This window comes from Columba livia, chromosome W (genome assembly GCF_036013475.1).
Source record: "Columba livia isolate bColLiv1 breed racing homer chromosome W, bColLiv1.pat.W.v2, whole genome shotgun sequence".
NCBI classification, from domain to species: Eukaryota; Metazoa; Chordata; class Aves; order Columbiformes; family Columbidae; genus Columba; species Columba livia.
Genome location: NC_088641.1, coordinates 3,493,232 through 3,781,589, shown reverse-complemented (window position 1 = coordinate 3,781,589; position 288,358 = coordinate 3,493,232). Strand labels below are relative to the sequence as shown.

The 288,358-nt window shown below is 43.7% G+C and overlaps 1 protein-coding gene across 1 annotated transcript; it reads right to left on the bottom strand.

Moving 5' to 3' along the window:
- Positions 1 to 73,028: 73,028 nt before the first annotated feature.
- Positions 73,029 to 266,116, bottom strand: LOC135577055 (zinc finger SWIM domain-containing protein 6-like). The gene is made up of 14 exons (XM_065044697.1): positions 265,561 to 266,116; positions 166,770 to 167,126; positions 136,814 to 136,962; positions 129,039 to 129,189; positions 97,146 to 97,316; positions 94,407 to 94,583; positions 93,981 to 94,127; positions 91,853 to 91,999; positions 88,463 to 88,723; positions 85,201 to 85,336; positions 83,753 to 83,910; positions 83,127 to 83,290; positions 77,892 to 77,973; positions 73,029 to 75,569 (listed from the first exon to the last, which is right to left on the bottom strand). The coding sequence occupies exons 1-14, from the start codon at positions 266,114 to 266,116 to the stop codon at positions 74,707 to 74,709; spliced, it is 3,519 nt and encodes a 1,172-aa protein (XP_064900769.1). The 3' UTR covers positions 73,029 to 74,706.
- Positions 266,117 to 288,358: the final 22,242 nt, after the last annotated feature.

Here is a 288,358-nt window from a genome sequence, read left to right as displayed (position 1 = left end):
TTGCCTTTCCTTGCCTTGCCTTGCTTTGCCCTCTTGCCTTGCCTTGCCTTGCCTTGCTTTCCCTTTTGCCTTGCCTTACTTTGACCGTTTGCCTTGCCTTGCCTTGCTTTGCCCTTTTGCCTTGACTTTCCTTGCCTTGCTTTGCCCTTTTGCCTTGCCTTCCTTTGCCCTTTTGCCGTGCCTTGCCTTGCCTTGCTTTGCCCTTTTGTGTTGCCTTTCCTTGCCTTGCTTCATCTTTTTGCCTTGCCTTGCTTTGCCCTTTTGCCGTGCCTTGCCTTGCCTTGCTTTGCCCTCTGTCCTTGCCTTGCCCTTTTGCCTTGCCTTGCCTTTCCTTGCCCTTTTGCCTTGCCTTGCCTTGCCTTCCTTTGCCCTTTTCCCTTGCCTTGCCTTGCCTTGATTTGCCTATTTGCCTTGCATTAACTTGCCTTGCTTTGCCCTTTTGCCTTGCCTTCCCTTGCCTTGTTTTGCAACTTTGCCTTGCCTTGCCATGCTTTCCCTGTTGTCTTGCGTTGCCTTGCCTTTCTTTACCCATTTGCCTTTCCTTGCCTTGCCTTGCTTTGCCCTCTGGCCTTACCTTGCCCTTTTGCCTTGCCTTCCCTTTCCTTCCCCTTTTGCCTTGCCTTGCCTTTCCTTGCCCTTTTGCCTTGCCTTGCCTTGCTTTGCCCTTTTGCCTTGACTTGCCTTGCCTTGCTTTGGCCTTTTGCCTTTCCTTGCCTTGGTCTTTTGTCTTGCCTTACCTTGCCTTGCTTTGCCCTTTTTCCTTGCCTTCCTTTCCCCTTTTGCCTTGCTTTCCCTATTGTCTTGCATTGCCTTGCCTTGCTTTACCCATTTGCCTTTCCTTGCCTTGCCTTGCTTTGCCCTTTTGCCTTGCCTTGCCTTGCATTGCTTTGGCTTTTTGCCTTGCCTTGCTTTGCCCTTTTGCCTTCCCTTGCATTGCCTTGCTTTGCCCTTTTGCCTTGACTTGCCTTGCCTTGGTTTGCCCTTTTGCTTTGCATTGCCTTGCCTTGCTTTGCCCTTTTGCCTTGCCTTTCCACGCCTTGCTTTGCCCTTTTGCCTTGCCTTCCCTTGCTTTGCTGTTTTGCGTTGCCTTGCCTTGCCTTGCTTTGCAATATTGCCTTGCCTTTGCTTGCTTTCCCTTTTGTCTTGCATTGCCTTGCCTGGCTTTGCCCACTTGTTTTTTTGCCTTTCCTTGCCTTGCTTTGCTCTTTTGCATTGCCTTGCCTTGCTTTGCCCTTTTGCCTTGCCTTGCCTTGCCTTGCTTTGCCCTTTTGCCTTGCCTTAACTTGCCTTGCTTTGCCCTTTTGCCTTGCCTTACCTTGCTTTGCAATTTTACCTTGCCTTTCCTTGCTTTCCCTATTGTCTTGCATTGCCTTGCCTTGCTTTACCCATTTGCCTTTCCTTGCCTTGCCTTGCTTTGCCCTCTTGCCTTGCCTTGCCTTGCCTTCCTTTCCCTTTTGCCTTGCCTTGCTTTGCTCTTTTGCCTTGCCTTGCCTTGCTTTGCCCTTTTGCCTTGCCTTGCCTTGCCTTGCTTTGCCCTTTTGCCTTGCCTTGACTTGCCTTGCTTTGCCCTTTTGCCTTGCCTTACCTTGCTTTGCAATTTTACCTTGCCTTTCCTTGCTTTCCCTATTGTCTTGCATTGCCTTGCCTTGCTTTACCCATTTGCCTTTCCTTGCCTTGCCTTGCTTTGCCCTCTTGCCTTGCCTTGCTTTGCCTTCCTTTCCCTTTTCCCTTGCCTTACTTTGACCGTTTGCCTTGCCTTGCCTTGCTTTGCCCTTTTGCCTTGACTTGCCTTGCTTTGCTTTGCCCTTTTGCCTTGCCTTGCCTTGCCCTGCTTTGTCCTTTTGCCTTGCTTTGCCTTGCCTTGCTTTGCCCTTTTGTCTTGCATTGCTTTGCCATTTTGCCTTGCCTTGCTTTGCTTTCCCCCTTTGCCTTGCATTGCTTTGCCTTGGTTTGCTCTTTTGCCTTGCCTTACCTTGCCTTGCTTTGCCCTTTTGCCTTGCCTTGCCTTGCATTGCTTTGGCTTTTCGCCTTGCCTTGCTTTGCCCTTTTGCCTTACCTTGCATTGCCTTTCTTTGCCCTTTTGCCTTGACTTGCCTTGCCTTGGTTTGCCCTTTTGCTTTGCATTGCCTTGCCTTGCTTTGCCCTTTTGCCTTGCCTTTCCACGCCTTGCTTTGCCCTTTTGCCTTGCCTTCCCTTGCTTTGCTGTTTTGCGTTGCCTTGCCTTGCCTTGCTTTGCAATATTGCCTTGCCTTTGCTTGCTTTCCCTTTTGTCTTGCATTGCCTTGCCTGGCTTTGCCCACTTGTTTTTTTGCCTTTCCTTGCCTTGCTTTGCTCTTTTGCCTTGCCTTGCCTTGCTTTGCCCTTTTGCCTTGCCTTGCCTTGCTTTGCCCTTTTGCCTTGCCTTAACTTGCCTTGCTTTGCCCTTTTGCCTTGCCTTGCCTTGCTTTGCAATTTTACCTTGCCTTTCCTTGCTTTCCCTATTGACTTGCATTGCCTTGCCTTGCTTTACCCATTTGCCTTTCCTTGCCTTGCCTTGCTTTGCCCTCTTGCCTTGCCTTGCCTTGCCTTGCCTTGTTTTCCCTTTTGCCTTGCCTTACTTTGACCGTTTGCCTTGCCTTGCCTTGCTTTGCCCTTTTGCCTTTCCTTGCCTTGCCTTGCTTTGCCCTTTTGCCGTGCCTGGCCTTGCCTTGCTTTGCCCTTTTGCCTTGCCTTAATTTGCCTTGCTTTGTCCTTTTGCCTTGCCTTGCTTTGCACTTTTGCCTTGCACTGCCATGCCTTCCTTTGTCCTTTTGCCTTGCCTTCCCTTGCTTTGCTCTTTTACCTTGCCTTGCCTTGCTTTGCAATTTTGCCTTGCCTTGCCTTGCCTTGCTTCGCCTTTTTGCCTTGCCTTAACTTGCCTTGCTTTTCCCTTTTTCCTTGCCTTGCCTTGCTTTGCAATTTTATCGTGCCTTTCCTTGCTTTCCCTATTGTCTTGCATTACTTGCCTTGCTTTACCCATTTGCCTTGCCTTGCCTTGCCTTGCTTTGCCCTCTTGCCTTGCCTTGCCTTGCCTTGCTTTCCCATTTGCCTTGCCTTACTTTGACCGTTTGCCTTGCCCTGCCTTGCTTTGCCCTTTTGCCTTGACTTTCCTTGCCTTGCTTTGCCCTTTTGCCTTGCCTTCCTTTGCCCTTTTGCCGTGCCTTGCCTTGCCTTGCCTTGCCTTGCCTTGCTTTGCCCTCTGTCCTTGCCTTGCCCTTTTGCCTTGCCTTGCCTTTCCTTGCCCTTTTGCCTTGCCTTGCCTTGCCTTCCTTTGCCCTTTTCCCTTGCCTTGCCTTGCCTTGATTTGCCTATTTGCCTTGCATTAACTTGCCTTGCTTTGCCCTTTTGCCTTGCCTTCCCTTGCCTTGCTTTGCAACTTTGCCTTGCCTTGCCATGCTTTCCCTGTTGTCTTGCGTTGCCTTGCCTTTCTTTACCCATTTGCCTTTCATTGCCTTGCCTTGCTTTGCCCTCTGGCCTTACCTTGCCCTTTTGCCTTGCCTTCCCTTTCCTTCCCCTTTTGCCTTGCCTTGCCTTTCCTTGCCCTTTTGCCTTGCCTTGCCTTGCTTTGCCCTTTTGCCTTGCCTTGCCTTCCCTTGCTTTGCCCATTTGCCTTTCCTTGCCTTGGTTTTTTGTCTTGCCTTACCTTGCCTTGCTTTGCCCTTTTTCCTTGCCTTCCTTTCCCCTTTTGCCTTGCCTTGCCTTGCCTTGCTTTGCCCTTTTGCCTTGCCTTGCCTTGCATTGCTTTGGCTTTTTGCCTTGCCTTGCTTTGCCCTTTTGCCTTACCTTGCATTGCCTTGCTTTGCCCTTTTGCCTTGACTTGCCTTGCCTTGGTTTGCCCTTTTGCTTTGCATTGCCTTGCCTTGCTTTGCCCTTTTGCCTTGCCTTTCCACGCCTTGCTTTGCCCTTTTGCCTTGCCTTCCCTTGCTTTGCTGTTTTGCGTTGCCTTGCCTTGCCTTGCTTTGCAATATTGCCTTGCCTTTGCTTGCTTTCCCTTTTGTCTTGCATTGCCTTGCCTGGCTTTGCCCACTTGTTTTTTTGCCTTTCCTTGCCTTGCTTTGCTCTTTTGCCTTGTCTTGCCTTGCTTTGCCCTTTTGCCTTGCCTTGCCTTGCTTTGCCCTTTTGCCTTGCCTTAACTTGCCTTGCTTTGCCCTTTTGCCTTGCCTTGCCTTGCTTTGCAATTTTACCTTGCCTTTCCTTGCTTTCCCTATTGACTTGCATTGCCTTGCCTTGCTTTACCCATTTGCCTTTCCTTGCCTTGCCTTGCTTTGCCCTCTTGCCTTGCCTTGCCTTGCCTTGCCTTGTTTTCCCTTTTGCCTTGCCTTACTTTGACCGTTTGCCTTGCCTTGCCTTGCTTTGCCCTTTTGCCTTGACTTGCCTTGCCTTGCTTTGCCCTTTTGCCTTGCCTTGCCTTGCCTTGCTTTGCCCTTTTGCCTTGCCTTAACTTGCCTTGCTTTGTCCTTTTGCCTTGCCTTGCTTTGCACTTTTGCCTTGCACTGCCATGCCTTCCTTTGTCCTTTTGCCTTGCCTTCCCTTGCTTTGCTCTTTTACCTTGCCTTGCCTTGCTTTGCAATTTTGCCTTGCCTTGCCTTGCTTCGCCTTTTTGCCTTGCCTTAACTTGCCTTGCTTTTCCCTTTTTCCTTGCCTTGCCTTGCTTTGCAATTTTATCGTGCTTTTCCTTGCTTTCCCTATTGTCTTGCATTACTTGCCTTGCTTTACCCATTTGCCTTGCCTTGCCTTGCCTTGCCTTGCTTTGCCCTCTTGCCTTGCCTTGCCTTGCCTTGCCTTGCCTTGCTTTCCCATTTGCCTTGCCTTACTTTGACCGTTTGCCTTGCCTTGCCTTGCTTTGCCCTTTTGCCTTGACTTTCCTTGCCTTGCTTTGCCCTTTTGCCTTGCCTTCCTTTGCCCTTTTGCCGTGCCTTGCCTTGCCTTGCTTTGCCCTTTTGTGTTGCCTTTCCTTGCCTTGCTTCATCTTTTTGCCTTGCCTTGCTTTGCCCTTTTGCCTTGCCTTGCCTTGCCTTGCTTTGCCCTCTGTCCTTGCCTTGCCCTTTTGCCTTGCCTTGCCTTTCCTTGCCCTTTTGCCTTGCCTTGCCTTGCCTTCCTTTGCCCTTTTCCCTTGCCTTGCCTTGCCTTGATTTGCCTATTTGCCTTGCATTAACTTGCCTTGCTTTGCCCTTTTGCCTTGCCTTCCCTTGCCTTGCTTTGCAACTTTGCCTTGCCTTGCCATGCTTTCCCTGTTGTCTTGCGTTGCCTTGCCTTTCTTTACCCATTTGCCTTTCATTGCCTTGCCTTGCTTTGCCCTCTGGCCTTACCTTGCCCTTTTGCCTTGCCTTCCCTTTCCTTCCCCTTTTGCCTTGCCTTGCCTTTCCTTGCCCTTTTGCCTTGCCTTGCCTTGCTTTGCCCTTTTGCCTTGACTTGCCTTGCTTTGCTTTGCCCGTTTGCCTTTCCTTGCCTTGGTCTTTTGCCTTGCCTTGCCTTGCCTTGCTTTGCCCTTTTGCCTTGCCTTGCCTTGCATTGCTTTGGCTTTTTGCCTTGCCTTGCTTTGCCCTTTTGCCTTACCTTGCATTGCCTTGCTTTGCCCTTTTGCCTTGACTTGCCTTGCCTTGGTTTGCCCTTTTGCTTTGCATTGCCTTGCCTTGCTTTGCCCTTTTGCCTTGCCTTTCCATGCCTTGCTTTGCCCTTTTGCCTTGCCTTCCCTTGCTTTGCTGTTTTGCGTTGCCTTGCCTTGCCTTGCTTTGCAATATTGCCTTGCCTTTGCTTGCTTTCCCTTTTGTCTTGCATTGCCTTGCCTGGCTTTGCCCACTTGTTTTTTTGCCTTTCCTTGCCTTGCTTTGCTCTTTTGCCTTGCCTTGCCTTGCTTTGCCCTTTTGCCTTGCCTTGCCTTGCTTTGCCCTTTTGCCTTGCCTTAACTTGCCTTGCTTTGCCCTTTTGCCTTGCCTTGCCTTGCTTTGCAATTTTACCTTGCCTTTCCTTGCTTTCCCTATTGTCTTGCATTGCCTTGCCTTGCTTTACCCATTTGCCTTTCCTTGCCTTGCCTTGCTTTGCCCTCTTGCCTTGCCTTGCCTTGCCTTCCTTTCCCTTTTGCCTTTCCTTACTTTGACCGTTTGCCTTGCCTTGCCTTGCTTTGCCCTTTTGCCTTGACTTGCCTTGCTTTGCTTTGCCCTTTTGCCTTGCTTTGCCTTGCCTTGCTTTGCCCTTTTGTCTTGCATTGCTTTGCCATTTTGCCTTGCCTTGCTTTGCTTTCCCCCTTTGCCTTGCATTGCTTTGCCTTGGTTTGCCATTTTGCCTTGCCTTGCCTTGCCTTGCTTTGCCCTTTTGCCTTGCCTTGCCTTGCATTGCTTTGGCTTTTTGCCTTGCCTTGCTTTGCCCTTTTGCCTTACCTTGCATTGCCTTGCTTTGCCCTTTTGCCTTGACTTGCCTCGCCTTGGTTTGCCCTTTTGCTTTGCATTGCCTTGCCTTGCTTTGCCCTTTTGCCTTGCCTTTCCACGCCTTGCTTTGCCCTTTTGCCTTGCCTTCCCTTGCTTTGCTGTTTTGCGTTGCCTTGCCTTGCCTTGCTTTGCAATATTGCCTTGCCTTTGCTTGCTTTCCCTTTTGTCTTGCATTGCCTTGCCTGGCTTTGCCCACTTGTTTTTTTGCCTTTCCTTGCCTTGCTTTGCTCTTTTGCCTTGCCTTGCCTTGCTTTGCCCTTTTGCCTTGCCTTGCCTTGCTTTGCCCTTTTGCCTTGCCTTAACTTGCCTTGCTTTGCCCTTTTGCCTTGCCTTGCCTTGCTTTGCAATTTTACCTTGCCTTTCCTTGCTTTCCCTATTGACTTGCATTGCCTTGACTTGCTTTACCCATTTGCCTTTCCTTGCCTTGCCTTGCTTTGCCCTCTTGCCTTGCCTTGCCTTGCTTTCCCTTTTGCGTTGCCTTACTTTGACCGTTTGCCTTGCCTTGCCTTGCTTTGCCCTTTTGCCTTGACTTGCCTTGCCTTGCTTTGCCCTTTTGCCGTGCCTTGCCTTGCCTTGCTTTGCCCTTTTGCCTTGCCTTAACTTGCCTTGCTTTGTCCTTTTGCCTTGCCTTGCTTTGCACTTTTGCCTTGCACTGCCATGCCTTCCTTTGTCCTTTTGCCTTGCCTTCCCTTGCTTTGCTCTTTTACCTTGCCTTGCCTTGCTTTGCAATTTTGCCTTGCCTTGCCTTGCCTTGCTTCGCCTTTTTGCCTTGCCTTAACTTGCCTTGCTTTTCCCTTTTTCCTTGCCTTGCCTTGCTTTGCAATTTTATCGTGCCTTTCCTTGCTTTCCCTATTGTCTTGCATTACTTGCCTTGCTTTACCCATTTGCCTTGCCTTGCCTTGCTTTGCCCTCTTGCGTTGCCTTGCCTTGCCTTTCCTTGCCTTGCTTTCCCATTTGCCTTGCCTTACTTTGACCGTTTGCCTTGCCTTGCCTTGCTTTGCCCTTTTGCCTTGACTTTCCTTGCCTTGCTTTGCCCTTTTGCCTTGCCTTCCTTTGCCCTTTTGCCGTGCCTTGCCTTGCCTTGCTTTGCCCTTTTGTGTTGCCTTTCCTTGCCTTGCTTCATCTTTTTGCCTTGCCTTGCTTTGCCCTTTTGCCTTGCCTTGCCTTGCCTTGCTTTGCCCTTTTGCCTTGCCTTAACTTGCCTTGCTTTGTCCTTTTGCCTTGCCTTGCTTTGCACTTTTGCCTTGCACTGCCATGCCTTCCTTTGTCCTTTTGCCTTGCCTTCCCTTGCTTTGCTCTTTTACCTTGCCTTGCCTTGCTTTGCAATTTTGCCTTGCCTTGCCTTGCTTCGCCTTTTTGCCTTGCCTTAACTTGCCTTGCTTTTCCCTTTTTCCTTGCCTTGCCTTGCTTTGCAATTTTATCGTGCTTTTCCTTGCTTTCCCTATTGTCTTGCATTACTTGCCTTGCTTTACCCATTTGCCTTGCCTTGCCTTGCCTTGCCTTGCTTTGCCCTCTTGCCTTGCCTTGCCTTGCCTTGCCTTGCCTTGCCTTGCCTTGCTTTCCCATTTGCCTTGCCTTACTTTGACCGTTTGCCTTGCCTTGCCTTGCTTTGCCCTTTTGCCTTGACTTTCCTTGCCTTGCTTTGCCCTTTTGCCTTGCCTTCCGTTGCCCTTTTGCCGTGCCTTGCCTTGCCTTGCTTTGCCCTTTTGTGTTGCCTTTCCTTGCCTTGCTTCATCTTTTTGCCTTGCCTTGCTTTGCCCTTTTGCCTTGCCTTGCCTTGCCTTGCTTTGCCCTCTGTCCTTGCCTTGCCCTTTTGCCTTGCCTTGCCTTTCCTTGTCCTTTTGCCTTGCCTTGCCTTCCTTTGCCCTTTTCCCTTGCCTTGCCTTGCCTTGATTTGCCTATTTGCCTTGCATTAACTTGCCTTGCTTTGCCCTTTTTCCTTGCCTTCCCTTGCCTTGCTTTGCAACTTTGCCTTGCCTTGCCATGCTTTCCCTGTTGTCTTGCGTTGCCTTGCCTTTCTTTACCCATTTGCCTTTCCTTGCCTTGCCTTGCTTTGCCCTCTGGCCTTACCTTGCCCTTTTGCCTTGCCTTCCCTTTCCTTCCCCTTTTGCCTTGCCTTGCCTTTCCTTGCCCTTTTGCCTTGCCTTGCCTTGCTTTGCCCTTTTGCCTTGACTTGCCTTGCCTTGCTTTGCCCGTTTGCCTTTCCTTGCCTTGGTCTTTTGTCTTGCCTTACCTTGCCTTGCTTTGCCCTTTTTCCTTGCCTTCCTTTCCCCTTTTGCCTTGCCTTGCCTTGCCTTGCTTTGCCCTTTTGCCTTTCCTTTCCTTCCCTTGCTTTGCCCTTTTGCCTTGCCTTGCCTTGCTTTGCCCTTTTGCCTTGCCTTGCCTTGACTTGCCCTTTTGCCTTGCCTTGCCTTGCCTTGCTTTGCTCTTTTGCCTTGCCTTGTCTTGCTTTGCCCTTTTGTCTTGCATTGCCTTGCCTTGCTTTGCCCATTTGCCTTTCCTTGCCTTGCCTTACTTTGCCCTTTGGCCTTGCCTTGCCATTCTGTCCATATTGTCTTGCATTGCCTTGCCTTGCTTTAACCATTTGCCTTTCCTTGCCTTGCCTTGCTTTGCCCTCTGGCCTCGCCTTGCCCTTTTGCCTTGCCTTGCCTTTCCTTGCCCTTTTCCCTTGCCTTGCCTTGCTTTGCTATTTTGCCTTGCCTTGCCTTGCCTTGCTTTGCCCTTTTGCCTTGCCTTGCCTTGCCTTGCTTTCCCCTTTTGCCTTGCATTACTTTGCCCTTTTGCCTTGCCTTGCCTTGCTTTGCCATTTTACATTGCCTTGCCTTGCCTTGTTTCGCCCTTTTGCCTTGCCTTGCCTTGCCTTGCTTTGCCCTTTTGCCTTGGCTTTTATTGCCTTGCTTTCCCGTTTTGCCTTGCCTTACCTTGACTTGCTTTGCCCTTTTGCCTTGACTTGTCTTGCCTTGGTATGCCCTTTTGCCTTGCCTTGCCTTGCTTTGCCCTTTTGCCTTGCCTTACCTTGCCTTGCTTTGCCTTTTTGCCTTGCCTTGCTTTGCCCTTTTGCCTTACCTTGCATTGCCTTGCTTTGTCCTTTTGCCTTGCCTTACCTTGCCTTGCTTTGCCTTTTTGCCTTGCCTTGCCTTGTCTTGCTTTCCCTTTTGCCTTGCCTTGCCTTGCTTTGCCTTTCTCCCTTGCCTTGCCTTGCCTTGCCCTTTTGCCTTGCCTTGCATTGCCTTACTTTGCATTTTTGCCTTTCTTACCTTACCTTGCTTTGACTTTTTGCCTTGCTTTGCCTTGTCTTGCTTTCCCTTTTGCCTTGCCTTGCTTTGATTTGCACTTTTGACTTGCCTTGCCTTGCCTTGCTTTGCCCTTTTGCCTTGACTTGCCTTGCCTTGCTTTGCCCTTTTTCCTTGCCTTGCCTTGCCTTGCTTTGTCCTTCTGCCTTGCCTTGCTTTGCCCTTTTGCCTTGCCTTCCCTTGCTTTGGTCTTTTGCGTTGCCTTGCCTTGCCTTGCTTTGCAATTTTGCCTTGCCTTTCCTTGCTTTCCCTATTGTCTTGCATTGCCTTGCCTTGCTTTACCCATTTGCCTTTCCTTGCCTTGCCTTGCTTTGCCCTCTTGCCTTGCCTTGCCTTGCTTTCCCTTTTGCCTTGCCTTACTTTGACCGTTTGCCTTGCCTTGCCTTGCTTTGCCCTTTTGCCTTGACTTCCCTTGCCTTGCTTTGCCCTTTTGCCTTGCCTTGCTTTGCTTTGCCCCTTTGCCTTGCATTGTCTTGCCTTGCTTTGCCCTTTTGCCTTGCCTTGCCTTGCCTTGCTTTGCCCTTTTGCCTTACCTTCCATTGCCTTGCTTTCCCCTTTTGTCTTGCCTTGCTTTGCTTTGCCTTTTTGCCTTGCCTTGCCTTGTCTTGCTTTGCCCTTTTGCCTTGCCTTGCGTTACCTTGCTTTTCCCTTATGCCTTGACTTGCTTTGCCTTCTTGGTTGCCTTTCCTTTTCCTGCTTTGCGCTTTTTCCTTGCTTTGCCTTGCTTTGCCTTTTGCCTTGACTTGCCTTACCTTGCTTTGCCCTTTTGCCTTGCCTTGCCATTCTTTCCAAATTGTCTTGCATTGCCTTGCCTTGCTTTAACCATTTGCCTTTCCTTGCCTTGCCTTGCTTTGCCCTCTGGCCTCGCCTTGCCCTTTTGCCTTGCCTTGCCTTTCCTTGCCCTTTTCCCTTGCCTTGCCTTGCTTTGCTATTTTGCCTTGCCTTGCCTTGCCTTGCTTTGCCCTTTTGCCTTGTCTTGCCTTGCTTTGCCCTTTTGCCTTGCCTTGCCTTGCTTTGCCATTTTACATTGCCTTGCCTTGCCTTGTTTCGCCCTTTTGCCTTGCCTTGCACTGCTTTGGCCTTTTCCCTTGACTTGCTTTGCCTTGGTTTGCCCTTTTGCATTGCCTTGCCTTGCCTTGCTTTGCACTTTTGCCTTGCCTTGCCTTGCCTTGCTTTGCCTTTTTGCCTTGCCTTGGTTTGCCCTTTTGCTTTGCATTGCCTTGCCTTGCTTTCCCCTTTTGCCTTGACTTGCCTTGCCTTGGTTTGCCCTTTTGCTTTGCATTGCCTTGCCTTGCTTTGCCCTTTTGCCTTGCCTTTCCACGCCTTGCTTTGCCCTTTTGCCTTGCCTTCCCTTGCTTTGCTGTTTTGCGTTGCCTTGCCTTGCCTTGCTTTGCAATTTTGCCTTGCCTTTGCTTGCTTTCCCTTTTGTCTTGCATTGCCTTGCCTGGCTTTGCCCACTTTTTTTTTTGCCTTTCCTTGCCTTGCTTTGCTCTTTTGCCTTGCCTTGCCTTGCTTTGCCCTTTTGCCTTGCCTTGCCTTGCCTTGCTTTGCCCTTTTGCCTTGCCTTAACTTGCCTTGCTTTGCCCTTTTGCCTTGCCTTGCCTTGCTTTGCAATTTTACCTTGCCTTTCCTTGCTTTCCCTATTGTCTTTCATTGCCTTGCCTTGCTTTACCCATTTGCCTTGCCTTGCCTTGCCTTGCTTTGCCCTCTTGCCTTGCCTTGCCTTGCCTTGCTTTCCCTTTTGCCTTGCCTTACTTTGACCGTTTGCCTTGCCTTGCCTTGCTTTGCCCTTTTGCCCTGACTTGCCTTGCCCTGCTTTGTCCTTTTGCCTTGCTTTGCCTTGCCTTGCTTTGCCCTTTTGTCTTGCATTGCTTTGCCATTTTGCCTTGCCTTGCTTTGCTTTCCCCCTTTGCCTTGCATTGCTTTGCCTTGGTTTGCCCTTTTGCCTTGCCTTCCCTTGCCTTGCTTTGCCCTTTTGCCTTGCCTTGCCTTGCATTGCTTTGGCTTTTTGCCTTGCCTTGCTTTGCCCTTTTGCCTTACCTTGCATTGCCTTGCTTTGCCCTTTTGCCTTGACTTGCCTTGCCTTGGTTTGCCCTTTTGCTTTGCATTGCCTTGCCTTGCTTTGCCCTTTTGCCTTGCCTTTCCACGCCTTGCTTTGCCCTTTTGCCTTGCCTTCCCTTGCTTTGCTGTTTTGCGTTGCCTTGCCTTGCCTTGCTTTGCAATTTTGCCTTGCCTTTGCTTGCTTTCCCTTTTGTCTTGCATTGCCTTGCCTGGCTTTGCCCACTTGTTTTTTTGCCTTTCCTTGCCTTGCTTTGCTCTTTTGCCTTGACTTGCCTTGCCTTGGTTTGCCCTTTTGCTTTGCATTGCCTTGCCTTGCTTTGCCCTTTTGCCTTGCCTTTCCACGCCTTGCTTTGCCCTTTTGCCTTGCCTTCCCTTGCTTTGCTGTTTTGCGTTGCCTTGCCTTGCCTTGCTTTGCAATTTTGCCTTGCCTTTGCTTGCTTTCCCTTTTGTCTTGCATTGCCTTGCCTGGCTTTGCCCACTTGTTTTTTTGCCTTTCCTTGCCTTGCTTTGCTCTTTTGCCTTGCCTTGCCTTGCTTTGCCCTTTTGCCTTGCCTTGCCTTGCTTTGCCCTTTTGCCTTGCCTTAACTTGCCTTGCTTTGCCCTTTTGCCTTGCCTTGCCTTGCTTTGCAATTTTACCTTGCCTTTCCTTGCTTTCCCTATTGACTTGCATTGCCTTGCCTTGCTTTACCCATTTGCCTTTCCTTGCCTTGCCTTGCTTTGCCCTCTTGCCTTGCCTTCCCTTGCCTTGCCTTGCTTTCCCTTTTGCGTTGCCTTACTTTGACCGTTTGCCTTGCCTTGCCTTGCTTTGCCCTTTTGCCTTGACTTGCCTTGCCTTGCTTTGCCCTTTTGCCGTGCCTTGCCTTGCCTTGCTTTGCCCTTTTGCCTTGCCTTAACTTGCCTTGCTTTGCCCTTTTGCCTTGCCTTGCCTTGCTTTGCAATTTTACCTTGCCTTTCCTTGCTTTCCCTATTGTCTTGCATTGCCTTGCCTTGCTTTACCCATTTGCCTTTCCTTGCCTTGCCTTGCTTTGCAACTTTGCCTTGCCTTGCCTTGCCTTGCTTTCCCTTTTGCCTTGCCTTACTTTGACCGTTTGCCTTGCCTTGCCTTGCTTTGCCCTTTTGCCTTGACTTGCCTTGCCTTGCTTTGCCCTTTTGCCTTGCCTTGCCTTGCCCTGCTTTGTCCTTTTGCCTTGCTTTGCCTTGCCTTGCTTTGCCCTTTTGCCTTGCCTTGCCTTGCCTTGCTTTGCCCTTTTGTCTTGCATTGCTTTGACATTTTGCCTTGCCTTGCTTTGCTTTCCCCCTTTGCCTTGCATTGCTTTGCCTTGGTTTGCCCTTTTGCCTTGCCTTGCCTTGCCTTGCTTTGCCCTTTTGCCTTGCCTTGCCTTGCTTTGCCCTTTTGCCTTACCTTGCATTGCCTTGCTTTGCCCTTTTGCCTTGACTTGCCTTGCCTTGCTTTGCCCTTTTGCTTTGCATTGCCTTGCCTTGCTTTGCCCTTTTGCCTTGCCTTCCCTTGCTTTGCTGTTTTGCGTTGCCTTGCCTAGCCTTGCTTTGCAATTTTGCCTTGCCTTTGCTTGCTTTCCCTTTTGTCTTGCATTGCCTTGCCTGGCTTTGCCCACTTGTTTTTTTGCCTTTCCTTGCCTTGCTTTGCTCTTTTGCCTTGCCTTGCCTTGCTTTGCCCTTTTGCCTTGCCTTGCCTTGCTTTGCCCTTTTGCCTTGCCTTAACTTGCCTTGCTTTGCCCTTTTGCCTTGCCTTGCCTTGCTTTGCAATTTTACCTTGCCTTTCCTTGCTTTCCCTATTGACTTGCATTGCCTTGCCTTGCTTTACCCATTTGCCTTTCCTTGCCTTGCCTTGCTTTGCCCTCTTGCCTTGCCTTCCCTTGCCTTGCCTTGCTTTCCCTTTTGCGTTGCCTTACTTTGACCGTTTGCCTTGCCTTGCCTTGCTTTGCCCTTTTGCCTTGACTTGCCTTGCCTTGCTTTGCCCTTTTGCCGTGCCTTGCCTTGCCTTGCTTTGCCCTTTTGCCTTGCCTTAACTTGCCTTGCTTTGCCCTTTTGCCTTGCCTTGCCTTGCTTTGCAATTTTACCTTGCCTTTCCTTGCTTTCCCTATTGTCTTGCATTGCCTTGCCTTGCTTTACCCATTTGCCTTTCCTTGCCTTGCCTTGCTTTGCCCTCTTGCCTTGCCTTGCCTTGCCTTGCTTTCCCTTTTGCCTTGCCTTACTTTGACCGTTTGCCTTGCCTTGCCTTGCTTTGCCCTTTTGCCTTGACTTGCCTTGCCTTGCTTTGCCCTTTTGCCTTGCCTTGCCTTGCCCTGCTTTGTCCTTTTGCCTTGCTTTGCCTTGCCTTGCTTTGCCCTTTTGCCTTGCTTTGCCTTGCCTTGCTTTGCCCTTTTGTCTTGCATTGCTTTGACATTTTGCCTTGCCTTGCTTTGCTTTCCCCCTTTGCCTTGCATTGCTTTGCCTTGGTTTGCCCTTTTGCCTTGCCTTGCCTTGCTTTGCCCTTTTGCCTTGCCTTGCCTTGCTTTGCCCTTTTGCCTTACCTTGCATTGCCTTGCTTTGCCCTTTTGCCTTGACTTGCCTTGCCTTGGTTTGCCCTTTTGCTTTGCATTGCCTTGCCTTGCTTTGCCCTTTTGCCTTGCCTTCCCATGCTTTGCTGTTTTGCGTTGCCTTGCCTTGCCTTGCTTTGCAATTTTGCCTTGCCTTTGCTTGCTTTCCCTTTTGTCTTGCATTGCCTTGCCTGGCTTTGCCCACTTGTTTTTTTGCCTTTCCTTGCCTTGCTTTGCTCTTTTGCCTTGCCTTGCCTTGCTTTGCCCTTTTGCCTTGCCTTGCCTTGCTTTGCCCTTTTGCCTTGCCTTAACTTGCCTTGCTTTGCCCTTTTGCCTTGCCTTGCCTTGCTTTGCAATTTTACCTTGCCTTTCCTTGCTTTCCCTATTGACTTGCATTGCCTTGCCTTGCTTTACCCATTTGCCTTTCCTTGCCTTGCCTTGCTTTGCCCTCTTGCCTTGCCTTCCCTTGCCTTGCCTTGCTTTCCCTTTTGCGTTGCCTTACTTTGACCGTTTGCCTTGCCTTGCCTTGCTTTGCCCTTTTGCCTTGACTTGCCTTGCCTTGCTTTGCCCTTTTGCCGTGCCTTGCCTTGCCTTGCTTTGCCCTTTTGCCTTGCCTTAACTTGCCTTGCTTTGCCCTTTTGCCTTGCCTTGCCTTGCTTTGCAATTTTACCTTGCCTTTCCTTGCTTTCCCTATTGTCTTGCATTGCCTTGCCTTGCTTTACCCATTTGCCTTTCCTTGCCTTGCCTTGCTTTGCCCTCTTGCCCTGCCTTGCCTTGCCTTGCTTTCCCTTTTGCCTTCCCTTACTTTGACCGTTTGCCTTGCCTTGCCTTGCTTTGCCCTTTTGCCTTGACTTGCCTTGCCTTGCTTTGCCATTTTGCCTTGCCTTGCCTTGCCCTGCTTTGTCCTTTTGCCTTGCTTTGCCTTGCCTTGCTTTGCCCTTTTGCCTTGCTTTGCCTTGCCTTGCTTTGCCCTTTTGTCTTGCATTGCTTTGCCATTTTACCTTGCCTTGCTTTGCCTTGGTTTGCCCTTTTGCCTTGCCTTGCCTTGCCTTGGTTTGCCCTTTTGCCTTGCCTTGCCTTGCCTTGCTTTGCCCTTTTGCCTTACCTTGCATTGCCTTGCTTTGCCCTTTTGCCTTGACTTGCCTTGCCTTGGTTTGCCCTTTTGCTTTGCATTGCCTTGCCTTGCTTTGCCCTTTTGCCTTGCCTTTCCACGCCTTGCTTTGCCCTTTTGCCTTGCCTTCCCTTGCTTTGCTGTTTTGCGTTGCCTTGCCTTGCCTTGCTTTGCAATTTTGCCTTGCCTTTGCTTGCTTTCCCTTTTGTCTTGCATTGCCTTGCCTGGCTTTGCCCACTTGTTTTTTTGCCTTTCCTTGCCTTGCTTTGCTCTTTTGCCTTGCCTTGCCTTGCTTTGCCCTTTTGCCTTGCCTTGCCTTGCTTTGCCCTTTTGCCTTGCCTTAACTTGCCTTGCTTTGCCCTTTTGCCTTGCCTTGCCTTGCTTTGCAATTTTACCTTGCCTTTCCTTGCTTTCCCTATTGACTTGCATTGCCTTGCCTTGCTTTACCCATTTGCCTTTCCTTGCCTTGCCTTGCTTTGCCCTCTTGCCTTGCCTTGCCTTGCCTTGCCTTATTTCCCTTTTGCCTTGCCTTACTTTGACCGTTTGCCTTGCCTTGCCTTGCTTTGCCCTTTTGCCTTGACTTGCCTTGCCTTGCTTTGCCCTTTTGCCTTGCCTTGCCTTGCCCTGCTTTGTCCTTTTGCCTTGCTTTGCCTTGCCTTGCTTTGCCCTTTTGTCTTGCATTGCTTTGCCATTTTGCCTTGCCTTGCTTTGCTTTGCCCCTTTGCCTTGCATTGTCTTGCCTTGCTTTGCCCTTTTGCCTTGCCTTGCCTTGCCTTGCTTTGCCCTTTTGCCTTACCTTCCATTGCCCTGCTTTCCCCTTTTGTCTTGCCTTGCCTTGCTTTGCCCTTTTGCCTTGCCTTGCTTTGCCTTTTTGCCTTGCCTTGCCTTGTCTTGCTTTGCCCTTTTGCCTTGCCTTCCCTTGCCTTGCCTTGCCTTGCTTTGCCCTTATGCCTTGACTTGCTTTGCCTTTTTGGTTGCCTTTCCTTTTCCTGCTTTGCGCTTTTTCCTTGCTTTGCCTTGCTTTGCCCTTTTGCCTTGACTTGCCTTACCTTGCTTTGCCCTTTTGCCTTGCCTTGCCATTCTTTCCATATTGTCTTGCATTGCCTTGCCTTGCTTTAACCATTTGCCTTTCCTTGCCTTGCCTTGCTTTGCCCTCTGGCCTCGCCTTGCCCTTTTGCCTTGCCTTGCCTTGCCCTTTTCCCTTGCCTTGCCTTGCTTTGCTCTTTTGCCTTGCCTTGCCTTGCCTTGCTTTGCCCTTTTGCCTTGCCTTGCCTTGCTTTGCAATTTTACCTTGCCTTTCCTTGCTTTCCCTATTGTCTTGCATTGCCTTGCCTTGCTTTACCCATTTGCCTTTCCTTGCCTTGCCTTGCTTTGCCCTCTTGCCTTGCCTTGCCTTGCCTTGCTTTCCCTTTTGCCTTGCCTTACTTTGACCGTTTGCCTTGCCTTGCCTTGCTTTGCCCTTTTGCCTTGACTTGCCTTGCCTTGCTTTGCCCTTTTGCCTTGCCTTTCCATGCCTTGCTTTGCCCTTTTGCCTTGCCTTGCCTTGCCTTGCTTCGCCTTTTTCCATTGCCTTAACTTGCCTTGCTTTTCCCTTTTTCCTTGCCTTGCCTTGCTTTGCAATTTTATCGTGCCTTTCCTTGCTTTCCCTATTGTCTTGCATTACTTGCCTTGCTTTACCCATTTGCCTTGCCTTGCCTTGCCTTGCTTTGCCCTCTTGCCTTGCCTTGCCTTGCCTTGCCTTGCCTTGCCTTGCCTTGCTTTCCCATTTGCCTTGCCTTACTTTGACCGTTTGCCTTGCCTTGCCTTGCTTTGCCCTTTTGCCTTGACTTTCCTTGCCTTGCTTTGCCCTTTTGCCTTGCCTTCCTTTGCCCTTTTGCCGTGCCTTGCCTTGCCTTGCTTTGCCCTTTTGTGTTGCCTTTCCTTGCCTTGCTTCATCTTTTTGCCTTGCCTTGCTTTGCCCTTTTGCCTTGCCTTGCCTTGCTTTGCCCTCTGTCCTTGCCTTGCCCTTTTGCCTTGCCTTGCCTTTCCTTGTCATTTTGCCTTGCCTTGCCTTGCCTTCCTTTGCCCTTTTCCCTTGCCTTGCCTTGCCTTGATTTGCCTATTTGCCTTGCATTAACTTGCCTTGCTTTGCCCTTTTTCCTTGCCTTCCCTTGCCTTGCTTTGCAACTTTGCCTTGCCTTGCCATGCTTTCCCTGTTGTCTTGCGTTGCCTTGCCTTTCTTTACCCATTTGCCTTTCCTTGCCTTGCCTTGCTTTGCCCTCTGGCCTTACCTTGCCCTTTTGCCTTGCCTTCCCTTTCCTTCCCCTTTTGCCTTGCCTTGCCTTTCCTTGCCCTTTTGCCTTGCCTTGCCTTGCTTTGCCCTTTTGCCTTGACTTGCCTTGCCTTGCTTTGCCCGTTTGCCTTTCCTTGCCTTGGTCTTTTGTCTTGCCTTACCTTGCCTTGCTTTGCCCTTTTTCCTTGCCTTCCTTTCCCCTTTTGCCTTGCCTTGCCTTGCCTTGCTTTGCCCTTTTGCCTTTCCTTTCCTTCCCTTGCTTTGCCCTTTTGCATTGCCTTATCTTGCCTTGCTTTGCCCTTTTTCCTTGCCTTCCTTTCCCCTTTTGCCTTGCCTTGCCTTGCCTTGCTTTGCCCTTTTGCCTTTCCTTTCCTTCCCTTGCTTTGCCCTTTTGCATTGCCTTATCTTGCCTTGCTTTGCCCTTTTGCCTTGCCTTGCTTTGCCCTTTTGCCTTGCCTTGCCTTGACTTGCCCTTTTGCCTTGCCTTGCCTTGCCTTGCTTTGCTCTTTTGCCTTGCCTTGTCTTGCTTTGCCCTTTTGCCTTGCCTTCCTTTGCCCTTTTGCCGTGCCTTGCCTTGCCTTGCTTTGCCCTTTTGTGTTGCCTTTCCTTGCCTTGCTTCATCTTTTTGCCTTGCCTTGCTTTGCCCTTTTGCCTTGCCTTGCCTTGCCTTGCTTTGCCCTCTGTCCTTGCCTTGCCCTTTTGCCTTGCCTTGCCTTTCCTTGTCATTTTGCCTTGCCTTGCCTTGCCTTCCTTTGCCCTTTTCCCTTGCCTTGCCTTGCCTTGATTTGCCTATTTGCCTTGCATTAACTTGCCTTGCTTTGCCCTTTTTCCTTGCCTTCCCTTGCCTTGCTTTGCAACTTTGCCTTGCCTTGCCATGCTTTCCCTGTTGTCTTGCGTTGCCTTGCCTTTCTTTACCCATTTGCCTTTCCTTGCCTTGCCTTGCTTTGCCCTCTGGCCTTACCTTGCCCTTTTGCCTTGCCTTCCCTTTCCTTCCCCTTTTGCCTTGCCTTGCCTTTCCTTGCCCTTTTGCCTTGCCTTGCCTTGCTTTGCCCTTTTGCCTTGACTTGCCTTGCCTTGCTTTGCCCGTTTGCCTTTCCTTGCCTTGGTCTTTTGTCTTGCCTTACCTTGCCTTGCTTTGCCCTTTTTCCTTGCCTTCCTTTCCCCTTTTGCCTTGCCTTGCCTTGCCTTGCTTTGCCCTTTTGCCTTTCCTTTCCTTCCCTTGCTTTGCCCTTTTGCATTGCCTTATCTTGCCTTGCTTTGCCCTTTTGCCTTGCCTTGCCTTGCTTTGCCCTTTTGCCTTGCCTTGCCTTGACTTGCCCTTTTGCCTTGCCTTGCCTTGCCTTGCTTTGCTCTTTTGCCTTGCCTTGTCTTGCTTTGCCCTTTTGTCTTGCATTGCCTTGCCTTGCTTTGCCCATTTGCCTTTCCTTGCCTTGCCTTACTTTGCCCTTTGGCCTTGCCTTGCCATTCTGTCCATATTGTCTTGCATTGCCTTGCCTTGCTTTAACCATTTGCCTTTCATGCCTTGCCTTGCTTTGCCCTCTGGCCTCGCCTTGCCCTTTTGCCTTGCCTTGCCTTTCCTTACCCTTTTCCCTTGCCTTGCCTTGCTTTGCTATTTTGCCTTGCCTTGCCTTGCTTTGCCCTTTTGCCTTGCCTTGCCTTGCCTTGCTTTGCCCTTATGCCTTGACTTGCTTTGCCTTTTGGGTTGCCTTTCCTTTTCCTGCTTTGCTCTTTTTCCTTGCTTTGCCTTGCTTTGCCCTTTTGCCTTGACTTGCCTTACCTTGCTTTGCCCTTTTGCCTTGCCTTGCCATTCTTTCCATATTGTCTTGCATTGCCTTGCCTTGCTTTAACCATTTGCCTTTCCTTGCCTTGTCTTGCTTTGCCCTCTGGCCTCGCCTTGCCCCTTTGCCTTGCCTTGCCTTGCCCTTTTCCCTTCCCTTGCCTTGCTTTGCTATTTTGCCTTGCCTTGCCTTGCCTTGCTTTGCCCTTTTGCATTGCCTTAACTTGCCTTGCTTTGCCCTTTTGCCTTGCATTGCCTTGCCTTGCTTTGCCCTTTTGCATTGCCTTAACTTGCCTTGCTTTGCCCTTTTGCCTTGACTTGCCTTACCTTGCTTTGCCCTTTTGCCTTGCCTTGCCATTCTTTCCATATTGTCTTGCATTGCCTTGCCTTGCTTTAACCATTTGCCTTTCCTTGCCTTGCCTTGCTTTGCCCTCTGGCCTCGCCTTGCCCTTTTGCCTTTCCTTGCCTTGCCTTGCCCTTTTCCCTTGCCTTGCCTTGCTTTGCCCTTTTGCCTTGCCTTGCTTTGCCTTTTTGCCTTGCCTTGCCTTGTCTTGCTTTGCCCTTTTGCCTTGCCTTGCCTTGCCTTGCTTTGCCCTTATGCCTTGACTTGCTTTGCCTTTTGGATTGCCTTTCCTTTTCCTGCTTTGCGCTTTTTCCTTGCTTTGCCTTGCTTTGCCCTTTTGCCTTGACTTGCCTTACCTTGCTTTGCCCTTTTGCCTTGCCTTGCCATTCTTTCCATATTGTCTTGCATTGCCTTGCCTTGCTTTAACCATTTGCCTTTCCTTGCCTTGCCTTGCTTTGCCCTCTGGCCTCGCCTTGCCCTTTTGCCTTGCCTTGCCTTTCCTTGTCATTTTGCCTTGCCTTGCCTTGCCTTCCTTTGCCCTTTTCCCTTGCCTTGCCTTGCCTTGATTTGCCTATTTGCCTTGCATTAACTTGCCTTGCTTTGCCCTTTTTCCTTGCCTTCCCTTGCCTTGCTTTGCAACTTTGCCTTGCCTTGCCATGCTTTCCCTGTTGTCTTGCGTTGCCTTGCCTTTCTTTACCCATTTGCCTTTCCTTGCCTTGCCTTGCTTTGCCCTCTGGCCTTACCTTGCCCTTTTGCCTTGCCTTCCCTTTCCTTCCCCTTTTGCCTTGCCTTGCCTTTCCTTGCCCTTTTGCCTTGCCTTGCCTTGCTTTGCCCTTTTGCCTTGACTTGCCTTGCCTTGCTTTGCCCGTTTGCCTTTCCTTGCCTTGGTCTTTTGTCTTGCCTTACCTTGCCTTGCTTTGCCCTTTTTCCTTGCCTTCCTTTCCCCTTTTGCCTTGCCTTGCCTTGCCTTGCTTTGCCCTTTTGCCTTTCCTTTCCTTCCCTTGCTTTGCCCTTTTGCATTGCCTTATCTTGCCTTGCTTTGCCCTTTTTCCTTGCCTTCCTTTCCCCTTTTGCCTTGCCTTGCCTTGCCTTGCTTTGACCTTTTGCCTTTCCTTTCCTTCCCTTGCTTTGCCCTTTTGCATTGCCTTATCTTGCCTTGCTTTGCCCTTTTGCCTTGCCTTGCTTTGCCCTTTTGCCTTGCCTTGCCTTGACTTGCCCTTTTGCCTTGCCTTGCCTTGCCTTGCTTTGCTCTTTTGCCTTGCCTTGTCTTGCTTTGCCCTTTTGCCTTGCCTTCCTTTGCCCTTTTGCCGTGCCTTGCCTTGCCTTGCTTTGCCCTTTTGTGTTGCCTTTCCTTGCCTTGCTTCATCTTTTTGCCTTGCCTTGCTTTGCCCTTTTGCCTTGCCTTGCCTTGCCTTGCTTTGCCCTCTGTCCTTGCCTTGCCCTTTTGCCTTGCCTTGCCTTTCCTTGTCATTTTGCCTTGCCTTGCCTTGCCTTCCTTTGCCCTTTTCCCTTGCCTTGCCTTGCCTTGATTTGCCTATTTGCCTTGCATTAACTTGCCTTGCTTTGCCCTTTTTCCTTGCCTTCCCTTGCCTTGCTTTGCAACTTTGCCTTGCCTTGCCATGCTTTCCCTGTTGTCTTGCGTTGCCTTGCCTTTCTTTACCCATTTGCCTTTCCTTGCCTTGCCTTGCTTTGCCCTCTGGCCTTACCTTGCCCTTTTGCCTTGCCTTCCCTTTCCTTCCCCTTTTGCCTTGCCTTGCCTTTCCTTGCCCTTTTGCCTTGCCTTGCCTTGCTTTGCCCTTTTGCCTTGACTTGCCTTGCCTTGCTTTGCCCGTTTGCCTTTCCTTGCCTTGGTCTTTTGTCTTGCCTTACCTTGCCTTGCTTTGCCCTTTTTCCTTGCCTTCCTTTCCCCTTTTGCCTTGCCTTGCCTTGCCTTGCTTTGCCCTTTTGCCTTTCCTTTCCTTCCCTTGCTTTGCCCTTTTGCATTGCCTTATCTTGCCTTGCTTTGCCCTTTTGCCTTGCCTTGCCTTGCTTTGCCCTTTTGCCTTGCCTTGCCTTGACTTGCCCTTTTGCCTTGCCTTGCCTTGCCTTGCTTTGCTCTTTTGCCTTGCCTTGTCTTGCTTTGCCCTTTTGTCTTGCATTGCCTTGCCTTGCTTTGCCCATTTGCCTTTCCTTGCCTTGCCTTACTTTGCCCTTTGGCCTTGCCTTGCCATTCTGTCCATATTGTCTTGCATTGCCTTGCCTTGCTTTAACCATTTGCCTTTCATGCCTTGCCTTGCTTTGCCCTCTGGCCTCGCCTTGCCCTTTTGCCTTGCCTTGCCTTTCCTTACCCTTTTCCCTTGCCTTGCCTTGCTTTGCTATTTTGCCTTGCCTTGCCTTGCTTTGCCCTTTTGCCTTGCCTTGCCTTGCCTTGCTTTGCCCTTATGCCTTGACTTGCTTTGCCTTTTGGGTTGCCTTTCCTTTTCCTGCTTTGCTCTTTTTCCTTGCTTTGCCTTGCTTTGCCCTTTTGCCTTGACTTGCCTTACCTTGCTTTGCCCTTTTGCCTTGCCTTGCCATTCTTTCCATATTGTCTTGCATTGCCTTGCCTTGCTTTAACCATTTGCCTTTCCTTGCCTTGTCTTGCTTTGCCCTCTGGCCTCGCCTTGCCCCTTTGCCTTGCCTTGCCTTGCCCTTTTCCCTTCCCTTGCCTTGCTTTGCTATTTTGCCTTGCCTTGCCTTGCCTTGCTTTGCCCTTTTGCATTGCCTTAACTTGCCTTGCTTTGCCCTTTTGCCTTGCATTGCCTTGCCTTGCTTTGCCCTTTTGCATTGCCTTAACTTGCCTTGCTTTGCCCTTTTGCCTTGACTTGCCTTACCTTGCTTTGCCCTTTTGCCTTGCCTTGCCATTCTTTCCATATTGTCTTGCATTGCCTTGCCTTGCTTTAACCATTTGCCTTTCCTTGCCTTGCCTTGCTTTGCCCTCTGGCCTCGCCTTGCCCTTTTGCCTTTCCTTGCCTTGCCTTGCCCTTTTCCCTTGCCTTGCCTTGCTTTGCCCTTTTGCCTTGCCTTGCTTTGCCTTTTTGCCTTGCCTTGCCTTGTCTTGCTTTGCCCTTTTGCCTTGCCTTGCCTTGCCTTGCTTTGCCCTTATGCCTTGACTTGCTTTGCCTTTTGGATTGCCTTTCCTTTTCCTGCTTTGCGCTTTTTCCTTGCTTTGCCTTGCTTTGCCCTTTTGCCTTGACTTGCCTTACCTTGCTTTGCCCTTTTGCCTTGCCTTGCCATTCTTTCCATATTGTCTTGCATTGCCTTGCCTTGCTTTAACCATTTGCCTTTCCTTGCCTTGCCTTGCTTTGCCCTCTGGCCTCGCCTTGCCCTTTTGCCTTGCCTTGCCTTGCCTTGCCCTTTTCCCTTCCCTTGCCTTGCTTTGCCCTTTTGCCTTGCCTTGCCTTGCCTTGGTTTGCCCTTTTGCTTTGCATTGCCTTGTCTTGCTTTGCCCTTTTGCCTTGCCTTTCCACGCCTTGCTTTGCCCTTTTGCCTTGCCTTCCCTTGCTTTGCTGTTTTGCGTTGCCTTGCCTTGCCTTGCTTTGCAATTTTGCCTTGCCTTTGCTTGCTTTCCCTTTTGTCTTGCATTGCCTTGCCTGCCTTTGCCCACTTGTTTTTTTGCCTTTCCTTGCCTTGCTTTGCTCTTTTGCCTTGCCTTGCTTTGCTTTGCCCCTTTGCCTTGCATTGTCTTGCCTTGCTTTGCCCTTTTGCCTTGCCTTGCCTTGCCTTGCTTTGCCCTTTTGCCTTACCTTCCATTGCCCTGCTTTCCCCTTTTGTCTTGCCTTGCCTTGCTTTGCCCTTTTGCCTTGCCTTGCTTTGCCTTTTTGCCTTGCCTTGCCTTGTCTTGCTTTGCCCTTTTGCCTTGCCTTCCCTTGCCTTGCCTTGCCTTGCTTTGCCCTTATGCCTTGACTTGCTTTGCCTTTTTGGTTGCCTTTCCTTTTCCTGCTTTGCGCTTTTTCCTTGCTTTGCCTTGCTTTGCCCTTTTGCCTTGACTTGCCTTACCTTGCTTTGCCCTTTTGCCTTGCCTTGCCATTCTTTCCATATTGTCTTGCATTGCCTTGCCTTGCTTTAACCATTTGCCTTTCCTTGCCTTGCCTTGCTTTGCCCTCTGGCCTCGCCTTGCCCTTTTGCCTTGCCTTGCCTTGCCCTTTTCCCTTGCCTTGCCTTGCTTTGCTCTTTTGCCTTGCCTTGCCTTGCCTTGCTTTGCCCTTTTGCCTTGCCTTGCCTTGCTTTGCAATTTTACCTTGCCTTTCCTTGCTTTCCCTATTGTCTTGCATTGCCTTGCCTTGCTTTACCCATTTGCCTTTCCTTGCCTTGCCTTGCTTTGCCCTCTTGCCTTGCCTTGCCTTGCCTTGCTTTCCCTTTTGCCTTGCCTTACTTTGACCGTTTGCCTTGCCTTGCCTTGCTTTGCCCTTTTGCCTTTCCTTGCCGTGCCTTGCTTTGCCCTTTTGCCTTGCCTTTCCATGCCTTGCTTTGCCCTTTTGCCTTGCCTTGCCTTGCCTTGCTTCGCCTTTTTCCATTGCCTTAACTTGCCTTGCTTTTCCCTTTTTCCTTGCCTTGCCTTGCTTTGCAATTTTATCGTGCCTTTCCTTGCTTTCCCTATTGTCTTGCATTACTTGCCTTGCTTTACCCATTTGCCTTGCCTTGCCTTGCCTTGCTTTGCCCTCTTGCCTTGCCTTGCCTTGCCTTGCCTTGCTTTCCCATTTGCCTTGCCTTACTTTGACCGTTTGCCTTGCCTTGCCTTGCTTTGCCCTTTTGCCTTGACTTTCCTTGCCTTGCTTTGCCCTTTTGCCTTGCCTTCCTTTGCCCTTTTGCCGTGCCTTGCCTTGCCTTGCTTTGCCCTTTTGTGTTGCCTTTCCTTGCCTTGCTTCATCTTTTTGCCTTGCCTTGCTTTGCCCTTTTGCCTTGCCTTGCCTTGCCTTGCTTTGCCCTCTGTCCTTGCCTTGCCCTTTTGCCTTGCCTTGCCTTTCCTTGTCATTTTGCCTTGCCTTGCCTTGCCTTCCTTTGCCCTTTTCCCTTGCCTTGCCTTGCCTTGATTTGCCTATTTGCCTTGCATTAACTTGCCTTGCTTTGCCCTTTTTCCTTGCCTTCCCTTGCCTTGCTTTGCAACTTTGCCTTGCCTTGCCATGCTTTCCCTGTTGTCTTGCGTTGCCTTGCCTTTCTTTACCCATTTGCCTTTCCTTGCCTTGCCTTGCTTTGCCCTCTGGCCTTACCTTGCCCTTTTGCCTTGCCTTCCCTTTCCTTCCCCTTTTGCCTTGCCTTGCCTTTCCTTGCCCTTTTGCCTTGCCTTGCCTTGCTTTGCCCTTTTGCCTTGACTTGCCTTGCCTTGCTTTGCCCGTTTGCCTTTCCTTGCCTTGGTCTTTTGTCTTGCCTTACCTTGCCTTGCTTTGCCCTTTTTCCTTGCCTTCCTTTCCCCTTTTGCCTTGCCTTGCCTTGCCTTGCTTTGCCCTTTTGCCTTTCCTTTCCTTCCCTTGCTTTGCCCTTTTGCATTGCCTTATCTTGCCTTGCTTTGCCCTTTTTCCTTGCCTTCCTTTCCCATTTTGCCTTGCCTTGCCTTGCCTTGCCTTGCTTTGCCCTTTTGCCTTTCCTTTCCTTCCCTTGCTTTGCCCTTTTGCATTGCCTTATCTTGCCTTGCTTTGCCCTTTTGCCTTGCCTTGCCTTGCTTTGCCCTTTTGCCTTGCCTTGCCTTGACTTGCCCTTTTGCCTTGCCTTGCCTTGCCTTGCTTTGCTCTTTTGCCTTGCCTTGTCTTGCTTTGCCCTTTTGTCTTGCATTGCCTTGCCTTGCTTTGCCCATTTGCCTTTCCTTGCCTTGCCTTACTTTGCCCTTTGGCCTTGCCTTGCCATTCTGTCCATATTGTCTTGCATTGCCTTGCCTTGCTTTAACCATTTGCCTTTCCTTGCCTTGCCTTGCTTTGCCCTCTGGCCTCGCCTTGCCCTTTTGCCTTGCCTTGCCTTTCCTTACCCTTTTCCCTTGCCTTGCCTTGCTTTGCTATTTTGCCTTGCCTTGCCTTGCCTTGCTTTGCCCTTTTGCCTTGCCTTGCCTTGCCTTGCTTTCCCCTTTTGCCTTGCATTACTTTGCCCTTTTGCCTTGCCTTGCCTTGCTTTGCCATTTTACATTGCCTTGCCTTGCCTTGTTTCGCCCTTTTGCCTTGGCTTTTATTGCCTTGCTTTCCCGTTTTGCTTTGCCTTACCTTGACTTGCTTTGCCCTTTTGCCTTGACTTGTCTTGCCTTGGTTTGCCCTTTTGCCTTGCCTTGCCTTGCTTTGCCCTTTTGCCTTGCCTTACCTTGCCTTGCTTTGCCTTTTTGCCTTGCCTTGCTTTGCCCTTTTGCCTTACCTTGCATTACCTTGCTTTGTCCTTTTGCCTTGCCTTACCTTGCCTTGCTTTCCCTTTTTGCCTTGCCTTGCCTTGTCTTGCTTTCCCTTTTGCCTTGCCTTGCCTTGCTTTGCCTTACCCTTTTGCCTTGCCTTGCATTGCCTTACTTTGCCTTTTTGCCTTTCTTACCTTACCTTGCTTTGACTTTTTGCCTTGCTTTGCCTTGTCTTGCTTTCCCTTTTGCCTTGCCTTGCTTTGATTTGCACTTTTGACTTGCCTTGCCTTGCCTTGCTTTGCCCTTTTGCCTTGACTTTCCTTGCCTTGCTTTGCCCTTTTGCCTTGCCTTGCCTTGCCTTGCTTTGTCCTTTTGCCTTGCCTTGCTTTGCCCTTTTGCCTTGCCTTCCCTTGCTTTGCTCTTTTGCGTTGCCTTGCCTTGCCTTGCTTTGCAATTTTGCCTTGCCTTTCCTTGCTTTCCCTGTTGTCTTGCATTGCCTTGCCTTGCTTTACCCATTTGCCTTTCCTTGCCTTGCCTTGCTTTGCCCTCTTGCCTTGCCTTGCCTTGCCTTGCCTTGCTTTCCCTTTTGCCTTGCCTTACTTTGACCGTTTGCCTTGCCTTGCATTGCTTTGCCCTTTTGCCTTGACTTGCCTTGCCTTGCTTTGCCCTTTTGCCTTGCCTTGCTTTGCTTTGCCCCTTTGCCTTGCATTGTCTTGCCTTGCATTGCCCTTTTGCCTTGCCTTGCCTTGCCTTGCTTTGCCCTTTTGCCTTACCTTCCATTGCCTTGCTTTCCCCTTTTGTCTTGCCTTGCTTTGCTTTGCCTTTCTGCCTTGCCTTGCCTTGTCTTGCTTTGCCCTTTTGCCTTGCCTTGCCTTACCTTGCTTTTCCCTTATGCCTTGACTTGCTTTGCCTTCTTGGTTGCCTTTCCTTTTCCTGCTTTGCGCTTTTTCCTTGCTTTGCCTTGCTTTGCCCTTTTGCCTTGCCTTGCCTTGCTTTGCAATTTTACCTTGCCTTTCCTTGCTTTCCCTATTGTCTTGCATTGCCTTGCCTTGCTTTACCCGTTTGCCTTTCCTTGCCTTGCCTTGCTTTGCCCTCTTGCCTTGCCTTGCCTTGCCTTGCTTTCCCTTTTGCCTTGCCTTACTTTGACCGTTTGCCTTGCCTTGCCTTGCTTTGCCCTTTTGCCTTGACTTGCCTTGCCTTGCTTTGCCCTTTTGCCTTGCCTTGCCTTGCCCTGCTTTGTCCTTTTGCCTTGCTTTGCCTTGCCTTGCTTTGCCCTTTTGTCTTGCATTGCTTTGCCATTTTGCCTTGCCTTGCTTTGCTTTCCCCCTTTGCCTTGCATTGCTTGGCCTTGGTTTGCCCTTTTGCCTTGCCTTGCCTTGCCTTGCTTTGCCCTTTTGCCTTGCCTTGCCTTGCATTGCTTTGGCTTTTTGCCTTGCCTTGCTTTGCCCTTTTGCCTTACCTTGCATTGCCTTGCTTTGCCCTTTTGCCTTGACTTGCCTTGCCTTGCTTTGCCCTTTTGCTTTGCATTGCCTTGCCTTGCTTTGCCCTTTTGCCTTGCCTTTCCACGCCTTGCTTTGCCCTTTTGCCTTGCCTTCCCTTGCTTTGCTGTTTTGCGTTGCCTTGCCTTGCCTTGCTTTGCAATTTTGCCTTGCCTTTGCTTGCTTTCCCTTTTGTCTTGCATTGCCTTGCCTGGCTTTGCCCACTTGTTTTTTTGCCTTTCCTTGCCTTGCTTTGCTCTTTTGCCTTGCCTTGCCTTGCTTTGCCCTTTTGCCTTGCCTTAACTTGCCTTGCTTTGCTCTTTTGCCTTGCCTTGCCTTGCTTTGCAATTTTACCTTGCCTTTCCTTGCTTTCCCTATTGACTTGCATTGCCTTGCCTTGCTTTACCCATTTGCCTTTCCTTGCCTTGCCTTGCTTTGCCCTCTTGCCTTGCCTTGCCTTGCCTTGCCTTGCTTTCCCTTTTGCCTTGCCTTACTTTGACCGTTTGCCTTGCCTTGCCTTGCTTTGCCCTTTTGCCTTGACTTGCCTTGCCTTGCTTTGCCCTTTTGCCGTGCCTTGCCTTGCCTTGCTTTGCCCTTTTGCCTTGCCTTAACTTGCCTTGCTTTGCCCTTTTGCCTTGCCTTGCCTTGCTTTGCAATTTTACCTTGCCTTTCCCTGCTTTCCCTATTGTCTTGCATTGCCTTGCCTTGCTTTACCCATTTGCCTTTCCTTGCCTTGCCTTGCTTTGCCCTCTTGCCTTGCCTTGCCTTGCCTTGCCTTGCCTTGCTTTCCCTTTTGCCTTGCCTTACTTTGACCGTTTGCCTTGCCTTGCCTTGCTTTGCCCTTTTGCCTTTCCTTGCCTTGCCTTGCTTTGCCCTTTTGCCTTGCCTTGCCTTGCCCTGCTTTGTCCTTTTGCCTTGCTTTGCCTTGCCTTGCTTTGCCCTTTTGTCTTGCATTGCTTTGCCATTTTGCCTTGCCTTGCTTTGCTTTCCCCCTTTGCCTTGCATTGCTTTGCCTTGGTTTGCCCTTTTGCCTTGCCTTGCCTTGCCTTGCTTTGCCCTTTTGCCTTGCCTTGCCTTGCATTGCTTTGGCTTTTTGCCTTGCCTTGCTTTGCCCTTTTGCCTTACCTTGCATTGCCTTGCTTTGCCCTTTTGCCTTGACTTGCCTTGCCTTGCTTTGCCCTTTTGCTTTGCATTGCCTTGCCTTGCTTTGCCCTTTTGCCTTGCCTTTCCACGCCTTGCTTTGCCCTTTTGCCTTGCCTACCCTTGCTTTGCTGTTTTGCCTTGCCTTGCCTTGCCTTGCTTTGCAATTTTGCCTTGCCTTTGCTTGCTTTCCCTTTTGTCTTGCATTGCCTTGCCTGGCTTTGCCCACTTGTTTTTTTGCCTTTCCTTGCCTTGCTTTGCTCTTTTGCCTTGCCTTGCCTTGCTTTGCCCTTTTGCCTTGCCTTGCCTTGCTTTGCCCTTTTGCCTTGCCTTAACTTGCCTTGCTTTGCCCTTTTGCCTTGCCTTGCCTTGCTTTGCAATTTTACCTTGCCTTTCCTTGCTTTCCCTATTGACTTGCATTGCCTTGCCTTGCTTTACCCATTTGCCTTTCCTTGCCTTGCCTTGCTTTGCCCTCTTGCCTTGCCTTGCCTTTCCTTGCCTTGCTTTCCCTTTTGCCTTGCCTTACTTTGACCGTTTGCCTTTCCTTGCCTTGCTTTGCCCTTTTGCCTTGACTTGCCTTGCCTTGCTTTGCCCTTTTGCCTTGCCTTGCCTTGCATTGCTTTGGCCTTTTGCCTTGGCTTTCATTGCCTTGCTTTCCTGTTTTGCCTTGCTTTACCTTGACTTGCTTTGCCCTTTTGCCTTGACTTGCTTTGCCTTGGTTTGCCCTTTTGCCTTGCCTTGCCTTGCCTTGCTTTGCCCTTTTGCCTACCTTGCATTGCCTTGCTTTGCCCTTTTGCCTTGACTTGCCTTGCCTTGGTTTGCCCTTTTGCTTTGCATTGCCTTGCCTTGCTTTGCCCTTTTGCCTTGCCTTTTCATGCCTTGCTTTGCCCTTTTGCCTTGCCTTCCCTTGCTTTGCTGTTTTGCGTTGCCTTGCCTTGCCTTGCTTTGCAATTTTGCCTTGCCTTTCCTTGCTTTCCCTTTTGTCTTGCATTGCCTTGCTTGGCTTTGCCCACTTGTTTTTTTGACTTTCCTTGCCTTTCTTTCCTCTTTTGCCTTGCCTTGCCTTGCTTTGCCCTTTTGCCTTGACTTGCCTTGCCTTGCTTTGCCCTTTTTCGTTGCCTTGCCTTGCCCTGCTTTGTCCTTTTGCCTTGCTTTGCCTTGCCTTGCTTTCCCTATTGTCTTGCATTGCTTTGCCATTTTGCCTTGCCTTGCTTTGCTTTGCCCCTTTGCCTTGCATTGTCTTGCCTTGCTTTGCCCTTTTGCCTTGCCTTGCCTTGCTTTGCCCTTTTGCCTTACCTTCCATTGCCCTGCTTTCCCCTTTTGTCTTGCCTTGCCTTGCTTTGCCCTTTTGCCTTGCCTTGCTTTGCCTTTTTGCCTTGCCTTGCCTTGTCTTGCTTTGCCCTTTTGCCTTGCCTTGCCTTGCCTTGCCTTGCTTTGCCCTTATGCCTTGACTTGCTTTGCCTTTTTGGTTGCCTTTCCTTTTCCTGCTTTGCGCTTTTTCCTTGCTTTTCCTTGCTTTGCCCTTTTGCCTTGACTTGCCTTACCTTGCTTTGCCCTTTTGCCTTGCCTTGCCATTCTTTCCATATTGTCTTGCATTGCCTTGCCTTGCTTTAACCATTTGCCTTTCCTTGCCTTGCCTTGCTTTGCCCTCTGGCCTCGCCTTGCCCTTTTGCCTTGCCTTGCCTTGCCCTTTTCCCTTGCCTTGCCTTGCTTTGCTATTTTGCCTTGCCTTGACTTGCCTTGCTTTGCCCTTTTGCCTTGCCTTGCCTTGCTTTGCCATTTTACATTGCCTTGCCTTCACTTGTTTCCCCCTTTTGCCTTGCCTTGCCTTGCATTGCTTTGGCCTTTTGCCTTGCCTTTCCTTGCCTTGCTTTCCCTTTTGCCTTGCCTTACTTTGACCGTTTGCCTTTCCTTGCCTTGCTTTGCCCTTTTGCCTTGACTTGCCTTGCCTTGCTTTGCCCTTTTGCCTTGCCTTGCCTTGCATTGCTTTGGCCTTTTGCCTTGGCTTTCATTGCCTTGCTTTCCTGTTTTGCCTTGCTTTACCTTGACTTGCTTTGCCCTTTTGCCTTGACTTGCTTTGCCTTGGTTTGCCCTTTTGCCTTGCCTTGCCTTGCCTTGCTTTGCCCTTTTGCCTACCTTGCATTGCCTTGCTTTGCCCTTTTGCCTTGACTTGCCTTGCCTTGGTTTGCCCTTTTGCTTTGCATTGCCTTGCCTTGCTTTGCCCTTTTGCCTTGCCTTTTCACGCCTTGCTTTGCCCTTTTGCCTTGCCTTCCCTTGCTTTGCTGTTTTGCGTTGCCTTGCCTTGCCTTGCTTTGCAATTTTGCCTTGCCTTTCCTTGCTTTCCCTTTTGTCTTGCATTGCCTTGCTTGGCTTTTCCCACTTGTTTTTTTGACTTTCCTTGCCTTTCTTTCCTCTTTTGCCTTGCCTTGCCTTGCTTTGCCCTTTTGCCTTGACTTGCCTTGCCTTGCTTTGCCCTTTTTCGTTGCCTTGCCTTGCCCTGCTTTGTCCTTTTGCCTTGCTTTGCCTTGCCTTGCTTTCCCTATTGTCTTGCATTGCTTTGCCATTTTGCCTTGCCTTGCTTTGCTTTGCCCCTTTGCCTTGCATTGTCTTGCCTTGCTTTGCCCTTTTGCCTTGCCTTGCCTTGCTTTGCCCTTTTGCCTTACCTTCCATTGCCCTGCTTTCCCCTTTTGTCTTGCCTTGCCTTGCTTTGCCCTTTTGCCTTGCCTTGCTTTGCCTTTTTGCCTTGCCTTGCCTTGTCTTGCTTTGCCCTTTTTCCTTGCCTTGCCTTGCCTTGCCTTGCTTTGCCCTTATGCCTTGACTTGCTTTGCCTTTTTGGTTGCCTTTCCTTTTCCTGCTTTGCGCTTTTTCCTTGCTTTTCCTTGCTTTGCCCTTTTGCCTTGACTTGCCTTACCTTGCTTTGCCCTTTTGCCTTGCCTTGCCATTCTTTCCATATTGTCTTGCATTGCCTTGCCTTGCTTTAACCATTTGCCTTTCCTTGCCTTGCCTTGCTTTGCCCTCTGGCCTCGCCTTGCCCTTTTGCCTTGCCTTGCCTTGCCCTTTTCCCTTGCCTTGCCTTGCTTTGCTATTTTGCCTTGCCTTGACTTGCCTTGCTTTGCCCTTTTGCCTTGCCTTGCCTTGCTTTGCCATTTTACATTGCCTTGCCTTCACTTGTTTCCCCCTTTTGCCTTGCCTTGCCTTGCATTGCTTTGGCCTTTTGCCTTGGCTTTCATTGCCTTGCTTTCCTGTTTTGCCTTGCCTTACCTTGACTTGCTTTGCCCTTTTGCCTTGACTTGCTTTGCCTTGGTTTGCTCTTTTGCCTTGCCTTGCCTTGCCTTGCTTTGCCTTTTTGCCTTGCCTTGCTTTGCCCTTTTGCCTTACCTTGCCTTGCCTTGCTTTGCCCTTTTGCCTTACCTTGCATTGCCTTGCTTTGCCCTTTTGCCTTGACTTGCCTTGCCTTGCTTTGCCCTTTTGCCTTGCATTTCCACGCCTTGCTTTGGCCTTTTGCCTTGCCTTGCCTTGCCTTGCTTTGCCCTTTTGCCTTGCCTTGCTTTGCCCTTTTGCCTTGCCTTGCTTTGCCCTTTTGCCTTGCCTTCCCTTGCTTTGCTCTTTTGCGTTGCCTTGCCTTGCCTTGCTTTGCAATTTTGCCTTGCCTTTCCTTGCTTTCCCTTTTGTCTTGCATTGCCTTGCCTGGCTTTGCCCACTTGTTTTTTTGCCTTTCCTTGCCTTGCTTTGCTCTTTTGCCTTGCCTTGCCTTGCTTTGCCCTTTTGCCTTACCTTCCATTGCCTTGCTTTCCCCTTTTGTCTTGCCTTGCCTTGCTTTGCCCTTTTGCCTTGCCTTGCTTTGCCTTTTTGCCTTGCCTTGCCTTGCCTTGCTTTGCCCTTATGCCTTGACTTGCTTTTCCTTTTTGGATGCCTTTCCTTTTCCTGCTTTGCGCTTTTTCCTTGCTTTGCCTGGCTTTGCCCTTTTGCCTTGACTTGCCTTGCCTTGCTTTGCCCTTTTGCCTTGCCTTGCTTTGCTTTGTACTTTTGACTTGCTTTGCCTTGCCTTGCTTTGCCCTCTTGCCTTGCCTTGCCTTGCTTTGCCCTTTTGCCTTGTCTTTCATTGCCTTGCTTTCCCCTTTTGCCTTGCCTTACCTTGACTTGCTTTGCCCTTTTGCCTTGCCTTGCCTTGCTTGGCTCTTTTGCCTTGCCTTGCTTTGCCCTTTTGCCTTGAATTGCCTTGCCTTGCTTTGCCCTTTTGCCTTGCCTTGCCTTGCCCTGCTTTGCCCTTTTGCCTTGCTTTGCCTTGCCTTGCTTTGCCCTTTTTGCTTTGCATTGCTTTGCCCTTTTGCCTTGCCTTACCTTGCTTTGCCATTTTGCATTGCCTTGCCTTGCCTTGCTTTGCCCTTTTGCCTTGCCTTGCCTTGCCTCGCTTTGCCTTTTTGCCTTGCCTTGCCTTGCTTTGCCCTTTTGCCTTGCCTTGCCTTGCTTTGCCCTTTTTCCTTGCCTTGCCTTGCTTTGCCATTTTACATTGCCTTGCCTTACCTTGTTTTGCCCTTTTGCCTTGCCTTGCCTTGCATTGCTTTGGCCTTTTGCCTTGGCTTTCATTGCCTTGCTTTCCTGTTTTGCCTTGCCTTACCTTGACTTGCTTTGCCCTTTTGCCTTGACTTGCTTTGCCTTGGTTTGCCCTTTTGCCTTGCCTTGCCTTGCCTTGCTTTGCCCTTTTGCCTTACCTTGCATTGCCTTGCTTTGCCCTTTTGCCTTGACTTGCCTTGCCTTGCTTTGCCCTTTTGCCTTGCCTTTTCACGCCTTGCTTTGCCCTTTTGCCTTGCCTTCCCTTGCTTTGCTGTTTTGCGTTGCCTTGCCTTGCCTTGCTTTGCAATTTTGCCTTGCCTTTGCTTGCTTTCCCTTTTGTCTTGCATTGCCTTGCCTGGCTTTGCCCACTTGTTTTTTTGCCTTTCCTTGCCTTTCTTTGCTCTTTTGCCTTGCCTTGCCTTGCTTTGCCCTTTTGCCTTGACTTGCCTTGCCTTGCTTTGCCCTTTTGCCTTGCCTTGCCTTGCCCTGCTTTGTCCTTTTGCCTTGCTTTGCCTTGCCTTGCTTTGCCCTTTTGTGTTCAATTGCTTTGCCATTTTGCCTTGCCTTGCTTTGCTTTGCCTCTTTGCCTTGCATTGTGTTGCCTTGCTTTGCCCTTTTGCCTTGCCTTGCCTTGCTTTGCCCTTTTGCCTTACCTTCCATTCCCCTGCTTTCCCCTTTTGTTTTGCCTTGCCTTGCTTTGCCCTTTTGCCTTGCCTTGCTTTGCCTTTTTGCCTTGCCTTGCTTTGCCTTGCTTTGCCCTTTTGCCTTGACTTGCCTTACCTTGCTTTGCCCTTTTGCCTTGCCTTGCCCTTTTGCCTTGCCTTGCCATTCTTTCCATATTGTCTTGCATTGCCTTGCCTTGCTTTAACCATTTGCCTTTCCTTGCCTTGCCTTGCTTTGCCCTCTGGCCTCGCCTTGCCCTTTTGCCTTGCCTTGCCTTGCCCTTTTCCCTTGCCTTGCCTTGCTTTGCCATTTTACATTGCCTTGCCTTCACTTGTTTCCCCCTTTTGCCTTGCCTTGCCTTGCATTGCTTTGGCCTTTTGCCTTGGCTTTCATTGCCTTGCTTTCCTGTTTTGCCTTGCCTTACCTTGACTTGCTTTGCCCTTTTGCCTTGACTTGCTTTGCCTTGGTTTGCTCTTTTGCCTTGCCTTGCCTTGCCTTGCTTTGCCTTTTTGCCTTGCCTTGCTTTGCCCTTTTGCCTTACCTTGCCTTGCCTTGCTTTGCCCTTTTGCCTTGACTTGCCTTGCCTTGGTGTGCCCTTTTGCTTTGCATTCCCTTGCCTTGCTTTGCCCTTTTGCCTTGCCTGTCCACGCCTTCCTTTGCCCTTTTGCCTTGCCTTGCCTTGCCTTGCTTTTTCCTTTTGCCTTGCCTTGCTTTGCCCTTTTGCCTTGCCTTGCTTTGCCCTTTTGCCTTGCCTTCCCTTGCTTTGCTCTTTTGCATTGCCTTCCCTTGCCTTGCTTTGCAATTTTGCCTTGCCTTTCCTTGCTTTCCCTTTTGTCTTGCATTGCCTTGCCTGGCTTTGCCCACTTGTTTTTTTGCCTTTCCTTGCCTTGCTTTGCTCTTTTGCCTTGCCTTGCCTTGCTTTGCCCTTTTGCCTTGCCTTGCCTTGCTTTGCCCTTTTGCATTACCTTAACTTGCCTTGCTTTGCCCTTTTGCCTTGCCTTGCCTTGCTTTGCAATTTTACCTTGCCTTTCCTTGCTTTCCCTATTGTCTTGCATTGCCTTGCTTTGCTTTACCCATTTGCCTTTCCTTGCCTTGCCTTGCCTTGCTTTCCCTTTTGCCTTGCCTTACTTTGACCGTTTGCCTTGCCTTGCCTTGCTTTGCCCTTTGGCCTAACTTGCCTTGCCTTGCTTTGCCCTTTTGCCTTGCCTTGCCTTGCCCTGCTTTGCCCTTTTGCCTTGCTTTGCCTTGCCTTGCTTTGCCCTTTTGTCTTGCATTGCTTTGCCATTTTGGCTTGCCTTGATTTGCTTTGCCCCTTTGCCTTGCATTGTCTTGCCTTGCTTTGCCCTTTTGCCTTGCCTTGCCTTGCCTTGCTTTGCCCTTTTGCCTTACCTTCCATTGCCTTGCTTTCCCCTTTTGTCTTGCCTTGCCTTGCTTTGCCCTTTTGCCTTGCCTTGCTTTGCCTTTTTGCCTTGCCTTGCCTTGCCTTGCTTTGCCCTTATGCCTTGATTTGCTTTTCCTTTTTGGATGCCTTTCCTTTTCCTGCTTTGCGCTTTTTCCTTGCTTTGCCTGGCTTTGCCCTTTTGCCTTGACTTGCCTTGCCTTGCTTTGCCCTTTTGCCTTGCCTTGCTTTGCTTTGTACTTTTGACTTGCTTTGCCTTGCCTTGCTTTGCCCTCTTGCCTTGCCTTGCCTTGCTTTGCCCTTTTGCCTTGTCTTTCACTGCCTTGCTTTCCCCTTTTGCCTTGCCTTACCTTGACTTGCTTTGCCCTTTTGCCTTGAATTGCCTTGCCTTGCTTTGCCCTTTTGCCTTGCCTTGCCTTGCCCTGCTTTGCCCTTTTGCCTTGCTTTGCCTTGCCTTGCTTTGCCCTTTTTGCTTTGCATTGCTTTGCCCTTTTGCCTTGCCTTACCTTGCTTTGCCATTTTGCATTGCCTTGCCTTGCCTTGCTTTGCCCTTTTGCCTTGCCTTGCCTTGCCTCGCTTTGCCTTTTTGCCTTGCCTTGCCTTGCTTTGCCCTTTTGCCTTGCCTTGCCTTGCTTTGCCCTTTTGCCTTGCCTTGCCTTGCTTTGCCATTTTACATTGCCTTGCCTTGCCTTGTTTTGCCCTTTTGCCTTGCGTTGCCTTGCATTGCTTTGGCCTTTTGCCTTGGCTTTCATTGCCTTGCTTTCCTGTTTTGCCTTGCCTTACCTTGACTTGCTTTGCCCTTTTGCTTTGACTTGCTTTGCCTTGGTTTGCCCTTTTGCCTTGCCTTGCCTTGCTTTGCCCTTTTGCCTTACCTTGCATTGCCTTGCTTTGCCCTTTTGCCTTGACTTGCCTTGCCTTGCTTTGCCCTTTTGCTTTGCATTGCCTTGCCTTGCTTTGCCCTTTTGCCTTGCCTTTCCACGCCTTGCTTTGCCCTTTTGCCATGCCTTGCCTTGCCTTGCTTTTTCCTTTTGCCTTGCCTTGCTTTGCCCTTTTGCCTTGCCTTGCTTTGCCCTTTTGCCTTGCCTTCCCTTGCTTTGCTCTTTTGCGTTGCCTTGCCTTGCCTTGCTTTGCAATTTTGCCTTGCCTTTGCTTGCTTTCCCTTTTGTCTTGCATTGCCTTGCCTGGCTTTGCCCACTTGTTTTTTTGCCTTTCCTTGCCTTGCTTTGCTCTTTTGCCTTGCCTTGCCTTGCTTTGCCCTTTTGCCTTGCCTTGCCTTGCTTTGCCCTTTTGCCTTGCCTTAACTTGCCTTGCTTTGCCCTTTTACCTTGCCTTGCCTTGCTTTGCAATTTTACCTTGCCTTTCCTTGCTTTCCCTATTGACTTGCATTGCCTTGCCTTGCTTTACCCATTTGCCTTTCCTTGCCTTGCCTTGCTTTGCCCTCTTGCCTTGCCTTGCCTTGCCTTGCTTTCCCTTTTGCCTTGCCTTACTTTGACCGTTTGCCTTGCCTTGCCTTGCTTTGCCCTTTTGCCTTGCCTTGCCTTGCTTTGCCCTTTTGCCTTGCCTTGCCTTGCCCTGCTTTGTCCTTTTGCCTTGCTTTGCCTTGCCTTGCTTTGCCCTTTTGTCTTGCATTGCTTTGCCATTTTGCCTTGCCTTGCTTTTCTTTGCCTCTTTGCCTTGCATTGTGTTGCCTTGCTTTGCCCTTTTGCCTTGCCTTGCCTTGCCTTGCTTTGCCCTTTTGCCTTACCTTCCATTGCCCTGCTTTCCCCTTTTGTTTTGCCTTGTCTTGCTTTGCCCTTTTGCCTTGCCTTGCTTTGCATTTTTGCCTTGCCCTTTTGCCTTGCCTTGCTTTGCCTTTTTGCCTTGCCTTGCCTTGTCTTGCTTTGCCCTTTTGCCTTGCCTTGCCTTGCCTTACTTTGCCCTTATGCCTTGACTTGCTTTGCCTTTTTGGTTGCCTTTCCTTTTCCTGCTTTGCGCTTTTTCCTTGCTTTGCCTTGCTTTGCCCTTTTGCCTTGACTTGCCTTACCTTGCTTTGCCCTTTTGCCTTGCCTTGCCATTCTTTCCATATTGTCTTGCATTGCCTTGCCTTGCATTAACCATTTGCCTTTCCTTGCCTTGCCTTGCTTTGCCTTTTGGGTTGCCTTTCCTTTTCCTGCTTTGCGCTTTTTCCTTGCTTTGCCTTGCTTTGCCCTTTTGCCTTGACTTGCCTTACCATTCTTTCCATATTGTCTTGCATTGCCTTGCCTTGCTTTAACCATTTGCCTTTCCTTGCCTTGCCTTGCTTTGCCCTCTGGCCTCGCCTTGCCCTTTTGCCTTGCCTTGCCTTGCCTTGCCCTTTTCCCTTCCCTTGCCTTGCTTTGCTATTTTGCCTTGCCTTGCCTTGCCTTGCTTTGCCCTTTTGCATTGCCTTAACTTGCCTTGCTTTGCCCTTTTGCCTTGCCTTGCCTTGCTTTGCAATTTTACCTTGCCTTTCCTTGCTTTCCCTATTGTCTTGCATTGCCTTGCCTTACTTTACCCATTTGCCTTTCCTTGCCTTGCCTTGCTTTGCCCTCTTGCCTTGCCTTGCCTTGCCTTGCTTTCCCTTTTGCCTTGCCTTACTTTGACCGCTTGCCTTGCCTTGCCTTGCTTTGCCCTTTTGCCTAACTTGCCTTGCCTTGCTTTGCCCTTTTGCCTTGCTTTGCCTTGCCTTGCTTTGCCCTTTTGTCTTGCATTGCTTTGCCATTTTGCCTTGCCTTGCTTTGCTTTGCCCCTTTGCCTTGCATTGTCTTGCCTTGCTTTGCCATTTTGCCTTGCCTTGCCTTGCCTTGCTTTGCCCTTTTGCCTTACCTTCCATTGCCTTGCTTTCCCCTTTTGTCTTGCTTTGCCTTGCTTTGCCCTTTTGCCTTGCCTTGCTTTGCCTTTTTGCCTTGCCTTGCCTTGCCTTGCTTTGCCCTTATGCCTTGACTTCCTTTGCCTTTTTGGATGCCTTTCCTTTTCCTGCTTTGCGCTTTTTCCTTGCTTTGCCTGGCTTTGCCCTTTTGCCTTGACTTGCCTTGCCTTGCTTTGCCCTTTTGCCTTGCCTTCCTTTGCTTTGTACTTTTGACTTGCTTTGCCTTGCCTTGCTTTGCCCTCTTGCATTGCCTTGCCTTGCTTTGCCCTTTTGCCTTGTCTTTCATTGCCTTGCTTTCCCCTTTTGCCTTGCCTTACCTTGACTTGCTTTGCCATTTTGCCTTGCCTTGCCTTGCCTTGCTCTTTTGCCTTGCCTTGCCTTGCCTTGCTTTGCCCTTTTGCCTTGAATTGCCTTGCCTTGCTGCTCCCTTTTGCCTTGCCTTGCCTTGCCCTGCTTTGCCCTTTTGCCTTGCTTTGCCTTGCCTTGCTTTGCCCTTTTTGCTTTGCATTGCTTTGCCCTTTTGCCTTGCCTTACCTTGCTTTGCCATTTTGCATTGCCTTGCCTTGTCTTCCTTTGCCCTTTTGCCTTGCCTTGTCTTGTCTTGCTTTGCCCTTTTGCCTTGCCTTGCCTTGCCTTGCTTTGCCCTTTTGCCTTGCCTTGCCTTGCCTCGCTTTGCCTTTTTGCCTTGCCTTGCCTTGCTTTGCCCTTTTGCCTTGCCTTGCCTTGCCTTGCTTTGCCCTTTTGCCTTGCCTTGCCTTGCTTTGCCATTTTACATTGCCTTGCCTTGCCTTGTTTTGCCATTTTGCCTTGCCTTGCCTTGCTTTGCCATTTTACATTGCCTTCCCTTGCCTTGTTTTGCCCTTTTGCCTTGCTTTGCCTTGCATTGCGTTGGCCTTTTGCCTTGGCTTTCATTGCCTTGCTTTCCTGTTTTGCCTTGCCTTACCTTGACTTGCTTTGCCCTTTTGCCTTGACTTCCTTTGCCTTGCTTTGCCGTTTTGCCTTGCCTTACCTTGCCCTGCTTTGCCCTTTTGCCTTGCTTTGCCTTGCCTTGCTTTGCCCTTTTGTCTTGCATTGCTTTGCCATTTTGCCTTGCCTTGCTTTGCTTTGCCCCTTTGCCTTGCATTGTCTTGCCTTGCTTTGCCATTTTGCCTTGCCTTGCCTTGCCTTGCTTTGCCCTTTTGCCTTACCTTCCATTGCCTTGCTTTCCCCTTTTGTCTTGCTTTGCCTTGCTTTGCCCTTTTGCCTTGCCTTGCTTTGCCTTTTTGCCTTGCCTTGCCTTGCCTTGCTTTGCCCTTATGCCTTGACTTCCTTTGCCTTTTTGGATGCCTTTCCTGTTCCTGCTTTGCGCTTTTTCCTTGCTTTGCCTGGCTTTGCCCTTTTGCCTTGACTTGCCTTGCCTTGCTTTGCCCTTTTGCCTTGACTTGCTTTGCTTTGTACTTTTGACTTGCTTTGTCTTGCCTTGCTTTGCCCTCTTGCATTGCCTTGCCTTGCTTTGCCCTTTTGCCTTGTCTTTCATTGCCTTACTTTCCCCTTTTGCCTTGCCTTACCTTGCCTTGCTTTGCTCTTTTGCCTTGCCTTGCCTTGCCTTGCTTTGCCCTTTTGCCTTGAATTGCCTTGCCTTGCTTTGCCCTTTTGCCTCGCCTTGCCTTGCCCTGCTTTGCACTTTTGCCTTGAATTGCCTTGCCTTGCTTTGCCCTTTTGCCTTGAATTGCCTTGCCTTGCTTTGCCCTTTTTGCTTTGCATTGCTTTGCCCTTTTGCCTTGCCTTACCTTGCTTTGCCATTTTGCATTGCCTTGCCTTGTCTTCCTTTGCCCTTTTGCCTTGCCTTGTCTTGTCTTGCTTTGCCCTTTTGCCTTGCCTTGCCTTGCCTTGCTTTGCCCTTTTGCCTTGCCTTGCCTTGCCTCGCTTTGCCCTTTTGCCTTGTCTTGCCTTGCTTTGCCCTTTTGCCTTGCCTTGCCATGCCTTGCTTTGCCCTTTTGCCTTGCCTTGCCTTGCTTTGCCATTTTACATTGCCTTGCCTTGCCTTGTTTTGCCATTTTGCCTTGCCTTGCCTTGCTTTGCCATTTTACATTGCCTTGCCTTGCCTTGTTTTGCCCTTTTGCCTTGCCTTGCCTTGCATTGCTTTGGCCTTTTGCCTTGGCTTTCATTGCCTTGCTTTCCTGTTTTGCCTTGCCTTACCTTGACTTGCTTTGCCCTTTTGCCTTGACTTCCTTTGCCTTGGTTTGCCCTTTTGCCTTGCCTTGCCTTGCCTTGCTTTGCCCTTTTGCCTTACCTTGCATTGCCTTACTTTGCCCTTTTGCCTTGACTTGCCTTGCCTTGGTTTGCCCTTTTGCTTTGCATTGCCTTGTCTTGCTTTGCCCTTTTGCCTTGCCTTTCCACGCCTTGCTTTGCCCTTTTGCCTTGCCTTCCCTTGCTTTGCTGTTTTGCGTTGCCTTGCCTTGCCTTGCTTTGCAATTTTGCCTTGCCTTTGCTTGCTTTCCCTTTTGTCTTGCATTGCCTTGCCTGGCTTTGCCCACTTGTTTTTTTGCCTTTCCTTGCCTTGCTTTGCTCTTTTGCCTTGCCTTGCCTTGCTTTGCCCTTTTGCCTTGACTTGCCTTGCTTTGCCCTTTTGCATTGCCTTAACTTGCCTTGCTTTGCCCTTTTGCCTTGCCTTGCCTTGCTTTGCAATTTTACCTTGCCTTTCCTTGCTTTCCCTATTGTCTTGCATTGCCTTGCCTTGCTTTACCCATTTGCCTTGCCTTACTTTGACCGTTTGCCTTGCCTTGCCTTGCTTTGCCCTTTTGCCTTGACTTGCCTTGCCTTGCTTTGCCCTTTTGCCTTGCCTTGCCTTGCCCTGCTTTGCCCTTTTGCCTTGCTTTGCCTTGCCTTGCTTTGCCCTTTTGTCTTGCATTGCTTTGCCATTTTGCCTTACCTTGCTTTGCTTTGCCCCTTTGCCTTGCATTGTCTTGCCTTGCTTTGCCCTTTTGCCTTGCCTTGCCTTGCCTTGCTTTGCCCTTTTGCCTTACCTTCCATTGCCTTGCTTTCCCCTTTTGTCTTGCCTTGCCTTGCTTTGCCCTTTTCCCTTGCCTTGCTTTGCCCTTTTGCCTTGCCTTGCCTTGTCTTGCTTTGCCCTTTTTCCTTGCCTTGCCTTGCCTTGCCTTGCTTTGCCCTTATGCCTTGACTTCCTTTGCCTTTTTGGTTGCCTTTCCTTTTCCTGCTTTGCGCTTTTTCCTTGCCTTGCCTTGCTTTGCCCTTTTGCCTTGCCTTACTTTGCTTTGTACTTTTGACTTGCTTTGCCTTGCCTTGCTTTGCCCTCTTGCCTTGCCTTGCCTTGCTTTGCCCTCTTGCCTTGCCTTGCCTTGCTTTGCCCTTTTACCTTGCCTTGCCTTGCCTTGCCCTTTTCCCCTGCCTTGCCTTGCTTTGCCATTTTGTCTTGCCTTGCCTTGCCTTGCTTTGCCGTTTTGCCTTGAATTGCCTTGCCTTGCTTTGCCCTTTTGCCTTGCCTTGCCTTTCCCTGCTTTGCCCTTTTGCCTTGCTTTGCCTTGCCTTGCTTTGCCCTTTTTGCTTTGCATTGCTTTGCCCTTTTGCCTTGCCTTACCTTGCTTTGCCATTTTGCATTGCCTTGCCTTGCCTTCCTTTGCCCTTTTGCCTTGCCTTGTCTTGTCTTGCTTTGCCCTTTTGCCTTGCCTTGCCTTGCCTTGCTTTGCCCTTTTGCCTTGCCTTGCCTTGCCTCGCTTTGCCTTTTTGCCTTGCCTTGCCTTGCTTTGCCCTTTTGCCTTGCCTTGCCTTGCCTTGCTTTGCCCTTTTGCCTTGCCTTGCCTTGCTTTGCCATTTTACATTGCCTTGCCTTGCCTTGTTTCGCCCTTTTGCCTTGCCTTGCCTTGCATTGCTTTGGCCTTTTGCCTTGGCTTTCATTGCCTTGCTTTCCTGTTTTGTCTTGCCTTACCTTGACTTGCTTTGCCCCTTTGCCTTGCATTGCTTTGCCTTGGTTTGCCCTTTTGCCATGCCTTGCCTTGCTTTGCCCTTTTGCCTTGCCTTGCCTTGCCTTGCTTTGGCTTTTTGCCTTGCCTTGCTTTGCCCTTTTGCCTTACCTTGCATTGCCTTGCTTTGCCCTTTTGCCTTGACTTGCCTTGCCTTGATTTGCCCTTTTGCTTTGCATTGCCTTGCCTTGCTTTGCCCTTTTGCCTTGCCTTTCCACGCCTTGCTTTGCCCTTTTGCCTTGCCTTCCCTTGCTTTGCTGTTTTGCGTTGTCTTGCTTGTCTTGCTTTTCAATTTTGCCTTGCCTTTGCTTGCTTTCCCTTTTGTCTTGCATTGCCTTGCCTGGCTTTGCCCACTTGTTTTTTTGCCTTTCCTTGCCTTGCCTTGCTTTGCCCTCTTGACTTGCCTTGCCTTGCCTTGCCTTGCTTTCCCTTTTGCCTTGCCTTACTTTGACCGTTTGCCTTGCCTTGCCTTGCTTTGCCCTTTTGCCTTGACTTGCCTTGCTTTGCTTTGCCCTTTTGCCTTGCCTTGCCTTGCCCTGCTTTGTCCTTTTGCCTTGCTTTGCCTTGCCTTGCTTTGCCCTTTTGTCTTGCATTGCTTTGCCATTTTGCCTTGCCTTGCTTTGCTTTGCCCCTTTGCCTTGCATTGTCTTGCCTTGCTTTGCCCTTTTGCCTTGCCTTGCCTTGCCTTGCTTTGCCCTTTTGCCTTACCTTCCATTGCCCTGCTTTCCCCTTTTGTCTTGCCTTGCCTTGCTTTGCCCTTTTGCCTTGCCTTGCTTTGCCTTTTTGCCTTGCCTTGCCTTGTCTTGCTTTGCCCTTTTACCTTGCCTTGCCTTGCCTTGCCTTGCTTTGCCCTTATGCCTTGACTTGCTTTGCCTTTTTGGTTGCCTTTCCTTTTCCTGCTTTGCGCTTTTTCCTTGCTTTGCCTTGCTTTGCCCTTTTGCCTTGACTTGCCTTACCTTGCTTTGCCCTTTTGCCTTGCCTTGCCATTCTTTCCATATTGTCTTGCATTGCCTTGCCTTGCTTTAACCATTTGCCTTTCCTTGCCTTGCCTTGCTTTGCCCTCTGGCCTCGCCTTGCCCTTTTGCCTTGCCTTGCCTTGCCTTGCCCTTTTCCCTTGCCTTGCCTTGTTTTGCTATTTTGCCTTGCCTTGCCTTGCTTTGCCCTTTTGCCTTGCCTTGCCTTGCTTTGCCATTTTACATTGCCTTGCCTTCCCTTGTTTCGCCCTTTTGCCTTGCCTTGCCTTGCATTGCTTTGGCCTTTTGCCTTGGCTTTCATTGCCTTGCTTTCCTGTTTTGCCTTGCCTTACCTTGACTGCTTTGCCTTTTTCCTTGACTTGCTTTGCCTTGGTTTGCCCTTTTGCCTTGCCTTGCTTTGCCCTTTTGCCTTGCCTTGCCTTGCTTTGCCTTTTTGCCTTGCCTTGCTTTGCCCTTTTGCCTTACCTTGCATTGCCTTGCTTTGCCCTTTTGCCTTGACTTGCCTTGCCTTGGTTTGCTCTTTTGCTTTGCATTGCCTTGCCTTGCTTTGCCCTTTTGCCTTGCCTTGCCCTTTTGCCTTGCCTTTCCACGCCTTGCTTTGCCCTTTTGCCTTGCCTTGCCTTGCCTTGCTTTGTCCTTTTGCCTTGCCTTGCTTTGCCCTTTTGCATTGCCTTAACTTGCCTTGCTTTGCCCTTTTGCCTTGCCTTGCCTTGCTTTGCAATTTTGCCTTGCCTTTCCTTGCTTTCCCTTTTGTCTTGCATTGCCTTGCCTGGCTTTGCCCACTTGTTTTTTTGCCTTTCCTTGCCTTGCTTTGCTCTTTTGCCTTGCATTGCCTTGCTTTGCCCTTTTGCCTTGCCTTGCCTTGCCTTGCTTTGCCCTTTTGCATTGCCTTAACTTGCCTTGCTTTGCCCTTTTGCATTGCCTTGCCTTGCTTTGCAATTTTACCTTGCCTTTCCTTGCTTTCCCTATTGTCTTGCATTGCCTTGCCTTGCTTTACCCATTTGCCTTTCCTTGCCTTGCCTTGCCTTGCCCTCTTGCCTTGCCTTGCCTTGCCTTGCTTTCCCGTTTGCCTTGCCTTACTTTGACCGTTTGCCTTACCTTGCCTTGCTTTGCCCTTTTGCCTTGACTTGCCTTGCCTTGCTTTGCCCTTTTGCCTTGCCTTGCCTTGCTTTGCCCTTTTGCATGCCTTTGCCTTGCCTTGCTTTGCCCTTTTGTCTTGCATTGCTTTGCCATTTTGGCTTGCCTTGCTGTGCTTTGCCCCTTTGCCTTGCATTGTCTTGCCTTGCTTTGCCATTTTGCCTTGCCTTGCCTTGCCTTGCTTTGCCCTTTTGCCTTACCTTCCATTGCCTTGCTTTCCCCTTTTGTCTTGCCTTGCATTGCTTTGCCCTTTTGCCTTGCCTTGCTTTGCCCTTTTGCCTTGCCTTGCTTTGCCTTTTTGCCTTGCCTTGCCTTGCCTTGCTTTGCCCTTATGCCTTGACTTGGTTTGCCTTTTTGGTTGCCTTTCCTTTTCCTGCTTTGCGCTTTTTCCTTGCTTTGCCTGGCTTTGCCCTTTTGCCTTGACTTGCCTTGCCTTGCTTTGCCCTTTTGCCTTGCCTTGCTTTGCTTTGTACTTTTGACTTGCTTTGCCTTGCCTTGCTTTGCCCTCTTGCCTTGCCTTGCCTTGCTTTGCCCTTTTGCTTTGTCTTTCATTGCCTTGCTTTCCCCTTTTGCCTTGCCTTACCTTGACTTGCTTTGCCCTTTTGCCTTGCCTTGCCTTGCTTTGCTCTTTTGCCTTGCCTTGCCTTGCCTTGCCCTTTTCCCCTGCCTTGCCTTGCTTTGCCATTTTGTCTTGCCTTGCCTTGCTTTGCCCTTTTGCCTTGAATTGCCTTGCCTTGCTTTGCCCTTTTGCCTTGCCTTGCCTTGCCCTGCTTTGCCCTTTTGCCTTGCTTTGCCTTACCTTGCTTTGCCCTTTTTGCTTTGCATTGCTTTGCCCTTTTGCCTTGCCTTACCTTGTTTTGCCATTTTGCATTGCCTTGCCTTGCCTTGCTTTGCCCTTTTACCTTGCCTTGTCTTGTCTTGCTTTGCCCTTTTGCCTTGCCTTGCCTTGCCTTGCTTTGCCCTTTTGCCTTGCCTTGCCTTGCCTCGCTTTGCCTTTTTGCCTTGCCTTGCCTTGCTTTGCCCTTTTGCCTTGCCTTGCCTTGCCTTGCTTTGCCCTTTTGCCTTGTCTTGCCTTGCTTTGCCATTTTACATTGCCTTGCCTTGCCTTGTTTTGCCCTTTTGCCTTGCCTTGCCTTGTCTTGCTTTCCCTTTTGCCTTGCCTTGCTTTTTAAACGTACAACCACGTGTGCTTCTCTACAGATTGACAAATTCCATACCGATGATAGTACATTCATAGAACCTCGCATGACTACAGATGCAACCCTATCACAGAAGAGCTGTAGCATGTGCACAACTGTGTTTGGGTAAGTTTCTCCATATACGTAGCTGGCCTCTGCCCTGCTTGCAGGTAGACGCACAAGCGATAGGCAAGAGAAGCCCCTCTCTTCATGGCCACTGTGCTTAATTTACAAAGGACTTCGCCACCGTAAGCAATTGACACGATCAATGCTTTCTAGGCACCTGCAAATCGAGCGGCTATCTTTCAAGTGGAAGGTGCTTCTGCATGGCAAGAGGGAGATATGTGGTTGCACAGTGCTGCTTTTCTCATGTGGGCAGATGCGAGGGACCTCTGCTAGTGAAGCTACAAAGCAGACTCAGGCTGAACTACGAGCTGAGCCGAGATACTTCTTTCCCATGGCAAATGCTTCGCAGTCGCCCGAGCAAAGATGCTTAGCAATGGATCGACAAGAGAAATGAACCAGGACATGTCCTAAGGAGAAGGAGCAAAAGGAGCAATCTCCTCCGTGATATGTAGGTGCGGACAAACACTTTGGTGCTTGTGCGAGAGCAGGCGTCTTTCCTGTAACTCCGCGGTACTTTTGCACAGTTCCATGCGCTGGTATGACGGAAAAGTGTCGGGTAGCTTCAGACTTGTCCCAGTGTGTGTGGCGAGAGGGTTCCTGAAAGTCTGAGTGTGTGAGCGGCTGTTGTGTCTATCCGTATCGCCACACGCATGTCAGTACACGCCTTTCACTCAAGGAGCGTTTGTGTTCCTTTCGTGGCATGCCTGCATCTACGCTGGTGTCTGAGCTGAACGGAGTGTGTGTGTCGGCTGTGCCTATGCGTAACACAGCACGCATGACTGCTCAAGTGAACGGAGAACAGGGAAATCACGTAGCTAGAGGCAAAAAAGCCAAATCAATGCAGGAACGAAGGGCGTTTGACATAGACGGATTCTCTGCGCTCCCCTTGGAGACGTCAGCGTAGATGCCGCTGCCTGAACGTGCACACTCACTTGTTTACCAAAACATATGCAGACGCGTTTTACCACGCAGTTTTGCATGCACAGACCTACCTCTGTCGGGAAGCGAGAATGTAGTCGCGTGTGCACGCAAAGAAGAACCGGACCATTTGCCTTTGTGTGAACATGAAACAGCCCTCTATACACTCGCAGACAGGGGAATGTGCATCAATGCAGTCACATAGGCTCTAGCTTTTGAAGACAGGCTGTGCTGCTTTGGGCACCTTTCAGGCACGCTCCTGAAAGCCGCGCACACTGCTGTTCATTCGCAAAGTGCCCTCTTGGGAAACATGTCTCCGGTCGATCTACCGCTCAGCTTTCTTCTCGTGTAACTGAGAAATGTCAGCGCAGCAAATCCGTCTCTGTCTAGCAAACGTCAATCCTGCCTCGGCTTTCCTTTGTTGCCTCTACCTAGATTGTTTCCCTTTTCTCTGTTCACTTGAGCAGTCATGACTGTGCTGTGTTACACACAGGCACAGGCAACGCACACCAAGTGTCAACAGACACACTCCGCTGAGCCTAATACTAGCGCAGATGCACTTGTGCGACGAAATGAACCCACATGCTCATGGAGAGAAAGACATGGACTCACACGCATGTGGAGCAACGCATAGATACAGCAGGCGCTAACAAACACAGACTTTCAGGCACACTGTCTCCACACAAACAGGGACCGGTCTGCAGGTATCCTAGACGTTGATTATCGAACCCACCACATGGACCTGCGCAAAACTCCCAAACGCTTACAGAGGAAAGACGCATGCTCTCCCACAAGCACGCAAGTGTTTGCCCTCAGCTAAGGATCGGGAATAAGCTTGTGAAGACATGCCGTGCTGTTCTTTCGCGTTATGGCATGCTCTGTTTCGTTTCTTTTGGAGATCGATTGCTAAGCGTCTTTCCTCGGGCAACTGTGAAGCATTTACCATAGGAGAGAGGTACCACAGAGCAGTGTTCAGTACTGCCTGCGACTGTCTTTGTTCCTTTACTAGCAGAGCTCCCATGCATCGGTCCACATGAGAAATGCCGGACTGGGCAACAGTGTGCAACACGCTTAACCTCGCCAACAAACAGCGCAGTGGTGCACTCAGTCATGCCAGCTTAGGCATGAATGGAGCCAGCATCAAGGCACACGCATGTGGACAGACAAACGTTGGTAGGCACAAATGATTTCACGCAGAGGGTCGTCCAAGAACAAGCACATATCTGCAGGTACCCTCCATATGTGTATTCTCATGCAGCCACGTATACGTTTGTGCAGTGCGCTATACATCAACGGACGTGTTTACCCTCAGGCGTGTCAGTACGTTTCCCGTACGTCTTTCTGGCCATAGAAGGGAGTGGGCGCGCTTGCGGATGTGTGCACGTTGGCGGCCACGCATTTGCTTACGCATCAGTGTGTGAAAAGGTGGGTGCTTTTCTCTAGCTGCGTGTGCAGGCACGTGGTGGTGGCTGCACATACCTGGGTGCTTGTGGATAGGTTTCTGCATGGTTTTTGGTGAGGAATAGTCTGTGTGCACGTGGACAAACAGAAGGTGTAGCAACTAGGTTCCAGCGCTGAAGAAGGCAAAAGGCAAGTTTTCCGATGCTCTCTCTTTCTCTCCCTATACCTAGTCGTGCAAAGCAAGCCCATAAGCCTACAATCTTCAAGAGAGCTACAAGGAAGCATGCCGAACAGCGAAAATGCCAGCAGCTCCTCGATTCACACTTTGTTTCTGATATATTCTTGAACGCAAATACGTTCGTGCTTCTGTGAGATTAAAGACGTCCCTCTGAATATGTGATTGTGCACACCGGTGCAATTGGTTGTTTATAGATTCAAGTCCTGGGGTGTGGGGCTTTCAGAACTGGAGCCGTGGAGACGTTGGCGTAGATGCCACTGCCTGAAAGCGCACACTTGCTTGTTTACCAAAACATATGCAGACGCGTTTTACCACGCAGTTTTGCATGCACAGACCTACCTCTGTCGGGAAGCGAGAACGTAGTCGCGTGTGCACGCAAAGGAGAAGAACCTGACCATTTGCCTTTGTGTGAACATGAAACAGCCCTCTATACACTCGCAGACACACTGTCTCCACACAAACAGGGACCGATCTGCAGGTATCCTAGACGTTGATTATGGAACCCATCACATGGACCTGCGCAAAACTCTCAAACGCTTACAGGAAAGATGCATGCTCTCCCACAAGCACGCAGTGTAAGCCCTCAGCTAAGGATTGGCAATAAGGTTGTGAAGACATGCCGTGCTATTCTTTCGCGTTTGCACCTAGTCGTTGAAAGCAAGCCCATAAGCCTGCGATCTTCAAGAGAGCTACAAGGAAGCATGCCGAACAGCTAAAATACCAGCAGCTCATACCTTTGTTTCACCAGGGTACAAAGAAAAGCGCTAAGCCTGCGATCAGAAAGAGAAATACAAGAGGACACGCCGCACAGAGAAATAAAACAGCAGAGCTGCTGCTGTTCACAACCTTGTTTCTGACGAATGCTTAGTGCAAACACGTTGGTGCTCTTGTGAGACTGAACACGTCCGTCTAGATTTGTGATTGAGCACAACGCTGCAAGTGGTTGTACATCCATTCAGTCCTTGGGTGCGGGGTTTTCAGAAGTGTGTCTGTAGGCACGTCTGCCTATATGCCGCTGTCTGAACACGCACACTCCATTGTTTACCAAAACAGAGGCAGACGTTTTTTAACACAAGCTTTAGATGCACACAGGTTGTCGCTGTTTATAAGTGACAACGAAATAGCGTGTGCACGCACGTAGCAAAGCGGTCCAATTTGCCTTTGTGTGAACACGCCAATTCATACGCAGACACCTGTACACTCACAAGCACACGAACTTGCATCAATGCACTCACATAACCACCAGCTTTTGAAGACAGGCTCTACCGGTCTTAGAACTTTTCAGGCACACTTCCGAAAGCCGCGCACTCAGGATTCTATATATCTACAACCGCTTGCACCCGTGTGCGACATTATTAACTTACCTGGACGGACTTGTGCTTTTCCGTTTTTCATTTGCTCACAGTGTGTTCCACTCCGTATCACGGGTAAGCGTGACAACATCCATTATGCTGTTCTTCCTGTGTATGGCATGTTTTGTGTATTTTCTCTTGCAGATCGAAAGTTTAGCAGTTTTCTTTGTAGGACTAGGTGTGCCAAGAGAAACAGCTTGCGTAGGAAAACTCGCAGTCTGTCTTCATCAGTGTTGGAGCCTGCTGCTCTCCCTTTTCTTTGTCCACATGCACACATAGGATTCCTCACCAAAACACAGGCAGAAGCGCTTCCACAAGAACACAGATATGTGCAAAATCTACCACCTGCAGGATACGCAGCTTCAGAAAGGCACATACCTTTTCACATAGCGATGTTTCCAAATGGCTCATTTAGCCAAAGAAGAACAGAGCCTGACATCAAGCAAAAGTCATACCTCAAAGAACTTGTGCTACTTCCTGCCAGCAAGGAAAAGCTTCCATCCTCAGTACTTCTTCTTCTTTACCTCTGCTTTAGACCACACTCTCTTCGTTCTTCTGTCCTTTACAATTGCCTAGAATGTGCCTGCCTCCCCTCCCTTCCAAGCCCTCTTATCAGCACTTCTGGGTTACGGTAGGAAGCAGCTCTGCACGCACACAGCAGGTCTTGGCCCCCACACACAGAGTCCTCCTATTCCTCCCAGCAGAGAGATTACCGCAGCAGCATGGAGCAGTTCCAATACTCACGCGTGAGTGACCAGCGTAGCTGAAGTGCGGAAAGGATCGGGATGCGGTGAATGTCTTGTCCGTGCATTCTCTTCTTGGAGTAAGGAGGGCTAGGGAAGACAGCTAAATTAATGTAAACTGCGCTTAAGCTAGAGAGGACTTACCCATCACTAACCAATGACATGATAAATGCTTTCTAACCACCTGCAAAACGAAGGGATATTTTTCAAAATTCAGATCCTCCGGCATGACAAGCTGGAGACAGAAGATGAAGTTGTATAGAAGAACCTCAGAAGGCCCGCCGAAACTAACTGCATATCATTTAAAGGACGCTAGATGGCAGCAAAGACCGTGAAATAACTGCACTTCAGTCACCCTAGGTTTACGCAATTCTGTCTTAAACACTCTTTCTCTAGATGGATGCAGCTATTCAGCCTCATGCTGAAATTTTGTCCAAGTGCTCACATTTCTAACACCCCAATGGTATAATTCTTATGTTTACAGTGTCATTTATGGTCTAGACAGCCATGGTGCACCTTCCCCAGTGACCAGCCAGCCTCAGGCCTGGCTCAGGCACCTTGATTTTTTGGCTAAACCTGTAAACCCTGCTACTGTTCTTAGCTCATGTCCAAGCGTGAGGCAAGCAGGGGTACATCCTATATTCATTCTCTTCTTCTGTGTATATAATTAAAAGGATTGCAGTAATGTAGTGTGTTTATTATAATTTATCATTTGCTATAACAGTTTTAGAATTTTTTTAGCCCAACCACATCTTTTTATTAGGTCTAGAAATACACATGGTTGAGCATTAAAAGGTGAGAAATAAGGATGCTTGAGACAGCAAGGCAGGAAAAGAGTTCATGGATTCTTCAAATGGTTATGCTGTTTAGAGATGGACAACTTCAGCCCAAATCTGTGACCTGAGTCCCACCACCCCTCTCCTGTCCAAAGGTTTCAGGAGTTTAGAGTTTGCATGTGGGTGTTGCCATTTGGCCCTTCCTGTAACTTCATGGTTAATGGAAAATCACACTGATTCACTCTGATGGTGTCTCTTGCACATCCCATGTTTTTGCAGACTTTCACATTGTCTTTTCTTCTCTTTTCACCCCCTAACTCTTGTTCAGCATTGCACGCTCTATTCTGTGATCACAAACTGTATTGTGCCAGGCCACTCTGCACCATGTGATTTCTCTGCTTGCTCATGGTCAGAAGTCTTTGCTGGAACTAAGCTTTAGGTAGCAACATAGGAACCTTTCCAAAATCAATCATGTTTTCAAACCCTATGAATTTTATGCCAGAATGAATCATAGAAAAATTCATTTTCTTCTCATGCTGAATAGGGAACTGCATTAAAATTGGGAAACAAAGTGATTCATAAAGCAACTTCGTTTCATGTCAAGACATCCACCATAAGCTTTCTCAGTGCTCCCTTGCCCTGGTTTTGTTAAAAACAAGACCAGTTCTCTTTTAGTGATTTTTTTTCTTTCAGCTAAGTTCTTCTAGGTGGCTGTACTTTTCTGAGTTTTAGCCTGCATATTTTTTCCTCGGATGCTGTACTCGGTGCTGATAAGAAGACCAATGGAATGCTGAAGAAGTTCACGTTTAGATTTATTACTATGGTAGCCAAGAAAGACTGATAAGTTTTCCCACGTTCCATTGTGAGAGGGGCGTATTTGAGGAGGGGTGGATGGAACAGGTGACTAGAACTGACCAACTGAGGATGAACTGAGTATTCCATCCCATAATCGTCATACCCCCTATATAAGAGGGTGATCACGAGGGTCACTCTCTCTTCGACCATGGCCGGCATCTAGAGAGGACCCTGTCTGTCTGCCTGAGATCTGGAAGGCCTCAGGCCCTGCATCCCTGCAACCAGTTTCTGGATTGCTGTGAAGTCCCGCCCATGACTTCCGGGGGTCTGAGCTGCACCTGCTGGAGCCGCCAGCTCCACACACCCATCTCCGCCATTGTTGGAGTGATGCCAACTCCACATCGAGCATTCAAGATTGGTTTTGTATATTTTGTATATATTGTCATTTTATTAGTAGCATTAGTAAAAGCGTTTAAAACCTTCCAACTTGAAGTCTAAGTCTCTCTTCCTTCCTCCTTATCTTTCCTATCATCTTTCCAATCTAAAGGAAGGGGGTGACGGGAGGTGAGGGGGTAACAGGGAGCATCTGCCATGGTTTATTGCCGCCTTGCCTTAATCCTTGACACCCCTCTGCCTTTTTTCCTAATTTTAATTTAGAGAAGATGACAAAGTTCTCCTCCCAATGTCTTGGTTTGGGGTCAAATTAAGCATCTTAATTCACAACAAATTTTCCCCTTCCGTAAGCAGATAAACTACTTCAGGTTGACTCATAACAAAAAAAATGTGTCACCAACGGACCAAATGAATCCATTATTCACACAGCTCAAGGGAAAGGCCTGCTTTGAGTCAAGGGCTGGAAAATGAACTTAATGTTGCATTTGACTTTACTGATCCTCAGAATGGGAGGATGCTTGAGTCAGCTACAGATCAGTGACGTCCTTAAGTGCCCAGCTACACATGGTAAGGGCACAAAGTGGGATGAGGTGGCCTTAGGCATAGGCCTGGTGTGGACAACATTATCGGAATGCCTTTTTACACTGCTATCCATAAGGTCCACCACAGAAACCTCAGTTTTCTCTGCTGGGGCGTGGAGGACCCATGAGCGTGGCACTCTTCCCTGGAGGCAATGATCATTACATTGGTGATGCTCCCAGCCCCACTAATTCTCAGAGCTACCTAAGGTAGCTCAGCTGAACCAAACCTGCCAATTGACAGTGCATCGCATTCACTTACTAGGCTGCAGCCTGCTGCTTTACTTTCCAAATTTTATTCATTTCAGTGTATATTGCTGTTGGTTGTGCTTCTCAATATCTAGTGGGTTTTTTTGTGTTATAGATGGAAAATAGGCGCATACAAGCTGCCTTCAAATGCAAGCCTTGAGGGGCCTTAACTCGAGAACATCAGTGCACACTTGTGCACACCAAGTGCAGGCAGCAATTTAAAATCATCTGCACCTCTACCTACATGGGCTACGTTCAAGGATTTTCCTAAGTGATATGAAAAAAAGTAGACATGGCAGGAAACTGCACAGCTCAAGAAGTTTCTTGGCACTGACATCCTCTACTGAGCATAAAAGCATCTGTGACATCTGATTGCATTGATCATAGAATCACAGAACCACAGAATCATTTTAGTTGGAAGAGAACATCAAGATCATCAGTTCTAACCCTTAACATATCGCTGCCAAGTCTACCACTAAACCATGTCCCTAAGAAACTCATCTCTGCATATTTAAATATCTCCAAGGATGGTGATTCAACCACTTCTCTGGGCAGCCTGTTCCAATGCATGACAACCCTTTCCATGAAGAAATTTTTCCTAATATCCAATCTGAATCTCCCCTGACGCAACTTGAGGCCATTTCTTCTCATCCTATCACTTTCTACGACCAACACCCTCCATGCTACAACCTCCTTTCAGATAGTTGTAGAGAGTGATAAGGTTTCCCCTCAGCCTCCTTTTCTCCAGGCTAAAAAACCTCAGTTCCCTCAGCCTCAACTCATAAGATTTATTCTCTAGACACTTCACTATCTTCATTGCCCTTCTCTGAACTCACTCCAGTACTTCAATGTCTGTCTTGTAATGAGGGGCCCAAAACCGAACACGGTATTCAAGATGCGGCCTCACCAGCACCAAGTACAGGCGCATACAAGCTGCCTTCAAATGCAAGCCTTGAGGGGCCTTAACTCGAGAACATCAGTGCACACTTGTGCACACCAAGTGCAGGCAGCAATTTAAAATCATCTGCACCTCTACCTACATGAGCTACTAGCTTCCCTAGTCCTGCTGGCCACACTATTCCTGATACAAGCCAGGATGCTGTTGGCCTTTTTGGCCACCTGGGCACACTGCTGGCTCATATTCTGCCAGCTGTCAATCAACACCTCCAGGTCCTTTTTGACCAGGCAGCTTTCCAGCCACTCTTCTCCAAGCCTGTGGCATTGCATGGGGCTGTTGTGATCTAAGTGCAGGACCCGGCAATTACCCTTATTGAATCTCATACAACTGGCCTTCGTTCATCAATCCAGCTGGTTCAGATTCCTCTGTAGAGCCTTCCTACCCTCCAGCAGGTCAACACTCCCAACCGACTTGGGAGTCTGCAAACTTACTGAGGGTACACTTAATTCCCTCATCCAGACCATTAATAAAGATATTAAAGAGATCTGGCCCCAATAGTGAGCCCTGGGGAACACCACTTGTTACTGGCCGCCAGCCAGATTTGACTCCATTCACCACAACTCTTGGGCCTGGCCATCCAGACAGTTTTTTATGCAGTGAAGTGTATGGCCATTCAAACCATGAGCATCCGGTCTCTCCAGGACAATGTTTACTACATAACTCCACTACCCTGACAGCACTTATTGCTGTGGATTATTGTCCTCCTATTCAATATTTCTTGTTCAATGGACACCACAGATGAAGACAGGTAATGGTAAATGTGTGTGAGTTCAGTTATCCAAGACACAAAAATCTTACACCATTGTCATGGTTTAACCCTAGCCAGCAACTAAGCACCACACAGCCACTCACTCACTTCCCCCTGGTGGGATGGGGGAAGGGTAAAAGTGAGAAGACTAATGAGTTGAGATAAAAACAGTTTAACAGGTAAAGCAAAAGCCATGCACGGAAGCAAAGTAAAACGAGGAATCCATTCACTGCTTCCTATGGGCAGGCAGGTGTTCAGCCATCTCCAGGAAAGCCGGGCTCTATCAAGAGTAATGGTTACTTGGGAAGACAAGTGTAATCACTCCGAACGTCACCCCTTCCTTCTTTTCCCACATTTATATGCTGAGCATGAAGTCATATGGTATAGAAGGGTGAAAGGGATAAAATGAGAATTATGTCATATAGTATGAAGGGGGAAAGCGATAAAACCAGGCTTCCTAGAGATAAGCCTGGGGATGGCACACCAACTGAAATGCATTTATACCAATGCACACAGCATGGGCAACAAACAGGAAGAGCTGGAAGCCATTGTGCAGAAGGAAAACTATGATATAGTTGCTATAACGGAAATATGGTGGGATGACTCCCACAACTGGAGTGCTGCATTGGATAGCTATAAACTCTTCAGAAGGGATAGGCAAGGAAGGAGAGGCAGTGGGATAGCCCTGGATGTTAGAGAGTGTCTTGACTGTGTAGACCTCAGTGATGGTGATGATAAGGTTGAGTGTTTATGGGTAAGAATCAGGGGGAAGGCCAACAAGGCAGATATCCTGTTGGGGCTCTGTTACAGACCACCCGACCAGGATGAAGAGGTGGGTGAAATATTCTATAATATGGGAGAAGTCTCACGATGGCTATCCCTCCTTCTCGTGGGGGACTTGAGCTCATTCTCTGGGTACTCAACCCCCTGTTCTGGCAGACAGGCATCGGGAGCAGAGCGAAGCCCTCATAATCCAAGGGGAAATGCTTAGTGACCTGCTACACCACTTAGACACACACAAATCTATGGGGCCAGATGGGATCCAACCAAGGGTACTGAGGGAGCTGGTGGAAGTGCTCACCAAACCACTTTCAATCATTTATCAGCAGTCCTGGCTAAACCAGGGAGGTCCCACTTGACTGGAGGTTAGAAAATGTGACACTCATCTACAAGAAGGGCTGGAAGGAGGTTGTGGGGAACTACAGACCTGTCAGTCTGACCTTGGTGCCAGGGAAGATCACGGAGCAGATCATCCTGAGTGCCGTCATGTAGCACATAAACGAAAACCAAGCGATCAGGCCCAGTCAGCATGGGTTTATGAAAGGCAGGTCCTGCTTGACTGGTCTCATCTCCTTCTATGACAAGGCAACCTGCTTAGTGGATGAGGGGAAGGCTGTGGATGTTGTATACCTCAACTTTAGTCAAGCCTTTGACATAATTTCCTACAGCATTCTCCTAGAGAAACTGGCTGCTCATGTCTTGGACAGCCATACCCTTTGTTGGGTAAAAAACCAGCTGACTGGCCAGGCCCAAAGAACTGTGGTGAATGGAGTCAAATCCAGTTGGCGGCTGGTCACAAGTGGTGTACTGGTGTACTGGTAATTGGGGTGCCAAGAGAAGCTGTACTTCAGTACCAACTACTTATGAAGCAGCTCAAATTCCTTCATATGCTGTCAGTATCTCTTTTTCAGTTGGAGTATAGTTGGCCTTTTGAGCCATATTTCTTTCGAGTCACTTGATAGAGAGGGTGCACAATCTGGTTGTAATCTCGAATATGCATTTTCCAAAGACCCACAACACCTAAGAAGGCTTGTGTTTCCTTTTTGCTAGTTGGTGGGGACATAGCTGTTATTTTGTTAATCACCTCTATCGGGATCTGGCGATGCACATCTTGCCATTTTATTCCTAAAAACTGAATCTCTCGGGCAGGTCCCTTGACTTTACCTCTCTTTATGGCAAAACCAGCTTTCGAAAGAATTTGAATTATTGTCTCACCTTTCTTGAAGACTTCTGCTGCTGTATCACCCCATATGATGATGTCATCAATGCATTTCAGGTGTTCTGGAGCTTTACCTTGTTCAAGTGCACTTTGGATCAGTCCATGGCAGATAGGGCTGTGTTTCCACCCCTGGGGCAATCAATTCCAGGTGTACTGGATACCCCTCCAGGTAAAGGCAAACTGTGGCCTGCATTCTGCTGCCAAAGGAATAGAGAAACACACATTGGCAATGTCAGTTGTGGCATACCATTTGGTTGCCTTTGACTCCAGTTGATATTGCAGTTCTAACATGTCCGGCACGGCCGCACTTAACAGTGGCATAACTTCATTTAGGCCATGATAGTCTACAGTCTCTGTTCTCCATTAGGCTTTGGCACTGGACATATAGGTCTGTTGAAAGGTGAGCAAGTCTTACTGATCACTCCTTGATTCTCTAGTTGTCGGATCAGTTTATGAATGGGGATCAGGGAATCTAGTCTGGTGCGATATTGTCATCTGTGCACCATCATGGTAGCCATCGACACCTGTTGCTCTTGGACCTTAAGCAGTCCTACAACAGAAGTATCCTCTGAGAGACCAGGCAAAGTAGACAGCTGTTTAATGTTCTCAGTCTCTACAGCTGCTATACCAAAGGCCCATAGATACCCTTTTGGGTCTTTAAAATACCCTGTCCTGAGGTAGTCTATGCCAAGGATGCACGGAGCCTTTCCCGCTCATTTCCACTTAGGCTCACTTCAGCCTCTATTACAGTCAACTCCTTGGATCCCCCAGTCACTCCTTCAATACTGACGGATACTGACCCTTTATGATTTGATGGCATCACTGTATACTGTGCACCAGTGTCTACCAGGGCTTTATACTCATGTGGTTCTGACGTGCCAGGCCACCAAATCCACACAGTCCAATAAAGTCTGTTGTCATTGTTCCTCTCCTCCACCTGGCTGGAGGCAGGGCCACCCTAATTCTCTTTGCTTGACTCTGGTAGGGAGACACAAGGATCCCTCCTACCCTGGCTGGTGTCGAGGGTTTAGATTGCTGGGTGACAATAAAACCCTGGCAGATGTATTGTTAACCCCCTCTCCCCCCCACTTCCCCCTTTTGCCCCTCCCTCTCCCCCCTTCCCACTAAGGACAGGCGATCGGGAGGAAAAGAAGGACAGAGAGAAGAGAGTTGGAAAAATTAAAAATGTTTTACTAATGCTACTAATAAGAATAGAGAAAATAATACAAAATATACAAAACCAATCTTGAAAGTCCCAGCAACTGCAGAGCCGGCACCCAAAGTCCTGGACTGGACTCTACAGCCAACCGGAGCTGGATTCAGTCTCTCACTAGGCCTCAGTTCGCAGGGACGACTAGCAAGGTCCTCTTCTAATGTCGGCCATAAGCAGAAGGGACAAAGAAGGGCAAAGAAGGGACGAGATCCTCGTGATCTCCCACTTTTATATGAAGTATTCACGTGAATGGAACGTTATACACAGTTGGTCAGTTTCTTGGTCACTTGTTTCTCGTTGCCCCTCTTGTGAGATGTGAATCTGTCCTTATCAATAAGTTTGCATTCCATTGCTATGTTTACCAAAACATGTGTCTGGTGCTCCAGGAAAATGCAGTTAATATGAAGCCTTAGCTGACAGGCAAAGAGAAACTTGCTTTTTAACAAAACCAGGACATTCCACCCCTTATAATATGCCATTCACGGAATACTTGAACCTTATCAATACAATCTATGAATATAATCTAATTAATCACTACTACTATATATATACACATATGTACATATATACACAGGAGTAATTAATCTTAATCAGTGGACCATCCTTTGAAAAGTTCATTAAGTTCATTTTTTCACAACAGTCTCCCAGGGCAGGAAAAATGGTACAAGTGCATCTCATGACCACTGTTTGTGGGTTAAAGACATCAACTTCGAAGAAGTTGTCAGGCGCCACTCGAAGAAGTTAGCTCTGGTTTCATCATCACTGTCTTGATCTGAAAGATACTTATTAAACACTGTTAGTATGGAAATTCACATCATGCAGTTCAGTATTGAATATTTTCACCTAAAATCAAATCCCCTTGAGGTACACACTGGACTTCTCCATCCTTAAGCATCACCCACCAGGTCCTGCCAGGTCCCTGGGCAAAAACAATCCCACGAATGGGATTGCCTTTGCCTGAGACAGGAGTAACCCAGACTGCCTTTCCTAACATATTTTTCATGTGTACTACAGGGACTTAATCTCCTTCTACAGTATGAAGAATTACTGATTGGGCAGGCCTGGCTCGATTGGTTGATCCTCTAGTATTGACCAACAAAGTGGCTTTTGCTAAATGTGAATCCCAGGTTTTAAAGGTTCCACCACCAAGTGCTTTAGTGTAGTTTTTAACAAACCATTGTACCTTTCAATTTGCCCAGAGGCTGGTGCATGATATGGAATATGATATACCCATTCAATACCATGTTCTTTGGCCCAATTGTCTATAATACTGCTTTTGAAATGAGTACCATTGTCTGATTCAATTCTTTCTGGAGTACCGTGTCACCAAAGGACTTGCTTTTCAAGGCCCAAGATAGTATTTCGGGCTGTAGCATGAGGTACGGCATATGTTTCCAACCATCCAGTGGTTGCTTCCACCATTGTAAGTACATAACGCTTACCTTGACGTGTTTGTGGAAGTGTAAAATAATCAATCTGCCAAGTTTCTCCATACTTATACTTTAACCATCGCCCCCCATACCATACAGGCTTTAACCATTTTGCTTGTTTGATTTCAGCGCAAGTCTCACATTCATGAATAACCTGTGAAATAGTGTCCATAGTTAAATCCACCCCTCGATTGTGAGCCCATTTATATGTTGCATCTCTACCTTGATGCCCTGAAGCATCATGGGCCCATCGAGCTAAGAAAAGTTCACCTTTATGTTGTCAGTCCAAGTCCACCTCAGCTACTTTAATCTTAGCAGCTTGATCTGCTTGTTGGTTGTTTAGATGTTCCTTGGTGGCTTGACTTTTAGGCACATGAGCATCTACATGACAAACTTTTACAGGCAGGCTCTCTAGCCGAGCAGCAATGTCTTGCCACAGTGTGGCAGCCCAAATGGGTTTACCTCTGCGCTGCCAGTTGCTTTTCTTCCATTGCTGTAGCCACCCCCACAAGGCATTTGCTACCATCCATGAGTCAGTATAAAGTACTGGCCACTTTTCTCATTCAGCAATGTCCAAAGCCAGCTGGATGGCTTTCACTTCTGCAAATTGACTAGATTCACCTTGTCCTTCAGTGGCTTCTGTAACTTGTCGTGTGCGACTCCACACAGCAGCTTTCCACCTTCGATGTTTTCCTACAAGACGACAGGATCCATCTGTGAACAGTGCATACTGCTTATCAGTCTCTGAAAGAGTATTATACGGTGGTGCTTCTTCAGCAAGTGTTACTTCCTCCTCATCTGGAGACATCCCAAAATCTTTACTTTCTGGCCAGTCTGTAATCACTTCTAAGATCCCTGGGCGACTGGGATTTCCAATTCGAACTCGTTGCGCGATCAGTGCAATCCATTTACTCCATGTAACCTCGGCTGCATGATGTGGAGAGGGAACCGTCCCTTTGAACATCCAGCTCAGCACTGGCAGTCGAGGTGCTAGGAGGAGCTGTGCTTCAGTACCGATCACTTCTGAAGCAGCTCAAACTCCTTCGTATGCTGCTAGTATCTCTTTTTCAGTTGGAGTATAGTTGGCCTCAGATCCTTTGTATCCTCGACTCCAAAAACTTAAGGGTCGACCTCGGGTTTCTCCTGGTGTTTTCTGACAGAGGCTCCAGGTAAGTCCATGATCTCCAGCCGCGGTGTAGAGCACATTTTTAACATCTAGTCCAGTCCGAACTGGTCCAAGGGCCACTGCATGAGTTATCTCACGCTTAATTTGTTCGAAGGCTTGTCGTTGTTCAGGGCCCCACTCAAATTGGTTCTTTTTACGAGTCACTCGATAGAGAGGGCTCACAATCTGGCTGTAGTCAGAAACATGCATTCTCCAAAATGCTTTTGCCAGTTTTTTCAAGTTAGGCTCATTTCAGCCTCTACAAGAGTCAGTTCCTGGGATCCCCCAGTCAATCGAACAATACTAATGGATTGCATTCCTTTTTAATTAGAAGGAATTATTGTGCACTGAGCACCAGTGTCCACTAAAGCTTTGTACTCCTGGGGGTGTGTTGTACCAGGCCATCGTATTTGTACAGTCCAATAAACTCTGTTATCCCTTTCCTCCACCTGGTTGGAGGCAGGGCACCTCTAATTTCTGTTTTGCACAGTCTCTGGGTGTGCATTAGAGGTTCCTTCAAGAGCATCAGAATCTCTTCTGCTCCTTTTGTAAACTGAAGCAGCCACCTTCCTAGGAGTTTTTCCTTTTATCTCACGTACTCGTTCTTGAAGTTCTGAGGTAGGTCTTCCATGCCACCTATTCATGTTTTCTCCCTGCTCACGTAGGAAGAACCACAGTGAACCCCTTTTTGTGGACTGCCTCTGCCCTCTCTCTCAAGATTGTAAACACCTTCTCCTAATAGCTGAAGCGTAGGTTCATACAGGTCGTGAATGATATGTGTCTTCTCTGAGTTCTTTGATTTCTTGCAACAGCTTTTCAAACCGGTCATCAGATTTTTCACACAGTTTCTCCACAGCAGAGACACAAGCCCGTAGAGAACCAGCAAGGCTGTCCTCAAAGTCCCGGAGCTGCTCAGTCACTTCAGTAATATCTTGTACACCTCCAGATGACCAGACCATTCCTGCCAATGACTTAGCGTATGCAGGTGGTGCGCTTTGTACAAATCTATGCCACAGAGGTCATGTACAATTGATTCTATCTGGGTCCGTCCCCTCTTGGCTGTTTGGTCCAAAATAGATGATCTCTCGCACAGATAATTGTCTCAGGAACTGAATAACTCTCTCCATAGTATTCCATTTCCCTAACTTGGATATACAATCTTCCTTGTAGGGAAATCTTACTTTCATAGCTGCCAGGAGTCAGGTCCAAAGGGTAGTGGCGTTAGGCTCTCTTGAAATTGCCCTATCAATGGTGGAATCTTTTGATAGAGATTCCAGCTGCCTGGCTTCACCACCTTCCAGTTCAATTGTTTCTGCCCCATTGTCCCAGCATCGGAGCAGCCAGGTTAAAATATTCTCGCCTTCACGACGACTGAAGTCTTTTCACAGATCTCTCAGCTCACCTGGAGAAAAGGACCAAGTGGTGGTCACTTCATCTCCTCCCTGTGCTGATGATGCCCCTTGGGTTGATGTTGGCCCTGTGCCATCACCTGCTGCACGAGTAGTCTTTCTAGTGACTTTCTTACAACCAACAACTGATGCTGATATGGGCTCACCATCATTTGATTCATTTCCAGAGTCTGAATGACTGTCACAGTGATTGCTGTGATTACAGCAGCAACAGTGACCTGTGGGAAAGTAAAATGTGGGAAAACAAGATGTGCGGTTCCGGCCACCTGGACGATAAAGGAAGATCAATACTAACATGACCATCCGGATGGTCGAAGACATAATACTAACATAATAATATATAAAAGACCTTGGACAGATTACTTTGAAGTATCTTTCTCATAACTGTAAAATGTTACAGCCCAGACTCGTGAGAATGGTATCTCAGGCCGGATAACCGCCCCCAAGTGTCTGGGATGTGTGAATGTCCTTGGGCCTGCTCTGTGAATGAGTGGAAAAACAAGTGAGACAAATATCACATGAGTTTAGTGTGTTCTTAATAACAATTAGTGGAAAACCACCTTTTTTTAAACATCTTAGTCCAGGCCTGTACCTGTAAATCCTATAAAATGTTAATGGTGAATAAAGAAGGCGACCTGAGCCGAGGCCTAAGTCAGTTCTCTGCAAGGCCAGGCTCTGCACTTCTTCATGAACAAGACCTCTGCCTCTGCGTGAATTTCTGTCTGAGACCCGGTATGCGTCGTCTCTAATGGCCGCAAATGGTGCCCCGTGTGAGTGTGTGATCCCTGAAGGCTCTTCGTTGAGCAGTGTGTTTGGCGGCGACCATGCAATCCGACAGGTGAGTAAATTTTATTTGTGGCCACATTAATCCCTACGGTATATATAGGGACAAGCAGTCCTCGTTGAATGAGAGAGCTGCGGGATTGCGTTAGTATGGGGCAGGCCACTTCTCAGGAACATGAATTGTATTTGCAGGTTTTACTGCAGCTATTACGTTCTTCTGGGTATCGTATTTCTGAGAAGCAGCTAGCCTCACTCCTGGTATGGGTGAAAGAGCATTGTGCTCGGTTTCTGAGTGAGGGGACATTTGACAGTAAAATTTGGAAACAGGTCCGGGAACAGCTACACGCACAAAAGGATTCAGTTCCCGATAGTTTACGGATTACTTGGAAATTTGTGTACTTTGTACTATCGCAGTTGCAGTCGGCAGAGCACATACTACAAGGGCAAACGGGGGAGGATGACCAGACAAACACAAACGAGCAGGCTGCTCATGATTTGACTCTTGAGAGCACTGACAGCACTAATCCTTTTGAGTCAGGCTCTGTAGATCTCGAAAAAGAGTCAGTTCTATATCCATCATTAATGCCATCACAGACGTGTAAAGATAAAGCAGAAATTTGTGAGGAGCTGGGTCAGAAGTCTAAAACTTTACCCTCAGCACCTCCCTTGCCTGATTTTAATGATGCTTATACAGCACCCAGTAACCCCTTCATGACTAAGACAGCAGAACACAAAGGGGTAATGCAAAAATGCCGTGAACAGGCTATGGAGCAGGGCGATTTTTCTTTCGCCTTTCCAGTTATTTACAAACCACAACAACCACCAGAACATGATGCAATATCTTATACAATAGTTAAGGAGTTAAAAAAATCTGTGCAAGAGAATGGGTTACATAGTTCTTTTACAATGGGGATTGTTGAAGGTATTGGTGCCACGTACGTAATGACTCCATGGGACTGGAAATTGCTTGCTAAAACAATTTTGACACCAACGCAGTATTCTGTGTGGCATTTAGAGTATCGTGATCTTGTGACTGAACAGGTCCTGGAAAATTTGTCATCAGGAGTAGGGATAAATCAGGATATGCTGCTAGGAACTGTACAGTATATCACTCCACAAGCTCAGGCTGGGCTTCAGAGGCAGGTTTTTGAACAGGCTACTCGTATTGCTCTTACAGCATGGCGTCGGGTCCCGGAGGCAGAGGAGCACGTAGGCTCATTTGCAACAATAAGACAGGGACCGCAGGAGTCTTATATAAGTTTTCTTGACAGATTGCAAACCAGCATAGCAAGACAGGTTGAAAATGAAGACGCAGCAAAAGTTATACTGTTGCAACTGGCATATGATAATGCTAACTCTGACTGCCAGACTGCTTTGTTGCCGGTGAAAGGTAAAGTCACTGATATTGCGCAATACGTTAAGGCTTGTCAGAATATCGGAACTGAAACATTTCGGGCTTCAGTATTAGCAGCCGCGTTGTCTCAGCTCAGTGTAAATCAAGCAGGTCTTAAGTGCTTTACTTGCGGTAATGAAGGTCATGTCAGTAAAAACTGTCCTTAAAAGTGTTATAAATCATCAAGAGAAAGCTCACCACGGTTGTGTCCTTGCTGTCAGAAGGGATATCACTGAAGTAGTTCTTGCAGATCTCAGTTTCATAGATCAGGGAAACCCCTGCTAGGAAATGGCAAGAGGGGCGCGAAACCCAGTGCCCCGCAATCCAACAGTGTTCAGAATCTAACTTCCCAGTTGCAGAACAATCTCTCCTCTGGAGCAGCAGCAGTATCGCAACCCGGCGCACAGTCTATGATCTCGCCCCTGCAACCGCAGGCAGTGCCGGGTTGGATTTGGCAACCACAACAGAATTGGTAATTACAGACTCCCGGGTATATACAGTAGGTACTTTTGTATGGAGACCTTTACCTAATGGATCTTTTGGATTAATTGTTGGACGCTCTAGTGCTAGTGTACAGGGTATATTTGTTCTTACTGGTGTAATTGATGTAGACTATCTCGGAGAGATTAAAATAATGGTCACAGCGACTTGGATTCCCTGCAAAATTCTAGCTAATCAGCGAATTGCACAATTGTTGCTTTTGCCGTACTGGGTCCCTCAGACAGCTACAGCTGGACGAGGTGATTCTGGTTTTGGGAGTTCTGGCCAGCCGCAAGTATTGTGGTCCCAGGAGATTACTACGCAGCAACCTGTGCTTACTGTTTCAATTCAGGGCAGACCTTTTACAGGGCTAGTGGATACTGGTGCTAATGTTTCTATCATTTCTAAACAGCAATGGCCTGAAAACTTGCCCCTGGAAGTAGCTATGGCCACAATTGTTGGAATTGGAGGAAGTCAAACACCAATGAGAAGTGCTCGGGTGTTGCAGGTTGTTGGCCCAGATAAAGTTTCAGCTTGGATTCAGCCGTATGTTTTACAGACTGCTATCAACCTTTGGGGTAGGGATTTGCTACGGCAATGGCACGTTACTTTAACCACTGCAGACACAAATTTATCTTAAGGGTCGCTGATCTGAAGCCCCTGCTCAAACTTACTTGATTGTCAGATAGGCCGATTTGGGTCGACTAGTGGCCCTTGAAAGGGGAAAAATTGCCCCAGGCTCATTCACTAGTTCAAGAACAGTTGCAGGCAGGACACATAGTACCTTTCATGAGTCCGTGGAATACTCCCATTTTTGTTATCCCGAAAAAATCAGGGAAACGGCGTTTGCTACAAGATTTACATGCAATTAATGCAGTAATGCAACCCATGGGAGCCTTACAACCTGGCGTCCCAAATCCCACTATGCTGCCTAGTAATTGGACACTGCAGATTATTGATTTAAAGGATTGCTTTTTTACCATTCCACTACATCCTAACGATTGTCAGTATTTTGCTTTCTCAGTTCCCAGCATTAACAATGCTCAGCCTATGCAGCGTTATCAGTGGATGGTTTTACCTCAGGGTATAATGAACAGCCCCACAATTTGCCAGCTTGTTTTGTGTACCGCTCAGCAGCCTACATGTGAGGCATTTACAGAGGCTATAATATATCATTACATGGATGACATTTTAGTTTGTGCTGAATAATCTGATTACCTCCAAGGTGCGGTAACACACTTACTTCAACCTCTGAAACTTCATGGCTTACAAGGTGCACAGGAAAAAGTGCAGACTGTGCCTCCTTGGAAATATTTGGGCTGGATTTTAACAGAAACTATGATCAGACCCCAGCCTTTGACAATTAATAATGACATTAAGACATTGAATGATTTACAGAAATGGATGGGTACAATTAACTGGGTACGACCCATGCTTGGAATTTCTAACCATGAACTCCAGCATCTGTTTAATTTGCTAAAAGGAGATTCAGATTTAACATCTCCTCGCACTTTAACTCCACAGGCACAGAGAGAATTAGAGCTGGTAGCACACAAAATTACAACCTTACAGGCTGACTGCATTCAAATGGATTTGCAGATTTGTCTGTTTATAGCTACAACACAGAAACAACCTGTGGCTATTGTGGGACAGTATGATGAGAATGCAAACATACTTGGAACGGATTTTTTTGCCCAATTCTTTCTGTAAAACTATTACTCAGCCCCTGGAATTGATTGTTACTCTGATCAAAAAAGGCAGAGAACGGATTCAGACTTCAGTAGGCCGTGATCCATCTGTCATATATGTACCTTTTGTGAAAGCAGATTTTGATTTTTTTTATTCACAATCTCTGTCCTTGCAAATTGCACTAGCTGATTTTCTTAACAGCATAGCTTTTGGCATGCCTAAATGTAAATTGCTTCAAAATCTACATGTTTTTGATATCAGACGACAGACCGTACTTGTATTCAGTCCTATCCCAAATGCTCGCACAGTTTTTGTTGATGGTTCAGGGAAGTCTCATAAAGCTGTAGTGGTCTGGCGTGAAGATAACAATTGGCATCATTCTGTTAAAATTGTTGAAGGTTCAACCCAATTAGTGGAACTTGGTGCAGTTTTGCATGCCTTAGAGCTTTTTAGGGAGGAACCTCTAAATTTGGTTTGTGATTCTGAGTATGCAGTCAAGGTCCTACAGTGCATCCCCTCCACTTTTCTTGAAGAAATCTCACAACAGCAGCTCTTTTATATGTTTGTATCATTGCAAACTGCATTACAGCTTCGCCAACACCCACTGTTTGTTACTCATATACGCTCTTATACAACTTTACCAGGTCCCATAACTGAAGGTAATGCGGATTCTTATACTGTAGCTACAGTCTGCTTCCAGTCTACCAGGGCTTCACATGCTTTCTTCCATCAGAATGCTGCTGCCTTAAAAAAGATGTTTGGTCTCACTCTCGAGCAAGCGAGAGACATAGCCCGGAATGTCAAGGTCTGATTACAAGCTTGGCCTCCCTTGGAATTAACCCTCGCGGACTCTCAGCTAATGACATTTGGCAGTCTGATGTTACACGTTTCATCTTTTGGCCGTTTGAAATATGTACATGTTTCTATAGATACTTTTTCAGGTATGCTTTGTGCATCTGCGCATACAAGTGAGAAAAGCAGAGATGTTCAGCGTCACTGGACCCGCTGTTTTGCTATGCTGGGAGTGCCACAACAAATTAAAACTGACAACGGTCCTGGATACACTGCTAGATCCACGCAATATTTTTTACAGCAATGGGGTGTTTCGCATGTCACAGGTATTCCATTCTCCCACTGGGCAGGCTATCATCGAAAGAGCACATTCCACATTGAAACAGATGTTATTTAAACAGAAAAGGGGGAATATGATGCCTCAAGAACAATTAGACAATGCAACATATACCTTACATTTTTTGAATCGTACTATGACTCCCTCCTCTATCGCAGCAGTGGAAAAACACTTCCGTGTTCCAGATTCACTGTCTCAGAGACCAAAGGTTTTATACCGGGATCCCCTGCACAACAGTCAGTGGCAAGGGCCTGTAGAACTAATCACCTGGGGGAGGGGGTATGCTTGTGTTCTTCTTCCAACAGGACCAAAGTGGCTTCCTGCGAAATACGTTAAACCTTTCTATGAGTTGGACAAGCATGACTCAGGATCCAGTACCAGAGATGTAGCACCTGTCCCTGCAGCAGAGGGTAATGAAGAAACAGAAGAGACCAAAGAAGGAGGCCAGTGATGTTACCTGGGGACAGCTAAAAAGTTACAGCAAAACCTATTAACAATTGTTTGTCAGAAAAGTTCTGTCTGTTATCAGTGATGGGGGATGAAGATGTAGTTCAGAGTAATTTGGCTTTTGTTTCCATTCTGGGTCTTAATGTGTAAGGTATCTAAAGTAACCATAGAAGATGTTTTGAGCTTGTAAATTAGAGGTATTAGCATATCAGAATTGTATAGATGATTAACTGATAAAAGAAATCTTTCAATGCATTTGTTTTCCTTATTAGGATAACTAACCAGCTTTCTCCAATATTTGTAATTGTTGTATTATTCTGTTCTATTGTAGGTTGATTTGCAACAAGAAAATGACACATAAGGTATGATGATCCACAGTGGGCATTCAAACTCACCAACAGAATGCCCCCTTTTGGCTTTGGAGGCAAGAGGTGACTGTAACACCACTCCAAAGTAGTTTGTCAGATGACTGTGGTCACAGGCTGGATTGTGAGGCAGTACACATTCCCCTGAAATCTGGAGCTTTCAGTTAGGAGATTGATGGCTCTTTAGCACCTTCTGTGCCCCACTGTGCCTGTCCCCACATATATACACCTAGAATGGCACCAAGGTGTTGTCAATAAACTTCACCTCTACCAACTGATGGGTCAGGAGGGGTGGGACCCTCTGTCAATTGACAGGGTCCTTAACAAAGAAGGTGCCCAGAGTAGCTGCGAAGTTTCTGGACTATGTTGTAATGCCCACAGCCACATCTGGCCAAACAATGAAACGGGGTTCCCACCGAAGACCCCCTTCGAGTGGTCTTCTCAGAGCTGCAGGTCTGTGAACTGGAGTCCTCTCCTTAGACAGGAACACTGTCAAAGGAAACTTCCTGGGATTAATAACACCTCACTTCTTTATTTGAGTGAGTGATTATTTCTTGTGAGTACCCTGAAGTAAAAGGTCTCTAGTTTTGTTTCTTGTGAGTGACTACATGCACGTTGTGGATCCTCATTATTCTTATGATATTGTATTTAAATAATCTCCTTAGCTGATATCTGAACCTGTATTTTCTGTTATCAGAGTGCTAAATATGTGTAATACTTTTGAGATTGAATTATAGTGTTTATGAGTGATATCAAGTAAAATAACAGTCTTAGCTAATGTACAAGGCCTGATTTAGGATTTAGCCAGTACTCTGCAAAATAATTGCACAGTTTGTAAGAATTAGCACTGTAAGACATAATGGCTAACATTATCTAATAGCATAAAGTGATTAGACCCAAAAACTTAGTTTTCAGCTCTCAATCTGCATATATGGGTTTTTTGTGGGAATTGGATATGCTTGTGTGATGTTTTTTCTTGTATTCCTACGAATCATCTGGAGAATGATACAGAATGCAAAGAAGAACAAAGCCAGGGTCCTTCATGCGCTCATTGAGAACCTGATGTTTTAAAACAAAAAAGGGGGAAATGTTGGAAAGTAAAAATGTGGGAAAGCAAGATGTGCGGTTCCAGTCACCTGGATGATAAAGGAAGATCAATACTAACATGACAATCTGGATGGTCAAAGAAATAATACTAACATAATCAGATCATAATAAAATATAAAGGGCCTTGGACAGATTGTGTTGAAGTACATTTCTCATAATTGTAAAGAGTTATAGCCCAGACTCATGAGAATGGTATCTTGGGCCGGATAACTGCCCCCAAGTGCATGGGATGTGTGAATGTCCTTGGGCCTGGTCTGTGAATGGGTGGAAAAACAAGTGAGACAAACATCGCATGAGTTTAGTGTGTTTTTAATAACAATTAGTGGAAAAACATCTTAGTCCAGGCCCATACCTGTAAATGTGCTCTACACCGCAGCCGGAGATCATGGACTTACCTGGAGCCTCTGTCAGAAAACACCAAGAGAAACCCGAGGGCGACCCTTAGGTTTTTGGAGTCGAGGATACAAAGGATCTGAGGCCAACTACACTCCAACTGAAAAAAGAGATACTAGCAGCATATGAAGGGGTCTGAACTGCTTCAGATGTGATTGGTACTGAAGCACAGCTTCTCCTGGCACCTTGACTGCCAGTGATGGGCTGAATGTTCAAAGGGAAGGTTCCCTCTACACATCATTCAACTGATGCTACATGGAATAAGTGGACTGCACTGATCACACAAGTTCGAATAGGGAGTCCAAATTTCCCAGGGATCTTAGAAGTGATTAGATTGGCCAGAAAGCAAAGACTTTGGAATGTCACCAGATGAAGAGGAAGTAACACATGCTGAAGAGGCCCCACCATATAATAAACTATCAGAGAATGTTATGCTCTGTTCACAGATGGATCCTGCTGTCTTGTAAGAAAACATGGGAGATAGAAAGCTGCTGTGTGGAGTCCCACATGACGAGTCACAGAAGCCACTGAAGGACAAGGTGAATCAAGTCAATTTGCAGAAGTGAAAGCCATCCAGCTGGCTTTGGACATTGCTGAACAAGAAAAGTGTCCAGTACTTTATCTCTACACTGACTCAATGGATGGCAGCATATGCCTTGTGGGGGTGGTTACAGCAATGGAAGAGGAACAACTGGCAACGCAGAGGTAAACCCATTTGGGCTGCCACACTGTGGCAAGACATTGCTGCTCGGCTAGAGAGCCTGCCTGTGAAAGTTCGTCATATAGAGACTCGTGCCTAAAAGTCAAGCCACTGAGGAACATCTAAACAACCAGCAAGCGGATCAGGCTGCTTAGGTTAAATAGCTGAGGTGGATTTGGACTGGCAACATAAAGGTGAACTTTTCCTAGCTGGGTGGCCCATGATGCTTCAGGGCATCAAGGTAGAGATGCAACGTATAAATGGACTTGTGATCGAGGGGTGGACTTGAATATGGACACTATTTCACAGGTTATCCATGAATGTTAAACATGCACTGAAATCAAACAAACTAAATGGTTAAAGCCTGGGTGGTATGGGGAGGTGATGTTTAAAATATAAGTATGGAGAGGCTTGGCATATTGATTACATTACACTTTCACAAACCCTCCAAGTTAAGTGCTATGTACTTACAATGGTGGAAGCAATCAACAGATGGTTGGAAACATATACCATGCCCTATGCTACAGCCCAGAATATTATCTTGAGCCTTGAAAAGCAGGTCCTTTGGTGACACGGCACACCAGAAAAATTGAGTCAGACAATGGGACTCATTTCGAAAACAATCTTATAGACAATTGGGCCAAAAAACATGGTATTGAGTGGGTATATCACATCCCGTATCATGCACCAGCCTCTGGGAAAATTGAAGGTCTGTTAAAAACTACTCTAAGGGCAATGGGTGGTGGAACCTTCAAAAACTGGGATTCGCATTTAGCAAAAGCCACTTGGTTGGTCAACACTAGAGGATCAACCAATCAAGCCAGGTCTGCCCAATCAGAAATTCTACGTCCTGTAGAAGGAGATAAAGTCCGTATAGTACACATGAAAAAATATTTTAGGGAAGGCAGTCTGAATTACTCCTGTCTCAGGCAAAGGCAAACCCATTCGTGGAACTGTTTTTGCCCAAGGACCTGGAAGCACCTGGTGGGTAATGCTGAAGGATGGAGAAGTTCAATATGTACTTCAAAGGGATTTGATTTTAGGTGAGAATACTCAGTATTGAACTGCATGATGTTAATTGCTACATAACGCTATATGCCATACTAACAGTGTTCAGTAAGTGTCTTTCAGATCAAGGCAGTGGTAATAAAACTAGAGCTGGCTTCAACAAGTGGTGCCTGACAACTTCTTCAAAGTTGATGTCTTTAATCCACAAACCATGGGCACGAGATAAGAGACATCGAGGAAGGGGGGGCATAGATGGGGCAGACCTTGACTGACATCCAGACTGATGAATAAGAATATTACATCCCATTAGCATCATGCTTCATATTTAAGGAGAGTTGGTATCTTCCGGTCTCTCTCTGGCTCTTCTTTTGCTCTCAGAGACCTGTTCGGGGGAGTTCTGTTCAGGACACTTAGTTCAGTCTTTTTGCTATACTGCCGTTTTGCAGAGGCCTCTGGACCTTTCTGCCTTTTTCCTCTTTTGTCTCTCCAAGATCGGCTGTTCAGGACCAGGGTGCTGCTTCCTGGGACTGGCTGCTCAGTGTGGACGGAGATTGTGAGGAATTGCCTTGAGTATCTTTTATTTTATATTCTATTTCTATTTTATACATATCTTTACTAGTAGTGTATTAGTGTTTTGTTATTTTATTAAACTGTGTTTATCTCAATCCAAGTTTCTCCCTTCCCTTTTGATTCTCTCCCCTGTTTGGGGAGTGGAGAGGGGGATGAGTGAGCAGCTATCGTGGCTGTATTGCTAGCTTGAGTTAAACCACGACAAGAGGGCAACCCCTCCACCCTTCCTTCCTTGCCTGTCCCTTCCAAACAGCCTGTAGCCATCTATCACTGCACTCCAGTCATGGAATCCATCCCACCACATTTCAGTAATGGCTACTAGGTTGTAGCCTTCTAGCAGCACTGTGGCTTCCAGTTTCTTCTGTTTGTTGCCCATGCTGCATGCATTGATGTACAGGCACTTCAGCTGGGCTGTTGTCAGTGTCACCTTCTTAATTCCTTTCAAGTATTTCCCTGGTGATTTCCTGTTGGCCTCGATTACCTCAGGAGCCCCTGGCTCATCTCCATAAGACTTCAGGTGTGCTCCAGTGAAGTTAACATGTCTCAGGGCCATTGGCTGAGGGTCCTTGCTAGTACTCCCCCTCTATCCTTGACACCTCTTCCCACAGCTTGTCACAGGTGAGCCTGACATTGTCCCCCTCCCCCATCATGTCGATGAGTCCTGCCAGCTCATGTGCCCTTTGAGAAAGGTGAACTCCATCTGATGCCAGCAAACCTGGTGCTGTGCAGGCAGCATTTGGTCCCTCTGATGCACCAGGTCTTCTTCCACCAGCAAAGGAGCTGTTGCAGTTGTGAACACTACCATTCCTCAGTGGATTTTTGAGGAACAAAACATTTTTTTCCTGGTCTTGGTGGTCATATTGCTTATCACCATAATGCACTGAAGTTGCAAGCTGAGCATTTAAGATCTATGAACTATCCATATACAATTCAACTCCAGTAACAGACACCATGAAGGAGGCAGAATCAACTTTCAAAAAACTAATTTTAATAAAAAAAAAATGTTGATCATTAACAAGTTTATAAAACAGTGATTTAGTTACATAAATAAATTGATATCAGTGTATCAAATCTTAATTACTTTCAACTTCATGAGCACGTTTACATGGATGATGAAGTACAACCTTTTTACCTAATATAATAAATAAAATGGAGAACATGAAATAGTTTTTTAAAACAAAAATACCTACAAACATACCTCTAGCATGTTCTCTAATGAAGGGAACAAGAGACACTGGACAAGTTTTGCACCAAAATATAAAAACTGCTTTAAAAAGCACAAGGATACAGAACCATCAGCTAAAATAAAGATACTGTAACCGAAGTTGGTATTTAATAACACAATGAATGGTTTGGTAGTTAGATCTCCAGTTTGGTTATTTTAAAGCATTAAGACAAGGCAAGATAGAAGGCTGTTTTTGAGTAATTAAAGAGAAAATAAAATATATTTTAAAATATGAACAGAAAAGTAGAACAGTCATACCTACACAACTTTCTGTCCTTCACAAAGTCAAAATACCTATGCAGAACATATATATAATATATATATTTGTGCACAAAGGTTAGCTTATTATTAGCTCACTGCAAAGGCATAATGTATCACGTCAATCATTTTGTATTTTGTGTCAAAAAGGATATTTCTTTGAGTTTTCTAGGCTAGGAGGCACAAAGCCTGATTCTGTCATACTGTATTCTTTATGCTAGGGCTTGCTTCTCTGTCTGTGTATTTTTTGTTATCCCTCTTTACTGTAGTGCCTGTTACAAGCATGTGTGTATGTGTGTGTATACATATATATGTATACACAGGTTGTATAAATATATATATGTTTATATAAATTTTCCCCCAATCGGTATCAGTCCAACCATGCAATCAAAAAGGTGGCTCTGCATAGATTCCCAGCATATAGTTCACCACCTGAGCCAACCCTGAAGCAAGGCGCACTTTAGTCCTTCGGATAGGTTTTCTTTTTTGTTTAAAACCAAGCTACTGCAGCTTCAAGTATTTTGCATTACATAGGTTTTTTTTTTATAAATTAATTTTATATTTTTTCAATATTCAGACATATACTATAATATATATACAGTACAATAAATGCTCTCAGTCTTTAATTTTTTTTTTTATAAATCCCTGAGAATGTATGTTGACAGCTGCTAAGTTTCCACATGCACAAGCATTGTGTGCCATGCTTCTGGATGAACAGCACCGCAAAGCCATGTGGTCAGCCTTTTAACTATTAGTATTTCATTTGTTGGTTTGTTTAAATATGCTGAAATGTAAGGATGCATTACAAAGGAGTAAAGCTTATCACGGGATGGAGGTGTTTTGTTTGGTTTTTAAAGCAATTGCAATATATGTTTGTTTTCGAGACTGTGAACATATACCGAAAGAACAGGAGAGCGATGTGGGTTTTTGCCACTTGACAACATATACTCAGTGTAAACCAAACCTTTTTTAACCTCTCACACAAAACAGAAAAAAAGGAAAAAAATTAAAAAACTTTCACAACATGACAGTTTAGTTTGCAAACTCATTATAACTATACACATATAATACCGGTGTGGCTCTGATTCTTTAAGTTCAAAAGGACACAAAGGCAGGCTCAAGTGAAAACAAACCATCCCTCCCCCCCTTCACGCATTTTCATCAACCAAACCTCTCACGAACCAACATCATCAGTTTCTTTTTGCCTTTGTAGATTTGTTTTAGGTTGTCAATAAACTGTGTAAACTGGATGTGTCCATCATGAGCCATTAAGAAGGTCTCTCGGGCCTTGCTGAGGAACTCTATAAACTCACTATAGTGTCGCGGGCTGATGTGAGTGAGACGCGAATGAGTTGTATTAATGTAGGCTCCAATTGTGGCATCCAAGAGTTGTCTTAAAGGGGCTTTGTCCAGTGACATGAGCTTACCAGAGTTCCTCTTTCCATGAAGTCCCACCATGCCAGGAGTGGTCAGAGTACACCTACGCAAAATATCTGACAGTACTGTTGCACATTTGACACTTTTGACCACCAGAGGTATTATAGCTGCTAGTTCATTTTTCCCAAGGGAGTGGCTGAGCGCACATGCCCACAGAACATCATTAATGGCAGGGTGTGTGTCCTGATTGTAACTCAGGTTGAGATGCGTCATGGCCAAAGTGGTCAGCTTGTAGGCCCGCATGGGGTAACCACGGTGTTCCATGTATCGTGCTATAGTAAAAAGCTGTGAGTAACTCATGCTGGTTGTAGCAGCATCTAGAACAATTTGGTAAGCAGTCTCAAAAGCTATGTGATCCTTTTCACATAAGGTCAGTGCAGAGAGGGCACAGTTCTGAGGATCCTTCATGGCACACTGTAGAGCAAGTGTCCTAGCACTGCCAGCCAGCTTCTCCTGCTGATGGCAGTCTAGATGCAGACGGACAATGGTGCTGTTGGACATCACTGTTGTAGCAACAATACTAGTGGCTTCTGTTGGAGTGAAAAGTGTAAACCAGTTTTGCATGATACTATCCAGTGCATAAACACCTGGGGAGAGAGAGAAAGGATTAGCCACAACTGATACAACCTAGCCGATACAGACATTCCGCAAGAGATTACATTTTCAAAGTCTAAAGAGTTTGCCAATACTTCCAAGAAAATGTGCTTCAGCAAGAAGGGCTAAACCAGATAACATGGCTGGAAAAGGACATTAAAACAAACACTATTGTTCAAACTCTGTAGCAATCACCAAAATGCAGATAGTAACAAAAAAGCCTGCAAAGTAAGCTGTCATCTCCTGGTGTGACAAATGAACTGTTTTACTTGTTATGTAAGACAATTTATATAACGAGTTCTGGCTCATTTAGTCTCATCACATCACTCAAAAGCAGCCCTCACACTGAACACTTTAAAGGCAATTTAAACTTATTTTCTCAATGTGCATCTCAAGGTACAGTGCATGCACAAAAGAATATGAACGCATGCTGTCTCATTTAATAGAACACCATGGCATTTAATACTAAGCACACCTTAAAAAAAAAAAAAGTCCTAACCCTCACCCCCTCCCAATAGGCTTTTCAGGTACATCTTGTATCAAATTCATATGCACCTGAATATCAAGATCCTTGTTAGGGAAATACTTTGAGCAATATGCACTACCGGATGTTTTCTGAAATAGTTATTTCCCTTAGTATCACTTTATTCCTGGCATGTATGCAGTATGTATGGTGGGGGAGGGGAGAAGGGGGAAACAGCGATTAATGGGTTCCATAAATTGAATCTTATAGCCAACTAGAGTGTCTTATAATTGCTAGAGGTAGTTTACACACATCTGTAAGCCCACCTAAACCACACTCAGAGGTCCTTTTCTCTGTAGGACTCTGATATTTCCTGTGCATCCCTTCACTCATTCGGCATAGTCAGAAAATACCAAATCTTCATTTAAATAGACATATTCCTTGTTTTATTAACTCGATTAAGTCTCAAGAGTACTTTGCATGACATTAAAGGTTCTATTATAATATGTAAACTAATTTAAAGCAGTATTAAACCCATCATTTTATTTACCAATATGTAACTGCACAAAATAATACCCAGGCGTTAATATCTGCAAGATGGCCTCAGTAATAATTACCTTAGCAAAGATGTAAAAGCAATCAAATGAGAGCATTGTACAAAAATTTGCAGACACAAACCATTTTCTGGCTGAGAGCACACAAAGGCAAGCAGTTAAGTATAAAGCAAAGACCAAACTAATCCAGAGAATAAGCAGCAGCGATCCTGTAAAGTTCTGAAACTCAAGTATCATCTTTGTGATACAGTCCAACTAAGATGTATGAAAAAGGAGTAAATACAGAAGGGAAGTATACTTTCCAAAAATACCTTTAGTGACAATTAAAATCGCTCCCTTATCATAATACTTATCCTCACTACCACAGCTACTGATTTTCCTTTTTTTTTTTACAGCTATAGTTTTTAATGCTCACATCTTCACTTTCAGATTCTGTATCCTCATCTTGCAGATGGCAAACTGGAATACAGAAGCTAAGGGACATTTCATCAAGACACACAAGAAATTTATGGCAAAGTCCAGCAATGAACATAATGTCCTGCTGAGTGCACTATTCTCCCACTGCTATCCTCTAAGCATGAGCCTAGTTCTGCTCCCACCTTATTTTCACCTTACATGGTTAAGGATGGGTGCATTACTGTTTGGTTTGCTTTCCAGTGCAGACAAGAGGCCTGTACAATGTCATAGCCACATAACAAAGATGCATTACACTCTTAAGCTTGGATTTACCCAGAGGCTTAAAAACCAACCAACCAACCAAAAAAACAAACAACAAGCATTGAGAACCCCTTCATGAGATCTTGTCTGCCATGCAGTGGGAGGTATCCTCAGCATTTCATCCACTTGTTTTCTGGTTCCCCTTCCCCACAGCTAACCAGATAGTACTCTCACCAGTCTTTTGGAGACTCGCCTTTCAGAGCAAGCAAAGTTGTAGCATAGTGTAACAGCCCATAACCACAAACATTTTCTTTGCTGCAGCCTCAAACCCAAAACCAGCATGGAGGGGACAAGGGGAAATCTGGGGTATTTCACGAGGTTATGCACATCCCTACCTTGCAGGGGAAAGAAGTCACACTGCATTACTCAACTAGCAGCTCGCTTGGCCTGTACCTATTCTATCACATGTTCAAAAACCCACTCATCATTGCCATAATTAATGTCATCTAACCAAAGGAATTTTATAGATTAACAGAAAGTGGGAGACATTTACGGAGCCTGGGTGTTGACAAACAAGATCAAGCCCTCTAAGATTAGCTGACAAAAAGGCAGGAGTCCTTGAGAAGCATCTCACAACATACCTATTTCTGTTGCACATGTTACCAACCACCTCACCATTTCCCGCCGTCGCCAATTCAGTGTTGACAGTGTCATCCGCATCACCTATTAAAACAACACAAACAAAATACAAATGAATCCTATTGCAAAACCAAGACAATATACCAACAATTAGGAATTTAAGTTACTCAAATACACTGAGGTTCAAAATGGCAGTCATAGCAATGATTTCTCTCTCTGAACAAGAAGTCCCTGCAAAGTTCATTTGTAAAACCATCAGCATCATAGAAAAAGGACTTTAAGCTCTGATTGCAGTGCCCATATTTTACATCACTTGCAGTTATTGCCTACGCTGTTTCCCAAAATGTGGGCAAATATATTTATGCAGTAAAACAAACGCTGCATGGAAATTGCACTGAAAGCTTGTTTCAGCTAACTGGACAGACCCCACAGACATCTAGATGAAGAAAGCAAGTAGTTTTCCCCTTAGAATATCAGTGATCATACTATGATATTACTATTTGCAGCAATTAAACAAAGAGTATAATAGGTCAATCAGAGTTTTCAGCAATGATCTTTACATATTAACTCATAAAATGCATTCACAAAACAGCTTGGAGTCAGCAGCATTTGTAAGAGGGTTCTCAACCCATATGCCCCCCCAATCCTAAGATGACTTCAAAGTGGCATGTAGCCCCCTGTCATATTTGTTACTCCTGCCACCTTCTTTAGTCCTAAGCCGTAGATGGGATAATTAAGAAGATGGAAAGACTGCTGAGGAGCACAAATGCACAGATGATTTTCAAGAAGTCTAGTTATAAACAACCATCAGTGATTTCATGCTGGCCTCCAAACATTCACACCTTGGGAACTTGGTGGCTGGTTGTACATCACCCAAAGTTACTGCATAAGGCCAGCTTTGTTGGCCTCAGACATCGTGGTATCATTTTGACTAAATAGCAATTTAAGTGCTAGAAAGCAAATTGATCTGTGAGGAGCAACCCAATATATTTTTAAATATGAAAATATGGCTAGTAAATTATGGAACCAGCCTTTGCTCGAAGTCTTTCTGGAAGAAAAAAAAGGCATTCCCAAGTCAAAATGCTTTGGAGTGCAAGTATCTGTCTTATTCTCTCCATCAAAGAGAAAGAGTCTAGGTGACTTCCTGTATCACTGCATGCACAAATTGAAGGCTAACACTCTTCCAGTATCAAAGATGATGAAAAAAAAAAGGTGTGAATGACTACTTCTCTGAGTCTTCTCTGATGATTTTCCTCACTGTGGTGGTCTGTTAAAGGATCATCAGTCACAAGAACCTTCAGCATGCATAGTGGGCATAATAGCAGCTCCAGTGCAGACAGTCCTAACTTGAGAGCAAAAAACAATACTATACTATATCTAGTTTCTTGACCTGGAAAAGTTTCTTGACATGAACTATTCTGGAAATACCTTCCTTTCCTTTGATTAAACTGACAAGCTGAGAGCACTAAGAGAAGAGTCCTTTACTGATGATAAAACACTCACAAGGATTTAAAATAAAGCATCTACTGATATCTTGACCAAGGAGGAGATGAAGTGAATTTATACTGTAGCCCATGTAGCCAAAGAACTACTTCACAGCACAACACATTCTTGAGCCACCTCTTCCTAAAAGTGAGTTCCAGATCTCCCCAAGTTCTATCCAACATTTGTGCTGTCAGCTGAAGAGAGCTTCTCAACAGGTAAGTCTAAAAACGACAAGAAGCCCCAAGGAATTATGAGGTTGGTGCAAAAGTAATCGTAGCTTTTGCATTGTTGAAGTTTGCTATTTGATATTGGAACACATTCTTAAATAATTGTGGTTATGTTACACATCATTTTAATGCCCTTTTCTCAGCTTATGTTATTTTGCTACAGACTTATTATTTGCTGTTTCTTTTATATTTATTTTAGACCATGGAAATTATGTTAGACAAAAAGCAAATTCGAGCAGTTTTCTTATTCGAGTTCAAAATGAATTGTAAAGCAGTGGAGACAACTCGCAACATCAACAACGCATTTAGTTTGGCCCAGGAACTGCTAAGGACCGTACAGTGCAGTGGCAGTTCAAGAAGTTTCAGAAAGGAGATGAGAGCCTCGAAGATGAGGAGCGTAGTGGCCAGCCATCGGAAGTTGACAATGACCAATTGAGAGCAATCATAGAAGCTGATCCTCTTGTAACTACATAAGAAGTTGGCGAAGAACTCCACATAGACCATTCTATGGTCGTTCAGTATTTGAAGCAAATTGGAAAGGGTGCCTCATGAACTGACCGAAAATCCAAAAAATTGTTGTTTTGAAGTGTCATCTTCTCTTATTCTACGTGACACCAACAAACCATTTCTGGATTGGATTGTGACGTGCGACGAAAAGTGTATTGTATACAACAATTGGCAATGACCAGCTCAGTGGTTGGACCGAGAAGAACCTTCAAAGCACTTCCCAAAGCCACACTTGCACAAAAAAAAGGTCATGGTCACTGTTTGATGGTCTGCTGCCACTGATCCACTACAGCTTTCTGAATCCTGGTGAAACCATTACATCTGAGAAGTATGCTCAGCAAATTGATGAGATGCACCAAAAACTGCAATGCCTGCAGCCAGCATTGGTAAACAGAAAGGGTCCAATTCTTCTCCATGACAACACCTGAGCACACGTCACACAACCAATGCTTCAAAAGTGGAATGAAATGGGCTATGAAGTTTTGCCTCATCCACCATATTCACCTGACCTCTCGCCAACCAACTACCACTTCTTCAAGCATCTCAACAACTTTTTGCAGGGAAAACGCTTCTACAACCAGCAGGATGCAGAAAATGCTTCCCAAGAGTTTGTTGACTCCTGAAGCATGGATTTTTATGCTACAGGAACAAACAAACTTATTTCTCATTAGCAAAAATGTGTTGGCTGTAATGGTTCCTATTTTGATTACTAAAGATGTATTCGAACCTAGTTATAATGATTTAAAATTCATGGTCTGAAACTGCAACTACTTTTGCACCAACCTAATACTTTGCTTATCTGAAAGCCAAGCTCTCTTCTACAAAGAATAACCCTGACTGTGTCCTGATGGATTTTTTTTTTTTTTAAATAAGAATTTCTTATTCTAGAGGAAGAGAAGATCTCACCACCCATAAGAGATGCAAGAAATGGCCAACCAACCATTCGCTCCTGCATCAATGTGAAACTTCTTTGTCACATACACTGGAAATAGGTTTGCTTATTTACAGGCTTTCAGGGAAAGGACACCACTTGCCAGAAATGCATCAAGTGATCACCTGCACTAACTTCTCAGCAGTTCTGACAGCAGTACCTGTCTGCATGTGTGCAGTAATACTTACTTGCACTGATGTAGCATACAACAGGCAAATGGAAGAATAGAAACCCCTCCTGTACCTGCAAATTTTACAGTGTCTGTGCCAGTAAGGTTCTGAAGGACAGAATACACCTGATATGCTCCATGCTCATTTGGCCACACTTTCCACAGCTAGTTTCAGTGCCTTCCCTCTGCTGAGTCATATAACACATGTTGCCATTGGAAATAGAGAGAAAGAACTTAAGAGTCCATACATTGCTCCCAAATCTAGAACAATATAAGAGGTTTTTCTGTCACAGAAATCCCAGTGATAGTTATTAAAATTGTTGGTATCCGCAGCCCAACCAGTCCAACTTGTCATTGTTGTAGCTGTGAGACAGATATACCTCTGAGGACATTGCTGTTCAGTTTGCCACGTGAGGGGAGAAACAGAGTTTTATAGGGCACATAAATTTCATAAGCAGTCAGTTACTCGATAGCAAATATAGACAATCCAATTGTCATTAGGTTGGGGGGAAAGAGAGAGGAAAGCATCTGCAGACCACTGAAGACAGTGCTGACACTGTAAGGCTTTTACAGGAAAGATGTTCCTGTAGAAATCTATACAGCTGTGAGTTACTACCAGAAAACTGCTATGTATCTTCCTTCTGGAAAGCAAACTAACTTTAAGATTCTTAAAACACCTTAGTAAGCTTGGTGCAGACAGTGGACATGTTCTACACTAATTTATTCCAAACACTGGATTTAGGAGAAAGTAAAGGTTCATGATATTTATTTCACTAGATCTTACTGAAGACATTCTGATGACACCATCATCCACACAGGAGTATCCATGAACACAGTGATATCCAAAGTGTGCTGCTACTACTGAATGATACTTGGTGAATGCTTGAGGTGACATTCAAGTCAATCATAAGTATCTTTCTCAAGTAAACAAACATTTAAGGCAGAAACATACCAAGATGTGAAAAGAAAAGCAGATTTCCACAGCGACCTTGGGAATAAGAAAGGCTAACAAAGCACACAATCTCAACTTTCTGATTAATTACTTCAGCTTCTAAAAGTCTAGAACAGGCAAATAGTACCTTTCTTTGGCATGAGAAGCAACTGGGATAATATCTTTTCTCCACAAGTCTTTGGAGCTTTGTTTACTGAAGAAAAGTAATGAATGGTTTTCTGATATTTGCATTTTTTTGTTCATTTGTTTGTTTTTCATTGTTTTTAAGAACTCCCTGAAGAGGGATTTATTTTTGTTGAAATGAACTGTGCAAGGCAATATTACTCCAGATACCTAAAAGCTTAGCTGTCTCCTTTTAGCTTGTAAAGTCTCTCCTAAGAGCCTGAAAACTGATCTGAGTTTCTTGTACATGTCAAGATGAGTCTAATGTAGATGACCATCCCAAAGCTTGTGGAGTGCAGGATTTGATGAAAAAGTGAGAGGGCTGTTGTTAGCAGTTTGCCTTAGAAACAGGTCATTATGGTTGACCTTGGCTTTCACTAGTAATTCAAGAAACACCTACCAAATCTCATTTGAGGGAAAGGAAGGGAAGGATGGGAGGAATGATAAGAAACCCGTCAAGGCCATACAAAAGATCTGCAAAAGTGCATTTCTGGCAAGCAGAATAATGTTGCTCTCTAGCCATCCCTACGTATACTCTTGAACCCATTGCATTGGGCCACTCTCATACTTGAACAGAGGAGTGCCCTGCAGCCAGCTGCTCCCAGCTCAAATGGCACAAAGGGACTGCACAGACCCTTGCTTTGTGTTTACCAGTCAACTGCACTTTACATCAGAAAACAGAATCTGAAAATTCCAGATAAAGCCCAAAGAGGTTATGGTCCTCAGTGACTTAAAGAGCTGTACCTACCAACACAGGGTCAAATTCCTGTCTTCTACTGTAGTAATAATGAATGAGGGAAATACCTGAAGGCCCAACTCCAGAGAAACTTTCAGAAGAGTGATGTCTGGCAAGTTGTCCATGAGTGTTGCTATTTTAAATGCATCCTGGGCAAGTTTGAAGATATGTGATGAGGAGTGGATATTTTTCTGGATGGATTCTAACACTGTTTCCAGCCTCCGAACATCACCTGCAAGGTGTAAACAGAACAAGCTCCCAAAACATCCAGAGATGCATTATAATTGAGTATGCCATTGCTATGTAATAGTATGATGTTTCAGTTATACACATTTTGGTTTTTATAAACCTTCCATAATTAAATCACATGAACAAAAGACAGCACAAACTCCTCTAGTGATCCTGATTTATGAATTTTAGAAGTGATTTGTCCACTCCTGGGTTTCACAGTCTATATCATATGTCAGAAGAACAAAAAGCTGTCTCATCAGCCTCAAATCAAGCTCATCTGTCTGCCATCCAGGTAGTTTAACTATTTGCTAGAAAATTAAGTGTTTAAGTCAGTTCGTTGTTCCCATTTCAAGCTCCTGTCAGACTGTGATTTGGATTCCTAAACACAAGTTTTATAATCTGTTTATTCCATCCAATATTAAAAGCATACATTTAGTTGAGTATGTAACTGACAGCAATGTACCTTTGGCTGCTGTTAGCATGGTCGATGCCAGCTCACACTGCTGGGATTCAATGTGACTTAGAGTGAACCAGCGGGGATACCGGTTTGGAACAACTGATGCAATGTGGTGCGAGTGGGACATGTCTCCTGAAGGAGCCATAGATTCCAATACTAGCAACCTGAAATAAGGAAGAAATAATATTTCATTAAATCATTATATTAATGTACTCATAAGTAAAACTGAAGCTTCAAGAACACTTGACCTTGTTTATGAAATATGCAGTTCTGAATATAAAGATATTGGAAAACCACTTCTCTTCTTGGGGAATCTTAAAAGTCCATTTGCCAAACTTGCTTACATCAGTGGGCTTCTGCAGGAATTCACAGGACAATTAAGCCGACCATTAACCAAGGCAGCAGAGACTTTCTGCATCATCCGTAGAGTTGTGGATACTGTGTCCTTCGATCAATGTGCAATCATTCTTGATAATAATGACCAGGAAAATCCCAATACTTTTTTTTTTTTTTTTTTTAAATCTGGAATTGATTGCTCTTAGTATTCAGTTGTGGCTATTCTTTGTCAACTATCATTTACTACAAGTTCTTAACAGCAACCAGATAATCCAGATGGGACCAGTTTCTCCCCTGCACTGTATGTGGACAACATAGATTTATCGCTGATCATTTAGGCCCTTGGAACTTCCATCAGAAGGTCCTTGTTAGCCACCATTAACAATCTGGCCTGCCCTGAGATAAAGCCAACACACATTGAGCACTCTCTGATAAACATCTTTTTCCCTGATTACTGAAGACAAATGGGATGCAAGTCAGACATTTTGGTGTCATATGACATACTCCATATTAAATCACAACATTCACCCAGAAGTGTGCAAGACTGTTTAGTTATGAAGCACAAGAAAAAAGAACTGGTTTAGATCGCACCATATGGTTTCAAATATATCATATTAATTTATAAAGAATAATTTATAAATTTATATTAATTTATAAAGAAGGCTGGTGGAACAAATAGTCCTATCATTTGCTAAGCAGCAGATGATCCTGAGACTGCTGGTGAGATGCCTCTTTCTTCATTTCCTTGCTGCTGCCATCACACACACACACACACAACCACATCAGTAAGAGAAAACACGTGCTAAAGCTGTTGTTTAACATAAAACCACATGCCCCAAGAATGGAATTCTAGAAGAATTTGTAACATAGAATGCTGTTTTACAGTCGCAGATAAACACTAATTGTACATTTATAAATTATTATACTGTAGATACTACAGACATCAATTGCTTTTACAGATGACAGAACCAAAGTAATTTCTACTTAAAGGGAACAATGCTTCTTTTAGAAAAAAAGACTAGGTCTTGATTTCAAGACTAGGTCTTGAAAAAAGACTAGGTCTTCCCCTTTTCTGAACCGCTACTTGTGCTCTTTCTACATGACTTGTGAATACATACCGCATGGCTCTCAGTGCAGTTTTGTATGCCATTTCAGCATCATGAGGTAGGAGAGAGGTGAAAAGATACTTGGCAAATGTGTGCATTGGAACACTCTCTCGATGAATGACTTCACCTAAACCACTATATGGTCCAGCTGTGGGAATGAGAAAGAGAATATCAGTCTTTACAGACTGTTAAAACCCAACTTCTGGACCTTTAAAAATATACCTTGAGTTAGAATTAGTATTCAGAGACAGTTTGCTGCAGAAAAGGTAAGGTTACATTGATATTTTTGTGAAATACATTACAAGTATATTAAATAGCATATATTCTTTGAGACAAGACAGACTGCAAATTGTATAGTACTAAGCACGTTACCAGTGCGCATACAAATGACAGAATGGTCCCAGGGCTCCATGGGGCTCATTCAGCAAGTCTATGGTATGCAAAAGTAGAAGGTGATAATCCTAGCTTTGCCCCTGCAGAGTTATATCATGCACATGACACCCTATGCACCCTCTGTTGGTGCATAATTGCTTTATAACAAATTCACCAGAAAAAAAAATAGTTACAGTGGAAAAACATGTATCTCTAATTGAAGTCACGAATCACTGATTGCTACAGTAGCACCTGATCCCTATTAATGTCTCACTTGACATTAGGCATTGAAATAACCCTTTGGTCTGGACTTGGTCTCCAGAGACTGGGTCAGATCTTGCACCAAAGATGCTTTTGTTATTCCATTATAGCCACACAATCTTAAAAATTATGTCTGTTGTGGAGAAACTATTCCCATTGTTGGGGCAATAGATTTTGCTCACACTCAGTGTACTACTTCAACTTTATAACAGCAGTGTCAAGATTGACAACAGAAATTTAACAGAGATTTAAAAAAAAAAAAGTTAAATGAAACTATTTGTTTGCTGAGTTCTGAATGTTCACGGTGCATATTAATCCTGCTTTTACATTTTTTCCTGCAACCTTAAGACTGTTATTCCTATTAACAGGAAAACTGTGTCAAGCACTTTTTTACTTCATCAGTTACAGGTTCAGGAATTAAATGTTGCAAGATACAGAATAAGAATCTTACATTAAGTATTACTGGATGATTATTGCACAAATAGTAGCCATCAGTCCTAGAAGTTACTACTTCGTCTTCTACTAGAGATTCCAGCTCACCACACTTGGATGGATCAATGAATGTGTGAGAACACTTCTGCACTGCAGTCACATGTGTCATAGCTTCCAGCAGTGGTTCAAACTAACATGGCTGACTCTATACTGAAGCAGATGAGGAGTACTCACAAAATTTATTCAACCACTTCTGCTGCAGAGGATGATGAATTCCATGAGAGAGAGAAGGTAACAACTTGGATGAGCACAGCTGTTTCAGCAATGTTTTTCTGACTGGTGCCTTAGCACAAAATGCAAAGATTAAAATCGCTAGGCATGAAAAAAAAAACTGAGCTCCAAAGGTGGGAATTTCTGAAGACTAGGCCTGATCACAAAGGAAATATCAATGAAGATTAAGTAGGTGACAGTGTGTCTCTCAATAATTTAACATGAAGTTGAAAGCCATTCAAAACTAGCTGGCATTGCTTCAATGAAAGAAGCCATTTCACGTATGTTTGCCAGTTGGTGGTTCAGTCAGAAACTCAGTTAGGATACAAAGTATATATGACAAAGCATTTATATGAAAATATATTCTGCCATTAACTTAGCAGTCAAGTTAAAAAGTAGAACAGTTCTTGCAACAAAAGTCTTATGTTCTGCTTTCCCACACATTCAAATGGTAGCTACATACAGCATGCATTAATTTGCATTAACAGCATAGAAACCAGCTTAATATTGGATTAAGCTTTTTTATGATATCTACAGGACTTTAACTATAAAAACACAATTGATATGATTAAGATCTTAAAACACTGCATAGTTTTACCTCCATGTGAGCTAGCAGTTACTGTCTATCCTGTAATAAACTGATGCTATTACAGAAAAGCCAGATTTCTCAGCACACTGTAATGCAAGACCATCATTGCACATTGCTCACCACAGCAATTTTGTAGATAATTATTTTAGCAGATTTCCTGCTATAATCACTTGTTTACTACTTTAAGAGAACAAAAAGAATATCAGTGATCGAAGTAGTAAACTAGAAGTATCAGAGAATACTTGAGAGAAATCCTGCCTTTCCTCATAAAGCATCCTTACCAGATGCAGCAAATTGACTTTATAACCCATAGTATCCCTCTATGGTGGTTAATAGTTGGATCCAGCAAGCAGCGGTTCTTGTCCAAAGGCCATAAAGCAGCAATTACAGACACACATAATGGAAACTCTCCCTATGGTGCAGCTTCTCTGCAGTTTCAAATGGCACCATCAGTAGGCACCAAAGTCTTTAAGGATCTGGGCAATAATAGTGACTCGAAGCTGAGAACCCTAAACAACACACTGTCTCTCTTCCATTAAAGAAGTAGTTTTAAAAGAAAAATGTCTTACAGAAAGAAAGCAAAACCTGACTGCTGTGTAATAGTCTTCACAACTTAGCTAGAGCAGTATCACCCTCCCCACCAATCCCTGAGCAAGAACTCAAAACCTGGACCATGCCTTTAGCTAATTGGTTCCTTTGAAGTTTTTTCTTTCATTTAAAAAAACAACAAATACTGGCTGATCCCCAAGTTATTTGTCTTAATAAAAATTTAGTCACAAACCCAGGCCTTAAGCCTCAATATTTGACCATATATTTCAATTTTCATGTATGATACAAACTTCAGAGGCAAGTAATTTTCCTAATTACTACAAAGAAAATGTTATATTTCTGTCCTAGCAATTCTAAGTGAATTTTCTGAGCTCTTCACTTGAGAACAGAGGCAAAAATCTTTATACATTTACAAAGCTGCCAGTCCTTTTTCAGGATACAAGTGGCATTTAGAAATTTGCTACCTAAGAACTGTTGATGATAACTGATGTCTATATTATTTAATTGTGAGCCTGGGTTGCATAATTAGGATACTGAGATTATGAAAAGCAACAAATCTAAAGAACAAAATGTAATAACATTAAAATGAAAGGCTTATAGGTCAGTAGATGCCTTATCTGTACACACATATGATATCTGAAGTATGTTTGATTTTCATAAGACTGGAAATAAAATTTTGCTGGAGTTCTACATCAAAAACCATCTTAAGTATGTAAGGCAGTTTCCAGTGTAATACTAATTCAGTGGGTTTGCATAAGTGAAGACAGTTTAAAGAAGCAGTTAGCATCTACAATGAGCTACCTTCTAATAGGAAGACTGCTTGTTTTCGAAAAATCTTCACCAGAGTATCATCCAATTCAATTTCCTGTAGCTTAGAAATGAGCTGCTCCTCATTTCGACAAATCTTCTCTTGCGCATACAAGCCATCTGGCATTATTCGTTGCTGTCCCAGCCCTATCAATGCTACTTCCGCAGCCAACGTTAAATAAGATTCCCCTTCTTCTAAGAACTTGTGTGCAGGCAGGTGCTGGTACTCCAGAGATTTGCATTGCCCCACATTCTCTATAAAGGGTGACACAAAGAACAGCACATCAGGAAATCATTCTAATCCATAATCTGCCTACAATGCCACATTTACAAATGCTTTCTCTGTCAGTATTCATTTAAAAGAATGATTTAAATTACTAGCACAATTTCAAGATCCAATGATCCAATCTAAGCTACCTGATCCGATTCCACAAATACACAAAACAATTACGTTTTAAAAAGTCCACTCAAGTAAAAATAAAAGTTTTCATTTTATACTGCGTGATTTGGAGAAAGGTTTTGTATTAACAAGGCCAGAATGGGAAGATTTATTTCATTTTTTTTCCCTACACATTTCTTTAGCTCCTTAAAGCTTTGGTGCTGTAGAAGTGGAAAGGGAAGGTGCTTATACACCTGCATAGATTTCAGTTGAAGCTATTAGGATTGTACAAATATAGTAGGCCTGGGAACTCCACAACTTCATGCTCTTTTATTTGTTACAGCTGTATTTATGATGAACTTGTATGACTTTTATGACTTTTATTAAAACTATAAGTGCTACTTTTAGTAAAGATTACTTGTAAATTCCACACAGACCAAGCCATAAAGTGCTTTAAAGAGTACCACTGATTCATTTGGCACTTCACAGATGCCAAAATGCTATTCCAACCTCTAGCAGTTTACAGTCCAGTTTGTGAACAAAAAGTTGTAATGTACAGATATAAGGAGCAAATGAGACGGCAGAATGCATTTGGTAGATTGCATATGCATTTGTAGGGGGAATTTACTTTTCAACACATGCTACTTTTATTTCATGGGATTGTTGTGGGTTTTTTTTTCTAATTGCAAAGAATCTGATTTCTTTTAATTAAAGTTCTTCCAGAATTGGTGGATATGGGATATGAAGATTATTGAAGAAAATCTAATTGAATAAAATTAGTTTTGAGGCAAAGCCCCAAGAAGACTGGGGATGTGCATATAAAAGAGCTGTAGGTAAAGGGATTGAGTTTCTGACCACACAGAAGATGATAAGAAACTACCACAGAGGTGGAAAGGGACTGAGAATAAGGAATAAATCAGTTAAGCTCCTGGGAAGCAAATACTGAAGTTAAAATGGGCATCCCCATCCTATCCTAAATCATGTATCAATATTGCAACACTATTTTCTAATATCCCACATATGTTATAAATGTTAAGTGTTTTGTCATCAATTTGAATTATTATGTACACCTGTAGCTAGGAAGTCAAATAACATCCTGAACTCCATAGGAGAATTGCCGTCAGCAGATCGAGGGAGGTGATCCTTCTCCTCTGCTGAGCACTGGTGAGCCCACACCTGGAGTCCTGTGTCCAGTATTGGGCTGCCCATAGACATACTCGAGCAGATCTAGTGAGGGGCCAAAAAGATTATTAAAGGACTGGAGTATCTCCCATATAAGAGACTGAGACATCTGGGATTGTTTAGCCTGGAAAAGGCTCAGGAGAATCTTACCAAAATGCATAAATATCTGATGAGAGAATGTATCACAGTATCACAGTATGTTTGGGATTGGAAGGGACCTCAAAAGATCATCTAGTCCAATCCCCCTGCTGGAGCAGGAACACCTAGGTGAGGTCGCACAGGAACATGTCCAGGCGGGTTTTGAATGTCTCCAGGGAAGGAGACTCCACAACCTCCCTGGGCAGCCTGTTCCAGTGCTCTGTCACCCTTACTGAGAAGAAGTTTTTTCTCAAATTTAAGTGGAACCTCTTGTGTTCCAGCTTGATCCCATTACCCCTTGTCCTATCATTGTTTGCCACCGAGAAGAGCCTGGCTCCATCCTCATGGCAATCACCCTTTATATATTTATAAACATTAATGAGGTCCCCTCTTAGTCTCCTCTTCTCCAAACTAAAGAGACCCAGCTCCCTCAGCCTTTCTTCATAAGGGAGGTGCTCCACTCCCTTAATCATCTTCGTTGCCCTACGCTGGACCCTCTCCAGCAGTTCCCTGTCCTTCTGGAACTGAGGGGCCCAGAACTGGACACAATATTCCAGATGTGGTCTCACCAGGGCGGAGTAGAGGGGAAGGAGGACCTCTCTCGATCTACTAGCCACCCCCCTTCTAATACACCCCAGGATGCCATTGGCCTTCCTGGCCACAAGGGCACAGTGCTGGCTCATGGTCATCCTGTTGTCCACCAGGACCCCCAGGTCCCTTGCCCCTACACTGCTCTCTAATATGTAATTTCCCAACCTATACTGCAACCTGGGGTTGTTCCTGCCCAGATGCAGGACTCTACACTTTCCCTCGTTAAATTTCATCAGGTTATTCCCTGCCAAACTCTCCAGCCTGTCCAGATCTTGCTGGACGGCAGCACAGCCTTCTGGCATGTCAGCCACTCCTCCCAGCTTAGTGTCATCAGCAAACTTGCTGACAGTACACTCTATTCCCTCGTCTAAATCATTAATGAATATATTGAATAATATTGGCCCCAGTACTGACCCCTGAGGCACTCCACTAGATACTGGCCTCCAACTAGACTCCGCACCATTGACTACCACTCTCTGGCTTCTCTCCTTAAGCCATGTAAAGAAGACAGAGCCAGACTCTTCTCAGTGGTATCCTGTGACAGGACAAAAGGCCATGGGCACAAACTGAAATACATCTGAGTATATGAAAACACTTTTTTACTGTGAGGATGGTCAAACACTGCAAGAGGTCACCCAGAGAGGTTGTACAGTATTAATTCTTGGAGTTATTCAAAACTCAACTGGACACAGTCCTGGGCAACCTGCTGTAGGTGACCCCGCTCTGAGCAGAGCAGGTGGACTAGACAATCTCCAGAGGAGCCTTCCAATCTCAACAACTCTGTGATTTCCTATAATTTCTCAAAAAGAGAACAGAGCAATGTGGAGAGGGTTGCTGCTATAAAGTCTTATTCAGTTTTATTTTGAGCGTGACATACAGAATTGTCTTCAAGGATGAGTAACTGGTAATTTTCGAAGTGCTTTCATATAACTTATAACAAAATTCTACTTTAAACATGTTATCTCCCTCATATTTTCTTAGGGAATGCAAATGTGAGTTCTATAAAGACACTGGCTTTGAAGTTAATTCCAAAAGGCAAAATGCCTCCAGTTACTGAAGACTTAGAGAAGATTGCTCCCTTTGCATGGCCTTACCTGTGAAGTCTGAGAATCCATGGAAGCTCTCATCATCCATCCTGCAGGCTTCCATCAGGCTACTGAAGAGGATGCCAATTGGATCCAAAGGGTGTCCCACCCAACCTTCAAGATTCATTATTGAGGTTACTCCTTTGTGGAGAAGTTCTGTGACAGAAAAGATGGAGGGAGGGAAAGAGAGTGCATGTTAGCCCCTCAAAACATTTATAGAAGTAAAACTGATTAAAATGCTCTCAGTACAGAATTCAAAGTATTTCCAGTAGCTTCTGCTTAGAAGGAGAAAATAGTATCTTTCAGGGTGAATTCATTGACCTTTGTGAATATGTTAAGAGGAAAAAAACAATGGACAAAGGCCAAACATTTAGAGCACTAGCAAAGTGCATTATGGGTCAAAAATTTCAATTGCAGTACCTTTTGAAATCTCTTACTTGATATCAGTTACTCTTCTGAAAATGTCTGCTGAAAAATTATAGTAAAGAATTTTGTTGGAAAATATTCACAATCGTTTCCTCACTCAAAAGACACAGTACCATTTCTACATTTTATGTGAATCTGATGACATGGAAATAAATTAAATATTCTAAAGTGTTCCATTTTAATAAATAAGATATGAGCTTATATTGCATCTAAAAAAAAAAAAGGATAAGGTGTTGAAATGAAGTATATGAGAAAAAATTGTCCTTTAAGCACATCTTTTTGTCATTCTAAAGTTTCAGTCAACAAATACCTTAATGAATACTGTTTTTTGTAGCCCTCACCCATCAATCAGTTACAACATGAAAAAATTGTTTAGCACAATGAACACTCAATTTTTAGCATAATATTAGTTAACAGCTATAGAAACTGCTCACAGGGAAAGGAACTTAACAGATGTACTGAATGTCTAGATACTGCATTAGCAACTGGGAATGAAAAGGAGGAGTACTACGACCAGCACACTTGCAGCAGATTCTTCATACCTGTCAGTGGTACATACATATATACACACACTGATATAGCCCCCTGCCTTCACACCTCCCCAGTCTGAGAAGCTGGAAAACATGAAAAGCTTTTAAGAGAGCACATGCTAAGGAAAGATATATTACATGATAAAAAGACTGAGAAAAAATCTCCTAAGTAATAATACAAAGTGCTTTTAAATTTTGTTCAAATCTAAGATCCACAACAGTGCTCAAAACTTCTTCCTTGGGTACTGTGAAAAAGAAATTGAGGCACATTAAGAACTGCCAGATTATATTTTTTTCAGTCAGATGTCTACATCTTGTCTTCAATTTCTAAATGATCATTTCTGGGAAAACACCTGCACATGCACTTGAAAAATTTACATACATGACTTCACACCGGTATTTTTGCCTACAATGCATGAGGATACACATAGTTAAGAGTAGCAACAAAGATCTAAAATAAAATTTCAATGAAAGGTAGCCAAGAATGTAATTCCAGTTTTTCCATGTGCACACAAAGTCATCTCTTTCTTCTTCCACTACCTCTTCGAACTTCTGACAAAGTTCAGTGCAGGATTAATTTTGGTAGAATGATCCTTCAAAAAATAGGGATAGTGCTCAGAAGAACACCACAGAACATTTTATAACACCAGTGTTTCAAAAATCTCATTTTCAGCAATGTGAATCCATTGAAGCTTTAAGCATCATGAGAGACTTTTGGAACAAACTGCCAAATTTGATTAATTTCTGTAGGGCAGACTTTTACCTTTTTGTTATCCTCAATGTCAACTTTAGGCTTCTACCTCAGAAATATATAGCTCTGCTAAATTATACATCAGAGGGAAATATTATTTTAAATACCTGGTGTGCTAAATGTAAAGCTCTATTTAAAAACCTATAAATTACACAGGATGAATATTTACACTGTGTAACCAAAAACCCTGATTGGGATAAAGGCCCCATCATGTCAGACGTATTGCAGAAGGCAGAACAGAACCCTTGCCCTGCAGAGCTCACAACCCAGCTTAAAAAACCCCTCCATCATGCAAAATGTGACATTACCACTATGATCATTTGCATGTCTTTTGCTTTAGTTTCAAAAGGAGTTTTCTCATGCAAAGTCCCAGTCCGGTGTCATTGTCACCTCATCATGTCCTTTGCCCTTTTCTTTTCCCAACATTTACCTTTCTTCTGAGCCTGGAACATTTCCATTTGTTTCTGCTGCTGCCTTCTTAGTGTATTAACAATAGCTATTGCTAGTCTCAGTGCTTCTCGTGGGTATCCATGAGATCGTAATGCATCCACCCTCGCACAGGCTGTAGGAACATGTTCTAAAATGGAGAAAATAATTGAGGAACAACAGTACTTTCATGTCTGCAATGGCCTGTTTTGCTAGGTTATGCAAAAGGACTTGTTTGTTTGTTTTCTTTGTCTTGTTTTTAAAACTATGCAAGAGAGACTTAAAGGACTACTACTGAGCCTGCATTTCAAGGGAGTTTCTGTTCTTTTTGTCAAGCTTTTCATTCATCTCCCCACCATCCCCCCAGAATAATGCCGTAGAAACTGAACAAAGCAGTAAGTCATGGAAACATCTCGGTTTAGCCACTTACCATGCCAGAGGGGCCACCCGTGAGAGTCAAAGAGTGAGTTTTCAGTGTCATCATGGCAACAGTAGTTGGTGTATAGGTCACTGCTGATAATGTGCTGTAAGTGGCTGTCCTGCCAGTGCAGATTGCATGCCTCTATGGCTCGAGTGAACACCGTCCGATGCGGCCTGTTCGATGAATCTGTCATTTCCACAAGTTCAGAAAGCTGCATCAGCTTTTACTCTTATGTGAATCAGTCATTCACAGTATTCTTGTCTTCTGCCTGTTCACCAACCCCCAACTGACGGCAGCCTGCCTTGCTCCCCTCCGCAAGGAGCAGACTGCAGATGACATTTCACATCCTATTACCCAACAGCTCAAAGTGTGTGTGCCATTCACTTTGTGTTCAGAGAAATCTACAAACCGGCATAGCTAATGCTAAATAGGACTTTGCAAAGGGAACAGCTAGAGATGAAGGGCATTAAACAGCATGTATAGAACTCCCCTAAAAACTAACTATAAAGCATATGGCACACAGCTACTAAAACATCCCCAGCTTCTCTCCTTCTCAGATTCAGGGACAGATAAACATCACATGAAAGATTTTTAGTAGTTCTCTTTGAGAAATGACGTTAATTTTGAGCACCCGTATAATTTTTTTTGTCATAAACATATACAAATACTGCAAAGGAAGTGAGGTATTGAGGACATGAGATTGACAAAATCCTTACTGGACATCTTCTTACAGCAAAAGCCCTCTATCGACATGGCACTGTGTAAATGAATATTGAAATGTCACGTCAGAGTTGCCACTAGCCTGCACAAGATCCAGAAAACAAAACACCTCTGTAGGAAGTTATATGTTGAATGAACTTCTGTCTCCAGCTAGCTGGAAGATTTAAAAATTAATCAAGTCTGCTTCCTTCAGAGGTAATCTTATAATCATAGAATCATTTCAGTTGGAAGAGACCCTCAGGATCATCCAGTCCAACCATAACCCAACCTAACTCTAGCACTAAACCATGTACCTAAGAACCTCGTCTAAATGCCTTTCAAACACCTCCAGGGATGGTGATTCAACCACTTCCCTGGGCAGCCTGTTCCAACGTCTGATAACCCTTTCCGTGAAGAATTTTTCCCTAATAGGCAATCTAAACTTCCCTGGCATGACTTGAGGCCATTTCTTCTTGTCCTATCACTTGCTACTTGGGAGAAGAGACCAACACCCTCCATGCTACAACCCTCTTTTCAGGTAGTTGTAGACAGCAATAAGGTCTCCCCTCAGCCTCCTTTTCTGAAGGCTAAACAGTTCCAGCTCCCTCAGCCACTCCTCATAAGACTTGTGCTCCAGGCCCCTCACCAGCCTTGTCGCCTTCTCTGCACTCTCTCTAGTACTTCAATGTCCTTCTTATAATGAGGGGCACAAAACTGAACACAGTATTCAAGGTGTGGCCTCACCAGTGATGAGTACAGTGGCACAATCACTTCTCTAGTCCTGCTGGCCACACTATTTCTGATACAAACCAGGATGCTGTTGGCCTTTCTGGTCACCTGGGCACACTGCTGGCTCATGTTCAGCTGGCTGTCATTCAGCACCCCCAGATCCCTTTCTGCCAGGCAGCTTTTCAGTCACTCTTCCCCGAGTCTGTAGCGTTGCCTGGGGTTGTTACGACCCATGTGCAGGACACGGCACTTGGCCTTGTTAAACCTCATACAATTGGTCTCAGCCCAATGATCCAGCCAGTCCAGAACCCTCTGTATGGCCTTCCTACCCTCCAGCAGGTCAACACTCCCTCCCAATTTGGTGTCATCTGCAAACTTACTAAGGGTGCACTCAATCCCTTCATCCAGATCATTGATAAAGAGATTTAACAGAACTGGCCCCAATACAAGAAAAATAAACAAGGAAACCCATCTAAGCCCAAACCTGCCACTTCCCATAAGCATTTAATTTTAACTTTAGCATAATTATATGAAATATGCATCAAAATATCGAGGGCTTTGACGATTATGAGTTTGTGTGGTTTGCTGTTCCTGGTAAATATGTTGCATTTTCCTCAGTTATTAGGAAAGTAGCAATATCTTTGCTCGAAGATGACTGGAGAAGGCTTCTGTCAGATTTGATAATCACATTTCAGAAAGTATGATATTGAGTAAGAAGAGACACCTTCTCCAAGAAGGCAGCGTTGCCTCTGCACACCTCGATGTGTCAGTGCAGACTGCTCAACACAGCATATCCCACAGAGAGCTGCTTCCGTTTCTTACACACTCAGTTTAATGCAATTACAACAGATCTACGTTTAAGTATCAAAGGCTTTGTAACTGCAAACAAAATTTAAACCCCGACACCAGAAGGTATATAAGATTATAGTCAAGCAAAGAAACAACAGGCTTTTACACGACATTTTTCAGGGACATCCAATTTTCATGCAACAAATATTTAGAAGGACTAAGTGAAAAGTTAGAAGATCTAACTATTAATAAACACAAATACTTGCTTTGAAAACACTGCATCCCCAGCACAAAAACCAAACCAAAACAACACAAAACAACAAACAAGCAAAAAATCCAAACAAATGGGAAAAAACCCCAAAACAAACCCCAAAACACTATTTAGACTTTCTGCAAGGACAGTATTAGTGAAAATAAATTTGGCTGGTCAATCCTCAACAAGAAAGTTACTTGCAGAATTCTGCAAGTTTAGAATATAAAAGACAGAGGCTGTATTATATGTTGCAATCAGTGCAACATATTTAGGCTCACCTTGGTTAGCATTTGCACCCTGAGGCAAAGCATTAGTTAAATTGGGCAACTCATTTCCATCTTCCCAGGGACAAACATCCACACTGTTCCATTTTTTCAGCTGTTTTAGCCAACTGGCCTTCTGCTCCAACTTGCAGTGGGGATTGAAGACTATACACATCCACAGAGCACCTGATTTAAAAAAAAAAAAGAGATAAATTAGGTTTTCTATTAAAAATGCACCAGCCAGTGACTAATTGCAAACTTCTACACTGTAACACTTTTTCTCCCCTTGAAGGCTACACTGCTTGTTTCCCAGCTATGCCTAAAACCAGGCAGACTGAATTCCTGATGCAGAATCTTGGAGCTGGTGTGGCAGTTGAAAGACTGTGCCAAGCCCACCTTCTCAATTAAAAGGCATTAAGTGGGTCTTTTGTATTAGAAAATCCATAGTTCACAATGTATGGTCCATCAGGAACATCAGTCAAAAGCAAACAAGAGTTCATATAAAGTTACAACAGGAAATTACCTAAGTACATTAGTAAGATGGATTTTGTAAACGTATACTTTCACACTCAAAACCCAGCAGAAGCACTACTGATCATATAACTCATTCCCAAATACATCTGGACCTCAGAGATCCAGTAAACACTGGTTTTGTGCAGTCTAATAGGAATAAGATATTTTTACTGCTACTAGTTCAGTAATTTGGTTACACTAGAAAATTCGTTTTACATTTTCTGTTTATGGAGCTCAAAGGGAAAGCTAATTTGAACTGACATTTCATATATACCATCACTTGAGAATCTGTTCCCTGACACTATATAGCAGGGTAGGCATAAATACATCAGGGTCTCTAGCAGCACTTTTTAAAAGGAAAGCTGTCTCTTCATCAACGTGAACTGTGACAGAAGCATGAAGACATCTGAAAGCATTGTTTAGCAACAGTTCACTTGCTGATTAAGAACATGCCTTATATACTACAAGAGATTTAAAGAATATGCTTAAACTATGAAATCTTCATTACAGGCTGAAAAAAAAAAAAAAAAAGAAAAAAATGCACCTGGTTCTTCCAAGATAATAAAATTCTCAAATTCTCATATTCAAGTATTCTTTTGCTAACTAAGAATGCAAAATGGATACCCAGAGCACAGACCATCACATTACATTCATTCCTGACGTAACTCAGTATGTACATATGCCATAGCACAGGAACCAGTGGAAACAGAGCTTGATTCTTGTTGTCATTTAACTCCAGCTAGCAATTAAAACCACAATGGCCCCTTGCTCACTCTCCCCCAATCCCTCAAGTAGGGGAGAGAATCAAAAGGGAAGGGATAAACTTGTATGTTGAGATAGAAACAGTTTAATGAAATAACAAGGTAATAATAATACACTACTACTAATATATAAAACAGAAATGGAATATAAAATAAGTGATACTCAACGAAATTCCTCACGAACTCCATCTGTGCTGAGCAGCCAGTCCCAGGAAGAGAGCACCATGGGACTGAACAGCTGATCCCGGAAAGAGAGCAAAAAGGACAAAAAAGCAGAAAGGCCCAAAGGCAAATTAACAATAACCGAACTAATGGAACTCCCAGATGGAACTCAAATGGAATGGAGCTGAACTGAAATGAATCTAACGAGCTAGAAAAAACAATTCCAATTATATATGAAGCATGACGCTAATGGTATGGAATATCTCATTGATCAGCCCGGATGTCAGTCAAGGACTGCCTCATCTGTGCCCCCCTTGCTAGCTGCTTTGCACCTGACGATAGAGAGCTCAGAAAGACCTTGGTCTCCCAGACAACAACCAAGATATCAGTAAGTTCTTCTCAGAGGGTGTAGGGAGTAAGTTGTAAGAGGGTGTAGGGAGGCAACTAGGAAAGCTAAGGCCTCCTTAGAATTAAACCTGGCGAGAGGGGTCAAGGACAACAGGAAGAGCTTTTTCCAATACCTGGCAGATAAAACTAACACCAGAGGCAATGTAGGCCCACTGATGAACGAGGTGGGTGCCCTGGTGACAGAAGATACAGAGAAGGCAGAGTTACTAAATACCTTCTTCATCTCAGTCCACTCTGCCGGAAGCTGTCCTGAGGAGCCCCGTACCGCTGAGGCCCCAGAGGAAGGCAGGACAATGGAGGAGTCTGCCGTAGTTGATGAGGACTGGCTTAAGGACCAATTAGGCAATCGGAACATCTATAAATCCATGGGTACGGATGGGATGCACCCACAAGTGCTGAGGGAGCTGGCTGAGGTCATTGCTGGACCGCTCTCCATCATCTTTGCCAAGTCTTGGGAAATGGGAGAGGTGCCTGAGGACTGGAGGAAAGCAAATGTCACTCCAGTCTTCAAAAAGGGCAAGAAGGAGGACCCAGGTAACTATAGACCAGTCAGCCTCACCTCCATCCCTGGGAAACTGATGGAACATCTTATCCTTGGTGCCACCTCAAGGCATATGAGGGATAAGAGTATCATTAGGGGCAGTCAATATGGCTTCACCAAGAGGGAGTCATGCTTGACCAACCTCATTGACTTTTATGAGGACATAACAAGATGGATGGATGATGGCAGAGCAGTGGGCGTGGTCTACCTTGACTTGAGTAAGGCATTTGACACAGTCTCCCACAGCATCCTTACAGCTAAACTGAGGGAGTGCAGTCTGGATGATCGGGTAGTGAGGTGGACTGTGAACTGGCTGAAGGGAAGAAGTCAGAGAGTTGTGGTCAATGGGGCAGAGTCCAGTTGAGGTGTGCATCTAGTGGAGTGCCTCAGGGATCAGTACCGGGGCCTGTATTATTCAATATATTCATCAATAATTTGGACGAGGGAATAGAGTGTACTGTCAGCAAGTTTGCTGATGACGCCAAGCTGGAAGGAGTGACTGACACGCCAGAAGGCTGTGCTGCCATCCAGCAAGACCTGGACAGGCTAGAGAGCTGGGTGGGGAAAAATTTAATGAAATATAACAAGGGCAAATGCAGAGTATTGCATCTGGGCAGGAACAACCCCAGGTTCCAGTATAAGTTGGGGAATGACCTATTAGAGAGCAGCATAGGGGAAAGGGACCTGGGGGTCTTGGTGAACAGCAGGATGACCATGAGCCAGCACTGTGCCCTTGTGGCCAGGAAGGCCAATGGCATCCTGGGGTGTATTAGAAGGGGGGTGGTTAGTAGGTTGAGAAAGTTTCTTCTGCCCCTCTACTCTGCCCTGGTGAGACCACACCTGGAATATGGTGTTCAGTTCTGGGCCCCTCAGTTCCAGAAGGACAGGGAATTGCTGGAGAGAGTCCAGCACAGGGCAACGAAGATGATGAAGGGAGTGGAGTATCTCCCTTATGAGGAAAGGCTGAGGGAGCTGGGTCTCTTTAGCTTAGAGAAGAGGAGACTGAGGGGTGACCTCATTAATGTTTACAGATATATAAATGGTGAATGTCACCAGGACTGAGCCAGGCTCTTCTCAGTGGCAACCAGTGATAGGACAAGGGGCAATGGGTACAAACTGGAACACAAAAGGTTCCACTTAAATTTGAGAAGAAACCTTCTCAGTGAGAGTGACAGAACACTGGAACAGGCTGCCCAGGGAGGTTGTGGAGTCTCCTACTCTGAAGATATTCAAAACCTTCCTGGACACCTTCCTGTGTAACCTCATCTAAGGTGTTCTTGCTCTGGCTGGGGGATTGGACTGGATGAGCTTTCAAGGTCCCTTCCAATTCCTAACATTCTGTGATTCTGTGAAGTTCTTATGTTCGCTTGATTCCAACTCAAAAAGCACTGGAATGTTACTTGAAGAAAAACTTTAATTCTATCCAAGGGTGCTATCTTATTATTCTCAAACTAAATCCAAACAATGACCATGCTAGCTACAAAGAAGTTTCTAACTGCACCAAGGAAACCAAGTCCATTTCAGTCAAACCAGCCCAATCCTTAAGGTTGCAAGTCTGCTGCTATTCAAGCTGACAGAGAATGGGGAAGTAATATCAAAGAAATCTGAAAACCACAACAAAATAAGATATGGTACAGTGGAGAACACCAGAGAGACACTACACTAATTCAGGTGATTACTGCAGAGTAGTTACAGTAGAGCAGACTGTTTTCTTGTGTTTTTTTGTTCATGGTGGGTTTTCGGTTTTGTTTTTGGGTTCTTTAGACACACTGTTCAACATGCTTCACTCCCCAGAGTCAAATTATAGAATCATAGAATTGTTTGGGTTGGAAGGGACCTTCAGAGGTCATCTAGTCCAACCACTCTGCAATAAGCAGGGATTTCTTCAAACTAGGTCATTTTGCTTGGAGCCCCATCCAGCTATGCCTTGAATGTCTCCAGGGATGGTGCATCTACAGCCTCTCTGGGCAACCTGTTCCAGTGTTTCATCACCCTCATAATAAAAAAATTCTTCCTTATATCTAGTCTGAATATACCCTCTTTCAGCTTAAAACCGTTACCCCTTGTCCTATCACTACTGGCCCTGCTAAAAAATTTTGTCCCTCTCTCATAAGCCCCTGAAAGGCCACAAAAAGCTCTCCCCAGAGCCTTCTCTACTCTAGGCTAAACAGCTCCATCTCTTTCAGCCTTTCCTCATAGTGTTATAGTTGAATTGAATTTTGTGGGCTGTGTTTTGATTCTGTAGACCGTATCCAAGATTCTTAGCTTTGATACTGTATCCAGGTTCAGAATGTGCATTCAAGCATGATTTTATATAATTATACCCTATTCTTGAAATTGACATAGATTTATGACATATTCTTTAGAACAGGTAACTTAAACCATACCCTATTCTTAAGATTGATATAGATTTATGATATATTCTTTAAAACAGGTAAAAACAGGTAACTTAGAAATAACTGATAAACATGCGAATGTTACTTAGCATTGCTTAGATAGATAATTTGTGTTAGAATAGGTGTGGGATATGCTAATGGTTGTCAGGAATTGTAATGCATATGTATGTGATCAAATTGTATAAATATGGTGTAGTCTGAATCAGTGGCTGAAGCCAGCTTTGGGTGCGAACCCCTGGTTTCCCAGCGCTGAAATAAAGCACCGCATATAACTGCACCTGTGGTTATGTGTCTTGAATGCTAACATTTTTGGCGACCCAGATGGGACTTCGCGAGCATTGCTGAGGCGGATCGCGTCTTGATCCTGCTCCAGCTAGCACCGAGGTATTCTTGGGGAGTGCATCGGACGCGACCGACCCTCTGCTGCTCACGACGGACCTCTGACTGGTAAGAAGGTGCTTTATCTGGATTGTTGGGTACCCACTTGGTCTGGTTCTGGTCTGGTAGCCTGCTGGTCAGGCATCTGGTAGCCTGCCGGTCAGACGCGGCGAAAGCCACGCTCGGTTGGGCAGGGAGCTCCCGTGGTATTGCCTAGGCAGCCGTCCGTCAGACAGAGGGAAACCTCTGCAGGTTCGGCATCTGGTCTGGTTATTTGTGCGCACCTGGTCTGGTTATTTGTGCTGCTCAGCACCTGGTCTGTAGTTCCGGTGATTTAGTCTGTATTTGCTGTTGAAATCGGTGATCTGATCCGTGTTTACTGTTGTTCTGGTGAAGTTATCTGTGTTATCTTTCTGTGTTGATATGTCTGATTCAAAAGTGTCGCCGTTGAATTGTTTATTGAAGTATTGGAAAGAGGCTGGGTTTGGACAGTCTATGCATAAAAAGAAGTTAATTGAGTATTGCACTCATTGGTGGCCTGAGTATAAATTACCAAATGAAGTACAGTGGCCGCCGGAGGGCACTTTGAACCATGAAATTATTGCTGAATTAATGAGGTTTTGTCAGAGAGAGGGCAAATGGGATGAAGTTCCATACGTTGATCTCTTCTTCTATCTCGAGCGAAAACATGATTGGAGAGAGAGCTGTGGGTTAATGTTGGTGCAAGGTAGCAGCAATAATAAGTGCGTGGGATGCACAACGGAAAAGAAATGCATGACGTGTTTGGCTGTAGAAAATAGCAGTGGTAATGATTCAAAGACGGATTTACTGTGTTTTGATGTTGCGCCTTCTGAGGAAGGGGTACCAATTAGACCCTCCGCGCCTGTCCTTCCCGTCGATAGTGATGACGAATCAAGTGATGAAAGGGGGGCTATAGCCGGTGTAAAAGGAATAACCGTAACTCCAATATCTCACCGAACTAGAAACAGAGAAAAGGAAAAGGAAGCACAAAGGGGGGGAGGTTTATCAAATGTGATAGCACCCCTGCGGCAGGCGGTAGGTGTTGGGGGGGAACCGGTCTATGTAAAAGTTCCATTTTCGCCGGGGGATTTAGTGATCTGGAAGCAGTCAGCTGGTCCTTATAGGGAAAACCCAGATAAGGTTGCAAAAGTGATTAAGATGATAATTAAGACGCAGAATCCTGATTGGGATGATTTACAAGTCATTCTAGATACATTAATGGATTCTACAGAAAAGGATATGGTTATACAGGCTGCAAGGGATAAGGTGAGAGAAGATATCCGGAATGGGAGAGTAGAGGGGAATGTTGATGAGAATTTTCCAAAGGAAGATCCCCGATGGAATTATAATACAGGAGGCGGGTTATGTCATCTCCGGAGGTATCAGGATTGGTTATTGATTGGTGTTCAAACTGCTATGCCGAAGCAAATGAATTGGTCGAAATTGTATAATGTAAGGCAGGAAAGGAATGAGTCTCCCTCAGCCTTTTTAGAAAGATTAAAAGAAGCTGCCAAAAGATATACGGATTTAGACGTAGAAACGGAACAAGCAAAAATTCAGTTGGCTCTAATTTTCTTAGGGCAATCTCAAGATGATATTCGAAAGAAGCTGCAGAAATTAGAGGGTGCACAATTAAGGGATCTGGACGTAATGTTGGAAACAGCTTGGAAAGTTTATAATAATAGAGAAAAAGAACAATCGAGACGCCACCAGCAAAATTTGTTGGCTTTGATCCAGGGACAAGGCAGGGGAATAGGGGTCCGGGGTAGGGGAGCTGGAAATAGTCGAGGAGGTGGTCGGGGACGTGGTTCGTGGAGTGCCCAAGGAACTCCCCTGAGACCCCTCATGAGGCTTGGCATAAATCAATGTGCTTATTGTAAGCAAGAAGGACACTGGAAAAATGAATGCCCGGCTAGGAGCCCCGTGGGTCAGATGTCCAATGCGACGGGAAATGTGGTACAGACTATGGTGTTAGGGGAATACAGTAACAACAGCTGACTATATGAAGGCACGGAAGTGAAAACCCAGAATAAGGAGCCCTTAGTGACAATACAAGTGGGAAACCGGGATGTAAGATTTTTAGTAGATACGGGGGCTACTTACTCTGTATTAAATTCCTTACAGGGGGCAGTGGGTCACAGAGCTACAACAATTGTTGGTGCCACAGGGAAGGAGGAAGTACGGCCATTCCTGCAACCTTTGGATTTGTGTTTTGGAGAAAAGGAGCTAACCCACGAGTTCTTATATGTTCCAGATTGTCCAGTTTCTCTTTTAGGACGAGATTTGCTGACCAAATTAGATGCCACAATAACATTTGAGGATGGAAATTTGGTAATGAAAGTTCCGGAGTCAAAGGTAGGACAAATTTTACTATTAAAGGAAAATCCAATTGTGAAAATACCACAGGCAATAGAGGATGCAGTGATTCCCACGGTATGGGAAACTGACATACCTGGGAAGTCAAAGGCAGCTAAACCTGTGAAAGTAGCGCTGAAGGAAGGTGCTGAACCGGTATGATTAAGACAGTACCCATTGAAATTGGAAGCCAGATTAGGAATAGTATCTTTAATTGAGAAGTTTTTGAAATATGGAATTCTAGAGGAATGTGAATCAGAATACAATACTCCAATTTTTCCAGTAAAGAAACCTGATGGTAGCTATCGACTAGTCCAAGACTTACGAGCAATAAACCAGATCACTAAGGACATACATCCAGTAGTTGCAAATCCGTATACCTTGTTAACATCTGTGAAAGAGAAATATAAATGGTTTACAGTACTTGATTTAAAAGATGCCTTCTTCTGCATATCCCTTGACCAGGAAAGCAAAAAGCTATTCGCTTTCGAATGGGAGAACCCACACAACGGGAGAAAAGCCCAATTAACCTGGACACGCCTTCCACAAGGATTTAAGAATAGTCCAACTATCTTCGGAAATCAACTAGCCAAAGAACTTGAGGAGTGGACTACGAGAGGCTATATCGGAATTCCTCGACAATGGTATTTGTTGCTGCAATATGTGGATGATATTCTGATTGCTGCTGAGACCCAAGAACTTTGCATACAGGTAACAATTGGAATATTGAATCAATTAGGAATGAATGGATATAAAGTGTCAAAAAATAAAGCTCAGATTGCATCCACAACTGTGATCTATCTAGGATGCGAGCTTTCTCAAGGACAGCGAAGACTAGGTATAAACCGTGTACATGCTATCTGTGCGATCTCAGAACCGCGTAACTTACATGAATTAAGATCTTTTCTAGGAATGGCAGGATGGTGCAGGCTCTGGATCATGGACTATGGACTTATTGCCAAACCTTTATACGAGGCACAGAAGAATAAGACCTTGGTGTGGGAAAGACCACAACGAGAAGCTTTTCGGAAATTGAAACAGGCTTTAATGCAAGCGCCTGCTTTGGGCCTACCTGATCTGAGTAAAGACTTCCAGTTATTTGTACATGAACGACAGAGACTTGCTCTAGGGGTATTAACCCAACGGCTGGGATCTTGGAAAAGGCCCGTAGGTTATTTCTCTAAACAACTTGACCCGGTAAGTGCTGGATGGCCGGCGTGCTTGCGGGCGGTGGCTGCTACCGTGATATTAATTCAGGAAGTCCGGAAACTGACTATGGGGAAAAAGATTGAAGTGTTTGTATCCCACATGGTGACTACTGTATTAGAACAAAAGGGGGGCCATTGGCTTTCCCCAAGTAGAATGATGAAATATCAGGCAATTTTAACAGAGCAGGATGATATTATCCTAAAAACAACTAACCTAATGAATCCAGCTGTGTTTTTAAGCGCAGAGACTGAAGAAGAAAATCTGGAACATGATTGTGTGGAGGTCATTGAATATACCCACACAAGTCGACCTGACCTGAAAGATACCCCGTTGGAGAAGACGGATTGGGAGCTTTTTACTGACGGCAGTAGTTTTGTGGAAAGAGGAGTGCGGTATGCAGGATACGCGATTACTACTGCCAAAACAGTAATTGAAGCTAAATCCCTACCACCAAACACATCAGCACAGAAAGCTGAGTTGATAGCCCTAACTAGGGCATTAGAGCTCAGTGAGGACAAAAGGGTTAATATTTGGACTGACTCAAAATATGCATTCGGGGTTGTTCATGTACATGGAGCTCTTTGGAAAGAGCGTGGACTACTCTCCTCCCAAGGAACAAACATCAAGTACCAAAAAGAAATATTGAACTTGATTAATGCCGTTCAAAAGCCATCACTGGTTGCCATCATGCACTGTAAAGCTCATCAGAGTGGGACATCAACAATTATTGAAGGAAACCGACTTGCTGATCAAACAGCCCGATCAGTGGCACGATGAGTCTGGATGATGGTGGGTCTTGTCTCCCAAAAGGTAAGAGCAATTGATTTATTACCTACACCTTCAGAGGCACCTGAATATTCTACAGAAGATGAGAAATTGGCAAGACTAGTAAAAGCCGTCAAGGATAATTCTGGATGGTATGTAACCACCAACGGACAAATTGTGGTCCCGATCACAATTATGAGAGGGATACTTCAGGCGGAGCACCAGAAGTGTCATTGGGGTGCAGAAGCATTGGTAACTTATCTAAGAAAACAAATTATCTCGGTCCAGATGTTAACAATGGCAAAATCTATCACAGCTAAGTGTGAAATTTGCTTGAGAAATAATCCTTTAGTTCGAAGAAAAGTAGATATGGGAAAAATTAGGACAGGTGTACAACCAGGGGATTGTTGGCAGATAGATTATGTGGAACTCCCCAAAACTCGAGGATTCAGATATCTGCTAGTTGGGGTATGCACCTTTTCAGGATGGCCAGAAGCCTTCCCTTGTCGCACCAACCAGGCACAAGAAACTGTAAAATGGTTACTGAAGGAAATAATTCCTAGATTTGGAGTACCATTGGGAATATCATCTGATAGGGGACCGCATTTTATTGCTCAAGTGGTAAAGGAAGTCAGTAGATGTTTGGGAATTAAATGGGAATTACATACCCCATGGAGACCCCAGTCTAGTGGCCAGGTGGAGAAAATGAATCAGACGTTAAAACGACAACTTAGCAAAATTTGCCAGGAAGCAAAAATTCAGTGGCCCCAGGCCTTACCAATAGCGTTATTGCGAATTAGGATTAAACCTAGGAGTGGAATATCGGTAAGCCCATACGAAATTCTGTATGGCAAACCATATGAAGCACCTGATCCGAATCCAAGTGTACATGTAAAAGGTAATCAGGATGTGTACAATTATGTGTTGTCTCTCGGCAGGACATTGAATCGACTCAGATCTGTATTAGTGTGGAATCACCCACTAGCACTTGAGAATCCGGTACATGATATAGAACCTGGAGACACGGTGTATATAAAGACTTGGAGAGAAGATCCTTTAAAAGAACGTTGGGACGGACCTTATCAAGTACTTTTAACTACATTTACCGCAATCAAGGTTGCTGAAATAGACTCCTGGATACATTACACCCGAGTGAAGAAAGTCCCAAAACTGTGGCAATCACGATTAGTGGGTCCAACCACACTTAAAATCACAACGCAGGATGTCTAACTCTTGTTACCGTTTTGTTTTTGTAGTAGTTTATGTACCCAGACTGTATGCCACACTGATTTGCAAAGTCACTGGAGAACAATTATGTAAAACACGAAGGGCTGTAGGAGATAGTGACGATACTCAAATGCCACAAGTAGTACAGAGTGTACAGAATCAGGCAGAGAATCTGATGATAGGACTAATTCGAGATTTTGCACAAACCCAAAATGTCAGTAGCATCACTGCTTGTCTTCCCATCCCGAAATCAGCCGAAGACCCAGTACAGTGGGGAATAATATCTACGACCTTACCAGAAGTAAATAAGACTGGTAAGATAGTGTGTGAGTCCCATACTAAAATAGAGCAAGTACCAATTGAACAACAGACAAAAGAGCTTGTTAAGAATGCCATGATAAAGAGAGGTGACTGCTTGAAGTTGCCAGGAGCAACATTTGTAAAGATAGGACGATTTCATAATATTGGGTATTGCACGTATGAAAAGTGGACCACCAAAACAGTATATGAAAAGGTTGAGCGAGCCTATTGGGAATGTAAAGATCAGGATAATCAGAACATAACTGAATCATGGGACAACATGTGGACGTTGAGTATAGTACAGCAATATCAATATAGCGAAGCATTTCCATGGTGTATACGATGGACCAATGTAACAAGAGGAGTAACAGTACCGTGGTGGAATTGCTCTCAAGTAATGACCTGCCAGACAGATGTGAAAGAAATACCTCTGTCCATCGTTAAAGTTGCAGTAATCGCAGGTTGCATTTGCCAGAAACAATTGGATCCAAAGGAAGCAGTCAAAATAGGCATTGAAGGAGATAAGATAGATTGTAGAGGAACTATAGGTAGTGTGGGACATTTGGTTTGGGCCTTAAGTGATGGAACTTGGACAACACATTTGCCGATAGCAGGACCTGTAAGGGAGGCTACTTTGGGGTTACCAACCCTATGTCCCATTTGGAAGAGGTCACCCCTGAAGAACAGGCAGGAACTCCTACAAGTTAGGCACAAGCGAGAGATAGATGAAGATGATGTGTGGCACGAGCCATCAGGTAGTGTTAAATTCGGCTGGGCATTAGAATCTTTCTTTGCACCAATCGCAGCCTATAGAAACAGAGAAATGATTGACAGATTAATTGGACAGATGGATCGATTGGCAAGGGTAACCAAAAAGGGTTTTCGAGAATTCAATATACAATTGCAAGCTACAACCAAAATGACTTTGCAGAACAGAATGGCACTTGACATAATGTTGCTAAAAGAAAATGGGGTTTGTGGATATTTAAAAGATAGGGTTGATCATTGCTGCATTCATATCCCAAACGTAACCTCTGAAGTGGAAAAAGATATTTCCCAATTAACCCAAACAGAAAAAGAACTGCAAGCGGAAAAACAAGATGTAGAGCAGAGCTGGGTTGGGGCCTTGCTAGGCAAATTGAACCTGAACCTGGGAGGATGGGTACATTCGTTACTGGAGAGTTTATTTTTGCTTGCCATTATAGTTGCTCTTTTCTTTTTGCTCTATGCTTGTATTAAGCATCAAATAAGTCAATCAAAGGCAAGGAACGACCGCATCTTTACTGTCCTTAGCAGATCCACTTTTGACAACCCTCCAGCTTATAAGGAAAATATAATGTAGTGAAAATGCATTGTCTAGGAATAGAAAAGCATTTTCAAAGGGGGGAAATGTTACAGTTGAATTGAATTTTGTGGGCTGTGTTTTGATTCTGTAGACCGTATCCAAGATTCTTAGCTTTGATACTGTATCCAGGTTCAGAATGTGCATTCAAGCATGATTTTATATAATTATACCCTATTCTTGAAATTGACATAGATTTATGACATATTCTTTAGAACAGGTAACTTAAACCATACCCTATTCTTAAGATTGATATAGATTTATGATATATTCTTTAAAACAGGTAAAAACAGGTAACTTAGAAATAACTGATAAACATGCGAATGTTACTTAGCATTGCTTAGATAGATAATTTGTGTTAGAATAGGTGTGGGATATGCTAATGGTTGTCAGGAATTGTAATGCATATGTATGTGATCAAATTGTATAAATATGGTGTAGTCTGAATCAGTGGCTGAAGCCAGCTTTGGGTGCGAACCCCTGGTTTCCCAGCGCTGAAATAAAGCACCGCATATAACTGCACCTGTGGTTATGTGTCTTGAACGCTAACAATAGGAGAGGTGTTCCAGCCTCCTGATCATTTTTGTGGCCCTCCTCTGGACCGTCTCCAACTGGTCCATGTCTTTCCTGTACTGAGGATTCCAGAGCTGGACGCAGTACTCCAGGTAGGGTCTCACAAGAGCAGAGGGGCAGAATCACCTCCCTCAACCTGCTGGCCACACTGTTTTTTATGCAGCCCAGGATATGGTTTTCTTTTTGGTCTGTGAATGCACATTGCCAGCACATGTCCAGTTTTTCATTCACCAGTAACCCCCAACTCCTTCTCCACAGGGCTGCTCTCAATCCCTTCATCCCCCAACCTGTACTGATAGCAGGGGTTGCCCTGAGCCAGGTTCAGGACTTTGCCCTTGGCCTTGTTGAACCTCATGAGATTCACATGAGCATACTTCTCTAGCTTGTCCTGATCCCTCTGAATGGCATTATAACTGGCTCTTATTATTAAGCTGCAATGCATTCAGCACTGCCCAAGACAAAAGGACTATATTTATTGCAACATACAAAACAAAACAGAGGATGGGGCATATTGGAAAGCCTTGAAGAATAGTTATCTTGGACTTATTTATTTTCAAAATCAAATATTACTTTGGGCACTGAGGAGACATTGTACCTCTCAGCATCTAAAAAATAAAAAGCCAATTTAATATTTTTTAACCAGATTCCCAGTGTCTTCAAACTGAAGCAAAAGCAAAGTGGAATATCTTAACCACATGTGGCAAGTATGTCAATGATCCAGCAAGGTAGAATGCACACTAGTGATTACATCATGCCCTTACAAAATGAGTGGTCTTTTCTTTTTCTGCATCTCAGAAACACCACTAGAAGCAAAGGAATTCACTTGTTTTCTTCAGAAGCTCTACTATGCATGCAGTACATCTAAGAGGCAGGAAAGGGAAGAGATATCCCAAGGTACCAAAATCCTTTAAAAACTTCTTTGGTTTAAAGAGGAAAACTATGTCAAGCATAACTACATTGTTAGCAGTGGCTGTCTCAGAAATCCATGCTATTTTTATGCAAATGAAGCACAAGGACAAGTGTATTTCTAATAAACCCCACACAAACCACTTAAAGAGCCTCAGGCTCAAATCCTGTAGCACTACAAAGGCTACCATCTGGGAAAAGGAAGCATAATGCCAATGACCCCACACTCTTAAGCCTATTTGGGTTTCAAGTCTTTCTGTGTATGTGTGTGATCTCCCCCTCAGTGCGTGTGCATTTGCCTGTATTTATTTCTTCCTCCTCCTCCCCACGTGCCTTCCCCCTCCCCTGACATCTGCTCCATTCTGGCTCTTTCAATTCATTGGTTCCTGTCCGGCTCCTAGCGCTGAAAAGTCTGAGGAAAGTGTTCACTTGTGCCCCCATTGCCCCACATGCCAACTGGAAGGAGCCCAGAGGATATTCTTCCTATTTAATTCTGATGCTGCTCAGTGGAAGCCCTCATAAGCTGGCCCTTAAATATCACCACCAACCTGAAAGCTTACACTGGCCTCAAACAAGAGGGGAAACTGCTGATCATGCTTACCCTTTACTACAGGTAAGGCTTATGGAAAAATGAAGGGCTGCTATTTGCAATTAATTTGTGGGGAACATATTTAAATCCATTTCTAGTGACTTCAGCCTAGAACCTGCTGTTTGCAACAGCCTATATTTTTGAGTTTCCCAAAATACATTCCTGGCAATATGAACAAATGACTCATTAAACTGAAAAAAAAAAAAAAAAAAAAAAAAAGAAACAATCAGAGAATGTGTTTGTGTTTACATATTTTCTTTTTCTAACACCACTCACTTCTCCCTATCTCACTTTTCCCAGGCACCAGATAACTCTTCACACTGGATCTCAGAAGGCTAACACACTCCCCCAGACTAAACCAAAAGTAAAGTTCTCATTTGGATCCTTTGACTGTGATGCACAGTGGCAAAATATCACAAACCGATACGCAATTTTTTTTCCCCTAGAAGATAACTGGAAGACAAGTTATGCTGTGACTGCAATTTGATATTAATTTCACAATGGAATGAATATTAGAACTGTTATATTGCAGTGAGGAACTGCTTATTTTGGTTCAACAATAATCGTTTTGACCTGGAAAAAGCCAGCTTTGCCAAAACAGACCTTTATACCTTACTGCTTTATACAATTGTTGAGTATTGATAAGGATCATGGCTGAAAACATTGTGACGAAACTAGTTCAGCCAGAAGACACATTCAGAGCTGAGGGAACTGCGATCTACACATCAACGATGAGCTAACGAGCCACAGATCAGGCCAGCTGACCAACCAGAGATGGAGGATGTGCTGGAGGGCACATAGCCCCATCTCCTGATATGCCCAGCTCGGCAAACAAAGGGGAAAGTTGAGACCCTTTTAACATGGCCCAGGGCTTGTAGAAACTTGTTCATCTTTTGCAATCATCCCTTTCCCCTGATTTCTGCATGACACAAGGGGCAAAGCGGAGATCCCTCAACGTGGCCCAGGACTTGTCCAGACTTGTCCCTCTTTCGCAATCACCACTTCCCCCACACACACACACTTTCCTCTACTCTGGGAGTTATAAAAAGTTCATCTAAAATAGCACGGTTTTAGGGAATACCAGTCTCATCTAAGGGCCTGTCCAGTTTCATCAAGGGAATAACAGCTCGGCCTCATCGAGGGAATACCAGCACCCTGAAGACCCTCACTCTGAACCAGACATCGGAGGACGCTGTGCTCCTGACCCCAGCATCCTCGCCGTGGAACATCGAGGCCATACATCATCGTACAAGTCCTGCTGTTATAGTTGAATTGAATTTTGTAGCATGTGTGTCACAAACACCATTGGACAGTGTGTGTCACTGTTGTAGGAAAATAGGAAATTAGGATTTTAGGCCTATATCAGTGTTATAAGCTGTGCTGCTAAGGCTGAAAGTCTCAGCTTGTCCCCTGTATAGTCCTTACCCAGAACCACGAGCGTGGTTACCTTATGCTTGCTTTGTACCTTTAGTTAAGACATTGATAAATGCTATTCTGATTCTGTAGGCCATATCCAAGATTCCTACCTTATCGTAAAAGCTATGCAAGTTGTATACGAGCTCACATTTTAGAGAACTGAAAATTAGTTCTGTTAGTTCTCAGTAGGTCTTTATCTTATCTTGAAAGTGCTGATAAGGTACATTTGCTATCATCCAAGAATTTGTGTAATTTTATACGAAGTACGCATGTGCAGTGACAAAAGGTGAAAAGTACACTAGTGATGAAGACTACTTACTTCATCCTGAAGACCCCCTGAACGACCACCAGAGGACACTGCGCATGCTTAGAGTAGTTCCAAGGTGTTGCAACTGATATTGTGAAATAATTGTGTAACCTAATGAATATGCAATATACACGTTGTAACTTTAATGAATATGTATGTAACCAAATTGTATAAAATGGTGAAGTTTGAATCAGTGGTTGGAACCAGCTTTGGGTGCGAGCCCCTGGTTTCCCAGCGCTGAAATAAAGCACCACATATAACTACGCCCGTGGTTATGTGTCCTGATTGCTAACACTGCTATCCACACTGTGGGCCCGTAAGAGACTGGATCCCTCACTCTTTTCTTTTTTCCTTTCTCTCTGCTCTTTCCTTCTCTCCTTTTTCCTATACCCCCATTTCTTTGTCTCTCCTTCTGTATAGATATATATTACTCTCTTTCTCTTATACCTTAGGTTTCCTTCCCTCTCTACCACTCTCTTTCCCTTTTGAACACCATCTTTAAGCTCTGCTGTTGATTTCTGGTTAAACTTCATATTATAGCTACTGATGGCTGCCAATACACCGCTCGTAGTAGGACTTTCGCTGTTAATGTGTTGATAAGTTCTGTTATACTTTTGCCAAGTCACCATTCACTGTAACCAATATTCCAACAAGTACTTTTAGTAAAACTCACAACTGAATTGGACCCTGGAGGTGATTGTCTGTCATTCACTTCACATAACCGCGCAAAATGAACCCAGAGTTAACTCACACCTGGTCTCATCTATTGAGTCAGGGCGTGTGTCGTGTCTAGAGTTAACTCATCCCTCATCCCACCTGTTGGGACGGGACAACAATGCATGCATACCTTGTATATACAAGGGGAACATCAGTACTTTTGTATTTCTCAGTAGACATCCATACCCCTGAATTCATGAGGGAGAAAGGAACAACATGCCTTTACACTGATTAGGATTTAAACATGCAAATTCAGTCACTGTAAAAGGAGGTGGTGTAACAATTACACATCTTATGTATGCATATATTCATGAAGCCAAAGAAAGTGCAAGGAATATATACATAGTCTCCCAAGAGATTAAGCATTGCTCGGTTTTCATAAATCCCAGTTTTGGGAGGGTGGTGGTAGAAATTAGTTATAGTGGTGGCTGGTATGAGTGAAGATCCAGCATACAATTATGTTTGACTGGTTACAGTCTTCCCAAGACTGCTTTTCCTAGAAATACTATGCTATCTTGTCAGGGCTGCTGTGTAGCAACCCTGGTTTGGATCAGCATTTCCACATTTACTATACATGTGCAATCAGTGGTTGAAACTTGGCCTTTGCCTCGGAATTTTATGTTTAATATACTTAAAATCAGTCAATTCATTTGCAAAATTAAAATATGCAAGAAACTGATGCACGTTTTGATGTCTTTGCTCTTCCCATTAGTGCACATCTCTTTCTTAAAAAACTAAAAACCCAAAAGCTACCAAGTTAGCAACATTTGATTATTTCAAAGAAAGCAGAGCCAGGTAATCAAGATCATTCCCTTTGTGCAACAGACAAGTCAGCTTCAGCACTTGCTGCACACTTGCTGCTGTGCCCCATTTGACCCTAATGAATTCTATTACAAAAGCATAATTTTCCAGTATTGGAAGTGCCAGAATAGTAACAATAACAGGAGACAGAACTTATGACTCTTTTAAAATAGAAGTGTTAGTAAAGGATTTTAAAGTGGTTTATATCTGTTTTTTAAACACATACTTTCACTGGGACAGTCACTTGGAAACCTCAAAGAAGGTAGTGTATGATATTTATCGCTTCTCAACAAACAGTACAAGTGCCTTCAGAATGACTGGCAAAGCCCCCTGGCCACTCCAGGAATGGAGAGACCTCCATTAGAACAAAGCATAATCACAAGTCCCACTGGAGAATGCTCCAATTAAACAGTTGATTTTATGGAACAGAGAAGATAGACAAAGCACTTCAGTGCTGTTCTCGATAAGAACCCCAAGGAAAAATACTCTCAGCATTCAGTTGGATCCAAGTTGCAATTTTATTAATAAAAATAATTCCTTAATGCATTCTGGTTTCTCTATGCAGCCTTCAGAAAAAAAGGGTGCTGTGTTTTTTGTAGAACAGAATGTTTCATTTTGCTCTAATTCATTCTATTACTGACTTGACAAGTGCTTCATGCTGATTGTACTGTGTATGATAGCGTAATCACTCCCCCGTGCATTTCACACCAGCTGGCTGATTAATGCAATAGATTACCTGAGCACTGGTGGCAAGAGGGAATCATTGCCCTTCTTCACACTAAACTTGGAATGTGTATTAAAGAGAGTGAAGGTGTAACCCAGGGACAAAAAAAAAGTGTCTAATTTCTTGTTTTCCTTTCTCTCTTGCTGCATATCTCTGCTCCAAGGGTTAAAGACACACTTCTATTCAGCTGAAAGGAAATAGGTATTTACATTTTGAGATTCTATTCCAAGCTATCATCAACTACGTGCTCTGATCTGCGCATGTCAAGTAACAAAAAAATCCTGCTCCCATCTTCATACATTTTCAAGTTTTAGCACAATGGAAAAAGGAACTAAACAACCATTTCTGTCATTTTGTACAAGCCTGTTGTTCTGGGTTATGCTTTTTTTCATTTTGTTTTTAAAACTGCCACATCTTTGCAGACACTCTGACATTTGACCAAAGGGTTTCATAGAAGAGGAAAAATTTGCTTGAAAGGTGCAGTTTACAGTATCATAGACTGAGACTACAATATCATGTCCCTAAGAGAGCATTTAGGTATCTGTCACATGTCCATTTGATGTCCCTCTATGCACTTATAGTACCCTATCATCTAATCACCATAGCAAGGCATGTAACTCAGTCTACAAAGCTAGGGGAAAACATAAAGTGCCTGCAAATTAATCTCACTGCACAAAACTATTTGTTCACAGTCAAATGAAGACAAAACATTGCTAATACTAGCACAAAGAATACAAAAATACTCCTTTATGAATAACTAAATATGATTCTTCACAATTTTAAGTAGTTGCTAGCATTTACAGCTAGGTGGTGAACAGAAAGTATGCTCCTGCCCAAAAGAGATACTAGATATTTTATCAAATATTTTAACTGATAATACACTCTCAGCAGCCACAGTCCCTTTTCAGAAACAATTAACAATTTTCAGAATAAAAGTTAATGTGGCTACTAAATATAAATACACTACTCTACCTCTATTTAAATCTGTCATAGAAATTAATGAATTCATCTCAGTTCATTTTCTTAGGAAGCTGTAAAATTAGAAAGTTTGAGAAGTTTGTCAAACTAAACAAGATATTCATAAAAGAAAGGGATGAAAATACATATCGTTTTTTAAGAGTGAAGCAAGTGCAAACACTCCCTTGTATGGTGGGAAAGGTCAGGAAAACAGTATGATTGCCATAATTATGTTCACAAAAGGTAAAAAACCCACTATAAATGGCCAGAAGAACACATTCTGATTGTCTGGTCTGAATCTCTTAATACTCTAAGATTTCCTGAGTTAATATTGTCTTCAAGTCCAAAAGTGATGGTTGAGTTTTTACAAAAAATAGCATACTCCGATTTTTAAGATTTCTAATACAAGAATCTAGCACAGCTCCCGGTTAGCTGATCTACTGCCTGGCTACCATGACTCAAAATTCTAAGCTAATTTCAAAAGTTTTCTAGTTAAATTTGTCCAGGTCCAATTACAATTTTCAGCTACCTTTTGCTTGATTGGTAGAAGTGTCTTCACTATCAAGTTTTTAGTCTATGTATGTCTCTCAAATCATGAAGATCATCCTCCTTTATTGTGCATGACAGGCCTGAGTAGACTGAGATTCTTGCATTTCTCACTTTAGATTAATTTTCCAATTTTTCAGTTATTTTTCTAGTATCCATTCAAAACAGAAAACTGGAAAATATCACAAGGCTAGATTGCTGGACCACAGAAATTAGTGAAGATTCAGTAATTCCTCTCCATAGATCTATTCTCTTTACCTCTGGTATTTAGTAGAAGTGGTATCAGAAAATTAAATGGCAGCTTAACGTTACTGAAGTATTAAAAATAGAGGAAGGAAAAAAATAATGGTAAGTACCAGTTTGGGCTCACAGTAAAACTGACCTTAATCTTGTAAGTCATGACTCTACAGTTAGGGTCAGAATGATTTTTGTACCAGCTCTAACACAAAATAATTTTTTAGAACATTGTGCTGGTTTGACTGAAAGCAAGTTAATTTTCTTCATGCAGTTAGAAACTTTTCTTTTTTGTAGCTAGCACAGTCGTTTGGCTTTAGTCTGAGAACAAGAAGATAGCACGCCAGGACAGAATTAATGTTTTTCTTCAAGTAACTTTCCAGTGTTTTTGAGTTGAAACAAAGAACTTACTAATATCTTAGTTGTTGTCTGGGAGCCAAGGTCTTTCTAAGCTCTCTACCTTCAGGTAGAAAGCAGCTAGCAAGGGGGACACAGATGGGACAGACCTTGCCTAACATCCAGGCTGATCTATGAGATATTCCATACCATTAGCACCATGCTTCATATTGAATAAGAGTCAGGTTTTCTGGCTAGGGATGGAGACCTGTTCCAGTTCTACTCCATTTCAGTTGAGTTCCATTTTAGTTTGGCCATTTGACAGTCTGCCATCTTGCAGTGGGCCTCTAGGCCTTTCAGCCTTTTTGGCTTTTTCTCTCTCTATCCCTGGGATTGGCTGTTGGGGACCAGGGTGCTCTCTTCCCAGAGCAGATAGACTTCATATGAAAATGCATTGAGAATCTTTTATTTTATACTCTATTTTCCATTATATTTATATTAGTATTATTAGTAGTATATTAGTATTTTGTTATTTTATAAAACTGTGTTTATCTCAGTTCACAAGTTTACCCCTTCCCTTTCAATTATCTCCCCTATTTGGGGGTGGGGGCAAGTGAGCGAGTGGCTATTGTGGTTTAGATTGCTAGCTCGGGTTAAAACATGACAAACATTTTAGAACATTTATAAGTAAAACAGTTCAACAGCTTAGGCATAAAAAGTTCAAAAACTGTTTTAATGTGGGCATTTGAAGAAATTTGGCTCCTACCATAAAAGTGCTTTTCATCCATCTGTACTAAATGGAAACTCAAACTTTCTGTATGGCATTAAAAATAAACCCCTCAAACTATGCTTATAGATGAAAGGTAATTATTTTCACCATTATTCCTCAAATCCAATAAATGCAGTTTAACCACAGGAAAGAAGACCCTCTTGAAAACAGCTCCCTTTACTGCCATACTCCAGCCTCATATACCTTCAATTTCAAATACCATTATGGCACATGCCAATAATCTTCTACTGTTTGTAATGAAGGAGGAAGGAAATCATCCTCAAAAAAGATGGACAGAACCCATCTTTGTACAGCGGCAGCCTGGCTTCATTCATCAGGGAAATGAACTTGACAGCAACAACTGAAACACTTCAGGGCCATGACAGCAGTTCTTTAAAGTTGTCATCCATAACTCAGGCCTTAGAGCAGCAAAACTGTCTTGTATATGCTAACTCAGAAGTACTGTTAATTCAGTGCCTCCAATAGCATAAATCATTCAACTACACTGACATATATTAAAAGCTTATTTTGTGAAAAAGATGAAACCTTAAGTGCATGAACTGAAGGCACACGTTTTGTAACTGTATGGCAACCATGGCAGCTAAGACTAAGCAAACTGACAGTAAGAAAAAGATTATCAATTAAGCAAAGACAGTCTACTGGATATGACATAGTTGTAGACACAAGTCCTATCACTTGCTACTTGGGAGAATAGACCAACACCCTCCATGCTACAACCTCCTTTCAGGTAGTTGTAGAGAGCGATAAGGTCTCCCCTCCGCCTCCTTTTCTCAAGGCTAAACAGCCCCAGCTCCCTCAGCTGCTCCTCATAAGACTTGTGCTCCAAACCCTTCTCCAGCCTCGTCACCCTCCTCTGCACTCTCTCCAGCACCTTAATGTCTTCCTTGTAGCAAGTGGCCCAAAACTGAACACAGTATTCAAGGTGTGGCCTCACCAGCACTGAGTACAGGGGGACAATCACTTCCCTATTTCTGCTGGCCACACTATTCTTGAAACAAGCCGGGATGCTGTTGGCCTTTTTGGCCACCTGGGCACACTGCTGGCTCATGCTCAGCTGGCTGTCAATCAACACCCCCAGGTCCTTTTCTGCCAGGCAGCTTTCCAGCCATCTTCCCCAAGACTATAGCATTGCATGGGGTTGTTGTGACCCAAGTGCAGGACCCAGCAATTAGCCTTGTTGGATCTCATACAACTGCTCTCAGGCCAATGATCCAGCCGGTCCAGATCCCTCTGTAGTGCCTTCCTAAACTCAAACAGTTCAACACTCCCACCCGACATGGTATCATGTGCATACTTACTCAGGGTGCATTCAGTCCCCTTCATCCAGATCATTGATAAAGCTATTAAACAGAACTGGCCCCAGTACTGAGCCCTGGGGAACACAACTCATGACTGATCACCAACTGGATTTGACTCTGTTCACGACAACTCTTTGGGCCAGTTCTTTACTCAGTGAAGAGTGTGTCCATCCAAGCCAGACCACAGTAGGGCAAAGTGCTAGTGAAAAACTACTAAGACTATTAGAACTACTCAGGCAAAGACATTATTCCAATCAGTAAAAACCTTTGAGAACAAGCCATTTAGTATGCATAATAGAAAGGATTGTAAGGATATCACCCAGAAAAGCTTTATCCCACGAATGAGGCTCATGGCAATATCATGAGAGGTTCCTATGTTTCAGAACTTTAGATACCAACAAGTGGTTGAGATAGACAGGAGAAGCTTATGAATTAAAATGTGAAGAGTACCCAGCTGGAAGTAGAGAATATCTTTTAAGTTCTCAACTTCATGAAATATGAGAATCAACAGAGGTCAGGATCAGCATGGGAAAAACCCAGAACAAGTTTGCCAGTTTTATCCAATGACCTGCCTTGCAAGAGCTCTCTGGATATACCCTGTTCCCCATGTGTATTGGGTCTGGCTGGGATGGAGTTAATTGCCCCCACATCAGCCCTCATAGTGCCATGTTTTGTATTTGTAGCTAGAAAGGTGTTGAAAACACACCAGTGTTTTGGCTACTGCTGAGCAGTGCTTGCACAGCATCAAGGCTGCCTCTGCAACATTTCCCCCCCTCACCCCCAAAGGAGAGTAGGCTGGGAGTGGGCAAGAGCCTGGGAGAGTACATAGCCGGGACAGCTGACCCAAACTGAACAAAGGGAGATTCTGTACCATATGGCATGTGCTCAGCTGTCCTGGTTTTGTTAAAAACAAGTTTCTCTTTCAGTGAATCTGCCTGTCAGCTAAAGCCTTCATGTTAGCTGCATTTTCCTGATAAGCCAGATACATGTTTTGATAGACATAGCAATGGTATGCAAGGTCATGGATAAGAATGGATGCACAACTTGTGAGAGGAGCAATGAGAAAAAGGTGACCAAAACCTGACCAACTGAAGTATTCCATCCCATTCATGTCATACTTCATATAAAAGTGGGAGATCACGAGGATCTCATCCCTTTTTCCTTATGGCTGACATTAGCATAGGACCTTGCAAGTTGTCCCTGCGAACTGAGGCCTAGTGACAGACTGAATACAGTTCCGGTTGGCTGCAGAGTCCAGTCCAGGACTTCGTGTGCCGGCCCTTCATCTGCTGGAGCAGTTGCCGGGACTTTCAAGATTGTTTTTGTATATTTTGTATTATTTCCTCTATTTTTGTTGGTAGCATTAGTAAAACATTTTTAACTTTTTCCAACTCTCTTCTCTCTGTCCTTCTTTCCCTCCCGATTGCCTGTCCTTAGTGGAAAGGAGGAAGAAGAAGGGGCTGAAAGGGGAAAAGGGGGGTGAGAGGGGGTTAACAATACATCTGCCACAGTTTTATTGTCAACCCGCAATCAAAACCTCGACATCAGCAATCAAAGCTAAGGAAGGGGGAAGCATCTGTTATTAAGATGCTTTTCTTACGGAGCAAGCTGCCTTGGTTGCAGTGACCATGAAATGGTGGAGTTCAGGATCTTGTGTGGCAGGAACAGAACAGCAAGCAGAATTGCAACCCTGGACTTCAGCAGGGCAAACTTTGGCCTTTTCAAAAAATTGCTAGGGGAAATCCTGTGGGTAAGGCTGCTTGAAGGTAAAGGGGCCCAAGATAGTTGGTTAGCATTCAAGGACTGCTTCTACCAAGCTCAAGATCAGAGCATCCTGACACGTAGGAAGTCAAGGAAGGGAGCCAGGAGATCTGCGTGGTTAAACATGGAACTGCTGGGCAAGCTCAAGTGGAAGAGAAGAGTTTACAGATCATGGAAGGAGGGGCTGGCCACTTGGGGAGAATATAAGGCTGTCGTCAGAGGATGTAGGGAGGCAACAAGGAAAGCTAAGGCCTCCTTAGAATTACACCTGGCGAGAGGGGTCAAGGACAACAGAAAGAGCTTTTTCAAATACATGGCAGATAAAACTAACACCAGAGGCAATGTAGGCCCACTGATGAACGGGGTGGGTGCCCTGGTGACGGAAGATACAGAGAAGGCAGAGTTACTGAATGCCTTCTTTGTCTCTGTCGGCTCTGCCGGAAGCTGTCCTGAGGAGCCCCGTACCGCTGAGGCCCCAGAGGAAGGCAGGACAATGGAGGAGTCTGCCGTAGTTGATGAGGACTGGCTTAAGGACCAATTAGGCAATCGGAACATCTATAAATCCATGGGTACGGATGGGATGCACCCACGAGTGCTGAGGGAGCTGGCTGAGGTCATTGCTGGACCGTTCTCCATCATCTTTGCCAAGTCTTGGGAAACGGGAGAGGTGCCTGAGGACTGGAGGAAAGCAAATATCACTCCAGTCTTCAAAAAGGACAAGAAGGAGGACCCGGGTAACTATAGACCAGTCAGCCTCACCTCCATCCCTGGGAAACTGATGGAACTTATCCTTGGTGTCATCTCAAGGCATATGAGGGATAAGAGTATCATTAGGGGCAGTCAACATGGCTTCACCAACGTGAAGTCGTGCTTGATCAACCTCATTGACTTTTATGAGGACATAACGAGGTGGATAGATGATGGCAGAGCGGTGGATGTGGTCTACCTTGACTTCAGTAAAGCATTTGACACAGTCTCCCACAGCATCCTTACAGCTAAACTGAGGGAGTGCGGTCTGGATGATCGGGTAGTGAGGTGGACTACGAACTGGCTGAAGGAAAGAAGCCAGAGAGTCGTGGTCAATGGGGCGGAGTCTAGTTGGAGGCCTGTATCTAGTGAAGTGCCTCAAGGGTCAGTATAATATATTCAATATATTCAATATATATTCATGAATGATTTGGATGAGGGACTAGAGTGTACTATCAGCAAGTTTGCTGATGACACCAAGCTGGGAGGAGTGGCTGACACGCCAGAAGGCTGTGCTGCCGTCCAGCAAGATCTGGACAGGCTGGAGAGTTGGGCGGGGAAAAATTTAATGAAACATAACAAGGGCAAGTATAGAGTCTTGCATCTGGGCAGGAACAACCCCAAGTTCCAGTATAAGTTGGGAAATGACCTATTAGAGAGCAGAATGGGGGAAAGGGACCTGGGGTCCTGGTGGACAGCAGGATGACCATGAGTCAGCACTGTGCCCTTGTGGCAAGGAAGGCCAATGGCATCCTGGGGTGTATTAGAAGGGGGGTGGTTAGTAGGTCGAGAGAGGTTCTCCTTCCCCTCTACTCTGCCCTGGTGAGACCACACCTGGAATATTGTGTCCAGTTATGGGCCCTTCAGTTCAAGAAAGACAGGGAACTTCTGGAGAGAGTCCAGCACAGAGCCACGAAGATGATCAAGGGAGTGGAACATCTCCCTTATGAGGAAAGGCTGAGGGAGCTGGGTCTCTTTAGTTTGGAGGAGACTGAGGAATGACCTTATTAATGTTTACAAATATATAAATGGTGAGTGTCATGAGAATGGAGCCAGGTTCTTTTCAGTGACAACCAATGGTAGGACAAGGGGCAATGGGTACAAGCTGAAACACAGGTGATTCCGCTTAAATATGAGAAGAAACTTCTTCACAGTGTGGGTGACAGGACACTGGAACAAGCTGCCCAGAGTGGTTGTGGAGCCTCCTTCTCTGGAGACATTCAAAACCCGTCTGGACGCTTGTCATGGTTTTGTTAAAAACAGGTTTCTCTTTTAGTGAATTTTCCTTTCATCTGAAGTCTTCTTACTAACTGCACTTTTCTGAAAGCTAGAGACATGTTTTGGTAGACATAGCAATGGAATGCAAGGATGCATGTCCTGCGAGAGGGGCAACAAGGAGTAGTGAACTAAAACAGGTGACTAAAACTAACCAACTAAGTATTCCATCCCATTCACGTGATACTTCATATAGAAGTGGGAGATCACGAGGATCTTGTCCCTTCTCCCTATGGCCGACATTAGGAGAGGACCTTGAGAGTCGTCCCTGCGAACTGAGGCCTAGTAACAGACTGAATCCAGATCTGGTTTGCTGCAGAGTCCAATCCAGGACTTCTGGGTGCAGGCTCTGCTGCTGCTGGAGCAGTGCTGATCTTTGTCTGGATTTTTAAGATTGGTTTTGTATATTTTGTATTATTTTCTCTATTTTATTAGTAGCATTATTAAAACATTTTTAATCTTTTCCAACTCTCTTATCTCTGTTCTTCTTTCCCTTCCAATTGCCTGTATTTAGTGGGGAGGGGGGGTAAAAGGGGGGCTGGGGGGAAGAGTGGGTTAACAAAACATCTGCCACTGTTTATTGTCACCCTGCAATCAAACCTTGAAAACGCCTTCCTGTGTAACCTCATCTAGGTGTTTCTGCTCTGGCAGGGGGATTGCACTAGATGATCTTTTGACGTCCCTTCCAATCCCTAACATTCTATCATTCTGTGATATACTGAAGTCTTACTTCATGGGAAGTAGCTGGACATCACCTGCTGATGGAAAATAGAGAATAAATCTTTTGCTGTTTCCTTTGATTCCACATGTAGCCTTTGCTTTATTAAAGTGCCTTTATCTTGACCCATGAGTTCTTTCTCATTTTCTCCCCCCTGTCTTGCTGAGGAGGGGAGTGATAGAGTGGCTTGGCGGGCACCTGACAGCCAGCCAAGGTCAATCTACCATAACATGACACAGCCATCATATTTTTGTTCCATAAGAAACTAATCGACTCACAAAACAGCTCTCTTCCCTTAAACTGTTCTTAAATATAAAAAAGGAGAAAATATACTAGAAATGTTTGTTTTGAAACATAACTTATGTGAAGTTTCTTCATCGCAAAGGCGAGAAAGAAGACATAAAGATATTGAAAATGGTAGTTCACAAAAAAATATCTGATCCTGTAATCTATATGCTGACAAGCTGCTGGGCTCCCTCACCCCACTAAGTAGTAGATACTTGTCTTACATTCTTCTACTTGACTGCTTTCATCAGGTTAAGCATCCAGGATTTTGTTTAACAGTTTCATCTTTATTAATCTTTCACAAGAGCAGCCCCACTTTGATATCAAACAGTAGCTGCTCCAATTATGGCTTGGTTTAGGGTTGACAAGTATAATGATTAATTTGTGGCACATGAGAAGCAATAAAAGGTTGTTTTGCATTACAGCTTTAAAAATATGGGCACTTTTTAAATTTAATTTGTCACTTAGCTTTTGCTAATAGGACATTTAAATTGCACTAAAAGGCAAATGGGGCTTTTAGTTTAACTGTAATCCCCATATTTAAACAAACTGTAATGGCACAGTATTTGAGTGGGACCATTACTGTTTCACAGTGGCCCTGATGGTGACATGTGACATTTGTATTTAGGTCCTGTATTATCCACATGGCTAAAGGGCTTCCAATTTCATTTCATAGCCAGAATCCTGCAGAAAACACAAATTAATTTGCAGATCCCATTTGCCAACAAAACTCAGCCTCTTCTCAATGTCTGGCATCTGGCAGTGCTCAACATTTAATGCAAAAGCAGATCCTTGCAGTCATCATAATCCTTGGGCTGGGGCACAAAGTCACTTTCCCCTTTTATTAAGGAATTTTTTTTCACCTTCATAGAGAACAAGAAGCTTTTACTTAATTTTTGATGGATTAATATTAATGAATTACTGCTGTAGCAGTCTTGCATGGACCATTTTTTCCTCTCTAGAGCACAAAGAAGGTTAAACTGACCTTTTCTTCAAATCTGAGATCTCAGTTCAACAGGCATCAGCAGATATTTACTATGCATTTCCATATTCCTCAATTTTACCAATTCAATTTAATTAAAAAGACAAACCAAAGGGCTTCAGATAGTTAATCATTCTGATATACTGAAGTCTTCAACCATGGTCACTGAGAGTTAAACACAAAGATCAGCATGTGCAGTTTACCTACCTAGACACCATTTAAATAGCAACAACATGAAGAATTCCAACTCTAATCTAAACTCTGAAAAGTGTATCCATGTATTACTGTGGCTAGTTGGAAGTGTTCACCATTGCATCACTGAAGCTGCATCTAAATTCTCCTAGCAAAAGAAGTATATGAGCAAGTCTTATAGCTTTGACCTGTAATCTTAATCTTTCCAATAATATAGCTTTAGAGCATTTAGCTCAACCTATTCTTTGATGTACAATAGGGGAATCTGCTGAACATAATTATATTCTTCTTCCTAATCTAGAGGTTTTAAAACACAACAAAGAAGTCTTATGCATAACTATCTAGTTAACTTGAGGCTTTGAATAATAAATTGCTTACAGAATTAGGACTTTGTATTAGAAAATCACCAGGCTCATACTTAGATGTGAAGTATTTAATTTTGTTTTTTTAAATCAGCATCTTCAAACATACAAACACAATCTGACTTCCACTGAAGCCAACATAATTTACCATAAGCTTCAGCAGGAACTCTGATCAGAGCCCAATGTGTTCTTCCAGTTCCTTGGCCAATGCCAGGCAGGAATCATCATTAAAGTTCTAATGAAAGGCTCAAGTGACTCAGTCAAGGAGCAAAGCTGAAGTATGCTTAAAAACCTATGCCAAAAAGGAACTAACAAAGTGGCCATGTGCCTAGCATTTGGCAGGCAGCATACCAGCGCAAGCAAGCTGAACAGATGATACAAAAAGTTAAGTATGCAAAGGCTTGTCCCACTCCCTTTATTGATATTTTAGTTCTCTGAAATCCTAGAAGATGACAAGATAGGAAACCAACATTATTTTAGAACATAACAATACCATCATCCCCTTAAACGTAATGTCTGAATTCTCTGCCACTGCTGGCACAGATCAAGGATTGCCAGGAACATCCTGCTCTTCCTTCTGTAGTTTGTTATTGTAATTCAGGTCTCCTTTAAAACCTCCTTCAACTTTTGCACATTCACATGTGTATTTCACCTGGAAAAAGGGATGTGTTTAAGTAGAGTGAAACTCAAGGTGAAATCCTAGCAAAAACACGGCAGCAGCTTCTATTTTTCACACAAGATAGGAGTCAAGTTGGAGATATTGATCCAATTAACAGAAATTTTCAGGGATCTTGCTAAGCACCAGTGGAAGGAATCCTACTGGTGTAGGGAAGAAACAGACAAAATCACAGAATCATAGAATCAGCTTAGCGACATAAACACAAGCTGGAGGTGGAAGAACCAAGTTATGTTCTACCCTTAGCCTACTGCAGACCTGAAGTGATTGAAATGTATTTGCAATTGAAACTGTGGCACATGATCAACATATTTTGATACTGTTAGAGGGGGCAGAACAGTTCAGGAATGAAACAACAGGGTCTGCCTCAGATTACAAATACAGCAGCTGAGGTAGTGGTGAGGCTGGAGATTGCATGTCAGCTTTTTGGGATTGGCAACTACAATTCCAATTAAACAGAGATAAAGTAATCAATTTGATTAATCTAAAATATTGCTTATTTGATGCTGCAGGCAGAGAGGTTCCACCTTCAGATAGGTGCTGTCAAGAAGATGATGTTAATATGGAACTGATGAACTCATTTATGCCTCTCCCACCACCTACCAGCTCAATCCACATAAGCAATGAAGCATGAGATCCTCCAGTTTTCAGTATGGTGGGATACAATTTTGCTGTATACATGTCCAGCTTGGCAAAAAGCATTATTTCCCAGCAAGTCAAGACATCATAAAAATTACATACTAAGAGGGTTGGTATACTTGAAGGTGAAGTAGTTATATCTATGCATTCTGACAGAGGTTTGCCTGCTCTGATATTAAGGCTTTCTACCACAGAAGTCTGTAATACCAACTATAGACAGCCAGTGCTTTATTAGCCTAATGCTTAATTTAGAATGAACATAATTTATGCTAAACAGGTTATATCCAGTCTTAGCCCCACCATACAACAGGCAATCAATCATGGCCATCTTTAACAATGGAAAACTTAAGTTTTGCTTTTGACTTTTCCTATCTAAATGAAGCATGCTATTCTTGTTTGTATTTGAATTCATTTAACTTGATTTTGGACCTTTAAAAAGTACCAAAAGCATTATGGGTTTTGGCTTTGTTCTCCAGAGTGTTTACATATTGTCCCAAGGGGTGTTGGGTTTTTGTTTGGTTTTTTTTGTTTGTTTGTTAGGTTTTTTAAAAATGTATTTATTTTAATTTTCTATGCCAGAGAAGTCAGGAATAGCAATATTGACCAGAACACATCTCAAGACAGGCTCCTATAATTCTAGACTTGAAGTATCTTTCCAGATTGAGTGAGAGCACAGGTAAGTGCTCCAAGTTCCGTGACTCATAAGGCAATTCCATTTAGGCTGTGTGTCTTCAACTTGCTTTGAGAAAGTCTCCAAGACAGCATCCAAAACCTTAGTACAGCCTAAGATATACACATTAATTTCTTCACTCACTCAGTGAATTATCTTTTAGAGAAACAAATTAGATTTACCACTGTATTTTAAATAATTCAGGTTGTCTTTATTGCTTTTATCTTCTATATGCTTACATACCAACTGGTTAGTAGTTTGTTCCAGTACCTTGCATCTAGGAAAGTAATGCTGGTGGTTACTTAATATTATTCTTTCCACTCACCTACTCACCTTCAAAATATTGGAGACATTTACCTTCAAGTTGTTTTTAATTTCCCCTCCCTACCACAAATTCCTAAAGATTTTGAGAACTTCTGAAGAAGCAGTTCAAAATTGTGTCAGTGAGATTCTGGAACACTTTAGAGCAAGTGCCTTCAGACTTTACCAGTTTAAATATTCCTTTCCCATTTCAGCCTGTGTTCCCCTCTCCATTGTACAAGTAACGTATCTGGTCACAACTGACTTTTCCTGTAAAGCAGTGTTGTTATCGCCCTCTGTTATTTGATCACCTTTCCTGTTCAGTCATGGACTTCTGCTTTCCTTTGTTGCTACTTTATCATACACTTAATGAATCTTCTCTGTTTGCCTTATATTTCTCTCTAGTTGTGAATAATTTTCTTCCTTAACCTTTCCAGTTTAGTGTTAGTGGTTCATATACTTAACCTCAGTTGTGTAGCTACATTTCCACATTTTGCTTTATTCTTTTTAGATCCTCAGGAACTTACAACCTGCTGCAATCGTACTTCTTTCATATCATACTTCCTGTCCTCCAACTGTACTTGTCTCATGTAGAAATTCAATTTCACCCAACCTTAACTGAACAAGCAAACTCGCAGAAAACTCCATCCATCTCTCCATCCCAAATATGTAATCATTACTTCATTATACACATGAACACCTAAATGATTTTGAAGTCTATGCATTTACCCAGTTCATCCCAGAGCTGCCTATACTTGTCAGTCATTGCAGTTCCTTGTTGTCTCCAAAGCGACAGACGGGGGTCAGCCATGAACTGTTCTGTTATCAACGCCAACATGCGAGCTCCATTTGAATCTCTCATCTTTAGCATCTCTCGCACCTAGGAAATGAGTCTTTTAATAAAAACTTGAAAAAAACCCAACAAACCACAGTACAGATAATATGCTGCAACATTAAACACTACATCTCTGTTAAAAAAGAAATATAATTTACATAAATGATGTGAAATTTTTAATTAGTGTCATAGTTTATACCCAGTCCCCCCCTAGCCCCAGCTGGCAACCAAAACCACGTGCCGCTCACTCACCCCTCCCCTGGGATGGGGAAGAAAATCGGGAAACAAAAGGCAAAACATGTGGGTTGGGATAAGAACAATTTAACAGAACAGCAAAAAAGAAAAAAGAACAAAAATAAACATCCAATAACTATAATGAAAGAATATAGAAAGAGATGGATACACAGTACAATCTCTCATCATGTGGTAATCCTGGTATTGCCTTTCACCTTTTCGAAAAGCAGAAATTGTGGATTCCCAAGCGCAGCCAGCATCAAAACTTCCTTCCCATTCCAGACAGCAGCTTGCACGCAAACCACAATAGCACCAAACCCCACAGCCCAGGCAGCAAGAAAGAGAGAATCCGCCTCCCCCCCCCCACCATCCTCCAAGATGCCCTTTATAAATGAGCATGACCTTATATGTTATCAAATATACCTTTGGCTAGTTTTGGGTCAGCTGCCCTGGCCATGTCATCTCCCCAGCTACCTGTGGAAATTAACCCTATCTTGGCCGACCCAGTACATTACACCCCTTATGCCATACCATTTATGTCATTCTTAGGTCTTACACTTACCAATATATTTCAATTTATTACCACCACTTTTATAAACATATATATACACACATACATACACACAGATATTATTCCCTTAATCCATGGCATCATCTCATCCCTCTAAAATGTTCATTAAGTCCATGACTTTGGGTTCTATCTGTCAAGACAGTCTCCTAGGAGAAAAAAGATGGAGTATCATGTTGGAATGTTGCATTGTTGTATGCTGTATCTGGAAGTTGCAGATGGTGCATCTGGTGTGCTTTAGGTTGATGGTTTGCAGGTTAAAGATTTCAACCTCGAGGAGGTGGCTGGATGCCAGCTGTTGAAGCCAGCTCTGGTTCCATCACTGCTGCACTTTGTTCAGTTTTATTGAAGTTCAGTCTTCATTAACCTGAAAGGTACTTACTTAATACTGTTAGCATGGGGTATAGTATTATGTAGCAATTACCAGTAGCAATTAACATCATACAGTCCACATCATGGGAGTATTCTCACCCAGAAAAAAGCCCCCTTGAGGTACACATGGGACTCCTCCATCCTTCAGCATTACCCACCAAGTGCACCCAGGTCCTTGAGCAAAATGAATCCCACAGATGGGTTTACCTTTGCCTGAGGCAGCAGTAATCCAGACTCTCTTCCTCAGCATATTTTTTATGTGTACTACAGGGACTTTATCTCCTTCTACAGTATGTAGAAGTTATGACTGGGCGTGGCCAGCTCAATTGGTAGATCCCCTAGTTTTGGCTAACCAGGTGGCCTTTGCTAACATGAATCCCAACTTCTGAAGGTTCCACCACCATTGCTCTCAGTGTAGTCTTTATCGATCCATTGTACCATTCAATTTTCCCAGAGGCTGGTGCATGGTAGGGGATGTGATATACCCACTCAATGCCATGCTCTTTGGCCCAAGTGTCTATGAGGTTGTTTTGGAAATTAGTCCTATTGTCTGACTCCATTCTTTCTGGGGTGCCAGGTTGCCATAAAACTTACTTTTCAAGGCCCAGGATAGTGTTCTGGGAGGTGGCATCAGGCATGGGATATGTTTCCAGATATCCGGTGGTTGCTTCCACTATTGTAAGCACATGGCGCTTGCCTTGGTGGGTTAAGGAGGGTTAAGGCCTTCCCACATTTATACTTCAGCCATAGCCCCCCACGCCACACAGGCTTTAACTGTTTGTTTGATTGTAGCACATGTATCACATTCATGAAGAACCTGTGCAATAGTGTCCACGGTCAAGTCCGCCCCTCGATCACGAGCCAATTCTATATATTGCATCCCTTCCTTGATGACCTGAAGCATCATGGGCCCACCAAGCTATAAATAATTCACCTTTATGTTGCCAGTCTATATCTACCTGAGCCACTTCAATCTTAGCAGCCTGATCCATCTGCTGGTTGCTTTGATGTTCTTCAGTGGACCGACTTTTAGGCACATGAGCATCTACATAGTGTACTTTCACATTTCTCTAGCCGAGCAGCAATATCTTGACATAATTCAGCAGCCCAAATGGCTTTGCCTCTGCGCTGCCAGTTGCTCCGCTTCCATTGCTGTCAGCACTCCCACAGGGCATTTTGCCACCATCCATGAGTCAGTACAGAAATAAAGCACCAGACATTTTTCTCATTCAGCAATGTCTAAAACCAGCTGGATGGCTTTTACCTCTGAAAACTGACTTGATTCACCTTGCCCTTCAGTGGCTTCAGAGACACGTCGTGTGGGACTCCGAACAGCAGCTTTCCACCTCCGATGTTTTCCTACAAGACGGCAGGATCCATCACTGAACAGGGCATATTGCTTCTCATTCTCTGGTAGTTTATTATACGGTGGGGCCTCTTCAGCACATGTCACCTCTTCTGGCAATATTCTGAAATCTTTACCCTCTGGCCAGTCTGTGATCACTTCTAAGATCCCTGATCTATCGGGGTTCCCCATTCCAGCCCATTGTGTGATCAGTGCAACCCACTTACTCCACGTAGCATTGCTTGCATGATGTGTAGAGTCCTTCCCTTTGAACATCCAGCCCAGCACCAGCAGTGGAGGTGCCAGGAAGAGCTGTGCTACACTATCAACCACATCCAAAGCAGCTCGAAACCCTTGATATGCTGCCAATATCTGGTTTTCAGTTGGAGTAGAGCAGGCCTTGGATCCTCTGTATCTGACTTCAAAACCCTAATGGTCAACCGTGAGTCTCCCCTGGTGTTTTCAGCCAGAGGGTCCAGGTAGGGCCATTCTCCCTGGCTGGAGTGTAGAGCAAATTTTATCCTGCCTGGACTGGCCTAAGAGCTACTGCATGAACTATCTCATTTAATTTGTTCAGAGGCTTGCTGTTGCTCAGGGCCCCACTTGAAATAATTTTTCTTCCAGGTCACTTGACAGAGGGGGCTCACAATCTGACTGTAGCTTGGAATATGCATTCTCAAAAACCCCACAACGCCCAAGAAAGCTTGTGTTGCCTTTTTATTAGTTGGTGGAGACATAGCTGCTATTTTGTTGATTAGAGCTGTTTGGATCGGACGATGACCATCTTGCCACTTTACTCCTAAGAAGTGGATCTCCTGTGCCAGGTCTTTGACCTTAGTTTTATAGCAAAACTGGCTTTCAGAAGAATTTGAATTATTTTCTCCCCTTTCTCAAAAACTACTTCTGCTGTGTCACCCCCCACACAATGTTGTCGGCAATGTATTGCAGGCGTTCCCGAGCTTTGCCCTGCACCAGTGCAGCCTGGATCAGTCCATGGCAAATGGCGGAGCTGTGTTTCCACCCCTGGGGCAGTCAATTCCAGGTGTACTGGACGCCCCTCCAGGTGAACGCAAACTGTGGCCTGCACTCTGCTGCCAAAGGAACTGAGAAAAATGCATTAGCAATGTCAATTGTGGCATACCACTTGGCTGCCTTTGACTCCAGTTCGTATTGAAGTTCTAGCATGTCCGGCACGGCAGCACTTAATGGCAGCGTGACTTCATTTAGGCCACAATACTCTACTGCTAGTCTCCACTCTCCACTGGACTACCACAGTGGCCATAGGGGACTGTTAAAGAGGGAGCGCATCTTACCGATCACTCCTTGGCTCTCCAGTTGACGAATCAACTTATGGATGGGAATCAGAGAGTCTTGGTTAGTGCAATATTGCCGCTGGTGCACCATCGTGGTAGCAATTGGCACCTGCTGTTCTTTGACCCTCAGCAATCCTACAAAAGAAGGGTCCTCCAAGAGACTGGACAAGGTAGACAGCTGTTTAGTGTTCTCTGTCTCCACAGCTGCTATGCCAAAAGCCCACCAGAACCCTTTTGGGTTCTTAAAATACCCTCTCCTGAGGTAGTCTATGCCAAGGATGCACGGAGCATCTGGGCCAGTCACAATGGGGTGCTTCTGCCAGTCCTTCCCAGTTAGGCTCACTTCAGCTTCTAACACAGTTAACTCTATCACTCCGGAAATGCTGATGGGTTCTGCCCCTTCATAGCTTGATGGCATTAGGGTACATTGTGCACCAGTGACCACTAGAGCCTTATACTCCTGTAGGTCTGATGTGCCAAGCCATCGAATCCACAAAGTCCAATAAATCCGATTGTCCCTCTCCTCCACCTGGCTGGAGGCAGGGCCCCTCTGCAATTCATGTACCCATGCCTCTAGGACTGAGGTAAGTTGTCCGTCCCACCTCCTCATATCTTCTCCATGGTCATGCAGGAAAAAACACAGGGTGCCCCATTTTGTATATGCTTTATATTCTCTCTCTTGAGCCAAGGAATGCTCATCCCTAATAGCTGAGATACTGGTCTGTACAGGTGGGGAGCAGAACCTATCCTCAAGGTGCTGGAGCTCTTGGGACAGTTTCTCAGCTAACATGTGTGGCAGTTTCTCCATAGCAGAGATGCAGGCCCATAGGAAAGAAGATAGACTTCCTTCGTATCTTCACCAGAGCTGGCCAGCCAATTCATCCACCATTTGTCCCTCACCTTCTTTCCAGGACTCTACTGACAATGAGCTGGCATAAGACGATGATGCACTCTGCAGGAACTTCTGCCACATGGGTTGTGTTTATTGGACTTCTTCTGGATCTGTGGGTAAATGCTTGTTGTTGGGATCATTATAAATCACCTCCAGCACAGCTAATTCCCTCAAGTATTGAATGCCTGTCTCCATCGTGGTCCACTTGACTGGGTGACAGGTAACATCTTCCTTGAAAAGATACATTTCCTTCACACCTGACAGAAGTTGCCTGCAGAGGCTGAGGGCTCCTGTCTTTTTCCCAATTGCCTTGTCAATGCCCCCTTCCCTAGACAGGGATCCCAGGTGCTTGTCTTCCCTACCCTCTAATTCCAAGCTACTAGCCCTGTTATCCCAGCATCAGAGCAGCCAGGCAACCATGTGCTCACCATCTCAGCAGCTGAAATCTTTTTGTACATCTTGCGGCTCACTTGGGGATAGAGATTGGGTGATTATCTCTGGTTCTGCCTCCTCTTCCTGTTTTCATGAGGATGCTGGGTCATCATCAGCCTTCACTAAGCAAACTGATTTTTTTTTGCATATTTCCTTTTTTGTATAGGGGCAACATATACAGACATGGGTTGGTTCTCCAGTTCAACTGTAGCACCTGTCACCTGGGTTTGAATAGCCAGAGTGCCTGTCACTGGGGTTTGAGTAGCTGCAGTGTTTTGCACAAGGATGGGAGTAGCCACAGTGACTTGATCTGTTTTCCCTCTATTCCCCCTTAGGGTGTTGTCCTGGTTTTGTTAAAAACAAGACCAGTTCTCTTTTAGCGATTTTTCTTTCAGCTCAGTTCTTCTAGGTGGCTGTACTTTTCTGAGTTTTAGCCTGCATATTTTTCCTGGGATGCTGTACTCAGTGCTGATAAGAGACCAACGGAATGCTCAAGAAGCTCATGTTTAGATTTATTACTATGGTATCCAATGAGCTGGCATAAGATGATGGTGCACTCTGCAGGAACTTCTGCCACATGGGTTGTGTTTATTTGACTTCTTCTGGATCTGTGGGTAAATGCTTGTTATTGGGATCATTATAAATCACCTCCAGCATAGCTAATTCCCTCAAGTATTGGATGCCTCTCTCCATAGTGAGAACAGAACTGGCCCCAGTACCAAGCCCTGGGGAACATGACTCACAACCGGTTGCCAACTGGATTTGACTCCATTCATCACAGCTCTTTGGGTCGGACCATCCAGCTAGTTCTTTACCCAGCGAAGTGTATACCCATCCAGGCCGTGAGCTGTCAGCTTCTCCAGGAGAATGTCGTGGTAAACAGTGTCAAAGGCTTTACTGAAGTCTAAGTACACAACATCCACATTCCTCATCCACTCAGCGGGTCACCTTGTCATAGAAGGAGATCAGGTTGGTCAAGTAGGACTTGCTTTTCATAAACCCATGCTGACTGGGCCTGATCACCTGGCTGAATTCTATGTGCCGCATGATGGCACTCAGGATGATCAGTTCCATAACCTTCCCCGGCACCGAGGTCAGACTGACAGGCCTGTAATTTTCCGGATCATCCTTCCAACCCTTCTTGTAGATGGGCATCATGTTTGACAACTTCCAGTTAAACAGGACCTCCCCGGTTAGCCAGGACTGCTTATACACGATTGAAAGTGGCTTGGTGGTCACCTCCGCCAGCTCTCTCAGTACCACTGGATGGATCCCATCTGGCCCCATGGACTTATGTGTGTCTAAGTGGTGTAGCAGGTTGCCAAACAAGCAACATTGTGACCAGCAACTATTTAACTAATATTGTAAATGCATATTTTAACATGCTCTGGTCAGATCTGTCTTTATCCCAACCCTTCACATCTCCTGCCTGGTTCACCAAAAAGGATTGTCATAGTTTAGACCCAGCCCCTCCACCCCAGCCGGCAACTAAAACCATGTGCTGCTCACTCACCCCTCCCCTGACCCCCGGTGGGATGGGGAGGAAAATTGGGAAACAAAAGGCAAAACTTGTGGGTTGGGATAAGAACAGTTGAACGGAACAGTGAAAAAAGAAGAAAAACACCACAACAAACAAATAAACAATAAAAATAATGAAAGAATACACAAAGAAATGGATAAAAAGCATGATCTCTCACCACGTGGTAATCCAAGTATTGCCTTTCACCTTTTCCAAAGCAGAAATTGTGGATTTCCGGCTGTGGCCAGAACCAAAACCTCACCCCTGTCCCAGACAGCAGCTCGCACCCAAAGCACAATAGCACCAAACTGCATGGTCCAGAGAGAACTAAGAATGTCCCGGATCACTCCACTCCCGGTAGCAAGAAAGAGAGACTCCCCCCCGGCCAGCCCTTCTTTTGTAACTGAGCATGACCTTATATAACAGGGGTGTTAAACTCATTTTCACTTGGAGACACATCAGCCTCATGGTTGCCTTCAAAGGGCTGAATGTAATTTTAGGACTATTTATACAGTCCTAAAATTACATTTATACAGTCCTGATGTGGCCCCCGGTGAAAATAAGTTTGACACCCCTATCTCGGCCGACCCAGCACAAGTAGAAAAAAAATAGTCTGCCTTCCTTAATTTTAACAACAATTTTTAATTTCAGTATCCCATTGTAATTCCGCAAACACACTTCTTCCGCAAGTAATCCACAGCTGTATTATGCAAGCTGCTGCAAGATCATCATTTTTACAGGTTTCTCCAACATTTTGGGGGTAGGAAGGAAGAGAACAGCAAACCTGCAGAAAGTTTAGATGTTACTTCATATCCTTAAACTGATTTCAAGACAGACCACATTGTGTTCCACTGCACTATTAACTTGCCATCATGTTCCCAAGGCTTTGTCTTGTTTTAAAACAACAGGACTTTGAGTAAGATTTTAACAAGTACAGACTGGCTGGGGGAGTGGAGGGAGAGAAAAGAAGGAAGGTTTAGAGCACTCAACATACCTTTGCAAAAAGCAAATTGAGCTGCTTCCCTGATCCATGGTATCCGCCTTGGGAGAGGAAGAGTTTAACCTGTTCTTGGACCTGTTCTTCATCCAAATGCCAGCAGTTTTCATCATCTATGCTAGCACCTGCTGTTGGGTCAGGAGCACCTGCAAACAGCGAAAAAAATCATAATGTTCTGTATAAAGAAGAGAGGTTTGTGGTTCCATGGGAAAGGAGTACTGCAGCAGTTTTTGGATTTGTGTATTGTTCCATTTTGGATGTCTTGACTTTAATCTAAAAGTTCTTTAAAATAGACCTAAATTTCTCCTCAGTAATCTTAAGCACTTAGAAATAATAGCCTATGAAAAGGTATTTAAATAAACAAAATTTTATAATGAAATATTAAAATCAAGGTGAGTTTTTTCCTCCCATATCAGCAGCTATTCTAGAATGCTTTTACAAAGAAAATTACACTTTACATAGTATTTCAACAACTGCAATGTTAAAACCACTCTCCTCAAAACACCTGTGTAATTTTTGAACCTTCAGCAATCTTGCTTAGGCTAAGTGACTACTAATGAACATTGCTATTGATGAACATGAAGAAAATAATCAACTCAATGCCTCTGAGCTGTGATGGCTCTTGCAAAGCTAAACAAATAAAAAAAAATAAATCCCCAAACAGACCTAAAGTATTTAAGCACTAAAGAGATTTCTATCATAAATAAGAGTTGCAGCCGTGTAAGACTATGGTGCTTCTGAAGGAGCATTCTTACATCAGCAATGTCATCAGCACAAAGTCAATTCAGAGCAACTCTACCTGAATTAGCCTAGTGCCAACTAAAGTGCATGGATTTACATAAGGCAGTGCTTTAGCCACAGGTTGCTCTAATTCGAGGGCGAAAAATCATGGACTCCACACAATCCAATATGAATTCAAGCGAAGCCATTTATTACAGAAACAAGCCTCCTTATATATGCAGTTATTTCCTGATCACGCGTCCACGCTCCAAGCATGCATTAGCTGACTGGATATTGTCCATGTTCATGAGCTGTCCACGCGCCCGAGTCTCACTGCTAATAGGTCTGTTGATTGATGTCTTGTTGAGGCCCTGTTATTGCAGAACTGCCTCACTCCCACAGCAGGTCCTGTTTTCAGCTTTCGAGCTGGCCTTGAGATTCTTTTTGGACCTGGCTAGTTCAGAAATAAATCTCCATCTAATAGAAACCCATCCACAAATTAACTTCAAGAAAATCCCTCAAATCTCCCACAATTCCCCCTTTTTGTTTTTGAACCAGCCAGGCCTTGTTTACAGCGCACTGAATCATCTTTGAAATACACTGCAACATACAACATATGATTAACAACAATGATTACAGTTACATATAATGTAGCTAAGCCTTACATAATAAGATCTAACAACTACCCAACTATTTCCTCGCTTTTAAGCCATTTGTTAAACCTTAATTCTCCTATGACAATCTTATTAATGTGCTGTTTTAGTTTGTCTAAAGTACTATGAATAGATTCAGAAGGATAAGACAAGTTAATACAACACATTCTCTCAAATTCTTCACAACCATGACCTAGTGTTAAAAGTAAAAGATCTATAACTATGCGATTTTGTAGAGTAGTATGCCTAATACCATCAACATCTAATATTAATTGAGTTAGTATTTCAGAAGTTAGATTAGCCTGTTTAAAAGACCAATAGCTTAACTTGGATATGTCTCCTAAAGCTTTACCAGATGCTAGATCAGTGAGAAAGAGTGCAATAGATACTATGGTAGGAATGTCTCATAATTTTACCTCATTTTGTCATTTACTATCTAAATGTAATATTGCCCTTTTGACTCTCCTGCTGTTTGTTCAAATTGCCATTCTCCACAGAAGGTACACCACCTGCTTGCTAATGGGCTTCTAGACCACCAGGTCTGTGAGCATCTATAACACTGAATTAGGATCCATGGTTTACATCTGAAACAGTCCTCACAACTTATCTCCCTCCTGTCCATCTGCATCCCTTGAATCTTTGTCGTCTTTATTCAGCCATGGCTTGACCCATTCCGCGGGAATCCACTTCAGTCCTTGGCCTGTAATGACACAAACATAACCTTTTCCCCAGGTTATCAGTTGATGTGGCCCTTCCCATTGACCATTAACTAGTGATTTGACCATAACTAATGTAGGTTCTTTCTGATTTACCATGTTTTTGGGTCATACTTGCAAAGTGTTTCATCATAGGGGGAATTTGGGCTGCACCACTTAGATATAAGTTATTCATCACATACAATGTTTTTGACAACTGGGTTTGTGGTGTTTTCCCTACTTCTCCCCCCTTTTTGTTTAAAAAAAAAGAAAAAACAAAAACAAAAAACCACTTCAGAATCAGATACGTGCGTTGGACCTTGACTACGTACTCAGAATCACAAATCAAATTTAGAGGTTCCTCCTTAAAAAGCTCTAAGTAATGGAAAGCTGTGCCAAGTTCTGCTAATTGAGTTGAACCTTCAATAATTTTACAGAATGATGCCAATTGTTATCTTCACGCCAGACCACTACAGCTTAACGAGACTTCCCAGAACCATCAACAAAAACTGTGCAAGTATGTAGGATCAGACCAGATACAAGTATGGTCTGTGAACTGATGTTAAAGACTTGAAGGTTCTGCAGCAATTTACATTTAGGCATGCCAACAGCTGTGCTGTTAAGAAAACCAGCTAGTGCAATTTACAAGGACATAGATTGTAAATAAAAAATCAAAATTAAATTTCACAAATGGTACATATGTGACAAAAAGATCATGGCCTATTAAGACTTAAATTCATTCCCTGCATTTCTTGATCAGAGTAACAATCGGTATATCAGTCTGTTAGCAATTTCATCATACCGTCGCACAATAGCCACAGGTTGTTTCTGTGTTGTAGCTATAAACAGACAAATCTGCAAATCCAATCGAATGCAGTCAGCCTGTAAGGTTGTCATAAATTTATTCCTCAAAGTTTCCAACTCCATTTTGGCTGTCATATTTATTGGATATTGTTTTCCCTTACCGGATCGAAATCCTGTTTCAGTTCTGTCAGTGTAGTATTTGCTTTATCGAAACATTGGCTGTTAATACTAGTAGAAATACAGCATTCAAAATTTCCTTGGAGATTCCTCACTTGCAGCAAGCAGATCTGCACCATCCAAGCAGCTTCTTGTAGGACACGCAACTAAACAGAATTCTCAGAAAACGTTATTTGAGCTTACAATTTACTTAACAAATCTTGACCCAAGAGAGGTATAGGGCTTTCTGGCAAATACAAGAATTCATATGGTAAAACTTTGTTCCAAATTTGGCATTCCATTGGTCTCAAAAAATGGCCTTTCTTTCATTATCTCCCATGACCTCAAAAACTAGCATGGTGAATTTACTAAGAAGTCTCTTACAACTAGTTACCACAGAATAACTATATTAAAAAAAATTTTTGGTTTAATTTCCCAGCTTCATTAGAAGTATGGATCCACTGGCGATGCCTTTAAATTTCACCCTCAGACTCCTTCATGCAGTATCACAGTTCTCTAGCAGTAACATTGCTGGGGGGGGCGCGGGGGGGGAATAAAGCCTCCCTCTTGCCCCCATCTGAGATGGCAGGATCTCCAGTACAGCATGAAAACAAATCAGTTTAAACTCCACATCAAACCAACCTGGCTCCACTCCACACCCAAATCAGTACCACTCTGACCCAGAGAAGCGCTGAGCACTCTGAACCCCCAAAGCAGACCAGTGTGAAAAGACTGACTTCAGCAAGGAGGCAAAATGATGAGCTCTCTCCCCAGATGTGCCAGAACCTAGGAAACAAGACTGAAGCAAAAAAGAAACAGCGCCAACAAGTCCTGATTCAAAGCCGAGAAGCAATGCAGTGCCACAACAAGGATGGATGACACCACCTCAGGAAAAAAAAGACAGAGCGGGGGGAATAAAGCCCCCCTTTCTCCGCTTAGCAGCACGCAAACAGGTTTTTCCATTTTTTTCTTCTTTCTCTTCTTGCTGCAGTTCAGATGTAGCCAAGGCCACGCAGGTGGCGGAATCGCTGGTGCTAAGTGGGAGGCTCTGGCAGACTCCTCAGTTACAAAGAGCTGAGTTTATCTTGCAGCTTGACACACACCTGAAATTTATGTTCAAATGTAGACCTGGGATATTTTGCTTTCTTGTTTTCCCATTTCATTCCAACCATAATACACTTTATACGCAATTCCAATTAGCTCAACAGTCATTACATTCCTCAGCCCCATTTACAATTTACAGATGTCAAAAACCAGTATATTAAACATCAATCCATTATTCCATTTTCCTAGATGCAAATCAGTTCATATTCTACATATTCTAGCAACTTTTAAATACAACTTCATACAATACCAAGTTCACATCCATGATAGCATTTAGGTGTTTTTTTGTTTGTTTTTTAATTTTTTGTTTGTTTGTTTGTTTGTGTTTTTTTTTGTTTGTTTGTTTTGTTTTGTTTTTGTTGTTGTTGTTTTTTGGGGGGTTTTGTTTTTTTAATGCAAATCAGAGTTTAACAATTTAAATTCTTTTCTGGTCTCAAAATTACTAGATAACAATATAAGCAATTACTCTAATGTGTAAGGATGCATCCTAAGGGGGAGCAAGGTGGTATTTTAGCAGTGGAACCGGTTTCCATTTTGTAATTATCTCCACAAACAAAATTCTTTTGGTACCAAATATAAATATGCAAACTAAAATACTGAGCTCAGATATGAAAACCAAATACCAAGTTCAAATATGCAGATAGATCACAGTTACACTAATTCAAGACAATATCTCAATTTTAGCATTGCACTGTTGAACCACTTACTGCCCAGCCAGGCAGAGGTACCTCTGGGTCTCCCTGACAAAACGGGTCAGTGCGTGCTGGAGCCCAATCGGCACCCGCCCCCCCACCGCTGCAGCAAGCTGGACTGGGCAAGGCTTTTATTAGTGTCTCATCTGGTGCGCTACAACTGTTATCCCAAAACCAGGATTCTTTATCTGGTGTGCATACAAAAGAGCCAAATCCAGCACATCGAGATGAGATACAGCCCATCACAGAGCTGCGTAAGTCTGAATGCTGGAATAAAGCTAGCATGCTAGAAAGAAAAGTAGCAGCCACTACACACAAAATCTTATCATCACATTCACGCAGTAAAGATCTAAATTGCTCATGGTCTTCTGTATTATCACAAAACGCACATTTTGAGTCAACAGATTCTCATGATTTAGCAGTCTGTGAACTTACTGTACCATGTAACAAGCAAAGACTTATTACAACTATAATATGCTTAAACAGATGCCTATGAAGAAAACAAGTTAATAAGGAAAACATCTATGACTGCTGTGTTACCAGTTAATTCTCTCTCAGCGATATTTTTTCTTTTTTTTTTTTTTTGTTTTCTTTTTTTTTTTTTCTCTTCTTGCTTTAAAAAAACAACATTAATTGTAACAAAATGTTATACTTAAAGGTACTTAAAGGTTCTATTCTTCAGCCAGTTTTCCCAGTCATCTAACTTATACAGCAGCCACCACTGATTACAATATTTCACAAGATCTTCCTTCCTCATATTTCCAAGTGCTTTCCTATGTTTTAAAACACCTCCCAATACCAATTTCTTAGGAACACGACTGAAAACAGTCATTCCTGACTCCATCTCGTAAGTAAAAACCATGAGAAGAGGGAGGGAGGGAGGGAGGGAGGGGAAGCACAGGGCTGCTTGCAGTGCGAGATGGAAAAGTGGGGAGAAGGTTTACGGCGTACTTACACAATCAATACCACAAAGAAACAACTCTCACAACAACCAGTAAAACAATTAACTCACATTCCTGACAAGCTGCTTAATTTTCAGAGGGGCAATACACAGAAGCACGTAATATGTACTGTAAAACTCGCAGATAACACATTGATAGCAAACATTAGCTTTCTCTACTGCTAATTTCAACACCAGTGCATCCTTAGCTTCTAGGTTTTCAACCTGCTTATTGATGGCCTCTTGAAGATGGTCAATAAATTGCATGTAATTCTCATTGGGACCCTGTTTAATAGTCATTTATGATTTGGCTGCTTTGTTGGTTTCAGGCACCTTTATCATAGCTTGATATGCAAGGTCTATTGACTGCCTCAGGATTTCAGAAACTAATCGCACCTATAATTGTGATGTGCCAATTAGTGTCTCTTCCAAGAGTTGGGGGATACCCGCCCCTTTCAACAAATCCCCATCGTTCCTTCCTAAATGATCTATAGCTGTTACATTGCACAGGTCTAATTTTGCTTGAGTTTTTATCTGATCTCGAGGCAACACATACACATACTCTTTTTCCCTTCAACTTTTCAAGAAAATGCTGCAGACCCTCATGCGAGCCATCAGATAACGCGGACTTGAACGGTGCTGGAGAATCATTAGTAACAGGGAGGTTCGGAACAGTGCACATTCTCGCCAATACTTTCTAGCATCATAATTATTTGTATAACCTGAGTCCCCAGGAGCATCCCCTTTCCCGTCATGATCATCATGACCGCATTGCTGACTGTTGGATTCACTTGCTATTAACTGATCTAATCTTTCACGCAGTTCTTTTGTCCAGTTCTTATCCAGTGACTCCTTCTGCTCTCTCGTGGAAGTTGGAGGGTTAAAAGGCGGTAAAGGCAGATACAGATTGGTAAAAGGACTGGTAGTACACTTGTTTACAACTTTAGCATTCTCACCTTTCACAGGTTCTTTGGGCAAGTTGTCTGACTCCAATCCTCTGGACTTGCTGTTCTCACCAGGGTTGGGCAATGGTACAGGAGGCCACCCGCTCGGCATTTTTCCTCCCCCCGCCCCAGACTGCTGAACCATCTGGGGTGCCGAAGACACAGCAGGGGATGGAGTAGGGAGGGTATCAAAGACACGAACCGGGTAAACTTCACAGCGACTTTCAGGATACTTATCAGGCTGCAACACTGCAAAAAATTCCGGCAGCAGCAGATCGTTCAGCCTTAAGATCTTTTAAGGTGGTAATTATAAACTTCCATGTAGTTGATAATGATTTAGCTTCTTTATCTCCATTGCTGACTTTATCCCATAATTTCTGCCCTATATCATCCCAAAGTTCAAGTTTAAGTTTTGCGTCACTAATGCTTATAACAGTCTTTTCAGGTTTTAATTGCTTCACTGTAGTAATTATCAGTTGCCAGGCGGTTACAAGGCCGAGAATATCTTTTTCACTGCGAGTGATTGCCTTCCACAACACAGTTCCCACTTTTTCCAAAGTCTCTATTTGAAAAGCTCCTAACAGGTCAGCAGGAAACCCATTGCCTCTGCACCAAATTAATAGTCTTTTGAGGTTACTCTCCTCATACTTCACTCCTCTCATAGGGAGGATATGCAAGAGGAGCTGTAGTATTTCTTCTTCTTCTTTAAAAATATTCTGCCCCATCTCCTCTCGCCCCCAGCTGCTCACCTCTTTGGGTGTCCGTTGCAACGATATCGGATCCTTTATCCCTCCTCTGTCGCTTCTGTAGTGATCAATCAGGAGTCACGCAGCCCGCAGACTGTGTCTCGGTCACGATCCAGCTGAGCTGTTCCAGCTGGGGCTCGCTCCCCACAGCAGTCGTCCCCTCACCGTAAATTCTCCTTCTGGATCACATTGGGGTCACCACTTGCAAGGGCGAAAACTCATGGACTCCACACAATCCAATATGAATTCAAGCTAAGCCATTTATTACAGAAACAAGCCTCCTTATATATGCAGTTATTTCCTGATCACACATCCATGCTCCAAGCATGCATTAGCTGATTGGGTATTGTCCATGTTCACAAGCTGTCCAAACGCCCGAGTCTCACTGCTAATAGGTCTGTTGATTTACGTTGTGTTTTCACCTTTCCAAGGTGGCCTTGAAATTCCTTTGGGCCTCGCTAGTTTAATAACAAATCTCCATCTAATAGAAACCCATCCACACATTAACTTCAAGAAAATCTCCCACACTCTAACTCTAATTTTGCAGTTGGGATCAGTGATTTTCCACTTGTGGCCTCTTCTAAATGCAGACAAAACAAGTTCTTGCAACATTTAACCATCTTCATATTTCTGAAGAAGCCTGCACCTTCACTGGATATTTTTCAAAAGGTATTCCAACTGAAAAGGTTGAAAAGCACTTACCTAGACTGTCAAGGAAACAACTCAGGATCACCATATCAGATGTAAGGTATTTTAAGCATGCCCAAAACTCAAATTAACTCGACATTTTAATTTTGGGCTTGTCACAACTGTGTAATCTCTATCTCTATCTTAAGTTTTGAGAAGATGTTAAAAATTGAATAGCATAACACAATCTATCCTTTTAAATCCCAGATCATGTTACCTCTGTAGCCAATACTAAAGGAAGGATACTGGCAACGAAGGAAAATTACATGATTTGTAAAAACTTGCTTTCAAGGAAGTCCTGAGAACATGGAAAGCAAAGACAGCTACAACTCTTCAGATGCATAGGAATTGAAAGATGTATAGAAACATTTATTCTATTGATTTAAGCCTTTATTTCACAATTGCAGCTCTGCCATGTAGGTGAATCTTTTAAGCAGTTGCAGGGAATGCTAGAATCTTTATTCAATGAAAATACAAAACCAGAAGATTTAAAGGGTCAGATGGATGTCTTGTCTACTAGTTGCTGAGAGTCAAAAAAAGTCTTCCAGCTCTGCAACTTCTTAAACTGCCTGCAACTTCAGAGCCTATAGCTGTGAGCGCTGCATTGCTGTCCATGTATATATTTAGATTAACAAGAAATTGTGTCTTTGAAGATATGAAAGAACTGTCCTGCCTTCCACAGGAAACATAAGAGTATCTCAGAAGACAGGAATCAAGCCCAAGACAGTACAAAAACCAAGGAATGAAAACCAAGCTCTTCTGTGAGTGCTTCCATCTTTACTATGTTAGTTTTAAGGGGCTTTCAATGCAGTCAGCTATGTGAAACACAGGCTGATAGTTCTTCAGTTGCAAAGAACAAGATAAAAAGGGAAATCAAGCCACATGAGAACAAAGAGTGCAGCTGTTGAACAGACACAGATTTGCAGTATCACCTTGCAAATAATTTAAATATTTCATTGCCCTAAAACACAGATAAAAGACCTGTGAAAAGGAACTATACAAAAGCACCAATATACAAACCATACACATTTATCCCTCAGTTAAATGAAGATTTATATTTAAATAATTGTCAAGGTTTGATTGCAGGGTGACAATAAAACCGTGGCAAGATGTATTGTCAACCCCCTCTCCCCCCTCCCTCTCCCCCCTTCCCACTAAGGACAGGTGATTGGGAGGGAAAGAAGGACAGAGAGAAGAGAGTTGGAGAAATTAAAAATGTTTTACTAATGCTACCAATAAAAATAGATAAAATAATACAAAATATACAAAACCAATCTTGAAAGTCCCAGCAACTGCAGAGCCGGCACCCATAGTCCTAGACTGGACTCTGCAGCCAACCGGAGCTGGATTCAGTCTGTCACTAGGCCTCAGTTTGCAGGGACGGCTAGCAAGGTCCTCTCCTAATGTCAGCCATAAGGAAAAAGGAACTAGATCCTCGTGATCTTCCACTTCTATATGAAGTATCATGTGAATGGGATGGAATACTTCAGTTGGTCAGTCTTTTGGTCACCTGTTTCTTGTTGCCCCTCTCGCGAGATGTGCATCCATCCTTAATCAGTCCAGCGACCTTGCATATCATTGCTATGTCTACCAAAACATCTATTTGGCTTTCAGGAAAGCAGCTAATAAGAAGGCTTTAGCTGACAGGCAAATTCACTACAAGAGAAACTTGTTTTTACCAAAACGAGGACAATAATTTTGGTATTTCTTCTTTTAAGTTGTATTAAATATAGCCTAAGATTCCTCAGCTAAGCTTCCCTGTTTAGGCAAAAAACCAAAATTCCTTTTGTAACTGTTTACTTTTTATCAAAAGCTCATTGGTCAGTTTGTGCTAGAAGGTTAAATTTCAACATAGCTACCACAGATTCTTTAAACAGCGTTCCGTTACAAGAACAAGGATGCCTGCTGCCCCATGCCAGCAGCACTGCCCTGACTAAGGCCTCTTTACCCAGCACAATCCCAAATATGCTTTTCCCAGGAGCTCAGCATCACTATACTTACACCAGTATTATTTTCATGATACTGGGTTAGAAGACTATAAAAGCTGAAGACACCAAGCTGAGGGTCTGAGCTCTATAATGCTAATCAGGACAGTATTACAGATATTAATACTTCTGACTCAGAGCCGTATTTCCTCACAAGTTTGTATATAGGCTACACTCAGTATGATAGAAATTTTGAATCAAGACGTATAAAGAAATTACAATATACATGTAACCAGCACCAGCTACGGTTATAGTTTACTGATCTTTCAACATAATTTCTTCAGCAACAGTCATGAACTAACAAGGCATGGAGATGGTGCGTTTGATCTGACACAAATTCAAACCCCCCTTGCAGCCCTGGCAGCAGCTGGGCCACCTGGTGGTGCTGCTAGGGAAGCCTCAGCTCCCACTGCCCACATCACTCTTGTTTTGGGGTTGAGACATGACTATCTCCACATCTCTCAACCAGGCACTTTTCAAGATCACTAGATTTCACTTACAGTCAGGTGAATGCTGATTGACCTAGTCTGCTTCTGTCCCACTAGCACACACATCACTCTTGAGCAACAGACAGGATTTTTATAATTAGGCTTTTCTTCTGAAGATGTGGGACCGGGTGAGTAGACAAGAAACTACCTGAACAAGCAACAGGACTGCAGGAGGGAGCTGAGAAATGAAGCCCTAGCGATAGCTGGCAAGAAGACTCAGGCTCAACACCAAGTAGATCTGAACAGTCAACCAAAAGGCAGCGACTTCGCTTGAGGTGCAGTGTGGCCCCAAACAGGCACCGGCGAGGTTTCAGCAGATGAACAGCTGAGCTGTGGAGAGGAATACAGGCAACCCTGAATTTAATCCCTGCAACACAGTTTGCTACTAAGACCACATACCTTTCCCTGCTTGTTGTGGAATAATTACTGAGGGGGCAAATTATTGAAACTTATTATCAAGGATGTGCTTATTGAGAATAAAGCTAGATCCACATCTTTAGCATATAAGGCAAAAGCACAAAGGGGAAGAAATCTGCTCTGTATGGATTCCCCCCCCCCCCCCGCCTGCATTCTTGGATGGTAGCGCATGAAGAAGCTCAGTGGATTACCCATTAAGGGGATAAGGGGGGTGGAGTGGTGTGAAAATACTGTGGCCAGGGCCAGGCCCTGTATAACAAGGCAGGTACTTGTGGGGGATTACGGTGTTGAGCCGTGGAGACGGAGCCCAGTGTAGCTGAGAGAGCAGCAGGGAGAGCTGCCATAGATCCAGATCATGGAAGAGTCACTGACACCTGGAGTGTTAGGTGAGCCGCCAAGAACATGGGAGGGAACCTCTCTAAAGAAGAGGGTATTATCTACATGGAAGTTGCTTCTGAAGAAGCAGGGTATTAGCCTTCTGGAATTAACTTTATGAAAGATGTTACTATGGGACAAGACACAAGGTTTAGAGGCTAATATGATGGCAGCATTTAGTGTGTCACAATGGATGGACTTGGGAAATAAACTGTTTGATAACAATACCCAAGGATCCAAAGAAAGAACTGAACTGTTAACGACATGGCACTTGTCGCTAGAGACTTTGAGAGGATTAAAAGAGCAATGGGAACATGCAAAGACAGCAGAGGGGGGTGGCTTCCCTGGACTGCATTTGAAAAAAAAATAAAAAAGGCACTGTCCCAAATCCCGAACCCCCCTGTTACTAATGATTCTCCAGCACCGTTCAAGTCCGCGTTATCTGATAACTCAGATGAGGATAGGGGTTTGCAGCATTTTCTTGAAAAGTTAAAAGGAGTATGTGTACGTGTTACCTCGAGATCAGATAAAAACCATGAAAGACTCAAGCAAAATTAGACCTGTGCAATGTAACAGCTATAGATCATTTAGGAAGGAACGATGGGGATTTGTTGAAAGGGGCGGGTATCCCCCAACTCTTGGAAGAGACACTAATTGGCACATCACAATTATAGGTGCGATTAGTTTCTGAAATCCTGAGGCAGTCAATAGACCTTGCATATCAAGCTATGATAAAGGTGCCTGAAACCAACAAAGCAGCCAAATCATAAATGACTATTAAACAGGGTCCCAATGAGAATTACATGCAATTTATTGACCATCTTCAAGAGGCCATCAATAAGCAGGTTGAAAACCTAGAAGCTAAGGATGCACTGGTGTTGAAATTAGCAGTAGAGAAAGCTAATGTTTGCTATCAATGTGTTATCTGCGAGTTTTACAGTACATATTACTGCTTCTGTGTATTGCCCCTCTGAAAATCAAGCAGCTTGTCAGGAATGTGAGTTAATTGTTTTACTGGTTGTTGTGAGAGTTGTTTCTTTGTGGTATTGATTGTGTAAGTACGCCGTAAACCTTCTCCCCACTTTTCCATCTCGCACTGCAAGCAGCCCTGTGCTTCCCCTCCCTCCCTCCCTCTTCTCATGGTTTTTACTTACGAGATGGAGTCAGGAATGACTGTTTTCAGTCGTGTTCCTAAGAAATTGGTATTGGGAGGTGTTTTAAAACATAGGAAAGCACTTGGAAATATGAGGAAGGAAGATCTTGTGAAATATTGTAATCAGTGGTGGCTGCTGTATAAGTTAGATGACTGGGAAAACTGGCTGAAGAATAGAACCTTTAAGTACCTTTAAGTATAACATTTTGTTACAATTAATGTTGTTTTTTTAAAGCAAGAAGAGAAAAAAAAAAAAAAAGAAAACAAAAAAGAAAAAAAAAAAAGAAAAAATATCGCTGAGAGAGCTGAGAGAGAATTAACTGGTAACACAGCAGTCATAGATGTTTTCCTTATTAACTTGTTTTCTTCATAGGCATCTGTTTAAGCATATTATAGTTGTAATAAGTCTTTGCTTGTTACATGGTACAGTAAGTTCACAGACTGCTAAATCATGAGAATCCGTTGACTCAAAATGTGCGTTTTGTGATAATACAGAAGACCATGAGCAATTTAGATCTTTACTGCGTGAATGTGATGATAAGATTTTGTGTGTAGTAGCTGCTACTTTTCTTTCTAGCATGCTAGCTTTATTCCGGCATTCAGACTTACGCAGCTCTGTGATGGGCTGTATCTCATCTCGATGTGCTGGATTTGGCTCTTTTGTATGCACACCAGATAAAGAATCCTGGTTTTGGGATAACAGTTGTAGCGCACCAGATGAGACACTAATAAAAGCCTTGCCCAGTCCAGCTTGCTGCAGCGGTGGGGGGGTGGGTGCCGATTGGGCTCCAGCGCGCACTGACCTGTTCTCTCAGGGAGACCCAGTGGCACCACTACCTGGCTGAGCAGTAAGTAGCTTAAAGGTGCAATGCTAAAATTGAGATATTGTCTTGAATTAGTGTTACTGTGATCTATCTGCATATTTGAACTTGGTATTTGGTTTTCATATCTGAGCTCAGTATTTTAGTTTGCATATTTATATTTGGTACAATTTGGTACAATTTGTTTGTGGAGATAATTACAAAACGGGAACCGGTTCCACTGCTAAAATACCACCTTGCTCCCCCTTAGGATGCATCCTTACACATTAGAGTAACTTTGTGGTCTGTGTTATAGTGCTGTATTGCAATTAATGTTGTTCTGCAGAACTTTGGAAAAAAATGGGATGAAGTATGGTACTGTAAGTTAATTTGCTCTTATTGCTTTCTAATAATTTTGAGACCAGAAAAGAATTTCAGTTGTTAAACTCTGATTTGAATTGGAGGTATGGGAAAGAAAACTAAATGCTATGATGAGAGTTGTATTTAAAAGTTGCTAGAATATGGACTGATTTGGACCTAGGAAAATGGAAATAATGGATTGATGGTTAATATGCTGGTTTTTGACATCTGTAAGAAATTGCAAAAGGGAGATGGGGCTGAGGAATGTGACTGTTGCTGGGCTAATTAGAATTGCATATAAAGTGTACTATGGTTGAAACGAAATGGAAAAACAAAGGAGCAAAATATCCCAGGTCTGTGCTTGAACATAAATTTCAGGCCTGTGTCAAGCTGCAAGATAAAGTCAGCTCATTGTAACTGAGGAGTCTGCCAGTGCCTGGCAGCTCCCACTTCGTACCAGTTATTACACCACCTGCATGGCCTTGGCTATGTCTAAACTGCAGCAAGAAGAGAAAGAAAAAAAAAAAATATTTCCACTAGTTTCCACTAGTATTTCCACTAGTATTGGCAGCTGAAGTATTGGTAAAGCCAACACTACACTGATAGAACTGAAACAGGACTTTGATCTGGTAAGGGAAAACAATATCCAATAAATACGACAGCCAAAATGGAGTTAGAAACTTTGATGAATAAATTTATGACAACCGTACAGGATGACTGCATTCGATTGGACTTGCAGATTTGTCTATTTATAGCTACAACATAGAAACAACCTGTGGCTATTGTGGGACAGTATGATGAGATTGCTAACAGACTGATATACCAATTGTTACTCTGATCAAAAAACTGCAAGGAATGAATTTAAGTCTTAATAGACCATGATCCTTTTGTCACATATGTACCACTTGTGAAATTTAATTTTGAATTTTTTAAAATTTGCAATCTATGTCCTTGTAAATTGCATTAGCTGATTTTCTTAACAGCACAGCTTTTGGCATGCCTAAATGTAAATTGCTGCAGAACCTTCAAGTCTTTAACATCAGGTCACAGACCATACTTGTATCTGGTCTGATCCTACATACTTGCACAGTTTTTGTTGATGGTTCTGGGAAGTCTCATTAAGCTGTAGTGGTCTGGCGTGAAGATAACAATTGGCATCATTCTGTGAAAATTGTTGAAGGTTCAACCCAATTAGCAGAACTTGGCACAGCTTTCTATTACTTAGAGCTTTTTAAGGAGGAACCTCTAAATTTGATTTGTGATTCTGAGTACATAGTCAAGGTCCAACGCACGTATCTGATTCTGAAGTGGTTTTTGTTTTTGTTTTTTCTTTTTTTTTTATACAAAAAGGGGGGAGAAGTAGGGAAAACACCACAAACCCAGTTGTCAAAAGCATTGTATGTGATGAATCACTTATATCTAAGTGGTGCAGCCCAAATTCCCCCTATGATGAAACACTTTGCAAGTATGACCCAAAAACATGGTAAATCAGAAAGAACCTACATTAGTTATGGTCAAATCACTAGTTAATGGTCAATGGGAAGGGCCACATCAATTGGTAACCTGGGGGAGAGGCTTTGCTTGTGTCTTTACAGATCATGGGCCGCAATGGTTGCCGGCACAAAATGTGAAACCTGTGTTATCTTCTTGACAGTGACTGCTGCAGCTGCTGCGTTTTGGATGCCTGCACAGACAAAGACTAACATGTGGATTACTTTAGCCAACATGACTGACCAGGTCTCTATATGCCTAGCTATGGCGTCTCCGGAAAACCCGTTCCATACATGCTTGGTTGGCATCCCCCTTGATGACTACAGCAGCATCATACGACTGTTTCAAAATAGTGGTCGGTGCAGAGGCATTGCAACAAACTGTAATAATACAAACATGGCACTTTGGATTAATTGCCTCCCAGAAGCAGATATCGAACAGGAAATGGAATTGCTGGGATCTGTGCCCATGGACGCTTGTATCCAGCTGGTTTGTGAAAAGCGTCAGGACAATACACAAGAGCATGAATGGAAAAAACTGCAAAATGTTAATGCTACCCTTGGTGACTATAGAAATGAAACTCGATGGTGTAATGCCTTGCAGAAGAATCCAACGGGTGTCATTGATAATGGGAGACAGTGACCCCAAAACCTCCTGCATGGTGTATTCTTGATCTGTGGAGACAGAGCCTGGCCAGGAATTCCTTCTAATGCTGTTGGAGGACTGTGTATTTTGGGACAATTAACTCTCTTAACGCCCAATGTATCCATGATAGTAGATCACAGAAGAGCAAGATGGGAAAAATGCTTTTTTGCATGTATATGAGTCAAAATGTGATGATAATGTAGATTTTTGGGGATCAGGGTCAAGGGTTTTAGGATCTCTTGTATCTGGTGTTGGCACAGCTAAAGCTCTAAATCCTTTAAAAAAATTAGGATGCTAGCTAGCTAAGCAAACTAACAGAACTTCTAAGGCTTTAAGTGGGCTTTTGTTAGATGTAGATTTTGTAAGACATGCTACACTGCAGAACAGAGCCACAGTAGACTTTTTGTTATTAGTTCAAGGACATGGATGTGAAGATTTTGATGGTATGTGTTGCATGAACTTGTCTGATCATTCTGAATCAATTCACAAAGCAATTAGGTTAGATGATACGACCATGAAAAGTGGGGTTTAGACAAATGGTTGAATGGTTGGGGTATTACAGGGTGGATTAAGGATTTAATAAAAAATGGTCCAGTTCTATTGATGGTTGTATTAGTAATATTAATGCTTCTCTCTTGTATCTTACAATGAGTACAATGTATAGTAGAAAAATCTATGAAAGGTCTATGGCTAGTTGAAAAACAAAAAGAGGGAATTGTGGGGGACTACAGTCAGTCCGTGGATTCCCTGATGGAGGGTATGGGAACAGAGACTGACCTTGAAGATATTAAGGTGTACCCATGAGAAAGAAGGGAGTAAAAGAGTAACACTGACGTTAGCAAAATTAGCCAATGATATGTTACTATTGCAGCCTGTAACCAATAGCAAAAAGACACATGAGCTGGTAAAGACTATATAAAAAAGCGTTTGTGGCAATAAATGAAGGCTGCTGTTTGTACATAAGAAGAACTTTGTCTATGTCATTTGTCCATCTCAATCGCGACAGGTACAGGAACCAGATCGTACAGCTTCTGCCAATTAAAAAGGATAAATGTTCAGTTCTGTCCAAAATGCTAGTTACTGAGCCAGAAATTTGTCTGTTGGATGAACTTTGCTAATTATAATCTCATTATAATACCAAAACACATATCCATCTCAAAGGGTATACACCTCCAGCATATTTTCGAGCATGTGTAGTCAAGTTTTTACACCAATCAAGGTATGCATGACTAGAGTCACTCAAGCTCCACCTAAACATAGAAAATAGTATAAAATACCCTAACAGTGGGGGAGGTGGGGGGGAAGACACCACCACTAAAAAGTCAAGAGAACAGCAGAATAATACTTCTGGGACCAGTGGACAGGCTGTGCCTATCATCTCCATGCCAAAGGGATGCTTTCGGGTAAGAGTTGCAGACTTAGTTTTACCAAGTTTTCCCCAGGACACTTAGACTTCAAGCTTATATTTGTAATCACATTGGAAGTGCTATATAGTCATCTTAGAATTTATATATATTCGGTACCAATACTTATTTCTTGCAACTAACATTTGTTTTACAACTAAAGTGTATTTTGCAACTCAGGTGTGTTTTTTGCAGACAGTGTATTTATCAATGGCATCTAAATGACAGACCCGGTCCTGTCACTGCCTGCTGTCCCTCCTGTCACCAGCGAGGCCTCTGAAAACTGGACAAAACATGCCCAGATTTGGGGCCAAACTCGCCCAAAGTCTCCAAGAGAAAAGACAGGAAGAAGGATATGGGACAGAGGGAGAAAGCGAAGGGAGCAGGACAAAGGGAGGGAAGAGGAAAAACTAGTGCCGGGCTGAAGGACTGAAATGGAGGAACTGAAAGAAAAGAGCCAGGAAGCAGGAGAGTGAGAGAAAAGGAAAGAAGAAAGGAAAGAAGAGACATGCAGCCAGACAAGGGGTTAGTGAGAGAGGATGGGACAGAGAACAGGATTAAAAGGAAATAAGGCAAAGCAAGGCAAGGGAAGGCAAGAAAGGCAGGACAATGGAGGAGTTTGCCTCGGTTGATGAGGACTGGGTTAGGGAGCAGTTAGGCAGTCTGGACATTCATAAATCTATGGGTCCGGAAGGGATGGACCCACGGGTTCTGAGGGAGCTGGCTGAGGTCATTGCTGGACCACTCTCCATCATCTTTGCCAAGTCTTGGGAAATGGGAGAGGTGCCTGAGGACTGGAGGAAAGCAAATGTCACTCCAGTCTTCAAAAAGGGCAAGAAGGAGGACCCGGGTAACTATAGACCCGTCAGCCTCACCTCCACCGCTGGGAAACTGATGGAACGACTTCTCCTTGGTGCCATCTCAAGGCATATGAGAGATAAGAGGATCAATAGGGGCAGTCAACATGGCTTCACCAAGGGGAAGTCGTGCTTGACCAAGCTCATTGACTTTTATGAGGACATAACAAGATGGATGAATGATGAGAAAGTGGTGGACGTGATCTACCTTGACTTGAGTAAGGCATTTGACACAGTCTCCCACAGCATCCTTACAGCTAAACTGAGGAAGTGTGGACTGGATGATTGGGTAGTGAGGTGGACTGCGAATTGGCTGAAGGGAAGAAGCCAGAGAGTTGTGGTCAATGGGGCGGAGTCCAGTTGGAGGCCTATATCTAGTGGAGTGCCTCAGGGATCAGTACTGGGGCCTATATTATTCAATATATTCATCAATGATTTGGATGAGGGAATTGAGTGTACTATCAGCAAGTTTGCTGATGACACCAAGCTGGGAGAAGTGACTGACACTGGAAGCTGTGCTGCCATCCAGAGACCTGGACAGGCTGGAGAGTTGGGCAGGGACAAATTTAATGAAATATAACAAGGGAAAGTGTAGAGTCCTGCATCTGGGCAGGAACAACCCCAGGTTCCAGTATAAGTTGGGGAATGACCTATTAGAGAGCAGCGTATGGAAAAGGGAACTGGGGGTCCTGGTGGACAACAGGATGACAATGAGCCAGCACTGTGCCCTTGTGGCCAGGAAGGCCAATGGCATCCTGGGGTGTATTAGAAGGGGGTGGTTAGAGGTTCTCCTGCCCCTCTACTCTGCCCTGGTGAGACCACACCTGGAATATTGTGTCCAGTTGTGGCCCCTCAGTTCCAGATGGATAGGGAACTTCTGGAGAGAGTCCAGCGCAGCCACGAATATGGTGAAGGGAGTGGAGCATCTCCCGTATGAAGAAAGGCTGAGGGAGCTCATTAATGTTTACAGATATATAAAGGGTGAGTGTCAGGAGGATGGAGCCAGGTTCTTCTTGGTGACAACCAATGATAGGACAAGGGGCAATGGGTACAAACTGGAACACAAAAGGTTCCACTTAAATTTGAGAAGAAACTTCTTCCCAGTGAGGGTGCCAGAGCCTCGACCAGGCTGCCCAGGGAGGCTGTGGAGTCTCCTTCTCTGCAGACATTCAAACCTGCCTGGACACCTTCCTGTGTAACCTCATCTGACTGTTCCTGCTCCGGCGGGGGAATTAGACTAGCTGATCTTTTGAGGTCCCTTCCAATCCCTGACATTCTGTGATTCTGTGAAAAGAACTTGCACCTGTTGCTTTAATAAAACTCATTATTTATGGATCTAGTAATGAGAATTTCTCATTGAATGCACTCAGACTTATATTATATATTATATTATTTGTGAATCTGTTCAAGTGTGTAAATTCAATGGCTGCGATTGCCCCACAGTATTCATGAATCTATTGTGCGAATTCAATGTACTCGTTGAATGCGCTCAGACTTATACTATATGTTATACTATTCATGAATCTGTGCCATCGTGTACGCCGGACCAGCTGTTGAGTATGATTTGACTTATAGTGCCATTTTGAGGTTATTTAATGTAATTGGGCATCACTCAGAGATTAAGCTCAGCCACCCCCAGCCTCCAGTGCACACACTAGAATGCAAGGGAGTTGAGCTTCTGCTAAATTAATCCTCTTAAGGCAACACATGTAAACTGGGGATAAGTATTATTTACATGCTTTAGAGGGGTGTCATGAGGATAAATTAGTTCCCATTTGAACTATGAAAATGAAAAGCACTGTATAATAATACTAAATTGTAAACCTGTAATTAAACTGCATCAGTTTATAGACACTAACATATTAATCTCCCTCCCTCCAACCTCTGGCTTTAAGTTCTGTCATGATTGGTCTTTGAAATAGGTTTTACGTCATGTGCTTACAGTTAAATGCAATTAAGTATTTATATTCAGTATATAGATACAGCCATACATACTTACTCATGCTCTTTTACTAAAATTACTAAATTGCAATCTTAGAAATCAAAGCAGGAATACTGTGCACAATTGTTTGTAACTCTGAACACCTGAAAAAAATTTGAAAACAGGGCAACAGCCTTTTATATTTATGGTCATAACAGGTTACATGTTAAATATAATCAACTCTCAAGTTCTAAGAAGCAGCAGCATTTAAAAAAATTAAACACTTTGATAATTTACATGCCTGTTCAGCAGTGCACACCATCAAAGAAAAACAGCAACTGCTGTGAAGCAGCCAGTGCAAAACAGAAAATGTAAAGACAGAACAGATGTGCTGGTTCTGACTCAGAGTTAATTTTTTCCATAGTAGCTTGTATGGGACTATGTTTTGGACTTGTGCTGGAAACAGCATTGATAATACAGGGATGTTTTAGTTATTGCTGAGCAGTGCTTACACAGAGTCAAGGCCCTTTCTGCTTCTCACACCAGCCCACCAGAAAGTAGGCTGGGGGTGCACAAGAAGCTGGGAAGGAACCCAGCTGGGAGAGCTAACCCCAACTGACCAAAGAGATTCCATACCATATGATGTCATGCTCAGCAATAAAAAGCTGGGGAAAAGAAGAAGGAAGGAAAGCCCTCTCCTATCTCACGTGTAAATGAACTGGATTATAAAATGACCTCATGCGTGACATGAGGTGGTGGGCTGTACCGAAATCTTCAACGTGTTCACCTCCCTCCAGAGGACGTCATGGGACTGATCGACCTGTGGAGCAGTGATATCTTACTGTCTCTCTCTCTGATATCTTAGTCTAACATATCTACTTCATTTTCCTTCTCTCTCTCTCTTTTTTCCTTCTTCTTGAACATAAAAAGGTAATATCATTTTAAGTTCTGCTGCTAACGTCTTGTTAAGTTTTGCGATATAATAATATACTTTTGTGAATTTTTGTATATGCCAGAATGCCCTGCATCTCTCTCTTAGTCTGAGATTAGTTAAGTAAATTGTAAGCTCAAATAACATTTTTTGAGAATTCTGTTCAGCTGCATATCCCACAAGAAAATGCTTGGAAGGTGCAGATCTACTTGCTACAGTCAGAACAGTGAAGTGAACAAGACAAGTAGCTGAAGTACCTAGTAAAGCCAATACTACACTGATAAACAGAACTTTGAGCCGGTAACGCAGAATATAATATTCCCATTTTGCCAGTAAAGAAGACACATTCTATGGAATACTGGTTGGTACAAGATTTGAGAGCCATTAATAAGATTGTGATGAATGTGCATGTGGTAGTGCCAAACCCATATGTTCTTTTGATGTGCTTGTTGGGGTAAAAGTAGTATCAAGGCTGCTTCTATCTGGAGCAGTACAACAAGCAACCGGGCAAAATACAGTAGAAAAGTTAAAATTGTGGTTTAGTTATTTACTGAAACCCAAATCAATTGAATCAGACAACAGAACAGAACTTTACTGTTGGGGTGGTCCAAGAGGAGGCAAAATCTGAAATACCACTAAGGAGTTAACAGATGTCCTCAGATTACTGCTTTTTGCCCCAAAATCTCCCTGGGGTAAAAGAAACTAAAGACCCCCCAAATCCTCTCCAATATCCTGGACAACCAGTCCTAGTTGAACTCCCCAATGTGAGGCAAGTCGCCTGGTACTAAAAACCCCTTTCAATAAATATGCCTGGGTGGCCACTGATGCCCATGGCAGGGAGCATAAAATCAATACTAGGTTGTCCTGGTTTTGTTAAAAACAAGTTTCTCTTTCAGTGAATTTTGCCTGTCAGCTAAAGCCTTCATATTAACTGCATTTTCCTGGAGAACCAGACACGTGTTTTGGTAAACCTAGCAATGGAATGCAAACTTATTGATAAGCACGGATGGACATCTCGAGAGGGGCGATGAGAAACAAGTGACCAAGAAACTGACCAACTGTGTATAACATCCCATTCACATGAATGCTTCATATAAAAGTGTGAGATCACGAGGATCTCGTCCCTTTTGCCCTTTTCCCTTTTTCCTTATGGCCGACATTAGGAGACGACCTTGCTAGTCGTCCCTGCGAACTGAGGCCTAGTGACAGACTGAATCCAGCTCCGGTTGGCTGCAGAGTCTAATCCAGGACTTTGGTTGCCAGCTCTGCAGTTGCTGAGACTTTCAAGATTGGTTTTGTATATTTTGTATTATTTTCTCTATTCTTACTAGTAGCATTAGTAAAACATTTTTAATTTTTCCAACTCTCTTCTCTCTGTTCTTCTTTCCCTCCTGATCACCTGTGGGAAGGGGGGAGAGGGAGGGGCAAAAAGGGGAAAGTGGGGGGGAGAGGGGGTTAACAATACATCTGCCAGGGTTTTATTGTCACCCCGCAATCTTAACCCTCGACATAGGTGGATTGGTCCCTCTTTCTAAAGCTGGTCCTTCGGACTGATTTTTTCCTTTTTCTTTCCTTTCAGGAAGAAGAGGAAAGAAATGGGTCTTTAGATCTTCTCCTGTCAAAAGTTCCTGCTTCCTCAAGGTATATGTAATTGGCTAATTGAAGAGACTAAGTCATATGGGACTTATAGAATTTTTAGCTGTTATAAGCTTGTTAAGTTTTTGTGATTTGTTTTGTTTTATTTAGAAGCATCCTTTTGGAGAACCAAATCTATATAGTTAGACAAGAAACACCTATGATAAAGTACAAAAAAGGGGAAAAATCTCCTGGAGCAACTTGTGGATTTTGTGTTATGGATATATACTGTATGGATGCATTGCTGGACAAATTCCCAAAAATGTAACTGATAGAAACCTGGCTTGGGAAATAATAAAAGGATTTGTCCACCTTTGGAATCAAATCGAACAGGGAATATGTGTTAACACTGCCCACTTCTGCAGGAGAAAGTTTTGGGTTTGCAATGATTAACCTAAGCCTTTCTGAAATGTTATCAAAGATTAGATTACATCCACCTTGATAAAAATAGCGCATGGTTTGGTCCTTCTGGGACCCAATTTGTTGTCCCAACAAATTCTACTTGGATTGATTTATGGAACAAAACATGTTGTGAATGGCCATCCTCTGACAGTAGGACAGACCCATCTAATTGTAGTTGTGCTTCTAAGAGAGTTAGTATGTGGTGTACCTATGTAGAATGGTGGCCCCCTTACGCTGAGAGTGATTCTTACAATCATGAGTTTACTATTGAATGGGACACTGAATGGTGCATTGAAATGCCAGACACAGTAGGCCCAGAAGTCGCCGATCATGGTGGACACACCAACTATAAATGGGCTTGGACTTGGAAGACCTACTTGAGTATAGAGATCAATCCCGATGATGTACCTCTCTCAATGATACCACACAAAAAATGGACAAAATCTGACAAATTTAGCTGTAAAATGTCTTGAATTGTACTACTGGAGCTGGTAATCCTATAGAGACCTAGTATATTCCAGAACTGAGAACCTTTATACGAGCATGTACCTGTTGGTACCTCAAATTTGAGGCTTCAAAATAACAATACTGGAGAGTTGCTTCTAGCAATGCAACCTAGAGACCTCTTGAACGGATGGAGTCCAGGCTCATGGTTTTCCTCTCTCCTGAAATAAGTGGGACTAGCTGGGTGGGGACAATGGTTATTACAAATTGGACTATCCATAAGAACTTGATTACTGTTCCTAATGGTTGTCATAGCTATTGTTTAGTGTATGATTTCTCGCTTGCTTTCTTCTAACTCTTCCCTCTTTTCTCCTGTTTGCTATGTAAGAATCACCACTCCCAAAGATGATGCTTGTTTGGACCATGGGGTGGCAGAAGATGTTTTGGACATAAAGATCACTACCATCAATGAAGCAAAAAATAGTGTTTAAGTCACAGGGTGGTGTGACAACCTTGAAGCACTTCCCCATCCCAATTAAAACTGATACTTTGGGTGGAAAAGATAGATGCCCGTGAAGGCACACACATAGTATTTTCGTTCCCAAGGTTTTGTGCAGTTAACAGAGTTGCTGTGAAGGCCTCATGGTCTAATTGGGATGACAGAGATGAACCATCTGGTGGACAAGCAACTACCAGAAGAAACCATGAATCAACAGCTGCCCCTGACGGGCAAAACAACTCACTTCTGGTCAGCACTGTGAACTTTCCCCTAGTATGAAGACCCCAGACCCATTTCCAGAAAAGTCTTCCTAATTAGCATGAAGAGCGAACAGAGGGAAGAGATAAACCATCCTCTCCTATCTCGCATGTAAATGAACTGGGTAATAAAATGACCTCACACGTGACATGAGGTGGTGGCGTGTACCGAAATCTTCAACGCTTCTACCCCCCTCCAGAGGACGTCATGGGACAGATCAACCTGTGGAGTGGTGATATCTTACTCTCACTCTCTGATATCTTAGTCTAACATATCTACTTCATTTTCCTTCTCTCTCTCTCTTTTTTCCTTCTTCTTGAACATATAAAGGTAATATCATTGTAAGTTTTGTTGCTAAAGTCTTGTTAAGTTTTGTGATATAATAATATACTTTTGCCGAGTCATTAATCACTGTAATTTGTATTCCACCAAGTGCTTTTAGTAAATTCATAACTGAATTGGACCTCTTGAGTTATTGTCTGTCATTCACTTTGCATTACTGCACAGAAATACCCAGAGTTAACTCACACCTGATCTCACTTGGTGAGAGAGGGCACGTGTCACGTTCAGAGTTAACTCATCCTTAATCCCACCTGGTGGGACAGGACAGATGGTACAAAAGTTAATGGGGGGGGAAAGCCACGGTTAATCAGGATCCAAATCTACATCCAACTTTCTGAGTCAGCATCCCTGTATGGGAATATAGTGGAAGAATGGCAAGGAGGATGGTTAAATGTAAATACGCTCAAGTGACTTGCAGCGGTGGTGTAGAAAAAGTGCATACATCACACTAATTGTTTTATTGACCTTGTGTGCTTGACAAGTAGAACCTCTTTGTTAGATAACATAGGCCTGTGAGAAAGTCTAAGGCCCTTATCATTGTGCCTGATATTCCTGCTTTATTGTGAGAAAGCGGAAGGCTGAGCCTGCATAAAGCCTTGAAATACAGGCGAGCACAGAAGGCCTAGTGATCTTCTACCAGGGCTGAACTTAATAGTGTCTGTGTCCCCACTTGTATTACCTCTGCCTGGGAGCTTAGGTGCTACTTCGGAGATCCCCTGGTAGAGAGGTAACTAAAATAAAACTTGCTCTTTGCAAATGCATTCATGGCCTCTGGTTCTTCTCGCGACGTGCCTGCGTTGGTTCACACAATCCCCAAACTGAAATCCAATGTGAAGCCAACAGTTATGCAGCACAGATTCAGGGTATTGGTATGAACACCTACTATTGTCTTCGGTACAGAAGATTAGACCCCACACATTAAACAGATCTCCAGCTTTGAAATCACCAGGAACATGTACAGCTGTAGCACTATCACATGAGAAAATCAAAACACAACAAATCTCAAATGTAAGAGGTGCTTTTGTGCCTCAAAAACATGCAAAACCCTCAAGTGAAAATTAGCATGGCAAATACAGAGAGGATTTCCAATAAATCACTTGGCTCTCCTGAATAAGTTAGTGAATAGACAACACATTCCTGTGCTTCTAACAGCATCCCCTTATTTTTTTCCTGGAGTGAGGCTCAGTCATGAAGCAAGAAAAGATACTGCATCACTTCTATCCACTGAGGAATCTAAAAGGATTTGTCATTTCAAAATCATAGTTAATTCACTTCACTAGTTCCCCTAGTAACCTCTTTTGCAAGGAAAGTGGCCAAAGCCAGTCATCAAATGCCGCATAAGACAGAATTTTGAACAAATAAACAATTCACCTTTTGTGAAAGGAAAGCACTGCAGAGTTATTCCATCTCCCTAGCCAGCTCATAAGCAAGTCAACAAGACTGCTGTGGTCAGAGATCTTCAAAGCCCTGGATCATTCTTATGTAACAATATGTAGTAGTATTCAAGAGCCGACTAATTTTGACTGTCGCTAGAAATATATGAAAACCAGAACTAGTACAGCCATCACAAGAGAAAAACAAAACAAAACAACAGAAGTTTTATATAAAACATATAAAACAACCCTGGAATGAAAACATCTCTAGGTAACACTGAGGAACATTTCCTCATCCATCTCCAGATTCAGATCTTTCCTTTCATCAAAGCTGTTTATGGCATTTCTGTGTCAGGTGTCCTCTTTTATATGCAAGTTTTTGTAAGTAAGTTTTTCCTGTTACTTACCTGTGCCTTCAAGTAGTGTTCAATGTAATTCCTCTTAAAACACTGATTTAGTGAGGTTAAACTTTTCAAAGCAAGAGAGGTCTATAAGACAGTTTTGTATTACAAACTGAACACCTGCAGCACAGGAGACATGACAGAGTGAATGGTGATCTTATGTTCAGCTGCCTGTGCTATTAGAACCAGAAGAAGATTTCTTCTGGTTAGCATTTTTTTTTCCAATTTAAGTCATTTGATTAAAGATCAAAATAATATGAATCCCAGAAGAACACTTACTTGGTATATAATCAGAGGAACTAACCTTTTCCTTAAAATAATCCTGGAATTTTTAACATCATAAACATATCACAGAATCCCAGAATGTCAGGGATTGGAAGGGACCTCAAAAGCTCATCCAGTCCAATCCCCCCACTGAAGCAGGAACACCCAGATGAGGTTACACAGGAAGTTGTCCAGGTGGGTTTGAATGTCTGCAGAGAAGGAGACTCCACAACCTCCCTGGGCAGCCTGGTCCAGTGTTCTGTCACCCTGACTGAGAAGAAGTTTCTTCTTCTCAAATTTAGATGGAACCTCCTGTGTTCCAATATGTATCCACTGCCCCTTGTATTATCATTGGTTGTCACCAAGAAGAACCTAGCTCCATCCTCCTGACACTCACCCTTTATATATCTGTAAACATTAATGAGGTCACCCTCAGTCTCCTCCAAGCTAAAGAGCCCCAGCTCCTTCAGCCTTTCCTCACACGGGAGATGCTCCACTCCCTTCAGCATCTTCGTGGCTGCCCTGGACTCTCTCCAGCAGTTCCCCGTCCTTCTGGAACTGAGGGGCCACAACTGGACACAATTGCCCTGGTGAGACCACACCTGGAACCAGTAGAGGGACAGGAGAAACTTTCTCAGCCTACTAACCAGCCCCCTTCTAATACACCCCAGGATGACATTGGCCTTCCTGGTCACAAGGGCACAGTGCTGGCTCATGGTCATCCTGCTGTCCACCAGGACCCCCAGGTCCCTTTCCCCTACACTGCTCTCTAATAGGTCATTCCCCAACTTATACTGGAACCTGGGGTTGTTCCTACCCAGTTACAAGACTCTACACTTTCCTTGTTATATTTCATTAAATTTGTCCCCGCCCAACTCTCCAGCCTGTCCAGGTCTCTGGATGGCAGCACAGCCTTCTGGCGTGTCAGCCACTCCTCCCAGCTTGGTGTCATCAGCAAACTTGCTGACAGTCACTCTATTCCCTCATCCAAGTCATTGATGAATATATTGAATACTGTCAGTACTGACCCCTGAGGCACTGCAGTAGATACAGGCCTCCAACTGGATTCTGCCCCATTGACAACGACTCTCTGGCTTCTTCCCTTCAGCCAGTACGCAGTCCACCTCACTACCCGATCATCCAGTCCACACTTCCTCATTTTAGCTGTGAGGATGCTGTGGGAGACTGTGTCAAATGCCTTACTCAAGTCAAGGTAGATCACGTCCACTGCTTTGCCATAATCTAGCCACCTCTTTATGCCCTCATAAAAGTCAATGAGCTTGGTCAAGCATGACTTCCCCTTGGTGAAGCCATGTTGACTGCCCTTAATGACACTCTTATCCTTGATATGCTTTCAGATGGCACCAAGGATAAGTTGTTCCAGCACCTTCCCAGGGATGGAGGTGAGGCTGACTGGTCTATAGTTACCTGGGTCCTCCTTCTTGCCCTTTTTGAAGACTGGAGTGACATTTGCTTTCCTCCAGTCCTCAGGCACCTCTCCCATTTCCCAAGACTTGGCAAAGATGATGGAAAGTGGTCCAGCAATGACCTCAGCCAGCTCCCTCAGCACCCGTGGGTGCATCCCATCCGTACCCATGGATTTATGGATGTCCAGATTGCCTAACTGCTCCCTAACCCAGTCCTCATCAACCGAGGCAAACTCCTCCATTGTCCTGCCTTCCTCTGGGGCCTCAGCGGTACAGGGATCCTCAGGACAGCCTCCGGCAGAGTAGACAGAGACAAAGAAGACATTCAGTAACTCTGCCTTCTCTGTATCTTCTGCCACCAGGGCACCCACCTTGTTCATCAGTGGGTCTACATTGCCTCTGGTGTTAGTTTTATCTGCAATATATTTGAAAAAGCTCTTCCTGTTGTCCTTGACCCCTCTCGCCAGGTTTAATTCTAAGGAGGCCTTAGCTTTCCTAGTTGCCTCCCTACACCCTCTGACAACAGCCTTATATTCTCCCCAAGTGGCCAGCCCCTCCTTCCATGATCTGTAAACTCTCCTCTTCCACTTGAGCATACCCAGCATCTCCCTGTTTAACCACGCAGGTCTCCTGGCTCCTTTCCTTGACTTCCTACGTGTTGGGATGCTCTCATCTTGAGCTTGGTAGAAGCTTATCTTAAAAAAAAAAAAAAAAAAAAAAAAAATCAGGCCATGGTTTCTTGGGAGTCTGAGAGGAAAATCAGGAGAATATAGATCCTCTTTTGTAACCTTTGTCTTTGGTAATAGCAGTTTATTTTCTTGTGCTGCCTGGATTTTCTTCTTCGGTTTTGAGTATTTTATTGAAAAATGCAATAGAGACATACTGCAATCTCATTTACTAGGAAAACAGCAACATGTGAAAGACAAACATTTTAGTTTTGTGGATATTTTTTAAACTACCCTACTCAAAATCATTGTGAAATTTCGTAATTGATCAACCACTTATTTTTTTGTTTCCTATTCTTTTTGCTACTTGGTCTGTGATATAAGCATTAAATCTCTCTCTGAAAATACTTTAAATACTAATGAGCAAAGAGATATATTAACAATATGGAAACAGCTGACAAAGATCAACATGCCTCTGATTAGCGCAGACAATAATTACAGACAATGGTGATGAAGCACTCTCTGCAACACCCTTTCTGTCATTTACCCTCTTACATTAGCCATAGTATAGCTAATATAGCCATCATGTGCCCTTCCTTTCCCACCCTTGCCTTCCCCTTTTCTAATCACCCTTGACAGTTTTAGTTTTCTCTGTACCAGGTGCATACTCACCATAATTCTTCCTTCCCCTTAATTCCTTACGTTCAGGCTCTTGCCAGCTCTCACATGATACATGCCTTCAGCTTACAACATCTGAGCATCTTCCTCTGTTGCTTCATGTCCTGCGTCTGCTTTAGCTTCCCTTTGCACTACCACCAGGCAGCTCTTCGAACCACCTTCTCAGTATGTCCCACAACATCTAGAGCAATCACCTTGCCTCTGGCCACATCCCCATAGCCCTCAAAGCCAAAGAAGAGCACTGCTCCTGAAATTCACCTTCTTGCAGCACCACCTGCCTGGGCCTGCCAGGGTCACTGGACCCTAAGGAGAGGGGCTAGGCTGCAGATAAGCCCCATTATCGGAAAGACTCCCTTATTTTGTCCCACCTACTCTGTAGCTAACAAACATGTATTTTCTCTTTTCCAAAAAATATTACTTCCTAAACATCTTAAAGCAAAGATTCAATAGCAGAATCCTCTTTAGTAAACAACATAAGATCACAAAATAATTCAGGTTGGAAGGGACCTCAGGAGGTCACGCTTCTGAATGCCACAAAAAACAAAGCTCAAAACCAAAGAGCGAATGAAACAAAAGGAAGAAGTAGTATCAGACTTACCATGGACTTGATTGATTTCTGAATTCTGAGAAAGAATTTCATCTGCTAATTTTTGAGCAGTTGGCAAAACTTCCGTGTGGTGCACTGTGATCAAATACTGTACAAATTTTTGTAGTTGGTCTCTGTTCATTTGAAAGAGTGTCTCTGAAATGGGAAGATGCAGTTTGACCTGATCTGGCTTGCGGATCCGGTATAAAGAGAGTGCCACAACGTGCGCACAGTAAAATATGTCCTTGTTTCCACAGCTACAGGTCACTGAGGTAATCTTGCAACGATCAAAGCTGATAGCTACATTGCAAACAGTTTCTGGCTCCGATTGCATTGCAGGCTCTGTCACTGTGCCACTCAAGTGGAAACCTGTGAAGGGAAATAAAAGAGAGCTTACATTATCAAGTAAAATACCATTTCTCATTATCGATAACATTTCATTAATCAAGTAAAAATCATCATCTATTTTTGAGAAATTATATATCTTAAAGAACTTGCTTTAATTACAAATGTGATGAACCCTTTCTTTCATATGTACCCTTTTCATCTCCAATAAAATCAAAAGGAGCTAGTTTACAAACCCTCTTTGTCATTCCATCACAACATTCATAAAAGTTTGATAGTAAGAAAAACATTAATTTGGTAAATGATAGCTGCAGAAGTAGAGTTACATCCAATTAAGACCAATGTGAAACTCCCAGTAGCTCAGCAAGTTGGCAGCAACTTTCCAAACCCCACAGCAGGGAGTGTGCACCTACCAGCAAATTTAACCATTCTCTCAACCTGGAAGTAGTGCACTCCAGTGGCATGAACCTAGGTCCTAATCTCAACTCTACCACCAATTCACTGACACAAGTCACTTGACCTCTTTGTTTTCACCTCCCCCAGCACTGAGCTAATGCTAAAGCTCACCTTCAACCCAAGCAATCTGGTAGGGCAGCTATATTTGTGTAGCTCTTTGGAGATGGAAACTGCTGCAGTTACCAATACACAGGATATCATATTTATAATACTGAATGAGACATGAACGTACTGTTTCAGAAATCTGCATTTCCACTTGGCACAATGTCCTGGTTTTGTTAAAAACAAGTTTCTCTTTTAGTGAATTTTGCCTGTCAGCTAAAGCCTTCATATTAACTGCATTTTCCTGGAGAACCAGACACATGTTTTGGTAAACCTAGCAATGGAATGCAAACTTATTGATAAGCATGGATGGACATCTCGCGAGAGGGGCAACGAGAAACCAGTGACCAAGAAACTGACCAACTGTGTATAACATTCCATTCACGTGAATACTTCATATAAAAGTGGGAGATCACAAGGATCTCGTCCCTTTTCCCTTTTTGCCTTTGCTTTTTCCCTTCTGCTTATGGCCGACATTAGGAGAGGACCTTGCTAGTTGTCCCTGCGAACTGAGGCCTAGTGACAGACTGAATCCAGCTCCGGTTGGCTGCAGAGTCTAATCCAGGACTTTGGTTGCCAGCTCTGCAGTTGCTGAGACTTTCAAGATTGGTTTTGTATATTTTGTATTATTTTCTCTATTCTTATTAGTAGCATTAGTAAAACATTGTTAATTTTTCCAACTCTCTTCTCTCTGTCCTTCTTTCCCTCCCGATCGCCTCTGCTGAGTGGGAAGGGGGGAGAGGGAGGGGCAAAAAAGGGGGAAGTGGGGGGGGAAGAGGGGGTTAACAATACATCTGCCAGGGTTTTATTGTCACCCCGCAATCTTAACCCTCGACACACAATAAAACACAAGCCAAAAGAGTTGGGTTTTCTTATATTGCAAGAAGGTACAGCATACCATAAGAAAGATGTTCACTTCAGCCACTACTCAACAAAGCACCCTGTTGAACCAAGGTCTCAAAATCTGTTCTCTGAAGATCAGACCTAAACCCATCTCTGTTTTCCCAACATGAAGACCCAGGTTTGGCTCTCAGTACTTTATCACTGCAGAATTTGGGTGTTTCTTTTGAATTTTATGTAAACATGACATTGATTTTTGGCTCACGCCAAAGTCAGAGGTATAGATACATAGCAATACAAACACATTTCATATGCTGTATCAGTATTAAACTCAAACAGACTGTTCATATAAAATCTGGAATGGATACTACAAGTAAGGTGTTATATGTCAACTATTTATAATGGAAGTAATATAAAACCACACTCACTGAAAGTCCAAAACTGATTTAGTATTCTTGAAATATAAGAAAACTGTGTTGTGGGAAGCAATATCACATGAAAAATAGAAAAAAAGAAATATATACATAGCTCTAGTCCAAAATGTTGCATCTCCAATTGTTTTCAAAAAGCTCTTCAAACTACAGAAAACAAAGAAGAAAAACTCTCATTTTCCCATTTGTTTATGCTGTACATTTCAGAGCAGTTTGTGTAGTCAGCATCACTGTTTGGATTACATTCAGCTCCAGAACTCTGATACTCTACCCTGAAGGTGTTCACACATACACTAATCTCAATTTTGCAAGAGGATGTTTAGCAGTTAAAGTAGTTAGAGTTGAAGCTGAAGAGGCAATAAGCTGTAAAGTACACAGAGAGGAAGGGGGGAAAGAGGATGAAGAAGCCCAGGTGTAGGTGGTATTCTTGCTCTTGGCTCCACTCAACACTTATACGGAGAAGGGGAGGGGAATTGGGGAATTGCCCCTTGAATCATGAAATCCTCCCTCTGCCTTTCCCTTCAGTTTTTAAGTAATCATGACATGCTCCCAATAAATGCCCTCTTTCAAAAAAAAGAGGCTTTGTTAAAACTTAGCCAGCTCTATTTCAGGTTAATTGCCAGTAAATGAGAGCTGGATTGGTGGTCTCTTTCCTATGAAGCATACATAAAACCCTTTCATCTATGAGCTGAGGAAAAAGCTTAACACTTTAACACTGAAAGGGCTTGATCCCACTCCTTCCTGCTCTTAGTAAGTAGCTAAACTTCTATTAATTCTGATAGAAAAAGACCCAATGAAAGATTTTCTGTTAAGCTATTTTTTTTAAAAGTACACAACTAGCTACTCCAACAATATTGTCACTTTCAATTTGTCAGCATATAATTCAAGCACTCAAAAGATTACAGTTTTCTTGGACAGATGAGTGTCTCCAGAACTATTTAGAGTTAATAGCGGACCTGCCTTTAAGTTCCCTATTCTCATTCAGACACAAACACAGCTCCTGGCTTCCCCTCCCTCTCCACTGAGATTTTCTGAGAATTCATGTTACAAGCAGCAACGTTTATAAACACAGATCCTGATCTAAACAATGACAGCACTAATACAGTCAAGTTACCTAGCCCATCCAGAGGGTTAAAACAAAAAGCTGCCCTTGCAGCCTAAAACATAGAAGCTCTGTATTAACTATGGTGCAATGATGCACTATGCCTGGTAATTACGAAGAACTCTTTTCTGTTTGTGTATTTAAAGAAAGAAATTGATGTTACTAAATACAACCTTTAAAAAGGTTTCTACATGCTGTGACAACCTTGAAGAGCTTCCCCCCCATCCTTAGCAGAACAAACGACCTTGTTATGCCTTAAACGTTTGTTTTTTGTTACTTTGGGAGGATAAGATGGATGGTTGTTTAGGCAGGCATCTCCCTTATCTTTACCAAGGTGTTGTGTTTGGCGGAAGAGATAGATGGTTATGGTATCAGGCACCTTATCAATTGCTGTGAAGGCCTCATGGCCTAATTGGAATGAGATGAACCACCTGTCGGACAACTAATTATTAGAATAAACCATGAACCAACAGCTACCCCTGACGGGCAAGACAACTTACTTCTGGTCAGTACCGTGAACTTTCCACTAGTTTGAAGACCCCAGACCCATTTCCAGAAGAGTCTTCCTAATTAGCATGAAGAGCGAGCAGAGGGAGGAGATGAACTGCCCACGTGTAAATTAACTGGGTTATAAAATGACCCAGTGTGTGGCATCAGGTGTGGCGTGTATATGCTGTGCAGCATGACCGAAGTCTTCAACGCGTCCACCCTCCCTTCACTGGACATCACTGGATCGATAACCTGTGGAGTGGTGATATCTTACTCTCTTCTTCTCTCTCTCATATCTTAGTTTATATCTTACTCTCTCTCTCATATCTTAGTCTTTCTCTCTCTCTCTCTTTTCCTTTTTCTTGAACATATAAACGTAACATAATTTTAAGTTCTGCTGTTAAAGTCTTGTTAAGTTTTGTATTATAGTTACTAATTGTTGCCAATCCACCGTTTGTAGAAGGGGTTTTGCTGTCAATGTATTGATAAGTTTTGTGATATTATAACATACTTTTGCCAAGTCACTAGTTGCTGTAATTTGTATACCACCACGTGCTTTTAGTAAATTCGTAATTGGACCCCTGGAGTGACTGTCTGTCATTCACTTCGCATTGCCACGCAGAATTACCCGGAGTTAACTCACACCTGATCTCATCTGTTGAGTCAGGGTGCGTGTCGCGTTCGGAGTTAACTCATCCCTCATCCCATCTGTTGGGAAGGGACACATGCATCAAAACAATTCACAAAATTTGAGCTCAGAAGCCCTAGTAGGGTTATTCTAATTTAACCTACCAGACATCAAACGCTGCCTTCTCCACTAGCCCACAACACTGCAGAGTACTCGACAAGGAGGGCTGTTCCCCTCAAGCAAACATAGCCTTAATATTTTTTAACCTCATCATCTAATATTCTCCAAACAAAATATCAAAAGCTTGTAGTAGGTAAAAAAATTAACACACTGTGCTTTGCTAGAAAGCTTTTGCTGGCAGTAATTTATAGCCTGCCAAGAAGAGAGATGTTACATACTTCTGAAAGAAGGCAAAAGGAATCACCTGCACAGGGCCTCAAAGATAATGACATTTCACTAAGATCCAAAGAAGCAGAAAAAGTCTCTTCAGCTAAAAGCTGCAAGTCCTTGCTCCAAACATGTATTTCCCTTCAAAGGGAAATACAAACCTTTGCTGGAAGTATTTATCCGTTCAAAAAAACCCCAAGAACTCTAGTGTTTCAACCTTTAAAATAAAAAGCTTGTTCTTTATTATCTAAAGACAAGAAAAGATTTGCAGGCAGAAAAGCATTTGGTCACTACTATTTATAGAGCAGGCATGTTTCATCTCTGCCCTTCAGCTGCTGCAATTCAAAATGTTTTGCTGTTTTCAAACCAGCACATGACCAGTAGTTCAAGCTCTGCTGACATTTTCATTGTGCAGAGAATTTGCATTCTACAAAAATGCATTTAGAATAGCAGTTAGAGCATTAAGACAATATATCAAATGAAGCTCTTTCGCAAAGTAATTTTGTTTCTGTTGAACACCCACCTCAGAAACAAACACACCACAAAAATTATTTAACAGCCAAAATATAGCTTTTCCAGCTGATGTACTTCTGGAAGGAAACTGTGCTGAAGTGCCATCAGGACAAAAATGTTAAGTCACTAAATTCTACAAAGTCATTTTTGCCAAAATCTGATTGACAGCATCCAATCCATTAAGTAAAAACATTCTGGGACTGTAAAACTGCCTGATAAATGCATTACCACAATGTAGTATTTGCCAGCACAAGTATATACGCTTCAGACATCCTTCTGTGAAAAATGCAGTTGTGATTCGTGCTAAGATGTTTAATGTTTACAGATATAACCAAATGAGGCACGGGCTCTGAACCTGGAAAAGGAAAAAGGTGGTTAAGTTCCATGTAAAAAGTTATGAAACTTGTTTTTTGAAGTTATATTGACAGAGGGAACTAACATTTTAAGGGTTAACATATAATGGGTGCCTACTAACGAACTAACACTTTAAGGCTTAGCTACACAATAAATGCTTAGTTTAGAGCTTTATGTTAAGAAGAACAGAACCCCATCGAATGCCAAGATAAGAAGTTTTACTGCACCTAGCTGTAAACTTGAGGAGACAAGATAACGAAGATTTACAGCAAAAGGGGGCGCCAGTCTGGTTTCAATCGACTTGGCAGCTTGGGTCCCAGTCAATTCAACATAATGAGCCAAAGGTAAAATGTTCACTGTGACGAAGCTGAAGGAGCCTTCATCCAAAGACCCCTCCTCAAATTCACCAAGTGGCACTGCGCAGGCGCAACAGGGGAGGGTCTATGGAAATGGTTATCTGAGACTCATTTTAATCAGAAGCGGGGAAAGGTTATGAATATCTATAGGTGTTCCTGGGGTCATTATGAATATGTAATACCTTACTGTATTTAAGCACACTTCTTATTGTTTAAAGGTGTGCGTGTTGGGTGGAGCGAATCCCCCGCGCACCCAGCGCTGTTTTGCTTATGCTCTAATGAACACGTGTTTAAGGAATACAAGGAATTGGATTAAATGTTGTTTATCCATAGAAAAAGCGTAAGTTATTTATTTCACTTCTGAGTTTTGTCATAGAAAGCAAATACTTTAAAATAAAAGAAACTTAAAACTGTAAGGCACTAAAGAGGAGAAACAATGGTGGCATGCAGAGAAACAGCAACAGGTCAGCTTTCAGTTACTCAAGTCAAAACCAAATTTTGAAATAGCGAGTTCCACTAATCCAACAGCATAAGCAGTAAATTTACTGCACTAAATAAGCATCATCAATTGCACCTCACAAACTTAATTTATTTTTACTGTCACCCTGTGTTATAAAGCATCTTCCTCAATCTACCCAAGTCTAGATACTGACCAAAACAAATAAAACAATCAGAACAAGCAGACATGTAAAATCCTGGGGGGGGGGATGAAATTTTATGCTGAGATTTTATGGTGTTGTGGCTCAAGAAAACAAAAAAAGTAAAATATAAATTTTAAATTAACAATAAATAGTAATTCAATATAAAATTTTAGACTATTGGATTCTTTTCTCTCAGTAGTTCAGAATTCAAAATTCTAAAATGTTCCTGTAGATACAGAAAAAAAAAAGAAAGTGAAGAAAAAAAGCCTCTTATTCTAGGGGAGCTACATCCATTTGTGATTCAGGCAACAATACAGCAAGCTATTATAAAGTGAACTTCAGCTGAAAAAATATTCTGAATAATTCTCAGTAAAATTTTTAGTTGCCTATTCAGAAATGTCAATAATGTCTGTTCCTAGTGATGTTCTTAAGAAATCAGTATTAGGGTGTTTTAAAACATTGGAAAGAACTTCGAAATGTGTCTGGGTGAAATATTGTAATCAGTGGTGGCTGCTGTATAAGTTTGATGATGGGGAAAAGTGGCCAGAGAATTGAACCTTGAATTATAATACTTTGCTGCAATTGATTTGGTTTTTAAAGTGAAAAGGCAAATGGGACGAGGTCATGTATGCAAAGATGTTTTGCTATTTGTGGAGGCATTCTGAATGGCAAAAAAGAATGTGGTATCAAGTTGGTTTTGGAAAGGGAAGGGAAAGGAAAAGACAAAACTCTGGCCGCATGTAAACTGCAAAACTGCAAGGAGATGATGCTAGGGATTTGGATGTTGCTTGGAGGATCGTGTGTCGTGATAGAGGTTGGCAGAAAGAGAAATGAGAAGCTCAGTTAACTGTGACTTACAGAGGGAATCTCTGATAAATATCAGGGAGTAGGCTGGGGTCAGGGAATGACTCAAGGAAGTAGAGTAAAAGGACAAAGGCAAGGCATTGAACCCCAGAAGCTCGGAGAAAATCAATGTGCATATTGTAAACAAGATGGACACTGGAAAAGAGAGTGCCCTCAATTATGAAAAAGTATCCAGAATTGAAATTCGGTGTTTGTTTGTTGCTGTGCTTAAATAAGTTTGCTAAACTTAATGATGATGGGGACCAGGGAAATCTTCCCCAACAGCAGAAACCCTTGGTCCGAATTAAACTGGGAAAGATCAGAGGCTGAGTGTTTGGTAGATACTGGACTCTCATATTCAATTTTGAATACTAAGAATTCATATCTAGATTTGGTATCCCAATTGGAATGTCCTCTGACCGAGGACCACATTTTGTTGCCAAAATTGTTTCAGAAATAAGTAGAATCCTCCTCTGATAAAATTCGAAATGATATCACACTTAATTGTAGCTTTTGTATAAATTGGATAATGAGGAAAATGGACCAAATATAGGATTCTAAGTTATAGTACTATATTGCAATTAATGTTGTTCTGCAGAAGGCTGGAAAAATGGGATGAAGGACAGTACTGTATGTTAATTTGCTCATTTGTTATGTAATACTTTTGAGAACAGAAAATAATTTAAGTTGTTAAACTCTGATTCACATTGAAGTTATGTGCTAGTTGGATATATGAGAAAGAAAACTAATTGCTGCGATGGATGTGAACTTGGGAGAGGTTGTATTTAAAAGCTGCTAGAATATGAACTGATTTGGACCGAGAAAAATGAAAATTACGAACTGATGTTTAATATGTTGTTTATTGACATCTGTAATGAATTGCAAAAGGTAAATAAGGGCTGAAGAATGTAACAATTGCTCAACTAATTGAAATTGCATATAGAGTGTATAATAGCAGGAATGTAATGAGAAAAAAAAAAAAAAGCAAAAAGAGCCCATATCTGTGCTGTACAGCTTGAATATAAATTTGAGGCCTGTGTCAAGCTGCAAGATAAACTCAGCCAGCTCATTGTAACAAGGCCTGGCAACTCCCACTTGGTACCAATGATTACACCAGCTGTGTGGCCTTGCCTGTATCTAAACGACAAAGAAAAAAAAAGGAAAAAAGGTGGCTGCCTGCTGCTAAAGCAGCACAAAGGGGAGGTGGGCTTTTCCCCCACTACAGTGATATTGCTGCTAGAAAGTAGAAAGCTGTAATACTGAATGAAGAAGACTGAGGAGCAATTTAAAGGCATCCCCAGCAGATCCCTGGTTCCAATGAAGCTGGGAAATTAAACCACAGATTGTTTTAATAAACTTATTCTGTGGAAACTAGTTGTGAGAGACTTAGTAAATTCACCATGATCTGTTACTGAACAATATTACTGAAATGTTTTATGGGAGACCCTATTCAGTAAACTTGACAAGAAAAACTAATCAAATGCATATTTTGGGGAACAAAATGCTCACTGAATATATGTTGTCTTTGGGAAAAACTTTCTTATCATTACATAGGTATATCCAGGAGAAATCACCTGTGGCAGTGGATGTGCCTGTACCTTCCTTCTGACCTGGAGATCTAGTCTGTCCTTGGACCTAAAAGGACAAACCTTGAAAGACTGGACTCTGTATGGTACTGTTGGTAACATAAAGGAGCCAATTCCTGGATTCACCACACTAGATTAAAGTGAAGTTGTGCTGCAGTCACTAAAAGAGTGTCCTGGTTTTGTTAAAAACAAGACCAGTTTCTCTTTTAGTGAATTTTCGTTTCAGCTAAGTTCTTCTTAGTAACTGCACTTTTCTGAAGTTGGATACATGTTTTGGTAGACATAGCAATGGAATACAAGGTCGCTGATAAGGATTCACGTCCCGTGAGAGAGGCAAGGAGAACTGAACAGGTGACTAAATTTAACTGAGTATTCCATCCCATTCACATCAAAAGACCATACAAAAGTGGGAGATCACAAGGGTCTCATCCTCTTCAACTATGGCCAGCATCTGGAGAGGACGCTGCGAGTTGTCCCTGCAATCTCAGGCCTAGCAACAAATTGTGCATCCTTGAATCCAGTTCCAGTTTGCTGCAGAGTCCAACCCAGGACTTCTGGGTGCCTGCCCTGCAGCTGCTGGAGCAGTGCTGAGCTACTGGGAAAATTCAAGATTGGTTTTGTATATTTTGTATTATTTTCTCTATTTTATTAGTAGCATTAGTAAAACATTTTAAACTTCCTTCCAACTTGCAAGTCTGTCTCTCTTTTCTTCCTATCACTCTCCTTAGTGGGAAGGGGTGGGAGGGGGTTAACAAAGCATCTGCCACAGTTTATTGTCACCCTGCAATCAAACGGTGACAAAGAGTTTAGAAAAGGTGAGACTTATTTGATATATATTTGATGCATTATTGTCATCACTTGAAAGAATGAGTGAATCCGGTCTGCAATTGCTAACCTAAAGATATATAAATCCTTTCAGTTTTAGTGCTCACACAAAGATAAGAATGGCTTGCAAAACACTTAATCATGAACTATAGACACTATTGACCTTGCAGCTTAGACATTTTGAAGCCCACACAATTAGTTGAGTCTTGCTTTATCACATATCTCAAGACTGTTTGATAAAGTGTCCTTTAGCTGAATGTTGCTTATTTTAATCTTGGATTTTAATGAAGGTTGAAGCCTAATGACTACAAACTCTCAAGAAAAGAGGAGGGATTAATGATACCTAAATTCAGCAATTAGTAATAAAATAAGTTAACATGAATAAGGGTCATATACTTTAGTCACTTATTAAATTAATAAGGTTCACAGATGTTAGGTTTTAAGCACTTATTAGGCATTAAGTCACAAGAACGGTATTTGTTAAGATAAGCAAGAGAAGGGTAAGAGACAATGCCCTTTCTCTCAGAAGATAATGTGGTGACACCAGCGCAAGCAGGTTACAAGCTGAATAACAAAGGGATGTAATGCATATGCAAAGCATTTCTTGGAAATGTAATGAATATGTATGATCTGTGCAGATATAACCTGTGCCTGGGAATTGTTTGGGGGCCCTCACTAGGCAAATCTATTCCATGAGTGTGCCTGAGTGATGCGCATCTGTCATTAAATGGAATGCTTGCTTTTTAAACCTTAGACGTGGTTTTCCAAGTTTCTTCAATTAACCGATTTTATGGTATCAACATGACATCAAAACAAACACATTATCAGCTCAAAAAGTAGCATGCTATTCTTATGAACATACAATAATAGCACTTCAATAAAATGTATTTAAAAAATCCAAACCTGCACTGCATATATTAAAGTATCTTCGCTGTCAAGCATTCTAATGGTTAAAAAAATAATCACTTTAAGTTCACACTTGCAATTGAAATTTTTGATTGAAATGCAACCATATAAACACTAGGTATTTTTTATTCTTTGCAGAAAATACAATAGTATCAGAAATGGATTACAGAAATACCCTAAAGCTTAAAAACCAGTGCCTTTGAATAGCTTTCTGCTGTGTACCTTTTGAGAACACCATGCATATCTCATCCACTATGCATATATCTTAAAATTAGGAAATGTGTTACTAACTGTATTTGAAAAATAGATGTGTTTCTTAATATTGATCCACTGACATCTTTTCAAGTAGTTTACAAGAATCATCTTTATACTCTTATTAAAAAAAAAAAAAAAAATCAAGAGCTGTTTTATGTTCCCAGAAGAGACCAGCAGATGAGGTTACTTACATAGGAAAAAAAAAATGGAAGAGCTTGTTCTGAGAGCTAGGGAGTATTTAGTGAGCAAGACCTTTGTGGGTTACTTCCTCATATGTAACTTTAAGTTAGCAATCAGAATCATACCCTCTAACAGTCATTTAAATTAATTTGCAGAACTGCCAGCTAAGATTTATTCAGACTACTATATTACTTGGCAAACACATAATCATTGTGTAAAGTGAAAAACACCTCTGGTTCATCTTGCCTACAAAACAAGAAATGTTTATGGAAAGTGGTTCCCAGCTATGACTATTAGCTATTTTTTCATTACTTAGATCAATGGTTGCAGTTTTTTTTCCTCCCCAAGACAAGCAAAAGTCTAAACCATGTTTACTTCATTCAAATTTTATCTTTTAATAGGTGGTTTTCCTTTAAGATGGCAAAGTAGTATCCTACATTCAATTCTTCTAAACATTGGAACAATCTAAAACCAGATCAACAATACATGCTGAACTTATTATGAAGCCAGAACTTTGCATGCCACCACTTAGCCTGAAGCTAATGTTAATGGCCTATTTATAAACCAGAGAAAACTCCAATTTAAAATGGAAAATACCCATAGTACCTTGAACATGTCAGCATAAAGGTAATGGGGGGGTGAGGGAAGATTAATTAACACAAGCAGCACATAAGATCTTTACTGTATGTAATGAATGCACAGAGCATTAAATAGCTTATGTTTTGAAAGAACTGCCATCTACAACAAATTTGGTGTTACCACAGCATCCAAACACTAACAGAAGACCTGTCACAAACAACTGCCCAGATTGCATGACTCACGTTCATAAAGGCAATTGTCAGGATTTGGTATTTCGAGACTTTTGCATGCAAGAGTGGAAGTGGTGATAAGTAACTCCATATACACGCTCCACTGACAACTTGAAAATTCACTACTGCTGGCACACGTCCAAGAATGTGCATACTGTAATGGTGCCAGCACTAGTCACTTGAACCATGAGATTTATTTGTCCTAACACTATGAATTTAACATTTGCATTTAAAGAAAAAAAATATTCCAAGACTTCCTTCAGCAACCCAAACCTTCAAGGCTAAGAACTGTTCAACTAATTATATTCATTAGACAAAGGCCTCCATTAATCCCTCAAGCCAAACTGCATGATAGGTCTGTATCACATCTCTGCTGCTCAAAAGCAAGCACAACATTGTGGTCCAAGCAGCAGTCATCCAGACTACTCTTCTCTGAGGAGAAGGGCCATTCAATCAACAAATAACACAGCAAAACACCTTCCCCTGCCCAATAGCCACATAAAATCTGGACTGTTTTAAGACAACTGCAGACTGCAGCAGCTCCTGCTGTCTGGAGGTGGAGGCATTGAACAAAATGTGCTCCCCATGAGCATGGCCTCAAGGGTCTCTCAAAGTTTCACTGCCATCCCTGCTACTAAGCCAACTTCCAACCCACTCCCATAGGAACCCCATACCAATTACAAAATTATGTTCTCACCAGCACCACCCACAACCTCAGATCACATCTCTAAAAAACCTGAAAGTTGTCTGCACTTCAACTCATTTAATATGGATATAATCAACCCAATTTTAGATGTTTGCAGCATTAGCTTTGTGAGCAAAGCAAAAGCAACAAAATCCTGGCATAAATAAGAGATATGTGAAATAAAAAAAAAAAAAAAAAAGCAGCACCTTCTGGACAGCAGTAACATAGAACTCTACCTCTAGCACAGTGATCCTCAAATTGTGATCTAGGATGCTTATTTCTCACAAAGCAAAGTGAAGCAGAAGCAGACGTCTATTCAATTAAAGGTTTAACATAGAACTGAGCATTTGCTAGAAGTGCAAATGCTGACTGGCTCCTGTCAGGTCAAGAAGGCTAGCAATCCACAGCTGTAGGCCACCCTCTATCAGGTATATACAATCCAAGTTTATTTGCTTTTAAAAGAGTATTAGTTTAAAACAAACTTGGCTCTATGCTAAGAGTTTAACAGCTCCTCTCTCAGTACAATGTATTATAAGAGCAACACTAAACAAAATAAAAACCAAATCTCAGTGTGACCCAGAAACCCCGAAACTGATAGGTAGAAAGGTACAGTTTGCTGTAAGACACCAGCAGACAGGAAATGCATTTATATATCTGACAATTTTTTTAATAATATACCCCACAGAGATCACATGACAGCTATTAAAAAAATGCCAAAGAAATCATAAGCTTTGCAGAACGTGTGCAAATTAACATTTGATGATTTATGACAAGTGCATTTGGTCTGCGTGGCAAGGTTTGCATAGCAGGGAGGAAGCTACAAGGGCCGCTTCTGTGAAATAATGCCAGAAGCTTCCCCTATGTCCAGCAGAGCTAGTGTGTGCTGATTTGACCTGAAAGTGAGTTAATTTTCTTTACTCAATTAGAAACCTTTCTTTTTTTTTTTTTTTTTGTAGCTAGCACTGTTGTTGTTTGAATTTAGTTTGAGAACAAGAAGATAACATTCCAAGACAGAGTTAAAGTTTTTAATTGTTGTTCTCTAGGAGCCAAGGACTTCCTGAGCGCTCTGCCCACAGGTGCGAGGCAGCTAGTAAGGGGGGCATAGATGGGGCAGACCTTGACTGCCATCCAGACTGATCAATAAGAATATTCCAATGTTTCATATTTAAGGAAAGTTCGGACTTTCCAGCTGGCAGGACAGACAGGGGCAGAGACCTGTTCTGCTTCTGCTCTGTTTTGGTGGAGTTCTGTTTGGAAATTTAAGTTCAGCTTTTTACCATCCTGCCATTTTGAAGAGGCCTCTGGACCTTTCTGCCTTTTTCTCTCTTCTCTCTCGAGGACTGGCTGTTTAGGACCAGGGTGCTGCTTCTTGGGACTGGCTGCTTGGCACAGATAGAGCTTGTGAATAATTGCATTGAATATCTTTTATTTTATATTCTATTTCCATTATATATATGATTAGTAGTAGTAGTATATTAGAGTTATTTTGTTATTTTATTAAACTGTGTTTATCTCAATCCACAAGTTTGTCCCTTCCCTTTCAATTCTCTGCCCTATTTTGGGGGGGGGGGGGCGGGGGAAGTGAGCGAGCAACTATCATGGCTATATTGCTAGCTTGGGTTAAATCATGACACAGTACCAGCTGGTTCCAAGATGGATCCTGGCCAAGGCTGAGACAATCAACAATGGTGGTAACACCTCTGTGATAATATATTTAAGAAGGGTGAAATAACTGCTGTGCAACAGCAGCCAGAAGAGAGATGAGTGAAAATATGTGAAATAAACAACTCTGCAGACACCAAGGCCAGTGAAGAAGGAAGGGGAGGAGGTGCTCCAAGCACCAGAGCAGACCATGGTGAGGCAGGCTATCCCCCTGCAGCCCACGAAGGTTAACAGTGGAGCACATAGGCACCTGTTGCCTGCAGAGGACCCCTATGCCAGAGCAGGTAGATGTGCCCTGAAAGAGGCTGTGACCCCATGGAGAGCCTGTGCTGGAGCAGGCTCCTGGCAAGACTTGTGACCCCCACAGGGACCTGTGCTAGAGCAGTCTGTTCCTGAAGGACTGCAGCCCGTGGAAAGGACCCACACTGGCACAGTTTGTGAAGAACTGCAGGCTGTAGAATGGACTTGCATTGGAGAAGTTCATGGAAGAATATTTCCCATGGGAGAGACCCCATGGTGGAACAGAAGAGTGTGAGGAGTCCTCCCCCTGAGGAGGAAAGAGCAGCAGAGACAAGATGTAATGAACTGACTGTAACCCACATTCCCCATTCCCCTGCACTGTTCAAGGGGAGGAAGTAGAGAAATTGGGAGTGAAGTTGAGCCCGGGAAAAAGGAAGAGGTCAGGGGAAGGTGTTTTAAGATTTGTTTTAATTTCTCTTTATCCCACTCTGATTTTGATTAGCAATAAATTAAATTAATTTTCCCCAAGGCGAGTCTGTTTTGCCCATGATGGTAATTGGTGAGTGATCTCTCCTTGTCCTTATCTCGATACACAAGCTTTTCATTGTATTTTTCTCTCCCTGTCCAGCTGAGGAAGAGGAGTGATAGAGCACCTTGGTGAGCACCTGGCATCCAGCCAAAGTTAACCCACCACACACATGGAATACAGTAAGCCTCAAACTTTTGAGGGAGACAATACGCTATCTGATCTGAGGGAAACTGGCTGGAACCATCATACAGCAGGTCCTTGCAGCAAAAGCATAAAATGGGAATCATCAAGTCTAAACTGGCACTGAAGAGAAACTGGAAGTAAATTCAAAATAAAGGGCAAGGGAAAAAAAGGGTAATTAATAGTCAAGAAAGTTGCTAGAGGTGGAGCTACTCCCAAATAACTGAGCTTTTAACCAACCATATTGCCCAGAAAGACCAGCTAGTATACACTAAAATGTTTATAGGCTAATTGTAATGGAATAGAAATGCAGGCACACATCAGGCTCAAGTTTACATTTAGCCATAACAAAGGCTGGAAACAAAAGGTTAAGATATCTTAATAATCTACAGTTAAAATATGATAAACAAACCTTTACTCTGCTGCTGAAGTTCATAGGCCCTGTTTTTTTGCAAAGGGAACAGACTGAGACAGCAGGATGTGCAAAGAGTCTGCAAGGATCTGTGTCTTAGCGATATGCTGAGGGAGCCCAAGAACATGGACTGATTACTATCAGTCTTCAGAAGATCAGTGTGAAGATGTTTATTGCTAGCTTTTGAGGAGGACTTTGTTCTACTACAGTGGGTAGAAGCTGGCATCCCTCCTGCAGGAAGCAGGCAGCAAAGATTCATCCCATAGCCCAGGGTATTTATCTCCCAAGGTGAAACCATTTTAGCTTTTACTGCTACTCAGTTTCCACATCACACCATTTGCAGAGAGAAATAATGCTTAGTTGCTACAGTGCAAGTATAAATATCACTAATGGGAAAGTGACTGCAAATAAGGAAGACGAACAAAATCAAAGAGATTAAACCTCCTGCTTTCATTAAAATACCCTTAAAGCAATACAACAAATAGGCTGCTTTTACATTAAATATTTAGAGAGTATGAGGAGTTTTAAGCAACTTAAGAAGATGCCTTGTCTGTCAAACAGATAAAATATGGTCTTTTGTTAAAGTTACTATTTACATCCTTATTGCTAAGAGGTGAAATTTCAGATATTAAATGTCTACTCTCAACTAAGAATCATCTGTCTCTACCAAAAGGAAATAACAGAAATTAAATCATCTGAGACCAGAAATTAAATCATTTGAGACTGAAGAAAACCTCCAGCAATACCTGCTTTTTTAAGGAAGAGAAAGAAGGGAAGAACCCAGCTCTAATAAACTTTTTTTTTTTTAAGTTTCCCTCCTTCAGTCCAATCTCTGCTCTGCTCCTTTCACCTTCAACTGGCTCAATTCATGCACTTTTACCAATAATAGGAAGTGGATAAAATCCTACAAAGAAGACAGCAACCACAAATATAAACTTGAGAAGAAGTATAAAAAAATATCAGAAAATAACTACTTGCTGAAAATAGAATGTCTGGATTTCCATAATCAGAGCTTGGGAAAACCCAGCACAGGATGTCTGAAACACAGGCATCCTGCAGTTAAAGGTATTTATGCTATTCCAATAACATAAAACATTTAACTGATTGAGTAATTTAAGACTGCACACAAACAGTTAAAGCTACACAAAAGCACAAGCCAGTATACTTCTGAAATTAAACCAAAACCTCCTTCCCCATTTCATACCCCTTTGGCTAGTTTTGGGTCAGCTGCCCTGGCCATGTCATCTCCCCAGCTACCTGTGGAAATTAACCCTATCTTGGCCGACCCAGTACATTACACCCCTTATGCCATACCATTTATGTCATTCTTAGGTCTTACACTTACCAATATATTTCAATTTATTACCACCACTTTTATAAACATATATATACACACATACATACACACAGATATTATTCCCTTAATCCATGGCATCATCTCATCCCTCTAAAATGTTCATTAAGTCCATGACTTTGGGTTCTATCTGTCAAGACAGTCTCCTAGGAGAAAAAAGATGGAGTATCATGTTGGAATGTTGCATTGTTGTATGCTGTATCTGGAAGTTGCAGATGGTGCATCTGGTGTGCTTTAGGTTGATGGTTTGCAGGTTAAAGATTTCAACCTCGAGGAGGTGGCTGGATGCCAGCTGTTGAAGCCAGCTCTGGTTCCATCACTGCTGCACTTTGTTCAGTTTTATTGAAGTTCAGTCTTCATTAACCTGAAAGGTACTTACTTAATACTGTTAGCATGGTGTATAGTATTATGTAGCAATTACCAGTAGCAATTAACATCATACAGTCCACATCATGGGAGTATTCTCACCCAGAAAAAAGCCCCCTTGAGGTACACATGGGACTCCTCCATCCTTCAGCATTACCCACCAAGTGCACCCAGGTCCTTGAGCAAAATGAATCCCACAGATGGGTTTACCTTTGCCTGAGGCAGCAGTAATCCAGACTCTCTTCCTCAGCATATTTTTTATGTGTACTACAGGGACTTTATCTCCTTCTACAGTATGTAGAAGTTATGACTGGGCGTGGCCAGCTCAATTGGTAGATCCCCTAGTTTTGGCTAACCAGGTGGCCTTTGCTAACATGAATCCCAACTTCTGAAGGTTCCACCACCATTGCTCTCAGTGTAGTCTTTATCGATCCATTGTACCATTCAATTTTCCCAGAGGCTGGTGCATGGTAGGGGATGTGATATACCCACTCAATGCCATGCTCTTTGGCCCAAGTGTCTATGAGGTTGTTTTGGAAATTAGTCCTATTGTCTGACTCCATTCTTTCTGGGGTGCCAGGTTGCCATAAAACTTACTTTTCAAGGCCCAGGATAGTGTTCTGGGAGGTGGCATCAGGCATGGGATATGTTTCCAGATATCCGGTGGTTGCTTCCACTATTGTAAGCACATGGCGCTTGCCTTGGTGGGTTAAGGAGGGTTAAGGCCTTCCCACATTTATACTTCAGCCATAGCCCCCCACGCCACACAGGCTTTAACTGTTTGTTTGATTGTAGCACATGTATCACATTCATGAAGAACCTGTGCAATAGTGTCCACGGTCAAGTCCGCCCCTCGATCACGAGCCAATTCTATATATTGCATCCCTTCCTTGATGACCTGAAGCATCATGGGCCCACCAAGCTATAAATAATTCACCTTTATGTTGCCAGTCTATATCTACCTGAGCCACTTCAATCTTAGCAGCCTGATCCATCTGCTGGTTGCTTTGATGTTCTTCAGTGGACCGACTTTTAGGCACATGAGCATCTACATAGTGTACTTTCACATTTCTCTAGCCGAGCAGCAATATCTTGACATAATTCAGCAGCCCAAATGGCTTTGCCTCTGCGCTGCCAGTTGCTCCGCTTCCATTGCTGTCAGCACTCCCACAGGGCATTTTGCCACCATCCATGAGTCAGTACAGAAATAAAGCACCAGACATTTTTCTCATTCAGCAATGTCTAAAACCAGCTGGATGGCTTTTACCTCTGCAAACTGACTTGATTCACCTTGCCCTTCAGTGGCTTCAGAGACACGTCGTGTGGGACTCCGAACAGCAGCTTTCCACCTCCGATGTTTTCCTACAAGACGGCAGGATCCATCACTGAACAGGGCATATTGCTTCTCATTCTCTGGTAGTTTATTATACGGTGGGGCCTCTTCAGCACATGTCACCTCTTCTGGCAATATTCTGAAATCTTTACCCTCTGGCCAGTCTGTGATCACTTCTAAGATCCCTGATCTATCGGGGTTCCCCATTCCAGCCCATTGTGTGATCAGTGCAACCCACTTACTCCACGTAGCATTGCTTGCATGATGTGTAGAGTCCTTCCCTTTGAACATCCAGCCCAGCACCAGCAGTGGAGGTGCCAGGAAGAGCTGTGCTACACTATCAACCACATCCAAAGCAGCTCGAAACCCTTGATATGCTGCCAATATCTGGTTTTCAGTTGGAGTAGAGCAGGCCTTGGATCCTCTGTATCTGACTTCAAAACCCTAATGGTCAACCGTGAGTCTCCCCTGGTGTTTTCAGCCAGAGGGTCCAGGTAGGGCCATTCTCCCTGGCTGGAGTGTAGAGCAAATTTTATCCTGCCTGGACTGGCCTAAGAGCTACTGCATGAACTATCTCATTTAATTTGTTCAGAGGCTTGCTGTTGCTCAGGGCCCCACTTGAAATAATTTTTCTTCCAGGTCACTTGACAGAGGGGGCTCACAATCTGACTGTAGCTTGGAATATGCATTCTCAAAAACCCCACAACGCCCAAGAAAGCTTGTGTTGCCTTTTTATTAGTTGGTGGAGACATAGCTGCTATTTTGTTGATTAGAGCTGTTTGGATCGGACGATGACCATCTTGCCACTTTACTCCTAAGAAGTGGATCTCCTGTGCCAGGTCTTTGACCTTAGTTTTATAGCAAAACTGGCTTTCAGAAGAATTTGAATTATTTTCTCCCCTTTCTCAAAAACTACTTCTGCTGTGTCACCCCCCACACAATGTTGTCGGCAATGTATTGCAGGCGTTCCCGAGCTTTGCCCTGCACCAGTGCAGCCTGGATCAGTCCATGGCAAATGGCGGAGCTGTGTTTCCACCCCTGGGGCAGTCAATTCCAGGTGTACTGGACGCCCCTCCAGGTGAACGCAAACTGTGGCCTGCACTCTGCTGCCAAAGGAACTGAGAAAAATGCATTAGCAATGTCAATTGTGGCATACCACTTGGCTGCCTTTGACTCCAGTTCGTATTGAAGTTCTAGCATGTCTGGCACGGCAGCACTTAATGGCAGCGTGACTTCATTTAGGCCACAATACTCTACTGCTAGTCTCCACTCTCCACTGGACTACCACAGTGGCCATAGGGGACTGTTAAAGAGGGAGCGCATCTTACCGATCACTCCTTGGCTCTCCAGTTGACGAATCAACTTATGGATGGGAATCAGAGAGTCTTGGTTAGTGCAATATTGCCGCTGGTGCACCATCGTGGTAGCAATTGGCACCTGCTGTTCTTTGACCCTCAGCAATCCTACAAAAGAAGGGTCCTCCAAGAGACTGGACAAGGTAGACAGCTGTTTAGTGTTCTCTGTCTCCACAGCTGCTATGCCAAAAGCCCACCAGAACCCTTTTGGGTTCTTAAAATACCCTCTCCTGAGGTAGTCTATGCCAAGGATGCACGGAGCATCTGGGCCAGTCACAATGGGGTGCTTCTGCCAGTCCTTCCCAGTTAGGCTCACTTCAGCTTCTAACACAGTTAACTCTATCACTCCGGAAATGCTGATGGGTTCTGCCCCTTCATAGCTTGATGGCATTAGGGTACATTGTGCACCAGTGACCACTAGAGCCTTATACTCCTGTAGGTCTGATGTGCCAAGCCATCGAATCCACAAAGTCCAATAAATCCGATTGTCCCTCTCCTCCACCTGGCTGGAGGCAGGGCCCCTCTGCAATTCATGTACCCATGCCTCTAGGACTGAGGTAAGTTGTCCGTCCCACCTCCTCATATCTTCTCCATGGTCATGCAGGAAAAAACACAGGGTGCCCCATTTTGTATATGCTTTATATTCTCTCTCTTGAGCCAAGGAATGCTCATCCCTAATAGCTGAGATACTGGTCTGTACAGGTGGGGAGCAGAACCTATCCTCAAGGTGCTGGAGCTCTTGGGACAGTTTCTCAGCTAACATGTGTGGCAGTTTCTCCATAGCAGAGATGCAGGCCCATAGGAAAGAAGATAGACTTCCTTCGTATCTTCACCAGAGCTGGCCAGCCAATTCATCCACCATTTGTCCCTCACCTTCTTTCCAGGACTCTACTGACAATGAGCTGGCATAAGACGATGATGCACTCTGCAGGAACTTCTGCCACATGGGTTGTGTTTATTGGACTTCTTCTGGATCTGTGGGTAAATGCTTGTTGTTGGGATCATTATAAATCACCTCCAGCACAGCTAATTCCCTCAAGTATTGAATGCCTGTCTCCATCGTGGTCCACTTGACTGGGTGACAGGTAACATCTTCCTTGAAAAGATACATTTCCTTCACACCTGACAGAAGTTGCCTGCAGAGGCTGAGGGCTCCTGTCTTTTTCCCAATTGCCTTGTCAATGCCCCCTTCCCTAGACAGGGATCCCAGGTGCTTGTCTTCCCTACCCTCTAATTCCAAGCTACTAGCCCTGTTATCCCAGCATCAGAGCAGCCAGGCAACCATGTGCTCACCATCTCAGCAGCTGAAATCTTTTTGTACATCTTGCGGCTCACTTGGGGATAGAGATTGGGTGATTATCTCTGGTTCTGCCTCCTCTTCCTGTTTTCATGAGGATGCTGGGTCATCATCAGCCTTCACTAAGCAAACTGATTTTTTTTTGCATATTTCCTTTTTTGTATAGGGGCAACATATACAGACATGGGTTGGTTCTCCAGTTCAACTGTAGCACCTGTCACCTGGGTTTGAATAGCCAGAGTGCCTGTCACTGGGGTTTGAGTAGCTGCAGTGTTTTGCACAAGGATGGGAGTAGCCACAGTGACTTGATCTGTTTTCCCTCTATTCCCCCTTAGGGTGTTGTCCTGGTTTTGTTAAAAACAAGACCAGTTCTCTTTTAGCGATTTTTCTTTCAGCTCAGTTCTTCTAGGTGGCTGTACTTTTCTGAGTTTTAGCCTGCATATTTTTCCAGGGATGCTGTACTCAGTGCTGATAAGAGACCAACGGAATGCTCAAGAAGCTCATGTTTAGATTTATTACTATGGTATCCAGGAAAGACTGATAAGATTTACCATGTTCTGTCGTGAGAGGGGTGTGTTTGAGGAGGGGTGGATGGAACAGGTGACTAAAACTGACCAACTGAGTATTCCGTCCCATAATCATCATACCCCCTATGTAAGAGGGTTGTCATGAGGGTCATGCTCTCTTCGACCATGGCCGGCATCTAGAGAGGACCCTGTCTGTCTGTGATCTACAGGCCTCAGGCCCTGCATCCTGCAACCAGGTTCCGGTTTGCTGTGCAGTCCCACCCATGACTTCCGGGGGCCTGAGCTGCAGCTGCTGGAGCCACCAGCTCCGCACACCCAGCTCCGCTGCTGCTGGAGTGACGCCAACTCCACATTGAGCATTCAAGATTGGTTTTGTATATTTTGTATATATTCTCTATTTATTAGTAGCATTAGTAAAAGCCTTTAAAACCTTCCAACTTGAAGTCTAAGTCTCTCTTCTTTCCTCCTTATCTTTCTTATCATCTTTCCGATCTAGAGGAGAGGGTAAAGGGAGTAACAGATAGTGTCTGCCACAGTTTATTGTTGCCTTGCATTAAACCTTGACAGTTGTTATATGATGTTACATGGTATGGAATATCCCTTTGGCCAGTTCACATTAGCTGTCCTGGCTATGTCCCCTCCCAGCTTCTTGTGCACCTCCTTGCTGGCAGAGCACAGGAAGCTGAAAAGTCCTTGACTTAGTGTAAGCACTGCTCGGCAACAACTAAAACATCGGTGTGTTATCAATATTATTCTCATCCTAAATCTAAAACACAGCACTATACCAGCTACCAGGAAGAAAATTAACTCTATCCCAGGTAAAACCAGGTTGGGGGCTAAGTTGATTTTAGACTAAATTTTATAAGGTAAGTGTTTTCAGCAACTTTCTCTGGTCACCAGACTCCAGTAAAAATAATGAAGCATGACGTAGTATTTCCTGACAAAGTAACAGAGAAAAAGACACTAAAACTATAGGGTTGAAAGAGTTCCAGGATAAAGTCTAAAAACACATCAACATCACACATGAATCACCCCTGCATGGCTGGAGCCAACATCAAGAGGAAGAATCTTTCTTTTTCTAGATATCTAGGGCCAACCACAGTGAAGCCTCAAATGCAGACTCAAATCCTGTGGAATTACTGTAATAAAAATAAAATCTTAAAAAGACCAAAACCAAACAATCAACAACAACAAAAAAAAAAAAAAAAAAAAACAAACAACCACCACAAACACACAAACAAAACAAACCCAAAAACCCAAAACAACACAAACACACATAAAAAGGCACATGCAAAGGTCACCCATATTACAAATCAGAACAACCTTGATAACACCAGCACACAGCCTAAACCCACACATAGGGACATACTGTATGAAAACAGGTTCTTGTGGTTAATAGTTTTTCCATATTGTTAGGCTAGATCCTAATTTGCTTTTCACTCTTCCAATTATTAGCTGATGACGTCAAATCAATACACCAAGGTCCTAGCTAGTGTGCCCCATTGTCAGAACTGACTTCACAGTATCACAGTATCACAGTATATTTGGGATTGGAAGGGACCTCAAAAGATCATCTAGTCCAATCCCCCTGCTGGAGCAGGAACGCCTAGGTGAGGCCGCACAGGAACATGTCCAGGCGGGTTTTGAATGTCTCCAGAGAAGGAGACTCCACAACCTCCCTGGGCAGCCTGTTCCAGTGCTCTGTCAACCTCACTGAGAAGAAGTTTTTTCTCAAATTTAAGTGGAACCTCTTGTGTTCCAGCTTGATCCCATTACCCCTTGTCCTATCATTGGTTGCCACCGAGAAGAGCCTGGCTCCGTCCTCGTGGCACTCACCCTTTATATATTTATAAACATTAATAAGGTCACCCCTCAGTCTCCTCTTCTTCAAACTAAAGAGACCCAGCTCCCTCAGCCTTTCTTCATAAGGGAGGTGCTCCACTCCCTTAATCATCTTCGTTGCCCTACGCTGGACCCTCTCCAGCAGTTCCCTGTCCTTCTGGAACTGAGGGGCCCAGAACTGGACACAATATTCCAGATGGGGTCTCACCAGGGCGGAGTAGAGGGGAAGGAAGACCTCTCTCGATCTACTAACCACCCCCCTTCTAATACACCCCAGGATGCCATTGGCCTTCCTTGCCACAAGGGCACAGTGCTGGCTCATGGTCATCCTGTTGTCCACCAGGACCCCCAGGTCCCTTTCCCCTACACTGCTCTCTAATATGTAATTTCCCAACCTATACTGCAACCTGGGGTTGTTCCTGCCCAGATGCAGGACTCTACACTTTCCCTTGTTAAATTTCATTAGCTTATTCCCTGCCCAACTCTCCAGCCTGTCCAGGTCCCGCTGGATGGCAGCACAGCCTTCTGGCATGTCAGCCACCCCTCCCAGCTTAGTGTCATCAGCAAACTTGCTGCCAGTACACTCTATTCCCTCATCCAAATTGTTAATGAATATATGGAATAATATTGGCCCCAGTACTGACCCCTGAGGCACTCCACTAGATACTGGCCTCCAACTAGACTCCACACCATTGACTACCACTCTCTGGCTTCTCTCCTTAAGCCAGTTTGCAACCCACCTCACTACTCTATTGTCCAGACCACACCTCCTCAACTTAGCTGTGAGGATGCTGTGGGAGACTGTGTCAAAGGCTTTACTGAAGTCAAGGTAGACCACATCCACCGCTCTGCCATCATCCATCCACCTTGTTACATTCTCATAAAAGGCTATGAGGTTGGTCAAGCATGACTTACCCTTGGTAAAGCCATGCTGACTGCCCCTAATAACCCTCTTATCCTTGATATGCCTTGAGATGGCACCAGGGATAAGCTGTTCCATTACTTTCCCAGGGACAGAGGTGAGGCTGACCGGTCTATAATCACCTGGGTCCTCCTTCTTGCCCTTTTTGAAGACTGGAGTGACATTTGCTTTCCTCCAATCCTCGGGCACCTCTCCCGTTTCCCAAGACTTGGCAAAGATGATGGAGAGCGGTCCAGCAATGACTTCAGCCAGCTCCCTCAGCACCCGTGGATGCATCCCATCTGGACCCATGGATTTATGGATGTCCAGACTATTTAATTGCTCCCTAGCCCAGTCCTCATCGACTAAAGCAAACTCCTCCATTGACCTGGCTTCATCTGGGGTCTCAGGGGTACAGGGTTCCCCAGGACAGCCTCCAGCAGAGTAGACAGAGACAAAGAAGGCATTCAGTAATTCTGCCTTCTCTGTATCTTCTGCCACCAGGGCTCCCACCCCATTCATCAGTGGGCCTACATTGCCTCTGGTATTAGTTTTATCTGCTATGTATTTGAAAAAGTTCTTTTTGCTGTCCTTGACCCCTCTCGCCAGCTGTAATTCTAAGGAGGCCTTGGCTATCCTAGCTGCCTTCCTACATCCTCTAACAGCAGCCTTATATTCCTCCCAAGTGGCTAACCCTTGCTTCCATGACCTGTAAACTCTCCTCTTCTGCTTGAGCATACCCAACAGATCCCTATTCAACCACGCAGGCCTCCTGGCTCCCTTCCTTGACTTCCTACGTGTGGGGATGCTCTGATCCTGAGCGTGGAAGAAGAAATTTCTGAATGCAATCCAGCTATCTTGGGCCCCTTTACCTTCAAGCAGTCTTGCCCATGGGATTTCCCCCAGCAATTGCTTGAAAAGGCCAAAGTTAGCCCTGCTAAAGTCCAGGGTTGCAATTCTACTTGCTATTCTGTTCCTGCCACCCAAGATGCTGAACTCCACCATCTCGTGGTCACTGCAACCCAGGCAGCCCTCAACCTTTACTGCTTTGACCAGACCCTCCTTGTTAGTGAGGATGAGATCCAGCAGTGCACCTCTCCTAGTTGGCTCCTCCACCATCTTCATGAGGAAGTTATCATCAGTGCACTGGAGGAACCTCCTGGACTGTGGCTGGCTGGCTGAATGGTCCTTGCAGCAAACATCAGGGAAGTTAAAATCCCCCACAACAACCAGGGCCTATCACTGTGAGGCCACTCTCAGCTGCCCATAGAAGGCCTCATCAACTTCCTCAGCCTGATCTGGTGGCCTGTAATAGATGCCCACAACAGTGTCACCCCTGCCAGCCTGCCCCTTGATCCTGACCCATTCACTCTTAACTCGCTCGTCATCCACTCCTGGGCAGAATTTAGTACATTGTAGTTGCTCTCTCACATAGAGAGCAACTCCACCACCACTCTTGGCTGGCCTGTCTTTCCTGAAAAGGGCATAGCCATCCATGACCACATTCCAGTCATGTGAACTGTCCCACCATGTTTCTGTAATTGCCACCAGATCATAGTCTCTGAACACTAACCAACTATCTTGGACCCCTCTACCTTCAAGCAGCCTTGCCTATGGAATTTCCCTTAGGAATTGCCTGAAAAGGCCTAAGTTTGCCTTGCTGAAATCCAGGGTTGCAATTCTGCTTGCTATCCTGTTCCTACCACATGAGATCCTGAACTCCACCATCTCATGGTCGCTGTAACCAAGGCAGCCCTCAACCTTTACCGCTTCAACCAGACCCTCCTTGTTTGTGAGGATGAGGTCCAGCAGTGCACCTCTCCTAGTTGGCTCCTCCACCCTTTGCATCAGAAATTTCTCGTCAAGGCATGGGAGGAACCTCCTAGACTGTGGCTGGCCAGCCGATTAGTCCTTCCAACAAACATCAGGGAAGTTAAAATCCCCCACCGCAACCAGGGCCTGTGACTGTGAGGCTGCTCTCAGCTGCCTGTAGAAGGCCTCATCAGCTTCCTCACCCTGATCTGGTGGCCTGTAATAGACGCACACAATAGTATCACCCTTGCCAGCCTGCCCTTTAACTTTCACCCACAGACTCTCAACTAGCCCCTCATCCGTGCCTGGACAATACTCAATACATTGTAGTTGCTCTCTCACGTAAAGAGCAACTCCACCACCACACCTGGCTGGCCTGTCTTTCCTGAGAAGGACATAGCCATCCATGACCACATTCCAGTCATGTGTGCTGTCCCACCATGTCTCTGTAATTGCCACCAGATCATAATCTCCTGCCCTAACACAGGTTTCTAACTCCTCCTGCTTATTCCCCATGCTGCACGCATTGGTGTACAGGCATTTCAGAGAGCGAGCTGAGCACTCCGATTTCACCCCAGGGGTATGGGGGGCCTCCCAGCCCTCTTGAGCTCTAGAGTGATGCCCAACTGATGCAAGCCCAGCTACAACCCCATCCCCCTTCGAGTCTAGTTTAAAGCTCTCCAAATGAGCCCTGCTAATTCCTGTCCCAGCATCCTTTTGCCCCTGTGAGATAAACCTTTCCCACATATCACTGGACTGGTGTCTTGTAAAACCAGCCTTTATCAATGAACCCAAAGCCCTGCCTGTAGCACCAGTCCTGTAGCCAATTGTTTAGGGACTGGATTTTTCTATTCCCTCCCACATCATCACCCATGCTCTGATCTTGTGCCCGGTAGAAGCAGTCCCTGAACACTAACCAACTATCTTGGGCCGCTTTACCTTCAAGTATCTAGAAAGAATGCCTTCAGTCTTGTCCCCTGCAGTTACATCCCCATCCCTTTTCACCAATCTCCCCTTGCTCTCTCACTTTGCAGAATAATTCAAAGAAAGGAGCTGGGTACTATACCAGAGTTGTGAACTTTTAAAATTAACTAAAAAAAAAAAAATCCATCCATACCCTCTTCAGTAAAATGGAAAGGAAAATAACTGTTTAACTAGCATCATGCTTCCAGAAGGTTAACTACTCTGTGATTTAGTTATTTGTATCTGTTGAGAAAGGGTTTAAATAGATCATTCACTATAACAAAGTAATTAGACTATGTAGGCAAGGATTGCTATTCCCTATTTACTTAGCCAAACAGAAGGCTTCCTCCTCTGATAAAGAGTGAGATAGATATCAGGAGCTGCAAACATTATCAACCATTTCCTCAGAAATCTTTCTTCTCTGCAGTCTGAATCTCTGGATGAGAGTTGTGACATCTGCCTATATGATGCCTGCTGCCCTTCTTAGATTCTCCAAGCAAGTCTTAGAAGTCCAGATTCATAGACCTAGCTTGGTCCTAACAAGTAATGATGATGTTTCAAGGTTAAATGGGATCACTTTCCTCAATAAGTATTTGTACATTAGACCAACTATTTTCAAAATACTTTGAAAACAAATAATACCAGTAATGAACCTGAAATACCCAAAGCTTTTTGACCACTGCCTGCTTAGCAAGAATATCCTATTTCTCAGCAAGAAACCTCCTAGTTCTCATCTCTCACTAGACTCGCAAGCCCATGAGATGTGTGAGTGCCAGATTCAGTTCCTAGCCGAATCTTCCCATTTGTGACATACATTAATTGGATCAACAAGTATCCTCACATGCTCTGGAAGAGGGATAAGTTGTTCACCTTTTCAGTGCCAATTCCTGTGTAATCTTTCACTTGTTTTTATTTCATCTTTTGGTTACACAACAAAGTAAAATACAAGATATTCACCACCTCAGAAGAGGCACCAAAACTTATCATAGTCTCAACCCTGCAACATGCTCACCTGTCCACTTTCAGCAATATTTCCTCAGTTTGAATACAAAGTAACAGATGAGCATCCCTCTTTATGAATTTACTCCCAAGAGCTCCAAAATGTTGTTCCATTAAAAGCACATCTCAGCACATCCTGCTGGTTTTGGTTGTTGGAACACTCTACCCCCTTCCTGATCCCCTCTGGCCTCTCACGGACTATAGAGCTGAAATTAGCTATTCATTACATGTGAAGCAATCTCACATAGATCAGCACCTTGCTGTGAAAGACTGCTACTTTACATGGCAATTTCAGAGCTACAGCATCTGCTACCTTACCAATATGCATATTTTAATGCCACTGCATAATGAAGAGAATTATATGCTTTTCATTGCCCATTTGTTTAGATATTATGTACTCTTAAGTAGCATTATTCCCTTTGAAAAACATTGTACTTTTTTTAGGCCTTCTCCCTGGTGTAACAGAGCCCCAAACTAACGGCTCATAGATTATTCTAGACCAAAAAACCCCAGGACTCGGGGTGAAGTAACCAAATGTGACAAGCTTCTGGCCTGCAACTACTAATATAATTCAGTTTATTTCCTGGGTCTCACTCCCCAGTCTATAGTTTTACATTGTTTTGATATGAAGTGGAAAGGGAATCATGTTTGGACAACTGGTGGGAAACTTATTCCAGGTTACTCTTGCCGTTTGAAATATGAATACCTGTTTTAGAGCAGTGGCCTTCGCAACAAATTTTATCTTTCTACTAAAGGACACTAAACAGTAATATTAAAGTTACAGTTATTAATAACTTTGTTCAAAATAATTTTGTTCCAAATGACTTCAGAGGAAAGAAATCAAAGTTTTAAACTACAGAAACAAGTTTCTTTGAGTCAAGTGTTGAACCAACACAAGTTGGTTAAACCTGCTTTGGAGCAATCGATTCTCTGCTCTCTGTTGGAGGGCAAATGTAATGCAAGGTAAAGGAGTTTCCAATATACTTATCTAAAACAAGCTTTATCTCAACTAGATGCTCAGGATTATGCAGGCAGACATTTGCTCTAGAATTAGTTTTCAGATCACTTTGATGTTAAGAAGATTTGGGGGCTATGACAACACAGAAGTACCCCCACAGGCTGTTTTAGGATGTTAGGAAAAAAATTCCAACTGGTACATTTTCCTTGTTCCAAACTGCAAATAAATCTAAACATGAAAAAAGCAGAGACAAGCCTTGCTGGCCAGACAAAGCCTCAATGTGGTCTTATCTGCTATGAGTACAGATAATCAAATAGCCCACTGTTTTGATATGAAAGGATGCCCAAGGCTTTCCTATCCCTCCTTTTATTTATTTACACAATAGACAAGTCTCATTGCTGAGGACCAAGAGACTCCAATAGACTGGGCCTTTGTGCTCATCCAACACACATACAGGCTGCTCTGATGTGCAACCAAAATGCTGCCTTGAGAATTTTGTAAAGCAGAGCATCACCACATTGCCTGACAACTAAGAAAAATCAGTAGGCTGAAGTAGGTTGCTGTCTGCTATGCATTGCTGATCAGAGCATGGACTGCAGATGCTTAGAGGACTGTACCAGGGAGGTACTGCAGAAGACTAACATATTCCACCCCCCACCATTAAACACATGTGCAAACATGCACACACACAGTTTGCATGCAATCAGAACAAAAGGAAAACTGACAGTCTTTTCCATTTTGGATCTGCTTCAGACATTATGTAAAGCAACAAGAAGGATATTTTAATTACTTTTGGTGCCGTTACAGGAACATACAGAGTTTTAAAAGTAGTAAGCCATACAAACAACACAGCAATACCTCTCAAGATGAGGCAACACTGATGCTATCAGTGAGGAAGGACAGTCATAACTATTGAAGTCTACAAAGTATAAGGGTGAGTAGAGCCTTTACTCAAATGAATCATGCCAGATTCAGAAAAACAAACAAAAAACATACACACCCCACAAAAACAAAAAACAAAAACACGCAACACAAAAAGCCCCATAACGCATCTCAAAACAAAAAACAACCAAAAAAACCCCACCAAAATAAATGTTACATTTCTTTCAACATAGGCATGTTTAACTAAGACAACCCCCTTGCAGTCCATATGAAGAAAAACAACCTGAATACTCAAATTATGAAACAGAACAAAGACTCTTCTAAAAGCAAACAAACCAACCAACCAAAAAAACAACAACAAACCCTTTTTTTGTTGTCGTTGTTTTGTTTTTTTTTGTTTTGGTTTGGTTTTGTTTGTTTTTATCCATCTACATAAAATTCATTAAGTAGAAAACACAACTGTTATATTGTGGATATTGTGGTTCTGCAAATTTAATATGCTTTTAAAATATTCCTGCCAAAAATAAAACTGGTCTAGAACGGAAGGACTTATTTTCTTTTTAAAAAGAGTAAGGATGTCGCAGTCCACACATTTTGTTTTAGAAAGCTGATGGTTGCTTTTTGCATGAGAGGGCAATGCAAATTCCAATCATTCCAGACCATTAAAAACAAAAGACAGCTGAAAAAAGCACCTTTTAAAGCAGAACAATACTTCATGTCTGGAAAAAGCTAAATAGAAAAAAAACTGCCCAGAATATTAAGAGAAACAACCTTTATATTATCTCTTCAGTCTGCCTTCCAAATAAACAAACACTAGAAATGCCACAAGCATTATTTCTATTTCAGGTGAGTTTCAGGTATTTGGTTTTTAATCTAGTTGTCTCTGCAACCTTATTGCTAACTTCATTTGGACAGTGAATCTTTATATGAACTAATTTTTATAGGCAAACATACAAAGTTTTTCTGAGGACACTGGTAGAATTTATTGGTGTAATGAAATGGTAAAAGGAGTAATTACTTAAAATATTTTCTACAATCTGACCAGTTCAAAACAAATACTACTTGTAGTTATTCTTTCAGAGTTAAAATCAAAATCAGAAGTAACATTTACTGAAACAAACTACTGAACTTTTTTTTCTTAATTACTTCTTAAGAAAAAAGCCTTAATATAAAGAGAACAAAGTGTATTTGGATGCAGAGGTCCTGGTCCAGAGATCTCCAGCAAGAAAATCCTTTTCTTGAAACCACAGAATCATAGAATGTTCTGAGCTGAAAGGGACCCACAAGGATCAAGTCCAACTCCTGTCCCTGCACATGACAACTCCACAGTTCACACCATGTGTCTGAGGATGTTGTCCAATAGCTTCTTGAATACTGTCAGGCTTGGGGTCGTGACACCTCCCTGGGAAGCCTGTTCCAGTGCTCCACCACCCTCTGGGTTAAGCACCTTTTCCTAAAGTCTAGCCTAAACCTCCACTGGCATATCTTCCTGCCATTCCCTCAGGTTCTGTCATAGATCAGCGCCTGCCCTTCCTCCTCCCCTTGTGAGGAAGCTGTACACTACAATGAGGTCTCCCCTCAGTCTCCTCCAGGCTAAACAAACCAAGTGACTTCAGCTGCTCCTCATACAGCTTCCCCTCCAAACCCTTCACCAACTTTGTACCCCTCTTCTGGACACTCTCCAGTAGCTTTATATCTTCTTTTTATACTATGGCACCCAGAACTGCACACAGTACTCCAGGTGAGGCCACACCAGTGCAGAGCAGAGCAGGACAATCACCTCCCTCGAGTGGCTGGCAATACTGTGCTGGATGCACCCCAGGAGATGGTTGGGCCTCTTGGCTGCCAGGGCACACTTTTGGCTCATGTTCAACTTGCCATTGACCAGAACCCCCAGATCTCTCTCTGCGGAGCTGCTTTCCAGCATCTCGTCCCCCAGTCTGTACATACAGTCAGGGTTGCTGTGTCCCCGGTACAAAATCTGGCACTTGCCCTTGTTGAACTTCATGTGGTTGGTGATTGCCCAGTTCTCTCTGCAGGGCCTCTCTGCCCTCAAGATTGTCAACAGCTCCTCTCAGTTTAGTGTCATCGGCAAACTTACTTAGTATTCCCATCAAGTCCTGTGTCGAAGTCATTTACAAAGACACTGAAGAGTGCTGACCCTAAGATGGATCCCTGTGGAACCCTGGTAGTGACTGATCGCCAGCCTAACATAACCCCATTTGCTATAACCCTTTGAGCCTGACCTGTCAGCCAATTGCTCACCCACTGTATTGTGTGTTTATCCAGCTGTATGCTGGAAATCTTGTCCAGGAGGATACTGTGAGAGACAGCATCAAAGGCTTTACTGAAATCCAAAAATATCAAGTAATGGGCCAATGTTATTTCTACCTTGCCTTTTGCCATTAACGTATTTTAAGAAGCCCTTTTTATTGTCCTTCACAGTATTGGCCAGCTTCAATTCTAACTGAGCTTTGGCAGCACAAATTTCCTCCCTACAGTGGCAAGCAGCATCTCTGTAGTCCTCCCATAAGAATAATTTCAGTTGGAAGAGACCCTCAGTATCATCAAGTCCAACCATAACCTAACTCTAGCACTAAACCATGTGCCTAAGAACCTCATCTGGCCTTGCAGAGGAAGCCTCCCTTCTTATTAATCAAGTTTGTTTTGCTTTGTTTTCCTCAGGACTCCAAAGGTCCTGCTGTAAGGAAGCTGCTCACCCCAACACTGACCCACACCACCACTACTTCACAGAAGGTAGAGAAAAAGATGCCAAAACACCAGAGGCAGTTTGCTAGTGCTTGCAGCACTATGGAGTATTATTTATACTCATAATCCACAAAAATCATAGTCACTAGTGGGGGGGATGTCTATTTCTCTCTTTATTATGGATTGCAAAGGGCCATGTTGAGGAAAGGCAGTGAAGACATGGCACGATGGCAGAGTGGGCTAAACTCGCTGACTGCTGTCCTGGAGGAATGTCTGTGCCACACCCGGCCATCTCTCAGCCCCAGAGAGTGGAGTCAACAGGTTGTAGTTGCCAAAAATTGCTTTTACCAAATCAGTTATCATTGTACCTAGAAAAATTAAACATATGTAGCTTTGTGTTTTACTTTCCCATCTCAGTGCTTTAATGTTCTTCAACTCATTTCCATTTACGCTGGAACAGGAAAGAAATAACAGCGACAGAAGAATTTGTCAGAAGCTAAATAAGTAGTCTTGTATTATCTGTAACTCCTTTCTGGAGTTACTATTAAAAGTAGGACACTGAAATGCTGTTATGCTAGTACCTCAGTTCTTAGGGTACATATTAAGTCATACAACCCTCTCAAAGAGACCCCAAAACCAAGCTGAAAGCTCTGATAAATTCCCAAGACTCTTCCCAGTTTCCTGGCCACACTAAACAAAATAAATATATCAATTATGACTAATCTGAAACAATGCACAACAAAAGGTAGGGAAGTCTTGGGAGCAGTAGGAATATTTAAATTGGAAAAGAGCCTGTGGGGATTTTTCCTATTCCTAATTACAGTACACTGTATTAATCAGGATTGGAAACCACAAATCCAAGGCTATTTGTGACTGAGTTGTCATGGCAGCACAAAATACTCAAGGCCAAACAGGTGAAGAAGTATTTTCAGCAGCTTACTGCATAGATATCTTATAGGTGTACAGCACAGAGGAATCCTGATCTTTAAAAAAGTTTGTGGCCTCAGAGAGCACATATCCTTGGCTAGATAAAAGCCAGTGATAGTGTAATTACGGCAGCATTTTTTTAAAAGCTCTACTGTCCTTAAAACCTTGCCTAAAGCTCCATCCACATACCTATTCATTTCAATACTCAAATAGCCAAATATAAAAGAATCTAGCAGCTGCTTAAAATATGCCCAACTAGATTTAAGGCAACAAGGTGGACATCCTGGTGGGGGGCTATTACAGACCACCCAATCAGGATGAAGAGGCAGATGAAATATTTTGCAGGCAGATGGGAGAAGTCTCCTGATTGTTAGCCCTTATTCTTATGGGGGACTAACAGATGTCTGCTGGAAATACAACACAGCAGAAAGGAAGCAGTCTAGGAGGCTCCTGGAGTGCAAGGAAAACAACTTCCTAACACAGCTGGTTAGTGAGCCTACCAGGGAAGAAGCCCCACTGGATGTGTTGTTTGTAAATAGAGAAGGGCTCATGGGCAATGTGTCAGTTGGAGGTCACCTTGGGTATAGTGATCATGAAATGCTTGAGTTTACTATCCTTGGAGAAGTTAGAAGGATGGTCATCAGAACTACTACTTCGGACTTCAGAAGGGCAGACTTTGACCTGTTAAGAAGCCTGGTTGGCACAGTCCCTTGGGAGGCAGTCCTGAAGGACAAAGGAGTCCAGGAGGGCTGGTCTCACTTCATGAAGGAAATCTTAGAGGCACAGGAGCGGGCTGTCCCTGTGTGCCAGAAGGTGAGCTGGCAGGGAAGAAAGCTGGCCTGGCTGAATAGAGAGCTGAAGCTGGAACTTAGGAATAAAAAGAGAATTTATAACCTTTGGAAGGAGGAGCAGGCCACTCAAGATGAATACAAGAATTCTGTGAGGCTATGCAAGAAGAAAATCAGAAGGGTCAAAGTCCAACTAGAGCTGGGCCTGGCCACTGCTGTAAAAGGCAACAAGAAATGTTTCTATAAATACATTAGCAGCAAGAGGAGGGCTAAGGAGAATCTCCATCCCCTGATAGATACAGAGGAAAACATAGTGACAGAAGATGAGGGAAAGGCTGAGGTACTAAATGCCTTCTTTGCCTCAGTCTTTAATAGTCAGAATAATTGCGCTCCAGGTACTCAGCCCCCTGAGCCAGAAGACAGGGATGGGGAGCAGAATGAAGCCCCAATAATCCAAGGAGAAATGGTTAGTGACCTGCTACACCACTTGGACACCCACAAGTCTATGGGGCCAGATGGGATACACACGCAAGGGTGCCGAGGGAGCTGGCAGAGGTGATCACTAAGCCACTTTCCATTATCTATCAACTAACTAGCTAACTGGGGAGGTCCCAGTTGACTGGAAGTTGGCCAACATGACGCCCACCTACAAAAAAGGCCGGAAGGACGATCTGGGAAACTACAGACCTGTCAATCTAACCTCAGTGCCGGGGAAGGTCATGGGGCAGATCATCCTGAGTGACATCACATGGCACATACAAGAAAACCAAGTGATCAGGCTCAGGCAACATGGGTTTATGAAAGGCAGGTCCTGCTTGACCAACCTGACAAGGTGACCCACCTAGTAGATGAGGGAAAGGCTGTGGATGATGTGTACTTAGACTTCAGTAAAGCCTTTGACAATGTATCCCACAGCATTCTCTTGGAGAAGATGGCAGCTCATGGCCTGGATATGTGTACTCTTTGATGGATAAAGAATTGGCTAGAGGATCAGGACAAAAGCATTGTGGTGAAAGGAGCACAATCCAGTTGGCAGCCGATTACAAATGGTTTTCCCCAGGGCTCGGTACTGGAGCATTTTCTGTTTAATCTCTTTATCAACAATCTGGATGAGGGCATTGAGTGCACCCTTAATAAGTTTGCAGATGACACCAAATTGGGTGGGAGTGTTGATCTGCTGGAGGGTAGGAAGGCCATATAGAGGGATCTGGACCAGCTAGATAGTTGGGCTGAGGCCAATTGTATGAGGTTTAACTAGGCCAAGTGGCGTGTCCTGCACTTGGGTCACAACAACCCCAGGCAACACTACAGGCTTGAGGAAGAGTGACTGGAAAGCTGCCTGGCAGAAAGGGATCTGGGGGTGTTGATTGACCGCTGGCTGAATATGAGCCAGCAGTGTGCCCAGGTGGCCAAGGAGACCAACAGCACCCTGGTTTGTATCAGGAACAGTGTGGCCAGCAGGACTAGAGAAGTGATTGTGCCACTGTACTCAGCACTGGTGAGATCACACCTTGAATACTGTGTTCTGTTTTGTGCCCCTCATCATAAGAAGGACATTGAGGTACTAGAGAGAGTGCAGAGGAGGGTGACGAAGCTGGTGAGGGGCCTGGAGCACAAGTCTTATGAGGAGCAGCTGAGGGAGCTGGGGCTGTTTAGCCTGGAGAAAAGGAGGCTGAGGGGAGACCTTATTGCTGTCTACAACTACCTGAAAGGAGGTTGTAGCATGGAGGGTTGTGGCAGAATGCAAACCCCCCTCTCTCCCCCTCCCTCCTTCAGTATGGAAGGAGTAGGCACATCTCCCTCTCTCTCTGCTACTTGAGGTTAACAGCTTCTTTTGTTTGGCCCCAGAGCACCCTGGCCAGGGCCATTAGAAGAAGGGAGTGCCAAGGCGCCACTGAGCCACTGGGCACCTGCGGCCAGTGTGGGGGATGTTTAGAGGCTTCAGGGGCACCCACAGCCAGTGTGGGGGTGCAGAGAAGCTTCTAGAATGCCTACAGTCAGATCTGATCAGCCAATATAAAAACGGGATTCTCGTTGAGACTCCGCCCATTGTCACGGGTCTCTCGGAGCACGAGCAATATGCTGCCGCCGAGAGCCCCCCTCCCCGGGATGGAGACTCCGCTTGCCTTGCCGCCACGGCTGTGAGTAAAACTTCTCACAGGATTGCGAGTATATTTATACTTTCCATGCACATATGCACGTGTAACTTTCCGTGCTCAATATGAGCACGTGTAAAATTAAACCTCGCAGAATCGCGGGTGTATTTTCCTTCCGTGCACATTTGCACATGTAACTTTCCGTGCTCAATACGAGCACGTGTATAAATTATTTCCTCGCACAATCGCGAGTGTATTTTCCTCCTGTGCTTCCACATAAGCACGTGTAGTATTCCGTGCACATTTGCACGTGTAAGTAAATTAACCCTCGCAGGATTGCGAGTGTATTATAAATTTACCCTCGCAGAATCGTGAGTGTACACTTCCCGTACTCACTACAAGTATGTGTATCTCTTTAAAAATAATCCCACATCATGTTTAGGCAAGTGTGTATTCCTCCCGGACTCAGAGACGGCTCCAGCATTGTTTTGGGTGAAGCCACGTGCATACACACTGTGGACCGCCTGTTGTATTAGTTGCTGCCCCTTAATAATTTTCCTCAACTGATATCTGAACCTTTATTTAAGTCACTTTTGGAGTGCTAAAAACCTGTTTCTCACCGGTTTAATAAAAGTTGGTTTGGACCCTGTTGTCCCTTAAACTAACCTCGGGGTGCCTCCATGACAAGGCTCTTCTCCCAAGTAGCAAGTGATAGGACAAGAGGAAATGGCCTCAAGTCACGCCGGGGAGGTTTAGATTGCACATTAGGAAAAACATCTTCACAGAAAGGGTTGTGAAGCAGTGGAACAGGCTGCCCAGGGAAGTGGTGGAGTCACCATTCCTGGAGGTGTTTAAAAGGCTTTTAGACTAGGTTCTTCGGGACGTGGTTTAGTGCTAGAGTTCGGTTAGGATATGGTTGGACTCGATGATCCTGAGGGTCTCTTCCAACTGAAATGATTCTATGATTTGAAATAGCTGTACCAATTTAAAGCAAAAGCACGTGTTTGTGTTCAAGAAAATACAGTCTGACAGCAATTTGGATCAACTACCAGAATCAACTGCAAACTTAATAAGCTACAGGTTAACTAACAGCCATCATTCATACTTACATTAGTATGTTAAGTTATATGTTGTTGGTCCAAGTTTTGCACTAGCAACTGTGTACACATACGCAGGCATGTCACAAGAAGAGCCAGAGGCCGCAAATGCATTGCAAAGAGCAAGTTTTATTTTAGTTCCCTCTCTACTGGGGGATCTCCGAAGCCACATCTGAGCTCGCAGGCAGAGGTGACACCAGCGGGGATGCAGGTGCTTGTCAGTTCAGCCCTGCTGGAAGATCACTGGGCCTGCTGAGCTCGCCTGTATTTCAAGGCTTCAGGCAGGTGCAGCCTCCCGCTCTTTCTCACAACAAAGCAGGAATCTCAGACATAGTGATAAGGGTCTAGAGTTTCTCATAGGCCTATGTTATCTAACACAGAGGTTCTACTCCTCAAGCACACAAGGTCAGTAAAACAATTAGTGTGATGTATGTGCTTTTTCTACACCCCAGCTGCAGTCGCTTGAGCGTATTTACATTTAACCAATCTCCTCACCAAATCTTCTGCTATATCCCCATACAGCAACTCTCTACGAGTTTGGTGCATGCATATTCATTCCTTCTGACAGTCACAGCTCATTCCTAGATCTAAATGAAGACTGCAGATTGATAAAGCACTTTATAGTCCAGAACAGCTTTGCAGAGTGATTTTGCAGACACTATAGTAGAAAAGGGTCTCTTCATTCTCATCCAGAGAGCAGAATTTTTTGTTCTACAGTTTGTTCACGTGTTGATGTTTTAGAAAGAATTCAGCATTTCTGGAAGCAATAATTAGGCTGTTACATTTGTTTCTCTCTCTGGAGTCAGATAACCCCAGTCCCTGTGAGAAGTAATATGCTCTAGCCTACCATGACTGACACAGGTACACAGCATCTGGCCAAATTTTAGTCTGAGCTGACTGAATGCTTTCTATAAAAGATTTCAGGCCATCAGAGCAGTTTCCCCTTGCTAGCGATCAAAACAAAAAGGTTGTTTTTGTTTTTTTTTTAAAAAAAAGCATATATACTTTTGATTCATAAGCAATCAAAAACCCCACACCACAATTATGTGAGAAAATCACCCAAATATATGGAAGTCAGCAAGTCTATTAAAGTAAAATACCAACATGAATGGATTCTGAAGTGTCAGAAAAATTACCATTAGAGGTTCTACATGAACAATCTACTAGGCCAAAAAATAAACTAACATTTTAAGTTATTTCTCTTCACCCTGTTTTATACAAAACAGCTTTAAGAAGGTCATCTAAGAAGAAAAGCTAAGGAGCCACATTAGCTTTCCTCAAATATTTTCATAACATACTGCATATTTAATCCCTAAAATAAAGCCCCAATATAAAAGATTCGAGTAACCAAATATTAATGAACAGTAATTACATGATCCTGATATTTTATGATACTGCTCAGCTGCTGAATATTTGAGAATGACTAATACTGTCTCTTCTCCCATCTACCTAGGAAACTTATGGAAGGATTGTGCTTTAGATAAAGAAAACCAATACAGGTTATACAGCAGAACATGCAAGGTAAATCTCTGAACAGATAAGTAGTGGAAAAAATAGTGAACAATTAAAGGATCTATAAATTTCTCAAGTTTGAAAAAATTCAGGATTGGATATTCCTTTTTTGAATGTAGATCAATGAGTAAGCACTGAGCAAGACAAAAAACAGATAGGAAAAAACAGACAAGATACAAGAACTGCAACACCAGATTATTACTCCTTAACTCTACTTATGTCCTAGAGAAGAAATTTACTACCATGGGTGCTTGCTTCAAGTGATTAATTTGAGATGCTTCAAGAGATTAATTTGAGATGCTTCAAGCACAGCTAACAGGGAAGAATAGTATTCAAGTACCCAATTTAGTTTTACTTCTGTTTGGAAAGAGGTAAAGGGAGCAAAAATGCATTACCTTGTATAAAGACATTCTTTTTTGATATTGCCTTACATCTTCCATACCAACCTTTTATGTGTGCCTTATCTGGTAAATCTTGTAATGACAGAGCTAGCACTGATGTACTATTTGTTCTTTCTGTTTGTACAGCATATACTTATACACAGTTCCAGTCTCAATGAAACCCCTAGGAGCTACCAAAAAAATTATTTATATTTAGTTTTTAAATGTACCCTCCAAGGTGTACACTGCAATCCAAACACTTAAATGAAAGGTTTCAAGAAGTGGTGGTGCTTTTGTTTCCTTCCTTCCTTCCTCCTCCACTCTTCAGCTTTGTAACAAGAAATCCCCTTCTAATTCTCCCCTCTGCTTCTGACCCACACCTAACTGCTTCTCCAGTGCTAAGTAATACCAGTTAGGGTAGCTATGGATGAAAGCATTATTCACTTGCCCTGAGCAGGAGCTTTAGTCTATGATTCAATTTGCAGAGATTGCCTAGATTCCATCACTATCTTTACAATTATACATACATATCTAAATTCAAATGTAGCACAGGCCAATGTTGTTGGGAAGAGGCAAAATTATTTTGAAGTTCTTCCTGAAAAGCAGCCTGTTATATTAGAATAAAGCAGCTTGTTTCTATCATTCCTTTGTCTGACAAGTTTGAGCTGGTTAGAAAGGTCATTTATGCCTCAAAGCATCAAATTAACATTTGAGGACATGAATTTTTAAAATGGCTATTGGCTTCTTGCTAATGATTTTTTTCTAAAAAAATCCCCAAACGAACAAACAAAAAACCCAAAAAACAAACAAACCCCACAAACAAACAAAACAAAAACCAGCAAACAAACAAAAATACCATAGTCAGACCTTTTCTTTAAGCAAACTAAGCATTGATTTTATGTCCACCTCAGCGCAAGCTGACTAGATCTTAATTAAACCTCAGAGATTAAACAGGTAGCCAAAATGGTGTCAGACAAAAATATCATTTAATTACCGAATAAATGCTTTTGGCAGATCATAAGCAACTTTCTCTCTCCCCTCTACATAGACAAGCTCCAATACTCACAATGTGAAATCTCCACTAACAGCAACAGCTTCCAAGCGTGCTTTGTACTGACTTGCAATGGTTAACACAATGCCTCTTGTCTTGTTAATCCTGGTTTTATTAAACTATGTTTCTATTCCTAACACAAATGCAATTATTTACAAGTGTTGGTGTTTTTAAAAGAAATAAAGCCTATGTACTTTTAAACTAGATAACCATAAGTATTGGGGGCCAAATTATCTAAACATTAGGCCTTCTATTTCCCACTTCTGAGAGTACTTATGGTTTTCATCAGCCCTTCACAACAAGCATCACCTAAACTAAATATTGCATTTCAATGAAAATCTTACAGGCTTATAAAACATTCTCAAACCCGCAAATCTTCAAAAAACATCCAGTTGAAGTTAAATTATTCCAAACAGGTACAGTTTGAGCAAAAGTTCATACCTGGCCATTTGCTTTCTCCAGCTCTCTGAAATTTGTTTGGCTGTGTTGCATTTGTTTCTTCCTCCCAGTAGATGGAGGCAGGAAAACAAACTGCAGATAATATTCCCTGCCACATGCAGGTCTTGTTGGTTAAAAGGACTCTAATCTTAGGCAGTAATTCCCAAACAATAGCACCACCAGATTAGATCCAGCAGCCTGCACAACAGCACCTGACAACTAAGCCACAGCCAATGTCAACTAAGTTGTTTCAAAGAGGTGGGGCAGAAGGAAGACCCCAAGATAGCACACACACCTCCCTGGGAAATATCCTCACCTGCCAAAAAGAATCACCCAGAACTCACCAGGGATTGTTTTATAATGCTCCATTCAAATAGGAAATTTGTATTTATGGTGAAAAAGTCATACCCACTGTAAAAAATTTAAGAATTGTCCAAAGCTTTCAGTCAAAAAGAAGAACCTCTATGCTCTTTCACAGTCAAAAACATTTCAGACTCAGCATCCACAAGAGCTCAAATAGCACACATGCCCTTTCAGCCAGAGCAAGACTCACAAACTCAGATGCTCCATGGTATGTTAAACAGACACTGCTCACCAAGAAATGAACTACATTGTTACAGTGCATGCTGAATCAAGTGTAGTGGCAAAAGCACTGCCTAGATGTTACTAGACATTAGTTTGTAGTCAATACAATTGTAACTCACTAGTACAAAACCAGCTGTTATTTTGAAGGCAGCAAAAAAATTCAGACAACAGATCCTTACATAGGAAAGCAAAGTTGTCTTTGTGTTTCCACCTATCGACATGAAAAGTATCTCATTGCTTTATGCCAAAAGAAGGAAGAGAGCAATAAGCAAAGAAAAAAAACAAACCTGCACAAATCTGCTTATGAAAACGCTGCTTTATCACTTTCCTGTAATTATTATGTTAATTGTTGAAACATCGATGCATGGAAAAGAAAAAAATATTAGTACGTAATTACCCATAGAAGTTAATTTCAAACACAGAGAAATTATTAGAATAATATAATAGTTTGGGTTGGAAGGGACCTTCAAAGGTCATCCAAGTCCAACCCCCCTGCAACAAGCGGGGACATCTTCAACTAGATCAGGTTGCTCAGAGCCACATCCAGCCTGGCTGTGAATGTCTCCAGGAATGGGACATCTACAGCCTCTCTGAGCAACCTGTGCCAGTGCCTCACCACCCTCATTGTAAAGAATTTCTTCCTCACATCTAGCCTGAATCTACACTCTTTTAGTTCAAAACCATTACCCCTTGTCCTATCGCAACAGGCCCTGCTAAACAGGCCCTACTAAAAAGTCTGTCCCCATCTTTCTTATAGGCCTCTTTTAAGTACTGAAAGACCACAATAAGGTCTCCTTGGCACCTTCTCCAGGCTGAACAACCCCAACTCTCTCAGCCTTTTCTCATAAGAGAGGTCTTCCATCCCTCTGGCAATTTTTGTGGCCCTCCTCTGGACCCTCTCCAACAAGTCCACGTCTTTCCTGTACTGAGGGCTCCAGAGCTGGATGCAGTACTCCAGGTGGGATGTCACCAGAGCAGAGGAGCAGAATCCCCTTCCTCGACTTGCTGGCCATGCTCCTTTTAATGCAGCCCAAGATATGATTGGCCTCCTGGGCTGCAAGCACACATTGCCGGCTCATGTCCAATCTCTTATCCACCAGTACCCCCAACTCCTTCTCTACAGGGTTGCTCTCAGTCCCTTCATCCCCCAGCCTGTATTGATACCAGGGGGTTGCCCTGATCCAGGTGCAGGACCTTGTACTTGGCCTTGTTGAACCTCATGAGGTTCATATGGGCCCACTTCTCAAGCTTTTCCAGGTCCCTCTGGATGGCATCCCATCCCTCGGGTACTTCAGCTGCACCACTCAGCTTGGTGTCAGCCGCAAGTTTGCTGAGGGTACACTCAATCCCACTGCCCACGTCATTGATGAAGATATTAAACAGTACTGGTCCCAATACAGACTCCTTAGGGACATCACTTGTCACCGGTGTCCATCCAGACACTGAGCCACTGACCACTACCCTCTGGATGTGACCATCCAGCTGGTTCCTCATCCATCAAATCCATATCTCTCCAATGCAGACAGAAGGATGTTGTAAGGAACTCTGTCAAAGGCTTTACTTTTTTAGTGTGTGCAGTTATCAGCATGAAAAGCCAGATACTGTACTTTTACATTATCAATTTTACATCTAATAAAGTTGTAATAAACTCCTATTAAAACCACCATGTAATTCCAGCCAGGTAGGATCAAGTACATCAAAACCTGTGAATACTTTTCCTTATTTTTCATTTCAGTTAGCGTTACAATAACATGTTGACTACAAGGATCTGTGCAAGAAATGTCACTTCAAAGAGCATATTTTGAAATAGTCTCCAGAGTAAAAGTTCCCAAAATTTCATGTAATTGGTCAAAATTGAGCCTGTACTCTTCTAGTCTGTTCTACAGATATTAAAAAACTCAAAGCACTGGAGAAATGCAGAGGACACTTGTAGTGGGTTGACCTTGGCTGGCTGCTAGGTGCCCACCAAGCCACACTATCATTTTCTTCCTCAGCAGGACAGCGGGGAGAAAAATAAGATGAAAAAGAACTCAGAGGTTGAGATAAAGGCAGTTTAATTAAAAAAAAAAAAAAAAAAAAAAAAAAAAAAAGCAAAGGGCATGCATGGAAACAAAGGAAAACAAAATATTTAGTCTCTGCTCCTCATCAGCAGGCAATGTACAGCCACTTCCTGGGCTTCAGTACATGTAGCAGTTGCTCTGGAAGACAAATAATGAATGCCCCCCCCTCCTTTCTCTTAGCTTTTATTGCTGAGCAGATGACATATGGTATGGAATATCCCTTTGATCAGCTGTCCTGGCTATGTCCTCTCCCAAGCTCTTGCCCACCCCCAGCCTACTGTCCTTTGGGGGTGAGGGGGGAAATGTTGCACAGGCAGCCTTGATGCTGTGCAAGCACTGCTCAGCAGTAGCCAAAACACTGGTGTGTTTTCAACACCTTTCTAGCTACAAATACAAAACATAGCACTAAGAGGAAAATTAACTCCATCCCAGCCAGACCTGATACAACACTGTATCTTAATGTACAGGGTGTTTCAAAAAGATGGACTCAATTTCAAAGCAGTGTATTTCACAATAGCAACGTGTTACAATTACACAAAAATTTACTGCTAGATGCCTCATTAAACTGTAATCATGTGAAACTCTATGCCCCAGCCTTTCAAGTGGTAAGAGTTTCATTCATGGGCAGTTTGTGGTTGCAGAGATATAGTGATTTCAAATTGGGTCCATATTTTTTAAACACCCTGTACTGCTACAGTATCTCTGTAACATAAGTACAAAACTGAAATATGAGAATTAGTCAGCTAGTACAAAAGAGCTCTGTAATATGTTTCAAGGCTAAGAACAAGGGTACATCATGTTTCACAGACAATAATCTTGCATACTTGAGCCATCAGAAGTAGTTAACAAAGAGAACACAAAATCTCTTAAACCAAATTCTAACTGAGCAGGATTCAGTGTTTCCCTAACTCTAGGCCTCCTGCTAGCACAGGAAGACGCATCCAAACCATGCCAATAGGTATCTTGATTTTGGGATGCAGACAAAAGATACACTCGAAACAATGAGCTACACCATTTACATCCTAAAATTAAGAGATGATAGTTTATATTTTGCAGAATAAGGTGAGAGTGGAATACAGTTGGCATCAAAAATAGTTCAAATAAAAAAAAATACAAGAATTCCAAGTTAATACATTTTCTGTAGGGACTGAAAAGTCATTTTAACATAAGTTTAAGAAAAGGTTCCACTCACTCATTTAGCTACAGTCATTTTACTGTTATTAGAAGCATTAAGTGAAAAATTTAAATAACTGTTCCGGGGTCAAGCCAGCCACCTGCAATTAAGTCTACATCATACAGAAGAGCTCTGAGCCACATGCTGCATTTGGTGTGGGGTTCCCAGAGACATTAACATTCAGTTCCTCCTTGCTGCCGCTCAGCTGAGACTCCTGCAATCCCACAAGATCTCCTGACAAAGGGTACCAATTTCACTGCCACTGTGGCTCACATCCTGGTGTAAGGACAATATGTGATGCTGGGCAGATGGACTTGCAACAAAAGCTGCCAAGTGTCTGTGGAAGGACAGATGAAGAAATTATATGAAGCAAATGAGATGGGACAGAAAGTTTGCTTATTTGCCACCCCTAGTACGTCCAAATCCCATCAAGGCAATTGTCGAGAAAGAAATATTTTCATTCTCTTGATTCACCAAACCAGAAGAAAAAAAAACAAAACAAAAACCAAAAACAAACAAGCAAAACCAAACAGACAAAAAAAACCCACCACACACACAAAAACTCTGCCTTTTTCAAACTACAGGAGTATCTCCATCCACACCCCATGAAAATTAAGAAACAGCTGCAAAACAAAGGTACTGATTTAGCATGGCACATTAAAAAAAAAAGGGGGGAATAGAAGAGACACTTGGTAAACTTTCTGAATAGAACTTTTTGCAGAAGGCGAATCACTAGAAATGCCTTTTGCCGCACTTAAAAACAAATTATTTTTGGCTACTAATAATACTCAGGAAACTAGTTCTGTTAAGTATTATTTTCTTAACTAATCCAATAGCTGCCTAATTTATTATTCCTAATTTATCCACCAGCTGTGAGAGCACTCTGCTCTCAGTTGACAGTCCCCAAAGACAGACCAAGCAAGGGAAAGGAGGAGATGAAAAAGTGTTGTCTTAATCAGAGTCCTTGCTAAAGTACTTTCTGTACAAGATGTATATTAAGTTGCCTTTTAGTTAATGCCTCTCAAAAAGAATGCAAAGACACATGTTTCAAACTTCTTTAGTTATTAAAACTCAAGACGGGAATGCAAATTTTGCACCAATACCCATTTACCCAAATAGTCAATACAAAAAAACCAACCAACCAACCAAACAAACAACCCACCCACCCACAACACTCAAACAAAAAACCCCAAATAAAACAACCCCACAAAACAAAACAAACAAACACAAAAAAACCACAACACACTACACCACAGAATCCCAGAATGTCAGGGGTTGGAAGGGCCCTGGCAAGCTCATGCAGTGCAATCCCCCCATGGAGCAGGAACACCCAGATGAGGTTACACAGGAAGGTGTCCAGGCGGGTTGGAATGTCTGCAGAGAAGGAGACTCCACAACCTCCCTGGGCAGCCTGGGCCAGGCTCTGCCACCCTCACTGGGAAGAAGTTTCTTCTCAAATTTAAGTGGAACCTCCTGTGTTCCCTTGTCTTACCATTGGTTGTCACCGAGAAGAGCCTGGCTCCGTCCTCGTGACACTCACCCTTTATATATCTGTAAACGTTAATGAGGTCACCCCTCAGTCTCCTCTTCTCCAAGCTAAAGAGACCCAGCTCCCTCAGCCTTTTCTCACACGGGAGATGCTCCACTCCCTTCACCATCTTCGTGGCTGCGCTGGACTCTCTCCAGCAGTTCCCTGTCCTTCTGGAACTGAGGGGCCACAACTGGACACAATATTCCAGGTGTGGTCTCACCAGGGCAGAGCAGAGAGGGAGGAGAACCTCTCTTGACCTACTAACCACCCCCCTTCTAATACACCCCAGGATGCCATTGGCCTTCCTGGCCACAAGGGCACAGTGCTGGCTCATGGTCATCCTGCTGTCCACCAGGACCCCCAAGTCCCTTTCCCCTACACTGCTCTCTAATAAGTGTATATTATTCAATATATTCAATATATTATTCAATATATTCATCAACAATTTGGAGAAGGGAATAGAGTGTACTATCAGCAAGTTTGCTGATGACACCAAGCTGGGAGGAATGGCTGACACTGGAAGCTGTGCTGCCATCCAGAGACCTCGACAGGCTGGAGAGTTGGGTGGGGAGAAATTTAATGAAATATAACAAGGGCAAGTGTAGAGTCCTGCATCTGGGCAGGAACAACCCCAGGTTCAAATTAAACCTCTGAAAGTGAATTTCAGAAGCAGGCAACATGTTAAGCTTTATGCAATGCCTATTCTTTGTGGAAATACAGAACTTCAATGAGTCTTTCATGGCTCAAACCCAACATACCTGATTTCTATTCGATACACAGTGATATTTAGGTAGTTTGAAAGCTCCCAAGTCTTGTTTCATTATGGTCTATGTGACATTTAACTAGACTTAGTAATTTTACAGCTTAAGAGGAAACCCCAGATAGCAATTGCTAGAATGAGAGATGGAAAAACCAGTCTGATTCAGAGAGGCAACCGAAAGGCTTCCTTATAGTCAGACTACTGTATTGCTACTGCCCAGGTATCCCAGACAAAACCTGAGGCACCACTATGGTATACACTGTTCAGTGGTAGTCAGGAAATTTAATAATAACCTCCAACAGACAAGACAGGAGAAAGCAACACTCACACAAGCAGAGTGACTCACCTGAAGTCATGCAACACCTCAGTAGTACAGAAGAAATTCACCTCTTCTGACTCCTAAAGCCCTGACTACTGACTAGGTCATGTCTCAGATTTTAAAAAGTATTTTCCGTACTAGTATATCTGGTCTTTTTCAGCTCCACTTAAGACTTAACTCCAATACCATCTGATAATGAATTTCACAAACTAGTGTTGCCTTGCACAAACAAGTTTTAACAGATTCAAATTTTGTTATCTCCAGTGTACTGATTGCTCTCTCATTTGTCTTTATTATTAGGAACGGGTAACTATACTGACGCTACCTACATCAGCAAAATAATTTACAGGATAAGAAGTGGGAGAAAAGGGAAAAAAAATCAAGAGAAGCCCTTTTTTCTATTCCCCCCCCCTTCATAAAATTCTTAGAAAATCAGTTCCATTATGTAGCTATACTTAAATTCTGAACAGAGTCCTGCAACCTGTATCTCTAATTTACAACAGGATTAGACTGTTTTATACAAGATTTAGGGATAAGCACACACTGACCAGAGACACCTGTGATGAGAAACACCGCCCCAGAATTTTACAAATCTAGTGAAGACTAGAAGCAGTAAGATTGGTTATAGGAGGAAAGGTAGTGCAAAAAACCTTAAACTGAATTAGAAAAGCCAAGGGAGCAGCTTCAAAGAAGCTGCCCGGACCCGCTTAGCAAGTGCCCAGACAGCCCAGAAGCCTCTGCAATCAACAGTTCTCATAAAATTATTAAAAAAAAAAAAAAAAAAAAAAAAAAGGAAACAATATTCCATTTACTTATATGGTCAGTAAGGCTGATACTGAAACACAGAATTGTTTTGATTGGAAAAAACCTTTAAGATGTTAACCTAGTACTGTCAAGTATACCTCTAAACCACGTCCCTAAGAACCTCACCTACATGTCTTCTAAACACCTCCAGGGATGGTGACTCCACCACTTCCCTGGGCAGCCTGTTCCAATGCTTCACAACCCTTTCTGTGAAGATGTTTTTCCTAATATCCAATCTAAACCTCCTCTGGTGCAACTTGAGGCCATTTCCTCTCATCCTATCACTTGTTACTTGGGGAAAAGAAACTGACACCCTCCTTGCTACAACCTCCTTTCAGGTAGTTGTAGAGAGTGATAAGGTCTCCCCTCAGTCACCTTTTCTCAAGGCTAAACAGCCCCAGCTCCCTCAGCTGCTTCTCATAAAACTTGTCCTCTAGACCCTTCACCAGCTTCATTGCCCTTCTCTGAACTTGCTACAGCATCCCAATGTCTTTCTTGTAGTGAGGGCCCCATAAGTGAACACAGTATTCAAGGTGCAGCCTCACCAGTGCAAACTAAGTACAGGGGACAGTCACTTCCTTAGTCCTGCTGGCCACACTAGTTCTGATACAAGCCAGGGTGCTGTTGGTCTCCTTGGCCACACTGCTGGCTCATATTCAGCCAGTTGTTGATCAACATCCCCAGGTGCTTTTTGACCAGGCAGCTTTCTAGCCACTCTTCCCCAAGCCTGTAGCGTGGCATAGGGTTGCTGTGACCCAAGCTCAGGACCCAGCACTTGGCCTTGTTAAACCTCATATAGTTGGCCTCAGCCCAAATAATCCAGCCTGTCCAGATCCCTTTGTAAAACGTTCCTGCCATTGAGCAGATCAACACTCCCACACAACTTGGTGTCATCTGCAAACTTCCTGAGGGTACACTCAATCCCTCATTCAGACTACTGATTAAGATACTAGAGACCTGACCCCAATACTGAGCCCTGGGGAACACTACTGCCTGCCAACTGGATTTAACTCCATTCACCCCAAGTCTTTGGGATCAGCCATGCAGACAGTTTTTTTACCCAGCTAAGAGTATGCCCATCCAAGCCAAGAGCAGACAGTTTGTCCAGGAGAATGCCATGGGAAAAAGTGTCAAAGGCTTTACTAAAGTCTGGGTAGACAAGATCCACACCCTCATCCCCTAAGCAGATCACCTTGCCATAGAAGGAGATCAGGTTGGTCAAGCAAGACCTGCCTTTGATAAATTCATGCTGACTGGGCCTGATCGCCTGGTTGTGCCACATGATGGCAATCAAGATGATCTGTTCCATCATTTTCCCCGGTACCGAGATCAGACTTACAGGCCTGTATTTCCCCAGATCCTCCTTCTGACCCTTCTTGTAGATGCGCATCACATTTGCTAAACTCCAGCCAACTGGGACCTCCCCAGTTAGCCAGGGCTGCTGATAAATAATTGAAAGCAGCTTGGTGAGCATCTCTGTCAGCTCCCACAGCACCCTTGGGTGTATCCCATCCAGCCCCATAGACTTGTGCATGTCTAAGTGACGTAGCAGGTCACTAACCATTTCCGCTTGGGTTATGTGGGCTGCTTTCTGCTCCTCATCCCTGCCTGCCAGCTCAGGGGGCTGTGTACCTGGAGCACAACTGGCCTTACTATTAAAGACTAAGCTAAAAAAGGCATTAAGTACCTCAGCCTTTTCCTCATCCTCTGCTGTAGTGGCAGAGCCCCCCCTCTCCCCGGGGGGATGGGGTTGTCACCAGCCTGGCTGAGAGGTGAAGCCAGAGACAAAAGAAACTAAAGGAGCACCATTAGAAGGTAACAACGAATGAGCAATCGCCGGACACACGCGTGCAGAGCGCGTGGACAGTACATGCAGCCTATCACGTTATTGTATAACATGAGTTACAACCAATCACATTGTTGCAAGGCGCGTGGACAGGGCAGCTTTGCTATAAAGCCAGCCCGGTCCGACAATAAAGCGAACTCTGTGAACATCACATTGGTGTGTCAGGTTCCGTCTCTTGCATGGAAAAAGCAACACTCTGTCACTAAGGTTTCTCCCCACACTCACTAAAAGATGAAGATTCTCTTTATCCCTCCTTTTGTTGTTGATGTACTTATAGAAACATTTTTTATTGTCTTTTACCACAGTAGGCAGATTAAGTTCTAGTTGGGTTTTGACCCTCTGACCTTCTGTCTCTCGCATGGAAAAAGCAACATTTTGGTGACCTCGGCGTGATACTTCGTATCGAAGCAAAATCGCCAGAAGACGCAAGGAAAAAAGCCACCTGGAAGGCGAGGATTAGCCCTGCGCTCGAAGAAAAGCGGAAAGTAGGCCTACGGGGAAGCAGGTGGCATGGGAAACGCGGCATCCGCGGAAGAAAAAATAATAGTGAAAAAGTATTCTGCAGCTGGCTGCACGAACAGGAAGGTATTTTGAAAAAGACGTGTTAAAGTGTCTGCTCCGTTTCGCCCAGCGGAAGGGGTGTGTCCGATCGACGGACGAATTTTTTTCTCCCGGTACATGGGAGGACATAGGGACTGAACTATGGGAAGTGGTCACAAGGGGGAGCCGCGAGGCTTGCGACCTCGCCGGACCGTGGCGGGAGGTCAGGCAGCTGATGCAGGAAGTCTCAGAGGAGCCGGGGCTGTGTGCCCTCCCCCCGGAGCCGCCCGCCGCGAGCTGCCCCCCCACTGAGAACTCCGAAAAATCAATACCGCTGGTATGTCCCGTATCAAATCTGGAGTTCTGGAGCGGAGAGCAAATTATACCCTCTGCACCTTTTGAGCCATCGCCTGCCTCTGACGACGAATGGCAGCAACCAGCAAGTTTCAACAAGTTAATCCAGCTGACGTGCCTTTGCCAGAGGATCCGATGGAGCAGCAGGAGGGAGCGCCGCAGAATCGCCCTGACTTCCAGGAGGAGAGCCACGTGCAGAGCCTGAAGGACTTACTGAGACGGCAGGAGAGCCAGATGCAAGAAGTTCTAAAAGCTATGAAGCGACTAGATGGCGGTAACAGTAAAACTTCGCAGGTAATAGCATATAAAAAGGTGTCAGATGCAATTAAGGACGGGTTGGAGGCAATTGGCAGGGAATGTGAAAAATGGGGAAAACAGGAACGGGAGGGGGCGGAATTAGACCTCACTCCTGAGGAGCTCCGTATTAAAAAGGAGCGAATACAAAAATGGGCAAGACAATGTGTTGAGGATGGGATGTGGTCTGTAAGAGAAGCAGATGAATATTTGAGAGCGCGATATGGAAAAGGGCTGGAGACTGGGTTAGCAGATCGGTTTGCAAATATGCGTCGACTTACTGATCCACAGGGAAACACGAGGGAATTGTATAGCAGTGATAGTAATGATAATTTGGGTGCTGCCCCTGTGCATCAGGGTAGAGATATTCCTCGAGATCATTCTTATAATGCAGGACAACGCTGGCAAGGGGTAATCAGAGATGCAGCCATTGAAGGATTATGTTACCTGGCAGTATTACAGCAATGCCAGTGCACATAGATAACTGAGGACAAAGGCAGTAGTCGCCCTTTGATTGGAAAACGGTTAAGCAATTGCAAAGTGCAGTTATGCAATATGGTATGGATAATAAGCATGTGATGCAGCTAATCGATTCATTTTTCAAGGGGCAAGTACTAACTCCAACAGATATTAGGGCATTGATGGAGTTATTGCTTCCCCCAACAGGGTATTTGCTGTTCTTGGACAAGTGGCAGGGGAAGGTGGAATTGGCAGTATTAGAAAATGTTCATTTACCAGCTGATGATCCATTGCGATTAGCCAGCATGGACCAATTACTGGGTTGTGGGCAATATGTGGATGGTGCCACTCAGGCAGCGCTTCATCCAAGGATTTTGCAGCAAACACAAGGGCTTGCTCTGGCGGCAGTGAAAGAATTACCAAATATAGGTAACCCTGTGCCACCCTATTCTACAATAAAGCAGGATCCTGGGGAACCATATACAAAGTTTGTGGACCATTTAAAAGAAGCTATAGATGCTTCTCCTAACCTGACTCCAGAGGCAAAAGCTGCTGTAGGGAAAGATTTGGCCATGATGAATGCAAACACCCAATGCCAACAGATATTAGCCAGCTTGGGAAAAACTGCTTCTCTGGCAGAGATGGTGGAAGCTTGTACACGGGTACTGATTATGCAACAGGAGGTAGAAAAGGCAAAAATACATGCTCAAGCCCACGCTGCAGCCTTGGCTGCAGCACTTAAGCCTGCAATGAAAGGCCAAAGCCCTTCTAGGCCTTCTTGTGGCCTAGCATGTTTTACTTGCGGACAGACAGGACATGTTAAAAGAAACTGCCCTCAGTATGCTTAGCAGCATTACAAAAATGGCATAACTGCCCAATTAATCTGGTAGCAGAGTCTCTTTATGTTGTGGTTGTTGTACAAAGAATACATAGAGCTCTTTTGCAGCGAGTTTCCAATTCCTTGTTGTTTGAAGCATTATTAGATTTGTGGAACGTGTTAGATTATAGGACAGCGCCAATATTTATAATGCATATAAAAAGCCATTCTAACCTACCAGGTGGTCTAGTTGAGGGAAACAACATTATAGACAAACTTGTGGCAGTAACAGATATATCTCCTTTTGAACAAGCCAGACAAGCTCACGAATTCTTTCATCAATCCTCAGCATCACTCCGAAAATAGTTTGCACTTACCAAGGAACAAGCTCAAGCCATTACTGCAGCTTGTCCTGATTGTGCCCGCATAGTGCCTCTGCAACAAAAGGGAGTAAATCCTCGGGGCTTGCAGCCAGGTCAGTTATGGCAAACTGATATTACTGAATTTGCACCATTTGGCTGACAAAAGTACATTCATGTGTCCATAGATACCCGTTCTGGACTGCTGTGGGCTACAGCTTTGACCGCAGCAAACACAAAAGCGGTAAAGGGCCATTTATTACAAGCTTTTGCTGTTATGGGTGTTCCTACACAGATCAAAACAGACAATGGTCCTGCATACCATTCTGACACACTTGCAACCTTCCTCGTCCAGTGGAAGGTACAACACCTGTTCGGAGTCCCTTATAATTCTACTGGCCAGGCAGTTATTGAGTGTGCACACCGCACCCTGAAAAATCTTTTGTCTGTTCTGAAAAAACAAGGGGGAATTGGTGTGAGCCCAGAAGAGGTATCGATGAAGGCCTTGTATGTGCTGAACTGGCTTAATCCTAAAAGTGAAACTGAAATGGAACCTGTTGTTATGCGCCATATCAAAAATGTCAAAGATTTTTCTGAAGAAGTACCTAAGGTTAGTGTGTTTAATCCGACAACACAACAATGGGAAGGTCCTATGTCACTAATAACCTGGGGAAGGGGATATGCTTGTGTTTCTACAGGTAACCATAAAAATTCATGGATCCCAGCAAAGTGGGTGAGACCTTGGCTAGCTAACAAAGAAGAAACCGATTGCAATGATGACAACCCTTAACCTCAGAGGTGTTATCGCTTTTAGCAATGGATGTAGCCAGTGTTGAAAATACCACTTTGTAAAACAGAGCACCAATTAATTTTTTGTTATTGGCCATGGTTACAGTTATGAAGAGTTTGATTGTATGTGTTGTTTGAACTTAAAAGATAAAAGATTTGCAGAACAAGAAAATAACAGAAGATGTTGGGTTTTTTTGGGTTGGATGCCTTATTTGGTTAAAAGGAATATTGAAAAGGAGTCTGTTCTTGTTAATTGTAATTGTATTAGCCTTAATGTTCTTACCCTGTATTTTGCACTGTCTTTAAAGCATGATATGGCGTATTGTTAATATTATATTAAATAAAAGAGGGGGAGATGTAGTGGCAGAGCCCCCCCTCTCCCCGGGGGGATGGGGTTGTCACCAGCCTGGCTGAGAGGTGAAGCCAGAGACAAAAGAAACTAAAGGAGCACCATTAGAAGGTAACAATGAATGAGCAATCGCCAGACACACACCCATGCAAAGCGCGTGGACAGTACATGCAGCCTATCACGTTATTGTATAACATGAGTTACAACCAATCACATTGTTGCAAGGCGCATGGACAGGGCAGCTTTGCTATAAAGCCAGCCCAGTCCGACAATAAAGCAAACTCTGTGAACATCACATTGGTGTGTCAGGTTCCGTCTCTTGCATGGAAAAAGCAACACTCTGTCACTAAGGTTTCTCCCCACACTCACTAAAAGATGAAGATTCTCTTTATCCCTCCTTTTGTTGTTGATGTACTTATAGAAACATTTTTTATTTTCTTTTACCACAGTAGGCAGATTAAGTTCTAGTTGGGTTTTGACCCTTCTAATTTTCTCCCTTCACAACATTTTTGTATTCCTCCTGAGTTGTCTGCCCCTTCTTCCGAAAGTCATTAACTCTCCTTTTATTCTTAAGTTCCAGCCAAAGCTCTCTGTTCCACCAGGTTGGTCTTCCCTGCCAGCTTGTCTTTTGGCACATAGGGATGGCCTGCTCCTGTAGCTCTAGGATTTCCTTCTTGAAGAACAACTAGCCTTCCTGGACTCCTTTGCCCTTCACGGCTGCATCCCAAGGGACTCTACTCTGTCAACCAGCCCCCTAAACAGATTCAAGTCTGCCTGCCAGAAGACCAAGGTAGTAGTTCTGCTGACCCCCCTCCTGACTTCTCCAAGAATAGTAGAAGAACTATCATTTCATGATCACTATTGCCCAAGATGGCCTCCAACCATCACATTGCCTGCAAGTCCTTCTCTGTTTGCAAACAACAGATCCAGCGGGGTGCCTTCCCTAGTTGGCTCACTGTCCAGCTGTGTCAGGAAGTTGTCTTCCATGCACTGCAGGAACCTCCTAGACTGTTTCCTCTCTGCTGTGTTGTATTTCTAGCAAACATCTGGTAAGTTGAAGTCCCCTACAAGAACAAGGGCTACTGAACATGAGACTTCTGCCAGCTGCCTGCAAAATATTTCATCGGCCTCTTTGTCTTGGGTGGTCTGTAACAGACTCCCACCAGGATATCTGCCTTGTTGCCCTTCCCTCTGATTCTTACCCATATACATTCAACCCTATCACCATCATTAAGCTCTAGACAATCAAAACACTCTCTGACACACAGGACTACCCCACCTCCTCTCCTTCCTTGCCTATCTCTTCTGAAGTGTTTATAGCCATTCAGTGCAGCACTCCAGTTGTGAGAGTCATCCTACCATGTTTCCATGATGGCAATTATATAATCATTTTCTTGCTGCACAATGGCTTCCAGCTCCTCCTGTTTGTCGCCCATGCTGCGTGCATTGGTACAGATACACTTCAGCTGGGCTATTGATCCTGCCACCTTTTTGGTCACATATGAATTAGGGCTTCTGCCCCCATTCTCAGGTGCTTCCCTGGTTTCTAAATAATAACCCTTGTGTCTTTGCTACCACACTGCTCTCCATCCCCTACCTCCACCAAGAAGACAGACCAAAGGACCTCACTAGCATCCCATCTCCCAAATGTTGGCATGCCATCTCCAGGCTTGTCACTCTTCCACAGCCTGCATACTTTCCAGATGTTATCATATTTTATACTTGTTTCATAATAATCCAGAACCATAAATCCACACTGAATCTGATTATAGAGCTGAAGATAATATAACCCAGAAATAAAACAAATTTTTAAAAGGCTAATTTTATTCATTTTGAACCAAAAGCTTAATACCTTGCCACCCTCAAAATACTTTTTCTATGGAAGTTTTTCCTAATTAAAAAAAAAAAAAAAAAAAAAAAAAGGGAGCTGTAATGGCACCATGGCATCCTTTCTGCTCTTGTGCTTCTGGGGCTAGCTGATATCCAGCAAGTCACCTCCATATGGAGAGGACAAGTCACAAGCTTCTGCTTCAGAATCTGACTGGGCTGAAGAATGACTGGATGGGCAGGGGAAGGAGCTCCAATGGTGGAAGATTCTTCATGCACACCACAGGAACTTGATCTCCTTCTACAGTATGTAGAAGTTATGACTGGGCCACCCATTGCTCTTAGTGTAGTCTTTAATAGTCCATTGTACCATTCAATTTTCCCAGAGGCTGGTGCATGGTAGGGGATGTGATATACCCACTCAATGCCATGCTCTTTGGCCCAAGTGTCTATGAAGTTGTTCCAGAAATTAGTCTCATTGTCTAACTCAATTTTCTCTGGGGTGCCACGTCACCGTAGGACTTCAAGGCCCAGGATAGTGTTCCGGGCAGCGGCATGGGGCGCAGCATATGTTTCCAGCCATCCGGTGGTTGCTTCCACCATGGCAAGCACATACTATTTGTCATGTCAGGTTTCTGGGAGCGTAATATAGTCAATTTACCATTGCTCCCCATACCACATTTGGCTTGACTGTAGTGCATGTTTCACAACCATGAATAACCTGCCCAAGTGTCCAGAGTTAAGTCCACCCCTCGATCATGAGCCCATCTATATGTTGCATCCCTTCCTTGATGACATGAAGCATCATTGGCCCACTAAGCCATAAATAATTCACCTTTGTGTTGCCAGTCCAAATCTACCTGAAACACACTAATCTCGGTAGCTCGGTTTGCCTGCTGGTTGTTTTGATGTTCTTCAGTGGACCGACTCTTGGGCACATTGGGCATCTATGTGGCATGCTTTTACAGGCAGGTTCTCTAGCCAGGAAGCAGTATCTCACCACAATTCAGCAGCCCAGATGGGTTTGCCTCTGCACTGACAGCTGTTCCTCTTCCATTGCTGTAACCACCCCACAGAGCATTTGCCACCATCCATAAGTCAGTACAGAGATAAAGCACTGGCCACTTTTCTCATTCAGCAATGTCCAAAGCCAGCTGGATTGCTTTTACCTCTGCAAACTGACTTGATTCACCCTGTTTTTCAGTGACTTCAGCAATTCACTGTGTGGGACTCCACACAGCGGATTTCCACATCCGATGCTTTCCCATAATACGACATGACCCATCAATGAACACGGCATATTGCTTCTCATCCTCAGGTAACTTATACAATGGGGCCTCTTCAGCACGTCACCTCCTTTTCTGACAGTACTCTGAAATTCTTACCCCCGAGTCAGTCTGCGATCTCTTCTAAGATCCCTGGGCGATCAAGGTTCCCCATTCAAGCCCCTTGCATGATCAATGCAACCCACTTACTCCAAGTGGCATCAGTTGCATGATGAGTAGAAGAGACCTTCCCTTTGAACATCCAGCCCAACACCAGCAGTGGAGGTGCCAGGAGGAGCTGTGCTACACTACCAACCATCACAGAAAGCAACTCAAAACCCTTTATATGCTACCAATATCTCCTTTTCCATTGGAGTGTAGTGGGCCTCGGATCATCTGTATCCCGGACTCCGAAACCCCAGGGGCTGACCTCGAGTCTCCCGTGGTGCTTTCTGCCAAAGGCTCCAGGTAGGGCCATTCTCCCCAGCTGCAGTGTAGAGCAATTTTTAACATCTTGTCCTGCCGAGATTGGCCCAAGAGCTACAGCATGAACTATCTCCGGTTTAATTTGTTCAAAGGCTTGCTGTTGCTCAAGGCCCCACTCGAAATCATTCTTCTTCCAGGTCACTTGATAAAGAGGGCTCACAATCTGATTGTAGCTCAGAATGTTACTTCTCAAAAAACTGACAATGCCCAAGAAAGTCTGTTTCCTTTTTATTAGTTGGTGGAGACATAGCTGCTATATTGTTGACCACATCCTTTGGAACATGATGACATCCGTTCTGCCATCTTACTCCTAAAACCCAGAGCTCCTGTGCAGGTCCCTGGTCTTACTTTGTTGAATAGCAAAACCAGCTTTCACAAGAATTTGAGAAAGGCAAAAGGATAATCCAAAAACTTCCTCTGCTGTGTCAACCCCTCACAATGTTGTCGTCAATGTACTGCAGGCATTCCAGAGTTCTGTGTTGAGCCAGTGCAGCCTGGATCAGTCCATGGCAAATGGTGGAGCTGTGTTTCCACCCCTGGGGCAGTCAATTCCAGGTGTACTGGACGCCCCTCCAGGTGAACGCAAACTGTGGCCTGCACTCTGCTGCCAAAGGAACTGAGAAAAATGCATTAGCAATGTCAATTGTGGCATACCACTTGGCTGCCTTTGACTCCAGTTCGTATTGAAGTTCTAGCATGTCCGGCACGGCAGCACTTAATGGCAGCGTGACTTCATTTAGGCCACAATACTCTACTGCTAGTCTCCACTCTCCACTGGACTACCACAGTGGCCATAGGGGACTGTTAAAGAGGGAGCGCATCTTACCGATCACTCCTTGGCTCTCCAGTTGACGAATCAACTTATGGATGGGAATCAGAGAGTCTTGGTTAGTGCAATATTGCCGCTGGTGCACCGTCGTGGTAGCAATTGGCACCTGCTGTTTTTGACCCTCAGCAATCCTACAAAAGAAGGGTCCTCCAAGAGACTGGACAAGGTAGACAGCTGTTTAGTGTCCTCTGTCTCCACAGCGGCTATGCCAAAAGCCCACCAGAACCCTTTTGGGTTCTTAAAATACCCTCTCCTGAGGTAGTCTATGCCAAGGATGCACGGAGCATCTGGGCCAGTCACAATGGGGTGCTTTTGCCAGTCCTTCCCAGTCAGACTCACTTGAGCATATAATACAGTGAACTCTTTGGATCCCCCAGTTACTCCAGAAATGCTGATGGGTTCTGTCCCTTCATAGTATGATGGAATTAGAGTACATTTGGCCAACATGTCCACTAGAACCTTATGGTTCTCTTGTGGTTCTGATGCTCCAGGCCATCAAATACAGAGAGTCCAATAAACCCGATTGTCCCTCTCCTCCACCTGTCTGGAGGCAGAGCTCCTCTAACCCTGGTCAGAGTACTCATCGCTTCTGTTTTCAAGAATGAATCAGAAGGCCCTTGAAGAGGATCAAAAGGAAGATCAGCTGCTCTACTCTGTCTGGGGAACTGCCCGCTGGAAACTGGAGCAGAATTTTTCCTGGCAGAATCCCCTGTTGTGGTTGTCCTTCCTTGCAACTCATGTACCCATGCCTCTAGGACTGAGGTAGATTTCCCATCACAGTTTTTCATGTCTTCTCCATGGTCACGCAGGAAAAACCACAGGGTGCCCTGTTTTGTATACCCTCTATATTCTCTCTCTTGAGCTGAAGACGCTCATTCCAAGTAGCTGAGATCCTAGGCTCGCCAAAAAAAGTACTGTCATAGTTTAGCTCCAGCCCCCACCCCCAAGAGCGAAAACCACATGCCCTTCGCTCACCCCTCCCCGCCCCCCGGTGGGATGGAGAATCAGAAAAAAAAAAAAGGCAAAACTCGTGGGTTGCGATAAGAACAGTTTAACAGAACATCGGAAAAAAAAACAAAAACAAACAAAAAACAAACAAACAAACAAAAAAAAAAAAAAAAAAAAACCGCCCACAAACCAACAGTAACAACAATAATAATTAAAGAACCTACATACAAAAGCGATAGGCACACAGCGCAATCCGATCCACACGGCAGTCCCACCACGTGGCAGCCCCGCCATGGCAGCACACACCCCACCCCCCCTCCAAAGCGGTAAGCAGGCTCCAAACCTCAGCGCGCGCCGAAAAACTCCCGTCGCCCAGGCCACAGCTCGCGCCGAGAAAACCCCGCCCCCTCCCCCGAGCTGCGATTTGCACCCGAAATACAAAAGCAGTAAACCGTATGGTCGAGGAGCCAACCCAAACCGCTCCTAGCCACGCCAGCTACAGCCAGAGAGACTGCCCCCTCAGCTCCTCCCCTATGTAAATTAGCATGACCTTATATGGTATTGTATATATATATATTGTATAATTTGGTTACTTCTGGGTCAGCCATCCTGGCAGTGTAACAATTTACCCTATCTCAGCCGAACCAGCCCACCAGGTTTGTGTTTCACTACTAGTTTACCATTTGAAAAAGCTGAACACCTCGATACAAGGACAGGCAGCTGCTATTTTCAAAAGACTTCCTAGAATAATCCCATTCCTAAATTTCTCACGGTTTTTTTACTTACCATTGGGCTTCTCTCATTTAAAACAGTGACGTTTTATTTGTGTCTGCTTTTTGACCTTTGGATTGTTTTTGAACTTTTTAGCTGCAGAGGACAGTTTGAAAACTGCAAACCTCTAAAGCATTAGAAAATAACAATGGAATTTCAAAATTATCTCCTACCGTTTTTTGGTGGGTTTTTTTTGTTTGGTTGTTTTTGTTTGGTTGGCTTTTTTAAACCTTTTGATTTCAGAATAAATTAATTAATATTTCTGAACACTTCAGTTGACAATTACACAACACTGTAATTATGTATCTATTTAGCCTGTGAAACCACACTTGTACATCTTTGTTCTCATTCACTCTTCTCCTTCAGTTTTTCTTTTGCTACACCCTTTTGCATCACAATTTTAAGAATAAACTTTTCACAGCAAGGTCTGACTGGTAACATCAGTTTCTACAGGATTTAGCACAAGCAGGAAAAAATAATAAGTGAATACAGGTGAGTAAGGGCAGAAGTGACAGGGAAGTACTGGAGTGACAGTGTACACAAGCTCTGAAGAAATCCTTCAGTCATCTATGGATATCTCTATCAAGTCAACCAAACAAGATGACTTTATAAACTCTCAAAAAATCATTCATACTTTGTAAGGTAGATAAATAAGGTTATAAAATATAACTAGTGCAAAACAAATTTTAAAAAGAGGAAATCCTTGTTCATGTGTTAGAGAAGCAAGTGAGGGGAATCAAAAGGACAACTCAGCATAAAAATCATACAGTTAAAGTTTCCATTTAAAGAGAAAATCTAAGGCAGCTCTTATAATCAATAATAATATTTATTTTTATTGCAGATAAATATCAATTACTAACTAACCTTGCAACTATTCTTAAAGACAAACTCCAGTGATAAACTTCGCTCTTTTTTAAGTCAGCAACTCTTCACAAGTTTTATTTCAGAACAAACTGAACTCTTACATTTCATTTATGCAGGATAAGACATGGTTTTCTCCAGTGAGGTCTGCACTTTCAAAAGATCTCATTCTCAGTCATCTCTACAAACCCATATTTTATCCATAAGAGGCCTAAAAAAAACAAAGTTTCAAATGACCTTAACTTGTCCCTTACCTAACTTTAGTTTGTACTTCAGTGGACAGTTAACTGCACAGATACCAGGTATTTTCAAGCAGCTGTTACTATGTCGCACTGCAGTGTATCACTTGCTTTCTTTGATACGGGGAATTGACAATTAACTAATTAACACTTAAAAACTAACACTTCACACTTAAAGAACTAACCCTACCCCACATCACTAAAGACATTTAGAGAGCTAACCCTTTAACCCACATCACTATTGCCTAGCCTTGCTTAACTCTGTGTAACTTATTATACGAGAAACAGGACTTCACTGACGCCTTGCAAGGATAATAATCCTTGGGTGCATCCTTGGGTGAACTAGATTACAGAAACTTGAGCACAGGACAGGAGATACACCAGTTTTAACCAACTCAGCAGTCTGACACCTAACCAACTCATCACACTAGACCAAAGGTGACCGTGTACAGAGAAGAGGACCCTGGTTAACAATCACTGCACAGCTGCAACCAGGAGGAGCCAGAGGTGGAGACTATGGAAATGGTCTCCCGGAACTCATTGTAATAAGAACCGCCTTCTCGGGGACAGATTATGAATATGTATAGGCGTTCCGAAAAACTTTCATGAATATGTAACACTTTACTGCATTTAACCAAGCTCACAGCTACTGTAATTTTACACACACATTAGGTGAAATGATTCCCCGTGTGTCCGGCATCGTAAATAAATGCATACCTTCCTTATAACTTCAAAGGTTGTAAGGTCATTCCGCGCCACATTTTGGCGAGCCAGGCAGGAGGCATTCTGCTTCCTGCTTGAACAGCTGAGAAGATCTTAGGCGCGCCCCAAGTGTTTTTTTTTTTTTTCGGAAAGATCTCCATCTCCGTTGTTCGTTGCAGGAGCAGACAAAAGACCTCCGGCCACGAGAGCGGATAAGGTATGTTATAATATAATTGCATTTAACTGCATTTGGCGGCGAGCCAGTAAGGCTTGGAGAGACGTCTCACACGTGGCCAGAGTTCCGCGGCGGGAAGGTACCTGGGAAAAATGGGAGAGTTGCTGTCTGTTTGTGGGTACAGCCGCTAGCGATCTTGGGGGTAGATCTGTTATAGTTGAATTGAATTTTGTAGCATGTGTGTTACAAACACCATTGGATAACGTGTGTCACTGTTGTAGGAAAATAGGAAATTAGGATTTTAGGCCTATATCAGTGTTATAAGCTGTGCTGCTAAGGCTGAAAGTCTCAGCTTGTCCCCTGTATAGTCCTTACCCAGAACCACGAGCGTGGTTACCTTATGCTTGCTCTGTACCTTTAGTTAAGACATTGATAAATGCTATTCTGATTCTGTAGGCCATATCCAAGATTCCTACCTTATCGTAAAAGCTATGCAAGTTGTATATGAGCTCATATTTTAGAGAACTGAAAGTTAGTTCTGTTAGTTCTCAGCAGGTCTTTATCTTATCTTGAAAGTGCTGAGAAGGTACATTTGCTGTCATCCAAGAATTTGTGTAATTTTACACGAAGTACGCATGTGCAGTGACAAAAGGTGAAAAGTACACTAGTGATGAAGACTACTTACTTCATCCTGAAGACCCCCTGAACGACCACCAGAGGACACTGCGCATGCTTAGAGTAGTTCCAAGGTGTTGCAACTGATATTGTGAAATAATTGTGTAACCTAATGAATATGCAATATACACGTTGTAACTTTAATGAATATGTATGTAACCAAATTGTATAAAATGGTGAAGTTTGAATCAGTGGTCGGAACCAGCTTTGGGTGCGAGCCCCTGGTTTCCCAGCGCTGAAATAAAGCACCACATATAACTACGCCCGTGGTTATGTGTCCTGATTGCTAACAGATCGAGCAACTCTGGGGTTTCTGCATCTCGATTCTGATAGCCAGGATGGACTTCTGCTAATAACTAATTTAGCAACAGTGAAGGATAATGCAGAAATCTTTTTTTCAGCTGCTGAAAAGGAATAATTGTTTTATAACTGTATGTTATCTTTTGTAAGTGCCCTGGCATTCCATGCATACCGTTCTAAGCACCGTGTGGGATAGCTATCTGTCGTAAAACTAACTAGCCGGCAAAAGGTGTCTCTGTGTGTGTGCATGTGTGTGTGTGTGTGTGTGTAAGACAGTTTGAATCTAACTGATTTTTATTGTTAAAATAGTAATTACTGTTTAAATATAAGATGGAATATTTTAGCCTGTGATTTGTATAAGGCGGAAAATGAGTTTAAAACATCATGTGGTTTGGCTCCTGGTTCCGGGACACGTTACTGAATATTTATCGCGAACAAAAAGATTTATTGTTTGAGAAACAGTAATGGGTAACACTCAAAGTGGAGTACTAAAGAAAAGCCCCTTTTGTTGCATATTAGCTCATTGGAAGGAAATCGTTGGGACCGGGGGGTACGGAAAGCAAAAGGACCCTTATTAAATATTGTAATCAATGGTGGCCACTCTATAAATTAGAGGATGAGGAAAAGTGGCCTATCAATGGAACTTTAAATTATAACACTCTACTACAATTAATGTTATTTTTGAGAAGGGAAGGAAAGTGGGATGAGGTCACATATGCAGATGTGTTTTTCATCCTTAGAAATCACCATGAGTATCAGAGGGACTGTGGGTTAAAGCCTCCCCAGGACCCTATGGTACTAGTTTTAGAAAAGGAAATTAAGAAAAAAGAGAAAGCCAATAAGTCCCAGAAATGTTGTTTAGGATGCGATATAGGAGAAAGATGTGTAAACTCAGAAAAAATAAGGAGTCCTGGATTAGAGGATCTGCTAGAGTATTACAAGCCTCCAGCGGGGGGTCGGGAGGAATGCGGAGCAGTGGGGGAGGACGGGACTGTGGGGGGGCAGCCAGATACCTCTCAGGATAGCTCTGTATCCTCTCACACCCGAAGTAAGGAAACATTGCAAGCTCCCCTCAGAGAGGCAGTGGGACCAGAAGGGAAACCAGTCCTCCTCATTTGATCTTGAGACATGGAAAACAGTAGCCAAGGGCTATCGGAGTGATTCTGTGGGGGTTGCTAGGCATTTCCAGTTTTTGATCAAACAACATAACCCCGATTGGAATGATATACAACTGTTATTGGACCACATGACAGAAACTGAAAAACAGCTAATATTGAAAACAACCCAAGATTTGGCTATTAACCAAATTGGCGGCGCAGGAAGAGATGTGAAAAACTACTTTCCTTTACAGGACCCCCATTGGGATCCAAATAGAGGAGCACACACGGAATTATTAAACCAATATAGAAACTGGGTTGTGAAAGGGATGGAGCGAGCCGTCCCACGAACGATTAGTTGGTCAGCCTTATATGCTATCCGGCAAGGGCAGAAAGAAACCCCCACAGAATTCCTGGATAAGTTGCGAGATACCATGAGAAGACATACACCTCTTGACCCAGGTTCAGAAGTAGGGATACAGCAGTTAGTGTCATCATTTATAGGTCAGTCAGCAAAAAATATTCAAAGGAAGTTACAGAAACTAAAAGCAACAGAGAGTAGAAATTTGGAAACATTGTTAGATGAAGCTTGGAGAGTATTCAGTAATAGAGAACAGGAAGATCATCGAAAGGATAGGCGTATGATAGTAGCAGCATTGCAAGAGAGTAGGGAAACTGAAAGGGTTGAAAGACTTTGAAAGCCTTTAGAGAGAGATCAATGTGCATGGTGTGGAAAAAAAGGACATTGGAAACGTCAATGTTGGGAAAGGAACAGAGGAAGCAGACAGAAGGGCAATCGGACAGTGGCAAATGTTGAAAAAGATTGACGGGGATCTGGGGAATCTACCCTAGCGGATCCACTGGTTATAATGAAGCTAGGGAAAGAACAAAAACAAGTGGAATTTTTGGTAGATACAGGAGCAACATTTTCAGTCCTTAATCAAGCATTAATGCCAATAAGTAATGATTATGTAGTAGTAAAGGGAGCTACTGGTCAAAATGAAAAAGCATATTTTTGTGAACCTTTAAAATACAAATTGGGCAAGCAAGTAGGTATTCATAAATTTTTATATGCGGGAAGAAATCCCATCAGAGTTCCAGACCCGAGCGGACGGAGGAAGAAATGCAGCCGACTCAATATGAGTGATAAAGCATACTTCAACTTTATTGCCCGAGATAGCGTGCATTTATACCAAATACCATAATTATGCATACTTGTCTCTATCTAATAGGCTAAGCACTAAAAGGTTACATTTACTTACTCCACCTACTTGGGTTTAGCTAGCTATGCGCATCCCCCATTCTTCTGACTCTTATCTCTTCAAGGATATCCTGACCCTGCCTTAGTTAGTACTTTTCCGTTCCCCCCTTTCCCACGGCCTAATAGACAAGCTAACTAAGGCCTACTTATGTCAACTAAAATGGGCTCTGCTCGTACAGTTGCTTGGTGGACTCATGTCCGTGCTCCTTGAGCCAATCCCCGACATTTATATATACCCAGTTCCCCGAAACCTCTTTTGGGAAGAGATCTGTTAGTACAAATGGGTGCGGTAATCAGATTAGAAAAAGGAGAAATTACTCTGGAGGTAAATTATCAGCAATATATGAAAATAATGGGCTTGCTTTTAGCAACTGTTCCCACAGAAGGCAAGATTAATGAAGAAGTTGTGAACCAAGTGTATCCTGGGGTATGGGCTACTGATATACCTGGAAGAGCCAAAAATGCTGCACCTGTCAAGGTAAAGATCAAAGAAGGAGAAAAGCCGGTAAGGATAAAACAATACCCTTTGAAAAGGGAGGACAGGGAGGGAATTCGGCCAGTAATAGAGAAATTTCTACAAATTGGGTTATTGAAGGAATGTGAGTCCAGTTATAACACCCCTATATTGCCTGTCCGTAAACCGGATGGGTCATATCGGGTGGTTCAAGACTTACGAGCTATAAACAGAATAACCAAGGACCTCTACCCAGTGGTAGCAAACCCATACACACTTCTAACTGTATTAACACCTGATTTGACTTGGTTTACTGTTCTAGATTTAAAGGATGCCTTTTTTTGCCTCCCTCTCCATGAAGCCAGCCAGACAATATTTGCATTTGAAAGGGAAAACCCTAAAAGTGGACATAAAACCCAGCTCACATGGAAGGTGTTGCCACAAGGATTTAAGAACAGCCTGACAATATTTGGAAATCAGCTCGCTAAAGATCTTGAATCTTGGGAAGCTCCATCCGATGAAGGACAAATGCTACAATATGGGGATGACATAACTTGGACTGTAGGTTTATTGAACTTTTTGGGGCTCCAAGGATACTGGGTATCACAGAAGAAAGCCCAGATGATACAGCAACAAGTAACTTATTTGGGCTATGAAATTAGTGCTGGGCAGAGGACCCTGGGACAGGCTCAAAAGGAGGTTATATGCCAAACTCCAAAGCCTCAAACTGTAAAAGAATTATGGACCTTTTTGGGCATGACAGGGTGGTGCCAGTTGTGGATCTATAATTATGGATTGCTTGTCAAACCATTGTATGCACTAATAGCCACAGATCTGAAATGCCTGCAATGGAATAAAGAAGCTACGAGAGCCTTTGAAGGACTAAAAAGAGCTTTGATGTCAGCCCCTGCTCTAGGACTCCCAGATGTGAGTAAACCATTTTTTTCTATTCTCTCACGAGAAGCAGAGAATAGCCTTGGGCATGCTGGCACAGGATCTTGGCCCAGGAGCAGTGGCCTATTTCTCCAAACAATTAGATGCAACTGCAAAGGGGTGGCCTGGATGCCTGCAGGCAGTTGCAGCAGTGGTACTGAACATACAGGAGGCCCGGAAATTTACCATGGGTCAGAAAATGACTGTGCTAGTATCCCACACAGTGTCTACAGTTCTAGAAGCAAAAGGAGGACATTGGCTTTCCCCGCAAAGATTTCTCGAATACCAGGCTATAATGGTGGAACAGGATGATGTAGAAATCATCCTCACTAACATTGTCAATCCAGCTTCTTTTCTCAGTGGTAACAATGGAGAACTAGTTCATCACGACTGCCTGGAGACCATCGAAGCAACATACTCTAGCCAACCAGATGTAAAGGACAGTCCTATGGAAAATGCTGAACAGTGGTTTACAGATGGAAGCAGCTATTTCCTGAATGGTGAAAGGCATGCTGGTTATGCTATAACCACTAGCCATGAAGTGATAGAATCTGGACCTCTACCTAAAAATACTTCAGCACAGAAGGCAGAAATAATCGCCCTTACTCGTGCTCTGGAACTAGCTCAAGGTAAAATGGTTAACATCTACACTGACTCCAAGTATGTTTTTGGGGTCGTACATGTGCACGGAGCGATTTGGAAAGAAAGAGGACTCTTGAACTCTCAAGGCAAACATATCAAACATGCAAGTGAGATATTAAAATTACTGGAAGTGGTTCAACTTCCTAGGAAAGTGGCAATCATGTATATCAAGGTGCATCAGAAAGTGAATTTGGAACTGGAAAAAGGGAATGAGCTGGCGGACAGAAAGGCAAAATGGGCGGCTAAACAACAGGTAAAAGTAGAAAGTGCCCTAGTCCCTGATGGACAGGTTTCTTTAGAAGGTAAGCCAGAATATACTAAGAAAGATCAGAAACTCATTATAGATTTAGAGGGATCATATAATAAGGAAGGGTGGGCTCACACCCCACAAGGAAAACTTATTGTTCCTTCCTATTTAGTCTGGCCTTCAATAAGAAATGAGCACAAGAAGGGACATTGGGGAGCAGAGACACTATATAAATATTTGATTAGAAAAATAGTGGCTAGAAATTTGTATACTACCGTAAGACAGGTGACACAACAATGCGATCTTTGCCTTCAGACTAATCCCAAGAATACACCTAAGCTAGAAATGGATCAAATTGGGAAAGGAAATGGACCTGGGCAACAATGGCAGATAGATTTTTTGGAACTCCCAAGAAAAGGGGGGTGCCGATATTTGTTGGTACTAACTGATACTTTTTCAGGTTGGCCAGAAGCATTTGCTACCAGAAGAACAAAAGCTTGGGAGGTAACTAAAACATTGATACAAGAAATAATACCGAGGTTTGGAGTTCCAGCTGTTATATCCTCTGATAGAGGACCACATTTTATTTCAAAAATTGTACAACAAATCAGTCAGCACTTGGGAATAGACTGGTAATTACATACTCCTTATCATCCTCAATCTAGTGGCCAGGTAGAAAAAATGAATCATTTAATTAAACAACAAATTGTAAAATTGGGACAGAAGACGAACTTGACTTGGCCTCAATCTTTTCCTTTGGCCCTCTTGCGTATACAAACAAGGCCAAGGGCAAAGGAAGGGTTGAGTCCTTTTGAAATCCTGTATGGGAGACCCTATAGTGTACAGAAGGGGATATCTGCACAAGTAGGGGATGAGATTATGACTTCTTACGTGGTGGCATTGGGTAAACAACTCAACAAAATTGGGAAACGTGTGTTTGGAACTCGGAGTAGGGGTTTGGATGGACCAGTACATAACATCCAACCAGGAGATTATGTGTATGTCAAGTCTCTTGCAGAAAAGACTTTGGAACCACAATGGGAAGGTCCATTTCAAGTCCTCCTGATGTCCTTCATTGCTATCAAGATTAAAAAACAGAAAGCCTGGATTCATCATTCTAGAGTGAAGAAAGCCTGGAAAACACCATGGAGGGTAACCCAGGTGCAGCCTGGAAAGGTGTATTTTTCACAATCATAGTTTTAGGACACAGTTGGCATGAAAAAAATTGGCATGTAAAGCTCACCCAAATGATTGGGAACAATTTGAACCTTTCAGACTGTTGGATATGCATGGCCCTCCCAAGAGGAATGGAATTTCCACTATTCGGAGTACCCCATCCAGACTGGAGTAGGGAAGGGGGTGGAGGGGGAAAGTTGGATGCAAATCAGAAGCAAACCTGCCTTTATGGGCAGGACCTGAGTAAAACAATAGGAAGACATTTCAAATTGGTACCTTGGAATCAGACTGAAATAACAATTTATTCTAGATGTATGAACTCCATAGATAAAACCACCAGTTGGGAAAATCTTCCAAATGACAGTGAATGTAGTCAGTCACAAGGTGTTGGAATCTTAGATATAACTAAGCTGGAAGAACTGGGGTTTAATTACAGCATACAAAACATTGAGAACTCTAGCTTCTCTTCCAACATAGCAACAAATTGTAATCTAGCTCCTGGGTGGTGGTGGCTTTGTGGAGATAGACGAGCCAGGAAAATCCTACCCAAAAACTGGCAAGGCCATTGTACAGGTGGATACATAGTACCTCAAGAAAAGGTGTTTAACTGTTCATACCCACCCCTAGGTATTGTCAGAACATTATGGAGAAAAATGCGTTCAGTGCCGAGTAACCCTCTTGTAAAGAGGCCCTCTGGATTTCACAGTTTTACTAGATGGTATATTCCTCAACTAGGAGTTAGTGAACTAGAAAAAGCCATAGTAAATATATCGGCCACAATCGAGAAAAATCGAACATACCACTATGGATGCTCCTCAGGGGCTCCAGGAAGAGATATCATCACTAGGCAAGACAGTCCTACAAAATCGCATGGTTTTAGACCTCCTGACTGCAAAAGAAGGAGGGGTTTGTGTGGTGATAAACCAAAGCTGTTGCTCATATATTAATCAGGAGAAACAGGTAGAAACAGATATTCAAAAGATATAGGAACAATCTCAAATCCTCCATCTAGTTACTAGAGACAATCCAACATGGGAATTCTCCAATTTATGGGAAGGCCTTACTTCCTGGCTTCCCAAATTGACCTGATTACGATCCTTGTTTCTAGCTTTAGTGGGAATATTGGCTTTAGGGATACTGGTCTGTATGATGATGAGGTGTTCCTTGTGGTGTTGCCAGAGTACCGGGAATACTTAGAGCAACTGGAAGAAACATCAACTAAGACAGGAGCTAGAATCTAACAGGTACTTTGTAAAGACATTAGGTAAAGAATCATATTAGTAAAAGAATTTACTAACCTCTTAGAAAAAGGGGGGAATGATACAGGGAATTGACAATTAACTAATAAACACTTAAAAACTAACACTTCACACTTAAAGAACTAACCCTACCCCACATCACTAAAGACATTTAGAGAGCTAACCCTTTAACCCACATCACTATTGCCTAGCCTTGCTTAACTCTGTGTAACTTATTATACGAGAAACAGGACTTCACTGACGCCTTGCAAGGATAATAATCCTTGGGTGCACCCTTGCTCTCTATGTCAGAGAGCAACTACAATGTACTAAATTCTGCTCAGGAGCAGATGAGGAGCGAGTTGAGAGTGTATGGGTCAGAATTAAGGGGCAGGCTGGCAGGGGTGACACTGTTGTGGGCGTCTGTTACAGGCCACCAGATCAGGCTGAGGAAGTTGATGAGGCCTTCTATGGGCAGCTGAGAGTGGCCTCACAGTCACAGGCCCTGGTTGTTGTGGGTGACTTTAAATTCCCTGATGTTTGCTGGAAGGACCATTCAGCCAGCCAGCCACAGTCCAGGAGGTTCCTCCAGTGCATTGATGATAACTTCCTCATGCAGATGGTGGAGGAGCCAACTAGGAGAGGTGCACTGCTGGATCTCATCCTCACTAACAAGGAGGGTCTGGTCAAAGCAGTAAAGGTTGAGGGCTGCCTGGGCTGCAGTGACCACAAGATGGTGGAGTTCAACATCTTGTGTGGCAGGAACAGAATAGCAAGTAGAATTGCAACCCTGGACTTTAGCAGGGCTAACTTTGGCCTTTTCAAGCAATTGCTGGGGGAAATCCCATGGGCAAGACTGCTTGAAGGTAAAGGGGCCCAAGATAGCTGGATTGCATTCAGAGATTGCTTCTTCCACGCTCAGGATCAGAGCATCCCCACGCGAAGGAAGTCAAGGAAGGGAGCCAGGAAGCCTGTGTGGTTGAATAGGGATCTGTTGGGTATGCTCAAGCAGAAGAGGAGAGTTTACAGGTCATGGAAGCAGGGGCTGGCCACTTGGGAAGAATATAAGGCTGCTGTTAGAGGATGTAGGAAGGCAGCTAGGATAGCCAAGGCCTCCTTAGAATTACAGCTGGTGAGAGGGGTCAAGGACAGCAAAAAGAACTTTTTCAAATACATAGCAGAAAAAAATAATACCAGAGGCAATGTAGGCCCACTAATGAATGGGGTGGGTGCCCTGGTGGCAGAAGATACAGAGAGGGCAGAATTACTGAATGCCTTCTTTGTCTCTGTCTACTCTGCTGGAGGCTGTCCTGGGGAGCCCTGTACCCCTGAGACCCCGGATGAAGCCAGGTCAATGGAGGAGTTTGCTTTAGTCAATGAGGACTGGGTTAGGGAACAATTAAATAGTCTGGACATCCATAAATCCATGGGTTCAGATGGGATACATCCGCAGGTTCTGAGGGAGCTGGCTGAAGTCATTGCTGGACTGCTCTCCATAATCTTTGCCAAGTCTTGGGAAATGGGAGAGGTGCCCGAGGATTGGAGGAAAGCAAATGTCACTCCAGTCTTCAAAAAGGGCAAGAAGGAGGACCCAGGTGATTATAGACCGGTCAGCCTCACCTCTGTCCCTGGGAAAGTAATGGAATAGCTTATCCTTGGTGCCATCTCAAGGCATATCAAGGATAAGAGGGTTATTAGGGGCAGTCAGCATGGCTTTACCAAGGGTAAGTCATGCTTGACCAACCTCATAGCCTTTTATGAGAATGTAACAAGGTGGATGGATGATGGCAGAGCGGTGGATGTGGTCTACCTTGACTTCAGTAAAGCCTTTGACACAGTCTCCCACAGCATCCTCACAGCTAAGTTGAGGAGGTGTGGTCTAGACAATAGAGTAGTGAGGTGGGTTGCAAAGTGGCTTAAGGAGAGAAGCCAGAGAGTGGTAGTCAATGGTGTGGAGTCTAGTTGGAGGCCAGTATCTAGTGGAATGCCTCGGGTCAGTACTGGGGCCAATATTATTCAATATATTCATTAACGATTTAGACGAGGGAATAGAGTGTACTATCAGCAAGTTTGCTGATGACACTAAGCTGGGAGGGGTGGCTGACATGCCAGAAGGCTGTGCTGCCATCCAGTGGGACCTGGACAGGCTGGAGAGTTGGGCGGGGAATAACCTGATGAAATTTAACGAGGGAAAGTGTAGAGTCCTGCATCTGGGCAGGAACAACCCCAGGTTCCAGTATAGGTTGGGAAATTACATATTAGAGAGCAGTGTAGGGGAAAGGGACCTGGGGGTCCTGGTGGACAACAGGATGACCATGAGCCAGCACTGTGCCCTTGTGGCCAGGAAGGCCAATGGCATCCTGGGGTGTATTACAAGGGGGGTGGTTAGTAGATCAAGAGAGGTCCTCTTTCCCCTCTACTCTGCCCTGGTGAGACCCCATCTGGAATATTGTGTCCAGTTCTGGGCCCCTCAGTTCAAGAAGGACAGGGAAATGCTGGAGAGGGTCCAGCGTAGGGCAACTAAGATGATTAAGGGAGTGGAGCACCTCCCTTATGAAGAAAGGCTGAGGGAGCTGGGTCTCTTTAGTTTGGAGAAGAGGAGACTAAGGGGTGACCTTATTAATGTTTATAAATATATAAAGGGTGAGTGCCACGAGGACGGAGCCAGGCTCTTCTCGGTGGAAAACAATGATAGGACAAGGGTTAATGGGATCAAGCTGGAACACAAGAGGTTCCACTTAAATTTGAGAAAAAACTTCTTCTCAGTGAGGGTGACAGAGCACTGGAACAGGCTGCCCAGGGAGGTTGTGGAGTCTTCTTCTCTGGAGACATTCAAAACCCACCTGGACATGTTCCTGTGCAACCTCACCTAGGCGTTCCTGCTCCAACAGGGGGATTGGACTAGATGATCTTTTGAGGTCCCTTCCAATCTGAAACATACTGTGATACTGTGATGCATCCTTGGGTGAACTAGATTACAGAAACTTGGGCACAGGACAGGAGATACGCCAGTTTTAACCAACTCAGTAGTCTGAGAGCTAACCAACTCATCACACTGGACTAAAGGTGACCGTGTACAGAGAAAGAGGACCCGGTCTCATGATCACTGCGCAGTTGCAACGAGGAGGAGCCGGAGGTGGAAACTCTGGAAATGGTGTCCCGGAACTCATTGTAATAAGAACCGCCTTCTTGGGGACAGGTTATGAATATGTATAGGCGTTCCTAAAAACTTTCATTAATATGCAACATTTTACTGCATTTAACCCAGCTCACAGCTACTGTAATTTTACACATGCATTAGGTGAAATGATTCCCCATGTGTCCGGCATCGTAAATAAATGCATACCTTCCTTATAACTTCAAGGGTTGTAAGGTCATTCTGCGCCACATCTTAGGGCTGAAGATGAAGTGTTGAGCATCAGGCTATTTTATTAACTCTACAGCAAAGACCTAAGGAATGACAGATGCTACAGAAGGAGCAACGCTCTTTTCTCAGCCAATCTGGATACATTTCAGGAAGGAAACCAGCATATGTTGTGGTTTTTTTTTTTTTTCCACCCAGAAAAGACAACTCATACTGACACTGCAAGAAATGTACGTGAAACCACAGCCTAAATGCTACTTAAGTATGCATTGAGTTTCCCCACTGGCCACAGATTCAGAACAGCTGACCCAAGCTGGCCAACAGGAGTATCCCACACCATGAACATCATGCTCCATATATAAGCAGGAAGTTGCTGGGGATTTCTCTTTTTCCTCTATGGCCACCATCTGGGAGGGCTCCTGTTCCTAATGCCCTTTCTGATCTCCATGTTTTATAATACTCGCTGTGCTCTGTGATGGACATGGTATGCATCTTGTTATGCCTTAGATAGCTGGGTTTGCAACTTCTGGCAGCAAGGAATAGATAAATACTACAGAGGCAGGACTTCTCTCTCTTCCTTGAGGCCTCCCTCTTCTTTGCAAAATGAAAGCCTCATTAACAGTATCTCTTCCTTGAGCCCTCATTAATTGGGCTTGAACAAAGGCAGGGTCATTCAGCAATCACTGACCAGCTAGGGGAAATAATGAATCAGCAGCTACCCCTAGAGGACCAACCAACTCACTTCTGGGACCACTGACCCATTTCTGGAACAATCTCCTTAATTAGCATGAGAAGTGAGCAGAGGGAGGAGATGAGCCCCCCTCTCCTATCTCACATGCAAATGAACTAAAGTAGAAAAAAATTTCTCACTCGGGACACTAGAGTGAAGTTTCATCCCACCCACCACCAAGAGAGCTACAGAGATCGTCGCTGAAGCAATGGACCCTTGGACTGGTGAAATCTTACCTTTCTTCTGATATCTTAATCTATCTCTCTTTTCTCTCTCTTTCTAACTTTATTCTAAGCACATAAGGGCAATATCATTGTGAGTTTTGTTGCTGAAGTCTTGTTAAGTTTTATGATATAGTTACAAGCTGTTGACAAGCCACTATTCACTGTAATTCCACTGAGTTTTAAGTAAATTTGTGATTTAATTTAACCTCTCAAGTAATTGTCATTACTCCTAGTTACCACACAGAGTATTTAAAAGTTAACTCTGCCCTCACCCCACTGAGCAGGATGGGACATGCTGGCAGTGTGCACCCTCTGGTGTTCATTGCTGGGAGTATGTGTTCCAGCAGCTAAGTATTCCTCTGTATATTTTAATAGCTTGGTATAATTTATGATATTCATGTTATTATTTACTCTTCTTTTATTATTGTTCTATTAAATCTGTTTCCATTTCAAACCAAGAGTTTTCCTCCTTTTCCCTTTCTTCCCCCCCATGGAAGGATAGGCAAGAGAATGGCTGTTTACCATTTTAGCTGCCACCCAGGGCTAAGTGGTAACAGGTGTTCATTTGTATCCTGATGCATTAAAAGACTTTGAACCCAAGCTAAGGATAGTATGTAAAAAAATGGGAAGGACTGTTCTAGCTAACGACAAGAGTACTGAGGTCCAAGGGAGTTTGATCCAGACTGCCTTTGTAAAGGGGCAGCTTCTCTGAGAAGACAAGAGTGAAAGTCAAAGCAGCCATCTAACCTCTTAGTAGCTTCCTGGAAACCTCCCAACAGACTAAACAATAGAAACTAGCCTTGCAAAACAGAAATGTAGAAAATCCAACCCTGTGTAACATCTTCTGCAAAGATCTTTAGGGAAGAAAATGCTCCCCAGGGAGTACCTGTTCCTTCAGGATGACCACCTTTGTTGGAGAAAAGTATTCTTAAGTTTTAAGAACTTAGCAACAATTAAATACAAACAATACTTATACAAAATTTCTTTCTCATTGCTCCTAAACTACCCTATTTCTCAAGGACTGAGTCATAATCAAAATTCTCTTCTTCAAACCCTTTTATTTCATTGCTGTTAGTTCAGGGAATGCATCTTTACAAATAACAGCTTTTTAAATATTTTAATTAGATGATGGTTACCTCAGATTTTATCTGAAAACCTAATACCATACTTAATCATCATGCAAGGGCATACATTATAATGTATAAGCTTAATTCTCCTACTGAGAATTTACTCCATGTCTCATGTTCCAAGGAAGCACTGCCTTTTGATAGAAGGGACAACCTTAGTAATTACTGCAGAATGTGAAGACATTAATGGTTTTACAGGTGAAACCGAAGTATTTAACTTACTGCTGTCATAGATTTGGTTGCAGCAACATCTACTTCTGAGCTAGAAAATACTTCTTTAAGTTACATTATCTTCTCCATCCAGGATGGTGCTGACCAGAACGAAGTGTCACTTCCCTTTCTGTCAAATGAAATGGGCTAGGCAGACTCTACTGATGCATTTGCAGGCCTGTTTCTCCTATTACTTCACTGGCCCTGAATGAAATAAGAGATCTGGGAAGGAAATATGGCTTCATCCTAGTTGCCTCAAGACATGGTCTAATCTCTGGTCAAAATAATAATTTCCTAACCTGAAGCCACTGAAAAGACAGTCTCTGCTCCAGCAAAACAGAATCACATCTGCTCAAAGCCTGAACTTCACACAGCTCTATTTTGTGTTCCAAAAATTTTAGGTTAGCCCAAACTGTCACTCTTAATTACTGAGAAAAAGATCTGAAGCACAATCAGCCAGGACCAACAGACTGTGGTTTGTCTGCTTACATCCTCTGCTGATGAGAAATCTTCTGTCTCTGTCTTCTTGACAAAAGACATGAGAAAACTGAATAAAGTGTGCAGAAATTCTCAAGAAGATCCCAAACACATCAATGCTGTCTCAGTCATACTGCTCTCCAGTGACTATGATAGTGGAACTGTAGAGGCAGAGAAAACAAACAGAAGAAGCCAGGATGAGTTTTATTAATTGTAGATTTCCCTGTCAAGAAAAAACAGCAAAACACCTACTAACATATTTGCACCAACAGTCCTGCCAAACCAAGTTGCTGAAATGATCCATTTGCCTCCTTTGGTTAGGTATTTAAACTCAAACCCATTAACATACTCCTCATTACCTAAATTCCATTATTATGTCACTTCACTGTGGACTTGTAAAACTCTGACTTTTCCCTAATTGTTACTTGGAAGAATCTATCTTACAGTAGCTTTCTTGTACTCAGACATTTTCTAACTGATTTCAGTGACTAGACTGAAATAATATTAGGTAAGATGCAAGTTAAAATTTCAGTGGGGATGGGATTGGTGAAACAAATATTTTGCTAAACATGTTCATGGAATGGAGGGAATGTGAATGAGCAAGCATCCAGTAGATCACTTGTCACTAATGTAATAATTATGAGTCCTCTGGCTGTACTTGAGATACATTCCTGTGTCTGGCATGATCCTAGACATTTTAAATTTTAACCTAGTCATACATCTTCAATGATGCAATACATTAACTTATATTTAAATACCATGAAATATTCTGTACTACTTTTAAGATAAACTCTATGTCTTTATCCATAACTTAATTTTTTGAACATCCTCTTTAAAACAACAGTAGCATTTCTACAATGCATTCTAAACAAAGTGCTGAGTCAGCCATATAATCTCTACCATGAACTTTTCCTGCATGTTTATCTCTACCTGCTGCAAGATGTGCTCAAGAGTACATAGAGAGGCTACAGCTTAACAGATTCCAAGCCAGCTTAGGTCCACCTAAATTCCCTGGAAAGGTGATGGAGCAACTTATCCTTAGTGCCATCTCAAGGCATATCAAGGTCATTAGGGGCACTCACACTAACAGGAAAAGAAGTGTGTGGTGCAAAAGGAATTGCAGTTTTTGCATTGTTTAAATTTGCTGTTTGATATTGGAATACATTCTTAAATAAATATGGTTATGTTATACATAATTCTAATGTGCTTTTCTCACCTTATGTTTTTTTACTACTGATTTATTACTTGCTGTTTATTTTATATTTATTTTAGACTATGGAAATGATGTTAGACAAAAAGCAAATTCAAGCTGTATTTTGATAGCCCTACACATAGTAAGTCAGTGAACTGTTCTAACAGGTTTTCAAATATGCACTATGCCCTGTAAGAAAATAATCCTAAAAATCTGACAATCTGTTGCTCTTTATAGACAATATAGTTGAACAACTGCAAACCAGAGTAACTTAAAACAGTATAAAGAGCTTAGAAAAAAAGGTGGCTGTAACCAATTTTAAATTGCTTTTTATTGTTCAATGAACACATTGCATCTTATCCTCTAAAAACAACCTAAGCACTCAACTCTGCTGTAACTAAACTCAATGTCTTCTACATGCAAGACATGAAACTTAGAACTGCATTATTTTGTAAGATTTTATAACTGACACAAAACTGAACAAGATTAAAAATTATATATATATACACTATATATACACTGGTATAACTTATTCTAATCAGTGAATTTAATGATTTTTCAATATTCAGTATCAGTTAAAGCTCCAATTTGAAATTTTATTTTGTTTGAGATCATGTAACTCAGATAGGTTAATATCTCTTTTCTCCAGGAAGCCTCCCAAAATGTTCCATAGCACACACTTGAAAAGAGGTAGCATATCACATCAGAAACACTATTTAAATTTAAGAAGAAAATAGTTTCTACTGTTTGTTTTAGACTGGTAGATTCACGACTGTTTATAAACCAAAGTACAAAAACATCCGTTTGCCAATTATGAAGGTTGTAATAAAACCTTTTGTTTTGCTCATCGAGGCAAATAAATTTACTCTTAGCAAGTGAGCAAGCTGAATTTTGCTACATTGCCTTGCTCCATTTGTGCAAAAGTTTACTTCCTATACATCATTTAGCCTATACAGTGCAATTGGTCTGCTTTCTCATTATCATGCTGTTGCACTCAAGCTGTTGTTCTTTTGTGCCTGAAGAACTTGATTCGGTTTCTGCCAGCACAGCCCTCCCCCAACCCCACATAGCAGCAGCTACTCTTACAAGAACACCACACATTTTTCCATAAGAAATTTCTCAGAGCATTGCTGCTGAGTTATAGGGTTAAATAGTAGAGTAAATAAACAACTCAAGAATTAAAGCAGTCACAGAGCTGGATCAAGGGTTTGCAGTAATGGTTTATATTAGAAAAAAAGGAGGAGAGATGAGTAGCATTCTTTTAAGGTTAACTAAGTAATAACACATACAAAATAAGAGGTACTATGGCTGTGGAAGGAGCATTACAAAAGCAAGCACATCAAGATACTGGTTTACAAACAGCAGAGTTGCTTACTTGGATGAGTATTTCCATAACACTCCCACATAATGCCAAACTCAGGAAAACCCAAGAGCTCCAAGACCTACAGGGTTTATTTAATCTAGTTTAACCCTAGCAACCCCCCATTCTTCACAAGACAAATCACATAATTTGTGCAAGCACTTCCCTCTATTTTAACATAATTATTCTCAAATTACAGCAATCACTCTCAAATTACAGCATTTTTTTACAACCCAAAAAGCAGCAGAATACAGTTTTATTTGCTAAATATTGACATCCTTAAAGATAATAAGGTAAAAATAAATCCTTGCACTTCAGTAACACCACAATCGGAAGAATTAAATTTCCATATGTTTCCAATTTGCACTCGTGTTGCCAGCTGCCTTTACACTTGTGCTTCTGGAGAAAAAAAGCCTTTCCACCCCCTAGTGAATGTCTTTGTTCTGCCCAGAGGCCAGCTCACCTTACCCATGAAAGCCTGAGCTATTGTCAACTGTTAACACAATAAATAGCTGTAGATGTATGGAAAACCTATTATTACTGGCAGAAAATGAAAGCTGGCAGGTAGTTTCTGTGTTTATAATGGAAGAAAGTCTCCAAAACACATAAGCATTTCAATATATTCCGAGAGAATTTTCCCTCTTTCCCACACCTATTTGGTAATAGCTTTCAAAATTAGTGTGTGCAAACATGATAAATTTAAATAACCTCAGTTGCAAAAATAGGTATCTTCCTGCTAAGTGCTAATGTGAAATGCAAGAGCATTAGCAAGAGAAGCAGCAGAGTCATCATCAGTGCCTATGGTTAATGAAGGTTTTCTTATAGATCCTGTTCCTGCTTTAAGTGAAACACTAAGTAAGCCAATATAAGTCTAACAGGACAGATGTATATCAATTCTGAATGCTGCTAACAGAAGAAAAATATTTTTGTACCTTCCCAGGCATGCTCAAGAACTGCAGAACTTTCACTGAACTGATTAAAAGCCACAGATTCCCTTTACCTGCTATGTTTTTCCACTCTAAAATAACCTGCCAATTATGGTACAGTTCCAAGTTTGATTTCAGGCATAGCAAACTTCAAATGATGACCAAGACAGATACAGCACATGCATACTATATCCCATTTTCTGAGGAAATACTTTTTTTCTTAAATGACCAGGTTGACTGAAGCTATTCCAACTTTCAGATGAGGTTTCTCCTTTGTGTTCTGTTCACTCTACCCACACTCATCAAATTAAAGCAGAATAAACTCAGAATAACCAGAATGCAAAAAGATACTAAAAATTTTGCAATCATCAGGAATGTATTTCAGGTTTTTAGCAATTAAGAGTTGAAGGATTTCAAAAGGTTCACAATCACTGCATCTAATGAGGTGAATGTCACATTTTGCTTACAAATAAAAGGTCTAAATCTCAGCTGCCTTTGTGGCATCTTCATAATAAACAGAATGGGGTTCAGTTTTGCTTTTACCTTTGTCTTCATCACTACTACATGGTGAGGGAGAAGAAAGAAGGAAATGAACTGAAACCATCATGAAGCTCAATGAGAAATACAGTGTGGACATATATATATTTACCTTATTTCATCTTTCATGATAATTTTTTTTTCCTTCTTCTAAGAAAGTTGGTATTTCCAAAACTAACACACTGCTTTTAATGTGAATGCTTAGTAAATCCAGTCGACATTCTAAGTCAAGAATAGCCACTCCTATATGAAAACAAGTTTCATATAGGTGATTCCAGTTAAGAATGTTCTGAGGTCTCCCAATAGCTAAGGTTTCAATCATTATGCATTAAAAAACAAGTATGTGCTCTATTACCTGGTACAGTGTTATTCTTGGGTAAATACTGTTAAAGGGCATCTCTTAAAAGACTCAGACTAGTCAATTTTATGCCTGTCATTTCTGCCCAAGTATTCTGAGCTAAAACAGATCCAGTACTTGCATCCTGAATCTGTAATTCAACTTGATGGAAGCCTATTAAATCACATTATGCATTCTAAGTTCTTCTGGGATACATTTAGCAAAAGCAATTTCATGAGTCCCAGCTCCTGGTTTGCACACAATTTTATCTTTACAGATGGATATATATATAAAAAGACTGCTGGATGAACTAAACCTGCCATCTTCACAGCATAACTGTGTATTGGGTTTGTTTGTGTGGCAAGGTTTTGGTACCAGGGAGATGCTACAGGGTGGCTTCTGTAGGGGAAGCTTCTGGCATTTTCTTATGTCCAAAAGAGCCAGTGCCAGCCAACTACAATATGAACATGACATTGGCCAAGGCTGAGCCAATCAGTGACAGTGGTAGCACCTCTGTGATAACATATTTAAGAAGGGGGAAACAACTGCAAAAACTAAGGTCAGTGAAGAAGGGGGAGGAGGTGTTCCAGGCACTGGAGCAGAGATTCCCCTGCCAGCCTATGGTAAAGACCATGGTGAGGCAGGCTGTCCCCCTGCAGCCCACGGAGAAGCAGATATCCACCTATACCCCACAGAGGGCCCTGCATCAGAGCAGGTGGATGTGCCTGAAGGAGGCTGTGACCTTATGGAGAGCCAACACTGGAGCAGGCTCCTGACAGGACCTGTAACCCCATGGGAGACCCATGCTGGAGCAGTCTGTTCCCAAAGGACTGAACTACACAGAAAGGACCTACACTGGAGTGGTTCATGAAAATCTTCAGCCCATGGGAAGGACCCACATTGGAGAAGTTCATGGAAGACTGTCTCAAGTGAGAAGGACCTCACACTGGAGCAGGGGAAGAGCGTAAAAAGGAAGGAGCAGCAGAAACAATGTGTAATGAACTGACCACAACCCCCATTCCCCACTCCCAGCAATAGGGAATAGGTATATAAATGGGGAGTGAAGTTGAGCCCAGGAAGAAGAGAGGGGTGGGGGGAAGGTGTTTTAAGATTTGGTTTTATTTTTCATTATCCTATTCTGATCTGATGGTAATAAAGTAAATTAAATTCCCTAAGTCGAGTCTGTTTTGTCTGCGACTGTAATAGGCACATGATCTCTCCCTGTCCTTATCTCAACCCACAAGCCTTTCGTTATATTTTCTTTCCCCAGTGCAGCTGAGGAGCAGGACTGATAAAACAGCTTGGTGGGCACCTGGCATCTAACCAAGGTCAACCTACCACAAACTGACAGGAACTCTCCAGCCTGAATTCAAATAGCATCAAAGTGGATAAAAACAAACAAACAATTTTAACCACAGAATGGTTAGGGTTGGAAGGGACCTCTGGAGATCATCTAGTTCAACCCACTGCTAAAGCAGGTACACCTAGAGTAGATTGCACAGGAATGTGTCCAGGCAGGTTTTTAATGTCTCCAGAGACTCCACAACCTCTCTGTGCAGCCTGTTCCAGGGCTCTGGTACCCTCAAAGTAAAGAAGTTTTTCCTCACATTCAGATGGAACCTCCTATGCTTCAGTCTGTGCCAGTTGCCCCTCATTCTGTTGTTGGGCACCACTGAAAGAAGTCTGGTCCCATCCTCTTGACATCCGCCTCTGAGATATTTATAAACATCGATGAGATTCCCCTCTCAGTCTTCTCTTCTTCAGGCTGAACAGACCCAACTCTCTCAGTCTCTCCTCATAAGGTGCTCCAGGCCCCTAATCATCTTTGTAGCCTGCTGCTGGACTCCCTCCAGTAGCTCCTGGTCCTTCTTAAACTGGGGAGCCCAGAACTGGACGCAGCCTCACCAGGGCAGAGTAGAGGGGGAGGATAACCTCCCTCGACCTGCTGGTCACACTCTTCTTAATGCACCCCAGGATGCCATTGGCCTTCTTGGCCACAAGGGCACACTCATGGTCAACCTGTTGTCCACCAGAACTCCCAAGTGCCTCTCTGCAATGCTGCTTTCCAGCAGGTCAAACCCTAACCTGTACTGGTGCCTGGGGTTATTATAGAGAGCCGCTTAGCAATAATATCTGCCTATTCTCTCAGCATTTGTGGGTGCATCCCATCAGGGCCCATGGATTTGTCTAAACAATCTCTAACCTTATCCTCCTCAACCAAGGGAAAGTCTTCCTTTTGCCAGACTTTCTCTCCTGTCTCTAGGGTCTGAGGTTCCTGAGGGCCAGTCTTAAATAGTAGTAGTTATCTGAACTCAGTATGACCTCTTCCTTATATCTTCAAAATTAAAACACCAAGAGCTATCTTAGACATCTACTAGGTCAAACAACCTTGCATAATTTCATACCTACTACAGCAACAAAAACTATGCAAAGGCATGGCTGGTAGCATGTTCATCACTCTGCAGAAATTGCCCTGTGGACAGTCTTTCAACAGTGACAGGAAAGGAATCCACAGGACTTTACCCCCTTGGTGGAAAGCAGTCAGCTGTCTTTTGGGAAGGTGCAAGATAAAGGACCAAAGGCAGGAAATTACAGTAAGCAGCTTCTGACCATGCACTTCAGGCAGCATTCTCATCTTCAGCTGGTGTAAAGATATTTATGTAATGCTTCTAGAGGGCTTCAGCTAGGATAGCAAGTGCAAGTAAGGATTCCTGAACCAGTTCTTCAAAATTTTGAACTTGTGAGCAAATCTGTACGCAAAGAACTAGGTAAATTCTTCTGGGTTTTGGTAACAAACTGTTTTTCACTCAACCCCAGAGTTGTGATGAGAACATCCACTGTGAGCTGTCCATTCCATTAAGAAACATCAATCTCATAGAGTTTTAAGTTTGGCAGGTTTGAGTAGGCTTGCTCAACTGCAGGGCACAAAAATCCCAGGCTTTTAACCCTCTTACAGGCCTTTCAATAAACCAATGCTTTTTTTTACTGAGAAAAATAATTAAAAAATATTTTCCCCAAAGACAAAACATCCTTGGTTAAGAATAAAACTTAAAATACTTTTTCTAGACTAACTTGGATGTATCACAATCTTGGATTTGTGTAAATATAATAATTAAAGCACACACATCCACCCATAGCAGATGAAATAATTCAAGAATTTCATGAAGATAAAAGAAGTCTACAAGCCCTACTCCCCACTCAGGTCCTATAAGCCTTCATCCATCCTTCTTATACTGAATACAGCTTAGCCAAGTTTCAAAATGGAACACTTCTGCTTTAATAGTGTTTAAAAACCTCTTGCATTACCCATGCAGATTATTCTTTTTCCTAGTTGTTAGCTTCATGTGAACAACAGACCTGCATATAGCTCAGTATGCTGTTCTGAACAGCCAGTTTCCCCAATTGCATGTCTTCAAAACAGCAAAGAGGAAGTAGGGGTAGAAGTAGTGGAGGGGTTAAAAGGAAGACAGCTATTAAACCAAATTAATTGGTACAAAAACTGAAGGACTGATATACCCAACTTCTCTTCATTCACTAAGTGGACAAGAGTTCAAGCTGGTACTTCTTTAACAAACCTGGCTTGTGGAAATCATGGTCAGCTCACAAAGTATCACATTAAACACTTGTGATCAGCCTAAAAATTATTTGACAGAAAGAAGCCATCTAATTTTAGAAGACAGCAGTGCAGCAATGGAGCAGGAAAGATAAGACACTGAGTAACTTCACCTTCCTCAAATGAGGAAATATTTAGTTTAGAAGCTTGCATAAACATGGACAATAAACACCATTGGCAGAGATTAGGAAGCAACCCAGATCAATCCTTCCACATCAAAACAGGCAACTGTTGAAAGCAAACCTTATCGATAAGCTTTACTCTCCCCCAGTACAAGCAGTTGAGAAAGCCAAAGCATCCTACCCCAGACAGGCCCCATGAATTCTCTCTTTATGGTAAAGGGAAGCCATTTTTTTCCCTGAAAATGGACTCATTAGCGCTGTGAAGTGTGCAATGGGGCTTCCCTTCACCAGTTATGAGTAAGCTTAGTACTGTGTTAGTTTGGTCCATCTCAAACAGATCACATATCTGCTTTATTTTAGTCCTGAAAACAGATCAGTATATACACCTCACCAGAGCAGCTGTCATTTAACTTGCACACTATACAAGTTATACAAAAGCACCAACATTCTACTCAATTGCTGTTCTACCTGGGGAAGTGGCAATGATAATGAAACCCCACAAAGCTATTTTAGACTCTCAGTGGGGTGCATATCAAAAGTACTCAGTTTACAAGCAATAAGTTTCCCACACACACACAGTAGCCCTACAAACTCAGCTTGAAATCTGCAAGTCCTGCTCCATCATTTCCTTCTCATGTATTGCTACCAGTAATAAAGACCATGCAAGCCAAATGAAATCTCTGCTATACCATCATGACCCTGCAGCCTCCTCCAGTGAGACTGCTGAGGGGCAACCAATCAAAGCCCAAAAAACAAAAAGGAGATTCCAGCTCATTCTTAGCTATGTTGGCTCAGCAGGCCTAAACAGACAAAAACCTGTGAACGCTTACTTTAGCAACTTAATTCAACAGCTATGAATGAAAATAAAACATACAACACATTATTTGGTCACCAAACAACTGTATAAGAAGTGGAAAAATTGCCTCAAAAAAATCTATGTTATGTTATGTATAAGTATGATGAAGCTCAGTACTGTGTCAAGAGAGGCAAGATATGAACTTTGAAGGCAAAAAACACCTTTTGCAACAGTGTCCTGGTTTTGTTAAAAACAAGTTTCTCTTTCAGTGATTTTGCCTGTCAGCTAAAGCCTTCATAGTAGCTGCAATTTCCTGGAGAACCAGACACATATTTTGGTAAAACTAGCAATGGAACGCAAACTTATTGATAAGCACGGATGAACATCTCGCGAGAGGGGCGACGAGAAACAAGTGACCAAGAAACTGACCAACTGTGTATAACATTCCATTCACGTGAATACTTCATATAAAAGTGGGAGATCACGAGGATCTCGTCCCTTTTCCCTTTTTGCCTTTGCTTTTTCCCTTCTGCTTATGGCTGACATTAGGAGAGGACCTTGCTAGTCGTCCCTGCGAACTGAGGCCTAGTGACAGACTGAATCCAGTTCTGGTTGGCTGCAGAGTCCAATCCAGGACTTTGGTTGCCGGCTCTGCAGTTGCTGGGACTTTCAAGATTGGTTTTGTATATTTTGTATTATTTTCTCTATTCTTATTAGTAGCATTAGTAAAACATCTTTAATTTTTTCCAGCTCTCTTCTCTCTGTCATTCTTTCCCTCCCAATCGCCTGTCCTTAGTGGGAAGGGGGGATTGGGAGGGGCAAAAGGGGGAAGTGGTGGGGAGAGGAGGTTAACAATACATCTGCCAGGGTTTTATTGTCATCCCGCAATCTTAACCCTCGACAAACAGCTATGTAGATACAGAGAGAAATGAACATGCATAATTGGAGTAAATAGGCATTTCCTTCCCCTTTCCTGTACTCCTAAATTAAACATTTGTCTAGCTTTCTTTTAACCACTGGGAGAGCATGGTAGGGAGACTCATCTCTTGGTCAAGGTGTTGTTACAAGGAAAAGCCACTACAAATGAAGAGATGTGGAAGATGGCTTGCTCATACAGGCCTAACACACATCACAGCTCAGGAAAGGCCCATGCTGCCATCTCTGGAAAAGTCAGGCCACCTTTTGCCAATAGTGAACTCCCAAGCACAGCAGCCATCTCCTTTCCCTAGGCAGCATGTCAGAGCTTCATGATCACTTTAAGCCAGACTAAGAGTAACTAACACAGAAATGAGTCCTGCACTTCTCAATACCCCTCTCTTGCAATCTACTCTCCCTTGAATCAACAGTAGCATTGTTTTGGCTAATAAACCAGGTAAAACTCACCTAGCAAGATCTGAATCCATAAGCAGGTCAGTTGGCTGGCTCATCACACAGCTCCACAAACCCTGGCATAAGGTGCAAGCTTGAGAAGAACTGCAGCATCCCTTTAACAGCAGGCTGCATTTAAGCCAGCCTAAAGCAACCATGTAACTTCAGGGTGAATGACACACAGTGGCCTTCACAGTAGGTAAAGTTTGCAAATGACAATCATGAAAACGGTTTCCAAAATACAAATTTATAATCACAGCAATATGCTTTTTTGTGTTCTAGGAGTTACACAATGAGGCACAAAGCAGTAAATGAGTCAGTTATTTTATTTACCATATTCATAACTAGAGCATTTCACAATGGGAAACACTTGTTAGGCCTGTTTCATAGATCACCCTTGGAGGAATTAATCAAATGACAAGAGGTAGCAAGTTTGCTGTAATGGGCTCCTGGAGAAGGACTCCCACACTCACAAGGAAGTGTTACAACCACAATGTCCTGCTGTATCAGCAGATTTCCTCATGGCAGCAGGCTTGATCAATGAGGAATGTGCCCACTCCCTAGAAAAAGGGAGGGGGAAGAGTGATAACACTGCTAAATTATAACTAGAAATACAGTTTCACCTTCTCTCAAGAGTAAAGGTTTATGGCTTTTGTAAATTAGAATCTTTGTCAGGCAACCTAAGGTCACCAGCCTTAGAAAGAAGACAGACATCAGGCTTGTATTTTAGCTTTAAACCTTTATTTACAAAGACCATCTCAGCCTTTGATCAGTACACCACCTTTATGACACAATCCAGGTTTTTTAGGCCAGTACAAGAGTCTCTGAATAGCTGACACAAAGCTCAAGCTTATGGAAGCCCTTTTATCACAACACCAACTCCTAATACCTGTATCACTGCACCAGCATGCCTGTGTCAGGGCTAAACAGCTGTAACCACCACGCTGAACACTGCCATTAGACACCTAGAGCACATAATGCTAACAAACCTCACAACAGCCTCCTGCTCACAAATATATTCATTCCCACAGGAAAGCAAACTGAACAAAAGCTTGGTAGTGCTTTTGCCCATGGAAGAGGAGCTGCTCAGTGCTGAGAGCAGGGCGTGATGGAACTGAGCTCTGTGGGTGATGAGCCTCTCAAAGGTCTCTCCAACCTGTGCTGAACATGCTGCTGGAAACTTATGCTACTTGTACCCAGCTACTGATGGAAGATTAAATTGCAGGCTATTTCAGCAGCAGTCCTACCATCAGCCCATACTGCAAACATACCCTTCCCACTGTACTTCAAACCAGCATCAGATAGCAGCAACTGCATTATAGGTGGATCTGCTTATTTCCTCACACCACACTCCCCCAACCCCAGGTTCAGAATATTCATTTCCTTACCAAGGTCACATGCAATGCGATCCCTTCCAAGCTACCTGGCCCAAAACACAGCTACAGATAACACCCTACCTACCAATCAAGTTACATGTATGCTAGGCTAATATACAGACTTCTTTTTGCACTACTGACCTCCCTTACATCATTCACCTGTGTAACTTCTGTCTGAGGTGTTTGTGTCATATCACACCACCACCTGCCCCACATCACCACCTTCTCACTCCCATTGCCAAATAATTGAGTACAATGAGGCCCTTGCCTGGAATGGGATTCTGCCATTCAGCCTTTGCTGGATCCAGTGCAGTGCATCACAATGGGATGGCTCTCACCAAGGTCCCCACTGGAAAGCTTCTCTGGATATGCTTCAGGATTTGTATTCTTTTACCTTTCAGCACTTCTATAAAGTGATGATTCCTCTCCCAGCACTTGACCTTTACTGGCTTTTGTGGCTCTCCTTTTACTTCCTAAAAATCACAGCTTAGTGTCTCATTGCAGAGTCATCATCCTCTGCTTCCTCCTTTCAGTAGAAATTTCTCAAAACTTAATCTCTATTACTTAACTTCATTTTCTTATTCAGGGGGGAAGGGGGGGAAGATGGACCTCATAACAGGCAGGATTCACTGAAATGTATGCTCATGATTCACATCTCTTTCCATTCATCCAGTCTAACATTGCACTCCCCATCTTTATTACCAAGCCTGCAGAACATATATCCTCAATAGCCTTGAGAGGAGAAAAAAAAAAAAAAAAGGAGAGGGCAGCAAAAAGCCCCCTCTCAGTTCTTCTCAAGACTGGGTACCACAAATATTCACTACTATGGAGAACAAAAAAAAAGAAAATATAGAAAACACATACCTCCTCTTTTTGTAATACAGAATGCTTTAAAATCAAGCAATTTATTGCCAATTGAGGATAATTAAGACACAATTTGATTATACCTTATAATAAAAGAAATTCAGTTATTATTCTATGATCTTATCAACACATATTTAACTCTATTAATAAACTCCATTTCAAGCAGCTGTACAAAATGAAGTCACTGGTTTTGTTTTACCACTGTAATGATGGAATATCCACCATGTCCCAACAAAAATAGTTCCTGCTGCTTATAAAGCACAGTCTGACAGACATCCTTCAATTAAATAGAAAGTCAGTGCTTTCTGAAAAACAGTGTTTCCTTTGTGCACCTGATACATCTTATCTATAAAATTTAAATTGGGATATAAGGTTAAAAACTGGAGCAAGAAAACATCCACTTCATAACTTTAAACATATTTTACAATTTCAAAAGCTACAGGACAGCTAAGTTACAGTTTGCTAACCTGTTTTCATTTTGAAAGCTTTGTTTCATTTTCTAGGAAAGAATGTATCAGCTTCCATGCCTTCGCTAATACCCATTGAAAATAGACTGTGCAGAGGGAACAGACTATATCCTCCTTAAATACACCTCTTCAGAGATCTGCTGAGTTCTTTAACCTCTACCTTATCTCAGGCATCACCACTTGCTCACTTCTCTTCCTAGCCTCTCATCTATGAAAGTCTATTCAGCATTTTACTACCTCTCTTCTCTTCAAGTACATCTTATTCAATGAGCCAAACTCTTGTTTACTCCTAAACACTTCTTCACTCCTGCCACCAAACAGCCACTTATATTTATCATCTACATAACTACCTGGAAATTAAGCCTCTAAATTATTGCTAGGATACATGACAACATAAAATTTGATCACTGAAAACTGTCAGTAAAACTAAGTGGTATGCTGCTTCTAAGAGTAGCCCTAATCAAGTTATTCTCATGAGGATCTTGGCCCTTTTTCCTTATGGCCGACATTGGGAGAGGACCTTGCAAGTCGTCCCTGTGAACTGAGGCCTAGTGACAAACTGAATCCAGTTCCAGTTGGCTGCAGAGTCTGGTCCAGGACTTCGTGTGCCGGCCCTACATCTGCCGGAGCGGTTGCTGGGACTTTCAAGATTGGTTTTGTATATTTTGTATTATTTTCTCTATTTTATTGGTAGCATTAGTAAAACATTTTTAATTTCTCCAACTCTCTTCTCTCTGCCCTTCTTTCCCTCCCAATCACCTGTCCTTAGTGGGAAGGGGGGAGAGGGGGTTAACAATACATCTGCCACAGTTTTATTGTCACCCCGCAATCAAACCTCAACACCCTCCCAAAGCAGTGTACTGTATTCCTCAAACATAAGGAAAATAAGTGCTTCATTGAGGCAACTGCTGTGCAAGTAATCAATACCTTACTGTAAGGTTCTTCACACAATTTTGCTGACTAGCTCATGTTTTCCAGAAGATTATCTGTAGAGATTTTTGTTAATGAATTCTTAACACAGTCATTGTATCTGCCATCCTTTCATGGCCATGTAGGAAATTATCATCTTGCCAATATAATAGACTCAGGCAGGATCTCTCAGCAAAGCATGTTTTATTAATGATTTTGCAAAACCAGGTGATCTACCTAAAGGTAGGCACACAGAACAGGGCAAAAGCCCCTGCTTATATTACCCTAATCCCAGCCACAAATTCCCTCCCCTGTTCCCCATTGGTTGGGTACAGGATTCACAGACTACCTGATGCTTCTCAGATGTCCTGCCTCAGTTTACCTCTCTCACTACTCCAATTCTAATGACCCTCCCCTTATTTATTTATTTCCATTTAAGGTATGGTAGCTTGACTCTCCTACCTCCTCCCCCTAGTTTAACTTTTAACCACAAGAATATGTTTGCATTCCACAATTAGTGCCAAGAGGCTTTGTTTTACATTAAAGGTCTGACAGCCAGACATTTCTCAGTCTCTATCAGGTTTCAGACTTACAGTTGCGAAAACATTCCTCCTTCAATGGCTCCTTACAGCCAAAACAGCAGGTAAGTGGCAAAAATGATCAGCACCCAAGTATATGAAATCCTGAAGACTATACTATCTGCATTTATTTATACTTTCCATAAATGCACTATCAATACCTTCATTAATCACTGAATAGGGATTGGTGCTCTATGAGCTTTAGGCCAGTCAAAAAAAATCAAAGCCGAATGTAGAAAACTAATATAAATAAAGTTCACCAGCTACTCTTGAAAAAGGTAAGCTAGAAGCTGATTTGCTGAAGAGAGTTTGTGCTGCCACCATGCATACCAGTATTCAGCAAGGCAGAGAGAATACAAGCTACTATGTTCTGGGTTGAGCGAGATAGGGTTAATTTCCACAGGAAGCTGGGGAGACACACAGCCAGGACAGCTGACCCAAAACTAGCCAAAGGGGTATTTAATACCATATAAAGTCATGCTCAGTTTTAAAAGGGGGCTGGTGAATCTCTCTCACTTCTGGGGAGCAGGGTGGTCTGGGATGCTCTTGGTTCTCTCTGGACCACATGGTTCAGTGCTACTGTGTTTTGAACGCAAGCTGCTGTCTGCAATGAAGGGGAGGTGTTCAGCATAAACTGCAGTTGGGACTTCACAATTGCTGCTTTGGAGGAATAGTTTGCTCAGAAAAGGTGAACTATGATACTGGGATTGCCACATGGTGAGAGATTGCATTGTGTATCCCTCGCTTTGTATATTCTTTCATTATTATTATTGTTACTGGGTTTTGGGTTTGTGGTTTGTTTTTTTTTTTTTTGGTTTTGTTTTATCAACAGAAAGGTGTTTCACATGATCCTGTTGGCACTCAAACAATTAGGCCTTGAAAGAAGAGAAATTGCATTTGTTTTACTTTACAATTCCACATTATTTTGAGCAAAGACAGCTAGAGAGAACAAAAAAATAACTAGAATCACCATCCATTAAAAGGATGTAAAATTTACCGATTACATTACATGTAGGTATCACATTCCACCAGATTTATATGTAGCAATTACCAATATGGTCATGTAAAGCTTTCTCTTTCTGGTGAGAAAATATCTTCTACTGGTTTTGAAAGCAATCACCAACTTTTAGCTCATATTTAAAAAAAAGAAAAAAAAATAAGTGAGGGAATAATTAGCTGTAACAATAGATTATAAAAGCACCTCTGAGTCAGAAGATAAATACTTCTCATTAAAAGCAAATTAAAAAAGAAAAATCAAGTCTTTAATTTAAAACCAACTAAAGAAACATCTAGGGAGCTCCAACCATTATATTACACTTGAGAAATTTTACTTTTTCTTTAAAAAATATTTTGGTTACATCCCTCTGATCCCATTTCACCAAGGGGCTTCAGAAAAACAAGTCTGCAAGCTCCACGCTGATGATGCTGTTCAACTGAACCCTCTTCCACAGACAAGGCAGTTTTCTAGCTCACAACAGTAACATTAAATTCTAGAACTGTGGTAAGTGCCAGTCAGTTATTTAAATTATTTTCCTTCCCTAGGAGTTTCTTCCCTACAGCTCACTCCCCTTGCCATTCATACCCAAGAGACATGACTACTGTGATTATAAAGCTGCCATGGAAAGGACTGTAATACCTTAAAGGAAGACCTGTATGAGCAAGCAGGATCTACGCAGCAAAGACAAGCTAAACTCAAATTACAGACAGACAAGAATACTGCAGGAGTACTTATATGACATACCAAAACCACTTCAGGTACTTCTAACGTGGATGCAGCTACAGCAGTAAAGCTGAGCTTTATAGCACTACAGCAAAGGCAGCCTCCATCTTCTCCCAAGCAAGAAGAGTCACATCAACAGAGGCACAGGGTTTGTTTTTTCCTTCTCTTACAGTAACTACCATTAAGGGTTCTTGCCAGATCAGCCGTGCTATCCCACCTCTTCCTAACCTTGACAGCCACAATTGTGACAATACAGTACTGTATACTAGTTCAGGGCTAACCTCAGAAACCAAATATACACTTCACCATCTAAACCTGTATGCTCACTTCCAGCATATTCATCAATTTGGCCAAGTGAAACACAGTCAATTTCTAATTCTCCTTTCAAATTATTGTATTTACTCAGAAAGTGCTTTCATGTTTAGACTGTAACTTTTACTAAAAATACTTGGTTTGAAATAAATTAGCAACAACTATAGTAAAAAAGCTCTGTTTTATACAGTTGAAAAGATTTGTGTTAGGAGTCTGCATTCTTTTTTTTTTAATAAACTAAAAAAGGAAATCCTTCATGTCTGATTGAAACATAATAAAAACCCTATAAAAACATCAATAAGTTAGATGCAAATGGAATTCTGAAGCCAACTTCTTTAGAGAAAAATCTTTCAAAATTAAGTTATGGTAATTATTATGCTAGGACAACATAATTGAACTTCAAAACAGACTAATGTGTTACCTTCCTTTTATTTAGGATTTTTTTCATTACACATGAGATGAAGTTGGGGGCATGAAGCAGGATCACATGAAAATTTTTAGCAGAGCACAGACACAAGTTTTTGAAATTCTTTCACTTGAGTTGCAATGATAAAGTTGTCTAAATGTTTATCTAGGGCTAGACTGAAAAAATAGGGGGCTATACTGTAAAATTCAGAAGCAAAATATTCCATTTAACTACCATTTAACTTAAATTAATGTCTCCCTCAAAAATCAAATCCTGCATTCCCTGTTGATAGTAATACTTAGTGTTACAAGTAAGGCTGTTAGAATTGATATATATTAAAATGTACTTTGTCCAATAACTGCACTTTTCCATAGTACAATAGTAAACAATTACAGAGTTTCCATTACTCCTACTGCAAGGACCAAGTTAACATTTATATGGTCACTAAATATGCACTTACACAAAATCAACGTTAAGTTTTACTCAATGCTACATATTCATCCATATTATATGGAACCAATTCCATTCTCTATGCAGTAACTCACTTCAGTTAAATTTGCTTTCACAGCTGCACCTTTCTGCTTCACAATGAATATTTCACCAGCAAGAACCTTTATCAGCCCTAATGACACAACTACCTATCCAAATTTCACAAGAACTTTCCTACACCAGGACCCAGACACAACTACCTATCCAAATTTCACAAGAACTTTCCTACACCAGGACCCAGCCTACCCAAGTGTTCCACAACTCCCTTGCAAGGCAAACCAAAGGCTTCTGTTAGAATAAAACAGAATAATTTCAGTTGGAAGGGACTTACAACAATCTAGTCCAACTGCCCAACCAATTCAGGGCTGACCAAAAGTTAAAGCATATTGTTAAGGGTATTGTCTAAATACCTAAATACACTGTGTCTAAATATACTGAGAGGCATGGAGCATCAACCACCACTCCAGGAAGCCTGTTCCAGTGTTTGACTACCCTCTTGGTAAATAAAAGTTTCCTAATGGCAAGTCTAAACCTCCCCAGCAAAACTTTGAACCACCCCCATGCATCCTGTCACCGTATAGCCAAAAGAAGAGATCAGCACCTCCCCTCCTCAGGAAGCTATAGAGAACAATGAGGTCACCTCTCAACCTCCTTTTCTCCAAACTAGACAAGCCTAGTCCTCAGTTACTCCTCATAGGACATGCCTTCCAGCACTTTAACCAGCTTTGTTGCCCTCCTCTGGACACATTCAAGTACCTTAACATCCTTCTTAAACTGTGGGGCCCAGAACTGCACACAGTACACAAGGTGAGGCAACACCAATGCTAAATATAGGAGGAAAAAAAAATGCCCTAAGTGTTTAAGAGGCATTTGGACAGTGCCCTTAATAATAATACCATTGACATATTTCATATGACCAGCTTCCACTACTCTTTTTGTGCAGCCTTCCTAAGGAGACTGACATAAGGTTTAAAAAAATAAAAATAAAAAACACACACAACCAAACCACAAACAAACCCACACACAAACTTGACCCAAAGTATTTTCAGCAGTAGGTATAGCATTTGTTCAGAATACATTTAAAGGGTCTGGAAGCAGCAGTCAACACTTCAATTGTATTTATGCAGATTTTCTTTCTTCATATTGACCCTTGCCAACATTACTCCCTTTTTAGAATCATAGAAACATTTCAGTTGGAAGAGACCCTCAGGATCATCCAGTCCAACCATATCCTAACCTAACTCTAGCACTAAACCACACCCCTAAGAACTTCAACTAAACGCCTTTTAAATACCTCCAGGGATAGTGACTCCACCACTTCCCTGGGCAACCTGTTCCAACACCTGACAACCCTTTCCATGAAGATTTTTTTTCCTAATATCCAATCTAAGCCTCCCCTGGCACAACTTGAGGCCATTTCTTCTCATCCTATCACTTGCTACTTGGGAGAAGAGACCAACACCCTCCATGCTACAACCTCCTTTTCAAGTAGTTGTAGACAGTAATAAGGTCTCCCCTCAGCCTCCTTTTCTCCAGGCTAAACAGCCCCAGCTCCCTCAGCCGCTCCTCATAAGACTTGTGCTCCAGGTCCCTCACCAGCTTCATCGCTCTCCTCTGCACTCTCTCTAGTACTTCAATGTCCTTCTTATGATGAGGGGCCCAAAACTGAACACAGTATTCAAGGTGTGGCCTCACCAGTGATGAGTACAGTGGCACAACCACTCCTCTAGTCCTGCTGGCCACACTATTTCTCATACAAGCAAGGATGCTGTTGGCCTCCTTGGCCACACTGCTGGCTCATGTTCAGCTGGCTATCGACCAACACCCCCATGTCCTTTTCTGCCCAGCAGCTTTCCAGTCACTCTTCCCCAAGCGTTGCCTGGGGTTGTTATGATCCAAATGCAGGACCTGGCACTTGGTCTTACTGAAACCCATACACTTGGCCTCAGACCAATGATCCAACTGATCCAGATCCCTCTGTATGGCCATCCTACCCTCCAGCAGATCAACACTCGCACCCAATTGGGTGTCATCTGCAAACTTACTAAGGGTGCACTCAATCCCTTCATCCATATTATTGATTAAGAGATTAAACAGAACTAGCCCAAATACTGAGCCCTGGGGAACATCACTCGTGACTAGCCACCAACCGGATTGGGCTCCTTTCACCACAACTCCTTGGGCCCAGCCCTTCAGTCAGTTCTTTATCCGTCAAAGAGTACACCCATCCAGGCCATGAGCTGCAGCTTCTCCAGGAGAATGTTGTGGGATACAGTGTCAAAGGCTTTACTGAAATCTAAATATACAACATCCACAGCCTTTCCCTCATATACTAGGTGGGTCACCTTGTCATAGAAGGAGATCAGGTTGGTCAAACAGGACCTGCCTTTCATAAACCATGTTGACTGGACCTGATCACATGGTTCTCTTCTATGTGCCATGTTACTCAAGATCATCTGCTCCATGACCTTGCCTGGTACCGAGGTTAGACTGACAGGTCTGTAGTTGCCCAGATCATCCTTCCAGTCCTTCTTGTAGATGGGTGTCACATTAGCCAACTTCCAGTCAACTGGGACCTCTCCAGTTAGCAAAGATTGCTGATAGATAATGGAAAGTGTCTTAGGGATCACCTCTGCCAGCTCCCTCAGCACCCTTGGGTGTATCCCATCTGGCCCCATAGACTTGTGGGTGTCCAAGTGGTGTAGCAGGTCGCTAACCATTTCCCCTTGGATTATGGGGGCTTCATTCTGCTCCCCATCCCTGTCTTCCGGCTCAGGGGGAGCTATACAAAAAGTCACTATTTTTTCTTTCACAACTACTCATTGATCTCTATTCCAATGCTGAAAGCAAGCAAAGCCAAACCCACATTGGGTGTCCTAGAAAAGACTGCATCTTTTATTTATCACCCCTTGGCTTTGTTTTCACAGTGAATTCCTAGCTTAAATGTAATCAGCCAAGAAACCCTCCGTAAATGCGCTCCTGTCATTCCTCATTGCTTGCAAACAGAATCAAGTGCAAGCAAAAGGGGGGAAAAGAAAAAGTCTCAGCACCACCAACCAAACTAAAAAAAGCCCTACTTCTGGTTTGGCCAGTCCTGAGGAACCACAGATGTAACTCAGACCTTTGGAAAGAAGAAAGGCAAAAGATTAAATTTGTAAGAAAGTTTATATATATATATTTATATATATATAAAATTAACTTTTTTTTAACCCTTAAAAAAATGTCTAAAGCTGAACTCCACCTAGGCAGAAGAGCATTTAGCCCAGAAACAGCAACAGAGCTTCCCTTTGGAAAGTAGAAGGCACGTTTGCAGGCTGCCCGCGAATTGAAATCCGCTGCGAACAAGGCCGAAGGGGAGCCCAACACCCTCTGATCTCGAGCCGCAGCACCGGGGCTGGGGCCACCACCACAGTTCTGCGCGGCTCAGTCCCACACGATGCTGCAAACAAAAGGCGAACAACAGCGTATCTGAGCCGCCGTCCCGCCCTGCCCCCCGATTGTCGACCCGGCGGTAAGAAACAAAAAAAAGTCTCTTTTGTTTGGTTTCCCTTTTGGGGGAAGGGGAAAGAAAAAACTGAAGAAAACACAAACATTAAAATGAAAACAAAGTGCCCAGTTGCCGCCGCCTCCTCCTCCGCGAGGCACCGCCATACAGCAATGTGCCTAGCACACGCAGGTCGCACAAAACGCAAGCGTACCACGCCCCGGCAGAAGTTTCCTGAGAAAGCTATAAACCCCTTTTCCCGCAGGACCATCACCGCCCCGACAGGGGACTGCTCGTAGGGAGGCGTTAACCAGGGACGCCAACCCTCTGCAGATGAAGAGTCCCGGCAGGCGTCGGCCGCCGAGTGCGGGGGCACTGACAGAAGAGGTGGAAGTATTGTTCCAGGAGGAGGAAGAACAGTACTTTCCCCATCACCTCGCCATTGTCACGCAGGGGCTCATACTAAAATAACTCGTGGGCTTCTCCGCGCCCGAGCTGCAGCAACTCCACGCCGCCACCCCGAACCGAGGCCTTTCCCGACGAACCTCCCCTCGCCGCCGCCGCCACGACGGCGGAGTTTGGGCGGATCGCACCTCCACCCTCTGGCTCGCCGCCATCGCTGTCCTAGAAATGCCTTTGTTTGCGGCTTCGCCCCCCGCCCCGCCCACTCGCTTCTGGGGTCTCGCATCCTCTTATTTTTTCCATTTTGGACCGCAACGCATTCCACCCTCTTCCCCCACCGGCCGCTTTCTGCTGATTCATTTCCACCGGCGGAGGCATCTCCTCGCTGTTGTAGCTAGGGGTATGGCGATGACTCGGATTACCAAAAGTGGGAGCTGGGAGGGAGCGGAGACAAACGGGATTACACTCTGGATTACAGGGAGCAGGCATGATCCGTCGGGAGAGTAAAAGGGACAGGCGGAGGGGAGGCACCGTGCCCGGCCCGCCTGTCGGAGACCGGGCCGGCCGCTGAGACCGCGGATGTGTCACTGAAGGATTTATTATGTGTTCTGTGTACAAGGTGGAAGAGATTGGCGGAGAAAGTTGCCCGGCCCAAATTACAGTCTGGGTGTGAAGGGTACGTGCAAGCCGGGCCGCAGGGGGCAGCTCCCCGACCGTGCTGCCGGCCCCCTGACGGACTGCCGAGGCGCGCCAAGGAGGCGGGATAGCTCCGGCCGCCAGGGCCGCCCATAAAGGAAGGCGGTTCCCGGGATGGCAGGCGAGTGACACGCTGAGGAAGACCCGCGGCGCCCTGCCCGGGTAGCCGCGGCCCAACTCCGCAGCGAGTTCCCGGCCGGTGACTCACCGACTTGCAGGACGTCATCGACACAACCGCCATCTAGCAGAGCGACGCCCCTGCGGAAGGGGAGGCGATTCTCCTCGGCGGTGTCCGCGCCCCCACCGGGCACGGTACCGGCGGTGGCCCCCCCGGGGGTGGAGGCTGGCTCCTCGGTGCCGGTGTTGAAGGAGGAGTACATACAAATCTCCCTCTCGCTTCGGGGAAAGGACCAGTAAACGATCCTTCGCTGTACCGGCTCTGGTATCCGCTCGAAACGCTCCTCTACCCGCTGGAAGGGCCACTTCTCCGCCACCTTGCGAGCTGCGATGTCCAGCAAGGACTCGGGGCTCTGTGTCTTCCCGAGCGGCAACAGCCCCAAGGCAGCGGCGGCGGTGGCGGCGGTGGTAGCAGCAGCGGCGGCGGCAGCGGCGGCAGCAGCAGCTACGGAGGAGGGTCCAGCGCAGAGCGCCCCGCTGCCAAGTCCAGCACCGCCCACCCGCTGGCCCGGCCTGCACCCCGAACCATAGCCGGGTCTACAGCAGAGGCGTTTGGCGGGGGAAGGCAGCTGACCACGCTCCGCCATGATCGCGCCGCTTCTAAGCGGATAGCGGAAGTGGCTATACTGTATAAACGGCACCAGGAAGACAACGAGCGGCCGCGACCCACCCCCCGAGTCACGCCCCCTTTCCCTTATATGGCCGCGGAGGGCGGTGTCTTATGCAAATCGGCGCCAGAAACATAAATAGAGTAGCCCGAGAAAGGCTTGCTGGTGGGGGATGGTGCGTGCATTCCTGGCGCGGGGATACCATGCCGATGCGTTGCCTTCCACCCCTCCCTTCCTTCTCCCTCCCTTCCTTCCTTCTCCTTCCCCTTCCTTCCTTCCTTTCTTCCCTCCCTTCCTTCCCCCTCCCTCCCCCGCTGTCACGCGCGCAAGCTCGAGAGCGCCTCGCGCGTCTGGTGGGAAAAGGGGGCGTGGCTGGCGGTGCTCCTCTGACACCATGTAAGGAATGGAATGCGGGGGCGGGGCCTCTGCGGCCTTAACCGGGTCGCCTCTGCTGGGAAAGTTGGCGTGGGGCAGCAGGTGAGGAGATCTATGTCTCGCAGTCGGAAAATACGGTAATGGCCCGCAGAAAGATGGGGGCTGGCCCGCTTGTCTCCAGCGCCTCGCCCGGGGGAGCGGAGCTCCATGGGAGAGGTGGCAGAGGCGCCTCAGGAAGCAGGTAGGAGGCGCCCACGGGCGGCCCCACGTAGGGTGGCCTGGCCTGGCCTAGCCTAGGTTCCTGCCTCAGAGGTGGGCTGAAATGGGTGAAGCTGGGGTGTTTTTATCGGGGTGCTGCTCCTCTGGGGCAGGAGCCGGGGTGGCTGACCCCACGCATGTCCGTAACAAGCCCTTGAGGCGGCTCAGTGAGTCTTACCCTTTTATTAGAGGCACTATGGTAGGTACGGCTATTGGCCGTGGGGTGAGCCCCCAGCCTCGTGGACGCTGGCTCGCTGGTTGAGCGTACACCGGTCCTTGGAAGCACTGGTTGTGGCCCGGTGCGAGCTCTACGCGACTGGCTTATTTTGCAGATTGTCCCGCTCAGAACTGCCCAAGGTAAAGGGCTCCGTGCCACAACCCGCGGTGAGTAAATTGAATGCAATTAACGTGTTGTGTTTGCCTTGGTGTTGAAAAGGTCCTTAGAAAGGTTGGCGTTGGCCATCTGTTCCAGTTAATTTTTAGCGTGTGGTGGGTAATGCTCACAGCTGCCACAGAATATAAAGTGAGAATGATTCTTTTTATTTTTCTGTGTTCATTAAAAACTGTACTATTTGGAATCATACCGATTACTCAAATTAAATGGCGTTCTTGGAGAAAAAAGAGACAGAGAAAATGTTGATGAACCACAGTGGCAGGCTGAGACTATTGAGGCTATGAGACTCTTGCATAGCACCAGGTAAATGCCAAATTCTCTGCTTGCAGGAGAGAATTCTGTCCCTAATTACAACCACACTGCTAATGTAAAATCCTATGAAAATAATATGCTATATGGATCAGCTCTAGCAAATAAAGCTGAAGCTGATGTCATCTGTCTTATGGAGAGAGACTTTGATGTATCTTTTAGAACAACCAGTATTTTTAATTAAATACTTTAGCTTGAAAATGATTTTTTTTTTTTTTTTTTTTTTTTTTTTTTTTGCCCCTTGTTGAAAACACTTATTCATCTTGCTTGGATTTAACAATGGACAGCATTTGATAGCATACCATAATTTGAATGCTTAGTTGCTTCATTCACGTAGGCTAGTTTACCCAGCTAGATTACATTTTCCATGATGCAGTATAAGCGTTCAACTGAGAGGTGTGCAGTCGGGAGATGGATCCATCGGTGGATGCAGCAAAAGAATGTCAAGTGTGTCAGGCATAAGATTTAAGAAGTACGAATACATCAAGTTGACTTGAAACTCAATATCTACTTTTTGTTTCCACCAAAAAATGAGACTACAGTGATAGTTTATTTTCTGTACAGGTGACTGAAGAGCTTTGTGGAAACTGTATTTTCCATTAAAACAGATGGGAAGTTCAGACTGTATCGGACTTTCTTTCTTTCTGACTTTGATTTTTAAAGAAAGATCAGCAGAAAACCTGAAGGTGATTTAGAATATGCAAGTACTGGCTTTTTTATATGCTGGTAAGCTCTTGGACAGTAGCATTGATTTGTAATTTTAGCGGTAGAGTTTTTTTACATCTACATATAGAACTCTTTTTTCTCTTCTACTGTCAGTTGCTTATACTAAGAAAATGGCTAATGGTTTTTAACAAATGAGTTTAAACTACAGACTACAGGCAGGGACTAAGCTGTGTTCTGCAGTTTATTTTCTGTATATATTACAAGGTGGTGTTTTGCTTTTTTGCATATTACAAACCTGCCTCTAGCTTTGCTGGGACTGAAACACCTAGTCAGGATTTACAGACTACTCTTTTTTTTTTTGGGTTGTACCAAAGACAAACTTACAAGGTAGTGCTCTAAGTATGAGCACTTCTGGATAATTTAGACATCCTATAAAATTAGAGATGAAGTTTTTCCTCTATGGCAGAAAAATGGTGCTGTGCCATCTGGTTAAGCTTAATTTAGTCAATGAAGACTATTCACTGAGGAATAATTAATGAAGAGGTGTATATGAGTGTATAACATTCTGGGGAGTTGTGGGTTTTTTTTGGTTTTTTGTTCTTTGTTTTTTTTTTTTTTCTCCAGTTTTCGTCTTCTATTTGTATAGCAATATTTGGTGTCAACTCTATCCTTAAGCAAAGTGCAACTTAATGGTATGATATTTTTGCGGGTTGGGTTTAACTAAATAAAACTTAGAGTAAAACTGTACTGCTCTGTTCCAACTAAACATGCCATCCACTTATCTTTCTTCTATCTATTCTTCTTGTCCTGCACTCTTGGAAACTGTACCAGAGCTAATAACTCAAGTTAAGCCTTGTAATCAAATTCAGAAGGTAGAGATAAGCTATGGTTAGAGCTCTGCAATAAAATTTTTTCAGAGAACCCAGTGCTTCCTTTTACTTCGGTAGCTTCAAAGCTTTCTTTGGAATCCCTTTCTTGGAGCAGGGATTTTTTTTTTATTTTTTTTTTTTTCCCTACTGGTCTATTGCTAAACATCTAACTTCTGAAGTTGTTCTGAATAGAAAGGGAGAACATTCTTTTTTCTCTTCTGTGCTCCAGGGATTAAGATGAGCTCAGAGATATGCCTCTGCTGCACTTCTCCACTTCGAATAGTAGTGGCACAATATACTCTCATTTTTCTGGAAAATTAGTGCTTTGAGCTTCTTTCAGGGGGGGTATTAAGAATTGCAAGAAGTTGACAGTTTTACTACTGAAAAGGAAGGGTCCACTTAATACTTATCCATGCTTCTTTGCTTCAATAAATTAGGCAGGACTTATGGGACAGCTGTCATATTCCTAGACACTGTCCTCTGCTGGGCCGTATTGGGGTCCTTCAGAAGGAATAGATACAGGCACTGTGTGTGGTGTGGTTCAAACACTCTAGGAGATTGTCGAGGGTTAAGATTGCGGGGTGACAATAAAACCCTGGCAGATGTATTGTTAACCTCCTCTTCCCCCCCCACTCCCCCCTTTCTCTTTGCCCCTCCCTCTCCCCCCTTTCCACTAAGGAGAGGCGATTGGGAGGAAAGGACTGAGAGAAGAGAGTTGGAAAAAATTAAAGATATTTTACTAATGCTACTAATAAGAATAGAGAAAATAATACAAAATATACAAAACCAATCTTGAAAGTCTCAGCAACTGCAGAGCCGGCACCCAAAGTCCTGGATTAGACTCTGCAGCCAATCGGAGCTGGATTCAGTCTGTCACTAGGCCTCAGTTCGCAGGGACGGCTAGCAAGGTCCTTTCCTAATGTCGGCCATAAGCAGAAGGGAAAAAGGCAAAAAGGGAAAAGCAAACGAGATCCTCGTGATCTCCCACTTTTATATGAAGTATTCACGTGAATGGAATGTTATACACAGTTGGTCAGTTTCTTGCTCACTTGTTTCTCGTCGCCCCTCTCGCGAGATGTCCATCTGTGCTTATCAATAAGTTTGCATTCCATTGCTAGCTTTACCAAAACATGTGTCTGGTTCTCCAGGAAAATGCAGTTAATATGAAGGCTTTAGCTGACAGGCAAATTCACTGAAAGAGAAACATGTTTTTAGCAAAACCAGGACATTCCACCCCTTATAATATGCCATTCACTGAATGCTTAAACCTTATCAATACAATCTAATTAATCACTACTACTATATATAAATATATATATATGTATATATATATATGTGTGTATATATATATATATGTATACATATATACACAGGAGTAATTAATCTTAATCAGTGGACCATCCTTTGAAAAGTTCATTAAGTTCATTTTGTCACGACAGTCTCCCAGGGCAGGAAAAATGGTACAAGTGCATCTCATGACCACTGTTTGTGGGTTAAAGATATCAACTTCGAAGAAGTTGTCGGGCGCCACTCGAAGAAGCTAGCTCTGGTTTCATCATCACTGTCTTGATCTGGAAAACACTTATTAAACACTGTTAGCATGGCAATTCACATCATGCAGTTTCAGTATTGAATATTTTCACCTAAACTCAAATCCCCTTGAGGTACACACCGAACTTCTCCATCCTTAAGCATCACCCTCCAGGTGCTGCCAGGTCCCTGGGCAAAAACAATCCTGCGAATGGGCTTGCCTTTGCCTGAGGCAGGAGTAACCCAGACTGCCTTTCCTAACATATTTTTCATGTGTACTACAGGGACTCTGCTTCTACAGTCCGTAGAATTTCTGACTGGGCAGGCCCGGCCCGATTGGTTGATCCCCTGGTGTTGCCCAACCAAGTGGCTTTTGCTAAATGTGAATCCCAGTTTTTAAAGGTTCCACCACCAAGTGCCTTTAGTGTAGTTTTTAGCAAACCATTGTACCTTTCAATTTTCCCAGAGGCTGGTGCATGATATGGAGTATGATATACCCACTCAATACCATGTTCTTTGGCCCAATTGTCTATAAGACTGTTTTTGAAATGAGTACCATTGTCTGATTCAATTCTTTCTGGCGTACCATGTCGCCAAAGAACTTGCTTTTCAAGGCCCAAGATAGTATTTCGGGCTGTAGCATGAGGTACGGCATATGTTTCCAACCGTCCAGTGGTTGCTTCCACCATTGTAAGTACATAACGCTTACCTTGACGTGTTTGTGGAAGTGTAATATAATCAATCTGCCAAACTTCTCCATACTTATACTTTAACCATCGCCCCCCATACCATACAGGCTTTAACCGTTTCGCTTGTTTGATTTCGGCGCAAGTTTCACATTCATGAATAACCTGTGAAATAGTGTCCATCGTTAAATCCACCCCTCGATCGCGAGCCCATTTATATGTTGCATCTCTACCTTGATGCCCTGAAGCATCATGGGCCCACCGGGCTAGGAAAAGTTCACCTTTATGTTGCCAGTCCAAGTCCACCTCAGCTACTTTAATCTTAGCAGCTTGATTCGCGTGTTGGTTGTTTAGATGTTCCTTGGTGGCTCGACTTTTAGGCACATGAGCATCTACATGACAAACTTTCACAGGCAGGCTCTCTAGGCGAGCAGCAATGTCTTGCCACAGTGTGGCAGCCCAAATGGGTTTACCTCTGTGCTGCCAGTTGCTTTTCTTCCATTGCTGTAGCCACCCCCACAAGGCATTTGCTACCATCCATGAGTCAGTATAGAGATAAAGTATTGGCCACTTCTCTCGTTCAGCAATGTCCAAAGCCAGCTGGATGGCTTTCACTTCTGCAAATTGACTAGATTCACCTTGTCCTTCAGTGGCTTCTGTAACTTGTCGTGTGGGACTCCACACAGCAGCTTTCCACCTTCGATGTTTTCCTACAAGATGACAGGATCCATCTGTGAACAGTGCATACTGCTTATCAGTCTCTGAAAGAGTATTATACGGTGGTGCTTCTTCAGCACGTTCTACTTCCTCCTCATCTGGGGACATCCCAAAGTCTTTGCTTTCTGGCCAGTCTGTAATCACTTCTAAGATCCCTGGGCGATTGGGACTTCCAATTCGAGCTCGTTGCGTGATCAATGCAATCCATTTACTCCATGTAACTTCGGTTGCATGATGTGGAGAGGGAACCGTCCCTCTGAACATCCAGCTCAGCACTGGCAGTCGAGGTGCCAGGAGGAGCTGTGCTTCAGTACCGATCACTTCTGAAGCAGTTCGAACTCCTTCGTATGCTGCTAGTATCTCTTTTTCAGTTGGAGTATAGTTGGCCTCAGATCCTTTGTATCCTCGACTCCAAAAACCTAAGGGTCGACCTCGGGTTTCTCCTGGTGTTTTCTGACAGAGGCTCCAGGTAAGTCCATTATCTCCGGCTGCAGTGTAGAGCACATTTTTAACATCTAGTCCAGTCCGAACTGGTCCAAGGGCCACCGCATGAGTTATCTCACGCTTAATTTGTTCAAAGGCTTGTCGTTGTTCAGAGCCCCACTCAAACTGGTTCTTTTTACGAGTCACTCGATAGAGAGGGCTCACAATCTGGCTGTAGTCAGGAATATGCATTCTCCAAAAACCTACAACGCCTAAGAAAGTCTGTGTCTCCTTTTTATTAGTAGGTGGAGACATTGCTGCAATTTTGTTGATCACATCCATTGGGATCTGACGACGGCCATCTTGCCATTTTATTCCTAAAAACTGTATCTCTCGTGCAGGTCCCTTGACCTTGCTTTGTTTTATGGCAAAACCAGCATCCAAAAGAATCTGAATTATTCTCTCACCTTTCTCGAAGACTTCTTTTGCTGTGTCGCCCCATACGATGATGTCATCAATATATTGCAAGTGTTCTGGAGCTTTACCTTGCTCCAGCGTGGTCTGGATCAGTCCATGGCAGATGGTAGGACTGTGTTTCCACCCCTGGGGCAAGCGATTCCACGTGTACTGGATGCCTCTCCAGGTGAAAGCAAACTGCGGCCTGCACTCTGCTGCTACAGGAATAGAGAAAAATGCATTAGCAATGTCAATTGTAGCATACCACTTAGCTGCCTTTGACTCCAGTTCAAATTGCAGTTCTAGCATGTCAGGCACAGCAGCACTCAGTGGTGGTGTAACTTCATTCAGGCCACGATAGTCTACAGTTAGTCTCCACTCGTCACTAGACTTACGCACTGGCCAGATTGGGCTGTTAAAAGGTGAGCGAGTCTTACTGATCACACCCTGGCTTTCCAATTGACGGATCAATTTCTGGATAGGAATCAAAGAGTCTCGGTTGGTGCGATATTGCCAGCGATGCACTGTCGTGGTAGCAATTGGCACCTGCTGATCGTCAACCATCAGCAGTCCTACAACAGAAGGGTCATCTGAAAGATCAGACAAATCAGACAGCTGTTCAATTTTCTCAGTGTCCACAGCTGCTATACCAAATGCCCACCTATACCCTTTTGGGTCCTTAAAATACCCTCTTCTGAGGTAGTCTATGCCAAGGATGCATGGTGCATCTGGACCAGTCACAATGGGATGCTTTTGCCAGTTTTTTCCAGTTAGGCTCATTTCAGCCTCTACAACAGTCAGTTCCTGGGATCCCCCAGTCACTCCAACAATCTTGACAGATTGCGTTCCTTTACAATTGGAAGGAATTATTGTGCACTGAGCACCAGTGTCCACTAAAGCTTTGTACTCCTGGGGGTGTGTTGTACCAGGCCATCGTATTTGTACAGTCCAATAAACTGTTATCCCTTTCCTCCACCTGGTTGGAGGCAGGGCACCTCTAATTTCTGTTTTGCACAGTCTCTGGGTGTGAATTAGAGGTTCCATCAAGAGCATCAGAATCTCTTCTGCTCCTTTTGTAAGCTGGAGCAGCCACCTTCCTAGGAGTTTTTCTTTTTAGCTCACTTACTCGTTCTTGAAGTTCTGAGGTAGGTCTTCCATGCCACTTATTCATGTTTTCCCCCTGCTCATGTAGGAAGAACCACAGCGAACCTCTTTTTGTGGGCTGCCTCTGTCCTCTCTCTTGAGATTGGAAACGCCTTTTCCTAATAGCTGAAACATAGGTTTGTGCAGGTCGTGAATGATATGTGTCTTCTCTGAGGTCTTTGATTTCTTGCAACAGCTTTTCAAACCGGTTCATCAGATTTTTCACATAGTTTCTCTACAGCTGAGACACAAGCCCGTAGAGAACCAGCAAGGCTGTCCTCAAAGTTCCGAAGCTGCTCAATCACTTCATTAATCTCTTGTTGACCTCCAGCTGACCAGACCATTCCTGCCAATGACTTAGCATATGCAGGGGGTGCACTTTGTACAAATCTGCGCCACAGAGATCGTGTACAATTGATTCTATCTGGGTCTGTCCCCTCTTGGTTGTCTGATCCAAAATAGATGATCTCTCGCACAGCTAATTCTCTCAGGAACTGAATACCTCTCTCCATAGTATTCCATTTCCCTAACTTGGATATACAATCTTCCTTGTAGGGAAATCTTACTTTCATAGCTGCCAGGAGTCGGGTCCAGAGACTAGTGGCATTAGACTCTCCACCATTGATAGGGCAATTTCAAGAATCTCTTGACAGAGATCCCAGTTGCCTGGCTTCACCACCTTCCAATTCAATTGTTTCTGCCCCATTGTCCCAGCATCGGAGCAGCCAGGTTAAAATATTCTCGCCTTCACGACGACTAAAGTCTTTTCTCATATCTCTCAGCTCACCTGGAGAAAAGGACCGAGTGGTGGTCACTTCATCTCCTCCCTGTCCTGATGGTGCACCTTGGGTTGATGTTGGCCCTGTGCCATCATCTGCTGCACGGGTAGTCTTTCTAGTGACTTTCTTACAACCGGCAACTGATGCTGATATGGGTTTACCATCATTTGATTTATTTCCAGAGTCTGAATGACTGTCACAGTGGTTACAGCAGCAACAGTGCCCAGTGTGTGAAGAAGGGGGGGCTGCCTTGTTAGCCTTTGAGGCTGGAGAAGTAGTGTTATCTGCAGCGACCTTGGCAGAGGAACTCTGCGGAGGAGCTGTAGCTTCAGCCTGCGAAGCCGCCTTTGGGGGGGCAGTGGCTGCAGCGGCAGCTTTTGCTGTTTTGCTCTTGAGCGGCTCGGAGTGCTTTTTGCTAAAGCTTCCGAAGATGCACCGCAAATCTCAGGACAACAAAGAGACGCAAACCTCCTGTTGAACGCCATTTCTCTTAACAGAAGCACAAACTGACACACATTCAGCAAACTAGATAACACCATCACAGTTCTATCAAAACTCCAAGGATATTCAAAGCTCTCTAAAACATTTGCGAACTGTCCCAGCGAAAAAACGAAAGTATTGTTAGTCAGCCTTTCTGAAGATTCGCTTGACCAATTAGCAAACATAGAGCCGTACTGCTCTTTAATCTCTCCTGGAGGCTTTTCAAGGTAAAGCAGAAGCGAGTAGAAATTCATTAGCGGCTGCAGTATAATGAAATAAACCAGTGACAAACCACACAGCATCATCATGACCATTGTCCAGTTCCTTGTTGTTATATAATGAATACTTCGATTTAAAAAGAAAGCCCAACACAGATATGGAATCAGTGAGCACAATGTAGAAAATAACTGATACAACTTAGGCCATAACATCTTTAAATCAGTGTAATTCACTTTCCCTTAATACAACTAAATAAATACTATGTCAAGATGACTGTGGGCTTAGGCAGATGTCGCCATCAGTCATCCTGCAGATGTTGTGATCCATGAGCTGGAAAGAGAGAAAGCTATTCTGGTATGTTCATGTAAAATACATTTTCTTAGTGGTTCCAAAACATGGAGCCTCTGAATTCATCCAGTTGTAGTAAAGATCTGGTGCCATGTTACTGCTCCCCCAGTCTGAGAAGAAGGAAGAATCTCTCCAGTACCCTAAGTCAGAACTGCTTCCCAGTTAGTAATTTTAATATCTGCTTCTCAGAGCTTTGTTACAGCCAGCACAAAAAAAAAATCACCTTGTTCTTCTGTGATTTCAGTGGTTCTGAGCAGCAGCAGGAAAACCTGACAGATGCTGTCTGGTTTTCATTGTGCTCAGGGCAGCAGCACAGGCACCAAAGCTCCCTGTATGCACACTTGGACAAACAGTACTGAGTCAGTTTGCACCCTACTCTGACCTTTCAATTTATTTCTGCAAACATAACAAAACAAAAGTTAATTGGCTGCAGTTGAATGGCTGCTTTTAAAGTTCTCTAGGAAAGCTAGATATCTTTTCTTTAAAAAGAAAATAAGAAATCACTAGGATATGAGTTAGAAGTGGAAGAACTGAGGAAGATAAGGGCAGAACTAATGCAAGTAAGATTTGAAGGATGAGTTTACAGAACCACTCCCTTGCCAACTCCACCCTCTAAATTGCATTTACTGCTAAGGAAATTGTATCCACCTTGGACTGATTCACCTTTCTCGAAGAGGAAGAGGGATGGGGTCAGGAAGGCCAAGACGCAGCTGGAGCTGAACTTGGGAAGGGACGCAAAGAATAATAAGAAGGACTTTTACAGATATGTCAGCCAGAAAAGGAAGGTGTACCCCCTGTTGAACAAGACTGACAAACTGGTAACAATGGATGAGGAGAAGGCTGACGTGGTCAACAACTTTTTTACCTCAGTTTTCACTGGCGATCTCAATTCCCACACCTCTCAAGTGGATAGACCACAAGACAGGGACTGGGGGAGCAAAGTTCCTCCCACTTTAAGAGAAGATCAAGTTTGTAACCACTTAAGGACCCTGAAAATACATAAGTATACGAGACCTGAGGAGATACATCCCAGAGTCCTGAGGAATTTCCTGATGTAGTTGCCAAGCCACTCTCTGTGATACTTGAGAAGTCATGGCATTCAGGTGAAATCCCCTGTGACTGGAAAAAGGGAAACGTTGCAGCTGTGTAAGCAGCCTCACCTCCATCCCTGGGAAAGTGATGGAGCAGCTTATTCTTGGTGCCATCTCAAGGCATATCAGGGATAAAAGGATCATTAGGGGCAGTCAACATGGCTTCACCAAGGGGAAGTTGTGCTTGACCAACCTCATTGACTTTTATGAGGACATAACAAGGTGGATAGATGATGGCAGAGTAGTGGACGTGATCTACCTTGACTTGAGTAAGGCATATGACACAGTCTCCCACAGCATTCTCACAGCTAAACTGAGAGAGTGCGGTCTGGATGACCGGGTAGTAAGGTGGACTGCGAACTGACTGAAGGGAAGAAGCCAGAGAGTCTTGTTGGAGGCCTGTATCTAGTGCAGTGCCTCAAGGGTCAGTACTGGGATCAGTACTATTCAGTATATTCATCAACAATTTGGATGAGGGAATAGAGTGACTGTCAGCAAGTTTGCTGATGACACTGGGAGGAGTGGCTGACACACCAGAAGGCTGTGCTGCCATCCAGCGAGACCTAGACAGGCTGGAGAGTTGGGCGGGGAAAAATTTAATTAAATATAACAAGGACAAGTGTGGAGTCTTGCATCTGGATAGGAACAACCCCAGGTTCCAGTATAAGTTGGGGAATGATCCATTAGAGAGCAGTGTAGGGGAAAGGGACCTGGGGGTCCTGGTGGACAGCAGGATGACCGTGAGCCAGTACTGGGCCCTTGTAGCCAGGAAGGCCAATGGTACCTGGGGTGTATTAGAAGGGGGGTGGTTAGTAGGTCCAGAGAGGTTCTCCTTCCCCTCTACTCTGCCCTGGTCAGACCACACCTGGAATATTGTGTCCAGTTCTAGGCCCCTCAGTTCCAGAAGGACAGAGAACTGCTGGAGAGAGTCCAGCACAGGGCAATGAAGATGATGGAGTGGAGTATCTCCCTTATGAGGAAAGGCTGAGGGAGCTGGGTCTCTTTAGCTTGGAGGAGACTGAGGGGTGACCTTATTAATGTTTACGGATATATAAAGGGTGAGTGTCATGAGGATGGAGCCAGGCTCTTTTCGGTGACAACCAATGGTAGGACAAGGGGTAATAGGTACAAACTGGAACACAAGCGTTTCCCCTTAAATTTGAGAATAAACTTCTTCTCAGTAAGGGTAACAGAACACTGGAACAGGCTGCCCTGGGAGGTTGTGGAGTCTCCTTCTTCTCGGTAGACATTCAAAACTTGCCTGGACACCTTCCTGTATAACCTCATCTAAGTGTTCCTGCTCTGGTTGGGGGATTGGACTAGACGATCTTTTGAGGTCCCTTCCAATCCTTAATGTTCTGTGTTTCTGTGATATTTAGAACTTGAGCATGTAGCTTGGCAGAGGACATATTATCTACTTCCCTATTGTTTTGTGACTCAAGTGAATCAACCTCATTGTGCTCTTCCATTAACCCATCACAAGGGGAAGCCTCCTCCACAGAAGATGTAGGGATAAAACTTCGCCAGTGCCCTAAAAATCCCCAAAAGGCATGTAGTTGTTTTACTGCAGCTGGTACAGAAAACTGCTGGACTGGTTGCTGTACCTTATCTGGTATTTCTCTAATCTGTCCGTGCCAAAGTGTTGTGGGGGAGTGATTTAGGGTTCTGCTTACTGCAGAACAGTGCTTAGATTTCTCAAAGAAAAGTGTGACTTAAAAGAGTTCAGTGGCAGGTTCACTCTATTATTTACTGCATGGTGGATATATGCCAAGCCTAATGCTGCTTACTTTCTCTCCAGGAGCCTGATACCTGTTCACAGAGCAAACTTTTAGGTGTCTACTCTCCCTGATAACCTTTTGCTCTGGAGTCTGTATTTTAGAACTCCAGAGGCAAACTTTCAGGTGAGGCCTGGTAAGCATTAGCGGAGCAAGCTTTCAGAAAACAAAATTCTCAGGAGAAAAAAAAAAAAAAAAAAAAAAAAAAAGAAAAAAAAAGAGTAGAATAGAAGGAATGCTGGCTCAAAATGGGTACCTGTGCAGAGGTTCAACCAAGAAATCATAGATTTTTATATCTTTACAGACAATTCACACCATGGTTCAGTCCAATAGCAATATTTGAGTCTGGGGTCTTCTTGCTTCTAAGTGGATCTTTTTTGCTGATCTCATATATGCCTTTGTTTTGTTTAGCTGTAGATATTGTTCATAGTCCATAACCCTGCAGGTGCTCTTTGTCTGAATAAATCCTTTTCTTCTCAGCAAAGTGTAAAACAGGCCCTGTTTTGCAGATGTCTGTCATGTGTTTGTGTTAGCCCTGAAGTCCTTATTTTCCCCCGTTAATTCTGTTCTTTCCAGCAAAGTGTGAACTAGACCTTATCTTGCAGTTGTTCAGTGTAGTTTGTAGTTACTTGTGGTAAATATGAGCAGAATTTTACAGCTTAAGATTTTAGCAAATCCAGCTAACATGAAGCAGAGAGTACATTTAAAGTCACAAATCTTATACCTTTAAATAATTAATTGTTTTTAGTGTGCATTTACTTAAGCTAAATGATTAATATTAAACTTGAATTGGACTCATCCACTGACCTGTGAGTAGTAAAACCATTGCCATACAGCCCACTCATTTAGCAGAGAGAGCTCTAAGTAGGCTCACCCAGGCTATCATACTTATAGAATGAAGTGGTTGACTTGTAGTCAAATTGCATACAGTACGAAAGGTATGCACAAGACTCCTTGCACCCACAACTTGTCGGTGTTCAGTGTGTCATTCTGTTTCCTTGTGGGTTTCCTAAAAGGAGTTCTTGGCCTGGCTACAGATCAGGCCTTTACCTCCTCTGGAGCCTGGACCAACCTGCTGCTGGTTTGGCTAGGGGTGGGGTTGAGTACATCCGCCACACAAACTATTCCTTAAAATAGTACAGTAGCACTAGAGCCCTGTGTTTTAGTCAGATTAATTGCCCAGCCTTAGTCCTGTAAATGCACTTTCAGAAATTCGGCAGCTGCATCAGTTTCTTGTTGTGAAACTGCCGTAATCAATAGATCATCAATATGATTGCAAACAGTAACAGTACTCGACCATAGTGCTGTATTAGCTACTATCATTTGATGGCAAATGAGAGGACTGTGTTTGTATCCCTGAGACAATATTTGGAAAGCATGTTGCTTTTGCTGACAGGTAAAAGCAAACTGGTTTTGCATTAAAGTGGCAGGTAGGGTGGGGCACAGTGTTGGTGGCAGAGCTAGGAGTAGTCGGATTTTTTTGTATAAGCATTAACTTTTGCCATCGGCAAAACATTTCTGATTTCCTTTACTAACCACCCAGAGGATTCTGAAATTACAGCCCAAATTTCCCTCAGATATTTGCTGGAGCGCATATGTTACCTGTAGCATTTGTCACTGCTGGTATAATCACAGGTTTTAGTGAGGCAGGTGCTCCTCTCAAAAGCTGCATTTTAATACTTCTTGTCACTGCTACCCTGTCCAAATCAGATCCCATAATCAATGCATAAGTTATTCCCATCTGCTGCACTAAATTAATATCCTCCTCCATCGTACATCAGTTTCTGAGGGACAACACCCATTTGACAGGTTCAGCATATGCTGTTAAAACTGCTACACACAAACATTGATATAGCATAGGTGCAATAATGTATCTGTCGCGATTGAGACAGACAAACGACATAGACCAAGTTCTTCCAGGATGAAAGCAGTAGATGCCATTTATTGCCACAAGTGCATTTTTATACAGTTTTACCAATTCATGTGTCTCTTCACTATTGGTTACAAGTTACAGCAGTAACATCTCATTGGCTATTTTTGCTATTATCAATGTTACTCTTTTACTCCCTTCTCTCTCCCGTGTACATCCTTAACATCTCCGGATACTCCTTTAGTCCCATCTTTCTCACGCGTAGACCTTCATATCTTCAAGGCTAATTTCTGTTCCCATGCCCTCTGTCAGGGAATCCACAGACCCACCGTATATCACCCATCAGTACCTCTGTCATTTTGCAACTGAGCATATCCTTGTTGTATGTGATCATCATTGGCTATAGGGCTTAATAATTTTTTTTTCATCTGGTAATAAATGGATAGATGCAGTTCCACTATCCCAATCTTGCAAAATCCGTGCCAGTATTCCTTTCACCCTCCTCTGCTGAGACATCTCTAAAAATTCCCTTAACTTTCTTGGAGCATGAGGATGCGTGATCTGTCCCCCCCCATCTGCTCGTTCCTGCTGCTGGAGTCTGTGGAGTCAATCCAAATATTTCTGTCCCATTCCTCAGGATTCCAAGACTGTTTTGTGGTGGGAGCATGAACCTGAAAACTCAAACACTCCTTTTTTCCATATTTATCCCATTGTTTCTTAGCAATATGCACTACCCACTGGTCTATATTGTCTTGCAGCTCATAGCACTGCTCTGCTTGAACAGTAATTACTTCTTGTGCAATCACCTTTGCATCCTGTAAAATCCCAACCTCCTTTTCCAATTCTCTTATTTTACTCTATAATACAACAACTTCACGGTCAAGAACTCTAAGACCAGTCACTAATAACCATCCCAATTTCCCCGCTAACTTGTGAGAAGAATCCAAGGCCATTTTCCATGGCAGCATGTGCATAGCTGTTTCAATTGCCTGGGAGATAATTACCACCCCCTCATCCATCTCAGGTGGAGCCAATTTAGCCAGAAAAGCAGCCACGGGGGTCCAGGGCTCCATACTGGGCCATCCCAGAATGCAGGGAGTCACTGACATGGCCTCCTCAGTCCCCAACTATTTTTGCAAACCATGGCATGGCTGTTTCTAGCAACTGCCAATGTGGCAGATGCAAACCGCCCCCGCCTCACCCCTTCCTTCGATATGGAAGGTGCAGGCACATCCTCCTCTCCCTCAACACATCCCCATCCTTTCCTGCAATGGGGGTAACATCTTCTTTTGTTTGACCCCAGAACTGGTTGGTCAGGGTTGTTAAGAGGGAGGAGGAGGGGGCACAGAAGCACAAAGCTGCCGGTGGGCACCCACAGCCCAAGTGAGGGGGTGGTGCTTAGAGGTTTTCAGGGCACCCCACAGCCAGAGTGGGGGTGCAGAGAAGCTTCTGGAGTGCCCACAGTCAGATCTGACTCGTGTATAAAACAGGACCACTCCTGCTGAGGTTGTGCCTGTTGTGTGGACCTCTCAGAGCGCAGGCCAAATGCTGCTGCCGAGAGCCCTCCCGGGACCAGGATGCCGTTTACCTCTTCTCCACGTGTAGGTGAGTGCACCTCACCCACTTTGGCGGGTGCTTATTCCATGCTTAAATATAAGCACGTGTATTTTCTTTAATAATTCTTTGCCAGATTCAGGCAAGTGTATACTTTTCCCAGAGTCAGGGACGGCTCTGGCATTGTTTTTGGTGAGCCACGTGTATGCACACTGTGGATCTCCAGTGTCATTATTTGCTGCACCTCAATAATTACCGCAACTGATACTTGAACCTGTATTTATGTTTTCGGAGAGCTAAAACCCCGTTTTCTACCGGTTAATGTGCTGCACCTTTTTGACCAGAATAAAAGTTTGTTTTGGACCCTGTTGTCTGCCTAAACTAACTTCGGGGTGCCTCCGTGACAGCTGACCACACCAAATGTGTGAGGCAATGCAGGTCAGTTGCAGGAACAGCCAGAAGCCACAGATGCAATGCAAAGTGTGAATTTATTTTTGTTACCTCTTTAACCAGGGAATCTCCAAAACAGCACTTAAGCTCCTGGGCAGAGGTCACACAAGTGGAGATGCAGGCGCTGCAGAGTTCAGCCCTTGATGTAGATCAATGAGCCTGCTCTTTTCAGCCTGTGTATAGGGATTCATGCAGGTGCAGTTTACCACACTGCTTTGATATTTGCCTGCAGGAATCTCAAGGCTGTATGATAAGGTGCCTTTATGACTTTTCACAGGCCTGTTATCTAAACATAGAGGTTCTACTTGTGATTTATGTGTTTTTTCTACACCTCAGCTGCAGTCACTTGAGCGTATTTACAATTCTCCTCCTTACCATTCTTGCACTATTCCCACACACACCCATTTTTAAAAAGGGTAGAAAGGAGGACCCCGGGAACTGCCAACCTGTCAACCTCACCTCTCCAACTGGGAAGATCATGGAACAGATCCTCCTAGAAGCTACACTAAGTCACATGGAGGACAGGGAGGTGATTCGAGACAGCCAGCATGGTTTCACCAAGGCCAAGTCTTGCCTGACCAACCTAGTGGCCTTCTATGATGGAGTGACTACATCAGTGGACAAGGGGAGAGATTTCTATAAGGTGTTTGACACAGTCCCCCACAACATCCTTCTGTCTAAATTGGAGAGTTATGGATTTGATGGGTGGACTGTTCGGTGGATGAGGAATTGGTTAGATGGTCGCATCCAGAGGGTAGTGGTCAATGGCTCAATGTCCAGATGAAGATCAGTGATGATTGGTATCCCTCAGGGGACCATATTGGGACCAGTACTGTTTAATATCTTCATCAGACATAGATAGTGGGATCGAGTGCACCCTCAGCAAGTTTGCAGATGACACCAAGCTGAGTGGTGTGGTTGATGTGCCTGAGGGACGGGATGCCACTCAGAGGGACCTGGACTTGAGAATTGGGCTTGTGTGAACCTCATGAGGTTCAACAAGGCCAAGTGCAAGGTCCTGCACCTGGGTCAGGGCAACCTCTGGTATCAATATAAGCTGGGGTATGAAGGGATTGAGAGCAGCCCTGTGGAGAAGTAATTGGGGATGCTGATGGATGAAAAGCTGGACATGAGCCAGCAAGGTGTGTACACAGCTCAGAAAGCCAACTGTATCCTGGGCTGCATCAAAAGAAGCATGGCCAGCAGGTTGAGGGAAGTGATTCTACCCCTCTGCTCTCGTGTGACCCCACCTGGAGTACAGCATTCAGCTTTGGAGCCCTCAGTACAGGAAAGACGTGGACCTGTTAGAGAGGGTCCAGGGGAGGGCCACAAAAATGATCAGAGGGCTGGAACACCTCTCCTATGAGGAAAGGCTGAGACTGTTGAGGTTGTTTAGCCTGGAGAAGAGAAGGCTCCGGAGAGACCTTATTGTGGCCTTTCAATACTTAAAGGGGGCTTATAAGAAATATTCAGACAGACTTTTTAGCAGGGTCTGTTGTGATAGGACACAGGGCAATGGTTTTAAACTGAAAGAGGGCAGATTTATACTCGATATAAGGAAGAATTTTTTTACAATGAGGGTGGCGAAACAGTGGAACGGGTTGCTCAGAGAGGTGGTGGATGCCCCATCCCTGGAAACATTCACAGCCAGGCTGGACAGGGCTCTGAGCAGCCTGATCTAGTTGAAGATGTCTCTGTTTGTTGCAGGAGGGTTGGACTAGATGGCCTTTAAAGGTCTCTTCCAACCCAAACTATTCTATGATTCCATGATTTTTAAGAAGCATAAATGAAGAGGATCCACTTGAAGAGTACCTTAGGATTGGTCTAAGTTGCATTATTATCATTGAATGTGGGTTTATTTCATACTGTTTACTAAACGGAGAGTGTAACCATAGCAACATTCATGACATGCTCTGTATGGATCTGCCAATGTGAGTGTGAAATTAGCATTCAGAAGACAGCTGTTTGAAAGTGTCTTGAGAACTGCAAAATTCTGTTTTGAACTACAGTCTGGATAAGAATACACTTTAGCATTTGCAAAGTGAACGTTATGCAAAATTTACTACTTTGGCTTACCCTGATCTCAGCAAGAGTATTTGTGGTATCATTTGTATAGGTCTTACCTTGAGAAGTGAAAGCATAATGGTATAAATATTTATAGCCAGTGGTGATTATGAAAAGCCCCATGACAGCCTTACTTTTGTGTGAAGTATACTTAAAAATACAAATACTACTAGCCTTATATGCTCAACTGTAGTTAAAATATTTTTTTCCAAGTTTACTTGGAAAAAAATAAAGAATGACAATTCCTAGACAAAACTAAAGTTCTACTGTCTGTATGTAAAAAAAAAAAAAAAAAAAAAAAAAAAAAAAAAAAAAAGTGTGGGGTGAATGGAAATAAGGAGGGGAATATAAAAGGAAATTCCTAGATCTGAGTTTGTCCTCTGCTGTTCCAGGAATAAACTGTTGCTAAACTTAATCTAATAAGTATTTTTTGTTGTTGCAGCACTTTTTGATGTTCTTGCAGAAATCTTTTATATGGGAAGTTGGGGGTCTGACAGAATGAAGGATTCAATAATTCTTTGCTTCTTCATGTCTCTCTGCAGGTCACTTCTTTCTGAAAGGAACAGAGTCAATGTAACTACACATTTCTCATTGAGAGTCTTAATAGCTATTGCAAGTAATGCTGAACAAAAATATTTCCTTGGTTACTCTGCCTGCACTTTTATCTGTGGTTACCTTCAAAGTTTTTGTTTAAGTCAGTTTCTTCTTTTGTGTGCATCTGTCACATATCAGGAAAGATTTTTCTGTAAATAAGCTTCACAAGTCCTTTAGGAGATGTGTAGGAAAATATAGAACTGCTTTTAAGTGATTTTTGAAAGTTGGCTAGATTTTAAGCTGACTCTGCCCTTACAACAGATGCTCAGAAAAGTGACTGATCTTTTATTGCCTCAACATATCAGCCAGTCTGATGAAATATTTTATGTAGAGTTACTACTTCCCATGAGTTAGTGCTGTAAACAGCAATCACGTCTGCAAAGAACACAGCATCATTCATGTCCCTTGCTGCCCTCATGGCTAGAAGTGGTACATTTAGGGAAGGTTATGTTAGTCCTAAGAATCATATGGACTATAGAAATGATGAAAATGTTGCTAGTAAATCACAAAAGACTGAATAATTAAGTTTTTTTTTCTATATTTGGAGCATATGGGTAAACCCCAAACTTTTAGAACTTCACAAGGTGAGAAAACACATCCTATTCCAGCAGTATCTCAGGAGCATGTTAGCCATCAAAACTAGGTTTAAAGTAACATATTCAGATAACTTTAATCCAGTGTTTATATTCAAACTGACTGAGCAGCTATCTGGATTGCTACTGTTTGTCTTCAATAAATTTGAAAATGTGAAAGACAATCCAGAAGACTCGATGAATTTAAGAGTACTGGCAGTAAAATGGGTAAATAAGACAATCCACATGAAAAATTGCTAGCATTCATGCAGGAAAAAAAATGTATAACTGAATACAAGTCTGATCAGCAAGCTATTAAAGGAAATCAGTAGAAATAATGTTGGTCAATATGGGTATATGAAAAACAGATCTGACCACAGTTTTTTTAAACAACTCATTTGATTAAAAATGTAATCTTTAAATAACAATAGTGTTTATGTAATACTTAGACTTCTTCCAGACATTTTGACTTAACCCTGCATGACATTTTTAATGTCATGCTAATTTAATGAATATGACCTGTTATTTAACAGGATATTGGTTAACTGACAGCCGAAAACAAAATAGTAAATGGAGGATTCTAACTGAGCAAGTATATTCATATTAGGGTTATTTGAGGAATTGTTTTTGCCCATGTATTATTTACTGTTTGTTTTAAATGGCATCAAAGATTGTACAAAAATATTAATGATAGCTCATAGGTGACCTAAAAGATTGGGGATGTAATAAGCAACAAAGATAAGTCATTGATGCAGTCCAGATGACTTCATTTAATAAGTTGGGTGCAAGCAGACAAGTGTTTAGTGGCAAACTATGAAGTAATATATCTGTGAACAGTGAAAGCAGACTGTCCTTTTTACCTGTCCATTTGGTCTGCACACGAAATACCAGAGCTCAAGAACAGAGAGAAGACACCTAAATTTGGGGCCATTGAAGGTCAGTTGAGCAAGGTGTTCTCAAAATACAGTTCCCTAGAAAACACAGCATTTTATTTTAAGGGAATCTAAGCTTCCAGTTTGTTTTCCTGGGACTCCTGTATATCATGGCTCATCTCTAAAACATGAAGTTGTTATGCTTGTGTAACTTAATTATGGCATCTCATAGTGCTGTGTGGTGTTTAGCTGCCTGCCAAGTTAAACCACAACTGTTTGCTCACTTCCACCACAGTGAGATGGGGGAGAGAATCGGAAAAAAGGCAAAACTCATGAGTTGAGATAAAGACAGTTTAACAGGACAGAAAAGGGAAAAATAATAATAATAATGATAAAATAAATTGCAAAACAAGTGATGCACAATGCAATTGCTCACTACCTGCTAACTGATGCCCAGCCAGTCTCCGAGCAGTGGCCCCCAGCTAACTTTCCCTCCTAGTTTATATACTGAGCATGATATCAAATGTTATGGAATATTCCGTTTTAGTCAGTTGGGGTCAGCTGTCCCAACTGTGTCCCCTCCCAGCTTCTTGTGCAGTCCCAGCCTCCTCACTGGCAGGTCAGTATGAGAAGCTGAAAAGTCCTTGACTTAGTGTAAGCACTGCTCAGCAGCAACTAAAACATTAGTGTGTTATCAACATTATTCTCATCCTAAATCCAAAACACAGCACTATACCAGCTACTCAGAAGAAAATTTAACTCTATCCCAACCCTTATATTAAATCTATATCCACCCCTTATTCTATACCATCTATGTAATGTCCAGATCCCACACATTCCAAAACATCCCAGTTAATCATGACTATGTTTCCTGATTTTTGATATATGCACACACAGATATAATTTCCTTAATCTATAGGCCATCCCTCTAAAATGTCTATTAAGTTCATTTACTCCATGACTTTGGGCTCCATCTGTCATGACAGTCCTTCAGGACAAGAGAGATGGTGTGGGGTGTTGGATTGCTGCATGCTGATGCCAGTTCTGGTTCCATCACTGCTGTGCTTGTCTGGTTCTATCATCGCTGCACTTTGCTTGGTTTCATCAAAATTTATTCTTCATTAATCTGGGTAATTCTTACTGTAATACTGTTTATATGGCATATAGCAACTATAGTAGTGATAACATACAGTATTATGTAGCAATTAAAATAATACAATTCAAATAATTGGCTATTCTCACCCAAAATCAAATCCCCTTGAGGCACACATAGGACTTCCCCATCCTTCTGCATTACCCACCAAGTGCATGCAGGTCCTCGAGAAAAAGCAATCCCATGGGTGGGTTTACCTTTGCCTGAGGCAGGAGTAACCCAGACTGTCTTCCCTAATGTATTCTTTATGTGCACTACAGGAACTTTATCCCCCTCTACAGTACATAGAAGTTTTGACTGGGCAGGGCCAGCTCAATTGGCAGATCCCTTAGTGTTGACTAACCAGGTGGCTTTTGCTAAATGTGTATCCCAATGTTTGAATGTCCCAGCACCCATTATAGTCTTTAGCAGTACATTGTATTGTTTGATTTTCACAGAGGCTGGTGCAAGATAGGGGATGTGATATACTCACTGAATGCTGTGCTCTTTGACCCAGGTGTCTATGAGGTTGTTTCAGAAATGAGTCCTGTTGTCTAACTCAATTCTTTCTGGGGTGCCATGTCACTATAAGACT

Bases quoted from the DNA above. Each gene is read 5' to 3' on its own strand.
- LOC135577055 (XM_065044697.1), bottom strand. From the start codon at position 266,116: ATGGCGGAGCGTGGTCAGCTGCCTTCCCCCGCCAAACGCCTCTGCTGT. The intron at 94,584-97,145 runs GTGAGCCTAAAT...TGGAAATGACAG, and splicing joins GGGTGCAAATGCTAACCAAG to ATTCATCGAACAGGCCGCAT. The intron at 83,911-85,200 runs GTATGTATTCAC...TCCTTATTTCAG, and splicing joins ACTGCACTGAGAGCCATGCG to GTTGCTAGTATTGGAATCTA.